Consider the following 288,358-nt stretch of genomic DNA (forward strand, 5'->3'; position numbering starts at 1 on the left):
CAATTTTCTCTGTTCCCATTCCTGTGCGTGCCTTGATGGTGAGGCTGTAGGGAGAAGGAAGAAACAAGGTATCAAAAGGAAGAAATGTTTACCAACTGCTCTACAGTTCTCCCAGGTTGTTAGCTCTTCCAGTTACAGGAATGACTTCTGATCTTAAGCAAATGGCACAGGGTGTGAAATTTGATCAATATTTCTTCACCAGCAGCTGCATTTTGAAAGTTACATCCAGCACAGGGCTGAGAATTTAGTACCCAAGAAAATTCTCCAGGAGAATTACATTGACACTGAATTTAGTAAAAAAAAAAAATGCTGTGTGATATTCCTGTGTTTACTTATCTCTGTTCATGGTTTTTTGCCTTCTATCTATGCAAAGTGGAAAAGCAACAAGCTAAACAGTAAATGACAGCATTTCAGGATCTGAATATTGTAACTTAAAGTGATACTACCAGTTAGACCTAACTGAAAATTAATATTTTTTTCCTAATATACAAGCAAAAAAAACCCTAGAACAAATGTAACTATACCTCTTATTTTTAAACTCCAAATACTACCCCCATTATACAGTTAGAGAACTCAAATGAAAACAAGAGTTGCTTGAATTGTATTCTCCAAAAGTAAACATTTTCAAATGTGCATAATACATACATGTTTTCTGAATACATACAAAAATGACACCTCTTTTATGTGAAACATTTTATAGTCCTAATTCAGAACACCCTCTTTTATGACAGTATTTTAAAATGTGATAGGTTTTAAGCATGCACCGAAACTGTAACGTTTAGTTTAGAAGTCCTTGTCAATCACTGCAGGTAGAGGCAGACAGCATAATGGTGAGAGTAATCTGTCTCTTCAAAGTTGTTGTTATTTAAGATAGGAAAACCAAAATCCTTTCCTGAATTAACATGTTGTGATTTTTATAACTCTCTTTCTATGAAACATTTTACCCACAAGTGTTAGGCTAAAAGTTCTAGTGATGATTCAGCTGAATTGCACACAAATGTACATCACAGACTCTCAATTCTAAAAGGCATGGTGCCTCAATACAAGTCTGGAACAAGAATATAGCTTAATCTAAATCAGTTTAAATTAGTAACAAACATAAAACACACCATGAACAAGATGCCATGAAGCTAAAGCCTGTATCTACAAGAAATGGTTGGGCTTCAATCAGCTGGAGCCAATAATTGTAGCAGCACTGAGAATGCCTTATCCCCTAAGATTTATGTAGCCCTACAGAGCACTCCCTGCAAGCAATCCCTGTGGAAATAGCCATTTCAAATCTTCAGCAGTGCACTTCTTTCCTCCTGTTGAAGACCAGTGTTCCCACAGGAGACATGAAAGAGTGAGTCATCGTAGAAGCATAGAATGTGCTGGAGCTGGAAGGGACCCCAAAGATGGCCAAGTTCCAACTCGCCTGCCATCGTCAGGGACACCTTCTACTAGACCAGGTTGCTAAGGGCCCCATCAAGTCTATCCTTGAACACTACCAGGGATAGCTAATCCACAGCTCCTCTGGGCAACCTCAGCACCCTCACAGTAAAAAATTCTTCCTAATATCTAATCTAAACCTACCCTTATTCAGTTTAAAACCATTGCCCCTTGTCCTGTCACTATCTAACCATATAAAAAGGCCCTCATCCTCCTTTTTACAAGTTCCCTTAAGGTACTGGAAGATCACAACAAGATTTTCCCAAAGCCTTCTCCAGGCTGAACAGTCCCAACTCTCTCTGCCTGTCTCCATAGGAGAGGTGCTCCATCCCTTGGGAACACCTCATGGCCTCCTCTGGACCCACTCCAACAGGTCCACATCCTTCCTGTGCTGGGGACCCCAGAGCTGGACGCAGTGTTCGGGCGGGGGTCTCAGAAGGGCAGAGCAAAGGGGCAGAATTACCTCCTTCAGCCAGCTGTACACATAACTTTTGATGCAGCCCAGGACACATTTGGCTTTCTGGTATGCAAGCGCACAATGTTGGATCATGTCCAGCTTTTACCCACTAGAATCCCCAACTCCACAAGGTGGTCTCAATAAGTTCTCCTGTCTGCGTACCCAGGCCTCAGCCCAGGTGCAGCAGAGTTGTTGCACTTGGACTTGTTGAACTTCATTAAGTCCTCATGGGCCCAGTTCTCAAGCTTGTCCAGGTCCTTTTGGATGGCATCCTGTCCTTCTGTTGTGTCAACAGCACTGCTCAGATTTGTATCATCTGCAAACTTGCTGAGGGTGCACTCAGTGCCACCGTCTGTGCCATTGAGGAAGACTCTGCAGAGCAGTGGTCCCAAAACAGAGCCTGAGGGACATCACTCATCACCAGCCTCCACCTCAACACAGAGCCATTGACCACAACTCTCTGGCTGCAGCTAGCCAGCCAGCCAATTCCTTATCCATTGAACTGTCCATCCATCAAGTCCAGGTGTCTCCAATTTGGAGATAAAGAGCTTCTGAATAGCTTGTAGCTCTCGATTGCAGTGCTGCAGTTGTACGACTTTCCCCAGTGTTTCCATTATAGCAATTAGGCCATAGTTTTCTAATTTCACAGTGGTTTCCAGCTTCTCTTGCTTCTTACCCATGCTGATTGCAGTTTTGTAAGAGAACATGTCCTCAAAACACTATCTGCTTTAGTGCCAAGAGAGTTGACTTTAATTAAAACAGCTATCTTTGTAAATTAAGCCAGCCTTTGTACCAAATTGGATGAAAAGTGGTCACAGCTTCTAAACCATTAGTTCAGATGGGGCAAATCTGACAAGTGACAGCCACAGGGACTTACAAACAAGGAATGATAATGTCTTTAGTCGGTGCAGCCATTTCTTCAGTGAGGAAGAAATCACACCCATACTTGCGATGTGATCTTGTATATAGCCAAGGTGAAACTTGTACTAGCTTAGTTTGCAGTCACACAGAGAAAACATCTCTCTTCTGCATGCCCCTCCAAAACAAAACAAGATGTATTGCTGCAGTTTGCTGCCACAACTTAAGTAAAGGCAATGTGCATTCTGTGGTACAAAACGTGGGACTGTGATGAGAAAAGCCTGCCCAGAGCAGCTTTTTTAGTGCTGATCAGCTGCAGGTCTTTCTGCTGATGATACTGAGCCATAGCAAAACCGTGTGAGTGTCCCTAGCCCATTTCAGTACACATGGTAAATTATATCTAGGTATCTGCTGATACTGCATAAACTCAGACTAGGAATACTCACTAATGGGCCTAATTTTATTAACAGGAAAATTGTTCAGAAAATGTTCCAAAAGGTTATTTACAGCCCTGGGGAGACAACAATCCTCTCTCAAGGACGTTATACTGCTTTTTCCAGTATTTTAGTAGAAATCTCTAAACTAGGTTTTAAAGATTTCTGCTGCAAAGTGGCACAATCTCATAAAGCAGATCCCCGGCAGACAACCCTGGCAGAGACAAGGCATGTCGGTAGAATTGAGGCTTTTAAACCTTCATTATATATACCCACTCGAGTTTATGATATACTTATTGCAGTTCTGCAGAACAACGTTTGTTTGTTTGTTTGTTTGTTTGTTTGTTTGTTTGTTTGTTTGTTTGTTTTTCCTATGCACGGTATGGTGGTACAAAGTCTTCTGTGTTGAGAAATACACTGGAGTTGAGATCTTCCTGCCTTGGGCTTTTTGTTGTGCTCGTGGGCCCTTCAGTCTCCCGCAGCAGTAGGTGCCCCCACCTCGCTCCACCCTTCAGCAGTGCACGTAAATCGGGGGCTGGCCAGGGAATCCCAGCCCGGAGGGATGTTCCTGGCGCCCGGCGAGGGCTCAGCCAGCGGTGCGACTGGGGACTGAGCCTTGCTATAAGCTGGACAGCAAGAGGAAACTTTCGTCAGTCCTGCTTTCTCTTTCCATCGTTGTCCACGGTGTGAGGACTGCCGCACGCAACAGCCCGCAGTAAAGGGCTCTGGACATCTTCCTTCTGCTCGAGCTCTCCCGGACGACCTCACGGCTATTCCAGGCTGCAGGAAAATGTACTGGGGAAATCATATTAGGTAAATTTGCCTCAGATGCGGGGGACCTTCTCTAGCCGGGGATACCTATTCCTTTTAAAAGTTCACACGTTCGCCATCCGTTTTAGTGTTTGTGTCTAATTAGCACAAATTTATTTCAGTTCTTTTCTTTCTTTCTTTCTTTCTTTCTTTCTTTTTTTCTTTTTGGTTTTTTGGTTTTTTTTTTTTTTTTCCCTTTTTTCCAGAATTCTTTTCACTGTGACTCTGGTCTGGCAGGCTGTTCGCTTAGAAAAAGGTAAGGGACATTTCGTGTTTCTCCCCGTCCCACCGTGTTTCTCCTCTATATTTACAGTGTGTATTTCTTCATTACAAACTACCCGTCCCTTACATATTTGCACTTCTTGTCAAGGACCTGAAAGAGAAGAACGTAAGGAAGATGTGAAAAGTCTCAATGTCACAGCACAAAAGCAGCAGCCCAAGAACGAAGAGACCTTTATGCATGCTCTCAGTGACATGAACCAGAGTTATGAAAATAGAAAACAACAGAGTTCCAGATCATTCGTACCCTTCACTGGAATTACAGAGAGTAGGTAACATTATTTACGTAAACAATGACATAAAATGGCTTTTTAAAAATATAATATAGTAATGCTTTTAACTGTTGTCCTGGAAGATTCCAGCCTATTGGTTTTCTGTGGCCACTCATTTAAATTACACCCGTAGCCATTTAGTAAATGGTCATAAGAACTTAAGGTAGAACTGAAGATCTCTCACTTGAAAAATGTGTTTAGGAAAAACAAGGAAAGATACTAAGAATGAAGAAGTGTTTGGCCCCTTGTGTTTAAAAAAGCATCTGTGAAATTTTGTAACATTCTGTTAATTTTTTTAAATTCACGGTATTTCATTACCAAAAAAAATGTTAATTTTATAAAAAAGGTTTGGGCTGCCTGAAAGCAACAGTACTAACAGAAAAAAAAGAAAAATCTGTTTCCTCCTACACATATAAAATTTTAGATTGGTGCTCAATCCCAGGACTCTGAGAAAGGCTTAAAGGGAGCATTTCCCCCCCCACCCCCCCCAAAACCAAGTAACTTCCCAGTGACAAAACCTCTTTATTCAAAAATAAGCATCACTTCCCTGTAAAAATGCCCCATTTCTTAGTGTGATTGAAACCTGCGTCTGTCAAAAATGAAATATTTCACTTGAACACACACTGCTGCTACAGGATTTGCCAGGCGTTGCTTCTTCACCATCCTGTAATCCCTGGTAGCTTGTTTCTAATCCTTAACTAAACAAACTGGGTTTAGCTGAACAAACACTCCTAACAGGCATATAATTTTATTGTCTCTAAAGACAGTAAAAGTTGATATCCTTAAGAGACTTTGAGAACTGTAGAGACCTGAGTGAACAAGTGAGGAAAAGGCGAGGTTCAGAGCCCCTGAGATGCTTGTTAACCTCTGTAATATTGTCTTGCAGGTAAAAAACTGAACAGACACTGCTGCCAAAATGGAGGGACTTGTATCCTGGGTACGTTCTGTGCCTGCCTAAAGCACTTCACTGGCAGATACTGTGAATATGATGAGCGGCTAAGGTAAAAAAGCAGACCAAAATCAGAGGAAATGAGTGAGGTGCTCTGGATGGTTGTACTGTGTGGTGAGGTCGGGGATGTACCAAATATCTCCCTTGTCATCGACAGCAACTGCGGCAGCATTGCCCACGGCGTCTGGGTGCTAAAGGGCTGTTGGCTTTGTCGGTGCGGCTATGGTACTCTGAACTGTCTTTCAGAAATAATGCACGGTGACTGTGGTAAGAAATGGCACTAAATAAAACATTCTTATCCCGTGGGTGACAGAATTGCCTTCTGCAGTGGTTTGTACTAGGAGTACTCGGAGGATGCTGTAGGTGCACTAGTTAGACTTCTACAGTGGGCTGCTTTGCTACAGAGAATGCATTAGTGAGACAGTAAAAAACACTGCTCTTGACTCTATAGAACATCACAAAAGACACTTTCAGATCTCTATAATTCTGTGCCATAGGAAACTTTCCACCATTCTAGTTGAAAATTGCAGAGGTTAAATACTCCTGTGTTCTTCAAAATCTGTACGTGTCTATGACTATCCACTTAACCAGGACAATTCCTACAATTAAACTAAATCCAAGCATACAAATGTTTCTTAGATAAAGAGAAAAAACAGTAGTGTATACTGGTGTGGTAGAAGTAAAAACTGGTATTACACTAGAGAAAAAAGTACTGAAAACTAATTTAGGCTACTTAACACATAGAATCATCAATCATAATATGTAAATGACCCAAAACTAACCTGAATCTTATTTTAATATCTGTATCTCAATCTTCAGAATATTCTTGTATGAGTTCTAAGACTGAGCACACTCCACACAAAAAAAATATGTAGCCATTACACTGATCATTGTAAAGTAGTGCTATCTAGTCTCCTCAAAAGCACCATATCATTTTAAGTCAAGCCTTTCTGTATCAGCCTGTGAAATTCCCTGAATAAACGGTTGTATACTTTTGAAAACAGTGTACCAACTAGCATAAAGACTTAAAGAACTACTTTACTGGTATTATTTTCCATGGACAACTGACTGATACAGATTGTTTTCAATACCCTTGAGATCACTAGTAAGGATTTAATAATATTTTCTCTTCAGTGGCAAAATCAGTGCAAAATATTATTTTCCTTTCGACTCATAATATCTCAATCTCATCTTATGCTTTCCTTCAGTTGTGCCAACATCACCGGTTAGCAGGGTAAGAAAACAATAGTCTTAAGAATTTCAAGATTCATTTGCACCCCAAGCAGGCTCTTGTTTCCTGACCAGATTCCTACCTGAGTAGCAGTGCCTTGAAGCTGTGACTTCTGAGTTGTAGCACCAACTCAGATGTAAATCAAAACATTAGAAAGTGGCATTCCTGTCTTTGCAACCCTAGACAAAAAAAAAATTAAAATTTAAAATCCACCAGCAGAACCACTTTTTCCTTGAAGTTTTCTGTATTGAACAGTTTTATGTGGCACACACCTTGCTCGTTAAACTCTTAATATGTTCACCTTTGAATCAGACCTATTGTTCCTCATTACAGGAGCAAAAGACATAATAGGCCTCCCATGCTCTGTAAAAGTAGTCTACTGCTTACTACTGTTGAGCTCAGCTCAAGAAAGACAATAAAGGTCTCAGTGGAAAATGGTCTGAGCAGGGACTCGGTGGCTTTCACGTACATGAGGGTATGGCTTTTCTGCTTTTGCTAAAAGCAAAGTCCCTTTTTGAAGGAAGGGTTAAAAGCCAGCATTCAGGCTTGAGTGCTTACCTCTTGTGAAGTTCTTCCTCTTGCTTTTGCTTGGTATTTACTTTTGATTATTCTGAGATTAATGCCTGCAAGAGCTGATAAGTGTTATCAGTTGCTCCTCAAACGATCATTGATGGGACATCTATTTACATCTCTCCCCTGAGAATAGCCCCTTTGATTGGTTTTAACAGCTGATACCTTTAACTTAAGTACCTGTGAGATGTCAGAGGACTTTTCAAGTATGTTGAAAATCCTTATGTTTTCAAATTTACATATTTACTCATTAACCATTTTATTTTCTTGATTTTTTTTTTTAAGAACTGAAATCGGAAAAGGAGGAAATTATCAGACTGTACTCTAATGGGTTAAGATTACAGCAAACAGTGTTTTCAGTCACTTGCCTGCTCACCATCCTCCTGGAGCTCTGCTAGTTTGCAGTTGTGAAACTGGACAAGGGGATATATCTCAGGGTTGATATAACCCTCACCATGAATCATACATTTCTTCTACAAGCTACAGAAGACTCTTCTACCTACGTGTTTGAGGCAGATCAAGATGTATACCTGGGTTATTATAAATTCAGATTATATGAATGTGAAGTATTTATTATTATATTATTATATTAATACTACTATCAATGTCTGATTCTAACGATTCTTTATTTCTAAAATACTGCTCTTGCAGTGGAAGCAACCCCCCCCCCCCCCAATATTCTATGCCTGAAGTATTGTAACTTATAGTATTTTCTTTTGTACGCAGTACAACTATTTTAACAAATAAAACTGATTTCATTTCTGAAAACTTTATGTTTAGCTTTATTTAAACTTGAAAATTCTTATCTACCAATTGTTGTTATATTGCATCTTGTAAGAAAAGTGCAGAGTAGAATGAGCAATCAGAAATCTGAAGACATAAGGACAGATTTAAGAGTAGGTATCTTTCAAGCTCTAATATAAAAAACTGTAAAAGTTACACAGTCTTTCAGTTCTTATTTATTACAGCAAAATCGTACATATGCATAATCTTAGGCAGGAATCATATATATATTAAGCATACATAAGTGATGGTTATTTGTCTTTTGGGAAATATTCATATTTCACATCCTAGAAATATGAGTTCCTCTTTTTTAAAATGACAGCAAAGAGCGATTATGTTTAACTTTTTCTATAGCAAAGCTGTCTTGATTTATGTGTAATTTGAAAATGAGTATATCTAGGTTGTAGAATACAAAATGTTTGAACATGTAAGTGCATTGAAAAAAATTGCAACGATAAACCTAAAATGTATCTTCATCATTTAAACGTGGAGGTACTACATAGAAACAATCAGATTCATAATTTTATTGATTAAAAAGACATTACTGATGAAGAAAATTCTTAATGTCTTTTAAAAGTTCAAGATATTTAATTCTTATAATTTTTTATTTATTTTCTGCCACAAATCAAGACAATCCCATTCTTAAGCAGAGAAGGATGCATCGCCAACAAATGACATAATATAGTGGATGCCTTCAATTCTGTGACTACTCAGAATCAGACTTTTACAGGGAGTCATTGTGTAAAAACATATTCATGTTAAATACTGCAAGTATTCAGACTGCTCCTTTCCAAATTCTATACTTGTGATGAAAGACAAGGCTCCTCACTTTTCGCATAAGATACACTAGACTAGAAATGCTCCTTTTCTCATTATTTCACACAAAGTGGTCTGTACCCATCAGCCTGTGTTTCCACAGACCAGCTTAGGATAATTAAATATCAAAGAGAACAGCTGGAGGAAAATTGTCGTGCCTTTATTTTACAGATGCTGAAATTGCAGGAATGCCATTGTGAAGTCATCTTGGCTTGCCATAAAGCACACCTGAGAAGTCTGTGGCCAATACAGCTTGTAACGTGTTTCATATAGTTTTTACTTTTTAAAGGAAAGCAGCAAGATATGTGGAAAATACATAGTACAGTAAAAATACATCTGAAGTAATGTTTATTTTTTATTCCTGTAGAAAATATACAGAGCCATTAAAGATTGCAATTTACAAAAGAAAAGAGTGTTTTAATACAGGTTTTACAACGGAACAGCTATTTCTGTTTCAATAACACCCAGAGCAGATTTAATCAGGAAAAACTGGACTGGAATAACTCCCTATTTAGATGAGCCTATGTGCCTGCATGAGTCACCCTGATGAAGCTATTCATTATTGGGTTGGTCTGACTTGCAGAATTAGAGCAACTGAAATGTCTGGCAAAGAAATATTTTCCTGCTGTAGCAAAACAGTAGTACAGGGCATCAAACTAGATGCATGGTTCAGTTTCTGCAGTCTCAAAGCATTGTATGGGCGCCTTAGATGCTTAAGTATTTTAATAATGTCAGTGCAATTTATTACGTCTCTGAATGCCAGAATTCAAAAATTTTATCTGAAAGAAAAAAAAATGGAAGGTTTTTACTTGTTTGTTTTTAAGATAACAGTTCCTTTTCTCTCTATCTTATTCCATTGCATTCTGTTACTGGAAAATCTGAAAATTCTGCTTCAGGATGGTTTTATATCAACCATACTAAGGCAAAAGTGCCCCCTAAGTGTCAGTTGGTTGTGAAAGATGTTCATCTCATCCTTGTGTCAGAGCTCTGGAAGTTGGTGAGGCATAGGCAGAAGGAAGCACAGTCTGTTGTCCTTGCATACTTCTGAAACAGAGGCAGCCACAGGAGTTGAGTTAGAAGAAAAACAGGTATCTCCTTAAGTTAAAGAAAAACAAGAAAAGGGGAAAAAGAAAAAGCATGCAGAAGCAATCCCATGCATGGTCTTATTTGCAAATAAAGATGTAACTTAGAAAGAGGAAAACAGAAAGCGCTGAGGAACAAAGGAAATCACACAGTCACAATCTTTGCTTAGGTTAAAACTGTCTCCTCTTTTATCTCTCTCCAGCTGTTTGCAAGAACAGATAAAAGAAAGCATTATTTTCCTCCCCTGTTACCATCTAGGCCTGGCCCACCTTCTAACAGTGCAATTACAGGCACTTTGCTAAGGTTTGTTTATAGCAAACAGCAATGCTTACTCTCCAGCCTCATGCTAACTCACAGACCACTCTGTCAAACATGGCACATCCCAGCCAAGTAGACATCTGTTGCTGCAAGTTCGTGCATGTGTCTTCTCTATATGCAGCCACATTTGGGCAGGGGGAAGACCCTCAAAGAGAAGTATTTATCAGATGATCCTCAGGGCCCCAGAGCACTAGATCTTTTCCTCCTCACAGTTGACTCCAGAACTGAAACAAATGGTGCCGCCTGCAGCTGGCCTCCATGGCTTCACCCTTGCAATTGCTCCAGCCTCCATCACTCTAGGGGCATGCCACAGCTGATAAGAGCCCAGACTGAGGAGCAGTGTGGTGGAGAGGCTGCCCTCTCTGTGGCCAAGAGCCCTGGAGCTGGAGTTCTGCTGCTAGGCACAGATCTGCAGGGGGATGCTGCCATCTGCCCTTAACACATTGCCCATTTAAGGGAAGGGATTAATTTTGCATAAGGCCGTTTAGTGCACCAGGGTGCACATACAAACCTGGAAAGCTAACTTTCAGGTACCAGATACTGAGGAAGTGTCACTTATGTGTCTCTTTGAGCATCTGATGGTTATCTCTTGAGGTGACTTTATTCCAAGGAGATAGGGATTTCTGTTGCCCCTGAGAAGTGTTAATGGTACGTATAGGTGCCAATAGCCTTCTCTCACCTAGAGAAAAAGCCATCCAAGACAAAATTAGAAGTAATTTCCCACACTTTTATCCAGAGTTATTTGGGGGTTCCTTTTGTTTTTAATTGGCATATTTGAGATTACTAAGGTTGTATTTTGCTATTCGTCTTTCATTGACAATTCTGTGTCAGCAGGCTACACATCTGGATCATTACACCCATAAATTTCATACACCTGAGCAAATATACAGCAACTTTATAACTTGTCTTCCATCTATTGGAAGGGGAATATAGTACAGCAGGCTGGCTTATATGTCAAGCAGCCCTGTGAATCAGAATTACAAAACCATAGAATATCTTGAGTGGGAAGGTACCATCAAGGATCATCAAGTCCAACTCCTGTATCCACAAAGGGGAACCTAAATGTTAAACCATGTATTTAGGAGCATTGTCCAAAGTTATAGGTGTACATCTTGTGGAGGCCTATCTAGCTACACTGCAATCATCACCTGTAATTCACCGTCTGCCTCATCTTTTACAGCACGGTCATGTACAAGCATGAGAGACTTAATGACAAAACAGCAGCTGTATACCTGCCCTCTGCAAAATTACCCAGCTTTGTGAGTACTCCTTGTGATTGCAAAGCACCTTCTTGGTCAGAGAAGATATTAAAACCTGTAATTCCCTCCACATTTGGCTGATTGACCTTGCCCTTAGCTTATGCTGCTGTGAGGGTGACTTCTTGATAAGGTCATGAAGCTGCCATATGTCACTGGAATAAAATCAGATGCCTTATGCATGTTGGGTCTAGCATTTGTCCTCAGGTACATGCTGGCACAGAAATAGCTTTCATTAGCAGCTGTCTTCATCTGCTGAAGCCCAAACATATCTTTACAAAACTACAATTTATAATCCAGCCTGTGAGGCTTCAGTTCAGATATTATTTGTTTGATAATGTTTGGATGAAATGTTGGGAATGTACTACCAGGACAGAAGCACTGGTAAAGGCTCAAAAGCACATAGCCAGAAAGGCACTGGCATTAAAGGAAGCACACTGTCCAGCTGAGCCTCCAGCAGCTGGTCCCAAGGACTCAGATCTCTTTCTCTGACAGCTGAGATACTTCTCTGAGCTTCACACTTTGTCTGGGGCAGAGCTTGTCACCTTTCACTGGCTTTCTGTGAGCAGAAATAGACATACAACCTGTGAAGTTCCAATGAAAGGACTGGGTCTGGCAGGACTATGGCAGACATTTTCAACCCATCTGTAGAGTTTTCTGTCACTGGACAGCAAAACAGTGTTGAACATTAAATTTTTTATAGCCATGGCACCTAACATCCTGCATCTCTTATCAGCAATGCATCTTTTTGCACGTTTTCTATGATATGATGTTTGTATCTTCCCCATAAACAGAAAGCTAGATGTGATTAATTCTATTTATAAATCATTGCAAAAGGTTATAAACAAGAATAAATCTCATATATATATACACCAAAGAAACAGATAGTTCTGTCTCCTATACTAACATAAAAGCTCTAGTCAAATTCTAGAAAGTTTTGTGGGGAAAATTGTACTTCATGTTTTTGAATCACCAAGATTATGTCCTTCCAAAAAGTATGAAGAGGAGTATCAGGAAAAAATTTGATTAAAAATAAAGAAGTGGTACAATGCTGAAAAGACAAGCAAGAGCATCTTTGTACAGAACAAGCAGAGAGTCAGGATCAAAAAGAAAAACTGGTGTCAAAAAACCTCCCCACCTGATTCTGCACATGAACTAAAGAGTGTTTCTTGGACCAAAACCTTTAAAAAAAAAAGACAAAATATTATCAAACTTGTCAAGTCCCCTGTTTACATGTCAGCCTTGTTCTTCCAGTCCCAGCATTATGTTTCCTCACCTCAAATTTGTTTAATGCAGCACCAGTACTGAAGCTACTCCTTGTACATGGAGGAAATCTCTCATGGAAGACAAAGTGCCTGTACACCTTAATTAGCTTTGAAGGTACCTTATGGAGGCCATGTGATGTTAAAATGAATCTGAGCCTATCTGTTAGGCTGGTGTTGGTTTGCTAAATTGTGCCAATAGCATTTATGATGCATATTGGTAACAGAGATGGAAATTTCTTGTTGCTTTTAACACCAGTCTTTAGGGGAAATAAGAAATAAAGAAGCATGCTTCCTGCTCTGTGTTTCTGCCTTCCTCTGCTCTTCACAGAGGCTGTACCCCAGCACTCTCTGTGTGGACATGTGAGAAGCAACTCAGTGGAGAAAAAGATTTGTGCAGATACGCTGTGCAGTACATCTCCAGCAGTGCAATAACATGCAACAAAAGCCAATTAAGGACATTCCTATGCTGTGTTGTTCTTTTATCTGAGCACATATGATATGCCTATCACTAGCCATGCTAACCAAAAACAACTGCAAAGTTCAACAGTGCTAAAATACACGGAGGCCAAACTCCAGTCCAACAGCTAGAACAGGTAATCACACATGCAGGTAAATCTATGCAGCAAATATGAATTCCAGGAGCCAAGTATGTATATCCAGTATTGCAACTTTCTCAAGTAGATAACAAGACCACAGAGGCAGGCACCTATTGTCCCCTTTGTACTGATATGATCCACAGTCAGACAGGTCCACTCACTTATTCATCCAAAATATTTTCTCATTACATTGGCCTAATTTCTAGATAGACCGTCTCTGCCGACAGAGGGATGTGGCAGAAGCATGCAGCAAAAGTGAAGTGGAGCCCACAGTTAGACAAGCCAGAACTGGTTATGTAATCACTGCTTTAAAGTTAACAGCTTAGTTAGTTAGAAAAATTGTCAGCCTTAGTTTCAAAAGGAGACTTCAACATGCAGAGACAGTGTAAAAACTAAATGCCAATGGGCAGAAAATCTGCTCATGAATTTCCATTATAGTATCTAAGCAGTACAAAAAATCCCATGGGAACAAGAGAAAAAAATCGTTATTTACTTGGCAGTAGTGACACCATTAATGGAATATTACATAGCATTTTGTCATCTTCTCTTTGTAAAGGATATTGAAATTTGTAGAAGTTTCAGGGGACAAAAAATACAGACGTGATTTTAGATATAAAAATAGACACTACAATGAAAAATGTAGCAAGTTAAGTTCATTATGAAAGCAAGAATTATGAGTAACTTGTTCTCCCAGAGGATCACATGGGAATATACTCAGGCCCAAAAGTTTGTTGAGCTGACAGCCATTTTCACTGTTTTACACAGAAGTACTCCAATGGAGACAGTGTAGCTTTCACCAGGAGACAAACATGCCAGTGTTAACACCAGTGCTAAGAATTTAGATTCACTCAGAATTTGCAGAAAGGCTGCTCGTTAAAAGACTGTCAAGCCAATGAACAAGCACCACGACATGCATGTTAGTGTCTGCATTTATGTGTCCAGCAAATGAGGGCAGTTCTGGAGCAGGCTTTGATGTCACAATCACTGGAGGTTCCACAAGTGAAGCAAGAGAAATCCTGAAGAAAATGAGTGAAGAAGATGAGGCATTATTAGCTGGATATTAGCTAAACAATAAACAATAACATTAAACAGTAAACAATAACATTAAAAGCCATGTACATGAATTGCAATAAACATCGCTGTGTTAAAACACAGCTATATTATTTGCAGTGTGTAGCCCCTAGAGTGCCTACAAGCCCTCACCGAGGCTGAGATTTTTCTGTGCTGGGCACTGTACAAGTGCACAGGAAGAATGAACCTGTCCTCAGCAACTGACACACTGATGGATTATTTTCTGACAGTTAACAAAGTATCTGCTACTGCAGTCTGGCTCCATTTTCCAAGGCAAAACCCTTAGCGTGCACACACTCCTACTTCAGTCATGTTTTCATCAGTCCTGTTGGTTTTACTGTTTATTTTCCATCTCCTTTGTACTGTTCCTCAATAACAACATCAGCACAGGCAACAGTCACCAGGAGATGGCATCATTAGAAGTTGATAACACTGACTTAAACTGCAGTCAGATGCAAGTGTGAGACTGAATAAAGCAGTAATGACTGAGTTCCTGAGCCTCACAGTACTGATAAAAACTAACATTCCCAAAGCAAGTATTTGAATGCAAGGTGTGAGTTTTTAAAATGTAATTTTCAAAAGATGAAGCCACTATTATCTGCTGCTTTCACTACTGACCATGTATCTTTCTGTATGAACTAAGGCTGAGCATACTGTCAACACTTAGCAAAGACTGTTCTTACACTTACTACAGAATCGATGAGAGACAGCTTTTCCTAGGCAATTAGGAAAAAGAAAAATCTTGGGCTGGTAAAAGGAGTATACAATTACATAAATGTTTTCACAGATAATATTTATAAAATATTATGGAAAATAATGTATAATTTTTTCAAGTGTTTTTCATATCGCCATTCTACTCATGTTAAATCAAGCTTTCAGTGAGTGAATAAGCTTGATCTGATCTACTGCAGGGATGAGTAGTGATTTTTGTATCACTGTGCAAAGTCTTGGACAAAGTGAAATAATTACCTTTAATCTTACTGTTCCATCAAAGAGACTAAGGAACCCACTTGCTGAGTTAAGTGTGTCAGAAAGACAAATTATACCAGCTCTGTGTGCATGGATCCTAAGGTGTTGAATACTAATTTTAAAGGAATTTTATCAGATAGCCAGATGAAAAGAAGTAACAGGGACTTGTTACTTTTCAAGAGCATATGCTTTCCCTGGCTGCGGGCAATTAAAGTTTGACAGCTTTTTGAGATAAACATATAAAATAGGCTTGAAAATATTTGTTTGTAAAATATTCAGGTCTTAGGATATTTTATAGAGTTGAGGTAGAAGAAAAGACTATTATATTTTGATAACATCATTTGGAGACACCATAAATAAGTACATGATGATAGGTTAATTAAAGCACTTCACAGAACTCAGTCTTATAGATTGATGATAAAGAGGAAAATGTGTCAGTGTGTGAAATAACATTCCTGAGAGATAAATTAGTTATCTGTGACGCTTATTATTTTTCCTTAACACTCTCATGCACTGACCTTGATATTCTGCATATGTGATTATCTTAGATATAATAAAAATACTTCTTTAATAATTCAAAATATAATGAAACGGGCACTGTCATATATGCTGCCTGGTCTCTTTTACTGTGTCTTTCTGCTCCTGAATACTGATGAGAACTGCTGCTAGGCAAACGAAAGGGTTGCTTTAACCTTATAAAAAGCTATGAGTAAATAGCTTTGCCTGTGATAACATTTTCAGGAATTAAGAGTAAAATAGACTAGTATGTTAGTTATGGCAGCATATCTCAAATCACAGAATTATTAAGGTGAGGAAAAACTGTATGATGCTCTGGGTGGTGAACAATTTTTTAGTAAATTGGTGAACAATCTTTGCTGGATGTCCATTTTCCAACATCATACAATATCCTTAAGGGTACAGCTAGGCCAATACCACACCTGTGCACCCATTAAAATTAAGGCAGCACAAAAGCCTACATGTTTTTATCTCTTCTTCCAAGAATCTTTCATATATTGCTATAATAGTGTCTCACTACCTATTTGTTCTCTCCCTGCTGCAGCCTCCCTGCAAATTCAGATACATCCCACAAGTGCTACAGATTCATTTCCAAATAGCATAGACAACTTATCTTCAATTTTGATATGTAAAAGTGTTTTCTGCCCAAAATGTTTCCAGCTGTTACACGGAGCTGACATGCTCACAGATCTGTGAAGGGTCATCTCCCACAGAGTCTTCCCTCTCCTACAAAATCAGATTAAACTCAAAAGACCCCAGATCTGATTTCTTCTCATTCTAGAAAGAAAAGGCACCAAGAAGAGCCAAGGCACCTGAGTTTCAGGAACAGCCTGAAAATAAGGTAGGCAAAGATCAGCTCTAAGAGCCAGAGTCAGCTGCAAGAGTTGATTAAACAGGAAATTTTAGTAGCTCTTCTTTTAAGGTCAGATTTAAGATGCAATTTAGGAAAGAAAAAACGCAGGAGCTGTAACATACTTCTAAGCCTGGTAAATGCTATTGCTCATCCTTAATCCAACCAACAGAAATGTAACATAACAGGAAGGAATTTTTCAGTTACGGCTGAAAATTGCAACAGATGATTTTATAGGTAGTGGATATAATTTCATTTTCGTTGAAGGGTCTATGCTTCTCCATAGACTGGCTTGCAGGACTCTTCTTTGCTCCCTTTTTTATTCTCCACCAGCATTTGTGTTTCAGGAAGAAATAACAACCCAGAATCTACAACTAAGATGGTTTTTAACCATTTTTGAGTAACCTGGTTAAAAAATCTCCCCAAATTTCTCCCTGCATTAGTGGTTATGGTGACCACAAGCCTGGAAATTCACTCCAAGGATAAATCTGGAAAGGAGAGGCCAGTGTCTTCATATGTACATGGTGCATGTAGTACATGGTGAAATCCTGAAGCGTCCCTTCTTCTTGTTTAGTGAGGCTTAAAAATACTGTGATATGTACAAAACACATGGGAAGATATTATGGGTACAGACATGAAGTCACAGGGTATAGAGCCTGTGTTAGTTGAAGAAGGAGTCATTAACACGTGTGTTAGGTTTGCACATTCTATATTACTTCACGGTTTTTTGCCTTGGTCTGTGCAGTCACCTGGTGCAGCTAATTAGAGGAACTGCTCAAGGACACAGGCTCACACAGATGTTGGCAGGTAACTTCAAAAATGTCAAAACCATGGCAGAAAAGGAGGAAGTGGTCATATAAATGTAGTCACTTTGAGAGAATGCAGTAGGAGCTCACCATTGTAAAGAGGAGGTACTGTCAATCAAATTCCCAAAAAAGCCTCAATGTCATTTAAAATAAATGGTGAACTCCCTTAAAATGTTTTTTAAAATTTAATTTCAAAATAGTGGCAGGACTATTGAAAAACACCTACAAAGGATGAATATAAACAAGATCTGGTTTTTGATGAGAATCACATATGTCTCTCAACCACCTACAAAAAATCATGAGTACGAAGTCAAATGGGGGAGTAACAAGAGATTCAAGCTGCACTCTTGGCACTGGCAGCCTTATTGCCAGGATCAGAGGAGCCATTGGTACTGATTTCATGGGGCTTACTTTATGTTGAAGGAGGTTACTATTTCAGGCCTATTTCTTTTATAGGGTCATTGATTTATGTAGTTACCTTAACACCAGCACGTAAGAGGGATTTTTGCACTCCCTGCATCAGCAGTCTCCTTGGTCCGTATGGCTTTTCATTTTCAGAGCTGCTAAGCACTCATGACTCACCAAAGTGTGTTCTGGTTGCTGACTCCAAGGCCCCAAGAATATCTACATGACTTGTGGCACAATTTGAAAAAAGGTTAGATGCAACAGGAGAACAATCCACTTAAGGACTTCTCAGAGATTTCTATACTTTCTTGTCTTCACCCTACCAGTCCGAAGCACTCAAGTTAATGCACTTCCACTAGGAACTTCTACAATCATCCAATGCCTTCATCCACGAGGCAGCTCTCTGACAAGAAAGTCAGCAACCGACTCAGGTGCCTGACATCTGCTTGAAAGACATGTACAGCAAGTTCAGCAAATGTACAGCATTAATGGTATTCATAGCCAGAAGGCAAATGATACATAGTACAGTCCAATAGGGTCAGGTTCTCTCATCCCATTAAATTATGTAGTTTCCCAGATGAGATTGATATGGTAAATTTTCACATATGTGTAAAACATAATGGCTAGAAAGTTTGAGCAGTAAGTCTATAGAAAGGACTGGAGAGAGAGGAAAAAAAAAAGGAAAAAAAATACTTGCTTTGAACATGAAGTAGGACGGCAAACATATTTGCTGAGTGGTGAAGCCCCGTGGATGCTGTGTTGTCCTGATCAGAAGTGAAAATGACACAAATGATGACAAGAATAATCTTCCCTCAAGACAAAAAATTTCTAAACACAGGGGGAAAGCAAAAAATATATTTCCTCCTGCTGCTTAGGTCTCATTTCAGACATAAATAACCTTTAAATACTTAATAGTTCCTAATTTTGCTGATTCATTTAATGAAATTATTAACTCTTCTGCAAACCTGGCAGAAGAAGGTTGTCCTTATCCTCTGTTGTCTGATGGAATCATAGAATTCTAGAATACTTTGTGTTGGAGGGGATCTTGAAAGCCATCTAATCCCATGCCCCTGCAGTGACATCTTTCACTAGATCAGGTTGCTCAGAGCCCTGTCCAGCCAGACCTTGAATGTTTCCAGGGATAGGTCATCTGCCATGTACCTAGGCAATGAGTTCCTACGTTTCACTAGCCTCATCATAAAAATAATTCCTCCTTGCATTTAGTTTGAATATATGCTCTTTCAGTTTGAAACCATTACCCCTTTACCTACCACAACTGGTCCTACTAAAAAGGCATTAAGGTAGATGACATCGATTACACTTCCCCTGTCCACTGATGGAGTCACTCCATCACAGAAGGCCACTGGGTCAGTCAGGAAGGACTTTCCATTGATGAAGTCTTGCTGGTTGCCTTGAATCACCTCCCCATTCTCCATGTGCCTAAGCGTAGCTTCTAGGAGGATCTGTTCCATGATCTTCCCAGGCACAGAAATGATGCTGACAGGTCAGTAGTTCCCAGGGTCCTCCTTTCTACCTGTTTTAAAGACACATGCATTGTCTCCCTTCTACCAGTTACCTGAAACTCCACCAGTCTACCACTACTTTTAAAATATCATGGAGAGTGGCTTGGTGGCTACCTCAGCTAATTTGCTCAGGACTCTGGGATACTTCATGTGAGGTCCCAAAAACTAAAGTACATTCAGGTTCCTCAGGTTCTCATGAACCTGAGCCTTACGCACAAAAGGATTTTGCTCCCCCAGTCCCTATCTTGAAGTCCACTTGTGGCAGAGGTGTGGGAAGAGACATGGTCATTAAAAACTGAGGCAAGAAAGTTACTGAGTACCTCAGCTGTCTCCTCATCTGTTACTCATTTGCCAGTGATGCCAGTCCTGTCAGGATCAGATCCATCCAGATTTGTAGCTAGAATAATAAAAGACAGGCTGGTCTCTTCTGTCAAAAACATTCTTGGGCCACCTCCTGGCAGCTTTTCCCCATATCTATGTGCTTCATCCATCAAGATCCATTAACCTACACTGTGCAGACAGCAAGGTCCTGAAGAGTAGCAGTTGACACAAGAAGGCCATAATCACAGGTCAGGAACAGGGCATTTAGTGACCATCACCCACACCTGTCCACTAACACTTCTGTGTACACGAGGAAGGGGAAGGAAGACAAGATGACAGTCCAGGGAGCAGAGCTAAGTATGGGGATGTGCTTTGAGAACACACCTACACACTGACATGGCTCTGAAGAATTTTTTGGGCATATTCAATCTTGTACTCAATTGACAGAAAGAAAGATTATTTCTGGGTAAACCAATTCTAAATCAACTTTATCATAGGTCAAACTTATACTGAAGAAATTTTGTATTCAAGTTAAAGACTTCATAAAATACATTCTGTGAAGGATCTTTTAGTAATCACTAGGGATATAATAGCTCCTTGCATGAATTTAGTTGATATATCTGACACACAAAACATTTTAAAATTTTATCATCCATATATGTACATACAACAGACAAAGAATTTATTCTGTTCATGTTCAGAAAAATGTTCTTAACTGATGCAACATATTATTTCCTTTTTTTGTCACATTTAAAGTTACTGTGGTCCTCTTTCAACAACTATGAACAAAAGATTCAATTTCTGATACAAAATATTAGTTAAGCATTTAAATCTATTCTTAGGAAATGGTCTAATTGGCCATAGCAGTCACACTTAAAACTGTTTATCATCTAATCTAGTTTGCATTAGCTATATACTTAATGCAAAGGAAAAGAAAGAAAAAAACTCCCAAAATTTCTATTGGCTTCCATCCCTCCTGAAAGTTTGGCTGTTTCACAGGTGGCAGATCTGTGTCTCCAAGCTGGTCACATAGCAGGTCTTGGCAAGTAAACAATCAGAACTTTTTCAGTGCTGCTGTTGCCAAAATCTGCTGCTGTGTAATGGCCCAGGCTACTCCTTGCTCTCATGTAGTTACATGATCTTAATCTGCCACAATTTAGGTTTTATTTAACACATACCTGGTACCCTTGTAATCTTGCAGCAATCTTTGCTCACTGAGGACTGTATTAGCAAGAGACTTTTATAATGGCAGGTTCTGGGAGCTAATGGTCATTTTGGGTCTCTGTGTTTACAAGAAACATGTTGGTGACAACCTTTCGTATCTGGATTGAGTGCAAGAGTTAAATCAGATTTCTTTCTGAAGCACACAAAAGACAGAATAGGCCCTCAGATCTCACATTACTGTTCAAATTCTAAGGCCAGCCAGAATAAAGTCTGGTCTGTTTTTCTAATGCAGATACAGTCTTAAGAGGAGCCAAGAAGCAGCAAAAGGCAGCCTGTTTATCATCTCAGTTAACTGACATGGTAAACCCTGAGATGAGATCCTTTCCCTCTGATACATTGGTAGAAGCAAAGTGAGTACATCTGAGTACATCTATGTTTGGTTCTGAGTAAAGTTTGAGTTAGGTTAAAACTGGAGTTCAGCAGGTGCACAGCGGGGGTACAGCTACACTGTCCTTGAGATATTCACAAAGAAACTGCAACCACAGATTTATCCATGACCATAAAAATCACTTTTTAAAGCCTTTCTCATCCTTCTTCTTACCTTACTTTCTTTCCAAGCAAAAGAGTTCAAAATCATCCAAAGATAATTTGAGCTTCCATAGAGAAGCTGGTGAAGTAGCATTTGCCTCTATGAGAGGTACAGAATGCTCAAATATTTAAGATCTATGGGATATTAAAAGAAGACAAAAAGTCATGCAATTAACATGCTGCTCTAAATTTCTGCTTCCCTATCATCAGAGTATCTGACATCATCCCATGGAAATTCATACCAATACCAGAGTCCCTGTGGACCTTCATTAACTTTTTAGCAGCAAGTTTGATGTCTCCAACAGCTCCAGTTCAACCCATTTAACTTTTTCTAACTGAAGCACCTAAAGTTTGGCTATATATGAACTATAATGCTATAAACAAAGCCATAAGATGCTGAATTACTCCACTGAGACAGTTTCTCTCCATGACTTTTACACTCCAAACTCCACTCAAACAGTAGGTACACTGGAGCAGGATCTGCATTGGCTGATTTTAATACAGGATCAAAAACCTCTTTCCTGCACTCATTAAACTGATGCCTGAGGGTGTCTAGAGCAATTTTATTCCTGACTCCAGTGTCATAATAAGATGGAAAAAATCCATGTCAAAATTGCAGGCAAATTCAACACATCATAGAAGCCTTTCTGGACAGGTTACTATAGAAGTTCATTTGGACTGGAAGGTAGTGTCAAACACACAGAAATGCTAGGACAGAGCAGGTGACACCAGCAGCCTTTTCCTTCCTTTCCAGCAAAATTCTCCCCTGCAGTGCACAGAGCCAGGCTAATTACACTTCCATGGGGAAGCATCTGTGTATCTAGCAGCTTCAGTGTGCAAATTTTAGCTTGATGCAATTTAAAGTGCTTGAAAACTTTACAGTCCTGGAAAAAATAGAATCGTGGAAAGGCTGCAGGCAGGCAACTAACAAGAGAATTAGGAAAAGCTACTATTGGATCTTACATCTCTAATTTTTCTGATTGCAAAACACAATATCACAATTACAATAAACACTGAGCAGCCTCTGTAAATGTTTTAGCTGTCATGTAACTGGTGCCAGTAAGAAGTTTCATTCAGCTAATAAAATGTGTAAACTCTTCAGTCTGCTACTTTGCTGACCTTGAGATTATCCCATAAGAGGTATTTATAAAGAAAACAGTTGTGTGTCATAGGCATGGATGATGTGAGGTACGCATCATTGAGAATGTACTCAGAGTAAAAATCCAGATAAGATAGAAGGTATACTTGTAAGCAAAGTGGAAATCCAGCTCTTGATTATTTCAGTGTTATTTAAACAAGTCCCCACCACCCAATTCAAGGTTTGGCCCAAGAGACAAAAAATGAGTTTACAGACATCAGTGAAATTAAGTGACCCTTTCAGTTATCCAGTCATGACAATTTTTTTCATACACTTTAGACCAACATTCAGTGTCATATCCAGCAGGCAGGGCTAAAACATTTTAAGCAGGTGTGTTTTCTCCAGATGCACTCTCAGAGATGCCAACACAACATAGCAGGGTTCAAATCAATTCATGTGCAATGGGGGACAGGGAAACACTGTGCCTCCCGCACAGTATTGGCTGCAGGACAGTCCATCAAGGAAAATCCTGCCTGCTCTTTCACTCTGCAGTATTAGGTCTACTAAAGGACTACTGGTGGTTTTCCAAGGCAGGTTTTAAAAACATCACACTGCAAATATTTACAGAAGCATGAAAACCAGTTGCTTTCTTGGGAAGGTAGTGTATTGGGTTTGTGTGGCCAGGTTTTGGTAGCAGGGAAGGATACAGGGATGCCTTCTATAAGAAGTTCTATGACCAGAAAAGCCAATCCCTGGCAGCTTCGAAGATGAATGTGTCACTGGCCAAGGCTGGGCCAATTAGAAATGGTGGTAACACTGAGATAACATACTTAAGGCAAAAATCTTATTGTGCAGGCATAATTGTGTCCAGAGAAGAGCAGAATGAGAATATGTGAGAGGAACAGCCCTGCAGACACCAAAGTCAGTGGATAAGGAGGGGCAGGAGATGCTCCAGGTGCTGGAGCTGAGATCCCTCTGCACCCCATGGTGGAGCAGCTGTGACCCTATAGCCTATGGAGGTCTGTGGGGATGCAGAGATCCACCTGCAGCCCGTGGAGGAGACCCACGTCAGGGCAGGTGGATGCCGGAGAGGAGGCTGTGAACCCACAGGAGGCCTTTGCTGGAGCACACTCCTGGCAGACCTGTGGAGAGAGCAGCCCAGACTGGAGCAGGTTTTCTGGCAGGACCTGTGACCCTGTGGCCTGTCCTTGAAGGACTGCAGCCTGTGATCCACGCTGGAGCAGTTTCTGGAGGACTGTTGTCCATGGGATAGACTCACACTGGAGAAATACATTCAGAATTCTCTCCTGTGGGAGGGACCCCACACTGGGGCAGGGGAAGGACTTTTCTCCCTGAACAGCAGCAGGAACATGTGATGAACTGACTGTAACCCCCATTCCCCATCTCCCCATGTTGCTGGAGGGGAGGAGGTAGAGCTCATGAAGAAGGGAGGAGTAGGGGAAATGTGTTTTTAAGATTAATTTACTCTCATTGTCCTGCTCTGATTTTGTGGGTAATAAATTCAATTAATATCCCCAATTCAAGTCTGTTTTACCTGTGATGCTATTGATGAGTGATCTCTTCTGGTCCTTATCTCAGCTCATGAATCTTCATTATACTTTGTCTCCCCTGTCCTTTTGTGAAGGAGAGTGATAGACAGGCTTTGGTGGGAATCTCTGGAATCCATACATGGTCCAACCACTACAGATAGACACCTAAACTGATCAGACTCTTACTTTCCATCTAAGTAATCTGCTCCATTCTTGAATTTGTGAAGTTTGGAGAGGGCTGCTAAAACTGCTGTGACCTGTGCTGCTCCTGGACCAATGAGGACATAGTCCAGCAGTGACAGAAATCCTTCTTCATGACTTTCTAACTGCCATTGCATCAATCCAGAACAAGAAGGATGTGAATACCAGGTGCACCGTGAATACCAACAAGTGCATGGTACAGTAGCTGCTTAAAGCTCTCTCCAGATTTTATTTTCTCTAGCATCAAAGAGAAAAGAAGCATGAGACGTTTACTTAATTGGCAAGATTCTGTGAAATGTCTTCTCCTTTCACCTCCTCTACTTTCACATCAGATCTGAGAATAGCCACACAGTGAAGGGGCCAGGCTGACAAAATATAGACTAAATGTACCAGGATTATTTGTGCTAGAGTAGGAGCTGACTGCTACTTTTATTTCCAACTCTCCCACATGTGAACAACAGCACACAATCAGAAAACCAAGACAGAATTTGATTCCTGCAGATAAGTAACACCTCAGGTGCCCCAAAGGTTTACATTCCATCAATTATTTTGTAGATTCTTCTGTGGTCTCTGCTGATGACACCACGGAGGTATTTACAAGAACTTTTGCAAAGTAGAGATGAGAGCTGTTATACAAGCAGTTTCTGGTAAGCAGCTCTGAGATTTGCTTATGAAGTAAATAAGGGCTGAGGTGCACAAACACCCTGAATAGTTTTCAGGCGGCATATAAGAGCTTAGTTGACAGCTGCCCTGCTTTTGAGAGTGAACTATGTCTTTCCAGTCACCTGTCACCTGACCTTTTTTTCAGACATGGGTAGCGCAGCAGAGTACTAGTTCTGTCCAGGATTTCTGGATGCACCATTTGTCTTGCACAAGAGGTCACTGTGAATGCACAGATGAAATGTTCATTGTAAAGACAGCCAGCAAGTATAATAAACAATGTACCTAATCTATGGCAGATGACCAGAGCGTGCGCAATGTCTTATCACATTTTGGCTGTCCTTTACAAAGGGCATCTAAACTGCACAAATGTCAATGCATCTAGAGAATATCTGACCAGAAACACAGGTTTTGGTCTGATGAAGCCTGGACGCTGAAGTTTCCTCCTGAAATTTTGTCTTTGCAAAGTTTACAGAAGTTATTGCCTACATTATAACATTAAAACAAACCCTCAAATTCATTGCAAGTTTAGTTAGATGTGTTTAGTAAGAAGGGAATGTTACTCAAGCTCTGAGTCAAATGGCAAGAAAGCAGTTCTGTTGTTCTGCAACGCCATGGGGGTTAGCACCACTGCTGTATCAAGCCTGGGATTAAACTTCTTTTTATAATACCATATTATTTTAATATTCACCCAGCAGATTTTATTTGTTTGTGATTTCTAAAGCCAGCCAGAATCTGAGCTGGTTGTCTAAATATAGAGTAATCAACTTTACCTATGACATGCTGTTGTTTCTTATTCCCAATGCCACATACGTATAATGGTTCTAAAGCTCTGAGATCACAATACCATTGTTATCACAGGTGTCAAGGGAAGAGTTGATTTCTGTGTTCTCATATGATATAAGGTGGAATGACACACTGGGGAAAGTTATTAGGTACTATTTCTAAGGAGTTAATAAGTACTGTTTCATCAAATCAGAATGAATTGACCAGGTTTTGGAAATAGCTGGAATTTTCCTTTACAGAGAAAGTCTGCTGCTCCTAGGTTTTGCACAGGGTTTTTATGCTTTAAAGGAAACTGCAGAAAAAATAAATAAGTAAATATGGACTACAGAAAGCATCCATCTAATGGCTGCTGCTTTTGCTATGTGGGGTCTGAAAAATTACAACAAAGGAAGCTTAAAATAATCTGAAGTTGTACAAGAACTGCTTAAACCAGCAGTCACATATGGTATATTAGCAATGCAGATGGATTTAATGAAAACTGAGATAAGTGCATGCATCTGTCACCAGCCAAACCTACAAAACATTTTCCTCAGAAAATGAAATGTAATGATATAAGCTTTCATCTGTAATAGAGTTATAACAACTCCAAATGGTAAAACTAGTGCTGCTTTAATGCATTCTGTCAACCATAGCTAACTATACAGACAATTCCTATGACAATTGCCTTGAAGAGAACAGATTATGTGATAGGCCATAATCAAGCACACGTCCTTAGATTAACAACTCCAAAGTACCGCATACTTCCGTAAGTCACCCTGTAATGCAAAACCAAGTGTGGTTTGTCACACCATTGCAGCCCCCATTGCAGCTAAGACAGTATTGTGGAATATTTCAAGCTTCATGGGAAGATTATTAAAATGGATAACACTACCAGGCATTTTAAAGAAAATTCTCATCACTTGCCAAGTCATGCTCTTTGAGGTATCTGCCAGTGTGGGAGGGATGTATGCTCTCAAGGGGGCCTGTGTTTCACGGTCATCTCAGGCAGGGGGCTGCAAAGTTCATTAAATGATTTTATCTTGCTGCTGGTTCTGATCAAAATAGCCTTGATACGATGAAGGATTTATATTACCCCCACTTCAAATAAAAAGTACCGAGGGATGCATTTCATTACTGCCCTGTGACACTGGAGAAGCCACGGCTGCAGTGGTAATATTCCTCGTTTGTTTGTGTCACACAGAGAATTTATTTGCAAGAAGAGTCCTGCTCCAAAGGTAAGGAAGTATTTGTTTTTTGTAGTGAGTTTTCCCTAATTATGTCAACAAGAAATGTGTCTGTTCGCTAACTTTAATTCTCGCAAAAGTATATTCTAGGAAAGATGAGAGTGTGAGGAAAATGCCAGGGAAGAGTGCCCAGTTTAGTGGAATTCTAAGGAAGCAGAGTAGCATTGATGCAGAAAAATATTTAGAGATAATTTCCATGTCACAATCCTGAATAAAACACCAAGAGATATGGCTGTACATTCTCATCTGGTAGGCTAAATGGTAGCCAAGGTTACATACACATACACACACTCATCTCTCAAAGGTTTTTTAACAGTGATCTGCTGCCGAGAGGCATTTTAATTCAATGGTAGACACCTTATCATGAAACCAGGCAGGTTTTTCTTACATGTTTTCTCTGAACTGGATGATCTAATAAAGAACATGACCCCTGGGCAAAATTTATTTCTTTGATCCTAGACCATCGAGTCTTCCTGTACTCAAAAATTAAGCAACAAAGGAAAGTGCATTCAAGATCCTTGACTAAAAAATATTAATTTATTCTATATACTTGATCTTAAGAATTCTGTAGTTGTTCATAGGAGCAAGCTTCAAATGTATCCAGCAGTGGGGAAAGTCTAATGATCAGAAACAATATTTGATCTCATGAGCAAGCTACAGCCACTTTAAATATGCCTTAGATACTGAAAATTAAAAGCCAATAAAAGTCGAACAAAACTATAGAAAGCTCAGGAAAAACATTTGGACATCCTGTATTGCACGTCACTTATGAATACCTGTTTGCTTAATGCTCACCTCTGTGCAACTGACACGACAGTCCTGTTTGTGTGTGCCAGTGGCAGGATGTGTGGGAATGCAGGCAGCCACCACAGAGAGCCAGATGCAGAGAGTGGGAAAACCTGGACAGCAGAGGGGTGAAGAGAAGATTATCCAGGGATAGTTTAGTGATATCTGCGTGACTGCAGTTTTGGGCACCACAATGTAAAAAAAGACATTAAGTTATTAAAGAACATCCAAAGGAGGGCAACAAGGGTGGTGAGGTGTCTGAAGGAGAAGCAGCTGAGGTCACCTGGTCTGTTCAGCCTGGAGGAGAGGAGACTGAGGACAGACCTCATTGCAGTCTCCATCTTCCTCATGAGTGTAAGAGGAGGGGCAGACACTGATCTCTTCACTCTTGTGACCAGTGATGCAACCCAAGGGAAGGGTATGAAGTTGTGTCAGGGGAAGTTTAAATTGGATATCAGGAAAAGTTTCTTCGCACAGAGGGTGGTTGGGCACTGGGACAGGATCCCCAGGGAAGTGGTCACAGCACCAGCCTGACAGAGTTCAAGAGCATTTGGATAATGCTCTCAGGCACACAGTGTGACCCTTGGGGATGGTGCTGTGAAGGATTGGGAGCTGGACTCAATGATCCTTGTGGGTCCCTTCCAACTCAGCTTATTCTATCACTCTATCAAACGCAGCTCCAGCAAGAACTGGAAAGAGATTTTCCAGATGGAACAGAACTAGGGAAACCAGCCAGAAAGGTGCTTGAAAGCACAGGTCCAAATCAGTCAGGTTAAGCTGGAGGGCTGGCATGGGAAGTGAAGAGGGCAGGAGGAGAAACTCAACAGACATGATGGCAGAGAAGGGAAAAGCAAAGGGACCTTTCATGGAAGCCCTTGGCTGCAGGCTGAGGGAGAAGAGACAGTGCAGAATGGAACAGCAAGCAGCAAAATATAAAAAACCAGGCATGGGAGCAGAACTAAGATAGTAACAAATGAATGGATGACCTGGAGGGAAATACAAGTATTGATTCCTCAAGTGTTTTGTTCAAAAGGTTTTAACAATTTTAATCTTCTGCCGGAGGATCACTGAGCCCTCTAGTACAGAAAAGCAAGACAGAGAATCAGTTCCTTCCAGTTTGATAATTCCATTGTTCAGGTGTCTGATATCCAGAGAAAAGTGAAAGTAGATGAGAAGAGCTGAAGCCCATCAGATGAGAAAGACAGAATAAAACACAGTGCATGGCATTCAAAGGCATTGATATTGACAGTCCAGCAGTATGAGATGCAAAACTCGTGTAGATACCACAAGCCTCTTCTTAATATGTTTGTTTGTCATAAAGGTATCATATGAGCAGAGCTCCGAATTTTCTATCAGTGCAAAGCATTTGAAGAATAACTATTCTTATTAGAAAAAATAGGCTCAGATCCATCAGTTTTCACAGAAAAGAAATAAAGGATTGCGGGAATTAGGAAAAAGTATAATGGTTGAATGGAGACTGTTACGTAGTGCTTGAGTGAAAATTTTTTCAAATATTGAAACTGTCTAACCTGCCTGTAAGAAACAATCTGCTAGATGCACACCTGCAACTCCTACTACTATAACTCAGTCACATGTCAGTATGGTTGTCAGTTTCATAAAAAGAAAATTCCTGATACATGAAGTCCAATTAAATTGATTGAAATTTACACCCAGAGAAAAACCTCCTGACTGAACACACATTCTGGTAAGAGCATGTACTTCAAATTCTGCCAAACAAAGAAATACTGGTGGCAAAACAAATCACTTGCCTAGAATTCCCTCATTTCATAGCAAACTCCAGACCATAGTGTTTACAAAGGAAAAGTATAGATTGGTAGTCTGTAATGCCGAACTGCAGATGAAAATAAAACCTTACAGTATACATGGAAAGTCACCCATCTTTGCTCATGATACACTAATGGATTTTTGGAAGAGACCGAGACAGTTAGGGACTTGGGTGCACCAGAAGACCATAGCAGCTTTCCCCATCCTCAGGCTGGTGCTCCAGATCATCTCCTCCCATAACTGCTGAGAAATGAGGCAGTAAGGAAGAAGCTGTGAAAAACGTCTCCTCCAAGTTGCTCACAAGTGTCTTCAGGGCTCAACCCACTCATGAGATAAACTTCACTGTGCAACCTGCCACACAAACAAAAGGGTACAGGGGATTAGACTAAAGTGCTTTCTTCTGCCTCTAAAGAGTTTTAACCAGAATCTGGAGACCTAAGTTAGACTTGAAATGAACCTGCTTCTCCAGGCAGGATCTCAAAGGAAGCATCAGTCAGCCCTTTGAGATGAGAAGCAGAAGATAAATGACATATCCTAAACCCAAGGAAAAAGAGGGAAATCATGAATATGATCACTAGTCCTATTTTCCAAAATCAAGACAGATTTCTGATTGTTTTTACATCAAACAGTACCATTAGCATAGATAGTATTCTCTCCTATATATATCATTCAATTTTTACTATTCAATGCATATATAATAACCATAGTCATAAAGCATGGTCTAAGTAAAGTCAGAATAATAAAATATTGTATTATTTCTAGGGAAATGCGTAACACCCTAAAAACTCTGACTGACTGTGCTTCATAAGAAACACAAGAAGGAGGAAAAATCACTCTCCTGACTCATTTGATGCTTTGTAAATTTTAAAAATACATTTCATATAACAATGTGTTCTAACACAGGAATAACATCCACACTTTTCTTTACATTTTTTCTTCTAGCTAAGAAACCTTTGACTGCCAATTCTCTCAGTGAAAAATTGTTTCTGGTGGTGGTAATGTTTTCTCATAGAAACAGTGAGTTTCAGCCTCAAACTATTGATTTTTGTTTTACAAAGAAGTCAAGATGTCACATCAAATTGATCTTACATTCCTCTTTTGTTCTACCAACATAATTTTTGAGTTCCAGCTAATAGTGTTAGTGTCACAGCTTCCCTAACTTTGTAAGACCTCCTTTAGCAAATTGAGACTACATAATAACAACCTGCTCTAAAATTATTAAATCTAAAAATAAGTGATCATCTTTATCATGTGTTTGATAAAGCCTTCCTAGAATTTATTGTGCTATTCCTTTCATTTGAGAGCACCTACATTTGTTCATTGGCTTGCAACCAGGGGTCTGTCAGAGAAGATTACCAGAAAGAGCCTCTCATTATTGTTCTCTAGAAAGATTGTCACTAGAGGCTTAAGAAAAGCTTCATTTAGTCCTAGCTGTGGCAAGGCAGTTTAAGTCAGAACTAACTGTAAGATCTATAAAAGTGTATCACAAGTGCCTATGTGCTTTAACAGTATATTTCTGCCCACCTGTTGCGTTACAGTGAGGTTGTTTGTTCAAGCTGCTTTGGAGGCTGCTTCCGTGGAATCTTTCCCATTCTTCTCTTCCCCTGTTAAATGAGGTCCCTTATCCTAACTGCTTTGAATGAGGCTTCAAGGCATGAAAATAAACTGTTTTCAGGTGATAAATGCTGCTGCAAAGTCATTATACAGGCTTAAGTCTTGTTACACTCCTCTGAAAAAGGCTGAAGCAGGAGAGAAAAATATGAGAGCTAGCAAAATGGTGATAGACTAAGTCTGATATCCCTGACTGCTCTCAGACATTGAAGGTTCATAGTTTATGAAATGGATGGCTGGACAGAGGTGAATTTGAACATCTGTATACAGGATGCATAAAGGCAAAAGAAACCAGGTGAGTTATTTCAGCAGAGGTATTGTGAAGTCCCTATAATCACCACGTGAACGGGCTCAAATAGATAATTCAAAATATAAGGTAATAAGGTGATTCTCCAGTTCAGAAAAGCAAATGCTGGGGTACTTACATTTTGGGTTTATCAAGGATCAGTAATGATGCAGAAACTCTGTGTTCAGTAACTTTGATACCTACTTGTACATATTTGAGTGTTCTCCAGCATTAGGGGAAAAGAAAGCAAGAAGAGTATTAAGAACTGAGGAACAGAAAAGTCAGCACCAGGATACCCATATGTTAACACAATATAAAAGGTTAGGAAAGAAGAACAACTTGAACAGTGCTCTTAGTGTACCTGATCAAGCAGTCACAAAGAAAATACCACAGAGTATAGACAGAGAAAACCACTAATTTCTCTCCCTGCCCCAGCTCACCCCCCACAAAAAGAATAAGACACCCCCTGCCCAAAACCAGTAACAGGTAATACTACACACACTTTGTGGTCTCAACAAGGTTCTAACATTCTTCTAAATACTGCCAGCACCAGATGTAAGGTGAATAGCAATGGAAACTACTTCTGAATATGTCTTTTATTTGCTTTAAGTTTTTCTTTGTGATTTTTTGCTGTGGGGGCAGGTGTTGGAAAGATACATCTATAAAATGCATTAAAGCCACTACCAAGAATGTATACAATCAAATCAGGAGGCAGAACATTAGAAACCAGTAAAGAATGTGTGTATTCTGAAAGTATACACTTGGGCTCAATTACACCTTTTAGCAACTAGTTCCATAATTTTGCCTCATTCAGGAGTGATATTTACCATCATATATATATATATATATATATATATATATATAAAATGCACCCCCAGAATATTGGACAGGAATTCATAATAATTCATAAGGATGAAGCTATTATGCTTTGCTATCTCTTCTGATAAAGAAACCAGAAGACATTATCTCCTGGCAGTTTATGTTGGAGCCCCAGGTATACAGGGGAATTTTTCTTCCTACACTCCAGAAAGAGTTATTCTTAGAGATTAAGTCCTAGGGTGGAAAGCCCATTAGTTTTACTTAGATGGCTTTTACCATATCTTTTTCATACCTTTGAAGATTAGTCCTAGTACACAAAAAGTTTAAAGGGTAGTAACTGCCACCTGGGAAGAAATATTTGTGTTGTCATTGATATATATGTGGATATTTATAGAATACTTCTATTTTTTGAAAACATACACTTGTATAAAGTGAATTTTTGACCTGCAATTGGTTATCCCCTAGCACAGCTGGAGGTGTTCAGCAACACTTGCAATTCACATTACAGACTAATGTCAACAATTATACATCCAGTTATAATTTGTTCAGGACAGGAAAATAAGCTCAGTAATTCTTTTCTGCAAGAGTCAGGCTCAAGTACTGTGCTTCTACCATTTGGAGGCCATGAGCTGATATATGAAGGTTTTACAGGGAACCACAGGGGAGTTACAGGGGAATCCTAGCAAAAACGGGACCTCTTCAAAAGGGCTGTTTTTGTCCTCTGCTCATGGAGTCTTAATAATGTGTCTGTCAATTTTTCACAGAACAGCCAATTGTGTATAGATTATCAGCTCCCAGTATCGTGTTTTCTTATTATGCCTGGCAGGGGAATGGCAGAAGTTTCTTCAAGCTTTGCCAAGCTAGCCTAGAGGGGCTTGTTTACTATCTCTCTGTGGCTGTGATTAAAATAAATTACAAATAATTTCCATTAATTCAAAAAATGTGTGAGAGAGCCCTAAATACTTGTTAAAAAATTAAATATTCTGTAAAATATTACAATGGCATGTTCATGCAAAAGCACATAGCAATTTGAAAGGCAGCATGGATACACTAATTTCATATTTAATGAAGTTTTGAAAGTAATGATACCATTTTCTGACTGCAATGTGGCATAGAGGGAATTTAGTGTTAGCCCAAGAAGAGTCCTCATGAGGCAAATATTCTTTCCCTAGGATAAGATTCACTCCAGAATTTATTTTTAAGATGACATTAACCAAAGCTGAAAGTACAGCATTGTCACAGATATACAAATATACTCAGTGAATTTGCTCTCTTTTGAAAATTGAGGAAGAGGGGATAATATTTAGTAAACAAGGTGGTTTTTGCAAGTCAGCAACTTAAGAAATTATGTACATAGTTTATATATATAAATTTTCTCCATTTTCAAATACAGCTAAGTGCTAGAATTATTAAAGACAAATTATCAGAACAATAGCCACTTTAACATTTTAGAGACATGAAAATAATGAGGCCAAAAATCCCATTAGATACAGCAATTTTTATTTTTTTTTTATTTGTGAGTACAGTAAAAAGTATCCTAATTGCTAAATTACAGAATACAACAGTCCTGTCCTGATTGTGAATGTAAATGTCACAGTCAGATGGAGGTGAGAGATATTTTAGGTACACAAGTAAGAATTCTAATCACTATAGACAGCATATCCTCAAGTGTCAGAGCTAGGAAAGAAAAGCTTAAATGGTGAGTCATGCCCACAGTTATCCTGATCCTACTAAAAAAAGGACTGTGTGACCCTAACGCTGTGAAAATCCGAAACATCAAGAGTGTGCTTTAGCCAGTGAAAACAGATGAGGAACCAGTAACTTTTCATAAGGTTGTTTCAAATTTTTCCTTTAGAGGAAATGAATAGCCAATATTTGCGTCATGAAGTGCGAGGTTGTGAAACCAGTGACCTGAGGAACTTCTGGGAAAAGACCATTGAACAACAGACTCAGTATCTGCAATATGAAAAAGAACGTCAGCGAAGAAGCGCTCTGACAAAGTGGGTAATCTGCATCCGGAAAGGTTACTTGCGTTTGCATTGTAATTTTTTTGGTTTTTAAGTAATACCTGTACTTAAGTAATGCAATGAAACCTTAAAGTAATTTATATTTATTGAAAATAATAAAGCTTTCCAAATTAGGATGCTAATGCTAATGTGTCTAAGATATGACTTAATAGGATAAGAGAATAATTCACTCTTGTTCCATAAATGAGTCCAAAGCATCGAACTTTCTGAAGTTACAGGACAATATTTACCAGTGCAGACTTGTCTGTTCAGAGCAAAACCAGCACAGATGTGTACCTGGCCCACATTCTTTCTCCGTAGCCTTGTTTACACAAGAAAATAGTTTGAATTACTTAAGATTGTTTAATTTGTGTCAGGTAAATCCATTATAAAGCAGATGGTCCAAGTACACTGACTAAGGCAGCCACCATTCATAGCCACATCTACCTTATTCAGTCACATTCAGCTGGATCAGACACTGCGAGAGAGAGCAGTCACAGCAAGATCAGCACAGCTTTACTCTGCATGAACTCTCCATAAGTTGAGGGCATATGCGAAGACATACACTTTTGTTATTTACTATAGTTCTTTTGTCTTGAGATCATTCAGTGAGAAAGCAATTTTCCAAAGCCTTCCTCATATCTCTCTTTGCATTGATACTTGAAAATTAAGAGCAAGGCTAGCCTTACATTACTAACCCTGGATAAAGAAATGCTGGGATCAGTCTCCAGCACGTTTTATCCGTTTATGACTAACCTAATCTCAATGTTACTACTCCTCAGTTGGGAAATTCCTCCCTCTTCTACTTGAGTAAGCTTTTCTGTGGTACCTGGATACTATCAAAAAGAAAACAAAGGGCCACCTATCACCAAAAGCTGCCTACTATGGGTCTAACAGAAGCTTCAGCGTGTGCAGTGTCTCCAAGACAAACAGGACAGAGGAGGCGGGAGACGGGGGAAGTGCTGGATGATGTGACCCAGCAGGTGGCAGCAGGCAATCTCCAGCGCAAGTGGCAAGTCACTCTGGCACACAGGCACTCGAGAGAGGGCACACTGGAGATGGAGATGAACCAAAAAGCTCAGGTGATCCCTCACTGGGATTTAAGAGCCAGTCCTGACGTGCCATCCAACAAAGAGCTCTAAAGGGGCAGGAAAATTTGCATGACTACTGGGAAAAAGCACCAAAGGGTATTGTCATTCAAAAGATGAAGAGTATAAATCCATTACCTGTAAAAATATGGGGACAAGCTGATCCATGTTTCTGTCCCTAGGCTCAGAAATGAATGGATGGAGAGGCTGGAAAAACGGATAAAGATGTTGAGGACCCAACCTGAAGACCCATCCAGCTGAAGAGCCCACACTCATTTCATGTTTGGGAGGAAAAGAAATTTGTTTTGTAAGAGGGATGCAAAAGCTGAAGTCAGTTTTACTTTGTAGCTTAAACGAGCTATAATTAATTAGCTGTCATTGTTAGAAGTTTCATATGTGAAATGTCAATTGTTGCTTTTAAGATTATGCATCTGTCTCTTCATTTGATGAATGGAGAATATAGTACTCTGAAGTATTTAACACTAATAAATCATGGTTCACTGACACGTAGATGCCTGGAAAAAGAGTTTAGTTGCACAGTTGTGCTCTGCAAAAGCATTTCCTCAACATTTCAGGTTTCTGTATAGACTGACTGTAATAGAATTAATTTAGACGGTTAAATGAATAGTAGAGAATTTAATTTTTTACGCAATACAGCCCAACTCAGATTAAGAAAGATGGCACATGCACAGTGCCACCACATCCAACATCACTAGTGAAGCCCAAACTGGTGGAAGCTACAGCTGCCATGTTAGAAGTCACCTGTGAAGTTGTTAACACATATATACTGATAAACAGCCTCTGTGAGACACCTACAAGAGCTGCCTGATTAATTGACATCAACCTAGGTAACCCATATTAGCTAACTTGAGACATTATATCAGCATTGATAGAACAACTTTAAGCTTTGAGACTGTTCCTGGTACCTGATCTGGCTTGTCTAGAGGTCAACTGATACTTATGTTTCATAGAGTAGCTTTCAGCACTTTCACAGCTGTCTGTCATCATGAACGAAAAGCGCATTTTTTCTTCTAGCACTTTTTCCCTCTAAGACCCAGTATTTATTCCTTAAAGACCAGTACTTTCAGAATCTAGCAGTTTTCCTTGCCTAAATTTGTCATTAGTCAAAAATGTTTCTTGTTGCCCTCCTAATTCTTCGTTAGGAAATGTGGCATTTCCTCCAACAATATCAAAGCATTTCAATCGGCTGGTGTAATCAAATCACTTCCTTTTTAAAGTGACTGCTTTGTTGCCACCAAATGATTAGGGTAATGTACTGCAAGATGGGTTGTTTTGAGTATGCTAAAAAACTCTTCTCTCAATCACTTAACCTTTTAGTCCCTTTTTATAAGACTGTTTCACTACCTCTCTAATAATTCATATTGTTTCAAGGCAAAGAAGAATTGAATTGCCAGTGAGGCAAGAAGAGAACAATGGAAGGGTTTGGAGTTTTTAAATCTTTAGAAAATCTGCTCTTTTTAAATCAAAACAAAAATTTGAAGTGCTATTTTTTTCCCCCTCTTTATCTATCACCTTTTAATTCCACTTTTGTGTGTCCCAAGACCAAACAAAATTTATTATGTGAATTTAAACACGTAAATAATGTTTGGAAAGCCTGAGAAATTAATGAAAAAAAAAATAACCTTGGAGCACTTATTCAGAAATCAAGGTGTCAGTAGGTATGTCCCTGAACTTGAGAGCAGAGTTTGCCAGACACCAGAAAAAAGCTGCTAAACCCATGTTCTTTGGTTTATTCTTATTCTTAAGCAATTTTAAAAGTAACATCAAATGTGAATATGAAGGACAATAGTATAACTACAATAAAGCTCTGCTTAAATAAACAATCACCAGATAGGGCCACAACTTAATATTGGGCTTTAGTAAAAAGTAGATTTCCTTGGACATGTCTGTTAACAGGTTTCAATTCTCCCATACCCAAGCCTGGTGCTTACTGAATCTCTAGTTCAATTCCATCATGAAACAGCTTTGGGTTTTACATCATTTTGGCTGAAATTAGAGCTTGAACTGAGCTAAGGGAAACATTTTCCAGTCTCTCGTTCATTGTGTGAATTATGGCACGTGGGGCAAAACAGAGGGAGTCAGATCTGGCATATTTGAAAAATTAAAGCCACCACCATGGAATAAGCTTTTGTTTGCTTCTCACAGAGCTGAGATCCTTCTTACTACTCGTCTCACAAAGTAAATCAGAATGAGGAAAAACCATAGGGAGCTGGGAAAAAAAGTGTGCTAGGGAGTGACTTCCATCTGAGTTCCTCATTGCACATGTATGGTTATGTGGTCACTTAAGAATGCTTTGGAGTAAGTCCCTAACAAGCTAGAACACCCTAAAATAATCTCTTTAAAATTATAAAAGGGAACTTATTTTTTACAGAATGCATCTATTCTGGCCCAAGCCCACGAGGAGTTCTGAAAATACATTTTCAGAATGAAGCCACTTTCCTTTGAGCTTTGTAATTCCACCTCTAGTGTTTAGATTAATTATTTCAAGCTCAGTTTTCACAGTGCTAAATTCAGGACTTTGGGCCATGTAATCTTCATTTATTTGAATACTAACAACATATTTTGATACAAAACCCACCAGCATAATGAAGGTGTAATCTACTTAAGAGTTTTGTAAGGTACCACACAAATAAAGAATACATATTCAGGAAATAAATATAATCTAGAGTTAATCAGCAAAAATAAAGAGTGTGAAAGCGTGAAAATTTAAATCTAAATGTCAAGTAACAATCTTAGCAGAAGCTGGATCAGAGTCTAGGATGAAAATTTTTCTGGTAATTTCAAAACAAAAATACAAATCTTTTCTTTACCTTGAAGGTCACAAGAGAAATTAAAAGGAGGGAAAAACAAAACAAAACAAAAAACCCCAAACCACTGCAGTATCTGTGAGAATCAGAAATAAGCCATGACATTATAAAAAAGACTAGAGAAACATTACTGTAGGACTGGAAAAGTCATCAACTAAAACCTGGTAAAATCAGCTGGGTTTTATAAAATTATTATGGCTAGAGAGGATGTTTACGTGCTCTTCAGACAATTTTCCACCAAAATGCAGTTTCAGAGGAGTGCATTATTCAACTAAACACTTTAAACTTAACTCAAATGCTTATAAAATAGCTTTATGAAGACACACTTGATGTCTTTTGATTTTGGGGTTTTTTTCTATCCAGATTTTCACATTGCTTTTGAGTGTAACAGCATGAGATTTTGAGTTACGCCAAGCTAATTTTATTAGCTTTGCAATTAAAATGTGGTAGACACTTGCTTATCTTTCTAGCTTTCATTATTTTGCCATTCCTTTGCTTCATCCTGACACTGAGTAGCAAGAAAATGCATGTCACTTTCTCGTTACAAATGCATGGTGTTTTTTACTTCAACTTTTTGAAAAAGCTTGCAACGGTGACAAAAGTCAAATGTAGTAAAATTTTAACATTCTGAAGCAAACACTAAACACTCATCACCCAGCTCCCTTTAAATAGAATTTATGGGAAGTATGCTCCCTGTTAGCACAAGAGTGACAGATGCTCCATTTTAGCCATATTAATGATCCTCCTAGTGCATGGATAAGGGCTGACAGCTGTGAAGAATGACTCTGTCAGTAACTTTACAGACTTCTTAGCAGTTTAGCTCAAACTGAGATAGCTTAAACACAGTTCTTCACTCAGTAATCCCTCCTGATCAATGTCTTTCCTTAACAAATGATCTCCTCTCTGGAGGTCTCTAATTAAGAAGCAAACAAGCATAACACAACCACTGCAGCCAGATTTTGTTTTTGAGAAATTGGCACAGGTCAGACAAAAGGAAACGGTCCTGCAGACCAATGCAACATCAGCCAGCAGGCTCTCTTCAACGTGACACCCAAAGGTTTGCTGCTTCCTCTTACACAGCAGCTATGGCTCTTTGGGCCCCTAGCCACACTCACTGGAGAGGAGACTGATGTATTGGCCAGTTTTGAGGTGCCTAAAGTGGCCAGCAGTGAAATAAATCCACCATACAATACCAAATCCACCTCCAGTGTTCTGTGTTTAGTGTACATTAAGTACAGCAGAGTTGTTTTGCACTCTAGAAAAGCCTGCAAGGCTACATCAGAGACTTCAATCCCATACACAAGCAGTGTGAAAGATAATCCCAGGCACCTAGAGCTCACTGCCTAATCAGTACAGAAACAGTGGAGGGGAGTGGAAAGATGGGCCAGAGCCAGGGGTCAGGGAACAGCCATGGTGCCTGTGTTGGGTACAAAGTCAAGGTCAGGTTGCTCTACACAATGTGATCCACTATGTAGCACAGTAAACCACTGCTTCAGCTGGAACTGAAATCCATAGGTAATGTCTTCTAACAAACAGGTCTGAAAAGTAAAAGCATCCTGAACTGGTCCAGGAAAGGTGCCAGAACTGTGGTAAATTATACTGCATGTCAAGGGAATCACTCTTCAGGTAACTGGACTCTTACCACAAAAGTTTGGAGAAGCAGTATAGATATCTTTGGGACGTTAAAGAAGACTAAGAGGTAATGTCTTAAACTAAAGAGTATTGAGGAGATTTGGATGATGGCCTAATGTTGATTACAGATCTCATTGTTTCGAACTCATCTCTCACCTTTCCATGCTACACAGGGAGCCTCTCCTAGACATCACTGCTGGTGTTAGCCCATCCACATGGGCGTTAACCACACATGATCTGCAGTCACCACTCTGCAGAAGGACTGGTTATGGAGTTTTGAAGTTTTAAGGTTGATGAGGAATACTCATATCCATTATAATATATGTCAAAATATAGATAGCTTTTGAATAGCCTCTGGATTTATGGGTCTGACTTGAATGCCTCTAAGGATGAGAATCCCATTCTGAGAGTGGCCCTGTGTGTCAGGGCAATCCCTGCATCGATACAGGCTGGGGAATGTAGTCCTTGAGAGAGGCCCTGCCAAGAAGAATTTGGGGATACTGGAGGCTGAAAAAATGGACATGAGTCAGCAATGGGCACTTGCAATCCAGAAAGTCAGCTGCATCAAAAGCAGCATGGTCAGCAGGGTGAGAGAGGGGATTCTGCCCCTCTCTCCATTCTGGTGAGACCCTGCCTGGAACACTGCATCCAGCTCTGGGGCCCCAGCACAGGAGAATCTGTTAGAGTGGGTCCAGAAGAGGCCACAAAGATGGTCACAGGACTGGAGCACCTCTCCTATGAAAACAGGCCGAGAGAGTTGGGACTGTTCAGCCTGGAGAAGAGAGGACTTCAGAAAGACCTTGTTGCAGGTTTTTAGTATTTAAAGTGGGCTTATGAGAAAGATGGAAGGAGACATCCTACCATGGTGTGTAGTGACATGGGGCAATGATTTCAAACTGAAATAGGGTAGATTTAGGTTCTACATGATAATGATTTTTTATTTTTTTAGTGAGGGATATGAGGCACTGGAACACGTTGCCTAGGGTGGTGGTGGATACTCCATCACTGAAAGTCTTTGAGGTTAGGTTGTACAGGGCTTTGAGTAAGAGTCTAGCGGAAGATGTCCTGCCCACGATGAAGGGGTTGGAATAGATGGTCCTTGGAGGTCCCTTCCAACCCAGCCAATCTATAAATCTATGATTCTGTGATGTTCTGATTCTGTAATTAGAGCAAAGACAGCATGGTACCTACAGTAAGAAGGGAAAATCAAATTATAGTGCCCAAAGGCATGTTCTGTTGGTGAGTCTCCAACGACAGCTGTGCCACACTTACCTCACAGCTCTTTAGGTTTATGCCTTACACTTGCAGTACCATTCTCGGTTGACAATCTGCTGTCTGTAGCTGCCAGTAGCCATTTGGAGAGTTAGCCCACTACAAGAATGGTTTATAAAATGCTGTCACAGGATACATTACAACTCTTAACTTACTCTTCTAGCAACACAACTTTTTTCTAATGAATAAGTATGATGTCCTCAACCCACCCTACGCAATTCACCCTAGAAAACTCATCCCACTTTTAGGATACATTTTACTAATGTGAGCTACCAGAGCCTTCCTCACCTCCCTCAGCCCTTCATCCTCCTCTGTAACCATTTTCTTTTTAGTGAACAAGGCGTGCCAGATCTATGTAGCTGCTTTAAAAGTATTGAACCTTTCCCAGAGACTAGTTTTTATCCCCATCTCACTCTTTGCACATATGCCTTTTTACAATCTCACCACTGTTCTGTGTCAGAGGATTCAGTGCAGTAGCCCTGGTGTCAGAGGTCACTGGTGAAGTTTACTCTGAGATTTGAGTGCTTTGTACTTGTGACCTTTTGTCCCTTCTCTGCTTCAGGAAGGAGAATGAAAAAATCCACCACGCAGACTAATAGCAACCTGCCAACATTTACTGTAGGAAATAGAGCTGGTTTTGAATTGCAAAACTGGTAGGGAATTTTCAGGCACTGGCTGACTGCTTTAAAATGCACATACTATCTCTAAAAGCAGGAAGCAGACACCAAGTGTTTAGAGTGTTTAAACAGTTTTTCTTTTCTTTATCCCAGGATGAGAGTTTAATACCAAATTCTATTCCAGAACAAATTTTTATGGACAAGTAATAAAATCTTTTGAAATGATAGGATTATAACAGAAATGCTGATTCAGCCTTACCCATGGACAGCAAAGAACATTGCTGGTGTAATTATTGAATGCAACCTATCATATTCATAGTGCTCTAAGTCAAAAGGAAAATGAGAGGTTTTGCATAATGCTGAATATCTGTGAGGGCTTTGATGTCACTGTAATCCTACACTAACTAATATTTCATCTAATGTCCAAGTGATGTGAATAAAAATTCATATGTGCTTAAGGTTATTGTAATTAGAAAGTTGAGAGCAGAAACAAATTGGGAAAAAATGCTATCTCTATTTGACTTGATTTATCTAGATTAAATCTTGTTGTCAGAATATATAAGCAGTGTTTCATGATTTAGGCAATCTTTTAAAGCGAAGCCATGTGTTCATTAAATCATTTAAAGCGAAGCCATGTGTATTCAAAAAGAAAAGCAAACTGAAATCAGCCTATAAAATCCTCATATTGTTTGCAGGTTGTTAATAGGCAGTGCCACAGTGAAAGCCAGAACCTGGGATAGCCTCCTTGCCCACAGTGAGCAGCTTCAAAGATGACGATCAGCTGTGTCAAAAGCAAGAGCTGTAGGACTCTGTGGGTTGTGGAATGGTCCCATGAACTGTATCAGCTGCCCCCCAAAAAGGAGCTCTACAAAGGGTACCTCGGTGTTCACTAGTGTTACACGTGTACACCTTTGCATACTGAAATGGTACCAAAAGCCCAAGGCACCCGTATTTGGCATTCATATATAAAACAACAGCCCAAAATCTGTCAGATTAATAAGGACCAGCAAGCTAGAAATACTAAGGCTTTTTTACAGCTCTTGGGGAACTCCTGTCCTGAGGGAATACAGACATCTTTTATCCCGACTGATATACAGTGCGAAAAGGAGCAGCTGAACTCATGAGGATGCTGTACAGCACAGCCTCTCAACAAGAGAGCCTGTTTGCTCCATATCCACATCTCAGTCCCCAATCATTTGTTTATTGCAAGATTCTCAAGGAGAGCTTTGCTTTGATTCTTAAGGTTTCACTTCGCTGAATGGAAATCTTGGAAAGCCAGAAGTCTTTTCCTGATAATTCCTCAAAGCAAACTCACAGGTGATCCATGGTCTGCAATTTAACAAGAAAGTGAGCAGGCAACCACTACTTTGCATGAGTCTTGCCCTCTCCTCTAGTCTACTTACCTCCCTCCTTGTTCTGGCAGAGCTGCTGGGGAGGCTGTGCAGTGAAGCCAGTCAGAGAACCCATCTAGCCGAAATAAACAGATATACATGTATTTTTGCTCAGGTGGTTTGTGGGAGATCTGCTCCCTGATATTATTCTCTCCTTGGTCACGTACTTGCACAGGAGACAGAAGAGTGCCAGCAGCATGGCTGATGAAGAGCAGAGCTGTGCAGCACACTGCTCATGCTGGCTAGTTAACACAGACTCTGATCTGCCCATGTCCAACCTATTTAACATGCTAACTCTCCAGTCTGTTTCAAGAAAAAGTATTTCACTAACAACTGTTCCAAATGCTTTAAAAAAATATTCATGCTACCAAACAGTAACACATGCCTATAATTAAGATAGTGATCTTTAATTATAGGTCTCAAAGCACTTACAAATGAGAATTGTTACCTTGTTCTTTCACTGACAGGGAAAATAAGGCAGGGAATAGTTGTGTTTTAGGGCCCATAACCGGCCAGTGCTGCAGCTTGGTTATAGTTGAAGGTCTGCACAGCACATCAACCTGCTATCCACTGGGAAACAGAGCCTGTTTGCCAAACACAAGCAAAATCCATGCAAAATGGCCAAAATATTGCAAACTTTTGGTGTGTATGGCTTTGGTTCATTTGTAAATCACATGTCCCAGAACTATGATTTACTCCATTCACTGTTTCCCAGCAAATCTGTCCTGGACAAGTTCTTCAGTTCTCTTTAAACCCATGTTTCATTCCTATGCTCAGATGGGGGAAAAAACAGCATTTTCCCATTGGTGTTTTGCAATCTAAGCCCTCCATATTTTGGGAAGCAAAACAACTAAAAAACCAAATCCAGTATATGTACAACATGAAGTTAACTATCCTTTGTGAAAATTGATGCAGGGTGAATTTTTTGAAGACTGTCTATGGAACTGCTTAGTTGGAAGCTCTTAGTTTTGGGCATCTTCTGTACAAAGCATTTATTCATCCAACACATGTTCACATTAAAATTCAAGGAAGTGTCCATCAGGTCAGAGACTATTATATTCAACCAAATAATCCTTCTTTGCATAAAAGTTATGAACACCACAAATTACTTTCACGATTATGATGACATTGATCTCTTCTTTTATAATTTATTTTAGTTCAAGAGCAATATTTTTTCAAGAAAATGGAAATAAAGCTTCTCCAACTGCACAGCACAAGTGATCCGGAAAGGTCTTTGCTTTACCTGAATAGATTGTCTCTCAGGAGCAGAAGATTGCCTCCTAGTGCAATATTGATGTCAGGTTTTTCTATTTTCATAGCCTCAGCTGAGCTGGAAGAACGATTTAGCTAAGTAAGGTGCTACTAGTTTTTCCTCAGAACACCAAATGCTCATCTTGGACTTGTTTCTCATTTAATTTGATCTTTTTCTTCCAAAGGCTTAGGAGACCCAACATGCTGAACCAAAAGAGATCAAACTGGGACATGTGAGACCAAAACATAGCAGTTACATGACCTGAGCTATTTCCAAAATCTCTGTTATTTTAGCCTAAATATTCCCCATGACATCCAAAGCTCTTCTATTGGACTACTCCGAACTGCCCCAGCCTAAACCAGGCACTTCACTCATGCATCAGTCAGGCATGAATACAGGCAAGTCAGAAAACAGGACCATTGTGGGCAGCATATTTCTGGCAACACATGTGCCAGAAAGAGAACGTCTCCTGAAGAACACAGTGGAGACACAATACCAGCTTGGACAGAAGGGATGCAGAACAAACATACAATGAAAAAGCTGTCCTTTTCATTAGTTGAGGCACTGTGGCAAATTCCCAGATATGAGAAGATACAGATTTTCCTCAGCAGATTCCTGACTACATCTCTGCGAAAAAAAACTCAGTTGTTTCATGGTGTTTAAATTCAGTTGTGTAAAAACAGATTCACCAGCATGAAACTGAACATGTGAATATATGAGCAATATGTGAAAGGAAACAAGCTTTCCTAAACCTGTCAGTTCCATAAAAAAATCTTTGCACCATTATAGTATACATACTAGGAGGTTGATGGAAGAGGACCTCCAGAATCTTCTAGAAATCTCACAGCTTCATTTTGAAATGGGACAGAGCAGTTTTATGTCTCTTACAGGCAAGAATCCACCCTACCCTTCTTCCCTTCCAAGCACAATCTGCTGATGGTGGTATGACAAAAGCCCAAAGAGACGCTTAAGCTGTTTCCAAAGTCCAGGCTGAGGTCACAAAGTGTTATTATTAACAATTTATGACTGTAGTGTTTCAGGTTTCAGAGCCTTTTCTTTACTTTTGTTTTATCCCCTCTTCAGGCAAGTTTTCAGCTCACTTGCAGCAGCTGTTTTTCATTAATGGGTAAACATCAACTTTTAATCAAATAATGAAGGTACAATGTACTACTCCCCATGAGAGTTTAGTAATAAGGATGGTGACCCAGTATAACGTTCTGACATAAGCTGCTTCCTTAGAAGAGTCTAATCCCCATTAACTGCCATGCTTAAAAATTACTCAGAACTCACTCTAAGAGGCAATTAGTAAAGAACACCACAAATGAATGATTAGAAACTTCCTAATATTAGTGTTCAAATTACACTAACCCCCCACTGTCAGTTTCTCCTCAGAGAGAGGACCTGCTTCTGATGTAAGATGAAGAGAAACAGATTAAACTGAACATGATCCCGATTAATGCAAAAGCAAGACAGTACAGTAACTGTGGCTCATGCATTTGAGTCATTGAGCCTCTTACATCATTTCTCATTTTGCAAGCTTCTGCACAGTTGTCTCCTTTAGCTGGTGACTACTTGGCTGTCCTCACTAAATTACAGTCCTTCTTTTATGAACTTCATCAGAGGTCATGGACCTATTCCCATTTTTCAGCAAGTCTTTGAACTACAACCTTCTGAATTTGAGAGGAAAACTAGGTGAAATCCTCATCAGGGTCAAGCTCACCCTGCCTCAGTCTGTTGGTGGTTATCAGGGTCCTCTCTCCTTTACACTTTTGCATGTTTATACTGTGTGGAGAGAGGATGATGGTTTATCAATCTGTTTGATACCAAGATAGTGTCATTAAGGTCATGTCTCCATGGTGAAACTCCATAAATCTACTTTCCTCACTTGAAGGAAGTAACAAAATGGTTAAGCATAGCAGCATCCACCATACCTTATCTTACCATACGAAGTGTTCCTAGTAAATCCTTTGCCTCTTTGCAATTCTACCTTTGTTCTTATTAACTGCTTTGAGCTACAGGCAGAAGTCTCAGGATGGGAAAGCCACCTCTTGCCATTTTTCTCCTCATGATTGTAGCACACACACAAAAACTATAAAAACGATACGAGAAGTAAAACTAACACAATCCTCTGATTAGCTTCATGGGATTCATTATTTTTCCAGTGCCATTTCTGCACAGCTTCTTTGGCAACGAAGTCCCAGTTCTGGATGATGTAAATTTGACAGCTTTTAATAAGAAACAGATGGTAAATGTATCTGCAGTGATGCAGGTAGCTGGCTTTGACTCTGCTGTTTCATAGGGATGCAGATGCTGCTCTGATTCAACTAATGGAAGAAGAAGAGGAGCAGGGGATTAAATTTAATGTTTACTTTGGCAAACTATATATCTGGACCAATCTGACTTGGAAAGTGGCATATCAGGACGCTATCACCTAGAACGTATTTACGTGAAAGGGTAGGGTAGTGATGAAGAGCTGGAAGATCTGCAGAAACAGAAGAACTTCTAGGTTACAAAGGCCAAATGGAAATTTACACCAGGTTCAGCCTAGAGACATAGCAGCATAACACTTGTCATGAAATCTCCCCTTAAGTGAAACAAACACAAGGACAACTTTCTGCCTGTGAGTCAAAGTAGCTCAAAGTGGCTGCAGCTGCACTAGAGAGAGCTCTGCCCCTTTGTCATGTCCTGATGGTCTTAAGACATAATAATTTTTGTAACATGGGGGAAAGGAGGCAGGGCTCCTGGTTTCTCTGTTAATGTGAGGGACCATTTGCAGCCAATTGAAGGGACGTTCTCATTTGGCAGAGGTGGTGTCTTTGCATGCTCTGGATAGGGCAGGAGAGCAGTGTGAGAGTATCTGGACACACAAAGCCTTTATGGATAACGTTGGAAAATTTTAACATTGAAAGAGACAAATTTACAGGCACCTTGTCTAAATGCTGAAAAATCCTGAACATGGATAAAATTGCTCTGGAAGAGTAGCATGTGTCTTCAGTATGGTTAAGAGGAGCAAAAGAAATAGTGGCTGCATGTTCATTCCCAAAGAAAAGTTTTTTCCTTTCACAGCTGTGGAAGTAGAGACCATTGTTATCATCATTAATAAGCAGAATTCCTCGATCATTGTTCAAAGCTGAAAATATCTGTAAGGATATTGACTTCAGAATTTTTTAAGGGAGTCTTAACCGCTGTAAATGTTCTGTGCATTGGTGATATTTGGGTACTTTTGAATTTTTTATTAGCATTTAAGATCTTTCTCTATGTCTGCATATTCTCTAAACATAATGCCAAGAGACATATTTCATTGTCAGACCCACTAATACACATTTTCTGCACACATGTGGTCAGGGATGCAGTGCATAGATGAGGTGTCTGAACAGGCAAGACAAGAAAGAGCAAGCAAAGGCCACAAGTATAAACAAGGTCAACTTAATATACCAGGGAAATAGGTATAAAACTTCAAGACTATGATGGAGATTCTACTGAGGTTTATACAATGATAATTCAGACAAATGTTCTTACCTCCATCTCCTACAGCACAGTATAATTAATCCCTGAAGGAAAAAGCTGAAAACCTCAATTTTAGTTGAACATTGCACAAAGCACTTGGAGGAAAAATCCTCACTGTAGTATTTTCACACAGGCTGTTAGTGAGATCTCCTCTACATTCTCTTCTTTCAGACTATGTATAAGATTTTTGTGTGTGATCAGAGTGTCACGTCCTACAGCCCTGGAGAGATATATTTACATGTTTTCCCCAGTCAGTCTCACAGCCAGAAGTGAAGGTGGCAGTGGCTTTTATTAGACATATAGATATTCTTTAGTGTTGTCTTGGGCTTCCTGTTTATTTGTGAGAGAGGACACTGCTTAGGGCAGCGAAGACTGTGCGCAGAAATATCAGGAGGGGTCACTTATAGTGTGGAGCTACAAAGTATGGGGTGGTGTCTGGATCTTTTCAGGTTACCAATATAAACATTTGTGGGATCAAATTGTAACACAGATCACAGAAAAAAAATCTGTGTTAAGACATTTCAAAAAAAATCCTTAGATCTATGTTTTCAAATAACAAATTATTTGTTTTAGAAACAGCATGTGTGAGCCCAAAGTACTTCAAAAAGAGGAATTCATTGACATTTCTGTGACAAAACATGACTGGGTAGGAAAAAAACTTAACTGATTGCTCTTCACTATCATCTGCTTCTGCAGAGATATAATTGAGCCCTAAAGCTATTGTCCATTTCACATCTTTAACAAGAAATTAACTCTCACTTTACTTGTGTCAGTGTCATGCATGACCTCTCCTTGAAATAGGCAGCTCTTGAAAAGCAAGGCATTATATTGTCATTTTGAAGTTGACAAAGAAATGGATTTTTCTAAACATCAGCTAGTAAGTTTCAATTTATATTTGTTTGAATCGACAATTACAGTAACCTGCTGTGGCAATGTGGTGCAAAATAATGAGACATCTGGGTTTTACCTGCATTTAGAACAGATACACTCCAAGAAGAATAATAGTAGCACCCATGTTTAGTTTTACAAAGTGAGGCCTTGTACAGACTGAATGTACCAGTTCTTTTCATTGGATATGTTCTTTGTTCTAACCATGAAGTCTTGTTGCGTCAAACACAATGACTGACTGAGCAGCGTTGACAGAAACTTGCAATATGAGCCAAACCTGAAAAAAACAGTGAGATTCCAAATATGCACATAAGGAATCTCTCCCCCTCCACCAAAGGGAGATTTTTCCAGTTTCTCTAAAAAAGTTTGACAACAGAAAGAATCATAAGAATATATTTAAAATATTAACATCATTTCCATACACAACTTTACCTTTACCTGTCAATGTTAAGCTTAACGTTTCGGGATTTTGTTGCTGTTTTCTTTTGCTTACCTTGACCGTGAACTTACCTGGCACAAAAAAACTGCATTTAGACAACTCCAGCCTTTCAGAATTTTTTATTCTTCTCTTGAACCCCAAATGACTCTAGCATCCTAGGAGCCTTCATCTCCTTCAAAAAACACATGCAGAAATGCCTAGATAATGGTGCCACAGGGCTGCACAAAATGTGCTGCAGGTCTGTAAATTATCTCTAGCCAAATGTAGAATATGAACTGGTATCTGACAGCAGTGACCTAGGGAAAATTTCCATCAGCTTATGAAGAGAATTATACACGATCTTTACAAGGTCCGGAGAGATGCATTTTTCTGGTATAATACGTGTATCAAAAAGATGAAAAACATAATCCTAGCAACTGTTTTGAAAATGGTTTTATCCATTAGGTAGCAGGCCCATTATCCTGAAGCCATTTATTGCACTACTTTCTCAGCAATATATTTATGAACATCTTTATGTAACTCATTGTGTTTATGAATGAATATAGGCTCATAACGTTTTTCTGTTGCAAGGGAATACTTTCATCTGTGTTTCATAAAAGGTGAACTGAACCACAGAGATATTGAACAACGTCAGGTAAGAGAACATCAGCAAGTTTTGAATTATGTCTTTGGAGGAGGTGCAATTTACCAGCTTTACTCACCTTACTTATGCAGTTGTGGTTAGAATGCAGCTGAGAGGTTTCAATCACTTCTGTGCTACAGGAGCACTAGATTTGATCATACCCTTGGCATACAAATGCACCAACAGGAGAGAAGTTGCAAAATTCATGTCAGAAGGAAGCAAGTTAAGGAAATTTGTGATTTATATGGATAAAACTGGAAAAAAAATGTGTTTACACTATGTTCTAAAGTTCTTGAAATTTAATCTGTGGTCCTGAGAAACCGTGCTAATTTCAGAGTTGGGCAAAGGGCAAGATATTGTGAAGACCAACAATGACAAATCCCAACTCTTTTTGTGTCAACTGTCTTGCTGTTTCAACACCCTCTACCCTTACACACACACACATGCACACATAATTACCCACACTCATTTAATAATAAAGCTTAAAAATAAACTTTATTTTAAAATAGATATTTATTGAACCTACCCAAAAGCACAGCCTTTCTATTTTGCCTTTCAAGAAAATAAAAAAGCAATCAAAAGAGTGAGCAGGAAATAATTATTTTTATTTTAACATGAAATCAGAGAAAAACTCCAAACTTATTTTGGGGATTTGCTGCTACTTTTTGGGGTTTTTTTTAAAAAAAAAGAAAGTTTAAGGCAGCGGTTGATATTCCAAAACAGTGTTCAATATCCTGATTTTACATGAAGTTTCCTAAGAAAATATTTGGTCAATATAAACTCTTTACTAATAAACCTTAGAAAAAAGCAAACTTTAAAGAAATGACAGATATTACAGAAAATTTTGATTCAAATAGTGTAGCAACGACTTTGAACTTCTTTGTAATGTCTGGTAACTACATAAGTTCATTTTGCACTTAGTATTCCTGCAGTAACCCTAAATTCCTCAGGGCTCACTTCAGCAACTGCATATTTATCCTAACTTTTAATTAAATATTAAAAATAGACAGATGTTGTAAAGAATTGAAAGGGAAATTTTAGGGTTTGAAATTATTCATCTATCATGAGTGCTGCCAGAATTTTCATCTTGAGAGGTGAAATGGTGAAACAGTAATTCATACAAGAGAAATGTGATAAGAGGGCACTGAAACACTTCCAGTGAGATTATTCAAGGCATGTAAAAGGCCCTGGGTTTCAGCCACAAATCCCACTCATTTGCCTTGGAATAGGTGCAACTGTTCGTATAAATGACCTCGATGTTCTGTAATCACTGGGGAGTTTTCAATGATAATGTGTTCAAATACCAACTACTAATTATTATTTGCAATCATTGAACTAAATCAAAGTTGATAGAAATGACCACTACTTCAATTTGCAAGTCTTATTCTCCTTAAATTGTTCTAGGATGTTAAGGATGGTAATTGCTTCAAAGTCCTTTGTACGTGTGTATGCAGAAGGTATGGTAGGAAGAGATAGCATCAGTTTTGGGGAGTAAACCCTTAGAGGAACAAGGAGTTGCTCGGGGAGATTAGTCCAGCAGAGCAAAGACAGTCTGTGCTCATTATATGTCTTAAATAGGTGCTCTTTCCCGATTGAGCTCCAATGGCAAAACCCAGCAATCAGTAGGACTGTTACCCTTGCTCCCTCTCTGGTGAAGTGTCGAGTCCATCACATAAAAATTTTTACGTATTTTATAAAAACCTGTGTGTAAAGCCCATGTGCCTTCTTCCTGGCATGTCAATCTACTGTTAGTCTACACTCCTGGTACCACACATGTCACATAACAATCTGTTCTTCACTGAGTAAAAAATCAGTTAATGGTCTTTTTCTGAGTACAGAGCAACCTCTGGAAAAGTGAAAACGAAAAAAAAAAAAAAAAGCCGTATCAAAATCAGAATTCAAACTAAGTTAAGATGGAAGCTCAGGCATAACTCAGCTGTTTGAAGAAGGTTTTGGCTTCAAAAGGTGGAGGTTTGGCATTACTGCTGATGATACATGAAAGACATGCACTTCGAGGCATGCAGATATCCAGGAAGGTAATAGTTTTCGTTGTGGTCTTTTCCACACAAACGTTCACCGGCCTAGTGACATTTGTTTAGCAAAAGCAAAGCAAGTCCTGGCACATAATAATGTCATTTTGATTTAGATTACGTCACACGATAGACTAGGTTCAAAATTCCTTTCCAAACCTCCCAGGACAGTAATATTTAGACCCTAATATTATCAAGCAAAAATAAACCAATCCTAAAAATACTGCAATAACATTAAAAATCTACTCTAAACCAAAAAGCCACACGGGAAATAGAAATTTTAAAAATAGAATCAAATGTAAAATATTACCTTTCAAATTGATTTATTATTTATTCTAGGGATGGTAGTATTTTGACCCTCTAGCTCTATATTTATGTTATTAACCAGACCTGGATCATGGCAATTATATTACATTTTAAGACAAGAGAAAACAAAAAAGGGAAAAAAGAAAAAGAGGCTTTCACATGGGAAATTCAATTTACTTTTTGGCTCTCTTGCCGCCAGAGACCATTTGGAGCAGGTCCTGTGGTAAATCCACCACCCAATGCCATTGCAAATTGCTGGGTTAATGAAGAGAGTTCAAGTAGGGAAATGAGAGGCGAGAGTAGCAAGGTGATGATCGTCTGTAAATTACTTGCTGCAGGGCGTACGATGTTAAAGCTCAGGGAGTGAAATACACCATTTTTTCTTGAGTGATAAGCAGAAGATTTACTTCACTTTCATTACTATATTTCACCAAAACCTCCCTGTCAAACTAATTCTTTTTTGTGTATCCAGCAGTGTAAGGTTATGGCAGAGGAATTCCATGTGCAAAGAAAGGAGTGAAATACAAGTAGACCACAAAGAAAACATATGAAGCTTTTTAGATAAGAAAATACTTTTCTAAATAATGAAAGTGCAGTTTTTAAAATGTTTGATACTGCTTATAGAAAAAAAACCTCTGACAATTTTCTTTAGTAAATTCTTGCATATTGTACCTTCACACTTCCCATCCTAGTAGTTACTTAGAACTGGGGGAGGGAATCACTTTTCCCATAATACACTGTCTATAGGGAATGGTTTACTTCCCTTTCCCACGTAAATTTCAAAATTATAAACTTCATAAGGTAATTTAATAATTTTTTTGTAGATTCATTTTCCCTTTATCTTTACATTGCAGAGTTCTTTTAAGTGCACCAATATCTTTACAAGTGCACCAGTTTGAAACTAGTGAGATATAACCTTCATTTCTTCATTTTCTTTTTTGGGGGGTTGTTTGTTTATAGTTGGTTTTGTTACTGTTTTTAATAGGTGGTAGCTCTATCAAGCAAAAAAAATACTAAAGACTGTTCCCTCGCCTCCTCTAAATAGCTAGCATTAAGTTAGCTGCTGTCTTATAGCCTCAACTTTCAGATATTTTCATGCATGAATGGAGTTACTTTTGTGAGTGGCATTACCCTCATGTTCATGGGATTAGGATTTTCTCTAATATTGCTCTCTTTGACTCTTCCAGGGAGCCAGGCTCTTCTGCATGAAGAAGGATGCAGGATTTCCACATGAAGTTTCAGAGTGAGAAGAATCTGGTTATGGCATCTATCTGTTGCCTGTTTAGGAGCCACAGTGTGTGTCCTGATCCCTTGTGACTCTTCTTGCAAATAACAAAAAAAAAAAGGAAGAATTTAGACATTTCAGCGATTTTTCTTTTACCATTCCGTTTTCTGAACCAATGTAACAATGCCGGTTTGAACAGTGAAGCAGAAAGAAAAAAGCGAATATAGTATATAAACAGACATAAGCTTCTCTAGCACTTTCTAAAATTGCAGCTTTGATGCTCACTACCTTATAGAAATAATTTTATGTTGTCAGTTTTTCTAAGTAGTGTCATATGTGAATTTTGTGTCTTAGTTGTTCCCAAGAATGTTGAAGTACTTTTTTAATTTGTATGTTTGAATGATGAAAAGGGGGAAACTAACAATTCCTCAAACCAAGAAAAGCAGAGCACACCTTTAAACAATCTTAAGGAAAATTCCTCTGTTCTAAGAGGAAAAGAAGAAATCCTTCTGACATCTTGCATTTTCTTGAGTTAACACACAGTAAATTGTTCATCATATAAGTTGACTTTTCACGTCCACTGTGAAGGTGCTTCTAGCAGGGGATAAGAACATGAAGGCCATGATAGGCTGACGCTGGTACATACTGATAGCTGTATTAGCTAAAACCAAATAGACAAAGAAAAGCCCTACACGTTAATTAAAACGCGCAGACCCCGTGCACAGGACCTTGACACCACAGTGAGGCTTCTTTAGCAAATAGCAGGGAGTCCTTGATCCTGTGAAGCCTGATAAGAATGCAGGCAGCCATCGTCATCACAGTTAGCAAGTCTTTTCAGGAACAGAAGGGCACTCTTCTGCGCTCCTGATGTCATTGCTAATGCAGGCTAAAATGTCCGCTGAGTTACTTGCGGTCCTATGGAAAAGATGGGAAATGAAACATCATGATTTTTGAAAATTGGTGTAGAAGGTTAGAAAGGGCTGACGATTTTGTTAAAAAACAGGAAGCAAAAGTAGAGGTGAGTTCAGAAACTTGTGCCAAATCTTCCCCACTTCACAGATGATGCAACAGCTTCAGCTTGTATGGCCAAGCAAACACCAGGTGGTACCTGATCAGAAAAACTTTTCACCTCGTGCTTCTGTTTTGAGATGTGAGGGCAGCTTCAGGCTCAAGAAGCTGCTAAAGAACAACTGCTTGTGTTTCACACACGGGTCCAAAATGCCATTCTCAGAAGCCCCCTGGTCAGTGCCTATTGCCTTGGTACATGTGACAGCAGTACTGGTTATCACCACCTATAAATTCTCTTCTTCCCCCTCACTTGGGGAGAAGACAATTTCTAAAATTCTAATTTTTTTATTCTAAGTTTCCAGAGGAAAAAAGAAAATGGCAGTAATACAGATGTCTCCCGTAGGCTGTTCTCAGTGCTATTACCGTAGGTAATATTTGCCATTGGACTATGAAAGGATCTATGCTGAAACGTATTGCCCTGCTCCAGAGAGAGCTACTTAATTTCATTTTTCCTAACATTTCCCCCAGCTCCCTTGGAGAGCGTAAAGAACTGATACTTTTGCACCCGAAGTAAGATGCCTGTTACCAGCTTCAGCTGCAGACGTATGCGCAGCGCCTGCTCCCTAGATGCATATGGCATTTGTCTCTCTTCACTATCTGGAAGCATCTTCCAAAACATTTCTGAAAAGACACACTAGTAAAGAGAGCTGGTGTGTCTTTCCTCCTAGCCCAGAATGGATCTAATTGCGAGCTGTAGCCATCTGTTCAGACACCAGAGTTTGCATGCCTTTTCCAGACTTGGTACTCAGAAAACTGGATCAAAGAAAGTAACTCCTTCTATGTTTTTAGAGAAAATATGAAAGGTCAGGTCCTTGAATGAGTGCCTCTACAAGCTTTAATCTCTGATTAAGCACAGGAACAACAAAAGCCTGAAGGCAATTGTAGTTCTTACTGAAAGATTAATTAAAACTTATCAGAATGCTGCTTAATTTAGACTTTGACCTTTTGAATGTGCTAACAAGTCAGAATAACTGTGTAGAATCTTTGCAAGAGACAACCACAACAAACTGTAAAAGCATTGAGCTTAAATTGGTGGCCTATCAGTCTTCAGGTAAAGTGGGTACCTTATTTGCTCAGCAAATTTTCTGCAATAACTTCTGATTTTTGGCTGGAGCCTTTAAGCAAGGACTGCTGCCAAAATGGAGAAACTGGTTTACTGGGGACTTTTACCGTATGTCCAAAGTATTTTAGTGGTAGTCATTGGGAACATGATAAACATTTGAGGTGTGTAAAATGTGGCGTGGGGGTTTTTTTCTCAGAAATAGTAACAAGTTTACTATTGACACATGCAATTCCACTCTCTAGGCTACTATTGTTACTCTCATCATCACTATTTTTCTTATTGCTCTCAGTTCCTAGCACTGCAGATTCTGTGGCATGGTGAGGCACAGGGAGTGGACCAAGGGCAGCTGCCTGCTCTGTCCGTGTGTCCAAGGGGTCTTTGCTGCTTTCTTCATGGTCTGAGAGATGGCTGTGGTGAGAGACACAGAACATCGTGTATGATGGAAATCCTTAAACCAGCACTCAGCTGTCTATTCATGTTATTCATGGCTGAGTATGTCTGAGTGAATTCACCTGCCTAAAACAATGACAGACTCTTTGTGGAGATCCCTTCACATCAAAGTGTTAAATGGATTTAAATTCCTTCTACCCCCACCCCCATACCCAGCTGCCCCTGACACTGACCACCAATATGATGGAAAGTTATAATTCCCACCGAAGTGGCACTTACTTCTCCTCACAGAAGAGTGGATGTGACCTGGGAGAAATTAGAGTGGGGCAGGTGGGGTTTGAGGCTGTTGGGTGTGGGTGGCAGAGAGCTTCTCAGGGGTGTGAGGACAGGCTCTACTAGCCAGCAACAGTCCCATTAAAGACCAGCTTATCACTAGTTACTTTAGGTTTTACCAGTTGCCAAAACTTTTCTACAATAGGAACAATGACATTTGACCCATCACAGTAGGGGAGAGACTCTGAAAAACAAGTGCAGTCTCCTGAGCCCTACAGTGACCCCTTTAGATGAAGATCTGAGGCACATGCAGCACATTGGTTATATAATTCCTGTTTATTGTGGCAATTGTAAAAGAAGTAGAGATTTGGGGGATTTTTAGTGGGTAGTTTTCACATTAAATTCACTGTGAAGTTTGAAAGGCTTGGATAAATCATATCAGGAGTTTGTAGATTTGTCCAAAGTTTGAAACTTATCCTTTGATGGAAAGAAAATGGAGAACACTTCAATTTTCCCACTTCTATTAGTGAATAATTCTAATTTGTCTGGCCTACCAGAAATTTAAGAATGAGATCTGATGATTATATGTGTGTGTCCATACAAACATATAAATATGAAAAAGAAAAATACATACATATGCAGAGACATGCATAAAAAGTTAGTTTATATTTACTTAAGTACAATATACTAAAATACAAAAATGCTGACTTTTTATATCCAAACAGAGTGTTGTTGCAAAATTTGATTCATGAGCAACTATGGTGAGCTTCTTTCAGATGCTCTTCAATTTAAAAAAAAGTCTTCTAAATGCATGAACTTATCTACCTTTGTGTGTGACAAAGAGGGCTCTTCTTTGTTAAACATTTACAGTGTTAAGCTACTAATGCGAGAATTAAGCAAAGAAAAAACCCAACGTTCCGATTACTAAACTTGCTAATTTACTTAATGGTTTTACTAGGTTAATTTGATTTCGTTAATCTCTCTAGAATTAATTTTTCTATCCACGTACCCTTGAGAATTTTCCTTGCAAAGGAAGAAAAAAAGCCTAAGAGCTTTAGTACTCTGAAATTTTTGTTTCACATTAAAACAAATTTCAGAGTCTCTAGAGGGAACATTACCTCCAGCTACTTACTCCATATGCACTTGCAAAGAAAAATATGGCAGTATTTAAAATGCAACATTCTAGTGAATATCTGAGATTTACATATGAATACTCAGATATTTTCTCTCCTAAGCACCATAAAATCTCATCAGTCATTTCTAAAACGTTCTGAGTGCTGCTGTTTGCTGCTCTTTCAAAACTGTGAACACTGTCTTTAAGGACCCTCCATCACTGCCTGTTCAGCTGAAGTATTTTCTGGGAGGGCTGAATGGAAGTTGTTCAGAGCAATAAAGAACTTGAAACAAATCATTCTTGTTTCTGCTTAATTTAAGCGATTTAAATGGAAGGTATTTTTGTTTGTTCAGGTCCCACAAAAAGACTCCTCTTGACTGAGTGCAGGCTGGACACAAGTCTGAAGGACTGAGCCTTCAGCTGAAAGCCTGTCTCCCTGCTGTGTCAACCCCGCTCCCACCGCCTGGGCAGCTTCCCTAAGGAGCGACAGACAGAAACAGACCCGTGGTCCTTGAGCCGCAGAACAGTTTGTGTATAGAGCGTCAGATAATTGGCAGATCCAAACCTGACTGTGGTAGGAGAATTGCAGGAGACCTCCACGTCCGTCTTCCCCGCAGCCGCACTAATGGCAGGGCTACAAAACCGGAGGGCGCGTTTCCTGGAACCTGAATGAAAGGTGCAAAAATCCCCACTTCTCTGCACCTTGAGATGACCTTACTGCGTCCAAAAACTGGCATATTGTTCAGTATTGAAAGATCAATGCTTCCAGTAGAAGAAAAAAAAAAAAAATCATGTACTTGTTATTCTATTTTTATAATTTAGCTTTAATTGTTGCCTATTTCAGCCTGTGAAAAGATAAACTTGAAGCTGTTTTCATAGTGTTTGTGTAAAGCTTTTGTTGTTAAAGGTTACTGGCTCATTTTTTGGGGGGTTTTGGGGTTGAATTTTTGATTTTTTCCCCAGAGGAAACTTTTCTTTAGAGTCAGGTTTTTAAAGTTTTCATCTTAAATATTTATTTGGGTTTTAGGTCTATATTTCACCTTTCTAGTGACTTTTGACATGTGCAAAGAAATTTTTATTTCAAAACTAATTCTAACATTTAGCATATTCTGTTTCTTAGAAAATGAAAAGCATCATATACTTGTCAGAATTTTTAAATTGCATTTTCAAAATGTGAATCATGTAAAAACCCACCTTGTTTAACTAGGCAATTCAGAATAGAGAGATTCTGAGCTACCAGAACCTTCTTCCAAAAACAAAAATAACACTATTGATTTTCTTTCCTTGAACATTTTTATCTTGTGGTCTCTTCTCAGTAACACTTATTTTATTTCTTCAGAGCTGGAAAATTCACAAAAGAAGTACTAACACCTTAAGATAAAGACGTCTTTATTAGTGTGCACACTCAGAGGCTTTTCAGTTCTGATAAGTAACTAAACTATAAAATTTTTTACTTTGTACTTTAAAGAGTTTCATTTGAAACTAAAACTGTGGCAGGAAGAATCACAAAATTAAATCTGATTTCCACTTTTCATATTTTTTCCCTCTAGGGAAGTCTTGGTTTATTGCAGAGCCAGATTTATACCTATGCCCATCACAACAGAGCTAGCACATGATTGATGTCAAATGCTAAAATATATGCCCTATGACAGTTTATTATCATTTATTTATTAAGTCTGATGTCTTCAAATCTAGCACCAATTGAATGAAAACCTGATCTTCCCATAAATCTTAGGAATGTGCCCTTGTGACACATAATTAGTATGTAGTATTTATGGTATTAATATTTATCTAGAGCACACACAACATCCTTGGGCCCTGGTTGTTTCATTAATTCTCAACATATTCCATGATAGATCTCTTTACTCCCAAAAACAGGTTTTGTTTGGGTTTGAGGTTTGTTGTTTTGATGGGTTTTTTCCCTTTTTTTCCCAGAAAAGAGTCGAAGGAATAATAAGATGCCCTAATAATCCCAGCACAGATAGTTCAAGGTACCTTACATGGCACCATACCTCACAATAGACTTCTACACACAATAGAGCTCCGTGTTTGACAGCCTCATAGTCAGTGAGGGAGGTGTATGAAAAACAACATATGTTCATACTCAGGAGGGAATGCTGCATAAGCAATGGTTTCTCTTCCAAAAGTCTTCCCCACATGGGGAAGTTTAGTCACATAACTGCTCTTGTACAGACCACCAGCAGCACAGGTATAGCCTGCAGCTGGGAAAATGGATTCAGGCACAGCTCTATCGAGCACAGCAACAGTCATTTTATTCCTAATGTGGACTGCAGAAATCTTGTTTAAAAACATGTTAGATGATCATTATGGAGCTGATGTAAAAGAATGAGGTCACAAACGTCTTAACCAACATGTTCTTCAAATATTGTCTGCTTCCCCATAGGGCTTAAGAGTTTTTGTCTTTTCCTCCATTAAGGGAACTGATTCAGAAATTGATTCCTTCGTCTTCAACCTAGCCTAATGTAGGATAGGAAAATTCTGTGTTTGTGTGGGACAAGTTCTGTTTTAAGCTAGATTTTCAGACATAACGTATACAGTTGCAGACAATTAACTTTGCCAACAGTTTCTGGCTCTACACTCCCCATCCCCAGCCACATGAACATGTAGCAGTATTCCCAGTCTTACTGATCTAACAACTGATTTACAATGCTCTGGACTTAAAAAAAAAAACAGCACCCCATAAGGCATCCCGTAAAACCCCAGCTGTCCATCCATGTCTTACCTTGTTATAAGATAGCAATCACTGATATGTACTTAATATAACAGCAGAAAGTTGCTTTAATCCTTTTTTCACCCTTTTTTTCCCATTGTTTCTAGTAAGGTTTAAGTTCTTAAAGGGTTATATTTTATGTATATTTTTTCTTATCCTTGTGCAAATAAGGCAAAATGTGAAAGGAACTAGAACACTTAATTCTCTACCTAGGGTTCATTAGAAGTAAATGTGGGAAGAGCAGTTCAATGAAGTCCAGTTTCTGATATTTTCTCTCATCGCAAACAGAGAATCAGAACTACCAGAGAGAAAAAATGCTATTTAACTCAATCAGAATTAAATTCATTTCCACACTATACTTAATACATTATTCCATCATGGAAGTGATCATTAGTTTTTATTAGACAACAGAAGGGGATGAGACAGAAGAGCACAAGATTAGGGAAGTGTTAGTCAAAAGACAGCAAATAATGTAGTTTGACTTTTCTCATGAAATCTGTTCATTACAACTGGTATTCCTTAACATTTCTGTTACTAAGGCCAGTTTTCTTATTCTTTCAAAAGACACCTATTTTTTATTCATTACCTTACTTTTAGTTATAGTGAAATGAGGGGCATTTTTCAATGTCTATTGTTCTTAATTTTTTTCTCTCTATACTTCTCTTTGGACTGCGAGAAAAGGCAAATTTCACTATAATAGTCATAATCAAAGGCTTATGTCCTCAGCTGGAAACCTATTCTCCTTTTTGCTCAGAGAAGCATTTGTCCCATTTTGTCTGTGCAGCTTATCCTTCTGCTGCACAAGGTTAGACAAATAGCAGGCTCAGATCTGGGTTTGGACCACAGGTACATCTCTGTGTGTCTTGCCAACGACCCAGACTTCTGCTTGCTCCTGCACTCTCCAGCAGAGAATGTTACCATAATGTTTGGCCACAAAGGTATCCCAACGCTCCTCGTTTGCTCAGTGAGCCTGGAACAGACACACTAATAAATTAATCTTGGTAAAATTACAGGCTTTAGAAGACACCAAACAGCCCTGCTCAGAGTCTGCTGAGACAGCATCAGGGACACAGTCTGATGCTGGTTAGGAAGGCAGTGCTGGCAGCTGCACACAAGATCATGGTGCTGCTGATGCGTGTAGAGAGTGCCCATCTCCTGGACAGACATGGGAACAGCTGCCTAGCAGCCACAAAATCCTGAATGGGGACCAAGTCCTTCTGCCTGATTTAGGCTCTTCTCTCAATGTTGCAAAAATACGGATTTGTAAGAGAACACACATTGGAGTTCTCATTAGAAAAGCTATTGAGATAACACCTCTTACCTGACACATAAGGAACCGCAGAAATTTAAACAAAAAAATTAGTCTCACCACAGGACAAAATCTGGGTCACTTTCTTCTGTGAAAAGGGGTCATAAACTAACAGGACTTTGGTTTCTTGGTGTCCTTTATGAACACTTAAAACAACCTGTGAAAGTTATTTGAGAAGCCACCCTTAGGAGTGAGGTCTCCTATCAAATTTTTATTGTGCAGTTGACAGCTGCCAAGTGTTGCAGACATCACATTTCAAACCCTCGTCCTTTGAAATGTCCATCTATCCTGTACCAGGACATACTAACTCTCTGTGTTTCTCTTTATGTATCTGCATGCCTGATTTCACGCTGTACTTGCACATTGTTGCAGTGAAGGTCAAGCAGGATACTGATTTTATGATAGGTCTAAAGCCATAGCCCAGCCTCACAAAATTTCCCTGTTCAAAACTCCGTGTCCTTCAGCAGAACTTTTGCAAAACAGACAGTTGTAGGTTTAGACCCCAGTAAATGGTACTGTCTTTATTATTTATACTATATCTGCACTGTTGGACACTGCGATAGCCAGAATGAACAGATGCTCAGGAAATTATTCAGTGGCAGATGACTGACCTTGTCATCTCATAGAAGGTTTTGAAACACTGCTTATATTTCTTTTTTATATAATTACAGAAAACTATTTCATGTTTGCTCATGCTTGCTGAGAATAAGGAGGGCAATAAATCTGGATTACAGAGGAACATGAGTACAGCTTACAGCAACACTGTGGTTTAAATGAAATGTCTTATCATTTGACTAGAAATTACATTATTGTAACACTTTGGAGGCTTGAGTGAGCAATTAGAGAAGTAATATATCTGCAGCACTACAAGTACTTACAGAAAACTAAAACAAAAAAATAGAACAATTTTCCTGAAAATCTTGTCCTGGAAGTATTGCATGTATTTTCAATCACCTCATAAAATCTGCTGTTTCTTATGGTTGAACTGAGTTCCAAGGATCACCTTATATGATATATCAAGTTGGACTAGCTGAGAGAATTATCTCAGCTTTAAGCAAGGACAAGAAGTTACAGTGGACAGAAATCGCAAAAATCTCTTCAGAGAAATGGCAATAGCCTATGTTACTGGTATGCAGTTTTTTGACACCCATCTTTGTCTTTGTGGACATATGACAATGGGTTACTTCTCAATCACAGAATTCACTATTTTTATACCAATTATCTTTGACTGTTAGTCTTTAAGTCATTCATCATTTTTCTGTTCTTCTGTCAAGCTTTGGTGATTCCATCAAGGAATATATAAAGAGTTTTGGGAATTAGATCGTTAATTACATGAGAATAATTTAAAAATTGAAACTAATAACAGTAATATTTCATATATAAAGAGCTAAAAATTATTCACATAAACTGTTTGGATCTCTTCCTAAAAAACTGGCAACACAGCTGGCCACTTTTTCATAGTTATTATTTCTGTTTGAAAATTAGCACATTCTGAGATCGTGATGAGTGACTACGAAATGTGAAGGTTGCCAGCTGTAGTGAGACCAAAGATCTCTTTCCCTGCCTGTAAATTGCCACCATAAATGTACTGTCACAAACCATAATGCTATAAGACATGTGTTGGCATTTCTCTGGTCAAGAAATTATGTAACCTCATATTGGTTTTCAACACCTGCACTATTTACAAGCATTTGAGTCCTTGCCGGCTCAGTCCCTGAGGACAGCAATGCAGTCTTATGATCTGTTAACCATGAGGATTCATTTCTGTTGTCATGTTTTGCTATAATTAAAACTGCCTGTTCAGTCATTTATAGTAAGCCTGAAAATCCGACTCAAAACAGAGGAGCTGGGAACACAGACTTTCCAAGCCATGCATGGGCTACTCAGGATATATAAATAAAACAGTCCCTTCATTTTTTCCACTTTCATAGTTTTGTTTTCTTCTGTCTCTGTGTCCCATTCTCTTCTATCCCCACTGTTCAGATAACTTCCAGCATGTATGGCTTTCTAACCTTGTTTCTAAACCCTAGAAACTCCTCTTCTAAAGAGAGAAAAGGAGGATGAGTATCTCCTGCCTGTGGTAGGAAGTGATACAGGATTTGGACTGGTCCAGGAAATCCATAAGAGATAGTTTCCCATTTTTAAAACATTCAGACCAAATTCATTCCCATGTTCACATAGTGCATTGAATGTGGATTGAACAATGAATTTCAACTATAAAAAAATATATTACTGGATCCACCTACTTCTAGAGTTTTAGGGCTGGGTCTTTAAGAAGCCCTTGTTTGCTCAGGAGAGGTCTGGTGGAGATTTATTTACAAGGAAAACCAAAAAAAAAAGTAGAAAAGATTAATTGCAGATTTATGGACATCAGACAAATAAAAAAACTGTCACAAAACAAATGCAAAATGTGCAGATTTTGTCTGGAATTCAGTCAGGTGCCATAAGGAATATTTAACAGGTTAAGTGAATGTCTTTCACTGGGTTATTTGACATAAGATCATTAAGACTACCTAAAGATAAAGGAGAACAAAAAAAAAAGGAGAGTAAGAACATAAGAACACACTAAGAAAAAACTACAGAAGACGCCAGTAACTTCTCATGGTATGTCTGTAGAAGATATAGAGTGATAATAACATATTGGTTCTTCCATGCCCTGACTTTCATTGGTAGAACAGAATAAGGTTGCTCTTAAAATACATGTCCATTCTCTAAAATATGCATTGAGAGAAGTGAAGACAGTCAGATATTATGGTGAAAGGGTTTGTGGTTTTGTTCTCTCTAAAACAGATTATCAACATCTAATTATGACAATGCAGAAAATAGTAGACTGAATGCGGTTAAAAGATAAAAGAAGAAATAGAGATAAATGTTGTTACTCACTGGTGACAGAGCCACATTAGCCTTTTTGACAGGGCTGCTGAGATTCTATGGCAAAAGCAGAATGTTAAAGATTTCTGATGTTTCTTGATTTGTCCTTCATTAGAAACATTACAACAACATATTTTATCCCAATATTTGTTCATGCCCAAGAGTGGCTAAGAGAAAGCACATTTACATGAAAAAGGAGATGTAACTCAGTAAAAGTTTCTGTCTCAATCCCCAGTATAAGTACAGGATAAGGCAGGTTCACTGAAACTATTTAATAAATGGATTCTCAGATCAGCTACAGAGGTGCTCTGAACAAATCACTTTACTCCTCAAAATCTCATTCTTCCCATCTATACAATGACAACATTAATACTCACATTGCAAATAAAATTCTGCTAGGGTCTGTAAGTAAAAAGCTCTGTATGTAAGCAGAGCATTCCTCATGCTTTCACTACTGAGATGTCACCCTTGTTATCTCCAGATTTCTGAAAAAGAAGTCAGATCTCTTCTTGTACTACCTCAGCAGTGTTAGGTTATCTCTTTTTTTAGCTTTATTGCTTGAGTTATGAAAGTAAAGGGCAAGTTTTGACTTGATGTACAGTACTGTGCTTTCCAGGTCGTCTAGTTACGTGCGCTCAACATTCTTTCAACACTGACAATTTCATAGGATGGTCATGGTGAATCTGTTCACATTCAGCTTGCAAATTATTAAGCAATCTAGTAATCACAGTCCTAACAATGGAATAAAATGACAATAAGAGTTATGTCAATGCCCGGTTTTCCCAGTTAAAACTGAAAATTACTGTTTTTCAATAAAATAAATACATATGCCATAAATACAAGCTCATAAACAAGCACAGGTCCAGTACTTTTCCAATAGAAGCAAAAGGTGATTTTACTTTATTTTTCTCCCCTGCTTGAGAATTCCTTATTTATAGGCTTCAGAAACTGACATCCAAGACCTTACAGGAAATATTTCAAGACATAACTTGACTGAAAGAAACACAAGAGTTGAGAAATTGCATGGTGCTCTGTATTTTACTACTGAAGAAGTTGAAAACTGAAAAGGGAAAAACATCTCTTTCACTGTAAACAAATTACGTATTTTCTACATAATGCTTAAAACAAACTTTCATTTGCGTCTGCTTAGACATGAGAGGAGATGTCTCTCTGTCATACACTTTTCACTGACAATGCAGTTATCTTTGATTTATGCTGTTTTCATAAAGATTAAAATTTGACCCTTTTCTTGTATTTGTTTATAAGACATGAAAAATGACATGTTTTTGTAAGTAATTAATAACCGAGAGATCAAACTAATAATAAAAAGCTTGTAAATTAAAATGTCAAGGAGACTAATGCAATATTTGATAAATGACTATGTTGTTTCTGAGGATTACATTTTAATGCCATGGTAATAGCTTGATTATAAAGGACAATTACTGCATTTAAAGTAGGCTGGGCAGAACATAACCAGACTCATATCTAATTTTAAGTTAACCTGGATGTAACATCTCCACAGAAATACATTTCTTACCCAACCAAAATGGAACTTAATTATTAGAATGTGGGATTTTATTTTCCTCTTTTCCGCCGATATAACTACTAACATCATTTCCTTTGATTTTTTTAATGCATTTGTTTTCTTTTTTCTCACTGTGCTTCCCAATATACCTGTAACCTTTCCCTTCTAGAACAGCTTAAAAATTACTTGACCATCTCCATGGAAATTAGTTAGAAAAATTAACAGTCATTGCCACCTGATGAGCTCTTTTCTGCAAAACAGGAGTGCCTAAAGTCCACATCCCTGCCTGCAACTTTGCCTGCATACTCCAAAGATGTAGGAAAGAATTAAAAGCTAGATGAATAAAGAAAAGACCAGAAGTTAGAATGATCTGTTTTGTGAGAAACGTATTTTCTAAAAAAACTCTTCTACACAATTATTTCTTCTCTTTGTGGCAATATTTTTTTCCCTACAACAAAAATTTAAGGAAACGGTTTCATTTAAAAGCCATAGGGTACCCAAAACAAAACACTGGATTTAAGACCCAGGAGCAATTTCATAAGACTGGTAAAGTTGAATCAATTTTCACTCATCTGCTGGCAGACTGAAGGCATCTCATTGGACTGTCTGTTCGGGGTCCGGGATCCTGGAGTTCCCCAAGTCTAAGCTCAACACTGATTTTTATTTCTATAGTTACCAAAATATTCTTATTTCTCAAAAAAATCCTTGCTTTTCCAAATCATCTGTCCTATACTCATGAAGACATAATTTCTTACTAGCAATTTGTGCCATGAAAGAGAATCAGTGGATGGTGACACTTAAATATCTTTAGACAACATTATCATTAGACAACATCTGTACTTTTGGGAAGCATGTCCCACTGTGTGATTTCATCTTTATTATCAGCCTTTAGGCTATCACTCAATTTAAACTAAAGGTACTTTGGCAACACAATGCTCACCACCTTTTGTGGTCACTGTGCACAAACCCCAGTGTAGTAAATGCTCTTGCCCATAGCCTTTTCCCCACCCAGAAACATCCATCACCGTGATGGACATTTGTTGTTTCTAAATGTTTGTGAACAGTTTTATTTCTGCACCCTTCAGATGTTGTTTTTCTCATTTAAAAAATACTTGTCACTTTTACCATTTCATTCAGATTCCTGGAGTTAAGTATTTTCTAAAATAAATCATAACTGGGACAAAAGACAAATATTTGAATAGAGAAACATGGCATGTAGTTCATCAGTGTAATCAGAGAGAGCAAATGAGAGCATTAGTGAAAGGTAGACTTACGTCCCCGTTCATGTCTGAGATAGCACAGGATAAAACTAGTGTGTTTTGGCTGCAGTGAGCTGTGACATTCCTCTTGCCAGCCTGGCACCTAAGTTTCTCAGGAGATCTCTCCCCAAACCATTTCCACCAAAACATTCATGTGAGCAGGGACATACTTTTCAGACTCTTTAAACCTCTGAGGTGCAATGGATGCAAAGTTCAGGAAATTCCTTCAGCATTGCATCTAGCAGAGCAGACAAGGTAGCTGCTAACATGCGGGAGGTGATGAGTAGCTGAGGTGGGATGGTGGTGGCCACTGCCTCAGCCTGTGCAGCTGCACCCAGGCGCAAAGTGGTGAATGGAAGTGGTGCATGTTCATAACGGGGTGTCAGAAGAACATCTGACATTGATGGATAATGTTAAATAAAATCAGAAAGGAGCACTACGGTAAAAATGAAGCCTAAGAGCCCACCCAGTAAACACCAAACAAATGCTGAGAGAATTTTAGACCAGAGTAGAACTAGTTTGTAATAGAGACATAAGCCCGTTAAAGACTCTGAAATGCACAGACTGAACTTCAGGGTCTCACCACCGTTTTCCCTGAACGCTATTTTTTTATTATGCACTACTAGTTACAGTAGAAGTTGACTTAGACTGCCTTTTGCACATTAAGCGACATTGTGGCTCTTCATTTTTGCAGCAGACTAAAATAGCAAGTAGAAAAAGTTACCAGAGATCATGGGTGACTTTTCTGTGTACTTAAACTAGTGTTTCTGGCACATTCTCCCGCAAACTATCCATGCTGTGTCTCCCTTTCTGGTGCATACAGAGAACATTTGAATAGACCCTACCATTAGCACCATTGTCTGCAGACACAGAAAGAAAGAACCTACTAAGAACCCTTAAATCCCCATGGGTTGTTTGTCTGTCTAGTTGAAGATTATCCTGATTTTCAAGCTTAAGGAAGCTTGACCCTTCTGATTAAAGTCAGACAACTAAAGACAAAACAGCACAGCATAGGTGAAAGTGTGGAAGACCAAGATTCAGCAAGTGAACACTACAGAGAAGAAATTTCCTGAATATGTAGTTGGCGGCTGCATTTAATGAGTAGGAAAGATAGAAGAAAAATGCTGAGACAGTAAGAAAGTTTTCCGAGAGCATACAAAAACTGCAGTACCATCTACACTTCATTATCACCTCCCACATTGTTGTGTTTCATGCACCTTGCATCCATAACCCAGCCCTTGCATGAGGGAGCCTACATCATGCACTACAGGCCCTGGAAGCCAGCAGCAGCTCTATGCCAGTGAAAATCAGGAACCAGTCTTCATTTCCTCCTTCCCTTCATGCTTGAAAGTAATGTGCAATAGACAAAACACAAACAGTCTTGATAAGGAAATGTAAGTTGAACAAAAATCTGAGACTAGGCCACCTCCTCTTCTGGTAGTTAAGTGTATATGACCAAGCAGAATAGGAGGAAAGAAATACATGTTTTGTAGCCTGTTAGACTATATGGAGGTCACTGTAGCTAAATGCCCACTGAAATCTTCAATGGACTAAAACAAATTAATTCTCTTCCTTTTAATGAAGGACAAGTTTTGGTTACCTAATGCAAACAAGCATTTTACTGACAGCATCAACATGGCAAGAGGAGTCTATCTGTGTAAAATTCACTATAAACCGTTTCGTGTAATTAGAAATAACTTAGAAATAAGGCAGAGAAACTTATGATTATTCAAGTACTCCCTGAATCATCCCATCAATTATTGTTTTCCAATCATGGCAACAATTTGTCAAGAGTCATTCCTGTCATATTACAGTAGGAAGGGTAACTGGCACCCTCATGCCGGTCATGTGTTGCTCATCTGCATCAAATCAGCCACAGAGCTAATCTCCAGATGCTTCCCTAGCCTCAAGGTCTCCCCTCTCTGACAATGTTCCCACATTGCAAAACAATCCATGTGCTCTTGTCATGAGCTCAAACAGTACAAGGAAATTGGCTTGGCTTTAGGAATCTACTTTTAGATGCCAGTTTAGACAAAGGTATCTACACAACTTAGAACATGCAATATCTGAATACACATACTGCTAGGGCAGTATTTCGTGTCCAGCTGTCCTTCACCTTGATGTGCTTGACAGTAATACAGTATTCCATCAGTCCCTTAGTGACTGCAGCTATTAGTAGCACAGATTCTGCATCAACAACATAGCATGTAGGGCTGCTACACTCTTATTTTTGAGCATTTTTTCACAAAATTCTGCAGAGATTGGTGAGACCCCATGCGTAGGTAAGACAGTCTTTTCTTCCATACTCTTGCCTGGTTTTAACTATGATATTCCATCATTTTTTATATGCCTTTATTGCTTTCACCCATGGAGTTGAATCCATGGTAGTTGTTACGTAGAAAAAAATTGAGGCTGCCCTATGACAGAGGTATGGTCTGGGAGCCAAGTGTGACCACAGAATAGGGTGAGAGAGAAGGCCGGATATGAGAATTTGAAGGACAGGCCTCAGGAGCCAGATTCCTGGGCCTAAGATAAAGCAGGGAGCTTGGGCAGAGATGTGGGTCCCAGGTGAGACAGGGAAGGTCTCCAGGGGCCTGTTGAGGTCCTCAGGCTCTGATAGTAATGCAGTAAGGAAACACTCTGAAATACAGAGTGGTGGCCTATAAACACCACAGTTCAAGGCCACATTCTGCAATTGCTCACATAAAGCAAAGAAAAGCTCCATATAAAAGGCTATTTCTGCACCAACTGGCAAAAAAATACAAGGTGGTGGAAGGGTAGCAAAGTGAATTACTGTAATACAACATCCAAAAAACAGTCATTTATAACAAAGGCTGTGTCAGCACAAGACAACATTATCTGAAACCTATAGATCTAAATCATTACAAATGAGCAGAAGCAACCGTCGGAGCCCTACAGCGAGAGGTATGCTGTAGACTTGCCAAATTCTTAGGTGAAGCTGTCAAGTTAGGCTGTAAAACTTCAAACGTATAGTGGTGTCTCTGTGCTTTATAACGTTGAAATAATTTACTCAAAATATTGATTTGTCAGACAACTCTATAGAGAAAATCTGTGCTACTTCTAAAGTCACATAACATAGTTTCAATTGACTCGGTACTACCAGAATGCTGGAGTAGACTATACTGTTGATCTCTCTATATTATCAGACTGATACTACAGTGATCAGCCTTGCTTCCCATGTCTTAGTCACTTTATTTACACATTGTTGTAGCCTTGTCCTCTGTTTCTTATGCTTTCTTTCCACTAGGCACCGCTGACACTGCAGTGGAATTGTGTGTGAGTTCTCCGAGATGTTGAATTAAGGCATTTTCAGCACAATAATACAAGCAGCATTTCGAGATCTGTTTTATGTCTGGGCTGTAGTGAAATTCAGATTTTCCAAAACAAATTCCAAGTAACTTCCTTGCCATGAAAAAGTATGCCTTAGGATACCTAGTAATCAAAATGTGAGCAGTATATTCAATAGTCTCAGAAAGGGCAAAATGTACATCTGAGACATACAGGAGATCAAACAAGCATGCTGTTGGCACTGCCTCTCAGGCCCGGAGTTCTGCATTACTTGTATGAAGAGGAGCAGCTCCAAGATGAGAAACTGTAAGAGTGTGACACCATCAGCAGCAGCTTGGGCATTTGTCTAGGATCCAGGACAGCTATCAGTCAGAGCAGTCTGTCCTGGAACAGTGATTTACCAACTTCACGTTACATTTCGTGGCTAACCTCCACTAACAGTAGCAATGCTGAGCTTTTACTGATTGGTTAGTGGAAAAATTAATTCAGCTGTTCATCTGAAGTAATTATGGATTCTATAAGGATACTTAATGATATGTTACAATCTCCCTCTCCCTTCCCTTCTCACCATGTACTAACCACATCCAGCAGACAATAAATAGCCTGTTACTCTTTATGTTAGGAGATAAGGTGGACTTCATTGCCTCTTCTTTACTATCTTCTTCTCATCTCTACAGAGGAACCAGCCCTTATGTCTTATGATCTCAGCCAGGTTTATCTATTTGAACTTAGAAGTGGTTAAAATGAGCTAACATCTTTTAGTGAAAGCTCCCTAACGGTGAGAAGTTTAAAAAAGGAATTCATCTAGAGCTTAGAAACAATGTTGTTACTGTTTTGAGCAGCAGAATTTGGCACAAAATGAAATAGTTAGTTAAAGAAATTTTCTGGAGAGCACAAAGGTTGTCATAAGCATAGGGGACTGAATTTCAAAAACAAAAGAAAGAAATTACTGAAGGATTGAAATAGAGAAAAAGGCACAAAAGGCAGGCTGTGAACTTGGGATCTAATTAAAATTTCTGTTATAAGTTGAAGCTTATAAGTTGAAAAAAATAAGAGGAGAACTAGGTGAGTTCATGAATCAATTAGAAAGTTGTAATGAGCACTGTAGTTCTCTGGAAAGTGGTTCTAGATTCCAATTGTTATATCCAAACAAAATAAGCAAGCATACAAGGGACTAATACTCCACTGGAATGTGACACAGTTCTCATTGCTTGTGTTCAATGAGACCACAGAGAAGAGTCATGAGACCTCCTATCAAGAGAATGAGTATGAGAAGAGTCCAAAGCCCTTAAATGTTATTATAGCAAAACAAAGAAGGAGAGAGGAGGTGACGTGTGCCCTACATACCTTGAAGACAAGAGAAAGGTTTGTAGATTGTAGATTAAATGTAAACTTACAGTACTTGGCACAGAAAATTCTGGAGCAACCTTACACTTAACGTTACACTGCAGTAAGAAACATAACTAACTTCAAGGTGGAACTTGCCAAGCTACCAAAAGCTCATGTAGTCAGGCTGCCAATAAAAGCTGGGAGCAGAAGGTCTGTCACTGTTCTCCCTTTGTCAGAGTCAGTAGCACCTTACTTGCCTGTGTTTTTCTGTTCACCCAGGAGTACCAGTGGAGGGAGGAAGAATCTGTCCAAGAAGTGGAAGTGCTAAGTTCTGTAACAAATTATATATGCTATGTTTCAGCTTGCAGCTGGCCAGATTCCTGCACTATTGAGAGTATTAACAGCTTAGCTGGAATCCTGTCATGTAGTCTACCAGGTGCTTTTACAGACCAACACTTCAAAAGGGGTGAAAAAGAAATCTATTTATCTGTCAGTCACTCAGCAGCACAAATGTGAGACACGCTGTGTTATTCAACATGTTCTTTTCAGATCAATCCTTTTTCTTGGAGGGGACAGTGCTGAATTCTTGCAAGTCATATGGAAGTTATGCCACAGTGATCCACACTTGTCAAAGAGTAACAGTTTCTCCAGAGCCGAGTCATGACATCAGTGGCACCTGCCAAAATTTATAGCACAGATGAAACGTGGCATTCAGAGTTTGCGCCCTGTAACTGTCCGGTCATTCCTCGTGGTGTGGTGCAGACTTCACAAAATTAGACTGTGGGTTTGGGTTGTTTTCCCCCCTGCCATTAAGCTAATTCATAACAGCAGATGTCGTCACTCCCAAATAAAAATGAGTGACGGATGAATAGATTTCATCAGTTATTCCTGGCAGTTGGAGTTCTCTTGAAAAGGGGAACACAGGGGTAAAACTGACATGATGCAGTAATCACTCAAGAAAACCATACTTTGACAGAAGAGGAAGCTACTATACAATCAAAGTAAGCATTTATATTCTTGTATTTTGGCCAAAATAAGATTTTCTCTTCCTGTCTTGATTATTAAACCTGCCTAGACATACATGGGTGTACATTTATTTAATGTTTTGTTAAATCATGCAAATTTGAACCTCTTGTTCAATGTTCAATCATGCAATGTTTTCTTCTTGTTCCATCTATGACCTGAAATTATGTATATTTCAGTATACCCTTGTGGAAATTAGTCTGATCCTGTGTGATTTATACAACATAAGAGGTATCCTGCCACTGTTTCACTTTACTCTAATTGTAAATTCAGTTATTAAGCTATTATTTGTTACTATCTTTTTTGGTATTACCAGAACTTCTGTATTACACACACTTCAACTGAAAGGAAAACCACCATAAAAGGAACATGTAAGGGGAGACTCATCAAAATTACGCATTCTATGTGTGTAATTTAAAACTTTTTAGAATGTTGAGGCTTTTTTTTTCTTTAAAGAGCACCATAAACAGGCTTTGAACTGCCCGTTCTGCAATAACCGTAATAGATATATAATGCTGGAACATATTCCATGCTTAGACAAACAAACCCTGGTGAAGGGCAAAAGGAATAGGATATTAGTGTCCTGACGAAGATAAAACAGCTCATGGTCATGATATGATCCAAGGGACTGAGTCTAGTTAAAGTCAAAGATAATCTTTCCATTGTTTACAATGGTCACCAAAAAAAACCTCTGAAGTGACTATGGAAATTCTTCCAGGAATAAGCTTGTGTTCCATATTAAAATTGGCTGAATCATCAAATTCATTGAAAGAGTTAAAATTAGACTTATCTCCAACTTTTAGAAAGAAAATATTTTTAAGATAGATATATATATAGCTATAGATATATATGTATATATAAAATATCATTCTTGTTAAAGACTTTGTCTTTCAGAAAAAATTTTGAAAATAAACTGGAAATGTTCAAATATTGTTTTACATTACTGGTTAAAATATTTCCCAGTAAGGAAAAAAACATAACGTGGTTTTCTTTTTGTTAGCCAAGCCAATTTTTCTTTAAATTGTGCATCATTTGGACTAAAAATCACATTGATATTTTTCTCCAAACATGTTCACCTAACAGTTTTACTGAATGCATTTAAATACTTCTCTAAAAAGTAAAAGCACAAATATTTTGCATACAAGTCTGTCTCTATAGAACACTGAATTTTTAAGACTATGGCTAGCTTAAGACACATATTAAATAGAAAGATTGAAAAAGGGTAAAAAATATCTCCTGACACTTTAGAAACTATTTTCTTCTCCTGCTTGTTTATTTCATATGAAGGTAACTCAAAATAGCAATTTTTGATGAAAACACCAAGAGCCATTTCTGACTCTTAAAATTTCTCCAGAAGGAGTCCAAAGTAGAAATTACAAAGTGTGCAGAAGACAAATTACTTGCATTGGATATTTTTTAAAACTCCTTTTTGTACCTCAGCAGAGGTAGTCTGAGATTAAAATAATTCAAAATATGCAGACCAGGCAGGGGCTAAGACCAGAACATTTGGAAACCTACTAATTTAACACCTTTCCAAAGCACATTCAGACGCAGATCAGATTAAATGAGAGAAGGTTGTACCACCGGCTGTTTCTATACTGGTTTTGTGCCAGTGAATAAAAGTTGTGCATATAACTTACAGCTGGAAGCAAAATTTCCTCTCCCTTGTATGGGATAGATCTGTAGGGAGAAAACTGCTCATCATTCACCCTTCAAAGCTCTTTTAAACTGGCTCTGGGACATGAGCTCACAAGGAGAAGCAGAGGGGCAAGCATTGACCTCTTCACTCTTGTGACTAGTGAGACAACTCAAGGGAATGGCCTGAAGCTGAAGCCTCAGGGGAGGTTTAGGTTGGATATCAGGAAAACGTTCTTCACCCAGAGGGTGGTGGGGCACTGGAACAGGCTCCCCAGGGAAGTGGTCACAGCACCAGCCTGACAGAGTTCAGTAAGCATTTGGGCAATGCTCTCAGGCACATGGTGGGGATGGTGCTGCGCAGGGCCAGGAGCCGGACTCAATGATCTTTGCGGGTCCCTTCCAATGCAGCATATCCTGCGACTCTATGATTTTATGAGTTTAAAACAATGTATTATATGTAGGTGTTATCTGTGTTTCAAGAGTGATTTGCTGTCTTACAGATTGCTGCATGACCCTCTGATTTAGGGTTTGATTATAAATGTAGGAGATTTTTCTTTTACAGTGCCATTAATTTCGTTTTTACAATTACTTCTTCTTGTGGACATTCTCCATAAATTAATAATATGTTAGCATATAATTTAATTTCCATAAATGATGAATGCTGTAAAAACTCTTTTGTACACACTTACACATTTTTGACAGTTGAGTTTTAGAGCTACCAAATGCATAAGCCACTTTAACCAAATATAATTTCATCCTTATTTAAATGTTGTTTTATCAGCTTAGCTCTCTAAAAAAGCAGTGAACCATACTTCATATGGACAGGAAGGACTGCAAAACCAACATAATAATAGTTCCTCCTTAACTATCTTAATTGAAGATTTAATAAGGGAGTCCATCTTGCACCAGTGTTATGCACATTTTGGTAATCCTTCACTGAAAATATATTGCAGAAAGTTTTATAACAAAAATTTTCAGTTCACAAATAAGACAATATTTCAGGTCTTCTGAATGAATAATTTTAAATGAATAGAAATACTTGCTCTTGCTTATTTTACATTCGTATCAGTGAATAAACATGTTAAAACAAGCTGCTATTAGGAGTCAGAAAGACACCTCCACAACTTTCCTTTAATATCTCTGGAATGAGGAACATATTTTCCTTGCACACTTTCCACCCAGACAAAAATGGTCAAGTGACTGTAAGAAAGCGTGGTTTTTATTTACAGGGAAAATCGAATTGCTCTACTTGTTATGAGCCCTGAGTTATCTGAGTGAAAGAATCAAGAACAAGTTTGATGGCATTAAGTCCCAATGTCAGTGTAAATTCAATTTATGTTATTGGGACATCTAAAAAGAAAGAAAAAAAATTACAAACCCTTGGTATCTGGAGCAGTAATAAAGATTTTTGTTTTGATACAGAGAGTTACTCAGAAATCCAAACCAAGCTCCTAAGCAGAATCTTTCAGTTAGAAACAAAAAAGGAGGTATTATACAGCACACATGAACCCTAGTCTCTACACCTAGATGTTGTAATGCCAGGCTCAAAGATAGGATGCTTTCACACATCATGCCTTGAAAGATGCCGGCCAGCAATGCAGACAGCACAGTCTTCAAAAGTTTTACACCAAGAATCTGTCTTAGCAAGGACACAGCAATACCATGTGAAATATTAACTGTCACTGACATTCCTAGGAACTAATACCAAATGTTCTTGACTTACAGAAAGACCCACAGACTTAGCTGACTAAAAGTTGCAGGTTCCCCTCCATCTTTTGGGCACCTCTCTGATCACAGGTTGTTCTTTTGAGTGGAGCAGCCGAAACCTAAAGCAGCCAAAACCCTCATGCACCTCCTCAAAATCTAACCTGTTTAAACCTCAGATAAAGACTGGAGACCCTCTTGTACCATTCGGAGAACTTCAACTAGAAGTTTAATAATCATAAAAATTTAATTTCTAATTAAAGGTTAATGTGTTATGGCAGATTCTTATATGAGGCAAAGTATAATAGGGTTTGGAGGGCACACTGCCTCAGTTTGTCAGCAACTTGCACTTGGCTTCTGAGGCAATGGGATAATTATCTGTAGAGTGTCAAGTGGGCAGCTGCTAGTGATAGAAGAGCCTCTAAATGGTGCAAAGACCCCTGTGACCTGCTGATCCAGGAATGATGAAATAATCAGATTCCATCACTCGTTGTAACAAGCTATTACCAGAGCATTTATTTTAACACTGCTCAAGGCCCATAGAATTAGGACACAGATAGGGCATGTTCCAGTGCATCCGTGACATGCATATCTTTTTGCCAGACGCAGCCTTAAATAATACTATTATTTTGGGGCCTCAGAGTGAGCCAAAGATTATTAAGATTACCCATATTCCTATTTAGACCACATTCATTGCCAAACCAAACATGTTTAGCACAAGGTGTTAGTAGAACTGCTGTACCCACGCCAATGCAACAATTCTTCTTGTATCATGCTGTGCTACATCTACAGCATCCCCAGTCCACAGCAAGGGAAACACTAGAAAAATGCTGTTTGCCTCAGAGAGAAATACCTGTCTCTTTCGGTGACACTGCAGCTCTTGCTGACCTTGCTGTGAAGAGGACCAGCATTCTAACTACTCATACCCCATCACACAGGAGGTTATATATTACATGGCCTAACCAGTTCATACTCATCACTCCAGTTGGGCTGTGCCTGTCTTTAAGCAACTGGACTTCCCAGTGGAGAAATAATGCATCTCAAAGAGATTTTTCTTTTTGTTAAGCAGTTTTTCCAGTCCAGCCAGACTTTGCACCAAGTGTGGCAATATTATTTGATATTATTGATCTTCTTAAAAAATAGATCCATGAAAATGAAGACAAATCTAAAATATTCAATCTATAAAGATGCCCAGAAGTTACTTACGTGTCCTTTTAAGGTGCCAGGAGTTTCAAATACTGTATTTGATAGTAGGACCTTAGAGAAATCTGCCTTAATTGTGTTGCATCTGACTGTCCTTTTCTTTTACTCTGATCTTTCACTTTATGGCATTGTATGAAGTAAAGGTTTCCTCAGACTGGCCTACATTAGCATAGTCTTTGTTGTATTTATCAAGGATAGCTCCTAAAGTATGAAATCATCTAGGAAGAATATTCGTAAGTATGTATCAAGGTCTATGAGGCCTTAATTCATCAGCATTACTGAGTGGAGCATTGGCAGAAGTATCTAATACAGATAAACATAAGGAAGCAAACCTCAAATTAAGTGCTGATCTAGTAATAGAAAACTCTGGAGTTTAGGTTTTTAGAATTTTTCTTTCTTGTATCCTCCCACTTCTTGTTGGGCCTTAGTGGAGGAGACTGATTCAGGAAATAAACAACAGAACTTAACTTTTCAAAGTATCATTATGATCTGATAACCAACACAATATGGTAATATCAACAAGGACATGACACATGATGAGCATTTTAATGTTTGAATAACATGCATTTAGCAAGGACATATTTGCCTATTTTCTGTCTTTTTTCTCATTTATTGGAACTGATCCTGTACTTTAATGAGATCTACTTTTAACCATATTTAAGACTGAATTTTGATAAAATAAAGAACAAGACCATAACAAGCTCCCCAGCGCTTTGCACTCTGTGTGCTTCAACTTCAGATTCATAATTACCTTGATATTTTGTGCATGACATCATTTGGAGTAGCAAAAGGAATCATTTAGGAGCAATCAGTTTCCCTGAGATAAACCATCTGTGATCTGTTTTAAGAATATGGGAGATAGAAAACAGGAAAGTCCTTCACATCTAATCTGAACTTCAGTGACAATGGCACTATATTTGAAAGCATTTTCACAAGTTCTTCTAAAATTACTTCAAATCTCACACACACTGAGGCATCCACAATATTTCAGTTAACTGTGCCACTCGCAGTCATTACTCAGTAAGAAAACATAGTTATGATATTCAACTGTCACCCAAGGCCTGTTTCAATGCCTTATATTTTGGTTCAAGGCAGACTAAGCATTAGTTACCTACTCTTTTCAGGTGACATACTTTATTTTAATAGCACTTCATGAGAATGACATTTCAAGAGGCTAAGTAATAAAGTACCTGCCTCAGGTTAGGCTTTTGACTGTTCTGACCTCTGAATTGCTTTTCAGAAAATGAGCAAGCATACGAACTTTAGACACCACAGGATGGGTGGTCATGATGCGGAAGAGCTGAAGAACTTCTGGGAAAAGGTCATCCAAGAGCAAACTAAACAACAAGAAGCTGAAGAGTCTAGGTTAAGCAAAAGTGCCCTGAACAAGTAAGTGGTATTTTTTCTTTTCCACAAGAGAGCAAGGCATGTCATCACGTGTTTTAAAATAAGGTAACCTGTTATTGTACTGCTTTATTCATAGCACAGATTGTGTTCTGGATCTTTGGCACTTTTTCTCTCACAGCTGCTTGTCTCATATTACCATGGCTCTTCTGCATGGAAACTCAGACACTCCTCACCCTTAAACCTCATGAGCATTCTTCAAAGGCCTTGGAGCATAGCCATGAAAAAATAAAGCACTTTGGAATTATGGCTTGTGACAGCCAGAAAATAGCAGGAATTTTACCTGGAACTGGTACAGCCACACAAATAAATAAAATAGCATTACTTTAAAGGGACAACCACCCACTTAATCTGTAGAATAGAAAATCCGTGGCACCTTTATCATGTTTAACAGCCCTTCATATCATATAAGCCCAAAGGTAAAAATGACACCATGAGATTTTCCCATTCAAAGGAAAAAGTTGTGGGGGTTTTTTGTTGGTTTTGTGTGTGGGTGCTTTTTTTACAAAGCAGTACAAAACAACAGGGATTGCCTAGAGAAACCTGTATTGCTGTATTGTGGTATAGATACCCTGCACAAGTGTGGTGGATTTCTTCAAATATTTGTTCAGCTTGTTACAACTCAGAAGTTTGAACCAGGGTCTCCTGCACACTAAGTGAATCCCCTGACTACTGATGGCCAGAAACAGAGGACAAGAAATACCATGTCTTGTGTGGTTTCCTTTTGTGCTTTCCTCCTGAAATTAATAAAGGCTATCGTGCACAAACTTTTCTCAAAACTGTGACACTCACATAAGCTAATTTGACTTCAGCAAATTGGAAGGTGCTGCTACAGGGCTGTTTCTCGGAAAAAAAATTCTAGATACCTTGACCCCAGTGCCCAAGAAAGAAGTACTGTCATCATTTAGAGACTTGGAAATCAAGATCTGGGCAGGCCTTGTGTCTTGAAAAAGTCAGGTGCAGACAATCCTGCTTCCAGTATCCTACTCCAGCTAGTCAGTAGTGTTTCCAAATCCCAATCACAAAATTACTGGAGAAAAAGCATGTATGACAAAATCCAGGAAAGAGTTCAGCTTCACTGGAAATATTTATCACTCTAGATCACAGAAGACTACCGTGAGAAGACAGTGAAAACAAAATGCAGTTTGTGCATTTTTGACTTCACAAAGCTGAAAAATGTTAAAAGTTTTTGTAAGGTCTTCTCTGAAGAGAAAAAAAGAAACACAGTGAAAGAACCTTGAAAATGTATTAACCTACGTATTCAATATGTCTTAACTGACCCATCACAACCGTGAAATAGACCCAAGCAAGTTCCTTCAAAGTGACTTGCCCAGTCAAAGCTCACAAAAGATAGTTCACAAAGTGTTCTCTAATTTGGAATAAAAAGATTCTTTCAGGAGTCAAAAGGCACTTTCATAACAAAACATACATATCCACTACCTCACATAAGAGGTGCTCAGGAGGATGATGTGGTTTTACATAAAGGCAAGTGCTCCCTTTGAGACACGTAGGACACTGATGAGAAACACCAGTGTTCTCAAAGGCAGATTTTTCTTAACGCACCGTACCTATTTTTTGAGGCTTAACTACATGCATGAAAGAATATTGAAGGCTAGGTAGTTTAAAACACAATGTAAAACCAAACTCAGAATCTAAGATAACACAAGCACCCATGTGAAACAGCTACTGATGGGTTACTCTCAGATGAAATCATTGGCTGCTGTTCTCTTCACCATACCAAAGGTAATTAAAAAACCCATATATTCTGTGATGCATTTGACATTACCATATAATAGCTAATCTTATAATATTGCTGGGTCAGATGTTTCATAACATTCCCTTCAGAAAACAACCCAGCCAACAATATTTTGCAGTTGTCCCTAGAGATATTCTTTTCTGGTTTTGCTATACTAGTGTCTTGCAGCTATGTGTATCTTCTTGTACGTGACATCAATTCCTTTCATTAAACACATACAAGGTCTGCAGAGTTGGTTTTGGTTTGTTTTTTTTTTACCCAGAAAGACATATTTTAAGTTCAGCCTGCTCTTCCCCACAGCATTTTACAGTAGAACTTGAGGGGTTGGGGAAAAATTGTATTTTTTAATTTACACATTGAATGACCTTACTGCATAGGCAGTACTTCTGTGTGGCTTTGAGAATACCCCAGAGGGAAAAACAGAGTTCTTCACAGTGACAGTATTTCAGCAGTTGTTTGACTCATTCGGAATCCAGCAATGTCAACCACTGATAGCATCAGCACTATCCCTTTCTCCCCTGCATTCCCAATCTAGCAAGCTAGAGGGATGTGTAATTGGTAAATAAATACAGGACAAGTGCTCTGGTGATGAAAGAGAGGAAAGCTTCGACCCTGCTGAAAAGCCTTGGATACACTTGAAGGATTTGGCTCAATAATTGCTAAGCACTTGCACTCTCTTTGCAGACTTCGTCAGGAATGGACTCTGCGGCTGGAAGGTCGAGTAAGGCAGGTCCAGGCGCACATGAAAACACGGGAAGAACAAATGACTCCAGTATCTATCGAGGCTCTTCCTTCACCAGATAAAACTGTTGCTTAAAGTTATTGTGTAAACACAGCAAGCACTGGGCCTGATTCTGACCTTCTGCATGCACCTGTAAACTAGCAGTTACACTGCCGAACAACCAAACGGTCAGATTCTGCCCATTTTCCAAACTATTTACTAGAGCTACTATTAAAGTCCTATTGAAATTCAGTGCAAGAATAACGCCACAGGGGGAAAAAAAGCACAAAGGAATAGATGAGAGGCAGACAACTCTAATTTTCCATGATATATTATTACTGTGATGTATCAGGACTCTGTTATGTAACTCTGCATTTCCAAGTGACAACAACATACTGCTAGGAAAGAGGGCAGCTTGTTTAATAGGAATAATATATTCAGGCAGCTGCATGCAAAATTGCACATTTCCATTTACGCAGCTCACAGAGTCTGTCTTAATGTAGACATAAGATGTTCTGTCTGCCTTGATGAGCCACAGTAGAGGGAGTTAAGGATTAGCCTGATCAGCTGGCCAGGAGAAGAAACATATTCTTTAATGGAATGAGGGGAGAAAAAATAAAACTTTTCTGATCAACATATAAGAACATTTACAGATCTTAATAATTAAATGAACAGAGGAAATTACTTTAACTTTCTTGGGATATGTAAGAAAAAGACTACTGAGCCAGTAGACTTTATTATGAGCCAGTCTGACAAGTGTTAGAGTAGTAAGAGCAAGTCAGTGTGAGAGTTTGAAAGAGAAGGCAGTGAATCAGTTCATCATAACAGCACAGAAATTCTTTACAAAGTATCACTTGCCATACCTGGCATGCACTAATCCAAACAACTGCTGCATCTTCTTCTGGGTTAGGTGAAACAAAGGTAGGAATAACTAAACACAGGGTAATAACAGTGTTCCCTGTTTACCGAAATGTCTGTGTATTTAATACCAGTCTTTTGGATTAAAACATTTATTTGTTTTCTCTTCAATTAATCTTTGGTATGTAAGAGAAGACTCATAAGTCTAAACAAGCCGTCTTCTCTAACAGTATTGTGCCAGATAGAAATTTACTTTGAATCTTTGTTTATACTAAAGAAGTAGATAGGAATGCATTTGATAAATCTCAAAACAGAACAACAATTTAGCCATTTTGACCTCACAGAAATGCTTTCTTTGTCCTTTTAAAACATATTTAATTAAAACACAAAGTTTTACCAAATGTTCTCACTTCTACAAAGTGAAATGCTCCCACAGAAAAAAAACAAGCTGTCACAAAAATGTTGTTATTCCTTGAAGGGTTAAAACAATTAAAAACTTATAAAAAGTTATTCTGTTGCTGAAAACTGAAGGGATTGTAGTACGAGATTCTTTTCCTAAAAGCTGACCCAAAAAAGCATGCAATTGTTTCTTTCAGTGGCTATTTTCCATTAGACAAGCAATGCTGAAAAAATAATAAAATTTTAGCTGCTTCTGCCCTGAAAGACTGGTCTTTCTCTTCTGCATCCACTTATTTCCCACTACTCTCTAAAAAGTTATTTTCTGTAACCCGGTGTCCTGGTTTGGGCCAGGACAGAGTTAATTTTTCACAGTAGCTGTGAGGGACTGAAGCCTGGAGCCCTGTGGCCATGTCTGGGTGTAATTCTATATCACCTCATGCCACATCTGCGGGGTGGAAGTCCAGGACGCTTTCGGGAAGAAGGTGGAAGTGGCTAGGTGTCGGCGGACAGTCCGGGTGGAAAAGCCATCGGCCATTGTTCATTGCCTTGGGGTCGCGCACATCGGGCAGCAATTTTTGCATGTAAATCACCCTCTCTTTGAGCACTTTTGTTATTAGTGTTGTTTTCTTATCTCACTAGTGTTTCCAGTAAATTGTTCTTATCTCAGGAGATAATCTCTGCCTTTCATCTGTCACCAGAGGTTTGTGGTTTTGTTTTTAGTGAGAGTACTACACTGAGGAATACCATTCCTAAAACATGACACCCAAGCTAAACGTTTTCTTTAGTGAGGTGGATCAAGCACAACCTGAACTAGCTGCCACGTACCAAAAAACTGGAGTAGTTTACCTTACTGTAGCCGTAGCTAAAGGACATAGACAGGGGCTATTGAAATGGAGAAGTGCCACATTCTCCACTTCTGAAAACCAGACCTCTTAGATTTGTTAACTTAACCACTGATTTATGGTGTTATAATGTCACCCACATCAGTGCAACTTAGCCCTACTCCATGTCAGTGTGAGAAGATCCAAGAAAAGCTGGCTCAATAAGAATTTATTGTTCTTTTACACTTAATGTCAATGTTTTTAATTATTAGGAACACTTTTATGACACTCTTTCCAGCTGTTTATGAAGTTATGTAAGATAGGAAAAAGACTACACAAGTAGATGCAATTCCCACAAAGCAATTTTCAGCACTCCCCCAAAAACTACCTTAGGTCTCTGAGAAGCCGTTTTTCTGTAAGGACCTCTGAGGGCATCCAGGGGTATGTGAAATCACTTCCTCTACAAGCAGTCATCATCATATTAGCTACACCCCAAAGGAGTGTTGCGGGCATTGTTTACCTTCACAAGTGCATGGAACCTATTTCAGTTGTGAATGGATTTCTGATGCAGCAAAGTGTGTTCATATCACAAGTGTGAAAAACCACAATGCTCCCACACTTAGCAAAAAACATTTCTTTGTGAGTTGCTCAAGTGCATGTGCATTAGTCACGGTTACCTATTCTAGCACACACTTTACATGACAGCAGTAACCTGACATCTCCATGGCATTGAACATCAGGTGTTTCTGTTCCCAAATGCAGGTGTTCATCCAATTTTCACTGCGACTTACACATACAACCAGACTGAGACAGGTATCAGGTACGAGAAATAATAAAGTCTAGTATTCAGATGTAGCCAGATTTGCTGCTTACAAGTTGCAAAACTAAAGGCAGACAGGGAGGTGGCAGATAATGTTTCGTTACTTTTCTTTGATGACATTCAAGCCCGAACTCAGGCATTTCATTCATAACTGAAAATGTTAAACCTGGCTCTCAATAAAAAAACAAACAAACAAAAGTCTGTTAAAGTTGAATCATTATATTTTAAAAAATTGTCTCATTCATATACATGGCCTCCATGGATAAAACAGGATACACAGTAAGCATAAGCTGTTGGGAGAGTAGGTCACTTCAATGGAATACAGCATTTTTTAACTCTCATGTCCCTAGTTCCTCCATCTTTCCAATGGGGGAAAAAACCCAAATGAAAATTTAGATTTCAGTAACTATATTAAGAAATTTGGTCTAGTTATTTGAGAAGATAAACTAATTACTCAGATTTTTTTTTCTTAAGGTTTATGAATTTGCCTAATAGAAAATGAATTTAATGAATATTGAATATTATGAAATGAATTGAATAATAATCTGCATAATCAGTACCACTCTGACCCTGCACTAGCAAGATGTTTCTGTGTCTTACATCAGCATATAAACCAGCCCAGCTGGCACTTGCCTAAGTCAGTAAACAACTAAAATTGTACAGGATAGGTCAGTGACTAGCATTTTGGTCATGGGACTTTAATTTTATGATATATGATGCAATAGTTGTGGATCATGCACTTAAGCTGGCATACTGATGTCAGCTGTAGAGCACCGACTTAGCATGCCGATTTATGTGCATGACAGACATGGTGAGCACAATCTTTACCCATTCACGCTGTTGCTCTTTAAGCACTGTCTGAGCCAGGAACCAGCGACTAATGCCTGAGAAACAGCAGTTTGCTTTCTTAAACTAACTCTGAGCTTCGGCCAGTTGTTGAAGCCTGGTTTACTTAAATCGAGGCAGTCTAAAGCATGACCATAAACCACATTAATCTGCAGTCTGACTTCGTTTGGACACCACGGTAAAGCATCCACACCATCAGTTACAGGCAGGATGCAGCAACTCAACACCTGTCAGCTGCTCCACTTGAATTTGCACTTAAATTCAGAGCAGGAAAAACATTTTTTAAGCTAAACCCTTGACTGTCTGCATGTACCACACACTGGTTTGCAGCCAATCTAATGCATACAAACCAGATTTCTTTCTGAGGAACCAAAACCAGACCAAAAGCTGTGCTCTAAGCACAGGTGAAGGACCCTAGCCTCTAAGGATCTGAGACAAGCATTAGCTCTACAGTTTTGAGACACCTGCATAATGGGGATATTTGGCCCAACGAAACAAATTCAATTGAGTCTGACATAACCCCTGAACCACACATAGTCTAGTGTGGGGATGTCAGCAGCAGCCACTTTGATCTACTGAGCTGCTTGGTAATGTGCTCAGCCACCTGCTAATATAGAGGAGTATAACCCAACCAAAACAATATAGGTTCGATCAAAGCACAATAACATATTTCATGTAGATCTAAAGGCGGACCTCAGCTGAGCTCAGGAATGATAATTTAGTTAGCCATCCAGATATGCTGGCATGCACAGCTAAGCACAGCTTGGTCAACTCACCCACTGGAGCTGCATGTGTTGGAACAGAGCCTCCCTACACAAAACTTAGAATAGATCTGGCTTCTGAAACCATAAAACAGCTCTGTATGGTTCATTTCTACAGTTAAATGACAGGAATATGAGGATAATTACCAATTTTCTAGACCAAATGTTCCTACTAATTACAAATTGCCTGTGTCTTGAGAGATGCTGTTCTCTACCTTGCCTAATAAACAGCACCGTAGTGTGAATATGGCATAGTAAATCACATAAAAATACCTCTGGATTTAAAAACGCATCTCTAGATAAATAAGGATGAACCAAAGAGTAGCTCTAGAAAGTCTTATACTTCCTGAGAAAGCTTCCATTCATGAATTAAGCATTCCTATATTATTTATCTTACCAAGAAGAACCGGATCTATCCATAATGTTATTCATTTAAGACAAAACTGAATACAAAATTCAATAGTCAGGACAGACAATTCAAAAATCTACGTATTATTCCCAGCTCTTTCAGCAGTCTGTATTTACCTGTGTGTTATTTAGTGGCCAGTGTTTTAAACATATTTCAAGCTATGGTGGACAGAAAGAAGGGAAAATTCGAACTCCAAAAATGACAGGCTGACAAACAGACTGAAAAAGTTTTATGCTACCAGGGAAGCCAACCTTAACAGTAGGTCATCATGTGCCACCTCAATTAATTAGCTGTACTTGTCTCAAACACCATTCCTTAAATGAACTAATAGCCTACAGTAGAGTCTAATGGAAGGTGAGAGACTACTGGCCTTACCTAGTAGTAGGTGCCAGTGTTCAGACTCAATGATATGACTGCAGTGGTTCACAACCAGAGACACTGTTTTTCCACAGCAAACAGCTGCAGCATCAAGGAGACGTATGGTACTAACAAAACAATCATCTGTCAAGAATGAAAAAGATGCAGTAGCAAATCTGAAGTATAATATCTGGTTGAGCCATTTGGCCAATTCTTTAAAAAACCATCCTTTTGCATTAGATTTCCACTATGATTGTACTGCATGCCCAACATAAATATTGGTGCCATTTGATCAGAACTGTAACTTCACAATGTATGTTGATGATTCAGCCATAGGGAACAGTTCAAAAAAGTTGAATTAATACTGAAAAGTTTGTGATTCTATTAGATTTAGTACCTAAATCAAAGGAATCATATCTGCAAAATACCAATACAAAAAGCTTAGTCTGTATTGTCTCTTTGCAAACAGGAAGAGGAAAATTATGTTTTCAAATAGATTTTGCTATAGTTAATGCTATTTTTCTCCCTCAAATGGGGTATTCCACTTAACAACTGCATCATTATTTTTAAGGGTTTGAGGTTGCAGTACAGGCTATGAATCTAATTAGGCAAGGAAAACACAACATTACTGAGGTGGTCAACAGTGTTATTTCTGGAAAAAAACTTTTGAAAAATAACCTATGTTTGCCCTGATGTCTTAAATTTTTTTTCCAGCGTGATGGTGATTCCACTGCAGCTTCTCTTAGGGAAATTTTTTCTATAAGATTTTTATTGGTGCTTTTATGTATCCTAGTAAGTGAACAAATCCATGCAGTTGTTCATTTTTACATGTAAAAAGTTTCAAATAACAATGTTGTTTCATTAATTACTGGATATCATTGCAGCAGAGTTCTTGTTAGAGTTCTGTTAATGCTAAAGTGCTAGCTAATGAATCAATACTTTCCAGCTTTTGGATAACACATGAATTTACTGATTTTGTTGATACTGCTTCAGTCATTTAATATGTATTTGTAATAATAAGACTAACAGTCGCTGAAAATAAGCCCTACAAGCAATAAGGGCCATCTAATATAAAATATCAGAAACAGCAGTTATTATCCACCATCTCAAATGAACACTTAATAACCTGGAACTAAATCCCTTCAGGCTCCATTTATGATATGTGCACACTTCTGCTACAGTGATGAAAAACATGCCATTTTCCCAGAACTAATGACCCCTTTATTATATGTACAAGAGGACTGTGGAATGAGTCCATCAACAAACTAACAGAGTGCACATGTTTGAAAAGTTTTATGCCTAAATCACAGGCAAATTTCAGTGCTTCCAACTTATAAAAAGCCGCTTTGGAACCATTTCAAAATAATGTAGTATGTATTTGGTGAAGACAATTTCTGTACATGCTTTGTTTATTTTAATTTTGGTTACCTTTGGTCACTACAGATAATGAGGAGCAACACCTAGAAGTAATTAATATGTAACACTTGACTATGTTCAGACAAAATACTATTGTCCCATGGGATGTTTAATTGCTTTAATTGGTGGATGCAGTTAAAAATACTCCTTTGCCTCAAAACCTAAAGGGTTGGTTTTTTTATTCCAGGGCACCTTTGAAGAACATCTTAAAGTAGTTTCAGATATATCTTACAGCTTTACTGCAGAGATTTTGACAGCACTCTCTTAATGTATCACTACAAAGATTAAGGATGCAGGTAATAAGTATGCCTTGATCTACTTTAGCAGCTATATTTATAGTTTAACTTGGGCACTGTTTTTACATACCCTGGAATCACCAGGGAACACAGCCAGTCCTGACAATGACACTAGCATTTCTCCCAGCAAGCTAGTTTTAAAAAATATGATACTGACTAGCCCAAATACTGCTAGATTTCAGCTACCATTTTCAACAAAAGCCAGTAAACTTGAGCAGCTACAGTTCCTAGTTCCATCTGTGCTTCTTTACTTTGAGGTATTTTCTTATTTGGAATCGCTGGCACTTCACTTTTAAAGGCTACCATCCAAGTGCAAATTCTTCTGGCTGACGTCCTCAACTAGCCTTAAGAAAATCTGGTATTTCTGCTGCCAAGTAAGCAACAAGAGTTCACAGGTAGGCTGCAGGACTTTTGAACAGAGGAGTTTGGGGGTTTTTATGCTGTCAAGAAAAAAAATCAAAATTTGAATTGGGAAAAATATGGCCTTCTAGCATGAATTCTAGTCAGTTCTGTTGAATTCTAGACAGGCTTCAGGAGATTTGTTCTGGTCTGGCATGAAATCTCTATCTGTCGCTGATCTGAAAGCTGTATCTCCTATGCTGCAGAGGAATTCCTGACTTGCACATATATATATTTCCTAGCAAGAAAATTCTGCTTAGAACACTTGTTTCAGAAAATTAATTTTTAATCACTGGAAAAAATAGAAATAAAAGCAAGAAATAAGGTTTTTTGATGCTCCAAATTACTCCAGATTAACATGTTGATTAAAATGTAAACCAAGTTAAACATATACATGTAAATTGTGCCTGCAGGAAACATGGTTTTTCCAGCGGCAGCATTAAATCAATTATAACTGAAACAACGAAAGCCTTCCACATAGGAGACTGAAATTACAGCTAAAGATAAAGTTTTTGTTCCAAAAAGAAGTACGTGCAGGCATACTATTTCAAACGCTTCAGCAATTGCAATCTCAATTTTAGGAAAATGTCAGTTTGTAATACACCATCTCCAATCTGGAGGCAACACAGTAAGCATACTCTGTCTTTTGGTTTCTTAATATTTGGTGTTCTGAACAATTTCACCTGGCTGCTTCCCTGCTATAGGAGGAATACATCAGAGAGCAAAACCATGCTAGGGAATGTAAAACACTGATTCAGCATATCCCCAGTAAACTCAGGCACACAGGTTCTAGGAAAACACTAAACACAAAATAAAGCTGCTTACAGAGCAAAAAAATTTTAAAAGTTTATTTTGGTTTATTTTCCATTTTTTTATGGGGGGTATTTATGCAGGGTATGGGGGTCTATCAGAAGAGTAAGGACAAAGAAGGGAGATTCAAGTCCCTGGCATGACAAGCTGAGCTTCTGCTCCCTCAGTCTGGAAATAAGTTCTGCATTTTCCTACAGGACCTGTTTAACTCCTCTATTCTGTGTCACTGAGGGTGACTGGGGAGCAGGGCAGGGCGGGCTCCATCATCTTCTCCAAATGCTAAAGATCTGTGCAAGAAGGCCATGTGAGACAGAAGACTGCCCCAGCAACTGCCTGCACAGCTGGCACCCTGCTAGCAGGGCTAAGAGATAAAGCGACCTCCTGAGCCCACTTTTCATAGCCTTCCCCAGCTACTTGAAGCTGCCCTTCTGTTACTGAGAGCAGCAGCAACAGACCAGTAGATCTGTGACTGGCAACATGGGAAAGGGCCCTGAGGACAGGAATTTAGAGGCACTTTGATTTTCTCTTCTCTGTCACCCTGAAATGGCATTTGACTGAAGTTACTTGAGAACTGCTGGCTGCTCTCATGTCAATTCCAAATTCAATCATCTGCAGCAGGAGGACAGTCACAGGACAAACCCTGGCCAGTGCACGAGGCAATGTTTCTCTTCAGTGCTCCCAAGTAGCTCCAAGACAAGAGAAGGCATGTCTAAGCCACAAAGAAATGGACGATGGAAACTGAAGGCAAGATCTTTCAGTGCTAATTTTAAGTAAAATAGTCAAACTGTTAGCTGCAAACATGACATTAATGCAATTCTCTGGAACCAGAGAACTCTAGCCAGACTTTTCCTGGGTGAGGTTTCTGCTGGATTAGGGAGACCTGGCTACCCAGGGCAAGCACCTTTGGCTGAGCACAGTGAAACATCACATGAGTCAAACTGGGACTGGAAATGCAGCAGAGAAGAGGTGCGTGCTGACCTTCACATTCAGATTAGCTAATGGCAGCCCTCACCAGGGGCAATCTGCTGCACCCACACCAAGCAATTTCCCTGCACTCATCATAAATTCACACACAAAATGTATAGCTCCCTACTTCCAGGTTTATGCTGCCAGGTGTCAACATGCAACCGTGGTATGTTGCCTCCATGCTTCTTTCATTGAGTCATGTGACCTGAGGATGAGCAGCCACCTTGAAACTAAACTTTTCTGCCCTGTTTTTTGTAATTCTGGCAAGGCTTTGAAGGTTGACTGGGAAGACCTTGATTTCCAGGGATTCAGAACTCTTGAGTCTTTCTCTGGCTACCTCTAGCAGCAAAGGAAATCCAGAAAATTCATAATGAATCTCCACTGATTAAATTCTCGATCATATCAACAGGACTCGCAAGGAGCCCTGACTTTTGAAAATTCTCTGTTCATTGGCAGATTCTCAGAGTCCAGTATTAATGACCTCCAAGTCACACTGTAAGACATAAATATCTCTGTCAGCTAGAAGAGCAAAGGTGCCACACAAGTGAGTAAAATAATAATTCATTGTCTGTGGAGTTACTGAGAGTGGGTGACAAGAGAAAGAGGAACAGTCATTCTCAGTAGCTTTATGTTTCCTCTAGATAAAATTGAAAAGATAGTTTGAGATCTCAATTTACAAGGAACTGAGATTTCAATAAAATTTGAATCAAGGGAATAAGTAAAAGCAGAAAGCTTTTCAGACAGAGCTGAAAGAGAAACTGTGAAGGACGGTACTGGCAATATTCAACATTTTTTTCTCTCCAAAGAGAAGCATCATTAAAAGATGCAGCTGTGCAATTCTCACAGGGTAAAAGAGTTAAACACAATGTAGTTCAGTTCCCAGAACTCAAGAGCTTGTTGCCTTGTTAGTTAGGGATAGGCTAATAAGCACAGATAACCAAATTCCTGCTTTAATTGACCTCTTTCCCCAACTGCCAGGAAATATACTGACATTATTTTACCTACTCCTTGAAAAAAGATTTTGTTATATCATACTACATAACTCCCAGAGCACACATGGTATTGCTTTTTTGAGGAAATCCAAAAGAGATCCTAAAATTTCATGTCAAATTGTATTTGTGAAAACTGTGTATCTTAAAAAACACCCAACCCTTCTTTCTTTAGAACAACTATTCGTATACCTTAGATCTTCAATACAACCAAACGCAAGACATGCTTTCTGTTAAAAATTAGCTTTGTTTAGACATTATAAAAAATATAAATATATGTGAACAAAGTAAAATGCTGAGCAATAATTAACCAAAATATTGTCTGTATATTCAGTATATTAAAAATAATGTACCAAATACCAATACTAAATACAGCATATGACAAGCAAAAGTATTTTAACAATTATGCATATAGATTTTGCCCACTTAAGATTTCACGCATTTATTCATAGCCAAATTACAAGCTAAATATTGGTGGTTTTGATGAGTCCAAAGCAAAAGGAAAGCAAAGAGTCAGAATTCAAGCGTAAATATGACTTTTTTTTTTCAAGAAGTTAAAAATAAATGCACTGTGGTTTAGAAACTGCTCTATTGGTGCAACACAAGGTAGAAGTTTCAATTTTGATGTGTTCTAGGGTTCCCACGGAGATGTCTTGGCAGATTTAGTACTGCAACATCTAATTACTGGTACCGGTTTCCTGGCTCCCAGGCTCCCAGCCCATCTAAGCACACAAGTACAATTTGGTGAACTAGCCTAAGCCAAGAGTGAAGGTTTTACACTGAAATGAGAGTCCTTGACCTGGGATAACTGAAGTACAGAGGTAAATTCCATTCTATCATCCTGGCTAGGAAATGCAGTAACCTGCAGCTGGTAAGGAGAAATGGGCAGGTGGGAGTGGTAATGTCCAAAACTCCTGTAGCTAAATATGACATAGCTGATCTGCTGGATTCCTAAATCCTCAGTTGAAGCTGTCAAAGAGAGCCAGCATGTGGAAACCACTTTGGTCAGAACCAAGGAAAAGTCAGGTTTAGTCTATGAAGTCCAGTCAGCCACTTTTCAGGTTTGTTAAGAAAAGCAGATTATCAAATGAGCCAAAGCTTAGTCCTTTCAGGATGGCAAAAGGATTAGAAAAAGAGGCAAAAGAAGAGCTAAAACTTTGAACCTTTCACCAGGAAGACACAGCTAGAAATTCACTTCTCTGCCTGACAAGTATGATCATATTGCTTTGATATCATATTGACACCAGGCAATGAACAAATATGCAACATGATAAATAGCTGGATTTTTTGAACCCTCCTGATGCTAAAAGATGCTTGTTTGTTCATGGAAGTTATCTGCTTTATACTGCCTTTTAACATGCTTGTTTTCACTCCAGATGAAACAAGGACAAGTAAACTGGAACAGAGGGAAAAGTGTCATAGCTCTTGAAATCCAATCTGTCTAACCTTATATTGCTAATTTTGGGGTGGAGAAAATTATGTGGTTCAATTTACAATTAGAATCCCTCCATATGATACCTTTCCTCCACAGCTGTTACACAGGACATATACCTTTTACAGAAACCTAAAAATAGAGCATATTTCACAGTCTAGGTCTAGTGTTGTTGTCACTTGTTTTGACAGATTGATCAAAACAAATACAGAGTGCACAAAAAGGCAGTGAGATTTTCTGACCAAACACAATTTGAAGGGCATAGTAAAGGAGCTGCTGACAAAAACAGAGGTCTTTCTACACTGCAGTTAATGTTCAGAAAAGTTCTTTAATATGGGCTTATAAACGGTTCTTCACAATAAGACAATGCACATTTATGTATTTGGTATGCGTACTGATGTTTCCATATGCCATCAAAATAAAAAATATTCACTGAATATAGGATAAAGCTCTCTGTGTTCCAGGTAAATTTTCAGTGAAGTCAAGCCCTGTGCCATTTACTGCAACACGAAACTAACTCTACACAATGACAAGACTTTTTAATTAATACCACGTCCTGTTTTGTCCTGCCAGAGTTCAGCAAGTTTAGTTTAAAAACCCCTACTTCTGCCCTTCAGGAATTTTGATTGCAACCTCTATTAACCGTGACAAACTGCCTTAGGAAATGAAGTTAGATGTTTGTTACTATACTATAAGTTAACTAAAAATGTATTTTACCTTCAAATTTACAACTTTTGGGGAGAATGAAGGATGAGCTGTTGCCCAGAATGACAGGCAAAATGTCTAAAATAGCATCCATTAACTAAGAAATCACCAAGATATTATTTTCACTTTACCAAAGGTTTGCTGTGCAGGATTGACTATCCTGAATAAAAATACAGATCCATGTGAAATACATATAATACCAGCAACACAACAAGCTTGCAGTCATAACACTACTGATGCTTGGCAGATCAAGTTTTCTGGAATTAGATGCCCCAGGCTTTTGCACTGTGAGTTACTCTACTGGGCACATGGAACAACCATCCTGAGTCACCAAATTTTCATTATATAAAGTGAAGATCACACACTTATTTTCTTGGCAAAACTAGATTTAGAGAGCATTCAGAACCACAAAGCTCTGTTATTCCCTATATCACAAAAAACAACAATGGATGCATGGACGGTAAATGCTACAAAGTAAAATCTCAGCTTCTATCAATTTAATGAAGCTTTGCCATTGTGTTCAGTGTTGCCAGGATTTCTCCCTAGCTTTATTCTTCAGCCAAAGAATGGCAGTGAATTGGAGTCAGCTCAGCTTTAGGGGCAACCACATCATCATGCTCAGAATATTTTACCATTATTGTGTATTTAGGTAAATCCAGAATCACAATTACTTCTTGTGCTCCCCTGTAAGCCAATCTCTTTCAGCTCTATTTTTTCCCTTTTTCTCTCACTGGCAGTAGCTCATCTAAGGGCCAGAAGAATCGTTGCTTTGTGGAATCAAACTCCAGAGTATCACAGGCAGTATAGCTGTCTCCATGCCAGGCACTCCAGACACCCTGGGCAAAGACTGTAGTAGCTTTGGGAGATAACTGGAGAATACAAAATAAAATTGCCATAACACATTACACAGAATTTTATAAACAAACAATTTCAGAAATTTCTTTCTCTTCCTCTGCTATTTCCCTAGTTTTCACCCTTGAACATATAATTTATAAACACAGAAAATTTTTGTATGATGTCTAAAAAAAAAAATTACAAATCAATTTTTCATTATTTGCAGATTCCTTGGCTTTTGGAAGAGTTCAGACTTAAACAGCATAGTATTTACAGAAATTATTGGAGTGCCACCTATTGGAAATAGACGTACAAATGAAAAAAACCTTGGTTCACTGCATAAAATAATTATTTATTATTCAAATGTTGGTTTAACTACATCAAGTTAAGAGGCTTTAAAATGCTTATAATTCATGTTCCATCCATAATTATGGTTAAATTTATATCAGCTCGTAACGTCAAAAAAAAAAAAAAGAGCCTCTCTAAGGAGCAAAACACTAAAAAGTGGCAAAGATTTATAGGCCTGGACTATAAAACAGCAAATATCAGAGCAGATCTGCGAGAATAATCACCTGCTAAAGCCTGACTCACTGTATATAAGCTGTATATGCATGGTTGATGTAAATAATTTTATATCAGATCCTGGTCTTCACTCTGCAGAGATATATGTAATCTTTAGGCTCACACAGTTCAGCTGTGGCTTAGATTCTGAATGTAAATTATTAATTTTCCCTATGGAAAACTGTCACCTTGGGATAAAACAGCCCTGACCTCCCACAGAAGACATACAAATCAGTCTGGGACAGTACAATGAGTTTTAATAAAATGATCTTCAGCTGTCATTTCTGTTCAGAAGACACTCAGGCAATGGCATAAGTGACTACTCTCCTCTGTCTCCCACGAACAGATAAATTTTTGGAGTTTTTCTCACTGCTTTCCCAGCTATATCTTCAGCTTTTCTATTGAGAGAAAGTGTGCTAGTTTACACTTAAAATTGAATCTACTCAAATACGGAAAGCAACTGAAAAATTGGACCCAGTTTTGAACCTTGAACTTGATCCTTGAGCTATCTGCCCTCACTCCTTATTTATCACCCATCAAGCAGCAGACTGGGAGGGCCATTGCCTGAAGAGCATCACTACTGAAATCCTAACACATCTGTTTCATATCCTCATCTTTACTACTGCAGCTTCCTCCTCTGCAGCTTTATGAGCCGTCACACTAAAAGAAGCAAAGTGTTGCCTAGCTCTTTTCTGTCCAAACATCCCAACCTTGATCTCAGAGTCACACTATTCCTCTTACAAGTCCTTCTGTTAATTAGCACTGACCCCTGACCAGCTCATGACAGCTTCTGTAGCAGCCCTTTTCATGGTTATGATTAAGAGAGCTACATAAACACAGAGTGGTAGCTTTTGTAGACTGCTCTAGGAGAAAAACAAAACAGAACAAACTGCTGTTAATTATACATGTTAGCATAGAGTAGAAAAATGAATAAAAGAGTGACATGGCACAAAAACAAAGTAAAGCAAAATACACTGAGTATGGGCTCTTTCATATACTCAGTCCTCAGAATCATTCCAGCAGCCAGAATTTCAGTTTGAGTAGTTGCCCATGGTGGTCTAAAATTTTCAGCTCAAATTTTGGACTAATTAGTATTGCATAATGTGTTTACAAAACTAGCATATGGAAATTAATTACTAAAATACATGCTCTTTACTCTTACTTGCAATAAAGGCTAAAAACACCTTTTCCATTCATGCTGCTTATAAACCAATTTATATACTGACAGGATCTCTTTCAAAATTAGTTCCTAATCTGTCTCACCTTCATTTCTAGCAAATGTCTGATACATATTTTTATTCTTTACAACCACTTCTTCTTTTCCTGGTAACTTACATCATTCTATGAGTGAACACTTTTTTATTCCTTGGTTTTATCTCTTCCTCCAGATCCCACAGAGTATGCTCCAGGCTTCTCTGTGGTTTATAAAAGACTTTTTCTCCTATAGCTTTCTCTTGAAACTTCAATCATTCCCTGCTTCCTCTTGAGGCATGCCCTCACGTGTAGCTTTCCTCCTTTAACAATCTTATTTTATTCTTCTGGAGACATATTTACAACAAAAAGTTTAGGGGCATCAGAAGTAACATTTCTTTGGTGCAACAGCTGTAGACCCACACCGTTTAATAATGACATGTCTCCTATGCCCACTGTAGTATCTGCACTTACACTGCTTACTAAGAAGAAGGAAATGTGAGGAGAATAAAAACACAGCAAAACTCTCAGTGAAATCACCAGGCCTGCTTCAAGTTTTGTACCATATTTCCAACTTAAATGACTATGCCATAAGCATTTTAGGTGAGAACTAGTAAGGGTAAATACAGAAGCAATTCTCTTGGAAGAAAAAGACTTTTCTCTTGGAAAAGTCTTGGAAGTCTTATCAGTGACCAGATTTTTGTGAGTACAGATCCTAAGCTCTCCTAGTCTTCTGTTTCCTTCCAGTGGAATTATTTCTTTGCAAATCTAGCCATAGGTGTAAATGAACCTGGGTTTTTTTCCCACTTGGTGTCTTTCTGACTGGCATAAAGACCTATCCATGAGATCACATTATTCTAAATGTGCGTATACTTAAAGCCCAATTTTAGTAGATTTCTAAAATATTTGGTGAGTGAAGGGAAAAGACTCTACTGATTTTCTTTCTGCTGGACTGTGTGAAATGTAAGTTAGGTGAAGCTGATGTCTGTGTTGTTTAGATACCAGGACTCCTTCAAATGGGAAAAGAAAATTAAATATTTTAAATTTTATCTATAGTCTGGAAGAAATTACAATTTCAACATGATCTTCAATTGTAGATAGCATATTCCAACCACCTCTGACAATTTTCTCAGAAGATTTTCTGAATGTGTTTTGGAGCAGTACAGAAACAGGAGTTCAGCTGTGCCTATCAGCTAAAAGCAGCAAAGATAGATTTAGGAGTTCTGTTGGCTAGATTATACAAGAATTCTGTACAGGACACATGGCAACTGTAGATAGAAACTAAATTAATAGACATATTTTTCATAAGCAATTAATATAGCTGAATGAAAACAACAAATAAATGTGCAAACATCTTTACTCTCACCAGCCTCAAAAAACAAAAACAAAAACAAAAAGCCCCAAACCATAAAAAACAAACAACACAACACACACCAAAAAAACACACCAAGAAACCTAAGCTAAAAAAACTACTGTAAGGCCTAAAGGCTTCTCCAGTCATTTGAGGATACCAATGTTCATTCAATTTAATATGAATGGGCATACTAAATGAATGAGAGGATTTATAATTTCCACACTATGGATCTCTCCCTTGTGATATAAATATCTGTAAAAAGCTCCCGTGAGGTGCGGCAAAAGACGCCTTTAACCTTTGCATACATAATTTCAGATCAGCTTAGCATCATTTTTCTGAGAATGAAACCATATGTCACCTAATGGCTCAGGGGACACACTGGCATATGGAGCTTTTCATGCTTTAACTGCTAGCTTGAATCTAGCCCAGGTCAGTAACAACCAGCACTGCCCTGTCTGGAGGCTGTTGGGTAATCTGTGTGAAATGAGTTGGCCATCTCAGATCAGATCCTACAGCAAAGTTGTCCACCAGAACATGACCACTGCAGATGGCTCAAACTTGCCCTTCTGTCAGCAGTGTCAGCAAGTCAGCCAAAGATTAAATGAGCATTGTACATACATGAGCTTTCAATCTGCAGAAATCAGTCTCCCAAGCCAGGGAATAGAGAGTGGACATGCAGGGCACTGCCTTGGAGGAGGACCTTGGAATTCCTCAGCCAGCCACCTCTACCTCCTTTGAATTAGCGTTGCAACACCCTCTCCAAGCTCTTCCTTCATGCAGATTTAACCCATTAGATAGATCAGTTTTTACCACCTGCATTAATGTTCCACACATGATGGTAGGTCTTTGAGTAATGATAACTCTGCTGTTTAAAGTGAGGATTCAAATCTGTGAGAAATCTTTTGAAAAAGGAGAATGCAGAATTAAACAGTGTCATGATGATGAGAGGCTAAAACATGCAATCATTTTATGAAAGAAAATAATCTTTATGAGGAACATCCTATATGGTAACAAACAGCTTTCTTTGAAATACATCCAATACAATAAAATAATTAAAAAATAATATTAACACATGCATTGCAGTACAGAATACTGGAACAGAAATTTGAAAGTCTCTTGGGAAATATTACCAGAGAGAGTGTTCATAATTTTCAACAGAAGGGATTTTTATCAGTATGAAATGTGAGTTTTCTCTTTGCAGTACTGAAAATATTATATGTCTGTTTTATCGGTTCTCAGTTAGGCTTCAAAAAATATCATTTTGGTTTTATTTCCTACAGGAAAATGTATGAAGACAGACATTTCAACGCATAACATGACACTGATGTACAGCTGGGAAATGAAGCCAGGCAAGTTAATTGATAATGCAGTTCTTTAGGGAGTTATATCACAAAAGGGGCTGTAGATGTTTACAAAGAAAACAGAAACTGGGAGGTGATTTTAAGAACAGGATTATTACAGATTCTATTCCACATATTGCCAGGTAAACAATTTACATGAAAACATTAATGTTAACAAGTCGTAAGTTCATTGATATAACAGCTCCTGTATACCTATTTACAGGGATTTTTTTTTGGTACCAGATCTGTTTGTGGTTATTACCATTGCAGCTTTGTGAAATAAATATGCATATGACAGAAAGCAGCATACTCAATTTACACATTTGCCTTTTTGTTTTTTCTTTCGCAAATTATATTGTTATTTTAGAAAAAGGCACCTATTTTGTCAAGCACTGAAAAGGACACTCACATTCAAGATAACACTCCTCTTCATCACTATAGTAACTAGGCTGCTAATCTGTATCTCAGCTCTTCATCCTGTCTCAGTCTTGACTCGCTTCTCTTAGGGGGTCCACAATCCCAGTCTCCCAGAGTATCTTTCTGTGCCAATCCTATGCTTTTAAATCTCATAAACTGCAGCAAAAATGCCTGGGTCGGGGGTACCTTTGCTGGTGTAACTGTGTGTGAAAAGGTTTCAAATGAGCCTGTAAACCCCCTGTAATACACCGACTACTGCAATGCAAGCAGTGAGCTGAGCAAGCACTACTGCAGAAGATAATGAAACGACTGGTGAGAGCTGCGTGCAGTGCAGGGGGCCTGCACACCCTATTCGATGGTGGTGAGAAGTGGGAAAACAAAGTGCTGTGGAGGGATGTTATGTTATTCTAAAACCACAGTACACAGCCCATCCCGAAAAACTTTTTTCTAATTCCCACCTCTTATTTCTTGCGGTACGCAATGATGTCTTCTCTCTTAAATACTACCCAGCTATCTGAGAATTCATAGTCAGCTACAGAATAGAGATTGATCTGATAAACATCAGCCTTTGTTACAAACTCGAGTCATATTTTCTTCTAAAGTATTTGATTTCAGATTACATATACAACTACAATATGTTCATGTAATATGTATTACATTTACTTTTTCCTTTTCAAATGTTAACTTTTTCTTGTATTTCTATTAAATGCAGAGCTCATATTTTTAAAGGTTTTTGCAAATGAAGTACAGACTATAGTTTCTTCCACTACTATTTGCATTATCCTGATAACAAGGTGTTCTCCTCCCGGTTACAGAAAATATAGAGGGCAGTTTAAAGCATAAGTGCATGGATTAATCTAAGAGTTTGTAAAAAATTATTAATAATAACATGTCCATTTATTATTATCCCACAATATGGAATTTAAACAAAAGAGTACTTTTTAACACCAAGTTGGGTTGAGCACAATAAGAGTACACATTTTTCCACAGGTACAGTAGTGGTGTTGAAACATGAAAAACAGACATTTGTCTCAGTAGGCTAAAGAGCCTATATGAGCATCAGAAACAGAAGATGTATGATGTAATCAATTTTGACATAAAGGACTGGGATTTTTCACCAGATAAACTAAAATGGAATCAATGTAGAGGCTGACACATGGGTTGGAGAGTTGGTTGTATCTCTTCTGTACCTCCTGTTGTATCTCTTTTGTATCTCTTCTTTTATACTTTAAAATTAAAAAAAGGTGCTAGCAGTTAGGTAAATTGTAGATAAAATGCACATACCTATTTTTAATTGATTCATGGAACAGAAAAAGAACAGCATGGCATGTCATCTGTTCCTCAAAGATGGGATGGTTAAGTATTCAGGTTGACTCCTCATTAATGGCCAGGCTCTAGTACAGTTTGTGCTTGGGGTATCTTTTTTCTGACAGGAATCTTACTACATCATGACATAACATACCTATCCCTTTTTCTAAACCTTTAACAGGAGCACTATTTTTTATTTCCCTTGGACTAGAAAAATTCAACCATTTCAACACATTTTAAATCTTTCTTACATGAGATCCACATGCAGGCAGTAAAGAGTGGTGGAAGAGAACCTGGGAAGATATCCTGACTAAAATCAGACAGATGGATGAGTCTGGTGATATACCTAACTGCTCAGCTGGGGACTTAATGCCTTGCTAGGAAGGTCCCTGTGGGACAGCAAGCTTGAGTGAGCAGAGTGCCCTGACAGTAACAAGGACAAGAGAGTCCTGGACTGTGTCAGTCAAAGGTAACTCAACAGCTTGGGGGCTGACATTACTCCTCTTGGCACTTGTCAGACCACACCTGGAATACTTCATCCTGTTTTTCAGCTCAAGAAGAACACTGAAGAACTGGAGAGGGCCCAACAAAGATCCACAAAGTTGATTAGAGGACTCATGAATGTGATATACCAAAAAAATATTGGAGAAATGTGATTTGCTCAGCCTAGAGAAGGGAGAGCTCAGCAGAGACCTTATGACAGTATTCCAGTAGCTGACGGGCAGATGCAGAGAAGATGAAGTCACTCTCTGCACAGGAATGCACAGGTGCCAGAAGATACAAGATACACAAGTTGCTTCAGGGGAAACTTGATCTGGATATAGCAAAACCAATACTTCACATGAAGACACAGTCCTGGGCAACCTGTTTGAGCAAGGGGTTTGGCCAGATGACCTCCAGAAATCCCATCTTGCCTCAACTGTTCTTTGATTCCGTGTCAATTAAATCATGGAAGTGGTGGAATCTTCCTTGCTGGAGGCACTGAAGACTCAGCTTGACACAGTCCTACATAAACTAATCCAGGGCCTCATTTTCAATAGAAAGTTGGACGAGGTGATTTCCAAGGGTTCCTCTCAAAGTAAACTTTTCAGTAATTTCTATAATATGGAATTCAACATATTTATTTAGTTATATTTTTAATTTCCTTGCAACCAGATTAAAACACAAGAAAAACTGTTATCAATAAAAGTTATCTGGAGCAGAAATTTCAGGGACAAAAATCATAATAAACCAGTGGGTTTGGAGCTGTTCAATCTATTATTCCTGCTCAGTTCAGCATAGACCTGTGTCTACTCAGCTGCTACCCTGTCTCACTATAGTCCAGAGGTTCCTTTTTTTGCTACAGGCCAGACAACCAAACCAGATAGCAGATTGCTGCCATCACAGAGATTGTGGCCAAAGTCTGGTCAGAACAGAAGTAAGAATATCAGTTATGTTCAAACTATAAATCTGCATTGAAAAATTTAGCAATATCAGTATATTTCAAAATCATTTTAAGTGCCCCCAAAAGTGCAAATAATAGTATCTACCTATTCAGACTTTCAGAGCTGTAAGGACTACAACCTTTTTTAAACAGGTACCCATTTAATTTTTGAAAGGCAAGTTTTATACTGATTGCTAGAGAGGGCAATATCTAATGTGGGAGTGCCACTGCGTAAAGAGTGAGCATACTCATTGCTTTCTGGCAGTTTTAAAAGGATGCTAGGACAGGATACATGCCTATTAATTTGTTTAGAATGCAATATCTGTTTGGAATGCAACCCTTGAGCAAAAACAATCACAAAGAGAATCAGCTATATTTTTGAAAATGATTACAGAGTCTACTTTTTTAAAAAGCTTTTATCAGTGCACAGCATTTCTTGCCTTCACCTCAAGGCTTTTTCCATTAAGAAACACCCTTTTCTAGTATAAAGTTGCCTATTTCCGTACTTCCATTACCTCACCTATTAGTGAGGTACTTGCTTCTCCTCTTTGACTGACCCTGAACTCAGTGTTGCATCGTTTCCCACATAGCTATATGCTTTCCTTTCTGTGATGACTAGTACCACACATGCTATTTTTCTTAGATTTCAAGTTTCCAGTATGAGGAATAATCAAAAGAAATCACTGTTCTGACATGATTTAGCATAAAGAGCTCAAAACTAGTTACAGTGCAACCCAGACAGTTTATTTTCTCTCTCCTGTCTGCTATTACAACCAGATATCTAATCTCATTTATTTTGTTGCTTCCATAATTTTGTTATTCATCACACTTTCTGGTAAGTTTTCCAGACTAAAGATAAACCCATATTAAACATTATTTGCTGAGAATACTAACAGCTTGAAATACACCACTGATGTATACAGCTTGTTCCATCATTCTAAGTATGCTATAGATCAAGCTATCTACCTGTGATAGTGAGCATATTAAATCACTTGAAGTTCCATTTGCATGATCATCTTTCCAAACACTCTTGCTGTGATGCTGACTCAAGCACTTTGAAAGGCTCACTCGAAATTACTGTTTTAAAAAAAAAGCGAACATTGTCTCACTGAGTATGCAGGAAATTAAATGTGTTAGCACTTATCCATTTCAAATTAGATTCAGCACATAACTGTCTAATGTGAGAGCACCTAGCTATAGTTTACATTTGTCTCTCCACTAAGCTTTTTAATCAAAAGTAATTTAGTGTTAAGCATATTGAAAAGCCTTTCATTAGCCATCGATGGGACTTGATTTATTCATATGCTGAGTGACATATGTTGCTGATGCTGTCATCTACCACATCTCCAATTTTAAATAAGTCTTTCATTTTTGGGTTGATATTTATGCAAAGGAGAGGTGTTCAGTCCTTGGATTATCTTCATGGCCGTCCTCTGGACTCACTCCAACAGGTCCATATCCTTCCTGTGCTGGGACCCCAGAGCTGGATGCAATGTTCCAGGTGGGGTCTCACCAGAGCAGAGCAGAGGGACAGAATCCCCTCCCTCACCCTGCTGCCCACACTGCTTTGGGTGCAGCCCAGGAAACAACTGGATTTCTGGGCTGCAGGCTCACAATGATGGTTCATGTAGAGTTTCTCATAAACAAACACCCCCGGGTCCTTCTCCCACAGCTCTCACAACACTTGTCCTTGTTGAATTTCATGAGATTTGCACAGACCCACCTTTCAAGCCTGTGAAGGGTCCTCTGGATTGCATCCCTTGCCCTCCAGCATCAGAAGATTGCACCACACAGCTTGGTGTTTTCAGCAAAATTGCTGGACCTGCACTCAATCCCCCTGTCCATGTCACTGATAAAGATGGTAAACAGGTGTTATACACCGGCATTTCTGATAGCTCCCAGGTACTACTCCTTATCAGCTGTGCACTTTTTGAAAAGTCCCACGTAGCTTCCTTGTATTTCAGTTACCCACCCTCAGACTGAAAAAAAACCCCAAACAAACAATCAAAAAGCCACAAAGAAACAAACAAAAGCCAACCCAAGCTCATTTTGCCTAGTTAGGTTTAAGTCCTTCAGAACAAGTTTCTCAGATAGTAGGGCCTAAACCATACTATTGGGTTTCTATTAAGGTAGGTAAGAATATTATTTTGCCTTCACTGAAGTCAAAATTTCAACTTCAGTTTATACAGCAAGAATCAAGAAGGGTGACTTTAGCCTTGCATGACCCAAAGAGTGTCAGGAAATGAGAATCATATTGCCAGTGTCATAGCAATATGCAAACCACTTGTGCTGCCAGATAGAAGCATGGATAAATAGGCATTTTCCACTGGTGGCTCAGATAACTCCACAAGCCCATGTGTTACCTTGCACATTTATGTTACCAAAAGATATATTTTTGAAATGCTGTTGAGAAAGTGCTGAGTGTTTTCAGCAAATTGAAAATTAAGGTGTTTCAGTATACCACAAAATTCCTAGGTATTTTCTAAAGACAAACTACAATGAAGCTGGGCAGCAATATCCTGTGAAGAGTTTCTGACTTGATTAAACTAATTAAAACACATTCAACAACATACCAGAATGAAATCTTTAAAGATGCATGCTTAGAGCTCACAGGTTAAGTTACACAGAAGCAAGTATTTTGCAATAGATTTCCTCAGCAATGTGCATTTCTACAGAGCTGCCTTTATTATAGGAAAATCAGTGACCATGTACAGTAAGAACTGTTCAGATGCTTTAGTGGTGAAAATTAGCTGGCTCTTGTCAATTCAGGAGACCAGGAGAGTAAAAGGAGAGACAAGCAGCCCACTAGCACAGAAAGTGCATTTCCATACATCCTGAGGAATCCAATACAAGTAAACATCCATCTCCCAAAATAGTTGCATCATTGCTAAAATACATGTCATTTCATGTGTGGCAGAAGATACAGTTCAGCCTCATTTCCTCAGTACTGACCTTGTGTGTCCTCAAAAGTTTAAGTTGAAGAAGAGAAATTGAAATCTTTTACTCTGTTTTTACCACCACCACCATGAAGGATGAAAACTTGCTTTTACAAACTCTTGCTGTGTGCCCATATCTCAGTCTGTTTCTGCCAGTCTCTTTCCCTTTGGCAATATTTGAACTTTATGTTCAATTTCAGCCAAATAAGACAAAGGGGCCTCAAAGGAAGTTTCTTGGAAATAGGCAGGCAAGGAAAGGAGAGAGGCCGCATTAGCGACCCAGAGATGGAGAGGCTAAGGCATGCATTCTGACATTATTAATCACCTGAGATACCCCCAGAAAAAGAAACTTGGTGTTCCCCAGCAGTCTCTGAATATTCCAACTGCCAGCCAAGATTAGATTGGAGCTCATACTTATTAGACCCCATAAGGCACAGTCATCCGCTGGGAACCAGGTCTTAATAGCCTTGAGTTTCTGGAGGAACTGTTTTTCTCTCCCTCTCTCTCACAGTCCTGCTCCCTCTTCTTTCATTGTCTCACAAATGAGCTTCATTTTTTCATGAGTCTGTTATAAACTTAAAAATCTGCTAAAACAGCCTCCTTCTGTATCACCCTGATTCCACTTTGCTTCTGTGGTGAAATGCAGCCTCTGAGCCCTTCTGCTCCCCTTCTATGACTGCACCCAGACCCTGGGACCAGCAGCCTCTGCTTATCCATTACTCCACGCAAAGAAGGAAGGCACCAGAGCCCAGCAGCAACAAAGGAGCAAGGATTACCCTCTACGCAGGCTGAAAGGGAGTTTTCCCTGTCTTTCATCACCAGGAAAGTATTCTTTGCCCATCTCTTTTGACAAGAGAACTTCCACCCTGCTCACTTCTCTGCCTCACAAAGATGTCCCTAACCTATAGGTGGTTTACAATTTACATGTATGAGTCAGGATGCTCTCAAAAGCAATCTTCAACTAAGCTGAGCAGAGAAAGTGATACAAAGACAGGAACAATTAATGTGCAATGACCCTTTCTCTAAAGAAGGGTATAATTTTAATTATGAATGGACATAATTACTTGAATTTTCTATACAGAGTCATTTGTCTCAATAAAATAATACTGTCTGATCAATGATAAATTTTATGATAAGGAATGTGTCAGGGGAAAATAACATCTATTCTACAAAGCAGTTCTATTTTTGCACATTAATCTGGCAACATTAAAACAATGCACAATGATTTTAATTTAAGCAAAATAATCAAAATTATTTAATTAAATCGAGGTTTTGTCATATGGAACCTTTAAATATTTTATTTCACCAGCAAAATCTGCTGATGCACGTGGAAGAGCTCCATCTCTAAAGCAGATGGAAACAAATTCTGGATACACATTGCCATCTTGTGGAGCTCTCCCTGACAGAGCATGCTGCAAAGACCTGAAGGTTTGCTGTACTCGAGAACCACTCCGTTCGGAGCTGGCATGGATGTTTAACATAAAAAGATGCATAAGCAGCAGAGATTCTTATACGCAGGATGCGCTGCCAGATAGAATGTTAGAGTTCGGGCCCACTGAATCTCTATTGGGATATCTTAGTTGGGCAGTAAGACAAAAAACCTTTCACTCTTAAAGCCCTGCTTCAAATCAGAAGTCAAACAAATAAATATACTTTTCTCTTCCATTTTATGAGAAGTATATAGCTGCTGAAGTCCTCTGTTTCACATTTAAGACCACACTCAACAAGCAAGGTGACTGAACATTTATTGTGTTCAGAGCATTGTATCCTTTAGGGCAGGTTTGAAGAAGAACAGTGGGACAATGGGGGAAAATCTGAAGTTCTCCTACTTAAGAACTAGCAATTTGTAGACACAGACATACAGTTGTGTCAGCATGGCGAGTTTCCAAACATGAAATTTCTTTCAAAAAATGAGATATTTAGCAACAAGCTCAGATGAGTCAGGAATTCTTTGTGAAGTGATCAATCAATACCAAATAAAACAAGCCCCAGAAATATGAGTCATATCACCACAATACTCAGGAAATAAAAAATTGAGCCCTTCTGGCTGTTACTCCTTTTGTGGCCTTTTGCTTGCTTAGTCTCTGTTTATTCTCATCATTAAGAGTAGTTTCCAGCTATTGCACTTCAATTTTATTTTTTTGGGTTTTTTCTATAGAGTCAATTCGTGGATGAAGCAATTTTTTGTCCTCCTGGTAGAGTATTAAACAACCTCCAAACTTCAAACTCGAAATCTTTTTTCTCCTGAGTCAAGTGGTGCCAGCCCTAAAGCCTTTTAACTGTGATGTAACAAAGCCTAGTACACTCTCTAGCAATATTACTCTTATATTTATCAATTGGGATGACCACTGGTAAGCTACAGCTGTGCTGAAGACAGGCATGGTGCAAGAGGCTGCCTGGTCTTCTGCACTTATTTTTTGATGAAGGCTACCCTCATAGAGGTTTCATAATACTTAAATCAAGACTTCGCTGAAAAGCTGATGAAACATTTAATGAAAAGCTTTGATGAACCCCAAAAACAATGACGTTGATGGACAGCCACTCTGTGGTCAACACAACTAAGATGAGAGGTAGGATGAAAGTCATCATCACCACATGGAAATGAGACAAATGGACTTCCCATCAGGTAGCATGGTTTGGGTGAGCAAGAATATGAGGCTGCAGTGTTAGAAGAAAGGAGCAAAGATAAATCCACTGCACCTCAAAAGATAGCTTTGGGGTCACCCAGTGATACCTTCAAGGTTAGGCAAAGATGAAGACACCCACTTTTAATCAGTTCAACACAGAGTATGCACTGCTCAAGCTTGAGACTAAACAGATTAATTGGTGGTCGTGGTCTTTTTTGTAGACTACCGCCAGTGAAAAGGATAAAAACAGCCACTCTTTGCCGCAAGGTGAAGTCATCAAAGGTGTCAGGAAGGGAAGTTACAGGTGTGTACAGCTGTATACCAATAAAAACAAAAACGTGAGTATCACTGTTCAGTAAGCAGAAGGAACACAGATTTGGACTGACATTAAGTTGTACTTGAGCAATGGCTGTGAGGAAGCATTTGCAGGCTGCATTTAATGCCACCTACAATCAATGAGTTCTTACTGATTGCTTATTCAGTTGCTTTCGTATAAGTAGAAAGAACAGGAACCATAAACAGAGATGCCAGAAGCACATGCCAGTAGTTACATGTACTTGATATATCAAGCATGTGGGAACCCAAAATGCAGAGAATATTTCTCTGCCTGTTTTGACGGGTTTTACCCCCCTGAACAACACTGTTTTTGGCCTTTGTCTACGGGAAACTTTGCCTACCCTCTGGGAAGAATTTGAGTCTACAGTGGTGTGAATTAGGTGATAGAATACTATGTGAGGTTACCACAGGGTGAAAAATTTAGAGTTTTTAAGTCTATTTGCATAGTAAATAGATAAAAGCAAAAACCATCAAAATGGAGGATTGTTGTTGCTCTCCAAACCTTCTTCTTCTCCTTCTTCTACTACTCCATACTCTGCAGTAGAAGTAGTTTGGGATGAGTGGATAAAGAATTCCGCAGTTCCTGTCTACGTGATTTAGGAATTTGTTGGACATTGGTAGAAACGTACAAATATCTTGCGTTTTAAGTTTTCATTGGGTAATTTACCTTTAAAAGGGCTGTGAAATCTTGATAAGTTGTCTTCTCGCTGCATTCTCTGCTCTGTGCTGTGTCTAGGCCATGCCAGTGGCTTGTACTCCTTAGATAAGAATTAATAAACACCTATCTGGAGACTGAGAAGCATGAAGTCCCATTCTCCTCCTTTTTTCTCCTGGCAAAAATCTGAATGTCTCCCCCATCAGGGAAGACAACAATTAATGACGTGGACAGCATTAAAGCGTATCTAAATTTCAGCAAACTTCTAGGCAAAACTACACCCACTGATTGCAGTTCTGTACAGATCAACTACATCCTGCACTATATACTTTTACGAATTTAGTGCTTTACGATCAATTTTTTATTACAGAGTTTTTCCTCAATTTTTGCCCCAGGGAGGAAATCATTTAACTTTTTTTTTCTGATATAACTTCTTTAAAATAATCATTGCTACCAACCAGGATGGGCCCAATGAAATTAGGAAGAAATGTTCAGAATTCCAGTCACAGACTGGGTTGGCAGATAGGAGCAATCAACAACCTGCATTATGAACTGAGCAATTTTGTTACCAGCATCATTGAAAGAATAAATATACTGTCACATAATGTCAGTGATTCAGAATAAAGTCTTATAAATGTCAATTCCTATAAACTGTGGTGGCAAAGGTTAGAAAAATATCTTAGGTTATTTTTCCAGTCACTGTATAAAGGTGATTCAATATATTCCCCTAATTCCAGAAGTTGTAACTAAAAAGAATACATCTTTGGCACATTCACAAAGCACCTCTTGCAACCACCATACATTATACTCAGACAGTAAACTAGTTAACAATGTCAGCTGGCACAAAAGTTTTCTCCCTAATTACAGTTAGTTCAGAAATGGTCTATGATTCTAAGTACTATGGACCATGAAATAGAGAATCTTACCTCATACATGCTTCTGCTGACAGTAGACATACAGGAACAAACAAAAATCATTTATCCCAGTAACATTCTTGTGCATCTGTTTCCTTTGAATATAGCTCGGTATAAAATTAACCCTGAAACTTCCATAGCTAGAAGAACAATCATGTTGATGCAGTGTAATATAGACTAAGCAAATCAGAAAGAGCAACCAGAACCACATAACTCAGGATAAATAAAAACCAAAATCAATTTATCAGACTACCTGTCACACATCTGTGTGCAGCAGTATGTTCTATCACCTGAGAACTAGGTTTGATTTCTAGCACTCACAAAGGATATACTGCAGAATATAAACAGTAAGACGTGATCCTGTAGTTTCTGAGACAAAACACATTGATACTCAACCATACAAAACCTTTACCTAGAACCTAGCATTATAGGCAAGAAAATCTGAGAGTATCTGAGGCTTTGACCTGGAGGATAAGAAAAGCCCTTGAAGGGAGCAGGTACTTGTAGAAGATCGAGACCAGGAGGCTCTGCCAAAAGCAGAAGAGGCTGGCATGCCTTTCTTTTTCTTTCTTTATTTCTTCCTAAGGAGAGTATCAGATAAGTCTTTAAAAACAGCAAATTCAATTGAGAATGCAGGCCTGTGATATCATTACACACAGACCATCAACCGATTACAGCAGCCAAAAACAACCAGTGGGCCCCTGATCTGCCTTCCACAACAGTGGTGTAAAGAGATTATCTCTGTTTTTAAAAGAATGTAATTTATCCAGATTTTTAACATTATAACCAATGGCAGATTTGGCCCAGCTTGCTGAGTGGCCACTAGGGCTCACAATATACATGCAATGATCCACAGATGTGCAGTGAAGTTTGAAAAACACGTTCTGTCTTTTTTTTCAAAGTGTGTACAATGAATATTAAAAAACCTCCTGAAGTTCACACTACCACTTGCCCAGAATCAGCATCACAATCCCTATTATACACTGCACTTTGTGGAATGTTAATGACTATTTAATTCAGAGTGGATGTGTAAAGAGTAAGGGCAGTGACAGGGATACAGCATATTATAAGTGCAAATTGTACTGTAGCTTTATATATTCCTTTTCCTTCTTCTTTATTTCATGAAGACTTTTTCCTTCCAAAATTAACTATTTTTGATAGCCTTGGAGGACAGAAACTGAAGTTTCCACATCAAAATGGTTAAGATAGCCATAGGCCAATTTTGATTTAGGAAAAAGGAAAAGCTGCAAATGTACTAGAATGCCATGCCAAAGGTTGGGGTGATCAATTGAGTCATAAAGGAAATGGATAGGAAGCTTCATTAAAAGTGTGGTATGTGGAAACTCCCTGTAAGCCACAATGCTTTGTAACCTCATATTTGAGTTCTAAATGTATTTGCATCAGATTTCAAAGAATTATAGCACTGAAGTATCAGGAAGCTTTAGCTAGGTAATAGGAAGCAAAGTGGTGTAAACAGCCAATTATTTAGATAATAAGAAAGACTGCATACATGACATACAATCTGCATTAGCATGTATCACTTTTTCCTTCCATACTCTGAAAAATATCCCAGCTAATACATCAATCAGAAGTAGAGTCTGAGGACTCCATTTTCTGGACCTCACTACAGCTTCAATTTATTAACTCAAAAGTGCTTTATCATCCTTTTTAATTGCTTGGGGGTTTTTTTTCTGACAGGGTTTCTTGTGGCATGAAAGAGTCAGCATTCAGACAGTATTCATTTTAGGCAGCGGCAATCTAGAGTTAATAGGATCTACTCCATTCTGGTTTTGTGACTCTATTCTCTCAGTGCATGCCTTCCCCAAATCATCACTCCAGTAAATCCCAGTCTAAAATTAAATCATTATTGGACAAACATATCTTCTGATGAATGCTTCCTTGAAAAGGCAGTCACAACCTAAATTTCTTTTTTGTTGCAGCAGGCACTTGCACAAAACTGTACTGTGAATTTTCTACTGAGTATGCTGGCACAAAAACATGCGCACCTGGCAACTGCTGAGTATCCAGAAGAACCTACTTGGTGTCAGAGTAAGTTCTGCTTTGTCTGAAGGAGAAGCAAGGGCTTTTAAGAAGCTGTAATACTTTCCAACACAAACACAAGCTGTTAAATTTGGGGACACATCTAGATTTCAGATGCTCTAAAATACCTTCACACCCTGGTATTAGATACGGCTCTATGTTTTAATTTGAGATACATTAAATATAGCATGCTATATTTCTACAGAGGAAGTTCTTGGCTAGAAATGTGTCCACATTTCTATATTGCATTCTCCTCTTGGCTCATCAGACCCATTCCTTACTTTCTTTTTCACCCTTCCATGCTCAAAGCAGCACAGTGGCAGCACAGTGCAACAAGAACTGTGCTTTTTCCAGGACAGAGATATTAAAATTGTTGCTGCTTTGGCTTTGCATAATGTTCATTAAGTGGGAGGTGGGGAGGACTGATAGAGAGGACCTTGCTGAACGCATGTGTAAAGGTTAGAAACAAAGTATTGGGGAAGGGAGGGAAGGGAGGGAAGGGAGGGAAGGGAGAACCATGTAATTAAAATCCTTTTGAAAAATTAGGTTGTTACCTAGCCCTCCTTGATGTTTACTCAATTTATAACATCTTTTTCCCTAATTAAAATAATGGGGAGTTTTGTTAATTTTTGAGCAGATGCGTAACCTACTTATTTACTACCCCACATAAATAATGTTAAAGCCAGAGAGCTTATTTTAAGACTCATTCTTTCAAGCTGCAATTCTGGGCAAAATTCTGAACACAGAAAAAAAAACAGGAAAGGCTTGTGTTGCCTGCACACAACTCCTGCCAAATGTATGCCAGCAGGATTTTATTTTACCAGCAGGACTTCATTATTTATGTCCAGCATTTTAGCAAAAAATTATATGCAGCTAAAGAGCAAGATAAAGACTGTGGGAGCGTGGGGGGTAGGGGTCAAGAAAACCTAAAGATTGAAAAACAAGAAAAAAAGAAAAGTAAGAATAAAGAAGTAGAAGGGCCAGCCTTTTACTGGAGCCACATAACAAAGATAAGATGGCACCACGTTAGCCACATCCAGCCTGACTGAAATCACAACACCTGAGCACTGCTGGGCTATGCTTTCCTGACACCATGTGGTTCATCCGTAGAGGTGCATTCTGTCGGTCACCTGAACGTGCTTCTCCACCCTCAAAGGAAGCTGTATTTAAAGGTGCTTTTAAAGCCTCTGGTCCTCAGCCTACTCTCAGTTGAGTTACAGGTCCTAGGATGGTCTTTCATAAGAGGGCCACATTATGTCACCTGAACTTTATTTTCATTTCACTTCAGCCCTTTACCTTTCAAACTACGTTTCTTTCATTCATACCCAGAATAGTGTTCAATTCAGAAGTCAGATTAAGTATTTCAAAAGATCCCATCTAAGAGGAACCACATGCACGTTCTGTGAAATAAAACACCTACAATTTTAAAAACGAATTCACAGCAACAAAAAAGAGCCCCAACACAAGTTAAAACCAAGCCTGACATGTAACAGACTTGACCCCTCCAACACTGCTATTAGAGAAGCAAGCCAGAAAACAAAACATACCAGCCAAGAAGAATTGCAAAACAAATGCCAGCATGATCATCATTTTGTTGAGATGATTTGTGTCTCAAATTTAATTATTATTGAGACCCAGATGTCTTCAGACTCTCTCAGCTGTAAAAAAATCTGCTCCTATTAACTGTGATCAGTAGTCAGGAAAAAAAAAACTCCACTTGCCTTTTAAATTTTTATGTCTAATCAACAATTTAAATGAGTACAATTATGTTTATTTCTGCTTCATGTAAGGCAGCCATCACCACAGTTCCTATGCATTTTCAAGTCTTTAGGTCATTCAATGAATGCTTCACAATGGACCCTGAACTCCTTGTGTCTCCAGTGTGCATTTAAACCAAGAATGTTCAAATTCTCATTTTCTTGCTGATTTCTCTAGTTTTTAACCTTTCTATTAATATAATTCTGTCAGCAGTAACATACATACCAAAAAGATTTTCTTAGCAGGCAAGCATTGCAAATTGCAGTTTAAATTCACTTTTATTTCATCCGTTAGCTTACTCCACAGTCAGGTGACTTCATTGAAGAACCTTCCTCATCTGCCCAGAGTTTTTTAACTACAGCATTTACATCTTGATCTTTTGCGTCGAGATGTAAATGTAACAAAAAAAAATTAAAAAGAAAAATTAAGGGCTCTTGAATGGATACTAGAAGTCAAATAAGAGACTATGGAGAATCATGGAAAACATAGCAACTACTGGTAGTGTATTTGTTTATGAAAAGGAAATTAACTGCAGCATTTACACCAGATAAAGCTGGTGCCTATCACCAGCTTCAGATATAAGTCATTACAGCAGCTATGCTCCAGTGATGAGCAGCATTTCCTCAGTCTTCATATTAACCCATTGCTCTGCAAAACTCATCTTTGTAATTGAAGGCACTTTCTTTCTTCAGTGGAAGTCAGTGTCATGAACAAATCATTATCACATATAATTTCTGAGCACACTCACAGTTCCATTTATTTTAATTTCTCTCCTCTGTTTTCCACTGTTATGTCCAGTGGACACAGTAAAATCCTTGAGGAGGAACCATTTCCAAAGAGACATTTCTACTAACGAACAAGAAATGCAATTGATTTCTATATCAGTTTTAAGTATTTCATAGATATCAAAGAACAAGACACAGCTACAGAATAAACAAAACAAAACAGATTTTACTGTTTAGGTAGACCCTGAACTACCCTGGGATGTCTTTGGAATCCACTCAGTAAAAGTTTGTCTTGCAGGGGCACAGCGTGCTATGCCAAGAGACAGTACCCAGCTGGTTTTGGGCACAAACTGTGGGGGTTTCTGTATCCAGGGGCTGCAAGGGTGCCCTGCAGGGAGGCATTCCACAGCTGTGTTGTGTAATCACAGCTGTTTCTAGCTGTGCACCCCATGTCCCACACCAAAATTTCAATCAACCGTATGGTGCCTCTGTCCAGACATTTAAAAAATGTGACAGCTGCCAGGAAAGGATGAACAGAGAATGGATGGGGACATCGTTGAGAGCATGGATGGAGATGAGCCCTTTGGAGGTTCTCCATAGAGAGAGGTGCTCTGAACGGACTGCAGCCCACAGTGAGGATGCCCTGAAGGGACTGTGGTCCACTAATGATGCACACTAGAGTAGGGACACCCCTGAAGAGCTACAGCCCATAGATGGTTGTAGATACAAAAATGCTGCTAGCAAGGATTTTCTTGCTATTTTCTAAGTCTGTGAGAGACTTTTCTCTCTCACAGAAGAGGTAGCAGAGTTATGTAAACAGCCAAACACCTCCAGCCTTGAAAAGTCTTGTTTATGGTACAGTAGAAAAATATTTTGACAATGGATGTTTTAGAATTTTAGCCAATCACCCCAAGGGGTGGCTGATCCTTGTCCGATTAGACTATGAAGAAAAAATTCTATAAAAGAGTTTGTAAAATAATTAAATCAATCAATCTTGCTGCACAATTCCTGCCTGCTGGATCTTCTCTACTCCTCCTCCCTACGGCTGCGGGACACGGTGATATACCCTAGGGCCTAGGCCTGCAGTAATAGATGATCACTACCAGTAGCAGGACATTTCCAAAGGGACTATGACTCACAGAAAACATATGCCAGGGCAGAAAGTTCCCAAAGAGACAGTTACCCATGCATAAACCATATGGAGCAGAGGAAAACAAGAAGAAAAGATTGGCAGAAGGAAAACATTAGGTGTACAATGCCAACTCAGGCTCCCCAAACTGTGGCTGTTTTGCTTATGACTGGTCCCTGAATGAAATCCCACCAGCTCAAGATAATCTTACAGGAGACCATGTGAGAGGTACATGAAAGGTGGATGCCCCACTGGCTCTTTCTGCACACTGAGAGAAAATGGGTTTCTTTCAGTGTTGCAGTGGGGATCCTGCAACACGCATATATCAAACCAGGAGTCCCGTGGAAAGGAAATATATACGGACAGACAGATTCTTGATAGCTGTTTCAGAGAGATGTTTATTTCTCCAGCCGCATGGCCGGGGCTCTGCCGAGGAACTGTTCCAGTCACGGGACCAAGGGTCCTTCTGCCCGCGCAGGGAACACAAACCAACCAGTGGGAACGAGGCTGAGCAGGGGCAGGGAAGCCCCGTGTCTGTGCCCTCAGGGCCCCTCTCCCAGGGCTACACGGCGGGGGAGGGACCCCAACACCTCACCCGTTTTATTTTAATAAAAGGAGAATGAAAACAACTGGATAAACATAACAAGAACCGTTTCAAAACAAAACAAGCCACCCTCCTGAGTCTTTAAATGTCCAAACAGATTCTCTGGAACATCTTAGGGCTGACAGAAGGGAGACAGAATTCTCTGAGCATGCTTTGTGGGGAAACTGAGGCAGGAGAGGGTTTAACTTCTTCCCTCCCCCTTTTCATCCCCCACTCGGCATTGGAAAGGGATTTTTGGGGAAACAATTGGCAAAAGCATGGTTTTGTGAGGGAAACCATGGGTGAAAAAAGGGATTGGGAATACACTGGGGGTAATAGGACATAGGGTAAAAGGGAAAGGTGGGATTAGGAAAGGGAAACTGTAGGGGGGGCTTACAATAGAGATACTGTCTAACATGACTACGATTTTTTGCATATATACTGCCTTTTACAGGAACACCATCAGGCCCAGTGACCTGCGATGCTTGTAACCCTTTTCTCCCTACTACAATATTAAATTCCACCACCTCTCCATCTCCCAAGCTTGGGATGCATTTTTCAGGGTTATTCTTTTTAATAGCAGTTCTATGCACGAATATGTCTTGCTGGTTGTCACACCTTGTTATAAAACCATAATTTTGCTTAACATTATACCATTTTACTATCCCTAAGGTCTTAGTTGCTATGATCTTTTCCTTTTTCCGAGTGGCTGCTGTTTTCTGTCTCGCTGCGTCTTTGCTCTCTCCTTCGGTCGCTCCCGTGTTGGAATTGTCGGGGCTGCTCGTGCCTGCGCGCTCTTCCCGGGGTCGCGTTCGGGGCTGCGTGGGCCGGGCCGGGCCACGCCGCTCAGTTCTCCGTGCGTCGCCTCCTCTGGTCGCAGCTTCGCTGCCGCTGCCGGGCGCTGCACCCACGTCTCGGCCGGGCCCCCGAGCGAGGACTCCCCCGCGCCCCGCTCCAGCGTTTCAGTCCTAGAATTAAGAGTTTCACAAATACTTGTTTCCTCCAAGTGCTACTATATACCCCAATCTTCTGAAAGACTATTAAATCTGAAAGTTTATTATGTGTAAGTCATATGAAATATATGCTGTATGATTTCTTCTTTTTAAGGTAACTAGTAACTGTCAAAGAGCACCTGTTTCTAGGCAGACAGCAGGCGTTAACACTAATGACTTCATAGGTAGTATTCTTGCCTCTGAGATGGTATTCAATAATACGCCAGCATGGTGTCAGGCTGAATTATTGGCTGCACTGCCTTTTAGATGCAGTATTAAACTTATATCTGAAGTATTTATGGTCCTCAGAGATCTCAACTGCACTGTGAACAAGGTTTTCCCTGGAGTTCTGACTAAATCACATTTTTGCAATTGCATTCTGTCAAACTAAATTTTACACTGCATTTTTGTTTAAATACTCTACACTCCTTTGCCTCTTGTCTTCAACTGCTGTGCTGTACTTGTGCACGCTTTTACAACCCCATATGTCAAGAAGTGCTCGACAAGGTCATGCCACAGCTTCAATGGGAAAAGAGCTTTTATTTCACTCAGACTTGAGAAGAGTGGTACAACTACATTTCCCCCTAGAGGTACAAGTCATGAACTGTTAATTTGAAGTGGGACAGGCTAGACATTGCAGCATCTAGAGAAAGCATTAAAAAGTAGTAGCCAGTGGCAACTTCGGTACTGCCAGTTTTAAGTAAAGATTGCTTTCGATGCAGAATCTTTTCAAAGGTGTAACACTGGTGATTCTTTCTATGCAGAATTTGGATTTTTACATTCATGGTCATTATCTTTGAGTTTCTGTTTGTTACAGAAGCAGAACCAGCAACTTTCTAATGAAAGCTTGTCATTCCAGGTTGACATGTTACTGAAGTAGTCAAGAGAACTAGTAACAGACACTTCTGCACTCACGGCATACAATTTTCCCATCCCCTCCATCTTTTACAAGCCTTCCAGTGCAAGTATTGTGGCATGCTATACTTAAAAGCAAACCACTGTTCAGACCCCACAAATGCTTCAAAAATGCACAGAAACAGATAGTGCATCCAGGAAAATGGAATTTTCATACCTATGGCAGATAGCTCTTCCACTTTATGGGTGACACCTCTTTCTAACAACTTGAGGAAGGCATAAAGTCTTTCTTGGATTATATAAAGTATTTAAATTTGTGTGGAAAACTGCAGACAGACTATACCACCCTTTTTGTGAAAAGACTGGTGTATTCACCATTCAGTGAGCCAGCTGTTGACTCCCTGCTCTTTGAGCTCTTTTTTTCTGGAACTGGAATCTGGTAAATAACTTGCTCTAGAAGATTGTCACCTGCTTCCTTCCAAGAAAGGAGAATTCTTAGGTGAATTTCAAATTAGATAAAAAGTCTCTTATCTAAGTGACATCAGAGAAAACAACAAAGATACTTCAAGATGTTTTTATCACCTGAGATTCCCAAACAAATCTAGAAGCTGTCCCACTGAAGACTTCTCACAGCTTGTCCACAAAATGAGTCATAGATATTCTGAACACCTTCATGTTTTCACATGTTTTTCCTAGAGAATCATTCCTTATTCTGATTTAGTCTCATTATTTGAAAGTTATTTCAGATAAGCAGAGTTCAATAAGCATATCGACAAGTGGAGTTACTCAGCAGAAGCTACAGAAATTAAATTTACATCTACTTTAGTCAGAACTAACTTTCAAGTGTGAACAATCTCCTTATTACATTGTCAGAAACAGAGCCTGAATTACAATGACCTGTTTAGAATACAGCTACACAGATATACAAGGAAAAATAACTAAAAAGTATGATTTTCAGAAGTACTTTATCAAAGCTTTTATGCAAAAGTCACTGCCACAAGACACAGAGGACAGGCCACAGAAGCAGCATTCCAAAGCAGATACACACACTTGTGAAAAATGTATCATGGAGAAAAAGAATATTATACATGTATTTCCAATTATACATGTACTTCCTGAATTCATTTTTAGAGTAAAATAAATACGTCCATAGACTGAGACAATCAAAATTTTATAAATTTTTAAAAATAAATAAATACATACAAACAGTCCCTGCCTAGACTCGCCTGCCTTAGCAATCAGGAGTCCACTAAGCAAGAGGAAGGAATAAGAATTCTTCAGTTCTGATTTGTTCTTTTCTGTCGTGTGGACTTTTCATTTAAGAAAAGCAACATGGCAATAACTACTCAGGAAGGGACACACAAATTATGTTAGAAAGAAGAGATTCCTGCTGGTACAGCAATTCCAGACACAGTTGTGTTGATCCCATTTGGACTGTAAGCCAGACATCTTCTCTCTTCTGGTATTTTCAAACAATAATTATTGCTTCTTTAAAGGATTTCCTTTTGTAGAATTAATGATAGCAGCAGCATAGATACACACACGTTTTGCAGATTGATTGTTACAATACCTAGCTAATTTATTTATATGATCAAACCAACATTGAAATCACTAGGGTTCTATGTCAAGACCTTGGAAACCATGGCAGGGCCACAGCTTGAATTTTAAAGTGCCTAAGGAGAATTTTTAAACATTGGCTGTTGATCATTCTCTGGAGAAAGCACAAGTCAATTCAGTTTGAAAAAAGAATCTGACTCATGTACTATGCAGAAATTGCAGTAGCTGCATTTAACAAATGATTGATACATAAGCATCAGCATCCAGAAAATGAAGTTAAAATTGTTGCAAACATTTTATAGAGGAACAATGAGGGAAATAAATAAATAAATAAATAAATAAAGCTTAGAGGGATGTTTCATTCCTTTCCCATTATTTTCTTTTAACAGATTTTGGTTTTGTGCACTTTACTCTTCAGCTTTTACATGTGAAACCTTAGGTTGTAGACAGAAGGACATTGCACATTCTAACTTACATGAAGGATGATGGTGTAATGAAACAACAGTATATATATGTGAACTAATTTGAATGCCCTTTCACCGATATGCAAAGAAAGATAAACTTGTTTTACATTTACAGACATTTCAGTTAAAGAATTTGTGGTTTAGCTCATATGTTAATATATTTTAATTTATGGTTTTCGCTAACTAAGGTGTATTTAATGTATATGCATTCCCCTTTTTATCCTGATCTTCACTTTAACTGCTAGCTTTGTGCATAAACGAATGACTGCATTAGAAATATATAAAAAAGATAATTGAAAGTAGCAACTGAAAAACAGGGAAAGAATAAGTAGCTTCTTTAAGAAAGAAAAATATGGAGCAGATTGACATTTTTGTTGAAGTAAGTAACATAATTACAATGCAAACAACAGAAGGAAACAGAAGGAAAAACATCTTTCTTTAGTTTAAACTGGAGATATGGAAAGGGCCATATTTTTGAGCCTTAAGCCAACGATCATCTCTCAAAGAACCAAGTGCAGGATTCACACCAACATCCACATGAACTCAGATCCAACAGGCTTTCAGGGCTAGGTCCTCCACCTCAGCTCTGTCATGAATTTTACTGGCTGTAGTAAAAGCTTTCATTGTTAACAAACCAAATACATTATTTCCACTGGAGAGGATTTTAAAGGCCCTCCTAAGAGAGCCAGCTGGAAAGCTGTAATGTCTAAAGCTTCTGATGAAGGGTTCACATGGCCATTAGACACTTTACCTTCAGACTCTTTTTCTTATTTAAATAATTTCTTAAGGAAGTACCCACTAAATGAAAACTGTGGCTTGCTTCATCACAGCATGGCACACACATCGTCTCACTCAGTCAATATTAAGAGAGAATTAGGCAACACTTATTAGCCATTTTGAAAGGCAGGAGGGTGGACACGGGCCATGGATTTGTAGTCCCTAGTATACAAGCAGACACACAATCTTGTGAAAAAATCAAATCTACCTCTTTATGAGAACTGGCCTGGGTTTCTAATTGATGCCTCTAGCAAAGAGGCTCAAGAGATACGTCTGATGCTAAAGTGATGCTACTCTTAATCATATGCCAAGAAATAAATGAGATCTTGTGCTATAATTAGAGCAAACTATTAGCCTCCAGCGAAAATATTATACCATCCACTGGTCTCAAGAAGGGAATTCCTAACTGTAGCTAAATATCCATGTTGCCATACATAAAAGAGCCATTTGAACTGAATCTACTGCTAAGTACACATTCAGCTCTCTATGAACACAGAAAATAGAAATAGTAGCTGGGAACCACAACCTTCTCAAAATAAGCTTTTCCATATTGATGCCATGATGATTTTTGTCTTTTCTTTTATACTCCTTTATATACCTTTTAATAGCTTTCGTATTCTTAGTGGTTTTTAGCCTACATTCTTAGATTTATTTGTCAAGCTAGGAGACTAAACATTTTAGAAGCTTCGTAGTTAGGGATCAAAATGCCCCCAGACCCCAAGGTCCTCTCCAGAACACATTCTGTAAACTAAGATAGAAACATCCAGGGAAAGGTTCCTCGGGGAGGGGGGCTCACTTGAGCCTCTCATTGGGGAATCTTTGATAGATATGCTAATTAGTAAGACCTATAATGTTGTATCCATTATAACACTATTGTGGGTGGGCATTGCAGTGTGCTTTTCAGTGCATTCCACCTGGACATGGTGCACCCAAAGATCCTTAAAATAAATACTGAGTTAAAACCCCTTTTTCCCTTCTAACCGTGTTTGATTCTTGATTTTAAGACCAGGAAAAGGCAAAAATGTAAGCAAAAAACCGGAGGAGGGGGGGGGGGAGGGGGGGGGAGGAGAGAACTTTAAAAAGGAAAAGTATCTAAAGTTTTCAAGGAAGTTTTGTTTACCTTGCAAGATACCAGTCTTAAGTAAAGCTTAATTTGGCCTGAACACCCCATGAAACCACCCCTGTTTTTCTTCACATTCTTTATTTTTTAATCTTCTCATCTGGTTTACACTAATGATAATTAGCTTACTTTCTAAGAGCCTTATTGCTAACAAGATACAAGATAATTCTGTTTGGCCAGTCTGGATTGTAGCATATATTTTGTTTGCTTTTTGACCATGTCTCATCTATTTAAGTAGTAATTTGCTTCCTCTTAGTTCTTTTATAAAAGATTCAAACCAGTGGCACTTAGAGTAAATAAACAGCGTCTTCACACATAATTTACTACTCTTGGCATATAGATGGTCACCTCTGTTTCTCATTTGCAGCACAGAGAGTAGGTAGCTGAAAAACAGAAATAGATCAAATTCAGAGAGTTCTTACAAAATGCATTAAAAATGCCCTTTGTGCCTTGAGGCTATATTAAATAAAATGTGCATACTTCACTTAATACTGTTATTTTATTGTGTAGTAAAGTTTGTACTGCTGCTCTCTGTGTAGGGTTTGCATTATGAAACTAAATATATCAGACATAAGAGAAGAAATATTTTCTTGCCATATGCCATTATAATCCTTGAACTATTTGAGTAGATTTTAAATTACATTTCTATTATCTGTGTTGTGAAACAACAGTGAGTTAATATGAAACACATACTGATACTCTGATGCTGCAGCCAGACTTATGAAGCCCTTTAGTCTGGTAAATAATCTTGAATTTTTAAAGGGAGACAAAAAGCACAACTTAGGCAAGCTTTGATACCGCAATAATTCCCCCTTCAGGGAAAAAAACAAACAACCAACCTCCCCTCAACAAACAAAAACAGAGAAACAAACCAAACCAAACATAAAACCACATACACAAAACCAACAAACGAAAAAACAACCACAAAACACAAAGCAGGAAGCAAAACTAATGAGAAACAACATCGGGATGAGAACACACAGCAGATAGCAAAACTGGAGATGAACTCACCATTTTCAAAATTTCTTTCAAGGCTTCAAATTACTGTCCTTGCTGGTCAGAAGAATCACTTCATGATGCTATTCAAACATACCCCCAGGATATCGTGACACTAAGGGAACAATGAAAGGCAGACATAAAGGAAAAAGCCTCTTATCATAGAAACATAAAATAGTTTGAGTTGGAAGGGACCTTAAAGATCACCTAGTTCTGCTCCCCTGCCATGGGTCGGGAACCTTCCCCTACACCAGTTTGCTCCACGCCCCATTCAGCCTGGCCTTGAACACTGTCAGGAACAGGGAGACCACAACTTCTCTCACCACCCTCATAGAGAAAAAACTGTCTTATCTACAGGACAGTCCACATTTTTACTCCTTTGTAATTACAACAGCAGTTTAAAAACAAGTCATTCTTAGCTGGTGTTTAGCATGATGTTTTTCCCTGGAATTGTAAACACTAATTTATTTTTTGCTGATAAGTAATAACCATGTTATCTCTAGCTAAACAATATTAGATTAACAAGAAGAACAAATATCCTTGTGCTAAATAAACAGTACATCATGTAGTAAATTGATAATAACAGGTTGCTGTACAAACAAACACCATATACTCTAGGTGGTGCATTTATGGTATTGATACAGGCCACACCTCTCTTGTCAAATATTTTGTTCAGCTGCTGTATATAAAGGAATTAAGGCTGCATAATTACAGCTGGTTTTTTGTTTCACTAGTCAATACAGAACAAACAATTTAACTGCCATCTTTGCGTAATTATTGTTTTCCCTCTTGAAATGGTAGGAATTTGAGTTTCTTATCCACAGTACAAAGTAACCCAATCCTTGATTAATTAAATATTAGCTAAGTTTCTTTCTACAACTGTAAATTGCAGTGCAGTGAGGAGTGACTTGCATCCTGAATCAAAATTATTAATGTAAGTGCACTGATTGATTCTCCTTAAGACAATGAAAAATACATCACTCTGACACATGTGGTTCTTTAAGTTATCCACATTTCTATATTTGTAACCTATAAAGACAAGATGGGAAAGGAAAGAAAAGGAAATTTCCCTGTCCACAGCACACACTAAAGAATTATGTGGTTCTAGTAGACTGCACACTTTGACAGTTGGTACTGTCCAGAGTATCAGCACATAGGGATTCTTTCTTCCCATCTAAGTGAAACTTATGTCTGCACTTCTGTTAAGTATATATTAATGTAAGACTTTAAGCTTCAGCTTTCAAAACGTGGCTGCTAATTTTGAGTGTTTCCTCTTTCAGAGAACAAGTCAGAATACAACTGCCTTTGCTTCTGTTCTTTCTCTGTAAAACTGGGGGTGACAGCAATTTGTATTCTAGCAACACTTAGGATTCTCCACTAAAAGTTAGAAACATGCTGTTTGAGGGGCTTTAGGGAATGCTTTGGCAAATATCCTCAGAAGAAAGTTGCTGTTGCTCACTTGTATACTGCTGAAACCAGCTGTTAAGGATGTGCTTCTTCAGCTAGTTTAAGGAGGCCAAGTTACATAAATAAAGCAAAGTCTGCAGGCAGTCTTCATTGGCCTAGTAGGAATGATTACCGACTCTCCCAGACAGGCAGAGTGCCTCTCTTGGGCTCCTCAGATTTCATTTCAAATCAAGAAAGAACAAGCTCTCTGGATGCTCAAGATCAACTATGTACAGACTGACCCGGGGCAGTATCCTCTGAGTTTGTGACACCACAATGCCCAATTCTTTTCATCAGCAGTCTCATCCCCATGTGTGCTCCCAGTCAGAGGCTGCAGCAGCAGATCCCCTACAGTGATATGACTGCCTCTTCTGATTTCCAGCTGCAGTGGCAAAGGCTCTGGTCCAAGCCCTACTGACGATCGACTGTTGAGCTGTGCCCCAGAGCCCTGCCCAGTGCTACCCTGTTTTACTGCAGGCATAACACAGCGAGGTTACAGCCTATCCTACAGCTTCAAGATGCAGACCAAAGCCTGTCAAAAGTCGTCAGTTCTCTGCTTTGTTATGTCCTGAAGTAGTCTAGTGTAGTCAGCACATTCCCATTAGTACTGCTGAGGGAGATGCAGAGCACTGCTGCACAGCTCACAGTTTAGTTTATGAACTGCCAGTGGAAGAAATGTGTTGGACAGCATACTGGTAACTGAACAAGGAAGCCTGATGAGAACAACAATGGGGAATACTGCCCGAATTATTTCAGAATCATAGAATCACTTAGGTTGGAAAATACCTTTAAAATCATTGGGTCCAATTGCATCTAGCAGAATTTTAAATTTCAAAATTTTCCAAAGTTCTTTACTAATCTGTACTAATTTGAATTCATCACCTTTTAAATCAAATTCCTTGTGAGGACATACTGAGCGGCAAGATTTAACATGTTCTATTGATGCCATGAAGATTTTTGCCTTTTCTTTTATACCCCTGTTATACCTTCTTACAGCTTCTGTATTCCTAGTGCTTTTGCCTACATTCTTGGACTTGTTTGTTAAGCTAAGAGACTAAACATTTTAGAGGCTTCGTAGCTAGGGATCAGTGTGCCTCAGACCCCAAGGTCCTCTCCAGAACACATTCTGTAAACTAAGATAGAACCATCCAGGGGAAGGTTCCTTGGGGAGGAGGGGGCTCACTTGAGCCTCTCATTGGGGAATCTTTGATAGATATGCTAATTAGTAAAACCTATAATGTTATACCCAATGTTGGGGGGACGCGGAGAAGAGGAGAGACACAGAGACACAGGGAAAGACTCGGTGGGGTACATCTCGATGCATATGACCTGGACGTGTACACCTAAGGATCCTTAAAAATAAATACCAAGGTAAAATCCCTTTTCCCCTTCTAACAGTGTATGCCTCTTGATTTTAAGACTAGGAAAAGGCATCACTATGTGCTCACTCCCCCTAATATAAAAGCAGTGGGCTTAACCCAAAGCACAGGGGACATAAGTTTAAATAACATTAACATTTAGACCCTGGGGCAGTCTGCCAAGAGAAACTTTGGAGTTAATACAATCAGAGAGTTTCACAAAGCAGAATAACTTCTGGAGATCCCCCAGTCCTATTGTGTCTGACACTTCTTTTTCCTCTGCCCACTAAGAAAAGTACCCTCATCCTCGTAAGCTTTCCGCTGACACAACAATCTAAGAGACTACAATACTCTTCCAACAACCTAGCAGTTTTCTTATTTTAAGGACTGTTCATTCATTTCTGCGTGCACTCGAGCATCTTCTGCTATTCAGCTCTCAAGGTACTGTGAAGCTCTGCTTTTGCAGGAATAGGGACACCGAGTTTGGTGTGTTCTTTGATACAGCAGCTCGACAGCTCCTCAAGAACAGTTTTCTATCTCGCTTACGGCCCGCAGTGCTGCGGCCTCCCGCAAAGCGAACGCCGACCTCGAGGCCGTAAGACCATGTTACCGGTCCTGCTCGCACGCCATTCCTGGGAAGCTCCGGGTGACTTCCCTATGTTTCCCGGGCACAAACCGCACGCCGGCCGTGGCTGATGGACGCGCAGCGGTTTCGGCCGCAGGTTTCTCGCTCTGTCCATCCGAACACCGAGCTCCTCCTGGACCGCGGCGCGGCTGCCCGAGGTCGCTCCCGCGGACGGGAACGAGCCGCCCCGCTCCACCCCGGCCCCGTCGCTTCCTCGCCGTCGCACAACGCCCAGCGCCTTTCCGCTCCAGCTCCGCCTTTCCTTTCGGCGCTCCCATGGCCGGGCCGCCGGCGCCCCCGGTCACGCAGCAGGTCGGGCGGGCGCGGGGCTGCGGGCGGCGGCCGGAGCGGCCGGAGCAGGAGCAGCTGCGGGAGGCCGCCCGCTGCCTGGTGCTGGACGCGGACGGGAGCAGCGTCCCCTTCCAGGCCCTGTACGGGGAGCAGAAAGCGATCGTGGTGTTCGTGCGGGTGAGGAGGGGCCGTCGCGGGGCCCAGCCCGGCTCCCGGCGGGGCTGTGTGAGGGCGGGGGTGCGGGGGCTCAGCACGGGCTCGGCTGGAGCGGACGGGGAAGAAAGCACAAAGGAGATCAGTGCTGCTCCTGAGACCCCCTGTTCTTTGGTAAAGTGACACACTATTCACCAGAAAGGAAATACTTCTTCAGCCGGGTGTTTAGGGAAACAAGTATCATGTTCCTTGATTTCCCAGCTGTCGAGCCAGCTATCACATTCCTAAAATATCTAGAGATAAAAATATTTGCAAGGCTGCAGGCCCAGTGTCCTTGTTCAGGCTTGGATTAAACCAGTATCCTAATCCAAATTTGGTGGCTGGAATCTTTCCCATTCCTTGTTCCGGATCACCTCCAAAGTGGGTGCAGCCCAAAGTCTACTGCTTCATTGCTGTGCAGTTTTATCTGTTCCTGACACATTCAACTGGGTATGTTGCAGAATTTTTTGTGTTACGCCTGTAAGGAGTATGTAGAAGATCTGGCAAAAGTCCCCAAAGCATTTTTACAAGTAAGTACTCTGCCATTAATGTTTGTGGCTGCAATCAAGCAGATTTGTTATGTCCAACTACAGGCTTATGTAAGGCTTCTAGGAATAAAAAAATGGCTCAGAAGAAGCACTTTCATTGTTTGCTGCAAAAGCAATAATGAATCTGCCTAGGAGACACAGGAAAGGATTTATGGCACTACACACTGTTGCAGCAGCATTATTTCTCCCTGCCCTATTAGCTTGGTGCTCTTTTTACTGCTGTGTTCAGAACAGTTAGACAACATCTGACAGGCATTTCTTTTGGTATTAGCAGTGCCCTGGACAGCTGTCTTCTGACTGCTAACTAGTGCCCTTTCCATTATGTTAGTAGAGCTAACTGATGGTTGTGCACGGAACAAGATCAGAAAATTGATCTGGATTAAAAATAGTATCTTTTTCTATGGTGATCTGTAAGCTGCATTAATAGTGTATCCTGCTCTCCAGGCAGCTGCACAAACAGGAATGACAGCGACAGAAAGGAGAAGTAGAGTGGGTAGGGGTTGCTATCGATGTGTATTTGTTGGGTGGTAGGAGACACCAGAGAAGACAATGATCTCCTGCTAAATGTGGAAGGTCAATCTGTCTCTCCTAGACTGCTGATTGAAATTCTGTCAAACTTTATTCCCAACAGCAGCATAGCCAATGACAGAGACTCAGGTCATTGCTGACAGAAACAGCAACTCTAAGTCCATCTGAGATGGACTAGGAATTTGTGGACAAAAATAGGCAATTTCTTTGTCAGCTTCCCTTCTCAGGACAGATATTTCTAAACTGTTTGATCAGTGTTACTCAAAAGGACATTTTCTTAATTTGGCTCCTCAAATAAATGTATACAGAGAGTCAAAAATATCCACACTTTTCTTAGTGCAAGTATTCTGGTTTTAGGAGGGTGTCTTTTCATAACAAGCAAAATGATTTTATATGGGCAATGATTTTATATGGGAAGGGCAAGTATTACACCCTAGCAGAACAACCTTACACTTACTAACTGTTTTACTGATACCTAAATGGACTTCAGATTTCGCCCCTGTTTTAGACTCAGGCCTAAGGTTGCACCTGCAATAGACAGCAGTGCATGTGAATGCAAGTTATATCTATTAATGGGTGTCCACGTATGTGAATCATAGATGTTTGGGCACCATTTGGGCTGCTTCTTTAGATGTAGGTGCAACTGAGTGGAAATTTTGAGTTCCAAAATCATAATACGTTCTAATCAATTGAAAAGACAATCCTACCAACGCTGCAGGAAACTCAAAGTTTACGCACCTGTAATTTAAAAGTTATCTTTAAAAATAATTTTTCACTTAATAAATTAATGTAGCTGCTAATTGCGGGTGATATACAAAAGTGCAGTCTCCAAACATGTAAGTAATGTTAACGTCAAATAATTTTAAGTCAGTGCTCTGCAATCACTAACTTGGAATACCAGATTCTGTTAATGTTCTGAAGTCATGTGGAAACACCCAGTTCCTCTTTACAGCTTCAGTACCCATGTTCTGTTCCAGGAATCAAATGTGAGGCTTATAGTTATTGGACAGTCATCATATCATCACATCAAGGTAAATAAAGTAGACATTAAATACAATGTATCTTCTATTGTGTCTTAATGGTCTGTATTGAGGGATTTGTTTTGCTTGAAAAGGTGGTCTTTTGCAATGGCAATAAAAAAGGATAGTATTCATGAGGCAATTCTAATAGCAATACATGAGTAAAGCAAGTAATTAAAACTTTCAGTTTAAAAACCACCAGGGGTTGCTACGGAAACATCTTTTCCTGATTTCACTGGAAGCTTTGTTTTAATAGAAGCTTTGAGGCTAAAAAATTTTCCACTTTAACATAACAAACACACAGTTTTCAAATAAGGGGGGAAGGTGGAGCTGGCAGGGCGTCAGTAATTTTTCTGTTGTCAGTAGACCCTAACTAGTTACTGCCTTAACCTTACAGATATTACTTCTTATTTTTGTGTGTGTATGTGTGTGTATGTACACCTCTGTTTTGCAGCCCTTTTGCAGTTTAACTGGGTATACACATGAAATGTATGTAGATCCACAAAGGGAAATTTATAAAATACTTGGCATGAAAAGAGGTGAAGGTAATAAAGTATCAGGTAAGAATACTTTTCTCATCTTATTTAGACTTTCACAAACAAAACAAAAATGCTCTGATAAAATAGTATGGCCACAATGTAAAGAGTGAGTTGCCCACCAGACTGTCTCTCATAGGCTATATTTTGAGAAAACACTGATAGTCAGGAATCTCTAAACTATTCACAGCAGCTGTTCAATGTTGTTGTTCTTATATACTTTCGTATTTCTAGATAACGAGTGTTTTGTGGTTTTGTTTAGTTCAGAGCCCTCATGTGAAATCAAACACACTTCTGGGAAGCATTAGGAGTATATGGAGAGCAATGACTGGCCCAGCTTTTGATTTTCAAGGAGACCCTGCTCAGCAGGGAGGAGCTTTGATTATAGGCCCAGGTGAGCTGCTTTGTTTTGTGTGAAAGTTACAACTGTCTCATTCCGCTGTTTGCTGCCATCTCGCCTGCTGTCCCTGTGGGTCCCAAGGAGACAGTCTTGTGTTGAACTTGTGTGATTTCTGTCGCATGAAGGAATCTGCAAAGTGTCATTTTGTAGTCCTATCTCCCACAGAGGTGGCATAAACCTGATCACAGTCCTGCAGAAATTGATTGGAGTGCTGATGGAACAACTGCCTCAAAGTTTGGAGGGTTTTCTTGACATCGTGGTATTTACCTACATTCTGCTTGCACATTTGATTTGAGGCATTTAATGTGGTTTTAGTAGAGAAGCAGAATGTGAAGGGGGAATTGCAACATGACAGTCATCACATTATTAGGAAACATCATGCTACAGCAGATTTAAACTAGTTAGGTGCTTCAGTGTTTCTTGCTTCTTTAACATAATTAAAATTCAAACATAATTAAACAATTGTCATTGTTTAAAATACAGTATATTGTGCAGTCTATAGGACTAGTACACATTTGTACGATAACTGGTAGGTAGTCAGAATGCTGCTTCAATTCACTTACATCTTTGAATAAATAAATATTTATTCAATAATTTACATGTTATTCTCATTCCAGGCAATGAAGTTCATTTTTTGCACCTTGATAAAAACAGGCTGGATCATGTTCCCATTAATACAGTTTTGCAGCTGGCAGGAGTTAAAACAGTGAATTTCTCAAACAAACCCCAGATTATTGACATATGACACTGATGTAATATATACTTTTTCTTTAAATTCGTGCTCTACAAGAACAGTTCTCCAGTGAATTCCAACAAGCATCGGTTCTGTTGTGTCTTTGTGGGACATCTGAAACCTTATGTAGAAAATAAAAGCATAAAATAAACTACCTGACTCTAGAGAGAGACACAAAAGCGCTATTTCCATTGAATACAAGATAATAGAAACTAAAACTCAGCTGAGAATGATTGCAAAACATCCTGCAGCTTATTATTGCCTCATCAAACAATATTGGTAATATATTTTAAAAATCATTGTTCAAGGTGCACTAAACTAAAAAATCAGACTTTGCTCAGGAAGAATTTGGGATTCTTGCCTTCAGCAGATCAACATGGGCTTTCAATCCAAGACTTCTCAGAATTCTTTTAAAGCTTCCACCACTGTATGACAATTTTGTATGTCACAATTTTGAACACCTGGACTTAAGCTTATGCCTACTTTTGCATCAGGCACTGGCAGAAGTTATGAAATACATTTCACAATTTCAAATAAATATTTTAAATACATCATCCTGTATTGTCTGCAATTCTTTTGTGTGGTACAAAAATGTGGGTTTTAAGACCAAAGAGGTATGTCTTAAATTCATATCTGATCAGATTATCAGTTTTAGAGTAAGCCAAATTATTTGTTTTCCTATGAAGATTTGCAGCAGAATGTTCTCCCTTTGTATGTATGTACTTTCTGTCAGAGCAAGAGGTCTCTGAAAAAATTATCCTTAGTTATTTCTTAGACAACTGAAGTAAGCATAACAGCGTTCTGGTTTGCAGTTCTGGCATATTTCATATTAACCATTTATCTACAAATGTTTATGTTCAACATCTATTGCTTTCATTAAGGTAGATGTGCCCTCTTTCATCCAGGAGACACTTCCTTTTAGCAATTTGAAAAAAAAAATTTCCAAGATTTATGGAGGAGCATATCCTTTTCTGCAATCTCTGATCTTTGACCTTCACTGTAAAATGCTACCATCCATACATACATGTCTCAACTACAAATTTTCTCCCTTTTTAAGCTTTAATGAAATTGTAAAATGGCTTTTCGTGAAGATGTTTGTTCCTGCATCCATTAAGGTCACTGACAGGCCCAGAGCAAGGTCTGCAAAGCTTTACACCATTAAGAGCATGTGAAATTAAATGCACTGTTCCTTGATGAAAAATAAAAAGCTTGCTTAAGAAACATAACAATACTGAAAAAAGTAATTCTATTAAAGATACTATGCTTTAGCAACTTCTTCATTACACCCTATTTTGATACTATGCGTTTAGAAGAAGGATATTATTAATAGAAAAGTACTGTTGTAAGTTCTCTGCTTTGATTAACAGCACTCAGCACAGGGCTAAAGGTAGTCTTGTGCAGACTCTGAACCCCTGTGATTTCAGGGCTGGCCAGAGGCTTCCTCAAACTTGGCATAACAGACTGGGACAGGCAAGCAGCTGAGGCTCACAGGGGAATGAAGTCTGCTCTTCATGAACCACTGCCCCTACAGTCACAAATAAGGAGCTGCCTCCTCCTTCCAGCACTGCTCCTGCTCACCAATATTTTTCAGCATGCCAGAAACTCTGGAATGCATCTGCCTCTCTGCCTTATGTTACTTAAACAACAGACAAAAGCAGGCTGGAAAAGTGGTCATATGTTTATAAAATAAAGACAATAAGCACAGAAAAATTATTTTCAAAGAGAATGAATGATGAATACTCATTTTATTTGTAGAGCTTCCACACTGCTTCATTCACCTGATAATCACAGTCAAGGACACTGATTCTTATTCCACTTTTGTTTTGCAGTTTTTGTTGTTCTTGGTGCTTTTGATTTTAAAGGAAATGTTCTAGCTGCCTCCCTGATTGTTTTGCTTTTAGTAGAATTAAAAAATATATACAATGGTAATAGTTCTGTTGGTCCTAATAAATGCATTTAACTAACTATAGCTGAAAGAACTATGGACTGTTAAAAGGTATTGGAATGAATTAAGCTGTAGTTTTCCAGCTCTTTACGTTCAAGTCATCCACCCTCACCATTTCAATACCGACAAGAACCATACCACAACCTCTGTATTATCCCAGGAAAATAATTTCTTCAGAAAGGCTCACAAACTGCAGACAAACAAAGAGGGAGGAAAGAGAGGAGGATTCAGCACAAGAGCTGAAATGTCCTAATCAAGGCATCGGCCCTGCTTTTTGCATCTGGCAACAGCTTCAGAGAGTTTGCTGGAGCACTGCGAGACAATGACTACCACATTCATAATAAATTGGAACAACGATGGCCAACAATCCTTGGATGAATTTGTTTCCGAAGTGTCAGCAGACTTTTAGGTCTCTGGTGTTATTTAGAAAAGATATTTTCAAAAAAGTTATACTGTGAAAAGTGGCAACTAGTTTCCAATAGGTTTTCCTCCGTAAGTAGGCAGGCACACTCAGCGACGATTGAGCAGTTCCTTAAGGGCTTTCATCACGGCCAATGAGACGGAGGTGGGAAGGGAGTGGTTTTCAGAAGCTGTTTTACCTACTAGCTTGGTTCAGTGCTACAGCTATTTAAAGTAACTGTGTGTTTCAAAGTATCGCTGTGTCTAAGAGGCAGATTCAAACGCAGTTACTTTAACTTTCCACGAAAGTTCATTTAATGTTCAGACCAGAAGCCTGCATGTACTGGACTGTTTTCAGCTGGCCTTACAAAGGCCTTGCGCCCCTCTTTTGGCACATGTCATGAGGGGCACCTGGAGGACTGCGACGCCCCAGGAGCGGGCGGGGTCCATGCGGATTGCCAAGGGCGGGAGCGGGAGCCCTCCCCCCCGGGGCCGTGATCTCCCATCCCGGCAGCGCCCGGCGCCACGTCAGCAGCGCGGGCCGGGCGCGCGCCCAGCCAGGCGGCGCCCGGGGACGGGGGGGGGCGGCGCGTGCCCCGGCCCACCTGTTACCGCGGCCGCCATGACGTCACTCCCCCGCCGCTCCGCGCCGCTGACGCCACACCGCGCGCCCCAATCAGGGGCGGCCGTTGGGGGTGCGGCGGGCGCTCCGCCGGGCGGGGGGCGAAGGTGCGGCGGGAGGGGGCGGTGTCCGCGGGGACGCGTCAGCCGCCGCCGCCGCCCTCGCCGCCGCGGGGTCCCTCCCCTCCCTCCGGCCGCCCGGTCCCCGCGGGATGAGGGCATCGTAGCGCCGCGGCCGCCTCCGCCATGAAGCGGAAGACCTGGGCCGAGGCGCGGCGCCGCGCAGCCCCGGCGCCGCCCGCGCTGAAGAGGACGCGGGGCGCGACGCCGCGGGCGGCGGGGGGCGAGGCGGAGCGGCGGCGGCAGCTGCCCCCTCCCGGGCCGGAGACCTGCCTGAGGATCGCGGGTGAGGGGGCTGTGCCGGGGGGCGGGGGTGTCCCGGTGTCCCGTCGCGTCCCATCCCGCCGGCGGTGGGCGCCGCTCCGGCCTCGGGTGGGAGACGTGCCCGCGGGGCAGGAAAACTTCCCGCCGGCGCGGTTCCCGGCGGGACTCTGGGGCGCTCGGCAGCCGCTGCCGTCCGGGCGGTGGGTCGGTCGGTCCCCGAGCTCTGGCGTGTCACTCAGCGAAGTGTTGTTGAGAACTGCACCGCTCGTCCGGCGGGATAACTCATCCTGCCGATGTCCCGGTAGCCCGAGCCGCACCGAGCACCAATTGCCTCGTGCTGGCGTTTTCTGCCTGCGAGAGAGAGCAAACGGAAAACAGCGTTAAACACATTTCTGTCCGTTCGACACGTTGTGGGGGGGGGGGGGGGAAAGGAACACATTTCTCCACGTATCGGGGAGATGGATACGCACACACGCACATATCTATGTTTCTCCTGATGCAGTAATATCGGCTAATGGGTAAAATAACGGGCAAACGTCGCGCCGCTTCTTGACACGCAAATGCCAACAGCTTGTGCGGGCAGGTTTGCTCAGTATCGTCCTTCCTTTTCGTGACTCCAGGCTCCCAGCCGCGCTTTGTTTTGGCACAGGAATCTGCCTCTTTTAAGAAGCCTATTGAATCACAGCCAGAAAATTCCGAGTTTGAGTTACCCAGCTAAAGGACGACCTTGAGTTTAGGTTGCCTAACGGCAACAACAACAACAAAAATTACTTTTTAAGTCATGTGTCACGATCTCAGAATTGTAGTGTATTTACAACTTCTCACAGAAAGCAAGAAATAAACCTCCCGGCACATCTCAGTGAAGGGCACAGAAAATGAACAGAAAGTGAACAGAGCAAGCAAAAATATAAAGAACAAACATGCAGAAAAGGTACCAATGTACCTTTTATTTCTGTGCCAAGAAGCAGGAGTCCTTAAATTAACTAGTGTGTCTCCTAGATAACTGTATGCTTAGAAAACCGTAAGATTTTGTTTTGAAAATTTGGCATAGCAATGTAGAAAGAATGTAAACTGCCAGAGCTTACCAGATTCTTATTTTTAAAAAGCTTTAATACTGTCAGGGAGTAAAATCCTAAACATTCCTGCCAAAAATACAGCATTTTAGGCCTCGTCTACCCAGAGAAACATAATGGTGTACTTATCTACAGAACTCTAAGGCTCCAATAACCCCATATGTGTATTTTTTCTATAACAGCAACCATTTATATAGGACATGATGATAGTATGATTTTAAGGTCAAGTGTGGAAACCACTCATGTGATAGATAATGACTTTTTGCTATCAAAGTGATTTCACTACCTGGATCACCACTCAGCCCTGTCCAGCTCACATCTCCAGCAAACAGATCTGTCTAACCATTCTCATGAAGCAGTTGCTTGGATCTGCTAATGTGTGTCTGGCATCAACAGGCCCATTAAATAACTGTATTTTCTCCTTCAAAAAATGTTCACCCATTTAAATTCATTAGAGTGCCCAGGCTTTGACCTGTGTTTTTTCAGTGGGATTTCACTATGTGCAGCAGTACCTAGTATAGTAAATTTGATTAAAGTGCACTAGATTATTATATTTAACAATACTTCATTTTGTCTTGATCTTGCTCTGCACAGTGGCTGCTCTTTATTGTCTAATTTTTAATCCTGATTTGAATTACAGTCTGATTTTTAGTTTGCTACAATGTCATACTTATTTTTTTAAAGAGAAATCTTAGTAAGATAACAGGCTTACCTTTTTATTCAGCTGTTGTAAAGTTATGTCAAAGTTTGAAATGTCAGTTCTGCCTTCTTGTAATGTGGTTCTGAGGAGTTAATTAATAGGCATAGACTGGAGACAAATTAAAGCATAAGGTCTTATTCTTAACGAATGGATGTACTGGTAAATACTTGAACCACTGTAAAAGCTGAGAGATCTGTGTTAGCGTATCTACTTACAGAAACAGTGTCAAACTTACTAAGAACATTGCAGGCTACCCTTATTTTCATCTTTGCAAAAGACAGAAGCGGAACATAAACCCAAATTGCTGTAAAGATTTATGGATCTTTTCTTGTGTGATGTTACATTCATAAACAGCAAAGTTTCAAATCCATTCTAGGAATTTTATACCCAACAGACTTACAATAATCATTGCATTTCTTTATTTTGTAATTGATTGTATGCATCAGCCGTGTGGCAGAATAACTATTAATCTGAACTGTCTAAATTTTTTTGTTTACTATTAAGGCTAGTTCAAGAAAGCTGTCCTTTTAAAAAAATTGTTTATTTTGGTCTATTAAGATGCATGGTAAGCTTTATCATTGTCTCTTTGTCGACTAGTGCACGAGGCTTGCTGGTATGAATTCAATTTGCTGGAACTGAATGCATTTCTTCTGTTTATTAGAAGCATATTCCCATATCCTTCTGATCTCTGAGAGAAGTAATTTATATGATCTAAATAAAATGTAGCAATGCTCTGTGAGATGCTTGAAAGCTGTTCATTTCCTTTCCTCGGCTGCTTTTCTTTCTCATTGCTCTGATTTTATAAACAACATTTTAAAGAAGAGGTGGAATTATAATGCATAAACCTCAGGCAAAAGGTGTGGGTTTCTCTCTCACCTATTTTCAGTAGTGAATTTTAAAATGAAATAACTACAACAACTATACTTGAAATTAAATTTCAAGTGATACAAGGTCATGGGTCATTTCTTGACATTTGATTGTTCTTCCTGCTGAATGTATATCCAGTTTGTTTACAGTATGGAACTAGCATCTTAAAGGATGCTCTAAGCTGCAGTGTATATACCTATTTTTTTTCCTTCATTGAGAATAATTTTGCTTATACTGTCAGTTGGAGTTGATAATTAAATATTCATTTTAATGTATTCATTGTTATGTGGATTGGTTTTTTGGTTTTGTAGTGCGGTTTGGTTTTTTTTTTCCAAACCATTAAATGGTCTTTTTCCAGGAGTGCTGGCTTGTCATTATAAACTTTGTGTGCCCAAATTTTGTGTATTTTTCTAGAATGCTAAGGACACTTCTAATAAGTTCCATTAAGCTTCCAATATTTTGACTGTCACCACTTTCAATTAGTTTTTATTATGCTGCTATCTCAGTACCAAACCTGTGCTTGATCTTTTATCAATATGACTTCACTTACTTTTGAGTCTTTCCCAAAGTTAAGATTTTAAATACATGTTTAAGGCTTTTAGTGTCTAATCCAGCACTGAAAGCACATGAACATATGTATTCTTGTGTATCAGTCAAGAGCAGCAGAGTGGAAGCTCTCTCTATAAGTGAAGTAACAGTGTTGATCAGTCATAACATGGCACTGAAAATAATGCTTTCATAGTTTTTTGTTTAAAAAAAAAGTTCCTTTATCTTTTTAGTGTGCTTTCATTTCCTTTATCACAGTCCAGGCTGTTGTTCTAATTGCCAACTCTATCATTAGCTAAATTTGAAATATAGTGATGTCTGAATGAATTTTTTCAAGGATAGAAAGGCTAAAAAGAAAATCTTAAACAACTTTGCTTTTTGTCTTGTCATTGCAACAGGATTTGCCTTTTACGTTTTCTCTCATGTCTTTCAAATATTTTGAAGTTTTTTAAGTCAAACACGACAAAATTCCATATACCAACTCTGAGTTTAGATATACACTCCTCTTACAATAATAAAAACTCTTTGGTTGCATTCCTGATGATTCAAAACAGACTAGCATTGGGTTTTGTAGTACTGTCAGTCTCTTGAGTTTCTCTTCTAAGGCATCTATTTAACAATAGAACTGTAGAATTTCTGTTTGTATTAAATAATGTTTGCTGATCATATGCAGACTTGTCTTGCCACTAGTGCCTGTTTACTATTTAGTTGTCACTTAAAGTCATGGAATGACTTAGGTTGGAGGAAGCCTCTAAAATCATCAAGTCCAACTGTAATTCTTGAATTAATGAAATTTCTGTCTTGAAGGCCTGTGCAGCACAACCTGAGAAGCATCAGGCTTTTTGAGAGTAAAGGAAGGAGATTATTTTTTCATCTCTAAATTCACATTAATGTGATTTTGAAGTGGTACCTCTCCATTTTCTGTACATCTATTTCCACAGAACACTGTGGCTCTAATAAACAAGCAGAGTGCTTTTGCTTCTGTATACACTCTGCAATTAGCTTGGACAGTCATGCTTGTGTTAGCTTTAGTCTCACTAGTTGAGGTACCAGCAGTAGCTCAGTTAGGGGTATGTAGGCTTATTTTGTTGTACATTGAATGCTTACTCAAAATAATTGCCTGCAGTGACATCCGTGCTTATGTATTTTAACTGTTTTGTTATATAAGGCTGACAAAATTAAGTGTATTTGAAGTATATCTAACATGCTGCAGCCATATCTCCTAACTGCAGAGCAGATGCAGCCTGTAAGGCAGTGAGCCCTACTCTGTTGTTCTTCTGAGAGATGATTAGGAAGGTCTGCTCTAGTTTGATAGTTTTAGGATGATTTTTTATCAGAAATTTGCAGGAATTAGGAAGTGCTTAAGTGCTCTATATGTAAATGAAATACTAAAAAGCTAAAATTAGCAAAGGAAACATGGAGATAATGAAAGGGAAGCCTTGCTCTGGTGGTCCAAACCTTTGTGGAATCCTAGTGAAATCAAATCATCAGTCCTTGAGTGTATTATATATATAAACTCTCAATCCTGCAATCAGATCCTTAATGAAGGAATTCTACTTTCTCTTAATTTCTGTTAAAAAAATCAACTCACTAATCCTTGACTAAATAGAACTTGGAATATGTTTGGAAAAAAAAACAGGTAAAAACAGACATGGTGAGTAATACAGCATTTTTCAGATGCTGGACTGGTAAATCAGTAGAAAGGTAAATACACTCACAGGAAATTTCTTTTTTCTAAAATCTCCCCATAGGAAACATGTTAAAAAGATGGAGCCTGCTGTTTACATAATAGGGAGTAATTGTTAGCAGTGCACAGGAATGGACAGCTTGTCAGGATATTGGCATTTGACACACACTGCTCTTACTGTGAGGTACTTCTGTAAACTCATTAAACTCAAGTTTCTTTCAGGTATTTTAAGAATAGCAACAATGAACACAGTTCAGAGAACCATTGCCAATAGCAATTCAGAAGGCCACATACATGCTGCTTGCTCAAGATAGGAATTCTTATTTTTGCTGGACATTTTTGCAAGCTGCAGAAGAATTTCAATAAGAATATGAGCACTGAGGATGCAGGTGATTCTTTTATTCCAAATCCTGTTTAGGAGCAAAATGCTAAATTATTTTAGGTCTTTGACCTGTGTAAATTATATTTGCTTTCATTTTTGTCCTCCTTTTGTATTTGAAGATTTTGGATTGCTCTTTGCAAAGTACTTTGGCATTTTCAAAAATGATGTAAAGTTTCTGTGAAGAAGTTGGAGTGCAAGAAGGTAGTGTCTGAGTACCCACGGTACTCAGTTTGAGTACCACAGTCATTCTTCCCAGACTTTGATGCGGTTATTGTTTGTGTATAATAAAGAGGGAGAGCTCAGTCTAGTCAATAATTAGACTGGCACTTAAGGACAGATGCCATGGAGGGAAAAATCTTGGCTGCATGTTCCTGCTGTTAACCCCCATCAGGCTGGTTCAGTAAGCTAACTCAGAAGATTTTTCCTTGTAAGGAACCTGGTGGCAGCTAGCCATTAAATCAATTTAGAAGTGGTGTGAAATTATAGCTTGGGGCTGCCGTGACATGTGTTTAATCTAGCAATGCCAGTTTAAACACAATCGCATCCTCTCAGTTCTCCTTTCTGCTTCCTCCCTTGCCCTCGGTTCTCCTGTACTCATGTTAGCTCTCATTCTCAGAGCAGAGGGAAGTAAGTAAGCAAGGCAGCTTTTTACCTTCTTTTCCTCTTTTCTTTTTTTCCTTTCCCTTTTCTTTTTTTCTTGCCTTCTTTTTTCCTTTTTTTCCTTTTTTTTCTTTGCTTTTTCCTTTTATTTTTCTTTTATTTTCCTTCTTTTTTTTTTCTTTTTTTTCCTTCTTTTTTTTAGTATTGCCTAGGGATACCTGTTACAGTTTCTAATTCATGCAAATGCACCTTGACACAGTTCAGTGATTAACACAATGGTGGGGAGCCACCTCCAAAAGTCCACCCCCAGGACTGCCTCTCTATGAAGTAGTTTTTGCCATAGCATATTTTGTATCTAGCTGGAGCATTGGTGCACTTGCTTTTCCACACATAATTGACTTTGTAGGCCAGTTTAGCCACTTCTTAGAAATGCACGCATTATTCTAAATTTTATCCTTTGGCTTGTTTTCAGGGGATGATTTGGTAAATGCTGGGAGGTACAGAAGCAGGTAATGCACTTCCCATCTAGGACTGCAGCTGTTCTGGTTACACGATGGGACTATTAGAAATTAAATAAGTAAATTGGGTGCATTGCTTCTGCTAGAGAGTAAGGAAGTAGGTGCCTGACTTGCTTAGGAGGTACTGTACATCCTACTGTTGCTCCTGACATGTAAATGTTTAAACCAAACCACTCACATCAGGCTGCTGTTCTACTGAAATAAGCATTAAGAAAATGTACAATTTTTGGTACATTTTTGGTGTCTGCCTTCACCTTTTGAGATACTAGTGTATGTAGATGAGCACTGAGCATGTGACTGTTAAAATATAGATATGGTAACTCCTTTCATGGCATACTTTGACATGTAATTTCAAGATACAGGTAATGATTTCTAAGTGCTGGTCATGGATGATGTTGTTTTGAAGCTTAAAGTGATTTTTTTTTTACCCCCTGATGTCTAAAAACTGACAGAGTTTTTCTTCATCACAAATCGTGTTTTGAAATAATTCATGCAGGTGATCTGTTTTGATACTTAAATAATATCTCTGTTCTAGGGAACTAATTTGGGGAAACAAAAGCTTTCCTTTTAGGTCTGAATTTTAATCCAAATATTTTATGATGATATTTCTCAGCAGGAGGAAGACAAGTATTGTGGTGGTGCTGCAAGCCTCAATTTTTATTGACCAATTACCGCAAGCATAGCAATTTATAGCAGGAGTACAGTCAGTGTTTAAAGTTCACTGGGGCTTCAGCTTCCCCAGCCATAAAAGTAATTTATATCTATGTGAATATTGCTGGTATTTTTTTCCCCTCTTAACAAAGGAAGCCAGGGCAAGTACAAGATGCCTCCTGCCTGCAGGTACACAGGCTTTGAAGGGGCAGCTGGGGTGGGAATGGAAATTTGAATGGAGATGTCCAGGTGGAGGCTTGGCTGGTGTTCCCATGGGCAGCATGGGCTGCCCTGTTCATCCTTCCCGAGCCTGTTACCTGCAGGCTTTAATTGCATGGCACTACTGTCAAAATCATGGCTTTACAGAAAGAAGTGCCTGTGCTTTGGTGTGAGTGTGCTTCATCATTTAGTTTAACGTAGGTGCTCAGAGGTGCAGAGGGATTTGTGGTTTAGTTTGGGGGGGTGTGGTGTGTGCATTGGTATTTCGAGTGCAACCACCTGCCGAAGGAGGTCTCTGCTCTGTGCGTGGGTGCAAGTCAGGGTCCTGCTATTTTGCGAAGTCATCAAACAAGGAGCACTTTGGGAAAGAATACTTAAGAGCTGGGGATTATGGGAATGCTGCTGAGCAAAAAACCTCCATCTTTGTGTGCTTTGTTTGTTTAACACTGGAGAAATAATAATACCTAATTCAATACTTAAAAGAAGATTTTCTTCATTCTAAACCATTTAAAGTTGTCCCATTGAGAGGTAATACTTCAGACTTTCAGCAAAAAAGCATGATGTTTATAAAAGCTTCCAATTTTCTTGCATTTCAGATCGCCTTTATTTTGCAATTCTCTGCCAAAAACCAAAGAGCGGAGCTGCAAATACCCATTATTTCTGCATAGATGATGAACTTGTGTATGAGAAGTAAGTACCGACTTTTTTTTTTTCTTGTTTTTTTTACAGAAATAAATTAGTCAGAACAACAGCAGTGAGGAATCAGTATCATTGGAGAACTAATTACATGAGTTGGGTCTTCTCAGACCAAACATGCCATGATGATTTATAGACCTTAGAGTGGTTTCTTGCTTTCCCATCAGGATTTCTTAAAAATTTTTCAAAGCAGAAGCTTTCATTATACCCATTCCTGTTAGAAGACACGGGAACACGATACAGCCATATAGATTCAGAAGTGCACATTGAACTGCCAGACTAAAGGGGGTGTCTTTGGTTCCTCATGTATTAAGTGGAATGTCTGAACTTCCTAGAATCAGAGGAAAAAAATGGCAAAGTCAATTCAAGCCTTTATGAGCTGACAATGGATATATTATTTCCCCTGGAGTGAACAATGTTTGCCTTTTACATGATGTGGAATGTTCCTAATTCTTCAACTGGTTTTGATCAAGGGCATGCTTGCTGGTTTTTAACACACTAATCAATCTTTATTCTCTGTGTTCCCTTTTCTCTGGCACTATGTATTACCTCCTTTAAAAGTAAAGCTTATTAGTTCCTCTTAAAATACAGTTTAAAAACTTGTCACAGAGTGATACAGTAGCGCGAAGTAGTTCTTAAAACCTGGATATTAGTATTTTGAATGGTGCTGTGTGAAAAACAAAGACGACAGTCCATGTTTAAAGATGACAAAACCTTTCCTCCAACAAATCAGTACGTGTTTATATAAGAAAGCCTGCTCGTTTTTAGAATGATGTATGTGTATCACGTGTATTATTACTCCTTGCTTTGTGCATCTTGTTAAAAAAAGAGGCATTTACAGGGGTCATGTACAATTCTTCCCCTTTCTTCTAACAGCTTCTATGCAGACTTTGGACCACTCAATCTGGCAATGGTCTACAGATACTGCTGCAAGCTAAATAAGAAATTAAAGGTAATGCTTGGGTTTTTTATTCAAAAGCCAGTATTACTGGCTTTCTAAAAAACAAAAACAAATGAGCCAAAATTTCTTTTATTGTTGTTGTTATGGTTCAGGTGCTTTCCTGTTTTCCTAATCCATCTGAATTCTGAATATGAATGCTAGATTTTATTGAGGTGAATTTAGGGAGGAGGAGGATCAGTATGGAAAACCCACTTAGTTTTAAGAACCAAAAGATGCACAACTGTGGCAGTAGCTATCGTTTAGGTTTTAGAAGATCAGTTGCTAAATGAAAACAGTCTCTTTTATATGAAAAGCTTCTTTCCTGGAATTCAATCCTGTTGGCAATCTGCCAATATTGAGTGAGCTCGAGAGTGCTGTGCTATGCTTTTATTTGAAATGTTTTTTGTTTGACTTGGTCTTCTCCTCTGATACTGACATTCTTCAGTAATTTACAACATTTGATCTTTAGTAGCATTGATAGCATTGGCCTGAAGGAAGATACTCTGCTCCTACTGCAGATTATTATCTCTTACAGGAGCTCAGTAATTTTTTGGGATTGGGCTCTTGATAGAGCGTAGTGTCTTAAAAATGGATTTCTTAAATTAATTAACACAACTGACTACAAGTTAGTTGACCTTTAGTAGATGTTGGAGTGTAAAACCTGTTTGGTAGATAAAAAAGCTTATTTTCCTTAATGTCAATCACAGTTTGCCCGTTCAAATCTCCTTAGATCTTTCTGCCACTGAAGTGTGAAAAGTGGGAAATATACAGCACATTATAGACTAAGAGTGTATTTTTTTTTTTCTTCATTCCTTGATGTCTGTCACAGATAATAGTTTGCATAATTCAGACTTGCTTTATTCTTTAGGTTGGAGAAGCAATTGGCACACACGGGTGGGATGTTGCTGCTCTGTTATTACTAGGGCACTTGCAGAATTATCTCTGGCTAAGCCTGAGATAAACCTGTTTAGTGGTCCGATCTGGGAGATGGTAAACTCCCAGCTGGGTAACTGTGGTTTGCCAGAGATGAGAGTCTCTGATTTTTGTATACAGGATGCTCTGAGGCAACACAAGTCTGTGTTATAGTCCCTTTCCATGTCTTGTGTTTGACATTGGACAGATGTGTTAGGATTTCTGAGAGCATATTTCTGCTACTGATCTGGAGTTTATTTGTCTTGAATGCATTGAATCTAGTATCTTGAGCAAGTAACATTGATATTTAAATGCATAAAATGACATTTTATGATAGCTTAGCAGTTGATCAAAGTGTGCAGTTTCAAGCACATCAGAATTTATTTCAAAAGCCAGTTAGGGGATAACTGCCACCACACGTGTGTGTCCTTTCTATGGACAATTCCATTCCACCCACATTCTAAGATAAATGGAGAAACGGTATGCCATGCCAAGATGACACTTAAAATAATTATTTATGATAAAGTTCAGAAATACTTTCAAAATATTTTAATCTAAGCATGGTTCTGATCCTCAGAAACAAATACTAGTGGATTTATGTACATTTGGGTTTGAAAAATGAATAAAAATGTGTAAATTCTTTAATTTTTAATTCTAAATTATTTAAAAATTTAAAATTTTTGCAACTGTAATATACCTGTAATGCTTTTGAGAATGCCACTTTCTATTCTCATAAATGGCTATCTGTTACATAAGGCATGAAGTCAAAAATGCTAACTAAAAATATGAATGCATTTAAGAAGAAAAAGAAAAGATTTCAGTAATTTGTATCAAAAATTATTTAGGCTGGATACTGGGAAAAATACTGGAAAAACCTGGGTAGGGATGCAGTACAGTTTTCCAAAGCTTCTGAGGGACTACTCTACAGTATTCTTGGTTCTCTCACTGATGAACCATTCCTCTGAATGCATTCCTCTGATTTTATAAAAGAAGGTGTAAAAGGTCTAAAATGCAAAATTATAATCTTGTTCCTTTCTTGATACAGTCATTTTCATTGATAAGGAAGAAAATAATTCATTATACTGGGTTTGATCAGAAAAAGCAAGCAAACGCTGCATTCCTCATAGGCTCCTACGCAGTAAGTATTTAAATTTTTACATCAGCTGCTGACTGTGTTAATTTTTTCATACTAAATTTTTAGAAGAGCAAGATAAAAACAATTGTTTTCTCTTGAATAATCATCCTACTAACGTAATTATAGCAATGTACCACATAGTAAAAGTTTCTAAAGTCTAGCAGGTATGTGAATGAAATTGTATGATTTTAGGTTTTTTCCGCACTACTGCAATCTGCGTTCTTCAGAATAAGAGCATCACTGAAAAAAAGATCAGTATTAATATTTTCATATAGAAAAAATGATTGATTCTTGAAGTTTTACCTTTCCCCAACCACACAACCTCTTCTTTTCTAAAATAGAAAAACAGTATCTTGCACAAAGTATAATGTGTCATTCGCTAGTTGCATTCATGTTTAAATAAACCTTTCCTTCCCCAGCTGCTTCTTCTCTAATACAAGGTAATCTCTTCAGTTAACCTAGGAGAAGTAGTGCGCATGTGTGGTAGGCTTAGAGCCTGTGTAAAGCCTGGGAAGATACAAGGTGGCTGGAAAGGTACTAAGCCAAGTCTGTGGCTGCAGAAGGGAAAAGGACTGGCTTTACATCTCAACTGCATGTATTTGGTACACAAAAATGTAGTCAAGGAATAAAATGCTGAATACTTCAGGATGAAAGATGCGATGTACCATATTCATGTTCGGTTTTGACTTGTAACACACCTCAGTTGTAACCATTTCTCTTGTTTACTGAGTAATAAATGAAATGAAAAGCTATGCACTTTTTGATGTTGGAGATTTGAGGGGTTGAAGTTCATGTAGCCTTAGGTTATTCCTATTTATTGGCTGCAAAGGCTACACAGTACTTTCTGTGATGCAGGCAGTCTCCTTGCTGCCTCTCTGCATCATGCAGGATGTCCATTTTCTGTTCCCCAGGGTTTCTGTGTTGCCTGTATTCTCTAGCACTTTTTACAAATTGAGATCTGTATTTCGAAACATGTCACTCTTCGAAAAACAGGCACTTAGGAATGTTGCTGTAGACCTTTGCATTCTTAAACCACATGGAAACCGGTAACATGAGTTACAAAGCTTATTTGCAGTTAAGGGATTATGTTGACAAAACAGCTGCAGCTTTTAGGAAAACTACTTCTTCCTAATTACTTGATCATAATTGAGGCCCAGAGGAGGGGACTGGCTTCAGTTATCAGCCATTATTTGGAAAAAAGTGGGTTTGGTTCTTTCCTATATTCTTGTTCTAAATATGTGTAGTAGTAGCATTGTGTGGCATAGCAGCTGACATTCTGAGCAGAATTTTGGTACAGAAAATTAATGAATGGCAAAACAATCTAATAAGAAAATACTGTGGTTGACTATGCAAAAGTATACAGAAAACCTAACACAAATCTTATTTTTGATCACCTGGTAGCCCTGCCATGTTGCAATAACAACATGCAGGTGAAGAGGAATGCTTCAACAGACTTGAATAAAGCTCTAAGATTAATATGTATGGATTATGACAATCCAAAGCACACTAATTAAAAATGGAGGCTGTTGTACAGAGAGTAGGCAGGTTTTGCTTTAGAGAGCTGTGGTGAAGGAAGTGGGAGTTGCAGAGTAAAGAAAGGGTGCTCACACAGATCCACCTGAAGTACAGCACGGAGATCCTGATTGCCTGGCCAACGCATGTGGTAGGGCTAGTTGCAGACACACGGCATATGGCAGAAGAGGCTAGTCAAAACCACCAGTAGTTCTCAGAGTTTGGAGATGTGCTTAAGTTACTGTATTGTACACACTGAATATTTTGGCAGTTTCCCTGAAAAGCCCAGGGCAAAGTGAAGCATACTGAGAGTATCAGTCACCTCCTTGCATGTGGGCATGTCTGACTTGCAAATTTGCAAGTTTTAGATAGTGAGATAGCTCAGCTAGATGCTGATTTTCTTTCCAGTGCAATATTTTTGGCTTTGGCACTGCTTTTTCTTAACAGTAGGGTAGAGTTTCTTCCCAGTTTCATTTAGGAGGGATTTCACTGAAGAAAGATCATAGAAGAAAAACTATGCCCCTGAGGCTTTTTTTTTTCGTGGCATTCTTTGATGATCTTTCATGAAGAGGCAAGCTTAATTACAGAGCTCATTGCTCAAGTGTTCGCACATACTTGTCCCATATTTCTGCTTTCTGCAGGGAGAATTGGTTTGTTCTCTTTGAGGCAAGCAGCGATGCAGGATCTGTTCAGAATGCATGATAAACATTTCTATAAGCATATTTCCTGATTGAAAGGAAATATTGATGACTTCCTTATTTAAAACATATGTAGGCTTAAGTGTCTACCTTCTTTAGTTCAGAATGCTGTGCTTTTTGTTGAAGAAAGATCCATACAGATACTGGTCAAATCTTTAAGAAAGTTTCTCTGTAATTTTAGTTAATCAGACTGTGTCATATACATTGGTAATACCCTTTGTTGCTTGAGTTGATTGTCGTAATTTATTTTCTGATCTTACAAGTGTAACCCATAGGTTGATACTGTATTTTGTTTTCTGTGGATTGAATGTGTTTTCTTGTTTGATTCTAATTTTTTAGCTTCATGGTAGGTTCCCATTTCAACAGTTTACCTTAGGTTGAGGAACTGTGTCGGTGTGCAATGCATTAGTTTGGGGGAGTTCAGGTTCATTCAATGAAGAGCAAGGAAGTAGAAAGGAAATGTGGCCTTTGCAGGGTTAGTGACAAAAATAGTGCTTGTCTGCTTGTGCTGAAAGGTGTTTGATAACTTAAGCACGGTTTTGGGTGCAAGTTGCTCTGTATAGGTCCAGGTGCTACAAGTCACTTGTTAGGTTTTCAAGAATAACAAGGCACAGTGAGTCTGCGTGATTTCTGGTTTTGTTATTTTTTTTAAACACAGTTACATTTAAACTATAAAACTGTAATGAACTGTATATGGCTAGTTCTCTTCTTAGACTTCTGTGTCCTCATAAACATTCAGCTTCTGAGCATGTCTTTTCAAAGGCTTGTTGACCTTCAATTTGTATTCTTAAACAGAATGTTGTAACTTCTATTAAAGGAATTGGGATATATTAGCATGATTTCTCATTCGTCATCTTTTGTTCAAATGTATATGTGTGTACATGTATCATGTGGGGATATGCTCATTTGGACTACTAAGGCAATTATGAAAGTCTTCATTAACTGTGGTGTGGTAAGGGCAGCTGTTAGTGTCCTTGTTTTCAAGCAAAGTCTGTTCTCAGTCTTTTCTTCACAGTTGATGTGTTTTAATGTTTCCCCCACTTCCCTTCATCTAACTTGTCTTTCTTTCCTCTTCAGTGGAGATAGTTTATGAACTCTCCAGACTACACACTTCTTTCTCCCCCCTCCTGCATCTGCTGCTTCCTTCCAGGTGTACTTTGATGTGACAGCACAGCCTAACTCAAGCTCTTCAGTATAACATGGCCTTAAGAGTGAAGAACTAAGTTTACAAATACACTGTTGTATATGCAGTTTTAGAATAAAATATTAATTTTTTAGAGTAATTCTCAACTATTTAGACCTTAATCCCTTTATTGTTCATCTTTCATCTATTTTAATTTGCTATTTTGTTTCTACATTTTTACAGACATAGTGGGAATAATATTCTTCTATGTAGATTAGCGAAAATTTGGCACATTCAGCCACACAAAGGGTAGCCAGAATTCAGTGTGTTGGGGTTGAATGTTTACACTTTTTTTTGGGTGGAGGGGGAAAAGGGAAAGAAGGGAGGGGGGGGGAAGCTTTTGTTCTTCACCTTTTAAAGAAAAATCTTTTCCTTGAAAGCTATCTGCACTGTTCAGGCCTTACCACACTACCAAACCAGCAGTGATCTTCTGAGTTGATATCTACAGTGGCTTCTCTTGATTTTCACCAGGACTTGGCTGTGGGTGAGGAAAGTCTGCTTCTTCCATCATTGCTCCTTCTATATTACGAAAGAAAATGTACCCTCTGTGCCCTGTCCACCCAGTTCCCAAGCTCCCCCCTCTCCCCTTGGCTACATTAACTTAGTAACAGTGTTTTTTTTCTCAGGCCTGGCACTAATTATGTACTTGGAGGGTGACCCTCCCAGGGCACGGCCCCATGAACTGCTGTAATTCAGGTCACCTTCTCCAGGACTCATCTCTGTACTTTGTCTATTTTCTCATCTTCTTTCTTCAGGGTAAGCAGCGTTTCCTTCATCCATTCTAATCCATAGTATTGGTTTTTTGCCTTTTCAATATGTTAGTGTCCTTCCTAGTTGTGGGCCTAACTCTGGGTAGAAGCTGGAGGTTGGAGAATCAATTGGCACCCACTGGTGTGATGTTGAACTGCTCTGTTCTTACTGTGACACTTGCAGAATTATCTCTGGCTGAGCCTGAGATAAACCTGTCTAGTGATCCAAGCTGGGTGAATGGGTAACTGTGGCAGTGCTCAAATTTAGAGTGGGTAAACCATGTTTACCGTCAGCTGTGTTTTGGTGAGAGGTGCTTGACGAGCAAGTGGCAAAGACAAGATGGACAAAGTAGTGACCTTTCATTTAAGCAAAAGTTGCCTGGAATCTTGTCTCTCTCTGAGTTTGTGTCCTCTAAAAAGCTACCTTCTCTGAAATGTATTTGGGAAATTGTGATTAGTCTTCACAGCGGCAGCCTTTCCTGCTGTTTGTACTAGGTTATATTCCAGGATGTTCCTAGAAAACTGCTTGTCTCCGTAGGACAAGAAGGCTTGTTCTTTTGGAGGTCCTCTATAGTCTTAGGTTGCTTTCTTACCTGTCATGAAGTAGTAATGTGCCCAGCCCAGTCAGTTCAGGGTTTTTTTATACTTTCTCTCTGTTGTTTAAAGGTAATTGGAAGTTTCTTGGTTTTGTTTATGATGAACAAAGAGAGTTGCCAGAGACAGGCAGTTATTCATTCTCTGTCACTTTTATTCACTTAATGACTATGTTTCTGCTAATGAAGAAACTGTTGGCCGCATGCATTTCTTCACTACAACACAAATCCATACAGGAAGCTTACTATTCTAATAAATTTCTATTTTAATTTTGCAACATCTAACATTTTTTCCTTAGGAATATTGCTAGAAATTTAATCTACTAAATGACTAGTATATCCAATGGAGGTTTTCATGAAGTAACATATTTAATACTTTAAAGTTGTAACAACTGCATGAGCTTGTGTTTGAGTCTGGTCGCACGCAGCAGTTACTTGCATTCGTTCAGAATGGGTGGATTTAATTATTTGCTGTTTACAGCAGTCCAAGCTGTCTTTGGTGAGTGACATTTCTGGAACATAGTTGTATCACATAAAAGTTGCTTGTAAGCAGTTTAAAATTAATTATCTTGTTATTTTCTGGCTTTTAAGTCAGCATGGTTGGTAAAATGTATGATTTAGGTGGCAGCCTTAAGTAGATTTTTCAGTTGAGGGTGAACAGGTGGTTAAACATGGTTATATTGAGCACATCATAGATATGTGCAGGTATGTGTAGATTCATATCATAGGTATGAATTTAAAGTGCTGTTTACGGACTTGAGTTGGTATAGTTTCTAACAGTAAAGTTTACTTCAATAGCCTATTTAATTTTCCTGAAAGAGCAACAAGTTATGTCATAGATTATTTTTACTAAACACTTTTTGTCTTGTATGCAACATCATTATTTAACTTGGCAATGCCATGTATTGAAAGTTAAGATGCCTTTTTTAACCAGAGGCTCATTTCCCTTTCTACCAAGAATACTTTGCATCCTATTGTGAATACCGTTCCTATGATTATAACTCTGGTCTAGGAAATGGTTGCTTGAAAAATAAGGCTGAATTGAAAGCACTAATGAATCAGAAGAAAACAAGGCTTGCTAAAAGCTCTCATTCTCTGGTTGATTTTAAATGCTCACAAATAAAGAATGGGTCGCCTAATCCTGCAAACGGTTGTATTTCATTGAGTGACCTTTAACGCAGCTGTTTGACTGCACAGCAGTGTTGGCAGGAGGAGTGCTTGAGTGCACCTTTCCCAGTGTTCAATACTTGGATGGTTCTTGACCATTCACAGAGGTGCCTGTAGTTCCTTAATTAGAAACAGATGTCCTAAATGAAAAGGATGATTGGAGCAATGTTAGTGGTTCAACTGCTAATAGCAAATTCCTGGCTATATTTTGAAGTTCAGGAGGATATTTTTTTTGTATGCGTAAAAAAACCAAATTTCTAAATTATCTGTATACAAATGATTGCAGATTGTGATAAAATGATATATTTGACTTGAAAGATATCAATTCCTTATAGCAACAATTCTCCTGAGATGTACATAAGTAGAAGATAATCTAAAAGATTTTAAGAGTTTATATTTGTGTGTATAGATATGTATGTATACTCGTATCTGCACTTGCATGTGACTGTAGGAAAATTCTAAAAGCTGAACGTGTGGATGCATGCTGCATTGAGTAAGTTTTTTTGAAAGAAGGCCTTCTTTTTTTTTTTTTTTTTTTTCTTCAAATATTTCCCTGATCTGCAGGAAAGGAGCCCCTTGGGAAATCATTTTAAAATTCTGATAGTCATTTCTTCATTTGTATATACAAAAATGGATAAAAATTATCCCAGAGAATGCCTGCTTCTGCTAAATAAGAGCTAATATCATTGCTTGAAATTTATTTTAATATTTTTATATTTTTAATAGTCACTTTGTTTGTTGCTTTACTGGCATTAACCTAAGAAAACAACTTTATTTGTGAAAGTTTTCATTATCTTAGAAAGCACAGCAGAAACATAAATTGTAATCAGCATCTGGACAAATTAGTTTCAGCTGTTGTATATTTTGATTTCTGGAGTGTGTCTTCTCTCATTTCCTCTCCTTGCCCCACTACATACCTCACTAATTTACAAATATATCTTTGTTTCTCTATTCATCAGATCAACATTTCCATTCTCTTCTTTTCTGAAACTTCAGTTCTGCTTTCTGCCTTAGAAAGTCCTTCTCTTTTTCAACACTTCTGTCTGCTACAGGTCTTTGATCACTGCTACTTTCTCTTTCCCATTTATTTGCTTTCTTTAGTCCTTTGTTCATCCCCATCATTCCAATGAAACTGTTCATCTTTAAGTCTTCACTGGCCTTCTCCAGGTCAGAAACAATATTGTATGTAGTTTTATATAGATGTGTCGGAAATATTTTTTTAAGTGAATCTTTCCTTAAATGCTGACTAGTGCATTTTGGTTCACTTCATGGAACTAAGTAGGAGCAATCTCAACAGGTAATGGGCATTCTGTCCACAGGACCAGACTAAACCCAGCTGTTAAGCTTAAAAGCTGCTGAAAGTATGTAATACAGATGTCAGATCTTCAATGCTGGCTCTCTGTCTACTGATGCAATTCTTTTGGTGCAGACCATTTCCTAATGCAGATGTGTGGCCTCTGCTGCCTTGACATCTGTTGCTTCTCTGAGCTTTGCTGCTTCAGTCTTACCTGTTTCCATACCTGGAATTTGGTTCACCCCAACCTAAAAGCAGGCCTCACCCATGTTCAGCCTTCATCCAGCCTTGCTTACATCTAGGATTTCTAGGTGGGTACTCCCTTAAGCTGTGACAGAAACTGGTCCTGTCTCCACTTTGACTATCACAGCTTCTTGTGTTGTGTTACTGCCAGGGTGCTTTCCTTGTGAAGTAATTATCTGTTTATCGTCTTTCCCATTGTGCAAGAATGTCATTCTTCACCTTCAAAGCACTCTACACCATTGCACTCATCCAGCTATTCTCATAATAACCTAATTTTTTTGCAAACACTTTTCACTGAGTACACCATTTCATCAACAGCTGTCTCTTGCAATTGTTCACTTGTTGTGTCTTTTGTGTGTCATAGTGTCACAGCTGAGTGTGTAGCAGGATCTCTGTTTCAGAGTAAGTTTCCTTCTTCGGTAAATATGCTGTATTTTGCTTCAGTTGTACAATACAAGTTGTATTTTTGATTTCCAAAATCAGATTGGTTTTTCAAAATGTCCTTGTACTTAGCAAGTGTTCATATATAGCTGTGTTAAGAAAAGTCCATACACATATGTATGTGTGTTAAAAAGGTGTTTCTAGCAATTTCACTGGTAATGTAATTTCAGAAGTGGGATCTGTGCCTAAGAACTAACATGTTTCAGTATACTCTGACATTATTTAGACTTACTTTAATACAACACTCTGGAATGGAAAAAACTTGTCTCCTGCAGCTGTTAGACTTGTAAACAAATGCTTCTGCATTCAATCTTGTTTTCTTTAAGAAACTGGTAAAAGCTCAGCTGAGGTATGGGAGAAATCCTTGGCATTTCTGAGCTACATGTGCTTACAAAATTAGCTAGTATTAGTTGCATTTCTATTTGCCTGTGGTACGATTAGTACTCTTTGTATACTACACAGTGTGATAGCACTTAAGTCTGGTTGGACAGTAGGAGGAATTTCTTCACAAGGAAGGGTAATGAATTGATTAAACATTGTAATGAGCTGCCCAGGGAGATGGTGGACAAGGTGTTTAAGGACTGGATGTGGTACCCAGTGCCATGGTCTAGTTGGCATGGTGGTGTTTGGTCAAAGGTTGGACTAGGATGATCTCAGAGATCCTTTCCAGCCTAATTGATTCTGTGATTCTGTAATCCCAAGTTTTTTCCAGGTGACTCATTTCTGGCTACAAACTCTGTCTAATTACCATCTGTTTGCTAATTCCATTTTACATCTTGGGTTTGTAAGTTTTTCAGGGACAGGGCTCTCTTCCTGATAAAAAAGAAGTGCTTGATTCATATGGTTGCTAGCAATATGTGCTCACTGTGCTGCAAGATGCAAATTAGGACTGTATCAAAGCACTCAGTTTGAAATTTCATGGAAGATAACCTTTACATCCAAATTAGGCAGTGAATGCTTGCAGAATAGAAAATGAACTCTGCCATCTGAGGATAAGTTATTCAATGATACTTGGGAAGGCTTTTAAAGTATCTTTTCTGTTTTGGGTGTATACTTGCACATATAAATGCAGAAGTCACTTATCTCTCCGCAGTGAAAGCACACACACAAAACATGCAGTTTTCACTACTTAGCTATTTATCAAGAAAGATTTATTTTTTTGTTTCCTACTGCCAATTTCAAAGGAAGAATGCTCAGAAAATGCTTAACACACTAATTGAATCAGGAAAATCAAAGGGGTCACCTGTTGGCCATGTCTGTTTTAGCTGTCTGTTTAGGTTATATTTTAAGCTGGGTTTGTTTGTTGGGTTTTTTTAGCAACATCTGTTCTAACTCTTGTTTTTTTTCTAACTCTTTTGTGTGGAGGGAGGATGTTTATGGTATGTTAAACCATTTGTTCAAACTGGCTTTGCAGCAGCATCAAAGAAATTTGAAAAGCAATGCCAACTTTTAAAAGAAAAAATGTCCAAAGCAACAGAAAGTAAATATGCCATGCCTTGGTTTTTGGGGGATAATTAATTAATACATGAGGATTTTTACTTTCAAATAACTCTAAGAGAAAATGTTGTTAGCATAAAAGAAATAAAAAATTTTACTGAACATTAGTGATAAAACCCCAACTTTCTGTAGGGTGTTAAAGCAATTTCAAAGAAAAAGTATTAACTTGAAATTACTGAATATTGACCTGTTAATGACAGCTTGTTATTAACAGTTGTTACCTCCTGGCCATGCTGGGGATGGTGTTTGATGGTATTTGAAGAAGAGATATGCAAAAAAGAGGACTTTTAGGTATTCTTTAAGGAGACCTTAGTGTTAAAGGCTATCCAAGAGTGATCAGACATGTTGTGATGGAAGACCATATGGATATTTCTCGTAAGTTGGTCCTTTGTGAATTCTTTTCTGAGTGTTTTTGACAGTAGAAAGTTCAATTCATTCTGTTTGTAGGATTTTGCTTCTGAAGCTACAGATTTCTTTTAATTTTTTTATTTTTTAATTTTTTGTTTTCTTTTAGTTTATCGCATCTGGATTTAGTTACTGGATATTGCCTCAGCAGTGCAAAGGAGGAAGTACAGAATTTGGATTAATGTAAATGTTCTGATGTAGGAAGATCAAAACATACATAAATAACAGTCTTGTCTGCTGAGTGTACAGACAGTTTGTGTACCAGATGATTCATAGCTTTGCTGATATATCTGCGGGTTTTCATGTTTTGATTTACATCTTAAAAGCTTAATTAAAAAAAAATCTACAAACTGGCCAAGCTGAAATGTAAGAATCCAGATGAACAGAAGCCTTTTCACTGTAGCCTGTAGCTGAACAACTTCTGCACGAATCTATAAAGTTAGTTTTAAAATATGTATTTCTTTAGATTGACAGGATTTTTTATTGTTTATATTAGTTTTATTGTTGCACACTTGCAAACATTCGTTCTTGGTGCCACTCTTTTCCAGCACTTTTGCGTTCTGTGATAATTAATTATGCCTTCTGTAATATACAAATGACTTGAAATTATTGAAACCTGTCTTAAAATAATCTTTTTCCTTTTCTGTCTTTCCCCAAAAATAGATAATATACTTGAGAGAATCCCCAGAAGATGTGTACAGGCTTATATTGTCAGGAAGTGTTTCATATCTTCCTTTCAGGTAAATAACAGGTTGATAGAACTTTCTGTACCTTGATATTTTGAAGAAGGATGTAACATTTTTCAGTACTAATTTTTGCTGTGTTGGTTTTTTTTTTGGGGGGGGGGGGGGGGGAGGGGGGTGTTGGTTTTGTTTTGGGAGTGTTTGTTTGTTTGGGGGTTTTTTGGTTGGTTTTTTTTTTGTGGGGTTTATTTTAGTTTTGGTTGGTTGGTTTTTGGTTTTGGTTGGTTGGTTGGGGTTTTTTTGTGCTGAAGTTTTGGGACACACTCCCTGCCTGAACTTCAGGTACTCAGTGAATCAGAGGTGTTACCAGCTGGTACTGAAGTGTACAAGCAGAAAGTGAAGCAGCCACAGTGTTTTTTATCCACTCATTGAGCTTTTTGATCTACATTGCTTCTCACGTGGCAGAATGATTTTGTGCCAGTAGCTGATAGTTAAACATACCAAAATATCTGTCATTCAGCACAAAGGGCTCGTAATACTTAATAGCATTATTTATGCACAAGACAGCTTCTGCAGATTGCTGCACACATTTGACAAGTGGAAAGTTGTCATCAGTGCATTCCAGGAACCTTCTGCATTGCCTGTGCCCTACTGTGCTATCCCTCCAATAGATACCAGAGGTTGCAATTCCCTTTGAGGACCATGGCCTGAGAATGTGAGGCTGCTTTTGTCTGTCTGTAGAAGGCTTCATCCTTTTTTTTCTTTCTCATCAGGTGGTCTTAGAGACACCAGCTGCTACAATGTCACCTTTATGTGTCCTTTCTCTTACTTGAATAAGGTTCTATATTTCTGTGCCCTGCTAATTTCTGCCCCTTTTCACACTGATTCATGAGGATGGAAAGGATATAAAAAAATACTAGAGACAGCCCTCCAGGTTCTTCAAAAGTTCTCCCTCCTCTCAGTTTTATGATATGAACATTTTTTTACTTACTAGAAACATTAGCAATTCTCTGCTGATAAGGGCTACATGGTCTCAAGGTATTTTGCCAAGGCATAATATTCTCTGATGTAGATTCAGTTTTATTTATTTACTTGACTGTAGTATTCCTCTAGAATGCTTACTCTGTGGTGCTTATGGAATTTGATAATGGTCACCGACTAAGAACATGCAATTCCTGGATCAGCAGAATTAAAAAACTTGTAACTGAAAGAAGGGGTTTTAATGAAATCAGTTTCTCCTCTTGTTTAAGCATAAACTATTTATGCATCTTAAGGAAAATATTTTATTATATTTACTCAAATGTTTATCCTAGCAGTCCATGTCAGAAATTGAACATTTCAGCTTTACCAAAACTGTAGTTAGAGTAATCTTACTGTTGTATCTGTTAACATAACTTATTTTATGTTTTGTTATTCTTGTAAGATTCAAGGTACAGGAAAGGAATTAATCATTTGACATAATTACTTCCGTGTAATAATCATTATCTTAAAGTAATTTTTAAACAGTTTTAGAGAAGTATCTTCAATTGCTTTCACTTGGATTAAAATGCAATAATTACTGTCTTGGTCATCATATCTTACAGGGATGCTTCCTTTGGTACTTGCAGTTTTCATCTGACATTACTGGACTGTTTTCATGCAATAAACAAGGTCAGCAAACTAGTATTTTTCGTATTTCAAAAAGTTAGCTAAATATTGCCCATCGGAAAAAGAGGGCTTAGGAAGCTAGTATCCAATTAGAGCTGTGAAGAGGCAGATTTGCTGATTGTTGCCTGGTTTACTGTGCATTGTGCATTGTAACAAAAGTAGGTACAGCATCCACAGAAATCAACTAATACCTTATACAATCAAATAGTTAAGATGTTAAAGACAGAGTTTGCGTTTTACTTATGTAATCTTTCAGGACAGTAATTCACCTCTAATCCTAAAAGTTGTGTGTTAGGTTTATTATATACCCCCTGGTGTTATGTATTAGGCTGAACATAGCCTTTGAAAGTGGTTTTGAATGGGCTTGCTATACACTTCAGGCATTTGCAACACATGCTAATGATTTCAAGTTTTGCTTTAGTAATAGAAATACAAATTTCTATCTACAGGGATAATGATAAACAAATGTTAGGAGGTAGGTGCTTCTTTTTTTAACAACAAATTACCATAATCTAGTTCTTATAGCAATATAGTGGTGAAGTAATGCAACATTGAAGGATAGGGGAATTAAAACACATTCTTTTTATTCTGTATGAATAGTGAAATGGGGAATTCTGCAGCACTCTACTGTACTATGGTCTTTTGTATTATGGGTATCTCTACCAAATACTGATGTTTTTACTGGTTAAGTCAGCTTTTTGAAGATCTGTCAGCTTTTTTGGATGTTTTGAAATTGGCTACTTGTATTCCAAGACTGGTGCATTGCTATTCTTGCTGGTGAACGGCAAGAAAAGCTACAAAAGATTACATAGTAAAAGAGAAAATTAGAATGTAGTATTTTTAATATCTGCAGATGTGGGACTTATCTGTGTTTGTGTTTCCTGTTCTAACAAGTGGATAAGCTGTTAGTTACCCAAATGATTACATTTTTTATACAGTGTTAATTATTATGGTTGTGGCTAATTATGGGACATCATGGACTCACAGTAATATCTACTTAGGACTTTGTGACTGCAAATAATTTGAAATCAATGAAGATACTAACAAATAGCATTTATGCACAAAAAATATTTGCAGTTCTTGAATGCAGTCTTTAGAATCTACTCATAGCTTCAATAGATTTTTTTTGCTGGTTCTTTTTATTTTGTGCACCTAGCAGTAATAAAAAGATCAAATGCTTCAGTAATCTGGGATTTTCATAGTGATTCAGTGGAAACAAAAAAAGTCAATTTACTCATCTGACTTCACTTATATTGAAATTTACAAACCTGTTTTGAACCAAGACTGAGTTGATCTGTATTTCTTAAATTGTGTGAAGAAAGAGGAGAGTGTGTATTAAGGGACTTTATGGAACCAAAAAGAATTACAAACTGTCCTCATTGAAGAGGCATCTCTGTTAAGAGCTGTGTTCTGAATTTTAGGCTTTGCAGTATGGTTTCCTGGATTTTAGTACGTTTGATGTAAATGAATATGAGCATTATGAAGTAAGTGTTCAGTGTCAATCTTTTGATTTGCTTGCTGTTACTAATGCTAAAACAATTGCTTATAATTTTTGCTGTTCTTTTGTAGTATTAAGTTCCACTTCTGTTTTGTCTCTTTAAGCTATGATAGTTAAATAAAGGTGCATGGTCAGAGAGAGAATACTAAAATTCAGATTAAAGCGTAATTATGCTCAAACATGGGGGAAAGCAGAAACCGAAATGGAAAAAAATGGGGATTTCCATTATTATTTAAACCCTGGATACTCTTGAGCACTCTTGATGAACAACTAAAGGGCATACAAGCTCAAGTCTAACTGAATGCTAGAGAACAATCAAAGTATGTATTTGAGAACACACGGGAAAGATGTAATAACACTCTTTGAGGTAAAGAACGAAACAGGGCTGGGAAACTCCAAGCACATAAAATTCACTTTGGGACATAGGAAATTATTGTGACAATGTTGGACTACAGCTCTTGACTGTATGCAGTCTCAGAAATGCAAAGCTGCCAGATATCTGTAAAGAGAAAATTAAATGTTCCTAGAACTTAAAAAGTCATTATGTAATTTGTGAACAGAGGTAAGACCAAGGCCATAATTTAGAAGCCTATAAAAATTTAAAAATTGGAAGTTGCCTTTCATCTGAAGGGCATCAGTTGTGTTGTTCTAAAACTGATTTAGAAAGACAGAAACATGGAAAAAAGTGAGGTTGAGAGCATCTGTTGTCCTCATGATGAAAAAGAAAGCAGTCAACTAACACAACTTCCTTTGAAAAAATTGTACATCAATTCTATCTAGCGTGTATTTTGAAACAATAAGGAAAAACCTGAAAATACAGGGATAATGATAAACCAAGCATTTTCTCTTGACAGAGAGCAGAAAATGGAGATTTTAACTGGATAATACCAAACAAATTCATTGCCTTCAGTGGACCTCATTCAAGAAGTAAAATTGAAAATGGTATGCTTAAAAAAGGAGGTGGGGGATACAAGCCCACTGCTTTCTTAGTTGATTGTTATCAGTAAGAACAAGCTGTAAAAACTGTTCCTCAAACAGTGTGTTTTTTCCCTAGCTCTTTTCCTTTTATAAGAACACTGGCAGTAAAATTTTAATGCTTGGTTTAATTGTATCTGACCTAGGTGATTGTGTTAAAATTCCATTTTCAGTTATTCTATTTCTTTATGTTGTCTCTATTTTGAAAGTGTTTTCATATCTTGTTTTTTAGTCTTTTTTTGTTTCTGCAGTTTGAGCCTTACTCTATTTCTTTTTTATGTTCTGTTCTCAAATAGGCTATCCCCACCATGCTCCAGAAGCTTATTTCCCATACTTCAGGCAGCATAAGGTCACCACTATAATACGCCTCAACAAAAAACTGTATGATGCCAAACGATTTACAGATGCTGGATTTGAGCATTTTGATCTCTTCTTTGCTGATGGAAGCACACCTAGTGATACTATAGTTAAAAGATTTCTAAATATTTGTGAAAATGCTGAAGGAGTAATAGCCGTTCATTGCAAAGGTATGGTGTAAAAACCAATTTATATTACAAGTGATGTGTATAATTACAGTTCCTGAGGTATTTTGCAGTATAATTCTACAATATGGCTATTAACATCTCTGCCAAACTGCAACATTTCCATTCAAATTCTTTCTATGGTTCTGTTCAGCACTTCATATTCTAATTTTTTTAAGTTTCAGAAAAATCTTCCCAGCCATTCCCAAAATGGGACTGGGGAAAGTGAGATTTCCAATAGTAATAGCTCTTTCTGTTAGAAAGTGTTAGCACTTTCAAAGGATGCTTTGGGCAGGCGTTTGAAGTCCTGTCGAGTTCTCTCTGAAAATACATGTTTAAATATACCAAATAATTAACTTTTGAAAACAGTGCAGCATTTTGGGGAGATTCCTCAAAATATATGAGTGTTCTTCTACAACCACCAAAATCTTCATCCCTCAGAAGTTCTTTATACTAGCTTGGGCATGCTCTGAATGTCCATTCTTTCAGATTTAGACTGCAGAGATTTTAAGAGCATGCTCAAGGCAGCTAGTATAGTTATTCAGTTTTCTGTGGTTCTAGAGGCAGTATGTTTCCCTTCCCACACCATCTTTAATAGTCTATCAGGCATTTCTTCTCTACATCTTTGCATCACTAGTGTACCTGATAACTCTGTGATTGAAGGAGACAGGCCTTTTCTTAACCTGTTTGCTTTGGACCTGGAAAGACTGCATTTTTGTTCCTGGATCTGCCATCCATTTGCTGCATTTAACAGAATTATACTGGAAAGTGAAAGAATTGTTAAAACCAGCATCTTGACTGTGGGGAAACAAGTGCATGCTCTTATTCTTCACTGAGGTGATAAATTCAGGCATATCACTTCATTGGTTATGCCAGAATATTGAGTATCAGTGATAACAAGTGCTTTGTTTTCACTCAAATTAAGTTATTCTTTGATAGATGTCATACTAATGGTGTCTAGCCTGCTCTTACTCTTGAGGAAGTGTAGAATGCTGCAGCCTGTTCTTAAAGCTGGGCAAGTCATGGAAAGTCCTGTGTGGTTGTCTTGGCTGTTGTTTTATATAGAAGATTTTACACTGGTGTTGATCAGTCAATTGTTAAGTGAGGGAAGGTGGTGTGGATTTGCATTCACAGCAAGTGATTGAGGAGAGAAGCCACTTAGCTGGAGCTGTCCTTTGCTTCTCATGTTTCCCCAGATAAATAGAACTGTTTTGAGGGCCATTATAGATAAGGTTTCTCATGCTGGAGTACTTTCTGCCTGTACTAGCTAGTGCCCAGACTTGCTTATTGCAAAATTTGTCTTTTTATTGGGAATTAAAGAGATTAATTAGAGGAGAGTCTGGAAGAACAGCTGGTTTCAGTGCAATGTATGATTAGTTTGCAAGAAGGTGCTGTGACAATTCTGAAAAAGGTCACGTGTTTTATCCCATGCATAAAAACATTCTCATACCTTCATGCATATTCATAGATAGATAGGTAAATAAAGATGAACTAAACTTACGAATATTTGTAAAGTTGCTGGCTTTGGAAGGTTACCTCACTCAAAAAAACCATAATGAGTGTGTTAGTAACCTTGTATGTTAAAGATCAAAGGGTAAGTTTCCCTTACCAAATTTGGTAAGTACAGGTTTGTTTTGATAAATTAGGCAGGTAACTACTTGTCCAAGTAGCAGTGTCTGTAGTTACAGCAGATTCCAGATGAAGACGGATATATAAAAGAAGTCATTCTTTTATCTTACACAGCTGGTCTTGGACGAACCGGCACACTTATTGCCTGTTACATCATGAAGCATTATCGGATGACAGCTGCTGAAACTATTGCCTGGATCAGAATAAATAGACCTGGTTCTGTGATTGGACCACAACAGCATTTCCTGATGGAGTAAGTAGATTGAGTGTAAATTATTGCCAAAAATAAATCTAGATGTCTTTTTCTTCTTCTTCTATTGTACACTTAACAATCTTCAGTGTTAATTTGTTGTGTTTTGGGCCTTTTTTTCCATGTTATGATAGCAAACAGGCAGAACTTTGGACAGAAGGGGATATTTTCCGTGCAAAGTTGAAACGAAACCATAAAATTGCTGTAACAAGAATTCTGTCAGGAGTAGATGATATTTCAATTAATAACACAAGAAACAGGAGAACCATCCAAAAGGACATTGAACTGGTAACCATCCAAATATTGTGCTCTTGTAAAAGTTGGAACTGTTGAAAATCTCTCAGGTTTTGAACAAACCTGTGGGTACACTAAAACTTTGTTAATCAGATTTTTTTTTATGTTCACCCTTTTTATATAAAGGGATATGGGGGAAAAAAGTATGGACAGCAATTATGAAAAATGGAGTTCAGAACACAGGTGAAATAGGAGCATCATCATGCTGTAGTCTTTTGTAATTAGGTCAATAATAGAAAAAAGTACTCACAATCTGCAATCAAAAACACTGGTTTCATTTTGGATTGTCTGTTGCTTCACTGTGTGTATTTAAAGGGAAGGGATAAAAGGGTTTGTTGGTTTTTTTTAACCTCGTTTTAGTTTCTAAGTAATTGCAGCTTCTGTAATACCTTTTGATGGTGCTTTTTGAAAAAGACGGTACTGCTGTTTTAAAAAAGCAAGTGAAGGAGGGAAATCCTGTATTTAGTGAAGATTATACTGTACCTAAGCAAAGATTTGATCAAGTATTGTTTCCAGTGTTTTAGAAGTAGACAATACTCTGATGCATGTAATTCATGACACCACTTAATGGTTTACAGCTTCAAAAGCAGCAAACAGGAAACTGGAAGGAATAGAACTGTATTTATGCAAATGAATTTCCTTTGACCTTATCCTGTTGAGATAATTCTAATTTTAAGCTTTAAAATAAAGTTAATTCTTAAATATCAAAGTGTCTTTATTTTAATCTTGAATTATACTTTCCCCCCTCCACTTATCCAGTACAGTGATGATGATGAAACAAACTGTCTAACACAAGGGGATAAGCTTCGTGCTCTGAAAAGCAAAAGGCAAGCAAAAGCTCCAGCTGCATCTCCACTAGCGTAAGTCAGTTTCTGAATATATAAAATGCCAGAAACACTTTTATCCTCTTCATGAATACTTCCCATTGCCCCCAAAGGTTTGTTACCAATGCTGCTTTTACTCCCTTAAAACAAACATGAGATTCACCGTTTCTCTGAAGACTTGGTGAGTGCTGAGGAGGCAGGAGAACTTCATTAAAGAGCTGCATGACTGAATTTCTGGTTTTCTGTATAGTTTTTAATGCTGGTATTCTGCACTTTACAAGCTCCTGTAGTACTTCTGAATGCTTTACTTTCAGTTTAATCACAAACATTCTCTTGTCTTTCCGATGGTAGTATAAAAATGAAGGACTATGACTGTATGGTCTTGTTTGATTGGATCAAGTAAGATACATGCTGGTGTTTGAAGTAAAGTCAGCTACCTAAAAAGAGTTGAAAGAAGGATTTTTAGCTTCCTTTCATTTTCTCTTCCTTGGAAAAGAACTTTCCCTAAATCCTGTGGGCTTTGTGGTAATGTCTGGTGAATCTGGAAGGCAGACTAGTAACAGTTTCAGTAAACAAATTCAAAGAAGTGCACTTCTGTCAGGGAAACTGGTAATCTTTATTTTAGACAAGTCCTGAAACACCACCTGTAAAAGCAAGTTTGCATCTGTTGTAGCTTGTACCAACTGTAGGTACAAAAAATTTCTGTCTGCCCTTAAGTAAACTGCAAGACAATGCAACACTTGCAAAACTTAGCTGGATCTCATTAGATTGCTAGGAAAGAAATGGTGACCCCTAGCTGTCAGATTTTTGCAAATGACACATCACCGAAGTCGCAGACCACAGTCAACTTGACTTTTGTTGTGTTGTCATTCTGTAGGAGATGATGGTGCTACCTGCTGGCATTTTTATTTTCTTTTTCTTCTTCTTTTCTAAGATCACTGCTGTCATCAGACTTTTAGAAAAAGTGAGAAGTATATAGCAAAAATATGGTGAAGGTAAAGGAACATGAGTTTGGAAATCTTCACACATTCCTATGTGTGATTTCTGCTTTTGTTTTAAAATTCTCTCTTTTGTTCATGCTTATCATTTACACAGGCAGCCATGTAAGATACAACATATTTGGAACAAAGCCTGTGCCCAGCTGACATTTAAAAAATGCCAAAACGCATCACCTCAGTTACCTCAAACAGCACAGTAAAAAAAAAAACGACCTTGCAGATTAAGGCACAGAAGTGCATTAGTGGTCAAGTACTTAATTGCCACACACTTATTGTATATTCCATGCGATGATTGTAGACTGTGATAACCTATTCAGAGCCATTGTGTTAATATCTTCTTAACAGAAGACCTATCTACTGTTAAAATATTATTCCACTCATGAAATATTCTGCAACATGTCTGCTCTAGTTAAAACTAGTTAGCTGGTACTTGTGTAGAATTAAAATAATTTACCTGGAGCTTATAGCTGCTTTTTACATTGTGCATTGTGGCTCAAGGAGTTTCAATTTACCTCCTTCTGTTCCCCTGAGTTATTTTTATGGTTTGCAACTTGTACTGAAATAATATGGTGAAAAATGAATGTGTAAATTCATACATTCTTTGTGTTACTGTTGTTTTATTGCAAGAAATATTTGGCTGCATTACATGAGTCAGAAGTTTTTTCTGCTGCAAGAGGTATTAGTCTCTTTCCTTTTCAGTTGTCTGTTAAAATAATTAGTCTTGCAGTAAAATTGATTACTTTTATCTAAGCAAAAAACCAGAAGCTTCTAAATCTTCTAAGTAGTTTTATTTCAGAGGAAAAAAGAAGTGGGGGGGAGCAAAGTAAGAGCACCAGAAGCTTGGACAGTTAGTCTTTGAAAACTGAGGCATTATTTACTTTTAAGTCACAAGGGATTTGTATAGAGTGTTTATTGAAGTTGGCTGTATGAATTCTTTATGCTTTCATGACTGGATGTTTTATATATGTTCTAATAAGCAATATTCTGCACCTGTAGCAAAGGATTATGAATTGGCTTTTGCTTCTTACACAGGAAGATAATACACCCCATCATCTGGTTGTTTGTTTCTGCAAACTTACCTGTCTCTGATCTAAAGTTTTAGGATCAAAATGTATGATTGTGAAGTAGGATGTGTGAATACAGGCTGATCCAACTGTGTAAGAGATGGCAGCAAGTGGTCAGAGATGTATTGTTCCTGCGTGCACTTACTTCCAAGAGTGATACAGACTTTCTTTGAAATAGGTGACTTTGGTGAGGATTTCAGAAAATTTGCTTTGATTTCCACCAGCACATGGGTACTACATTTGGCAATTTATGGCTGCATGGATTGTTAGTCATAGAAAGTAAGAAATGCATGGCAAAGGTTATAGAACAGTATCCTTTTGAAGAACTTGAAACAAGCTTAAAATACACCAATAGCTTTTGCTTTTGATTTTTTTTTTTCATCTCTACCTCCCCCTCCAATCCCTTTTAGATGGCTCCTAGCTATGCTGGTGTCTACACTGTGTAGCATTGTCATCTGGTGGATTGTATGTGGCTCCCTTCTGCCCAGCCTGCTATTCTGTCTAGATGGTTTAAGAACATAGTAACCATCAGGACCCCCTGAGAGAGAGCCACTGTGTAAGTGTCCCATTCCATTTCTCTATAATATCTCACACCTTTCTGTCTAGTATGTCTCATAAATGCATGTTTTCATGTCATGTTTCTTACTGGCTTTGTTGCAAGGGTAAATTTCACTGCTCTGGCTTTGTTATTTTTTGTGTATAATATTTGGAATAATTGAGTGATTTTTATGGCTGGCATGCAATATACAAATGCAAAGAGCTCTTAGAATAACTTTTAGTTTTGAAGCTTTTCTTCTCTGCAGATAAGCAAAAGTACATAAGCAAAATTATCTGTAAGAAGGAAAAAGTACTGCTTTAAAATATGATCCTATCCTTTGCATATTGCAGATGCAGATGTTAGCTTCAGTTTTACTTTGAAGTTCATGAACTTGCAAAGTAGGCTAGTTTCCCAACACATGATTTTATTCCCATGAAATGCCAAGAACTGGAATTTGGTAGAAATGTCAGTAGATCTTTGTTTCTATGAAGAGATCAAACATTATATGCCATGGCATAAAACAGGACTTCTTTTTACCTTTTTAACATAGCAGAAGATGGGACAGGTTGCAGTGTTAGGTCAAGGATCACTTGTTTACCCAGACAATCTGGTTTCGTCCTCTTTTGTTCATAATTATGTTTTATAGAGCTTTAGGAGATTACTTACATTCATTCATTCTGACAACTTGGATTCAGCAGCTGAGAAAACATTAATAGCATATCAGTTCCCTGAGTACAGTTTTCACTCTTTCTTCACTCTGCTTTCATCAGAATAGCTACAGTGATTTCTGTGCCTTGCTTCTACTTAAAAGGTGCAGTCTTTTCATCAAATGACAACTTACATCCTTTGGTCAAACAAAAATTTCAACGGCACGCAGATCTGTCAGGAAATCCAAATGAACTTTTTGCTTCCTTCTGAGTCTCCCTGGAGCTCCTCTGTCATCACCACCCTCCAAGTAAAATGGTTACTTGGGGTGAAACCTTAGTGCTCTCAAGGAGAAGAAATGGTCAGAAAGTCTTTTACACCAGAGTACTGAGTAAGAATCAGCATTCTCTCCTGACAGACACGAAGGTTGAGATTTTCTGTCATCTGTACTTTTGGCCTTGCAACTTTTTGTCTGCACTTCTTAAAAAGCATGAAACTCTTTCTCTAACATAAGTGACCGAATAACTATAGAATGAGAACTGGGGGACTTTGGACAGCTTAGTTATTCAGTTAGCCTTTGCTGAGGTCATCTTAATCTGTTCTTTTGGGGAAAAAATGATCAAGAAATAAAGATCACTTCAACTTAATTCTTTTCTCCTAACTTTTTCAAATAACCTACTTGAGAGGCATTATTCCAAATAATGTGAGAGGCATATTTTCAAAGTTTTACACTGAATGTAGGACTATTTCTGTTCTCAGTGGTCTCTAGAAGTCAGACTTCAGATTTCTGAACACATACTAAAAAGCTAAACTTAAAACACAGGTTAAAGAGATTAAACAATCGGTGCTTTGTTTTGCTGTACTGTAAGATCAATTTCAGTCAACTATCATCCTTTCTTTCTCTTATTGTTTCTGTGTTCTGTATAAAAACTAAAAACACTTTTTCCTTGCTAGAGGAAAAAAGACTGTTTGATGTTGGTAGATGCGATGCAAGCAATTTGGTTATTCCCATTTACTGGGAATTTCCAGTTCCTGGTGCTATTGCTTGGTTTTCAAGATTAACAATCATACAATGTTGGTTTAAGTATAGGGAGAGAAAACACTTAGGCTTTTCTTAAAAGCTTGCCTAACTTTCTCTCCATTCTGCAGCTAATGTCTCGTGTTTTAAGAGCTCAAACTACCTCTAAGGATTATGGATCTCTCTGGGATAGCCTGGCAGTTGTGTTGGCTGAAGCCCTGTATGCTGAAGTTATCAGTCACTTACCTGTTGATGACTTGGAAGAGTGGTAGAGGTCTCAGGTCTATTTTCTTAAAAATCATGAGATGATGAAGGAGAAAGCAGTATTGTACTTAGCAGATCTTGTAATACAGGTTGCCTAGACTGGTTGGCAAGACTAAAATGGCTTTTGCCGACAGAGAAGACATGCACCTGTGTAACCTCTCTTTTCTTTATCCTCCTTACAGTATCTTCCTTAGGATACTGTAATCATGTATTTTAAAAAAGCTTGTTGTGTCGATTGATTTCTCCCCAATATGTATTATATTGCTTGCACTTCAAGTTTTATGGATTTTGTCTTGGGTTGTGGAGTTTGGGCTTTTGTGTCCTGGCGGTGTGCCTATGTTTCACCCTTGCACTGAGTTAAATGGTGAGAAAAGGTTGTGAGTTATTTAAAAGATGCTGCTACTGAACCGAACACTGCTCCATTTAAACAGGTTTTGATTTGTTTAAAGACCAAGGTATTAGCTTGAATAAGGAAGCATTGTATAAACTAGTCTGTTATTTGTTGTGTGTATTTAAGATCAGAGCTACCAAGTGATGTTTCCATTACAGATGAACCAGAGATGAAAAATTCTTACAATGAAAATGTATGTTTAATAGTGTGACTGTTACAGCATCCTATAGCCTGGCTTTTTTGTTTGTTTTGGTTTTTTTCAATCATATCCCATTGAGTGCATTTGTGTATCCCATTTGTGTACATCAGATGTGTTTGCTGGTGTTTCTGGATGCTGTATGACATACTCTTTTATGTGAACAGCTACAAAGCAGTAAGGTAGGTGTCCTGAGGTGTCCTGAGATCTTACACTTCTTTAATACAGTTTGGGATATTTTTTTCGTGCTGACATTTTGGCAGGTTTTCCTGAACCATGGCCTCATCTCACATCCATTATAAAACATATCTGTTGAACCTGCTATCAAGCAAAGCTGTTAGTCTAATTGTGCTGAATCAAAATTCCATACATTAGTTTCTTCTCTCACCTTTAACATATATGCAGTAGCATTCTAATAAAAGCTGTAGTAGCACTGTTGCTGGTCCTCAGCTGACAGTTGTCAGGCTCAAAGACAGCTCTGGGTGTTTATTTGCAACACCATGTCAGAAAGTGGTATAAATGGAACCTTCTCTCTTTTCCTTGAGGTGCTATGAGCCTTGGAAGTCCAGAATTCTAGTCTGATTTAAAAATCTCTCTGTTAGCGAATGTCTCTCTTAGCAAATGTTTTGTTCACAGGGATTTCAATTATTCTTTCCTGTAGAGTAGCCCAGTGAAGTTGTATATATTTGAGATGTAAAAATGGCATATCAACTGAAGAGCAGACAATGTTAAAGGTTCTACTCTGCTAACAGCTGGCTCTGAACTGATCCCATAAGGCATCTCCTTATCTCCCTTTGGCAAATACAGCAAACTTACAAGGATGTTTTGATGGTTGTTTTGGTTTCCTGGTGGCTATTTTTATTATAAGTCACATTTCCATTTAGAACTTCTTTTATTTTCTTTCTTTGTTTTGAACAGATAAGATGAGATTCTCTGGGAAGTAAGGACTATGTTTGATACGTTGAAAAGATGAATATTTAAGTGTTTGTGCAAAATGGTATCTTGATAACTCATAGTGCTTCACAGAATCACAGAATGGATAGTGTTGAAAAGGGACCACAGTGGGTCATCTGTTCCAACCTCCCTGCTCAAGCAGAGTCATCCTAGAATGCATTCCACAGGATTGTATCCAGGCAGGTCTTGAATATCTCCAGTAAGGGAGACTCCACAGCCTTTCTGGACAATCTGTTCCAGTGCTCGGTAACCTGCACAGTAAAGAAGTTCAGGTGTTCAGGTCAGGTTCCTCATGTTCAGGTGGAACTTCCTGTTCAGTTTGTGCCCAGTGCCTCTTGTCCTGTTGCTCAGCACTACCGAGCAGAGCTTGGCTCTTGACACCATTGCTTCAGATACTCACAGACATTGATTAGGTCCCCTCTGTCGTCTCTTTTGGAGGCTGAACAGACCCAGCGCCCTCATCCTTTCCTCATAAGAGGGATGTCCAGTCCCCTCAACATCATCATATCCTTCCACTGGACTCTCTCAAGGAGCTCCATGTCTCTCTTGTCCTGAGGAGCCCAGAACTGGCCACAGCACTCTAGGTGTGCCTCACCAGGGCTGAGTAAAAGGGCAGGATCAGCTCCCTCAACCTGCTAGCAATGTTCTTACTAATGCACCCCAGGACACCGTTGGCCTTCATGGTCACAAGGGCACACTGCTGGTCCATATTTCAGTGCATGTTAGATAAGTATATGGGTTTACGCCATGTATGTTGACCAGTTTTTATGAACTTCTGGTGTCTAGAAAAAAAAGGGTGTTTAGGAGAGAAAGATTATAAACATTAGATTACATTCCAATAACTTTCACTTTCTTTTATATGTACATTTGCATGCATTTTATGCAGAGAGACACCAAATGTATGTATTTAAGGAGAAAACATGATTTTTCCGTATTTCTGGCTGCATGAGCAGTAGTAAACCAGTATGTGCCGTGATTTGTTCATGTTTATATTTCAGTGATTAAATGTTATGAGGTTAAGCTGACTTTGTACTTTTCTGTTCATTCCCAGAAGTTTCTATCAGCACAAATGAAGTAATGCAAATAATGAATATAATGCAAGTCTTCTTTCACCACTGGTGTAATTTTTAGTGCTTGGTTGAAAGTGTTGTAGACCAAATTTGTTCATGCTGTATGACAACTGTGGCACCGAAAGAAGAATTATAATATTAGAACTTGCTAAAACTGTTTTACAATCACAGTAGAAACTATAACGTAAGCTTTCAGGTTTTAAATGTTTTCACCTTGGGCATGCAAGGAAAACATTTTGATTAGAAGAATTTGTTCTGTCTAAAGAAGTATGATATGAGGCTGAAGGTATCTGGGGGCCGTTTTTTCTGCCTCCTGTATAAGCAATTCCTTCAACTTTGAATGACCTGTGTTTACAGTAGAATTTGCATTGCATTTTGGTAGTACTTTTCATTAAAACCTTGTATTAAGATAGCTCAGAGGAACTGGCTGTTTTGTTTGAACATTGCAAATCAAGTGACAATATTTTGCAAGGCTGAACTATTAAGAGAGATTTATTCAGGTAGTTTAAAATTCTTGGAATTTGTGGTTATGTAGTCATTTGTTTGCTAATCAAGAAGAGTATAGCAAAAATAAGGTTGCTGATCAGTTTTACTGAATAAAGAATATATTTTGGATGAAATTGTGTTATCTCAAATGGATGTTCTAATTCTAAAATCAAACACATATAAAACAATGAAAACATTGGAGGTTTTTTCATTTCTGTTTTTGGTGAGTATGTTACCTGAGTATGTAAGTGTATATTTTCTCCCCATGTATTTTGCTCCAGAAGTTAACATTCAGTATTGATAGCTAGGATTCTGTGAAAATAGTTTCTTCAGAGTGTTAACTGACCAGACTGTAACTTACACAACTTAATGAAGGTTTTGATTTCCAGTCTAATGTAAGCTGCTCATACAACTGGACTCAGTGAAGCCACTGAAAATTAGTCTTATAATAGCAGGAGAAGGAACAGTAATAGCTAAGTTACTCGTAGCTCAGAATCTCTAAAATGGTGCATACTTTCATAGCTGGAACAGATGGAACGACTAGAGAATGGATGTATAAAATGAAGCACTAAATAGGTATCCATGGGCTCCATTGACCAGTTGTCACTTTCTGTCTCCACAATATCATAATTTCACTACAAGTATTTAGGAAGAGAGCAAACGTCATTTTCTTGTGAACCAGTTGTCTGGTGGATAAAAATAGTTGTTTGCATTTCACAATGTGGAATTCTTTGTTTCTTAGCATAAACAGCACTAGGATTTATCTGCCTGTTTAAGAAATAGTCAGTATATTGCTCTAGGTTCTTTCAGAGAAGTATTTGTGTACAACCAGCATGTAAAGCTGAGTTTTGAGTATTTCAAACTCAGTTATTTCCTCTAGGAGCAAAATGCTAGTATTTGCAATGATTTTCCTATTTGAAGGGAATATCTCATGGTTAATTGAAGGAGATTTAGACTTAGACCTTCACAAATTTAATTACTTGGGGTTTATTTTGAATTTATTCTGGGAATTCTGTGTCAGTCTGGAAAATAATACTTGCTTTTGTTGCATACTTCAGATTTTATCTTTTTTTTAATTTGTAGCATAATTTAAAATGCAATTTTGGATCTTTTTGTCTTCCAAAAACCTAACAGAAAATTCAAAACTATTAACTTGATCCATTCTTTGAAAGCAAAAAAAGCCTGACAAAACCAACCAGCAAAGCAAGCTGCTATGCTCCAAATAAAAACAACTTGCATTACCCTAGTTATTACAGGAATGTTAGGAAAGAGAAGGGTATGTTTCAGCAGAAGAGTTTGCTTTTCAGAAGGATTTGTGAAAAGCCAGCTGATACTTGTTAGCTTTACTGCAACTATAATACCCTCTTTTCAGTGTTTTCTAGAAACTTTCCAATTAGATAATCATTCTTTTTTCCTACTCTTTACAGAGTATTTCTGCAGTCCAGTGTTCAGAAAAATAAAACCCCTGAACCTAGCATTTCTGACAGTACAGACATTACTAAAAGAACTACCAGGTCTGCTGCAAGAAAAAACAGTTTAAAAAGGTGAGAGTTATCCTCTTTACAGATCCTGTAACTGTTCTCTAGGGAAATACTTCGAGCTGTTGTATCCAGTGCTGGCAGGAGCTTTGCCATAGTTCAACTTCTCCTAGCAATGAAAAGTGAGAAACAATTAAATGGTTTATGTCATGTACTGAGAATATCTGGAACCTTACATCTTAGGTAATTTATTTATGTTGCTCTGTCTTTCAAGTTTGAAAATTTTATGTAGTAATTCCTAATGTGAATGAGAGTTACTGAAAATGAGGGATTTTGGTAACATGAAATCCCCTCTGCCTGGAGTAAGAGACGGAAAAATTGCTCACAGCATTAAGTCAAATACCAGTCAGTGCATGAAGTCAAAACTAGGAGAAATTCAATGGACAACTGAAATGCAGTGATTGTGGAAAGGTGAACCATGTAAAATGCATGTGTATACTGGTATGAGGGTTTTTTTTTACTGAGAGTATGGCTGATAATCTGAACTAAACCTGTTTGGTAAAGCTTAATGAAATTTTAATTCTAATGGATTTATGCAAGACTGAAAGTGCTTTTTGGCCCAGAAGCATATGGCCGGACTACTGCTATGTATCTTTGTATGTGCATGTGATCATGCCCCCCTGTGGCAACTCCCCAGGTCATTATAAAAGATGAGCCTGAGAGCATAACTTAAAACAATATCCAAACTATTTCCATTGGTTGCAATTTACTGGAATTTGTCTTAAACTTATAGTGAAAAACTTTCAAATGAGTCTGTCAGGTGCTGAAGAGATTTTCGTTGGGAAGAGTAAAAGATGACACGTAACTACTTCTTATGTTATGTGGCTTGATTTATAAATATCACTGAAAATTCTAAGTTCTTTTGCAGCTGTTTCCTCACAGAGCTCTTCTTTCTCCTTCTTCATCCTGTTACCTCGAAGGTAACAAAGTTATGAAAAATTCACTCTGTCAATGGAAATAGTCAGTAGACTGCAGTAAATTCTATTCAGAGAATTTTTAGTCATGACTTTGTTTTGATTTACTGAATAGCATGTTAAAATATAATGTCTTTTTCCTGAAATAGATATTTTACTAAAAATTAGTAGTATTTTTCCAGGTTTTCCTTTTGGTTGGTTGGGTTTTTTCTCCATTTTGCCTAATTTTCACCATGTCAGTTTTGGTTCAAACAGAATTGATGGGATTCTGCCTGCTGTTTCTATTCCTCATGCCTCTTGAAGTTTTAATCTGCTTGCAACATTTTGTGGCTGCATTCATGCACATGTGTAATCTGAAGAGAGATTTTCAGTTCCTGGAAAGCACTTCTCCAAGCTGACCTTTGTTTTGTGTGAACTGAGAATACCTATCCTTAGGAGAAAACAACATCCCTAAAAAAAGAGTTCACAGAAGATGTCATTAATTTTGTTAGAGTCCTTTAGGTGTGGTGCCAGATGTATGACTCTGAAGGCCAAGGATCAGGTCAATCTAAAACTTCATAAATTACTTCCTTCATATTTTAATGGACTTTCTTAAACTTCTACCCCAAATACTTCATTCCATATACTCTTTCTTTTCTTCTAACTTTGGGGGTCTGAGAAGTTCAGTTACTTTATATTTCCATCCAATAATCAAATTTGTCCTTGTTCTGTCAGTTATGAAGTTCTTAATTGTTTTATAATCTGCAAGAGCTAATTTGGTGCTGGTCCCTCTGAAGGGTGTTTTGGTATGACCATATAACTTACTGGATTTAGAATCCAGTATCTTCTTGTTGGTCTTGTAGATGGCCTTTTATTTTTCCTGTAGCATTTGAAAAAGTATCACTCTTTTTTTAAGCATGCCTTTTCATCTATCTTAATTTCTTGAAGTATCAGCAGTTTGCACTACCTCAGAGTGCTCAGATTCATTGACCTAATCCAGATCAAGTGGATTGCAGGGTAGAGAATAATTATCTCTACAATATTGATATCATGCCCTAACCAACATCTGTCTTTGTCAAGACTTCGTTTACTTCGCTGAACTTCTGACATTACTGTATATCCTTATTCTTTTACTTTCTCGTCTGATACATTCCAGTGGAAACATCTTGCACCATTTTTACATCAATCTCATTTGTTGCTGCTTTATGTCACTTTAGTCAATTCTTTTTGTATGTGAATCACACTTGTGACCCATCCTAATGCAGTATAATCTGCAGAGCTAGGAAATTCATTTGCCATTTCATCCTTCAGACACTACCATGGATTGTCTTCAGACTGATTTTTTTAGCCAAAACAGCTATTTACAGCTAAAACACTATTCTGGCTTTGCAAAGAGAACTTACAGAATTTCAATCCTATTTAAAACACTCACTGCATTTCCTTTGTGGAACATCTCTAGACGTCTGCTGCCTTCTACTGAAAGTACTGATGGACATAACACATATCTTGTGATTGACATAATACTGGTTTTTGCAGGAAGTCACTGGCTTACAGACTGGCAATGTGGATGCCCTTATTTCTCCAGTTAAGATAGCTTCCTTGTAAATGTGCCAGTTACTGTGAAGTTCATGTCTGTATTTTAACAAGGTGCATACTTCAAATCCAAACCAACTGAGTCACAATAAGGCACAAGTTAAATGGTCTTTTCCATGTTACCACACAGAACAGAATTAAAATTAAATTCTTACGGTAAGTAGTTGATTAGAAATGAAATCTTAAGTGGTAAAGGCATTTTGATGTGTAAAGGTGCTTAAGGGAATGTAGGTCAACTTATTACAAAAATTATAATAGGGAGTATGGGGGAAGAAGTATGAAAACTGTATAGAGGAATATCACAAAACCTAACAAAGAGGAGTTGACTTTAAAAATCTCATGTCTTTGCTTTCCTGGGTATTACAAAGCAGCCTTCTGCACCCTTGTTCAAATACTGAAAAATACTGAAAACTACCTGCAGCATTTCAGAACTTTTCTATATGTAATCTAATCCTAGCTTTAAAAAAAAATATGTTTCTTTACTATTATTCCTACTTTTCCTATGGTCTAATACCTCAGAGAGAGGAAAAGAAAAGGAATGCTTTGCACAAATGTGCTTAATGAAATTATGGTACTTTGAATCCTCTTTTGCATTTCTGTATGGAACAGAATTTTCTTCATATTATCTGTGATCAGACCAGTCCATGCATTCTTGACAATCAGTATTGCTGTGTTATTAAATGCAGTGACTTTTACCTTTTGTTTCTTTCTTTGAAGTTTCATTTGTTCATTTTACCTTGCCAGAAATATTTGCTTGAAATACATACTGAGTGATCTTTAACTTTTTCCCTCAAATATGTTTTATTTCAACAGCCAATCCATCACGAAGACTAGAACAGTATTGCGTTGAATTTCCAATAAGCCACCAGTGTTGAAGAGGATATTCAGGAGTGAAGGGGATATGACTAGAGGGGACTTAATGCAATTCAAGGAAGATCACTTTGGCTCTATTTTTCAGCAAAAAATGAAATAGAACAATCTCTTCCTTACTTGTAGAATAAAATGAACTGTCAACATGTTTGGTAGACCTTTTTCTACCATGCTACCACTTTCTCAAACAAAACCAACAAAATCTATGTACATTCAGACTCAGGTGTAAATATTTAAGCTCTCTATTATAAAGAGAGCTTGCTAGTATGTATGATGCATGTGTATAAACTGTGATGGCAATCACTTACTTAGCTGCTGACCACCAGAAATGAAAAGATGGTGGGAGCTTTTAAGTATATAAATCTGTGGTGTCTATTCAGACAGGGCTTAAGTCTTCACTTGAGTCTGAGAATCAACTACAAAAGCTTTTTTTTCTAATAGTATTGGTACTCTTCTGTGTTGATCGGCTGCTCTTTCTTACTTTGTATGAAGTTTTTTATGAAGCTGCAGTATTGAGTACACAACGTAACTATTGTCCACCAAAGAGTGCTTTATTGTCAAAGGTTATGTGGTTTATTTAGGAAAAACTAATTGTAAATGATTAACTTGTTTTTAATAGTGACAGCTTTTTAGTTGTTTACAACCAATGGCTCTTTGAACTAGTTATAACTTATTTAAATCTGGTATGATTTTAAAGGGGAGGAAAAACAGTGTACCATTTAAAGCAGTGCTGTCATATTGAAATGTCATTACATTATTGTTTCCTTTCCTATCAAGTCCTTTAGGTGAAACTTTAAATTGCCATATATGAAAGGTAAGAATTCCCCCCAGATTTCACTGGTACACTGGGTAACATGTGGGTGTTGCTGGTTTTTAGCTTTGGGGCATTTAATGAGTGCAGCACACAAAAAAGGGAAAATAAGGTTGCCATACAACTGAGGTAGTGGAACTCAGGGGCAGGTAAAAATCTGGACATCTAACACTTCAGGAATTACAATTTACCTCTGTTAAAAAGCAGTGTAAGTTTTAGAGGAATCTGCTTGAGACTGAAATTTTCATCCCTTACAGGAAAACTGTGTCTTTTCCTACTAGTTTTCACATTATGAAATTTCAAAACTGGTATACCTTTGTCCACCAACTGATGTCATAGCTGCATATCCCTCAGATGAGGACTGTTACCACATAGCCTTAAATATGAATCAGTTATCTGTTGACTTAGTGACTCTTACAGTAGGTAGAAGAAATGGGGAAATCTGAAATGTTAGTAATGGAATAACAAGTTTTTGAAGACGCAGATTACTTCTGTGAGAGACGGAATTTTATTTCAATGAATGCAAATGTTCAGTGACTAGTTTCAATCTATGTCCTTTTAAATGGAAACTAAGCCTTCTGTTAGGCTGGTGATTTTTGAATGCCAGTATGAGCAAGAGCATCATGACTTGGACAGGACAGGATGTGAAGTTTAAGTAAGCTTAGAGGTAACATCCATGATCTTAGATAGTCAAAATCTGAAAATATGAATAAAAAGAAAAGGTTTGATGCAAAATAAAGGACCGTTGAAGGCTCAGACTGAAAGTATTTTTTTTGTTTTCTCCTTAAACTTTTCACCCCCCCCCCTTTTTTTCTAGATGAAAGGCGTCCAAAAGAGAGGGACTGATTTCATCCTGATAAGGCAATTAAAATTTCTTGGGGTTTGAATGGGGTTGGTTTAGCTGTTTTGTGGGTGGTTTTTTTTGGGGGGGAGGGGGGGGCAGTGTTTTGGTTTAGTGGTTTTGGGGTTTGGTTTATTTGGTTAGGGTTTTTTAGTGGGGGTTTGTGGGTGGGGTTGGTTTTTCAGTTGGTTGGGTTTTTTAATTAAGCCATTTGTGCAAAAAGCTGAAGTACAGGTAGTCACAATAGTAAGTCTGTTGTGCAAATATGAATCTGTTTATTTTTGAAAAAAATCCTCATCTTGGAAGGGAGAAGGGATGTAAGTCGTTAAGTGAGAATCAAAATAAAGATTTTGTAATATTTACTGTGTTTGGCTTTGCCCTCAGCTGAGCTTCTTTTAGCATCTTCTTTTTTAACCAAAACTAATTGGTCTCTTTCTCACCCCTTCCAAATTCCAAATTAGAATTTGCCTCTTTTAAAGTAACCAGCAGAATCATTAGCACTTTTAGGTTCATCAGAAGTACATTTGCATAACGCAAGTGCACAAACAGTAGCAACTAGCTAAACCAAAATTGCATGTTTGGCATCAATGTGTTTCAGGATACCCCATCCACCACCCAGTATCTTAGTGAGAAACATGTAAGTGTCAAAGGGACTTCACATTTGAACTTTCCAAACAGCCTTATACGGAAAATTAACTCATTACCTCATTGTGTCCCAGCTAATTGTACTGCTTAGTTTGTTACAAATTTTTATTACTTTGTCTAACATTTTTAATATACCATACCAAAGTTGTCTTAGGTACAAGAATGAAAAATGGACATGGGTGAGGAAGTCCTTGGTTTCTGAATTTTTTCTGAATTGTGAAGGATTAAGCGCCAAAATGGAATGTGTTGTGGCAGCTGCATCACCTTTGTACAACAGAGCAGCTGAATGAAGGTATTTCTGGTCTCAACAGTTAGGAGATTCTCCTTAGAAATCCTTTCCTCTTTCAAATACGTGACAGATGGATTCTTCCTCAATCTCTTAGTTCAAAAGATACTACATGCTCAAAAGCTGTAATATCTTGGGTGAAAACACTACTTTCCATTACAGCATCAAAAACTTAACTCAGATGTTAACCAGATCTTGTCTTTTTGCCCCAGTATGACAGCAGAGGAAGCAGTGCTGATTTAAAACAGTAAGAGAGTGTAGAAAAAAAAACAACACAACACATAAATGTGATATTCACCAGTTTGTTGCACTGCAGTTTTTATATTAATCATTTGCAGACTGTCTTACGTAAACTCATGTATAGGCTATCAAGGTCTTAAATTTCTTGACTAATCAGTACTGTTCATCCTGATTATTTTTAAACTGTGTTTCTAATCATATTTTTTTAACTTAGATTGTAAGAATGAAAGTTTATTTTGGTGAAGGTATTTTTAAGATAAAGCTTCATATTATCTTGTAATATTAATTAGTTCAATATGCATTTGTGTCTCATTTGAAAACAATATAGATTGCATTTGATTTTATACAAAATACTGCATAGTGAGAAGTGTAAACATGAATTGTGTAAAATTAAAAATAATCAGAAGAGTTTTTTTCCTGTTTTATTTCCAGTATGATCATATCTGTACCAGACAGACTATGTGTGCACTGAAAAAACACAACAGACTCAGCTGCCTGAAAACTTTTAATTAAAGCACAGATTCTTAAAACACATACTTTTAAAATTTCAAAAATAGAGAATTTCTGGCTCTACATTTCAGAGAACTCACTTTGGAAAACAGTAACTCTATTTGAATTGTTGGGATACTGTTACACAGTAAAAAAAAGCACAGTAAGACACAACAATGGGGGTTTAGTTATTTCTTCTCCTTCCTCTATGATTATATATAATTTTTAGAAACAGGCATTATCTTAAATACTATATACTTTGATACTTACCATGACAGTGAAGGCTTCTCAGAAGAACTAAAGCTTTAGGAACACTGATTTTTGCACAAGCACAGGTGATGGCCTAGTTTAGCCCTTTAAAAAAATATCTAACAGCAAAAAATAGTGACCAACTCAAACACTTTTTGTCACCCTTACCTTACCTATATTAGAAAAGGCAAAATTTGCACACACCAAGCAGAGCCTGTTTAACAAGCAAGTAAACTTCTGCTTGCCTCAAAGATAGGGTTTTATAGTTGGAAAATCGGTGTTCTTCTGATGTAAGGTGATCCTTTCCAAATTCACATGATGTTTAAGGACCTTCTCCTGACAAGCAAGTTGCCTGATGAAGAATGAATGGTGGGTCTTGCCTGGGAGAACACCAATTTATGCATGTGATTCCCACAGGAAAACACAGTTAAGTCCTATCACATCATTAGGAGTAAGGAGTACTGGCACTGGGCCAGGGAGGGCAGAGGACTAAAAGAATCCCACAGAGAAAAACTGAACAGTGGCCCAAACCCATTCCCTTGAGAAGTTAATGGGCTGCAAGAATGATCTGTTCACTGTAGTTCTGAATAATTTGAATTTTGGTCTATTTAGCCACCTTTGCAGTGCAGTTCCTACACTGCTTATGTAGGAGTAGACAAAAACATGCTATAGCAAAAAGGATGCACTGTTATACATGAAATTCGAGTCTGGTCCTAGAGAGAAACTGCATGCTTTAAACCTACCGCACCAAGGGTTTGTTGAGGAAGGGATGTTTTTTACTTTATTTACTTCTGGTTTTGGGGTTGGTTTCACATGGATGTGACTGACCAGTAAGTCCTGAATATGGAATAAGACATATACAAGGGTGATGTGCTTTTTAAGCTTAGGGAGTAATGGACCACAGCAATTGCAAAGATTACTTCATCTCAACTCAAAGGGAACATGGGGTGGCCTTTGTTTTGGATAAACTTTGATAGCCATTTGAGTGGATCAGTAAGTAGTTCTTCAGCAAGAGTGAAGACCAGACCCGCATGGGGAGAATGAATACATAGAATATAAGAGCCAGACAACTGCCATAAGAATTTCAAAGACAGACATGAGCTTAAACATCAACCCTCCCATTCCTTCCTGACAGCTGGGGACACCAGGGAATATAGTGACAGTGAGGATGTATTTCATAGGGACCAGTAAGGGGAGTCATATTGGTATTATGATTGAACTGTGTACTGCAACTGCTGTATTAAGTATACTTTTGTGTTTCCAGTATACTTTGTATCACTCTAAACCAGAAATGCCATGTGACATGAACCATCTTCAAGTAAATAAATCTGGTATTAAACATGACACTCTCCATCCATGGGATATTTCCAAGAGCCTTGTCAAGTGTTGGACTGTCACAAAGGCAGTGGAAGAAGGCACCTAGAAAGCTGTCCTTTCAACAGCTCCATTCCTGGTCCATGTCCTTCCTACCAAACTGTCCTAGTTCACAAGGCTGCTGAAGACTCCAGACAGGCCAAGCAGCTGCTGGTGTTCTTGATGCCTCAACTCAGCATGTGGTGGCCCTGCTGTGTAAGAGCATAGCACAGCAGATAAAAAGCTCTTCTGTGTCACTAGCACCTCCAACTCCCAGCTCTTCTAACCATGCCAGTTGCTGCAGCTCAGTTACAGCACAAACAGGATAAAAGTGGCAAACCCTAGAGTCCTCGTACCCTGACAGCACAACGGGAATAGACCCTTGGCATCAGCTATTACTAATGTGAGAAAATCCAAACTGAGAGTGATGCCAGCAGCAGGAGGGTAAATTATGAAACATCACTTCTTACCCTTGTGAGCTTGCTTTTGCCTCTGTCAGTGCTTTGATGCCATTCTTTTAAGATAGATAGCAGAACAATTCCTTGGTTTTCTACTCAGTGGAAGGGCTCAACTTCCTCATTATCCCTCCTTCAAATACAGCTTTTCTCTAGACCTTCTCATATTTCTTCCCAAGTTCATGTTTTGGCATTACTAGATTGATCTTTCACCATTCTTTCCAAAATGGCACACTCACAGGTGAGAATCTCTAGCCAGCAGTCACAACACGTGACATTTCTCGTGCTGTCATGCTTCTAGGTGCTTTTTGTCCATCTCTTTCACACCACTATCATACCTATTTTAAAGTGAACTACTGTTTAATGTTGATTTGTTCACATTCTATCTCTTTCTCCCACTGACCAGACCTTTCCAGCCTCTGGTCTTCTTTCACTCTGGTGGAAGCTTCATTGGAAAGATTACTAGGTTTTGCTTTTCCCACAAGAGCTTCTAAGGTTCAAAGTCTTTGCTAGAGCTCAGAAAAACAGAAAAGAAGCACTCAATCCATAAGCAAGAGAAATATAACCAAACAACTAACAAGTATAGAATTCCTGGATCAGCGTATGTCAGCTTATTATTCTCTTCTGGCATGAGAAAGAAGTTTGTACCTTGTTATTTTTATGTGTTGGCAGAGCTATCCTGCTAATTCAATTACATTATGCAAAATTCGGTATCTTTCATTCAAACAGTAACTACTGTACAAATCTAGACAAAGGAACTACTATTGCTAAAAGGCAACAGCTTATCAAGTCCTGCTAACTAGCTGTAAAACATCATAGAGACAATAGGAACACAGATTATGAGTAGTCATACTAGTTACCTAAACAAGGAGAGCAGAAACTTTATTCTGTTTATTTAGGGATAGCTCGTCTCCACCATAACGCTGTCATTAAGTGATGCGGTATCTAAGGCTGTGCTCAAGACAGCTATCTGAAACACTTGTATCACATATTCAAAAAGGTATTTGTTTTCACAGAAATAAAACACTGCTGAAGATATAATGTATTTCAAGTTAAATTCTAAGAACACAGTCAAAGCATAACAGTTGTTACTTCTTCCAAAGACTGAAGGCTCCCCCACTCCAAGCAGAAACTGTTCAATACTTGCTCAGCATATGCTACTGAAAGAGAAAAAGCTCTAATTTCATGCCCATTATTCAGTGATTAAATGTACTGTTTATGCAAAGATAATCATGTTTCACATTCAATTATTGATCCATTGATAATGAGTCAGCGTTGCATTACTTTCAACACTGCATATATATATGTGTGTGTGGATACACATATATTCATTTTCTTATATGAATGTGTATGTGCCTGTGATAGCTCTGGGAAAAAAGAAAAAATTATGTGAAAATTGTGTAATACAAGATTAACATTAATGGCATAAGGGTACTAGAGGTACAGATTCAGGGTTTTTGGGCCCAAAGCACACTTACACCCCAACACTTGTTTTCTTACAAAAAAGGTATAAGCTCATTTCCTGTGGGCTCAAATGCCCAATATTCCTATTTATCAGCTCAGGGTTTTTTACTTCTGAGTCTGTTTATTCATTCTTTGGTACTCTTATCTTAAAACACAGACATTCCTCTCCTCTTTCTTCTAAAGGCACTTTCATCTCACTCTTGCCAATCCTAAACCATAGCACTGCATATGATTCAACTGAACTACATCATATCAACACTACCATATATAAATGACAGTCATGGAGAGAGGTGGATTCCTTTCTTTGCAAACTTACTGCGACTTACATTAATCTAAAACTTAAACCTGAAATGCAGCAGTTTTTCCTAGGCCACTCACTACATTAATCCAAAGAGTTGCTGGTAGCAGTGCATTAAAGAGTAACATGACTAAGACCTGCAACACAATTTAATCTCTTCTTAATATGCATGCCATGTTCTACTAGTGTTTGTGTATATATTTACACCAGCTACCAGCTGCTTTACATGAAGGAGTAAAGCTACACCAGGAGTGACAGCAGCAAATATGTGCTTAACAGATACAGCTATTTTGGTACCTTAAATGTGACAGATGACTGAGATTTACAGTTCTCTTATCACAGCTAGGCAAAGAAGTTGAATCACTGTCATCACTTACAGTTAATAATTTCTTTTCTCTACTCAGATATACCATCAACTAGAGAAACTCTTAAGCCATATTCAAGTCTGACAGACTGAAAAATAAAATTGTCACACATAGCTGCTCTAAGAAACTTCTTGTTTCAGCAGTAATCAACTATACTAAATCTCATTCTCACAAAGTTTTGGGTTGTATTTTTTAGTGTTGGTCGGTTTGTTCTGTTTTTAATTAAACAGTCTTGTAACCAGCCTTTTTCCCTTTTAACCAGGAGTTTAACAATCTGCTGACCAAAAGTAGATTATACAGATAAATTTTCACAAGTCCTTTAAAGTATTCCCCAAAGAACCTATTTGTCATTCTGTTTTGAAAGGCAGATGATCAAAGTTAGAGGAATAAACAGTAACTTTGCAACAGCAGGAAGGAGACTAAAAAATGAAAATCTCTCAGCCTTCCCAGAGAACATTCAGAACTAAACCAAACACATCGCAGCAGATTGATCCCAGTAGCACAGCATAGCAAAGATTGACAGTTTTAGTAGAAGAACAGAGGTTACTTTTAAGTACATGACCACTTTTCATAGCGAAAAGAGCTCTTAGTAGAAGAGAAGGCTACATTCAAAACATGACAGGAAACAGAAGCCCTGCAAAGAAGCTCTCCACATCTATGCACACACTCACTCTGGCAAGTAAAAATATAAACAAAAATTCAGACACATTCTTCCCTGTCCAATGGGAAAATGGGAACAGGAAGGGAAGAACAAGCAAAATATTCCAAGAATCCCACTGACAAAAATCACTTTCACATTCATTAAATTGCCATTTTTGGCAGAAACAAACACCACCTGTAAAAAGGGCAGCAGCAGGTAAATCTTAAACTGCAATGATGTCAAGTAACATCCTGTGACTACAAAGTGAAGGAGTCATGCATTATTTCATCCAGTTCAGTTACTCAAATAGCAGCAGCATGGGTTCCCTTAACACCAGCACTTTGCTTTTGCACTTCTTCCTACTACAAGTCAGAGCATCTCTATGCCACTAAGATGAACTTCTCGTGGAATACAAAATCTCATGTTATAGCAAATTGTCATATAAGTAATTTAACAATGTAAGAAAAAATCCTTTGGGCTGAACTACTCTGCAGACCATCTGTTTGGAGCATATAGAAAAGAGTCTTTCTAGGATGACTACACCCTATTTGAGCAAAGCCTTGTAAGTGAGAAAAGTCTTTTAAGATTCTGAGCACTCTTAGAGCTTACTCCAAAGCAAAACTTTTTTTTCTTTTAAGTTTCATCCACTGTTTGCTTTCAAAGGAGACTGCTTAGAAGTGAGGCACAGAACTGGAAAAAGTGAAAGGTTTATATTCATCTGCTTTCCCAGTAAATTGAAAGAATGTATTCAAGTTGAGCAGGCATTTGAAGACTCCTGTGAGGCTGACAGCTGCTTCCAAAATGTCCAGTATGCTTGTCCTCTCATTTATTTCTGTCATCACCTCTGGCACCATTTTCTTGTTTTTCTCAGATCCCCCACAATGGCTCTCAGTGTCCCCTTGGACAGGAAACAAGTTAGAAAATCTCACTCAAGTATGTTAAAGCTGCAATGAAAGAACATTGCACCTCATCCCCAATATCACAAACTTCTTGGTAAGGCATGAAACATTTTAGTTTATAGTTGCTCCTGCTAAAATTAAAAGCTTCCTTAATAATTTAGTTCTGGTTTTAGATCAAAATTATTATTTTACTTTTTCTTCAAAGTAATTAGACTATATCTTGTTACTGAAGTAGGACTTATGGTTAGGTGTCAATTCAAAGCATCTGTGCTGCCTTGATTTTAAAGATCACTTCCACTTAGAGAGATGTTCACTTTTTTTGGTGAGTACTGATTGCTGTTTAGGGTTTGGGTTTTTTTCCCCTCTTTTTTTTACCCCAGAGTACATCCAAATAGCAAAAGCCTCCACCTACCACTCTGACTTCTTAAAATAATACCTCAAACCCAAACCAATGTGCACTTTTCTTTATTCGCCAAACCCTGAAGAACTGCAACTTGTGACTGCCTGAAATATACACTTCACCCAAAAAAACCCAGCTTTCAAATGTACAGTGAAATTGAGTCCCAGTTGTAGATCGTGTTGTACAGTTTACATTTCATCATGGCGTCATGGAGAACTTGATATAATCTCTATATATACATTTTTAAACACTCTTCCCTTTAACTTCACTTGAAGCCTAGTAGGGAAGTACTGTAAGCCTTCCCACAGGTTTCACAATTGGAGGCAGACACTGAAACCTGTGACAGGATGCCAGTCCACCCGTATTTCTAGAACCCAACTCTATTAGCAGACAGCTGCAATCATTCCGCACCAAACACCCAAACAACTTTCCAGAAGGGAAACAGACTTCCTCAATCTACACCAGCATAGAACTGGTCTCTTCATAGTTACAAAGCAACTTTGAGATACCACCATGCAGGATGGTTCTTCAAGCTAAAGCTGGAAAATCCTCAGGATCATCAGGATTTGGAGCAACAAGCTGCACCTATGAAGTAAGAAGTTTTATAAAAATGAATGCATTTCAAAAGTATCTCACAGCTATGTTTATGTATTTTACCCTCAAAAGGGTTCATTCTTATACTCAAATGCTACTACTACTAAATGCTACTTCTACTCAAATTGTATCCATCACTATCATGCACATTTATCTCAGAACTTATGACTACTGTAATTTTTTTTCCAGTGTGAATGTATTTATAATGCTGCCTGGAGAAGACCAGAAGGTCACAAGTTCTGCAGCACTGAATGAAGAAAAAAGTAAAGCGGTCTTAAGCAAAATACTGCATATTTTTAGAAGCACCATTACTATATTTCTACATTCTAGAACTACTGAATGTATTGGATTGTAGTTTTAATCTCTCTGATCTGTTACCATAAAGAACCTTTTTCTTCCAGATGAAACAAATGCATCAACTCTTCCATATTATTCTGAAAGTTCCTGGTCTTAAAGACATCCTGTTAGTATGTAGAATAAAGATGCCATTTTCCAGTATGCCAATGCTTTTTTTTTTCCCCCCCAAAGGTAAGTGGAAGTTTTTTATAATGGTTATATTGAACTCATGAATCATTCTCATAGATTTACTGATCTCACTGTCAGTAATCAAAGTATTACTGTATCACACTGAAATTTTTCAAAGAGATACAAGCCTTCAGTTATTTTAATTACTTCCCAGTTTATATCAAAACTCATTGCAGAAAAAAAATCCTCATTGCATGCCTTCCTCTAGTTACCATCAGTAGCAGACCTTTTGAAATGTGTTCTGAGTTGTGAGCCTGAATCAGTATTTAATTTCAAGTAACATAATATAGGCCAGGAACTCAAGCAGGACAACATACTATGAGACGGGAATTAAAAACACGTCTGTCACTACAGAAATTGAAATTCCACACAGAAAGGGGCAGGACATAAACACCACCAGTAACAGAAAAAAAACCCCAAGAAACAGCAACAAAACCGTAACATCTATTACCACTACTTCTGGTCGAGGTCCTGTCTCTTCAGGTCTTCTGCCACGACCACGACCACCCCGTGCTCCTCTTGATCCACGGCCAGGGCGAGGAAGACTCCCAAAATTAATATCCAGCTGAGAAGTTATATCATTCACTGGTTTTCGAAAGACATGAGAATCATCTTCAAAGTCTTCTTTTTGCAACTAAAAAGAATATCTGGTTAAAGCCTACAGTTTCCATGTATGAATGAGCTTCTCACTTCCCAGATACACATGCACACTTATAGACTAAGCAGCAGATGAACCAAGGCAGCATCTGAAGCACAAGACAAGCCTTAACTTGCACAGGATTTTAACATAGATGAGGTAATTGCAGCTTCCCAGATGCCTGGGATAGTTCTTTGTCGGCTCAGAGATTCCTGGCAACAAAAGCTTCTGTACAGACTCCATAATACAGAAGAGGTTTTTCAAAAATGTAATCTAGGAGGTTTTCAAAGGGACTAGAGAGAGTCAGACCTAAGGTACTTACTCCTACAGTTATCTCCAAATAATGGTTAAAAGGCCATACCAAAGCTACCTAACCGATGTATTCATCTACATGCCTGCAGCTATGAGATTACTGTTTTAACTGTTCCTAATAGCTAGTTGATGTCAGACTATTTCCCAGCGTAACTTTAATGGGGACTGTAGTTATGATAAAGTATGTGTTAACTCATCCTTTACAACGATCACTTATTCAGTGTCTAATTCAGGGATTTCACTTGCCTATGTTACACAGTTCCGGTACCTCCTGTTCTGTGTTCATTTTAACAAGGTCTCTTGATACTACCAAAAGAGAAACTTTACAGGCAAGAGGAACAGAAACTTGTATGTACTCTTCACACAGCTGTGTCCTCTCTTTGGAGCTTGTGGAAGGTATTCTCCCCACCCTTACCACTGCCTCTCTCAGAAAAGAAAGAGGGGGTAACAGCAACTCTGACCTTAAAAGTTTCACTAAAAAGAATGCAGACACAATGACCTAAAGTGATTAAGCAAGTTTTGATGCTAATATTATAACTAGAGAAAAGATGTGTATTCATAAATGCATGTAGACTTCAAGGATCAAAATTCCATCATGCTAGACTATATGTACATACTTTTGTGACCCCCAAAATCTGAAACCTAAGTAAGCTAGAATCTGAAAGAAGCTTCCCCTCTCTCCTCAGAACTAGTAGTTCTCCCTGAAATTTCAATCTAAGCAGTATCCTGGAATAAAATCTAGGGGAAGTGGGGAGGGGGTGCACACTACAGCACCACAAGCTCTCCAGGGATAGTTCTAAGAAGCAGGACCCAAAGAAACCACATCCTAAAAAAAATTCATATTTCCAAGTGCACACTGAGATACATGCAGATGCATACTGGCAAGTAAGCTAAACAGTTTCACAAACCAAGTTTTTCTAGCAGCATTACCAGAGACTTATACAGGTGGCAGCAGCTGAGCCATAAGGTAGAACAACCTGATATATTACATATTTGCAGAGAAAATAGGGGTGATGATCTGAGACAAAAAGCTGAACACACAATTTAAAGCCAGTTTTGGGGCACATGTCATTACAGTGATAAAGCTTAGATACTATTTTCTTGCCTATTCAGATTATACTAAAAGTAGTAGAAAAAAAACAGAGACAGTTTCCTAACCCTGGGCAAAAAGGAGAGTTTACAACAGAATTCCTGACGCAGTGCTTACATTGTCACTGTATTTTGACTTGTGAATCACCACTGCTTTGGAAGGAACAGTGGATTCTGGCTTCCGGATATTGAATTCAGGCTTTGGTCGATTCCGTTGCTGAAGATTTTTCCACTCATCTAATGTCATTTCTTGAACCACTTCTTCCATTGGCTCTCCTTCAGCAACTCTAGAAGTTCACAGGTTTTAAAGTAAAAAAACATTAGGTTGCAACATTCCAGGACAAACAAGAATACTCATCTCCAAAGTAAGGATACTAAACAAAACATTTAGAATGTTTCTCACCAAATTATTGTCATTAATTTCACTTACTCCCCACAGTAACTTTATGTGTGATAGTTTTACATCAATGTAACTTAGAGTATATACTTATGTACTGTTTGAAATTAGTCATATGAACAAACGCTGTCTGCAGCCTCTTGTATTAGTACTCATCCAGTCTCATCCTGAATTCAAGCACTTAGATTCTAGACAAAATCATTCTGCCTTTTGATCTGGCATATTCTTAACCCTACAGTTTAATAGTGGATCTACTCAGCAAATACAGCCATACTGAAAAAAAAGGCACACAGCAGTTTTAAAACACCCCAGTTGCATGGTTTCATTGCCTTGTACTGCACAATGATGAGATGAATTCATGTTTCAGTGTAGCTTTCAGTCATCAAAAAGATATGATGATCAGACCATGCCATCTTCCAGGTAATTAACATTTTCTTTGTGTATTTCACAAGATGCTTCCTTGAATTTTTTTTGTCAGATGTAGTAACAGACAAGCAGACAGCATTTATCACTTGGCAAAAGCAGATTAATCCTGATTAAATGAAAATTATTAAGTCACATTTTCATTTGTCATTAAGTGAAATAACAATACATCCTAGAAAAATATATGAAATGTCAGAGGCTGCCTTGCATATTTTGAACTGTAAAGACAGAAGGTTTTATGTCTGTAAGATACACAGAGATAAGACAAGACACATAAGCAAAAAAAACCTTCTTTTCCACTCATCACTGCTTGAGTACTCTTCTGCCACTTTTCTGATGCTGATCATGACAGGCCTGCCCAGGACCAGCAGCTATTAGAACACTGCAGGTGTACATTTAATGATACCCACAGAAAGCCATTTCCTACTAACCAGCATCACATACAGGGAGCACAACTTACTCCATCACCATAACCATCTGCTGCATAAACAAGTCAAATACCATGACCTACAAGAAAACCCACACTGATTACTCCAAGACACTTGAGAAACCATTTCTCTCCTCACACAGAAAACTGCTATGCATTACAACAGCAGTTGAAGTTGGCCAAGTATTTCCCTAACAATGACTTTTCTGGAAAGCCCTCTCATTAGAACCTGTCTACTGGGAGAGTTACGGATTTGGTTTTCCTCATTCGGTCATAGTTCCACAGTCCTACCAAATAATTATGATTTCCCCAATGTAAATATACACTTTATTAGGTGCAAGTAGGAAGTTTTTTATCATGGGAAGATGCAGAGTCAAATGACAATCAATGACTGTATTTTGTTTTTAAAGTTATACAAGCAGCTTATTGGATTGCACACATTTGTTGGGACAGTTCTGTACATTATAGGACTAACTTATATAGGAACAGGCCTGGTCCCTCTTCTTACCTGATCTTGCAGCAAAGCATTCATGTTTCTTGCCAGCCAAAATTAGACAGTATTTTTCTGAACACCCAGCACGACTATGAGAAGCAGAACCGAACACTACGGCAGCCCTGAATTTTGGTTCTAGGATTAACACAGTTCTAAATTCACTTCACAGAAGAGTAACAAATACAGAAGTCCTGTACTACATGCCTGCTCTCTGACATGCCTTTATGCCCTGTTATTTTGACAATTCCAGCTTTATCAACCAGAAATTCAAGGTTAAAAGACTGGTCAGCAGTCGTAGTTCCACGCTCATTACAATCTGTTTAATTTTTTCCTAAGCCACTATTCTCAGTAAATTGCATATCTGAACTTTAGGAAGTCTTTTTTTCTGCCTCTCCCATGAAGTTTTTACCACATTACAGAGACAATGTTTCTGTAATGTTTCTCTCTCGGCAAGAGCTGTAGAAAGATATAGAACTGATTGCAAAAAGTACTTGAGAACTAACTACTAATATCTTAATTTGCAGAAGAAAACCAAGAATGCAAGTGGGAGTTTAACAGTGTAAAGTAATATTTACTGCATTTTCTGTGGCACAAATATTGCACGAAAGAAGGGCAATAGTGCAAACATTCAATAATACTGAATGGCTGACTAGTGGTATGAGATGCTAAAGCAACCCAGTGATTTGAGAACAAGCAACCAAAACAACAATCACCAGAAAGTCCCAAGAACAACTAGAAATACGTACACTCAGGCAAAAGTATCAGCCACCCAAACACAGAAAGAACCACTAACAAGGCAGGAGCTCTGAAGGAGGGACCCCAACTCCCCAGACTGTGCAGGAGCATTGCAGTCAAGTATCCGTTCTTTCTTCAACATCATACTGTGTATGATAAGCAGCCACATCAACAGTTTTGTTTGGAACAGATGTTATTACTGGTAGGGTGGAACTAAATCTCAACTAAATAATGTCTTCTGTGTGGGAACAGGTGAGAAGTCCACAATAGCACTGCAAGGCAGAAGTCTAAAGCACAATGTACACGTGAAGCCTTTAAAGATGTGCAAAGGAAAATACATAATGCTGAAAAAATAAAAAATTTTGCATATCCATGACATTAAGGCAAGACATCCAGGAGGGAAAAAACCCTAACATAGCAGTTTCTATTTTCTAAGTATTAGAAAGACCATCAGGGGACCTTGAAATCTCTATTAGCAGAGTACATTAAAATCAACTAGACAGGTCTGAGAAGGCACAATTAAAATTGGTCATGCCTTGGGTCAGAAAGACCCTTTTCAGGTCTAAATTGCTATGATCATAAGATAACATGAGGACATTTGACCACAGAGCAACCTGACCTCTCAAAATAGTGAACAGAGCTATTGCTTTGAAAGGCACACATATATCAAAAACACCCACTTGCCAGTTCCAAAGGAAATACTTGTGGATTTACACTGCAAATATTTGGTTTTTTCAACTTCAAAATATGGTTTTGATTTTTACTGCAAAGGATGGTTTTAACTGCTAGGTTATTAGCAGTACAAATTTGTTTTAGGATGTCAAGCCTCGCAAGGCGAAACACCTATGAGTGAAGCACAGCAACAGGAACCTGCATATCACATTTTAGACAGAAACTCAATTGCAGCAAGTTATTTTGGGCACCAAGCCAGCATGGAAGTGCATTCTGTGCATTATTTTCTACCTTCTAACCTTACACAATTTTAGTAACTGCTTGGTGTGCATTTTCATTAATCAAATTAGTAAGCTCCTTGGCACACCAGCAATTATGCTTACAAAACACTGCCAGACAACTAAGCACAACCTCTGGATGTGAAAAAACTGAATTCACAATGAAAGTCCTACCAAATCACCAAATGAGAGCCTTCAGTAATGGTTCCTACTCTTCAGTGTTTTCAATGGATGACCATAACCCTTTAACTATGCCTTGATTACTGTGCACATAGTAAACAAAATACATTTTCTTTTTACCAGAAGAAAGGCAAATGGAAAGGAATGCCATTTAGCTCAGCTATTCAGCTATTATTTCCATATCTTTAGAAATAATGACAGCAGATCTCTCTCAGATCAGTTTTTGTATTATTCAACTGCACAAAGCAAATGCTTAGCCAGCTTTTATCAAGAAGTCAATGACATGAAGCTTTCCCACTAAACATTATTCACAAGAGCATTATCATCGGATATAGAAAAATTTAAAGTTAAACAAGGTAAGACCAAACAACAATTATACAAACTTACTATGGAAGAAAAACACTGAATCAAGTACTAATGAAGCTCTGGCCTGATCTATGAACTTTATGTCACCATTAAACAACAACAGTGTCCAAACCGGCACAAACAAAAAAACAATAAATAACCAAACAACAACAAAACAAATAAACAAATTAGATAAACAGCTTAAAAAAAAAAATCTTGAAGATAAGTTGTTAAAGCTTCCTATTATATAACCAAAATGATACACAGCTCCACCAAAAAGGAAGACTATTACGTGAGAAAAAAAGTAAGAAAACCCCACAGATTAAATACAAGTTCTGCAAATATCTTTAGGAACAGGAATTGATTAGCCCATGTGCTGTACTGAATAAAAGCAAAATATCTACCAATTTGAATTGGTCAACGAAGTCCATTGTTTGGACTGTAAGAAAAGTTTAAAAAGTTCAACAGAAGGCAGCTGTGAGGAAAGTTTATACTTCTGCACTACCTGTGTATTTTATACAGGGTTAAGGTTAGGTTTTGCTTCTGCAGCAAACAAACCCCCTGCTGGTAGCATGCAGTTTGGGATGATGTAACTAGAGATAAACATTGTTGATACACTCAAGAAAATTTGAGGATATGGGAATAAACAACTCGATTTATATTATACAAGTATTAAAGAAACTCTTATCCTGCAATACTCTGCAAATAGAAGCTCAGGAATGGCAAAACAGAGTCCTAAAGACAAGACCCCATAAGTTACAGAAGCCCATAGAACCTCTTCTCCAGAGTTGCATAGAAATTAGCCAGTACCATGTCAGAAAGCTATATACCATCTTCATGCAGACAGGTTATTCCCAACTTCCAGGATTACATTTTTTTACTCATAATTTTAAATGGAAACACAAGAAGAAAGAGAATGAGAAGAAACAAACCCAAGTCTTCAATTGCTTTCTCAATGCAAGCACACAACTGCAATAAAGCAGTAGAAAATGGTTTCCTTGCAGTCACTGCATTTTAGTGTCAAAATGAGAAAGACCCTAGCAGCAGCCCAAGCAAACACACAACCCTTTATAATATTGAGGCTGTAGCAAAAGCACAAGGTAGCCTAATTTGTGTTACCTGGACAGCAGGGGCAACCTAAGCAGTAAGACCTTTAAATACATCCTGAAGCTCGAACACCATATCCTACCAGCTTTTGCTTTTAAACGCTCAACAACAACAATTCCATCTTGTTAAGGTGCATGCCATACAACCATCCCTAATGACCTAGGCACTAGGGATTCACACAATGTCTCCTATTTTAAAACACAGGGGTCACCAAGGTAAGTGCAGTGAGATATATGTAACTCATGTTTCGTATATAGATTTGTAACCCTTCAGGACAGTGTTTATTGCACTGAAAAGAGCACACAGCGCACACTTTTGTACTTGTAGGTTACTTGCTTTTTTGAATCATTTTAATTTCAGCAGACTGTTCCTAAATTAATCTTTTTTAAAAAAACACAAACAGGAGTAAAATCTCCAGAAAGGCTCCCAGTCTGACTGAACACCTAGTGCTCTCAAAGGAAGATGAAAGAATTAAAGATAACTGGCAGATTCTGCCAGAGGCCTTTTCCACTGTATATACTTCTCATGCCTTAAGCTCTACAAGGAACTGATATTGGGACATAGCAACAAAGAGCTTGAATTGAAGTAGAAACAAGTACAAGTGTGAAATAAGTAAAGGTACCAACAAGTGACAAAATAATTTTTTTTAAAAAGCTGAATAACTGTTCTCATATTTAGAGAACACAATGCATTTTTGACAGTGTACCTACACTGCCCATCTGATTTAAGTTAGCCTAAAATAATTTTTTCAGTCATAAGTCATTCAAAGACAGATTTCTCTATGTGTATACACCTTTAGCTATATCTTAAAAGCTAACCTAAAATTAAAAGAATCAAAGCTGTATCAACTGTTACAGGGTTAAACAAACTGAACATATAAAACAGGTTTTGTAGTCTAGTTAGCTTTAAAATTAAGAAATGAACCCATATCACTAATATCTGGAGCCGCATCATGATGTAAAAAAGGCTTCACAGCAACAGAAGAGGTTGACGTACTGCACTGACCATCTTTCACTCATCTCACATGCTATTTAATTATTCTTTAAGTCTCTTACTTGGACAAAGACTGCCGAGTTATTTTTCTTAAGCCAGTGTTCATTTATTTGCTATGACACTGATTAGAATGAAAGCCAGAAGACAAGGGACAGATTTCTCTCTCAATTTCTCTACTTCTAAGGCTCACTGCATTTGCAGAAAGTTCTTCCAGGTTCTGCCACAGCCTCTCATGAATAGATGATATCTCCATGATATTAGTGATTGATGAATACAAACTCAGTATCTCAGTGTATTTTCAAAGTGTTTGTATGATTGTATCGCCAATACCTTTGAAAACCTTTTCTCAGAGAACATCAAAAAGCATGGTAGTTTTTACAAATTAGACAAGTTAAAAAGGTAAAACATAATATGTAGCTCCACCTTAAATTATCACCAAATCGTAGGAAGTTAAGCATCACTGTGCAATTAAATGCAATCTCCAACTGTATAAATCAAGCTTTAGTCAGAATCAGGGACATGTTTTCCATACTCGCACATACAAGACAAAGCTTTTCTATTTTTAATACATGCACTAGCAAAACTTTACACTTCAAGTGTGCCCCTCAACACAAGTACATCAGTAAGAGTTAATTGTTTCCTTTGCATTTAGAAAGAAAATATTTGTCTGACTGTACTTGCTCAGAGGCTCTCCTTCAGATGTCCCTGGCTGTTCAGGAGTTTCCACGGTCTCCTCCATAGGTGCAGTCTGTTCTGTCCCACTAAAACAGTAATCAAACAAAACACAGACAAAAAAAACAAAACAAAACCACAGTCTTCATGAGTCACACCGGAAAAAAAACCAAATCAATACATCACTTCTTTTTCCAGAATTCCTTGTTAAGGACGGAAAAAAAAAAAAAAAGGAAAACTCTTTCATCATAAGCAGAAGGGTGTACTAAGGGACAAGCCAAGCAACTAACAAAATGAGAAATATTAGGAAAATACAACTTTTATTTCCTTTAAATAAAAAAGTGAAAAGCATGTATGCAGATGAAAGTTCAATCATGAATACTAACCATTACATTGTAACACTGATGTTCAGGTTTGCCTTTTTGCTTCTTTTAAAGTTTGTATTTTCTGTAACATGGATTTTAATTCACTGCCAAATGACAGCAGTAACTTATCTTCATTCCACTAGCAGGCATACATATTTAAAATTTACACCTGTTAGCTTCAATGCATAATTAGCACAATTAGGGCACAAACATGCTTTTAGAATCCTTCAGTGCTTTAATTTTATGTCATTTCTACCACATCACAAGCAAACATTGATATAAGGTCTGATGCTACTGAACTGAAAAACAAACCACCAAACCTTAACTAGGGAGAAAATATATAAGGCCAATAAATACCTTGCAAGTTTATGCAGCCTTCCCTGATATCCTACAGAAGATAGTTTTCTGCTACCTAGTTTTGTACTATCAGTTCAGAACTATGTTAACCTAGCCAATCCTTTGAAAAGCCAGAGTACCTAACCAATCTATTCCTAATGTGAAATTCTGTAGAACGGAGAGAAGTTACTAAAACCTTTCAGAAGAATTTGGAATATCAAGACCCAAAAATTCTTACACATCAAGGCTGTATTTTTCAAACTTTTAGCATGCTTGTCTGAATCCACTAAGTTTTAAAACTTAAGATTTTATTTTAGAATAAAATTTTATTTTAAAAGCATTTTTGTCAATGAATGTGTATGTGGACCAAGATATTTGCTGTAAGTTCAAAGCACTGCCTTTTCTCCATCCATTATCAGCCTTCAATTAAAGAGTTCTAGAGGTATATGAGAATAAAAGTTACTGGAAAGAGTAACATATTGCTAGGTGCAGAGAATGGACAAAAGCAATCATAATCAGTGAGGTTTTACAAATATGAACAGAAACCAGTACCACTAAGAGATATACAGAATTGAATGGAAAATTCCTGATTTTTTTTTAACTTGAGGTGGCCATTAATCACTTTATGCTACTGATTTTCCTAGCACTTTAAAATGTACTTCAGTGGTACAGTCAGCTAAATATTACCTTCAGAGCCACACTGAATTGTACTACGGTTTTGCAATTCAGAAACTATCCGTAAAGATCAAGAAAAAAAGACTGGACTTTAAGCCCATTAACAGAGTTTGAATCTTATAATCAGCATTTTGGAGCAATTTCATTCAATACCAGAGTCCCACTTACTTGACTATTGAGAAAAGCAATAACTTATTTCCATTAAAAGACAACTCAGCTCCAGTCAAAAGATTCTGGCAGTCTTAAGTGAACAAACATCATCATGCCTTTGCTTCAATTTAATCTCACCATCATGAAGGAGCCAAGTTAAAAAACTGTAAAATTACATTAATTATGACAATAATAGAAAGCGATGCTTATAAATCTCAAAATGGACATGAAACAGATGAAAATGATGATCTAAGGTAGGCCACAGAAACATACGCTCTATGACGGGCACAAGTGTATGATGTACCTCATATCATCTTTAACTGTTCTGCAGTTGCGAGCTCCACCTCCACCCTTTTTGTCATCTGCTTTCACTCCTCAAGAGAGGAAAACAATTCTGTGAGTTTTAGAGGTTTTTTTCCTTTTTTTTTTTTTAGGACCTATAACTAAAACCGGTATTGACTTTTTGCCAGCCAACCAGGATATAGTAGAAGGGAACAGAATACCTAAAATACAGTACTGCAGTGCTGACTATTATTTACTTGTATACTAAGTGAGAAACAGCACACAGAACACTTACATTTTATCATTCCCACTTTGTCTTTCAAGTTCCCGTTTTCCTCTTTGGTCAAAGCCATTGAAACTTCTGTTTAATCCACCACCTCTTCCTCTACCTCGCATTACACCTCTTCCTCCACCACGACCTCTTATTGGTCTTTCATAGTCTAATCTTTCCACTGGTCTAAAAAGAAGATAATTAGTCATTTTTGTTTTTATAGAACAGTTAACAAGAAGGAAAACAGTAATATTATTATATTTCTGCAGCTGGGGGACACATCAGTACATAACAGCTACTGCACAATTTTTAGAGTGCATCTTTATGCAGCACACACTACAGCTGTTTTAGCTTCATCATTAAAAATGGACAAACTGAATTATGGAGTAATTATTACAGCAAACAGGAACAGAAATATCAGCTGTTATTAACACTGAAAACATTACAGATATTAAACAAAAGATTATAAAACTGTCAAATCTTCACAACTTCATCATGCAATAGCTCCACCATCTAAACCCAGATTTATATGCAACTGCTAAAAATTTCAGACAACTTGTTAAATACCAACTGTTGTGGTGTAAAGTAAGAACAGCCACACTCTGAAGCAATAAAGGTTTAGGTGGAATTTTCTAGTACTTATGAAGAAAGCAAAATCAATATGCGTTCACTGTCCAAGCAGCAAGTTACAACTTGGAACTTCCACATGTTCTGCAAAGCTTGGTATGTGAGCTCAGAAACGAATATTATAAATGTGCTGCTGACTAGAGGGTGCATTTTCAGATCTTTCCATTTTTCATTTTGCCTTATATTTCTAACATTCAACAAAAATGCTCCAATTCAACCCCCAAGGAAGCTGAAACCACAGCTCTGACAGGCATGAAGTAAGTAGTCTTGTAACAAACCTGCACACTAACAAATGCAACCATGCCTTCAAGTCACATCTGGCTACTACATCTGTTTTAACGTGAACATTCCCTTCCCTCGCTCGTGTAGATACTCTGGTGGGGCGGGAGGGCCTTAGTTCTCCCTGCATGATACATACCGTTCCACTGTGAATTCCACTTGTCTTTGTGCTCCATAGGGACGGTATTCCCTGAAAGATGGTCTCCATTCAGTTTTGTCTTGTTTCGCCTCCGTGCCTCTGTTACTGACTCCTTGTTGTTCTCCCCGCCTGGGTGCTCGCTTCGGGCCTACACAAACACACACGGATTACTGACAGCTCAATAGTAACACAGCCGCAGTTACCAAACTACTGACTGAAGTGAGTTGATTACACCTTACAGCGTTCAGATTTACTGTCTCCAATCCCAAATCCACTAAAATATTAAAAGCCCTTAAAGCTAATGTTGCCAGACACTGTTGGTTGAAAGACAAATACTTATTTTCCCTTCTGTATTGACGAATCTGAAAAATGCTATGGGTTTTGATATAGGTCCAAGACTTCCAGAAAAGATAATCTAAAGAAAAATCTCATTTTGCTCACAAGTCACAGAAAAGGAGAAAAAAAACTGTTTCTCTCATGGTTTCAAGGATCTTAAAAGTGTAATACAGGATGAGTTGGAGAAGCTCCAGTGGAAAAGACTAACTGAAAGCTGCAAAAGCAATGAAGGTGAGGGAAAGAGAAGGAACCCTTTCAGACAGGTGTTTATGGTGAAACAACACACCTCCTGCCAGACGAGCTCAATTTAGAAGTCTAAGCCTCCAGCTTCTCTAAGCTCATGGCCACAGTAGCAAACAAGCAGAGCAGGGTCACTTCCTCACACTGCTGTTCTATGACAGAAAGGACCATTCGCCAACACTAAAGGTCACCGAGTTCAGGTGGCAGAGACCCAAGCAATAAGCAGAAAGACTTCAACACCACTAATTCTAGAACATAAACATATTCCAAGAGAAACTATATTTAAGCTTTTTAGAATTTCTTTCAGCCATTGTTGAGGTTGAGGAGGACCGGGTTGGGCAGAATGAATGGAAAGAAATTGTGCATTATAATAGAATAAATTGAGGTTTTCCACTCAACCTGTATATATCTAGCAGAAGATTAAGGTTCTTTATGTGCTTCCTTTCCCATTTTCCCAAATTCTGTGCTCTATCTGGGACACAGTTCTCCAGAAGCAAGCAAGGCTTTCTGACTGCTAGGCCTCTATATGTAAACCAACACCTTTTTCAGCCAACAGTGTAACTCAAGTAAAGAACAGAAAGACTGGTCTCAAACAAAACTGAGCTACTGTTTCCACAAGAAATACCTGTGGAACACTGAGCAGATAACTGAACTCAGTTTAGTGGACAAATGACCGTCCTGGCTACTGTGCCTCTGCTGCTAGCACATAGAGAGAAAAAAGGCTACTTTATGTCACAATATTAAAATGCAAATTAATTCATAGCCCCATTGAAATGCCCATATAAGAAGATTTCTGATCAAAGCTTAGGTGCTGAGGATGAAGTCAAACACCATTCATAAAGAGAAAACTTCAAAGAACTATCCACTTGGTGAATAAGTGGTAAAAAAAGATTTTTGTTATGCAGTAAGGACAGTCATATTTGTACAGAGAAGACAGTTTTATTTGTTGTGCAGAAACAACTCCAGCTTTGCTTTTCTTTAAACTACAAGCCACTTGACACAATGCATTCCAGTAATTCTCTCTTCTCAAGGTTTGGAGTTACTCTATCCTTAAAGCAGTGAGCATATTTGCATTACCCAAATTATGATGTAATCTCTGAACAAAGGACAACTTTTGAAATCAGTTTCTGAGTAAGCTTTTCAAATCAGGAGGCTTTAACACAAAGCAAAATTATAAAAGATACAGAATTGTACACACTGTTGGGAAACATCCGCTCTACACACATCTCTACTACACTACCAACTATACAATTGTTAATTCCAAACTGGAATCTTGCTGTGGAAAAAAATGACTACTATTTCTGCCCTTATTTTAGTCATTTTGTTTGGATCTGAATGCACAACTGAATGCAACAGAAGACTATGTTTTTTATTAATTTTTGATCCTCTCATTGGCTATCAGAAGCATCAGTTATTCCAAATAGATTCCTTTGGCAAGAATGCAGTAGTCAGAGACACCCATCCCTACATACTTAGTATTAACCTCAATTTCACCACAAGATTCAAAGAGATCCTTAGAACTTGCAAAATAATGCCAAAAAAAAGATGAAGAAGTGATTTTAAAAATATAGTGTCTGGTTCTATTACCCAGTACCTCTTAGAAGTACTTCAGAACAAGCCTCCTTGCCATATATGTCAGTGTATTACATGTCAGCAGCACTGAGCACACTGGACAAAGTAGCCTGTTCTACTCCAATTTCAGTGCTGGGCTATTTCGCTTTGATCTAACAGGTGGCTCTAATTACTGCAGATGGATTTTAAACACTAAAAAGACTATTTTATACAGGTAATAAGTGCCACAAAAACATCTTTAACTGGTTTGACAAACCAGTCAATCCAGAAGTAGTGGATTAAAGCAGTATGCAGCATCTGTATCTCTCTAGCAGGACAAGTCACCCTCAGGGCAGGAGTTTGTGTGACCTGCTTGTGAATCAGTTCAAAAACCAGCCCAACTTTCAGCTCTGCATCTACCCAAGTTCAAACCAAACTGGAGCTTGGCAGCAGTGATAGCATAAGCTACACAATTTTAATCCTCTGCTATGTGTACGTCCTAACACAGACTCAGTTTAATTTACAGCACTTTAAGGGCCACCTACTCTTTAGGGACAAAAAAACAAGGCAACAAAATCAAGACAAAGCATGAGCAATCTTGTACATCACTGACATAATACGTTAAAGAACTGGGCTACATCTACTGGAGGCCTTACAAACAATTCTGAAAACTGAAGATCACTCTTTCCTAGTTACCTAGTTTAATATCTCTTTAAATTGGTTTTTTTGTGTCTTAAAATTACATCTGTAACCTGTATTCACCTGAATGCGTGTCCCACGATTTTCCACATCACCACAGCTTCTCTGGCAGGTTACTGCAGCAGCCCAGTCTGTTGGCTAAGTTGCCTATCACTTTACTTTCTCAACTGAGAAAGCAGAAAAGAAATCTGATGCTTAAAGTGTTTCAACAGACCCAGCTTATTTTTTTCCCAGAAGAAGCAGCTGAGCTATTATTAGCGGGAAAGAATCTATATACTAAAATTACCAGTACTACTAGAACTACACAGTGCTAAAGAAAAAAAGCTCAGTTTTACAAGACATCTAAATCATACAGACCAAACATACTTAAGTAATTTTCACTTTCCCCACAATACTACTTTACTATTAGTATTAGTTCTGCTAACACTGCAGCACTTAGATAAGAAGACTTTCTAGAGAAGTATTTTTAATAAGTATGTACACAGAACTTGCAACTGGAAAAGCAGAACTTGTATTTTTAAGAACTGCATTGCTTGGTTTGCCGGACACTGGATATCTCTGTATTAACAGATGGATTTAAAACAATGCAGCAAAATCTAGCTGCCTTTCCAGTGTTGCTGTCTAGCTCTCAGCAAGTTTCTCTATCCATACCATCGATCCTCAAACAAGTGAGACTTTTACTTGGAAAGAGGTATTTCTCTGTGTTTTGTGGCTCTTCACTGGCCCCTACAGAGCGAGCGTGCTCTCGCCTTTTTTAAATTTTTTAATTTTTTTTGTAGAAAGCCTTGGCTTTAGACAAACACCAAAAGGAGCCCAGCTTGCAACTATCAGTGAGTATAAGCTAAAGTAGAAACCTTGCTGTTTCTCCGACTCCCTAATGTAAGGGGCATTAGGATATGAGGGTGGCAGCTGGCATGCAATCCACAAGCTGAGGGAGGTAACCGCCTGCAAAGAGCAAATGAGAATAAGAGTGCTTGTGGAAGGCTCACATTGACAGAAGACTCCTTAGCATACAAAGAGACCTCTTACAGGCCCAAGATAGGGAATTACATTTGTTCCCTGAATGGACAGACCTAATCATTATGGGAAGGAGTGTGATCACCAAAAGCTTACAGAAGGAACTAAAAATACCAGAAATACTGAAAACCATAGCCACAAAGCTGTGGAGTAAAATCAGCATTGATGTAGAACTGATAGCTTGGGCTTAATCCATAAACAAAACAAAAACCAAACAACCAACTCCCCCCCAAAAAAACAACAAACAAAAAAACACCCAACAAAACAAACAGAAAAAAAACCACAAAAAAACCCCACCCCCCCGAAATCTAATAACAAACCAAAAACAAACAAAAAAATAAAACAAAACAAAAACCACAAACAAACACCAAAAAAAAACCAAAGGGAGGAAACCCCCACCAGCTTTGAAATACTATCCTTCTTCCCAGTATATTTCAAAAGGACAAAGTAGACCCAAAATAGGTCCAAGGCTATGGTAGAAATACCTTGACCAAACAAACCAACAAAGAAAACAACTGTGAGGATTTTTTCAGGAACAGTACTGATGACCCCCAACTACCAGGGCTAGGGCAGTAAAGTAAACCATTGCAAGAAGTTACGAAGGCAGAGGAAGTGGAATTGGAGTCTGGAGAAAGAAGGGATATTCTAAGCTGTAAAAGGAATATTGGTTCTAGGTCACATAAGTGTGTGTGTAACACAAAGTGAAACTGATTCTTAAACAACATGCTACAGAAACATTGCCCCCTCAAAACACCAATAGTTCTGAATTTTAGATCATTAATTTATTTACTATTACTTTAAAAGCATGTCACATTTGGAATTTAGCAACTTTACTGTTTGTTCCTTCCAACTGTGAGCCACATCATGATTGTTGCAAGGTGTTTCACTCCAGCCAGCTATGGACAGATCTGTAAAATCAGCCTCTAGAGACCTCAGATCTTACACTGTTCACCAGTGGACCTTCATACTATATAAATGGAAAACAACACAGAGGCTATGCATTGGTGAGAAACTTTGAGGGACTTGAAACTGAACCTCTACACCCTTGGTGATAGCCCAAGAGGCTGAATTAATTGAGTTAGTAAGAGCAGCCTGGTGGTGACAGGACCAGCAAGTGACTATTTATACTGATTCTTAATACGCTTTTGGAGTGTGTCATGCAATAGGTATGCTATGGAAAGAATGAGAGTCCCTCGCTTCAGCAGAAAATAATATTTCTGATGGATTTTAAATCCAAATTCTGTTGGTAGCTGTTAAGCTTTCAAGGGAAATTTCTGTAGTACACTCTCCAGCTCATACAAAAGGCTCCAACAAAATGCAAAAAAATAAAGTAAAATAAAATTACTCAAACTTGTAGTCAGGTAGGTTTATCATGTAAGTTTAGGAAGCAGTATACTTTGAGATATAATGCAATATCGGGAAATATCCCTCACCAACATCTAGGGTTGTCATGAACAGGACTAGTAACACCCAGGACCAGCCTCTTGGAGATCAGTGGTTGACCCAGTGTGCTAAATAAATGCAAAAAAAGCTTTGAGGAAAAAACCCACATGTTCAATGGTGTTACTGCAGTATTAATTACGGTAGTTTCACAAAAGTCCAAATAGAACCTAAATGGAAATGGTCATATACTGTCCTACTGTGCACTTATTTTGCTGTTAAAGCTTCAGGATATATTATGCCTGTTACTTGTAATAACACTGTATTTGACATTATGGATAGCAGTTAAATGCTTTGAAAGACTTCATGAGTTCTTTCTGACATAATAGTGGGAAAGCTTAATAAAAACAAAGGGATGACTGTTGTAGACTGGGTTTAGTTAGCTGAATTCTTTTAACTGGATTCTTTTATCTAAGTAGTTTTGCTTAGCACAAGCAGACAAAGTGCTGAAGCTTTAGGCCACAAGCTGCAAACTTTCACCTTGAAATGCTGAATAAGTCTAGTACTACTGTTTAGCTACAATGAAGGGAGGCTCTGAGACCAGTGCAAACTAGAAGATTGAGAAGTCATGGCTATCTTCAGAAGCTGCAACCCATCCAGGTAAAAACAGCTACAGAGAAAAAATGTGACAACGAACAAAAAGACCCCAAAACAAAAATCACCATCAGAGTAAGAGGTGCATGCAAGGTGTGTGAAGTGTGCAAAGAATAGGTGCATAGGTTGTAAGGGTATAAAATCCCAGGTATATCTTTGTTCTGGGTTCCCCTAGTGAGGCACCTAGCTTGAGCTGTCCCTACTGCAGTACCACACAATTATTAATGGTTTTTCCCCAGAAACTGGATGTCTGAGACTCAGCTGTGGGACACCTAGGGTGAATAAACTTCTTAAACAACTTATACACAGGCAACTAATCTTCCTTAACAACAAAACTTCATAACTGGAAATAGTGAAAGGCAATTCACACACTCAGGCTCTTATTTTGCTAAATATCAGACTGTAGCAGAATTATGACTCCAAAAACAATCTTACTTTCTCCTCTTTAAATCTGTCTGTCCATGTGATTCTAATACCAACTTCAAACAATTAATCTTGTGAATTAAAGCACGGTTAATTACACAATTTGCAGAAGACTAACAGAGTGTCTCAGAATATTAAAAAAAAAAGGCTTCAGCTATTGCAAGCAACACACCAAAGAGACACACGAAGTTAGACTCTGTCCTGTGGCATTTTGTTTTCATGTGTGCCAGTACTCGCTGAATTACAGAATTGCCTACCACAGCTTCCCTCTAGACAATCCTTATGACACTGTAGTTGAAAGAATACTATTGGGATAAACAATTTAAAAATAAGAAAATTACAGGCAGTCTAAGATAAAATTCCATAGAAACTTTCCATGCCATCTTAAAACCACAGCTACAAACTCAAAAACACAGTATTCAGGAACTATATATAAATGTTACCAGAGTCATGATATGTACATGAAAGAAGAAAACCTTTTACAAGTATTAGCAACAAAGGTTTAGAGATTTCAAAAGAACAGAGAGTATTACTGCATGATCAACAAATTTAATTTTCCTGGACCGGTAAAGAATGCAAGCTCTCCAACTGGGCCTTTTGAATAAAGAGCTGGCAAATGCAGTTTGGTCACTGTGGTAAGAATGAACCGAGTTAACATCAAGTGTTACAATTACAAGAGCTGCAATACCTACAACCAGCCTTTACCCAAACCCTCAGCTAATACAGTCTAAAAATCACAAAGCAACAGTCAGTAGAAGAGAAAATACACACATTTTAGGTCAAAAGTACAAGTTTTCGTAGGCAGCGAAATAGGAGTCAATTTTCTCCATAAAAAACAAAGCTTAAAAGTTGTCTCCTTACAGTTGTGTAATTTCATAATAAATAGTTTTGATTCTAAAGGTCAAAGTATTGCATTATCTGATAAAGTCCTCTCAGGAGGTTTGCTTCAGATTGAAAATACCTCCAGAAATTTAGTAAAAACTGCTCTGAAAAATACAGTGAAGAACTATCTTTAAAAAATGGCTAACTTACAGAACTTTGTGACTAAACCTTCCAAACATTAAAACATAATACCACAAAAAATCTGACTACTGTAAAACTTCTTACATTGCAAGATAGAAGACTAGATGTGCTTTGAGCCTTTCTAAAGACCCTTTTTTACAGATTTAATATGCTCAAGAAATAATACTAGAATAAAACAAAAATCATTAAACTTAACAAGACTTTTTGTAGCCCAAACAAGCAAACATCCTAGTAATTAGATAAAACAGACTGGAGGAGTCCAAAGGAGGATTATGAAGATGATCAGGCTGCAGAACATCCAAAAGAAGTCTGTGAAGGTTATGAAAAGGCTGGTGAGACTGCCATACGAGGAAAGACTGAAGGAGCCATCTCTCTTCTCCCTGGACAAGGCTTCATATAAGCCACATCACAGCACCTCAGGTACCTGAAAGGCTACAATGATGAAGGCTCTCTTGACAAGGAGCCCCATGGAGGTAAGAGGCTAAAGTGCAGGCAAGTTGCACAAGAAGAGATTTCATATGTGTTAGGAACTTCTTTCTGGTGCTACCTTTCACTAAAACAACCTTCTCAGGGTTAAGCCCCCATCACAGAAAGTTTTCAAAATGAAACTGGACAAGGTAGCAGATGATCTTCAAGGCTGCCTTTCCTAGGAAAAGCTGGACCAGACCATCCTTTGAGATCCCTTCCAACATGGGCCTTTCAACCCTGTTCTGTGATGAGATGATTCCAAGAACACTAGTATAATACAGTGAATTCCATCATTTCAACCATAATACCACCAAAATCTGATTCCGCTATTCAGATGGGTTTACATGCTAGTCTATACTGTTTAATTATTAATAAGTGGAATGAAGTTAGTGGTAGTTATGCGCAAAATCACGGCCAAAAAAACCCAGAAGTTTAGCAATTAGTTTAACAATTTAGTAATTTTAATCACTATTATTTATTTCCCCAAACAGAGGTGCACTCTTCTAGTAACACATCCATTATTAGAAGCTTTATACCAAACTGAGGGGGTACAAGGACATTCCACAGAGGTTGGTCATTCTCAGTTGCTAAGTTGATAGCCCCATGAATATTACGTAAAATCCAGAAGTTTTCTGGTTGAACCCTATGTAACAAATCAACTTTGCATGGCCCAAATAAAGAGCTGACCCCCTCCCCTCCAAAAAACCACAAGATTTTTCTCTCAACATGCCATTTGCTTAACATTTGTCAGCTACACCAGTTACACCATCACTACCCTAACTCAGAGGTTCAGAGCAGACTTGCTAAGACATTCAAAGGAGGAACACACAGTCAAGACCAAGTCTTGACTATCCACACTGGTTTAGCATCTTATGCACTGTACTTTTACAGGCCTTCCTAACAAGCACAAGACAAACACACAAAATTCAGAACAGATGCTATGTTTAAAGAAGAAAGTGCATTTTTAAATATAGAAGAGAAATAATTGTTCTTACAATAGATCTTAATGCCCTTTCACTAAGGGTACTATAGTCAGCAGTCTTTTCTCCATTTTAAATTAGCAGGAAATTGAAACAAGGCGCACATGCCCGTTGTCTCTGTATGAGAAAATAGATTTCTTAACACCAAGGTTGCAGAGAATAGTCAAAGACACTCTACAGGGTATTGTATTGCCACAGAATTAAGATATGTATAGGCAAGCAGGAGGTAACGGATGGTCTTCACATACTACCACACTCCTGGTAGTTTACTGATAACCACCAGTTTTTGCTCAAGAACTTTTTCATCAGAACTTGAGACTTTGCTGTTCATTGAGCAGACTCATTCAACTTCTGTTGATAACCACAGTAAAGTACCTTTAAATAAAATAAGGTGTTATAGTCTGAGTATTGGTCTTAGGGGAAGTGATCTCTGACAAAGTCATGTAACTGCAGAGAAACCTCAAAACGACTAGTTTCATATAACTGCCCAAAAAGACAGTGACAACTTGTTGATATCTTCCTCTACAAAGGTGCTCATTATCTAGCACATATTTAGCATTGAAAGGCTCTCTGCTCCACAAACTGCTACAACTGCATCAACTGCTTTTGGGAAGAGTGTAAGCCTAAGCAATAGAATTGGTAGCACTGGCAACAACTTGAGAGAGCAACAACCCCGATTCAAAGGCCTTTTCCTAGGGCATTAAAACACACAGTACAATTACTGTGAGTTTAACAAGAGCTTTTACTAGAGGAAGAAAACATCATAATAATAGATTACCTGTTAGGCTTCATTGCTGCATTGGAGAACAGGAATTTACAACTCAAGAGGGTGAAACTACAATCTTCTGTGCAGAGATTCTCAATACTTGGAAACAACCCGCCAGCTCTCAGATACTTTAGATACTGAATCCAGTAACCTGAAGCTCAATACCGGTAAGTCGTAACAATAAGACCCACAAAGAGTCCTCCAAATGCAAGGAGCTATAGCCCAGCAAAGCCTCCAGCTGCAAAGAGGACTGTGACAGACATGTTGGTATAAAAGCCAACTGACTCCCTATTTCCTCAAGAATTACTACACGTCAAAACCCAGCAGCTGACCATTCCTGAACACCGTGCCGAAGAGTTACCCCAGGAAATAAGGTTTAATTCAAAGGCTGGTGCATCAATACAAGCTTGAGGCAAAATAAGCAGAGATTCCTGGACGCGTTAGAACCCTGAAGACACTGAAAGGCCAGAAAACACAGATACTGAGAAATCACGCCTGGAAACTTCAGGCACTGAAGGATACGGCCCAGAGTGACAAGCAATAAAAGGCAGCAACAGGGCTGCTAAACGTGCATAAAAGCTATAGATGCTGCAGCGTAGGACTTAATGCTCTTGCACTTGTCTCTTGGGGATATTGCTGAAGTTTTCATTTACACATCCAAAGGCCTCCTCGGCTGGTAGTGTTCCGCAACATCGTGTCGGGACCGTGCCCAGGCATCACTGCTTTCTCTTAAGGGGACCTTGAGGTGCGTTCACCACAACAACCCCACCTGGAACCGGGTTTTCTCAGCCCTGCCATGACACCGCTACCCACGCCACACCGCGGCTGCCGAGAGGCCGGTGAAGCGCGGAGCCCGCGGCCACCCACGCCGCGCCGCAGGGCCCGCACCGGGCACCGCACCGCCGGGCACCTCCTTCCCAAAACCGGCCGCCGGTCCCGCCCGCCCCCGCCAGGGCGCTGTCCGTGTACCTGGCTGCGGCGGCGCCGCGGGCGCAGGGGAGCTCTCCGGCTGCCTCCGCTCCTTCTGGGTCTCCCTCCTGCCACCGCCAGCCCGGCCGCCGGGCACGGCTCTCCTGGAGGCGGCCGCCACCTCGTCGCGCTTCTTCCGCTGCTGCCGGCGGCGCTCAGCCTCACGCAGGATGTCGAAGGGGTCCGACTCATCGTCCAGGAGCTGGTAGAAGCGATTGGCGACGGAGCAGCCGAAGTTCTCCTGCATGACGGCAGCCACCGGGCTGCCCACCAGCCCCGTCATCATCCGCGCGGCAGCCTCTCCTCCCCCGACCACCCCTGCCCGCGTTCCGGCGGCCGTCGCCCCCTGCCGAGGCTGCCGCTGCCGCACGGGGCCGAAACAACGCGCACGCCGTGCGAGAGCGGCAGCGGCGGTGACCGGCCCTCCCGCCGCCCCAGCGCTCGCGGCCGCCGCACCTTCCGCAGCCCCGCCCCGAGCCGAGCCGCGACAGCCAATGGAACGCCACGCGCCCGCCGCCGCCACCGCCTATAAGCGCGGCCGGGCCCGCCCACCGCCGGCACGCGCGACCGGCGAGGAATAGAGCAGCCAATCCCGGCGCCAGGCTCTGCCCCGCCCCGCCCCGGGTACCAGGCTGCGGCCAATTAACGTGCAGCGCCGGCGCTGTCAATCACACCCTCTGACCAATGCGATGCATCTCTCAATTATTCATGAGTGCGCGCCCCGCCCCCCCGGCGGCGCCGCAGCCGCGGCCGCGCCCTCGGCCGGCGCTCCTCGGGAGCAGCAGTGAGCGGGCGCGCGGCCCGGCGGGCACAGGGCTTGGCGGGCGCACGGCCCCAGGCTGGGGACACTCTTCAGCAGCAAGCGCTTCGAATGTGGTGCCGTCACACAACGGTCTTTTAGTCTTTGGGGTCTTTTGGTACAACTTACATCCTCTAACAAGTGACACCAGTGGCAGAGGCGCTCGCTACACTGGGCGCTCCCAAGGGTAGCTCTGCAGCGGGTGGCCGGCATACTTGCATAAAGTAATCTTGTGTTCCCTCGAAGTGCCTGAAACGCCCCCTTCTGCTTAGAAAAGCAGTGATGTTGGTCAGGCCAGCGAGCGCCGCGGTCCCGCGCGGTGGCAGTGCCGCTTAGCTCGGAGAGCGGCTCCGTCCGCCCAAAGCCGCGGGTGGAGCTCCCCGGGGGTCACTATGCCCCCATGGTGAGAGATTTCCGTGCAGCCTCCCTGTAGGAGCCCTGTCGGCTGATCACAGCTCTGGACCGAGCTGCGAGTAGTTTCACTGTCTCAAAATAAAAATGTCTCAATAAGTAAGACCAACAGTGACATGCCGGGAGACTCAGCCAGGCTTTTTTCCGCAGAGGACGGGCTCCTAGGCAGGTGAAATATCAGTGCCTCTTTCATCAGCCACAGTAACAACAAAATCTTAGCCCTTCAGCCACAATTGCCCAAAGAATGCCGATTGCAGTCTTGATTTCTGTGATGAGGCTGTCTTTATCCTGATCGTTCTTGGGAAACTAACACCTCCTCTATCATAACTTCACTGTATATACCACCTTGTTTTGAAATTAATTTTATCCATATTACAGGAACTTGAAACCAAATCAGTGTTCTTGCTATGTTTCAAAAGGCAGGATTAAAGACAGCCCTGTCACTATAACTGTCTTCTCTCGTCATTTTGGGGTGCTGATAGGTCTGTGCACACCACCATAAAATAAAATATGGTGTATCCTCTTCAGGTTATTCCAAGCCCTGAACATAATCATTACATCTCTCCTGGCTTTCATGTAGACCCACTTTTGCAGGGCATGACTGGGCTTAGTGTCCTTTGAAGCTTCAGTTTCATTCAAGAGATCACAAACTGTTGTGCATCAATGGAATTAATGACAGTAAGTTCAGGCAATTATCACCTCACAAAAAGCTTTACAAAATCCTGGTAATCGAGTCAAATCTCTCAGGCTCTGAAATGCTTCAAATTAAAAGCAGAATATTTTAACTCAACAAAGGAAAAATATTATTTCTGCACAGTTCTTATGTTGTAAAATGTAGCTACCCATGATAAACAAAAATTCATGAAGAAATTTTCATGAATATGAAAAAGTAATAAAATACTGTATAAAAATGTTCATTTAGATAACTGTACTTGCTCTGAACAGTTGATTTATTTAGTAGAAGGATTAAACTACATGTGTTTTCAGTGCAAAGAAGGAATTGGAAAGCTATTTTGTCCTGTTCTAATCTGGAGAAAGACATTAGCACCATCACATTACTGCACCATATCAAAAAACTCACCAAATCTTTGCACACCTCTTTGGAGCCTTTTGGTATCAATTGCTGCATCTACACTAGATCTCCTCAGGATGCATTGTATTCAGAAAGTTTTTTAGAAATTTTTGAAATATTTTTATTTAAATATTCTACAAGTTTGAATCAAAGTTATGCTGTATATGAAAGATGACAGACAAAAGGGTGCCATCATTGACTGTAATGTCCTTGCAGCTTTAGTAGGCACTTTGAAGGTCACAGTATTTCTGGAGAGTGATGAATATGAGGAATTCAGAAATATTTCAGCAGTAAGATTAGAGATTTGGTGGTCTGTGGGATTTGGCTTTTTTTTCATGAAGTCTCAAAAGAGAAAACAAAAAAGTCTAGCTGCTCAGAGAGATTCCACAATGACAGCCAAAACCAGTGTTTGCTATAAATATATCTTACCTTTATCTGTACAATTCTGTTTTATAAAATTAATGTAAAGCTTTAGAAAAATTCTTAGTTTTCTGATGCTCTGAGCTGTCAATCAAAACAAAATTTCTGTAAGAGATTCCAACCCCCAAACTGATTAAAAGTCTTGCATGACAGATGAAAGTAATTTGCAATCTCTTCATTTGCTTGCAGCTGTCAGAAATCCACAACATCACACACATCACAACACCAGAAGTTTATGTACAAAAAGGAGACAGAGGAGTCCCGTAGCTTTATTCATGAATAAAGGGAGAGGTCATGGGGCAATTTCCCATGGGGTCTCTCAGATTGCTGGAGGATGCAGCCTCCTTTTTATCCTGATTTCCTGGCCACATTTCCTTCTCTCTTTCCCCATTGGCTGAGGTACTTGAGAGGTACAGACTTCCCGAATCACCTCAAACAGACCCCCTTCTAATGTGCATCCCCCCCTCCCCGCTCCCATCCTTTTTCTTTGTATCTCTATTCTTTTTCTCTAAGTCCAGGAATTTAGCATGGCCTTGGATGAGTAACTGTCTGTGTCAATTAGTGGAATTCCCCTGGAATTTATGGTTCCTCCCGTTGTTTCTTTCACCTATCAGTATCTGGCTTTTATCTACCAGCAGGCACATTGTTTGTAAAAACACCTCCCTCTCATTCCTTTCACGGCTTTTCACTACGTGAAATCAGTGTGTGATTGTGAAGTTACGAATTTACACAAACAACAGAGACTGACAAGGAAAACCTGAATTTTACTGTCGAAGCAAACCCAAACATTCTGCCTGGAATTTTACACCAAAAAAGTAACAGCGATGGCTTCAGCATGGTTACTTATTTGCATGCAAAGCCTGAACCTCATGGTTGCAGTACTAGGCATAGGTGTCTAACCTTCCTGACAACAGGTTAGTCATGTTAAGTCAAGATGAGGGCTGCCTGACGAAGTGGCTACTCCATCCATGTTCTCTCCACAGCTGGATTTTTCACATGCACAGAACAACCCTACACAAGCTGGCCTAGCAGGTGTAGATGTGGAATATGACATCTTTGCCAAAGGAGCTCTTACTTATTTTTCTTTTCTTTTTCCTTTTCCCTTTTCTTTTCATGGGGCAAAAATGCCTAATTACAAGAGACAGAATTGAGAACGGAGGCTGTTTCTCTGACCTTTACAGCTCAGTACTTAATCACCAGCAAGGGTCGTCCTCACCTTGACCTTTCTTACAGACACTTTCTCATCCCTGCACATTTCATTTTCTAGTGCCTACATCTCTCCTGCCTGAGGAAGAAACATGCTGAATACATCACATGGCTCGAGGTCCCATTCTGGGGCAGGACACCAGAACAGGTAGAGAGGGTAACATTGTGCCACTTAGAAGATCTAAATTTTCCAGCAACGCAAACCTACTAAGCAAACTTCACTGCATGAAATCTTAAGCCAAACAGAGAGCTGCATCACCAAAGATGGACATGCTTATAGAGGAATACACCTAATGCTGAGAGCTTTGTGTGTGAGCTGGATATTTGCCCTGGCTGGCAGCAAATGGCTGGAGCCCCACCCAAAGAGCCATGAACAGCCATTGACCTTCCGCTAACAAAGGGCACAGGGACCTGTGGTCCTGGCTGGTAGGGGTGGGGGTGGCCTAAGGACTCTGCAGGACCCAATGAACAAGGAGGAGACCCCAGCCGAAATATCACCACTGGACCAAGAGGCACGTGCAAGGGGCGTGAAGGGTGGGTGTATGGACTGTAAGGGTGTAAAAGCCCAGCGATTCCATAGGAGCGGCGTGTGCTGCTATGGTGTCGCTGCGTAACAATTAAAATATTTCAAGGAACCCACCTTCCGGGACTCTGCTATGGAAAATGTGAGGTCAGCATGGTAAAGGAAACGTGTTTGACAGTGTGAGTGTGGTGTGTGTAGGGATTCAAATGGGGCACCTGTCAGGTCACTAGAGCCACCCACTGCAAAGGGGTCTCAGTCCCAGCAGTGAAAATCTCACGGATTGTGAATGTGACTCCTAGAGCAGAATCTGAATGCTCAGACAGGAAATCCGGAAACTTGAAAAATGTAATAATAAAGACTTAGATAAAAGATTTTATTACCATTGCGAAGTTTTTATGTAAGTCCATATTATGACATAGTAACAATAAAGTTACATGCAGTGTGATTGCTTGCTATTATCTACCTAAAGGTCATAACATAAAGTGCGTGCTTTAAAGAGGTAGAATACTTCTTTTCATCTTTATTTGTCATGTTTGTGTTCTGTTTCAGGGTTAGTTGGTTTTATTTCCGGAAGAGTTTATTATCCTCAAACTTCATAATTGTCATTTCCATCTTAAGTCTAACTAGCCAGATAGAACACAGCTATTTTTCCTGCTTACTCTTGAATCCTTGCTCTCTACCCTTTCACAATTTCTGTCTTATGTCATGTATGATAAAAGGTACTCTTTGTTGTAATAAGCAGGATTTGATCTGATTGTAGGTTGTACTGTGTTTCATTATCTCAGCCCTTCAACTCTCAGAAAGAACTTTTCTTTGTTTCTACACTAAAACATTAATGCTTTAACACATACTTATGACTGTGTACTGAAAAGCAGTGTGTTTTAAGCCCTTTAGGCCACGTACATTCTATATGCACATTTTCTCTTCCAGGGGCAGGATCTGGTGGAAAAGTTCACGTCTTTCTGGTTATTGTTATTACAACATGAAAGACCATTGTTCTGAACAGTTAAAATATCAGATGTGGCATCAACTAACTTCTTCCTTCTCTTGTGTTGCCTCTATTAAAAAAGTTCTATCAGTTGGCATTAGAAAACTTTACAAGATCCATGTAAAGAAGTTAATCTGCTGCCAGGCCCTCAAATGTCATCACAAAATAGAATGTGTACCTTGGGGCAGCATAGGTTAAATATGGAGATATTCAGGTGCTCACAATGCACTGCACCATTCCCAATATCTACAGTTCTGTATGACAGCTCATAATGTTAATTCCATCCATCACTGGAGTTCTTTAGCAGCTACGCGTGCTATCTGAAGCATTAGGCATGTAGCTTTGGAAAGTGATGAAGAGTATTTGCAGTTTGGTTTTGGGTGTAATTACTACTCCCCTACAACAACATTAGATTACCAGAACTGTTTACCATGGACTATTTTTAGGGCTGAAGGGTTTTTAAGGGAGTCAGGTCCAAGCATGTGGAAACCTATTTGCTCATTTTGGAAACAAATGTTACAAGCTGCAGCATTTTCTTTCTGGCCTGGTAAGCAATGCCTGACCTGGCACAGTAATGGTAGGACTTTACCGTGTAACACTGACTTTGAGAAGCTAGGATAGCGTTGCAATAAACAAGAATATGCCTAAGCAAAAATTTGAGGATTTTTAGTTAGTTTAAAAGAGCAGTCAAGACAAACTCAACTATAATTCATAATGAAAGGGCTGCTGATCTCAGGATGGATAAGGAATACTGCAGCCCTGTACTATAGCCTCTGCATTGGAAGACCTGGCAGACTTTTCCCGTTATCCAAAGGGGCATTAGTTAATAAGTTGTATGCTGCAAACCTGCTCTTCCCTGCACTTTTCTATTCCTGCCAGCAGTGACGTTTGCTAACACTCTTACAAGGCAGCAATCTGCAGCATACGAACTGCGAACAAAATAGATCTGAAGAAAAAAAAACCTCGCCATTTTTACAGCTCCATGGCTTCTCTGTGCTCCTGGTGCTGGCCTCAAAATTTAGCTACTAATGTAAGAAATGCAAGTTATGTTCTCAGGCTGAAGCAGCCTCACGTTGAGGTGAAACTTGTGTTTTAGTTCTCTACCACACTCAGTGTAAAGCAGCTCTTCCTCATGTTGAGGTGAAACTCCTTGTGTTTTAGTTTAGGGCCACTGCTCCTCGTCCTAACGCTGGGCACCACTGAACAGAGTCTGGCACCATCCTCATAAAATACCATCTGCCTTAAGAAACTCCTAAAATTCCCGAATCGAGGCCCGTGACAACGTCTCCTGCCCCCTTCTCACACCGCCGGGTGAATGTAGCTGTAGAGCTACGGGTGCCTTACTGCCACGGGCACCGCTGCTGGACGGGGCGTCTCCCCGGGCGGCCCCGCCAGCGCCATAACGGCCGCGCCGTCCAGACCGCGCCCACCCGCCCTACGACCCCCGCGGAGGCGGCTCACGGGGGCACCCTCCCAGCCGGCAAGTTCGCTCCCAGTTCTGTCGGCCGCTGAGGGCAGGGTCCCGGCAGGGGAAAGGGAAGGGCTTCCCCCCCCCCCCCCCAGGGAAGCGAAGCCACGACCCCTGTCCCACCGCCAGGCGGCCCCTTTAACCCGCCGGGCGCGCCAACTCCGCTGCGCTGCCACGGGATTGGCCCGCGCAGCCCGCCCACAGCCACAGCGCGCCAAACCTGCCCGGGCGCGCCACCCTGCCTCCTCCCGCCCCCGCTGCGGCGGCCCAATCAGCGCCTCTCCCGGCGCCGTGCGCCCGACGGCTGCCCAATAGGATGGCAGCAGCCGCACGGCCTCGCCCTCGGGCCCCGCCCCTAGAGGCGCGGCCGCCGACTTTCCCGCCCAGCGGTTGGCCGGCGGGAACAGACTCCCCGTGACACTCGCGCCGGGCCGGATGATTGGCTGCGCTCGGGCGCGAAACGTAGCGCGGGAAAACCTGGGGCTCGGCCCGGGCGGCGAGCGCGGAGGTACCGCGGCGGCGGCGGCGGCTCCTGCTCGGGTATCGCCGGGACCGGGGCTACTAGCGGGGCCGGCTTCGCTTCGGAAAGGTGCGGGGACTCTGTGACTGCTTCGCTCCAACTGCTGCCATGGCGGGGGGCCGCCGCTGACTTGGCGGATCAGCTCGGGGTGGCCGCGGAGGCGGAGGGCAAGGCACCGAGACCACAGGGAGCCGCCGTCCTCAGTGATGAGCGGCTGAGGCGGGCCCGGACGGCGACAGGTGGCGACGGCCGCGGGACATCCGTGCAGCTGCACGGTCCATCCCGCGACACGGGCGCGGACACCGGGGCCGTGCCGCCGCGGAGCGCCCTCCTTTTTCTCTCTCTCTCCGCACTCCCTTCGCCGCTCTCCGCGAGGGGTCGGCGATGGCGGAGCGGCTCCAGCCGGGCCCCCCCCCGGTGATTTTTTGCCAGGACTCCCCGAAGCGCGTCCTGGTCTCCGTTATCAAAATCACCCCGATCAAACCCTCCTCGGGGGGGGGCGGGGGCGAGGAGCCGATGCCCGTCCCGCCCGTCCCCACCAGCCCCGGCTTCAGCGACTTCATGGTCTACCCGTGGCGCTGGGGCGAGAACGCGCACAACGTGACCCTCAGCCCCGGCGGCGGCGACAGCACCGCCGGCCCCTCAGCCCTCCCACCGCCCCGCGGGGGAGCGGGCAGAGTCCCCGCCGGGGACGAGGAGCAGGCGGGGAGCCCGGGGAGCGGCGGCCGGCACCGGCACCTGAAGGTGAGTGCGCGGCGGGCGGGGGCGGGCGGCCGCGCGCTTCCAGGGTGACTCCGCGGCGCGCGCCCCTCCCGCGCTTCCGCCCGGGCATTTAAAGTGAAGTCATTTCCGGCAGCGGCGCGCGCGCCCCGAGGAAAGGCAGGGGACGGAGCAGCTGCCCGTCCTCCCCCCCTTTTAAAAGTAAAAAAAAAACCCTTAAAAAAGCATCCTCGCCATCAGAAAAGCCCCCTTGTTATCTCTCTCCTCGCATTTGGAGTGCTTTGTCCCGTTGCGGGCTCCTCGGTACAAGGGACATGGAGCTCCTGGAGTGGGTCCAGTGTAGGACAACAAAGATGGTTAAGGGACTGGAGCACTTCTCTTATGAGGAAGGGCTGAGGGAGCTGGACCTGTTCAGCCTCGAGAAAAGACGACGGAGAGGGGACCTTATTAATGTATATAAATACCTAACAAGGCTGCCAAGAGGATGGAGCCAGGCTCTGGTTGGTTGTGAAAAGCTACAGAAAAAAAGGCGGCAGTCAGAAACTGATGCACGGGAAGTTCCACCTCAATATGAGGAGGAATTTCTTTACCTCGTTGGTGACTGAGCACTGGCACAGGTTGCCCAGAAAGGTTTTGGAGTCTCCCTCACTGGAGATACTCGAGAACTGCCTGGACACAATCCTGTGCCATGTGCTCTAGAATGACTCTGCTTAAGCAGGGAGTTTGGAGCAGATGACCCTCTGTGGTCCCTTCCAACCTGACCCATTCTGTGATCCTGTTGTCAGTTTTCCCGTGTTCCTGAGCACGCCTGTCGTCTCTCCTCCTGTACCGGCCACAGCACAGCCTTTAGGAGTGAGTTAGAAATGGGCTGGGCACAGTCTGGTGTGGCTCTGTGCTGTCACAACACCATCCTTGGTCGTGCTGTCGCTCTACGGGATGCTGTGCCCATTGGCCAAACTGCAGGGGGGAGGAAGTGCCTGAGTTTAGTTCCCTCGTTATTTACACCCAGGATGGAATAAGACGTGGCCGTCCAAGAGCAGACACCGTCCGAGACCTGATCAGTGAAGGAGAGCACTCTTCCAGCAGGATACGCTGCAATATTTGCAACAGGGTTTTTCCACGAGAGAAGTCACTGCAAGCCCATAAACGAACTCACACCGGTAAGTAAAAGGAAGGTGTGAATAGCTGGGGTGAGCCACTTAGGAAGCACCTGGGAAGGAATTAACCGCCCCCCCCCCCCCCCAAACAAGCATAAAGGAACCCCAAAGAACTTGACCTGTTATGATTTTATTGTAACTGCTAAATTAATCATACTTTGCTCCCAGTGCTTGTTAGTCAATCAAAGTCTTTGTAACCATGTTTGTCGTGGGGAAGTGTAGCAGCGATTTGGGCTATAATAGTATAGGCAAATTGTGTAAACATTTTATCTATTGATGTCACGGGCTTACTTCATAAGAGAGAGAACTAGTCTTGAGCTTGGTGCTTTGTACTTGAGCTTGGAAGCACTTTTTATCCTGATTGCCTCTTTTTTGTGATTTGTTTCCTCGTTGCTGATGTATTTTTCACATTACAATTGAAGTTTTGCTGTAAGAGGTTACAGTAACTTAAGAAGTGGCTGGCAACTTCAGAACTGTGACATCCTAAGAAGTGTGCTTAAATATTGAGAGAAGAGTTCACATGCTTAAAATCACCACCCAGTTGTTTCTTCCCCATCACCTACAATTCATTTGCTAGGGTGGAGGTGGTCATCCTAATTTACTGAACTGTATTGAGAAAGAAAGTTGCAGTTAAGTTAAAATATATGATGAACTCACTCAATACTCAGCTGAGCTTGAACTGAAGATGTTGTTTGGGGTTTCTTTAAACCGAGCAAATCCATTTTTTTCTTCAACAGCTCTCCATATTTGCAGTAAAATATGAACAAATGTAGCTCACAATACAGACACAACCACCAGCACTGCCCCAAAACCAGCCAAACAAAATCCCACAAAAGCCTTGGCTCTCACCATCTCCTTCTGACTCAAGTCACTATGACTAATCTAGATAATGATATTAAACAGCAGTTTCCTCACGTTTTTTGGTCAAAAGATGTTACTTCACTTGGTCGTACAGTGTGTTGAACTTGTAAGAGCTACTTAACTGAGTAGAGCTTACCCTGGTGTCATTCCTCTGAATTAGTGACCAGACTCACCCTCATTTTGTTGCCTTCCTGAGGCTGGTGGCATGGCATGCCTTTGTGTAGCGTGTTCAGTCAGATCTGCATGAGGAAGGAGACACCTGCTCTCTTTGTTCTTCTGGTTGCTTTTTGCATGGAGAAATCGTCCTTGATGACTGTCCTAAGAAAAGTTAAACCTGGTATAAGTTTTCTTGTGCAGCCTCCATCATTGTAACTTTTCTCAAATGTGAGATATTTCTCCTAATGAGATATTTCTACAACCTCATAGAAATGTTGACCTCAGATATTTTACGCTAATTCAGGCTATGGTAAGGATAAAATTTATTGCAACTTGATATTACAAGTTGTGGTTACAACTTGAATTACATTACTTGTCCATTTACTTCATATATTTCTTGCTCTACAGGTGCACAGTTTCACAAGACAAAGCTTATGTAGTGCTATCTAAGAGTCTTAAATCAGAAAATATGACAAGGAAAAATACAGTTTCTTTTTCTCCTCTTTGGAGATAAGTATATTGTCCAGTGGCATAGAGCATGCATTTCAAGGTACACCAGGACTTTTTAAGTAGGTGTAAGTTTCCGAGTGGGTAAAATGAGAGCTTGCTTATGCAAGTTTCAAGCCAGGGACCACCACTGGATCCTATGGCACTTCTGATTATCTTTCACAAATCTCTTCTGTTACTATTTTTAAGGTGAAAGGCCTTATTTATGTGACTACCCAGATTGTGGGAAAGCCTTTGTACAGAGTGGGCAGCTCAAAACTCACCAGCGACTCCACACAGGAGAGAAACCTTTTGTCTGCTCAGAGAATGGTGAGTTATCAGAGAACAATTTGCTGCTTTCTGGAGTCAGACTAATACTGGAAATGTATGTCCTTAACCAAAGAAAGCTTCGGAGTCTAATTTTGGTGGAACTTTTAGGGCAGGGAAGAGCCATGCAGAATCTGCCTACTTCTTCTGCAAGTATGTATCTAAGTATTGCATACATTCTCTGTCAGTGGACACTAATGCATAAAATGATGGGGCATGTTATGAACTGCAACTAGATCACTCAGTTTTCAATGAAACTTAGGGGTTTTGTGAATGGGAAGGTTGGATTCCATCCCACAGATGTTACACTTTCTTTGGTTGCCTGCTTTCTGTAACACATTTTTCATTGTCACTTCGTGTTTTTTTAAGGCTGTTTAAGCAGGTTCACACATGCAAACCGTCATTGTCCCAAACATCCATACGCCCGACTGAAGAGGGAGGAGCTCACGGACAGGCTGAGTAAGAAGCAGACGGCTGACAATAAAGCTGTGGCTGAGTGGCTAGCAAAGTAAGTTCCCTCATGGTGTCACTTCTCTCAAAATACTTAAAAGGGTGGTCTGACACAGCATTTATTCTTCAGGATAGTAAAACCCCAAGAAACCAAAACTAGATGTTCTTCCAGTACACATCAGCACAGCTTTGCATATCCTTGAAGAATTATGAACTCCTCGTCAAGACACAGTTCCTCATGAAATCTTTTTCTTACTGTTTTGCTTTGTTTTGTTTTGTGTTTGCTCTCTGCTTAAATACTTCTCTTTGCTTGATCAACACCTGCTAATACTTTATTAGCTAGTGCTACAGTTTTGCTGAATTTGCATTTTTATGAGGGGCTGTGTATGCCATGGGAGAAATGCCTGCTGAGAACACCATGGAGACACAAAATCTGTCACAGATGTTCACTTGGGCACTTTACACTTAAAATACTGAATAAAGGAGGTTTCTGACAGCTTAAATACTACTATATCAGGGCTGAAAGATAAAGCCAAATGCAGTACCCAGCTGGATGCAAGCTAGTGCTAGGGAGGTTTTTGCGCATTTTGAATTGTTGGTGTGCGAGTCAGTATTTTACAAGTATTCCCCACATTTGATGTTATAGATACTGGGAGACTAGAGAGCAGCGTGCCCCTGCTTTGAAGACCAAAGCAATCCAGAAAACGGATCAGGAACAGCAGGACCCAATGGAGTATCTTCAGTCTGATGAGGAGGATGATGAAGAGAAAAACAGCGCTCATTCAGCTGCCCGCCACCGCCGCCTCCAGGAGCAGCGTGAACGCATGCATGGTGCACTGGCACTCATTGAGCTGGCAAACTTAGCTGTGGCACCCCTGCGACAGTAGATAGGAGGAGCAGTCTCTGCCCATAAAAAATGTACTTTCTGGTATTACTTAACCAGTTAGATCCCAAGCATAAGCTAAGCACCTTATTTGCTTATAATAGGCTGCTATTCTGTAGAATTTATGAAGAATGTTGTTGCCCCATAACATGGGGTGAGAGAATTGCACTTTTGATAAGGTAGAAGACAGATGTAAAATTTCTAAGTATTTTGTAAATATGGGACTGCGTAAGGCAGGGTTGACAAATTTATGTGTCGTGGGAAGCTAGATTTTGCAAGGTTAACTCATTTATTTGAAGCAGATTTCACAGGAAACACTTTCTGAGCAAAGTGTTCACGATTAGCAGGATGGTACATGTGGCCAAAGAAGGCTGACAAAAAAGTATTTATCTGACTATTTAAGCAAAGTGATGGGTCTGGGGATATTGTTAAACAGCAATGAAACCATGTTTTTCTAATGTCGGTATATCTTTACCTAGCATCTCCAAGGTGAAGGGCAAAGGTTAGTTATCTCAACTTGTACAGGGAAAGAAAATGCTTCATGCAGGGAATATCTTCACTGTGACTGCTCAAGGTATGAGGCTTGACTTTGCTGCTTCATGTTTTTTTGATTTGATTTCAGCAGAATCTCTTGGTAGCACTTGTTACTCCTAACATGTGTAGTTGGGAAGTTTTGCACATTGTTTTATCTGAAAATGATTAGTCTTGCAAAGTCTAGAAAAAGGTAAACAATTGGTAATATTTTTTCAGGTGTTTTTGGACCCTGTAGTGATTTGGCACTTGATTTTGTTAACAAAGGGGTTATTTACAGGGTGGTATGAATTTGTAGTAAACTATGCTAGGTCTTCTATTAGCAAACACTAAGTTTTAAAGTATTGCTTTTATATAATGATTAGCAAATAGAAGCCTCCATACTTACCGTGCATAAAGCCACCTTACTGCTTTACTCCAGGATAACATGCCGATTTTTTGTTCACTAACCATAGCACAGCTATAAATTAAACACTGCAGAAAAGTATTCACTATACAATTAGAAAATAGGCTTCCAAAGGTAGTTACAAGTGTGTTAACAGTGTGATTTTATATATTTCCCAAATAAATGAAGTTACAGAACGCTGCCTAGTATTCAGATGCTGATATAAAATGTTTAACAGGGTATCTTGTCACTTTGTGAATGTTGTATACTTTCAGTAGCATTGCCTCATGGTGATCTTTTTCCATATTTTGCTTTGAAGGCAGCCAGAGATTCCTAATATGCTAACAAAACTTTGTTTTCAGATTGGACTTTTTGTGTGTGGTTTTGTTGTTGGTTTTGTTGTTGGTGGTTGTTGTTGTTAAGCTACTGCTTAAGGGGATATTAATAATGTGTATTTACTGACCTGCTTGCTTTAACTTCTTCCTCTCATTGGAAGTCAGGAAATTCAGATGAGAAGGGAAGCCTCTTTCCCTCTCACTTAAACTGAAAAGGAGGAAAATGTTTTATTGATCAGTTGATATAGGCTGACCAGATGCCTACAGCTGTTCCAGAAAAGTAGCATGGTTTTACATCAGAAACTGCAGCTGTTGAAGTATGTTCTCTGATAACCTGTTGTGGTTGAAAATCTCATTAACCCAGTTTGTTTAAATCTTGTGTTGATGCACTTAACTAAAAAGTAATTGAATAATTAAAAAAAAAAGTCTCTTTCATTGAATGTAAATAATTTTGCACCAGTGATACGGTTTAACTTCTGCTTCAGCTTCTGAAAAAAACAGGAAACACTAGTCATACTAGGCTTCTTAGCCTATGTAAAACTGGTAATTCATTCAGGTATGTAGGTATTGGGTTTCTAAAAAAAATTACATGCTTTTGACTGTTCATCTGGTTTCATGTGAATAGTCTGATCCCAAAATGAGCCCTGAACATAACATCTGTTGTAATTCTCAATCATAACTCAGAATTGCTCCTGAGTAGTATTTCACAGGGTAGGAGACTCTGTAATTACCAACCTCTTGCAGACTGGAATCTTACTTCGTTAGGATTGGTTGTGAGTTTTTTGGCAGGTTTCTTTGTTGTTTGGTTTGAGTTTTTTTAAATTTTTTTTCAGTCAGCCAGAATATTTCCTCAGGTCTTTTAAGTATGACAAGTACACTGGATTGTACTTTGCCATAGACAAAATTCAGACAGCTGAAGCAGTTTTGGATCATGACAAGTTTTGGGTAAAATACCAAGTGAAAAAAGCAAAGACGGGATGTGGAAGACTGCTTTTTGTTTTATTAAGTGATTACATACAAGAAATTGTTCAGTGCTTTGAAAGATTTAAGTTGTAGTTTGGCATGAGTTAAAAGCAGAAGAGTTGATGTGCTGTCATTCTAATAGATGCTTTGAATAAAACTTGATTTAATTTTCAGGTTTAATGTGTGCCGTTTGGTAATTATTAAATACTCAGCCTCTTCCTTGTTTCTGACAACCCGACTTGTTGAAGAGAAGGTTGAAGGTGTTTATTTTCCCTGTCCCTTGAAATCTGACACAAGTTAAACCACCCGAGGCAAATTCCATAGAGAGTTTTTTACAGTTTGAGGAACTTGCAGACGTCTCCCTTCCGCGGGCGAGCACCAGAGGCCTTGCTTTGCCACCGGACTGGTTTAACACCACGGCAGGGTGGTGCCGGGTGCTGGCGGGGACCGGGCAGGAGCTCGGGAGCTGCTGCCGCGGCGGCCCGGCCCGCTGGGCTCTCCGCGCGGTGCCCGCCCCGCCGCCGGGCCGCGCAGGCCGCGCTCACAGGGCGCCCCGGCCCTGGCGGCGGCAGCGCCCCCCGCAGGCGAGGCGAGGCGCCGCTCCAGACCCGCCCGCGGGGCCGCCGCGCCCGGGATCTGGTGCCGCCGCCGCCGCTCGGGGACGGGCCGGCGAGGAGGAGGAGGAGCGGCGGCCCCACGGCCGTCCTGGTGCCGCCCGCGGTACGGCCCTGCTCACCGCCGCTCTTCGCCGCCATGAGCGCCGGGCAGGCCGCGGGGGAGGAGGCGGACGCTGCCGCCGCGTCCCCGGCACTGCCCAGGGTACTCTCGGCGCTCTTCTACGGGACGTGCTCCTTCCTCATCGTGCTGGTCAACAAGGCGCTCCTCAGCGCCTACAGGTGAGCGCCGGCGGCAGAGCGGGCGGCGGGGCAGGCCCGGTCCCCCCGCCCGCGGGTGGTGGGACAGCGGTGCCAGGCGGTGCCAGGCTGCCCCCTGCCCGGCGGGGAAGCGTTCCCGCTCCTGCTCCCCTTCCCGCTGTCGTCACCCACGGCACCCGTGCAGCTCAAATCCCGGGCAGCCCGCTGGTGGGTAATGTGCTGGAAGCCGGGCCGGTGTCTCCAGTATTTACACAGTATGTGCCCAGTGTGTACCAATTCTCCAGCACCACCCGACGGCAGGCAGAGTTCCGACAACGCCGGTCTTTTCTCGGGGGCTTTTCGCTATTCCCAGGGGATCACACTACCTCAGGCACCCGTGAGAGAAACAGCGTATTCCCTAACTGTTCCTGCCGAACAGTGTCTTCCTTCCAGCACCTTTCTTTTCTGAGGTAGCCAGAAATGAAAAGTGAACCTCGTAAGATGGCTTAATCATAAAAACACTGAAAGAGTCCATCTCTGACTTGATGGTGCCAGTACCCATATGGAATCATTAGCATCCTCTTACCATTGTGTAAAGCAACTGCATTAACTGCAGACCTCTTACGCTTTGCGTTTTACTCTTAGTCTTGCAGCTGTGGGAATTAGAGGAACTTGAGCATTCACCTCCAATTCATACTCTTCCAGTCTAAATTTGTACTTGTTGGACTTCGATGATCCTTGTGGGTGGGTCCCTTCTGACTCAGGATATTCTGTGATTCTGTGATTGTCCTGTGACTGCCATTTTTCTCACCATTGATATGTTTTACTTAAAATCTTTGCTCTGTTTTTGCTGTGGTTTAGCTCATCTTGAATCAAAATAAGAAAAAGAAAAAAACAAAATGAAAAAGTTTAAAAGCCAAACTTGCTGTCATTTTCTAACATTCAGTGCTATTTGAATGTGTAGAAGCTGTATTTAATATGTCTCATAAATTACACATGGTGCAAGTCGAGATTTTGGTTTATAGTAGGTTTTATCCTACAAACTGCAGCTCCCTGCAAGTCCCTGGCATACATCTAGCACATCTGTGTGAGATAATCAAGGACAGTATGTCCATCGATAAGCCTAAGTTTTGTATGAAGACCTTACAGCATTGCTGGAAATATTTAGGCCTCTACAAATCACAAACGTCTGGAGAAACCTGTGTAATACAGGTGGGTGAAATCTCCATCTTTATATGGAGTAGCTGTAAGTACTAAACAAGACAGTTTAGGTGTCACATGATTATAAATGGAAGTCCTGTTATTTCTTATGCCTTTCCTGCCCCTGGTACCTCTGTTTCCCTGAATCTCTTTTGCTATGGGTTGCTCCTAACTCTATGTTAGGACTGTAATGCTCTTATGGCCTTCCTGCTGTGATTCAGTGTGTTTGTTTCTTTCGCCAATGCTTTGTTCCCATCCCAGCTGTGTTCATTTGAGATGTACGTTTCTCACCACACCAAGTAGGAGTACAACAGTTTCTGCAAATGTCATGAACTTCAACAAGGCCAAGTATGAGGTCCTGCACCTGGATTGAGCCAATCCCAGGCACAAATATAGTCTGAAGGGAGAATGGGGAGAAAGACCTGGGGGTGTTTGTGGACAAAAAGCTGAATATGAACCAGCACTGTGTGCTTGCAGATCAGAAAGCCAACCACCCGGGTTGCATTAGAAGAAATGTGGCCAGCAGGTCAAGGGAGGGGATTCTGCCCCTCTGCTCTGGTGAGATCCCACCTGGAAAACTGCATCCAGGTCTTGGGCCCTCCAAAACAAAGAAGACATGGACCTATTGGAACTAGTCCAGAGGAGGCCACTAAGCTGATCACAGGACTGCAGCACCTCTCCTGTGAAGACAGGCTGAGAGAGACAAGGTTGTTCAGCCTGGAGAATATTACAGGAAGACCTTTTTGTGGCCTTCCAGTACCTAAAGTGAAGAGCCTGAGGAGGACTTTTCACAAGGCCATGTAGTGATGGGACAAAGGGAAATGGCCTTAAGCTGAGAGAGGACAGGTCTAGATTGATATTAGGAAGAAATTCTTTACTGTGGGAGTGGTAAGGCACCAGAGTAAGTTGTCCAGACAGACTGTGGACTCCCTGTCCCTGGAGATGCTCAAAACCAGTCTGGATAGGGCTTTGAGCAACCTGGAGTAGTGGAAGGTGTTCCTGCACATGGTAGGGGGTTTGGAACTAGATGATCTTTAAAGGTCCCTTCCAACCTAAACTATTCTATGATTCTATCTACGCTTTCACCTAAAGCTAACTGAAGGGTTATGGTAGGAATGTAGCTGGTTTAGTAGACAATAGACATTTCTACAAAATTTACCTAAGAATTGGATTTTCAGAAAAACATATTGCTAGTATGTTTGGACTACAGAGGTAAGCTTCCAAGTTAGAGCAAGTGCAAGAGGTTTAAGTTACTATCCCATCTCAGGATGCATGAAGTATATGTGAGGCTACATAAGAAATGATGCATTAAGAGTTCTCTAAGTGTGTTACCTTCACTTACAAACAACTAGCAGTTCAGAACTGATCAACTGTGCATGGGCTGTATTATTTGGGCTGCAGAAATAAAATACTACTACTACAATTGGTGTAGTCCTGAGCTCTTCCAAAGCACAGGCCAGTCATCCTCGTGTTTAATTGTTGACTTTGGTATTAAACTTTAACTTTTTTATTTTTCCTAATTTTTTTTTCCCATTCCTCAGTACTAAATATTTGTTCATGCTTTTCAGCTTTCCATCACCAATGTTTCTTGGAATTGGACAGGTATGTTCACAAGTAAAGCATAATAAAAGTATTCATTATTTTGTAAATTAAACTAATGATAATAGAGGTACATTTTAGGGAGCAAAATCAGTTATAGTGAACTGCTTGCTTTCTGGATTAGATACACTATAAGGATCTATAATTTGTTTCATTGAAAACAGGCAACTTTGAGTTTGAGTCAGAATTATTGCCTGGAGAGTCACGTAAAAGACTGGAATGCTATTTATTTCTCCTTGTAAAGTTCAGTAATTAAGAGATCTGGCCTTCAAAACTGTCCAGCTTTGTTCTAGCAAGTGCATGCATTCTATGAGGGTCCTTGAGCACTTGTGGCCTATATGCAGAGACACTGCCCCTGTTTGTAGCCAAACCGTGTATTTCCTCATAAATCTCTCCTCATTTCCCAGCAGTATTCCAGTAGGACCAGTGCAAAATTTTGATTCTTTGTTGCTTTATTTGCCCGAGGGTAAGTTGCAGTATTGCAGCAGAAATGTTTTTTATTATTTTTGTTGTTAGGAGGCAAATGCTTGTGGACTGGGTCCATAAAGAGGAATGCGTCACTGCAGAGGGATCACTGATAAAGATTGAGCCTTGAAGCAGATGTTATTTAGGCAAATACATTTTACAGAGAATTTGCTTTCTGCCAAGGTTGCACACCAGGGGGTAGTGAGGAAGAATTGAAAGCAGGGTACCACAAGTCTGGTGTCTCTGCTGTTGGGTGCTAGAGAGAGTTCTACACATCCGTACAGCTCATGGAACCACAGATCATGTTTCAGTGAAAGACTAGAAAATGTGGCAATAATTCACGTGATTTTGCACCTTTTTTCTTTGCAGAACCTAAGATTTAATTGCATTTCTATTTTTTTTTGTTGACTGATCCTTCTGAGATTTTGCTGATCACTTTATGAAGTACATATGATATAGTATAATTTAGTCTGCAGAACATGACTCCACCTCATTCTATAGATAGTCAATTACTGTATTTTTGTATTAGGAAAATTTGACCCTTTTTTTGACTCCCTGGGGACAGCATTAACATCTGTGATGTATGATTGCTCAGGTATTCTCCTTAATTCTGTATGCATCTTTACTGTTTCTTCCTCATGTTGTCAACAGACTGATCAATGTCCAACTTCCATCTTGCATTACCAAAAAAATGCTTTAGGAGTGATTCTGCAGACTAAACAAAAACTCTCTGAGTAAAAATTTCACAGTTTTTCTGGGATTGTGTCCTATTTTATTTTCTCAGCTCCTTCTCAGCATGCATTGTTTCACAGACTGCCACTAGTTTTCTTCAGGATAGTAAGGTATTAGTGTGTATTTTACTTTTAAATAAATAGCTGGCAAAATTGACAAGAGTAAAATTATTTCAATTTGTTAATCACATTCTGTGCTGTTCTTTTAGAGAAATACATAAAACCTAGCATTTGTCAAATTCATATAAAGATTTTTTCTTTGAAGCAGTTTTTTCATTCATACATTACAATTTTGCTCTTACATGACTTCTCGTTTTTTTCTTTTTGTTTAGATGGCAGCCACTATACTTATCTTGTATGTGTCAAAACTAAATAAGATTGTTCACTTTCCTGATTTTGACAAAAGTATACCTGTGAAGGTAAGGATTACATATGTCCTGGTATTAACAGGAAAGAGTTACTTCTTATAGTACCATTCTTTCTTATGGAGGCAAGAAAAATATTTACATTTCTTTTCCAAATCAGATTATTTGTATCATTGTTTCATTTAAAATTGGATTTGATAATTTTAATTTCTCTCCAGTGTTCTAGTGTGTTTGGGCTGTAGAGATAAACTCTTTGCAGAGAAATCTGGTGCCATTTTGTTATGCAGCACATGGGAAGGGTGCTTTACATTCATACAGCTGGATGAACTCTTTCATGTTCCTGAAGTGTTTTTTCTGGATATAGCTCTCTCTGGGATCAATGGGAGCTATGTTTGTGAAAGACTTTGGAACACGCATGAAGGGAGAAAGGCTGCTTAGAAATATGAATGAAGCATGTAATAAAATAATAGAAAAATAATATGATAGATGAGAAACTGAAACAATGGTTGACTCCCTGTATAAGATTTACGTTCCATAGGGGCTAAAATAATGCCCACTTGAAAATGCTGTAGGTAGTGACTAGCTGCATCATACAGACCTTAAATGTGTCTGGTCTAAAGAGGCAGGACAGAGCAAATGTGAGAGGGTCTCCTCTTACCTCAGTTTGTGAACTAGGATGTGAAATGACTACAGCAATGATCCTTGAAGATTTTTGCATCTATACAATGTTGCTGGAGTGTGTCTTTGATGCATTAGCCTGTGTGTTTATGTCTTGTTGCAGGGTATTGGTCATGTTTGCTCCAGGACACACAGTTCCCAGCCCTGCTGCAGGGCTCAGATATTATAGCTTTTCAGGCCAGCGTCCTTACTGCAGAATCATGTCTTACTATCAGTGTGAGGTTTACAATGGATGTCTCAGAGACGTACTTATTCTTAATGCATGTTGAAATCATTGGCATTTCTACATGTACAAGTCTTGGAGGAAAATCTGTGGTATCATTCATAAAATGGACAATCCTTCTTTATTCCAGAATAAGAAAGGTTTCCCAGTGGGTAGCTTTGAGTTCGACTTATAAACAACTTATTGAGACCTTGAGAAGTTTCCTCCCTCCATCCTCCCCAGTCCAACTGCTGTTGTCTTCACTTTAACTTAAGTACAAAGTCATTAAAAAAATACAGCACCCTTTTTCTTTATCCTAATAATATCTGTTGTTTGGGAGACTTCACTGGATAGGCTGGGAGCAGTCATCATTTTAGCACCCAGGACTTGCATATTGCTTGTAGTGCTGAGTTTAACTAGTCACAGTGAATCAGCTGGATTACTCATTGTTGATTTCCCTACTTTTTAAGGAACCCTTAGGTCAACGCCTTATACTTTTGTCAACTTTTGCTTTGACACTAAGATAATCATTACTTTTCACTCCTGAACTGGTTTATGTCTTCAGTGCTTTCAGCTAGAGTTTTAAAGTAGTGAAATGCTTATTTTAGTGATGAAGCTTTGAAGTTCCTGACCCTTTTTAAGTAAATGATTCACTGATCTCTGCTGTTGTGCTGGATGTTGTAATTTTGTCCTTACAATGGAACAAATCTCAGAGGAAAGGTAATGTAATTCCTGCTGTTTTCAGTCTATAGATTAAATGAACCAAAATGTTCTAAATAAAAACCTGTAGATGAGACAGTGCATTACAAAATTTTTGCAAACTTATGTTGACAGGCTGAATATTTATTGTTACTTATACTCCTGCTTTCTTTCTTTCTAAATTTGGCCAAACCGGTACAAATTTAGTGGCGACCAACTGCGTGGCTCGAAGGAAAGTGAAAAAACCTGTAGTAATTACAATTTGGTTTGAATTTACTTATTCTGTGTTGGGGTAAAGTAGTCACCATGCTGGTTGAGTTCATAATGTCTCTCTGGCTCAATGTACTCATGTCTTTCTGGTCCTTAGGCTTCATTGAGGTACTGGTGTTTTTTTGGTCCCTAAGGTTGTTTGCCTATCCACAGCTTGCTCCAATCTTGTCCCTGATATGTAAATTTTACAGAGAAGGGAGACAAATCAGGATTTCTATCGTGCTGTGCTCGGTGATAATGATTTATAAGAAGTAAACAGTAATGAGTATTTTGGACCAAACCACTACAAGTCCTGTTTACTTTTACTGTGACTTTCACTTAAAAGTTAACTTCAGTTGACTATCAGTTAGCTTTCATTTCACCTTTCTTCTCTCTTGCTGTAAAAAAAGGCAGAATTTTTAACATAGATAAAACACCCCATTCCTCTGTATGCTTTTCCAGCAGACAAAGTTTTAAGAATGCATAGCCTTCGACAAACACAAACCTGAAGTGTCCCTGTGTAGGAACAAGAGCAACTATTACACATTCGGATAGAGGTTCTGTTATGTCTTCTGCCATTTCAGCCCCTCTTGACTGATAGTGAGTGGGACCAAACGTACACACTGCCTTTGTCCCCATTGATTACTTCGGTTGGTTTAAATCTTCTACAAATTCCAACCTTACCCATTCTGTGATACTGTAATTTTTTCTGTCAGAAGAAAATTAATGGCTTTGAATTGCAGCTGATTATTGTAGGGATCCATGGCTTCTCATACATTTTCTTAAGGCTCTGAAGTTCTGTTATTGTTTCTCTGTATTGTGTTATGGACCATATGTTTCTGTGCAAGCCAGTCTCTTTTATAGAAGTAAAGTTTAATTTACTCATAAATACTTACCTTTCCTTTCTAGTATCTCACATAATTTTTTTTGTTAGATCTAAAATGTTGCAATTTCCGGCTATACGAATATATGTAGAGTACGTAGAAAAGCACAGCATACAGTTTATTAATTTTTTTATTCCATCTCTTCACTTGCTTATTTAGCTACTGTTACTAATATTACTTTTATACCTAAAATTAAATGTTAAAATGGGTATTAATATGAGGATTATAGTAACTATAATAAAACTGATTAACATTTACTCTAAATGGATTCTAAATCTCATTAGTGGTAGATTGCAACTCTTTTAATTACATCAGGGAAGTTGTGGTCATGACCAGTCACATAAATGGGAGCTGCATATGAGTTAGCAGCATAGTTACATTATTTTCCTCTTTAAAAAAACCCTCTTTCTTGCTAAAAGTACATCTGATATTACACGTACCAAATTCTGTCAAGTAAAGTTTCTCAAAAGTACTTCTAAACATAATAATCTGAGTTGTGCTTTTAATTTTATCACAGTTGTTTCCTCTGCCTCTGATTTATGTTGGAAACCACTTAAGTGGATTATCAAGTACCAGCAAACTCAGGTACAGTAAATAGAAGTTATAAGTAGACTGTTTGGATTTTACCCTTTTCTCTTGTGGGGTAAAGAAGAAACACTACAGAAGGTCATTGTCTAGAGTCTTAAATTCATGTGGTGTCTGTCTGCCTGTCTATCTAAACCCCTGGTACTGTTATGAAATTTTTACCTAAACATTTGATCTCTTTACAAGTTGTCTGCTTCCTTTAAGGAGAGCTTAGCCAGGGCTGTACTGACATAAAATCACTATACTCCTATGTGGCCATGAAAGTGCTTTCACTTGTGCTTCATGCCTAAGCGTCCAGCTTTTCCTGGGTGTCCTAACCAGAGAGTTGGAAAACTGTAAGATGTTTCTGAAGGAAGAAGTACAAGGAAAATATTTGTACCACAATGTCATGGCAGGTACTTAGGAATCACCAAGAGATGAAAAAACTGCTGTGTAGTGGGGTGGTGGTGGTGGCTGAGCCCTGCTGAGCACCAAAAGCAGGTTGTCAGGGAGCACTGCTGAACAGTGCCTTGACTCCCATGTGCCTGTAAGCGTAGATCCATAAGAGTTGTTTCCATGCCAGTGCTAAAAAGGTGTAAGTAATGTAGGCGTGCTGTAATAGAATGAATGACTTATTTTCTGTGAAAGAGGAGCACAGAAGCGTGATGGCTGCACCAGCACTGGAGGATACAGCCCTACTGTTGTGGTGGCTTTTTTGTCATTGCAGGTTCCTGAGGGTTTGGTACTAAGCTAAACCGAAACAGAATTTTGCAGGTTTGTGTGCATTTCATAACTATGAGACAGATGCTAGGAAAGAAAATAGAATAACAGAATCATAGAATTGTCAAGGTTGGAAAACACCTTTAAAATCATCTAGTCCAACCATCAACCCAGCATTACCACTGTAACCCTGCACCAGTGACCTCATCACCCAGTGCCAGATCCAAACACCCTCAGGGATGGTGACTCCACCACCTCTATGGACAGCCCACTCTAATGCCTGACCACCCTAACAGTGAAAATTATTTTCTAATATCTAGTCTGAATCTCCCCTGTCTCAGCTGAAGGCCATTTGCTCTGGTGATCTCACTGCAGCACAGTAGAAGAGACCTGCCCTCACCTCACTACACCCTTCTTCCAGGGAGTTGTAGAGAATGATGAGTGATGCGGTCCCCCAATGTATTACTTTTAATTTGTTAACATTTCTTTTTATTTATAGAATTTATGTTCTCTAGCTATGAACACTAGATGCCTGATTCTGCAACTCTTTGTTGAATGTGTTCACTATTTCCACTGAAATAGACATAAAGATTTAGGCGGTACTCGCCAGAGTAGCACTTCAGCTATTGTGAATATGAAAATAATTTCAAAACTGTGAAAGTTGGCTTTTTCTTTCCCTTTTCTCTGACTGTAAATTTAAATGTTTTGTAGGGTACATGAACCTTCTTCCTTTCCTGTGGCTGGTGTACCTCTTTTAGATTTACTAGTTGAAACTAATTTTTATAACAGAAGCTTAAAAATGCCTGCAGTGTTTCTGCCACTAACATTTTGTTACATTGCCTTTTGTTAAAATACATGATACTTGTTTACATTATGGAATTCTCCACCTTGTTTGGGTTGTCTGGAAGGCGTAGATGATCCTATGCATAAATTCAAAATGCCTGTTGTAAAGTTATTAAACATTTTGTTAGGAATTGTATCATTTATTAATGCAATTGCTAATAGCTATCTTAAGCAGGGGATTAATTGGTCCATATGGCCATGCTGTCACATTTCCAAAGTGTCAGATGAAAGTGTTTCTCACCCAGAAGGGTTTCCAACTGCATTACTTCATGAAGATCAACAACATGTTGCTCAAAAGTAGCGCTTTGTTTGGTAGTTGCAGCTGGTCCCACCTTTCATGTCTCTTGTGTTTCCTCTAATTTTTTGGTCATGGATTAATTTTACTTTTTTCAAAGTACAGCTTGTTTACTAAGCATGTTTTCTTTGTATTTTATTTCTGTTACATGTTTTCAGAGACAGGTTTATTGCCTCTTAAGTTTACAATAGAAATATTTTTTATTTAACTCTGCTTGGGGATTTTGAAGAAAGAATTATTTCATCAGGGTTATGCTAGGTAGAAAATACCTATTATATTCCATTTCAGTAAAGCAGAGTGACCTTCAGAACATAGCCAGTTGCACTGGTTTACAAATTGGCAAAGCTTGTTATCCTTCAATGATTTGGTTGTCTAATGTGCATCTAATGTCAGACTGAATTTTATATATGTGCTAAGTGACTTGGTATTTGGTTTGGTTTCTTATTGATGGACTGAATGTTCCATCCCCTGGTTAGTAAAATAAGAATTGGAATATAAGAATGCTGTTAATCTGATACTCTGCTTGGATTTTATTTTGTTTTTTTGACAGTTTGCCGATGTTTACAGTGCTCAGGAAGTTTACCATTCCACTTACTTTACTGCTGGAAATCATCATACTTGGGTGATCTTTTTTGTTTGTTTTTTTTTTCTTTTTTTCATTTAAGATACCTTTATTTTAGATCATATCAAATGGGTTACTTATGTCATCTCATCAGAATATTGAATGAGTGATTTTTACTTACAAATAGAGAAAAGCAAAGTGATTTTATGTAGCTTTCTTGAAGGCATAGATATATACATTTTAGTGAAGAGGAAAAATATCAGCCTGACTTAATTTTCACTAGAAAAATTCATTCTCTAGACTGTTGCACAGATTTCAGGTCATCAGACACAACTCAGACACTTTCAGTGGTTATGTTTGTGTCTTACCTTGGAGGCTTCGAAACTGCAAGCTGCTTTAAACAGACAGATCCTTATGTCTCCAAACAGTGCTGATAGCATGGCAGTCTGCTTATGTAGAGTAGCTGTCTGGGTCAAGTCTGAAAACATACCAAGTTAATGAAGCAAAAGAGTATCTACCAGTTGTTGAATCAGAGAATTCCTTACTTACAGACACCCATGTTATTTTTCTTGAGAAAGTAAGGAGGATATGCTAGCTGCTCAGGGTCTCTCGTTTCAACTGTACTGAGTTGGAGGAACAGGAGTACAAATACATCATACTTTGTCTAGAACTTCACAGTTCTATCCACATGGCTGGTACTGGACAAGATGAACTCATGAGGAGAAAACCAGCTTGCTAAAGCTGAACCCAGGCAATACAAGAGTGATGGTCGGGGGAAAGCTTTCAAAAACCCCCAAGTAAACTGTCATCTCCTTTTGGCTGAAGCAGCATTTAGTTGATCAATGTGATTCATATTTGGGGATGCTCTGGAATTATTTTGTAATTTTAAGTTCTCCCAGTGAAAGCAAAACTAGCTGTCTTCTGTTGGCCTGAGGACTCCCACAGGCAAGTGAGAAAAAAATGTGAGTCTGTGAGATTATCATACGTGCTCAGCTGGAGAACGGCACTGTGGGCTATGAGTGCAAGCAGCATCCTAACCAAAGGAAAGCTTGGGAGCAGAATGCTGTATTGGTACAGATTGACACAGTGTATTTTCTCAGGGCTGACAGTGGAAGGACTCTAGAAAGTCTGTGCAGGCTTACATCAGGATTTTCTAAACAGTTAAGGTTTGGGTTGTTCCTCTTGAGAGTCATTATGATCAAAGCCTAATTTATCTAGAGTCTGCTCAGTTCTTTATTGTTGGGACAGTGGTCCACAGATGTGCTCTTTTACACACACGATTTCTCCAAGAGCATTTCTTCAGAGAGTTGTGCATTTTGTTTTGATGGATCTTCTATCTCAGTCTATCTTGACAGAATAAGGTCCAGGGGAATATCTGTAAGGCATATTGCAGTATTGTGCAAAAAATGAGTACTTAAGATACTTCCAAGTAAAGTAGTGTAGATATAAAAACCAGGATAGTTTTACAGTATGCTTTTCATTACTCTGTGGCAACAGTGATGTAGTAGTGAAGAGTGTTATAAGCACCATGTTTTCCCTTTCTAGTACAAAGTTTCAGTTGGAGTTCAAAATAAGTATCTATTTGAAAATAATCCAGAGAGTGTACTGTGTGGCATCTTCCTCAACAAAGGTGATACGAAAAACTGCGTGAGAGATGTACAGTGGTTTTCCTTTATTGGACTGCTGCAAGACACTGAATTATGTCTATCATGGATATCAAGACACATTAAATTAGTTTGGTTCAGTGCTGTTACTTTAAACCTTTGATCTTTACTTATATAATTGTCTAGTAACAGAGTGCTCCCAGTGCTTTTTCAATCTCCGTTCTCAGGGCCAATGTCTGACAGTGTGGCACGTGGGCAATCACGTTGTTTCTGTAAGGTTATCAAGACTTTGCCCTCCTGTTAAATGTTCTGTGATTATTAATTGCTTTGAAACTTTTCAGGCAGACAGCCATTTAATCTCCCCTTCAAATAATAAAAATTTGAACTGTTTAATTTTTGCCTGCAGGAAGCGGTATCCACTGAATATTATAGTCAGCGTATTTGCCATCATTCTTGGGGCTTTCATAGCTGCTGGGTAAGGTTTTAATTTTCTATACAAAGCTGTATTATGAGGGGAGGGACAGCAGGAGGATTTTTTCCTTGTTTAGTTCCAAGTAAACCTAAGGTGAGATCAGTTACTCTGGATAAAGTTGATTTGGAAAATCTCTGTAGTGACATCACTAGAAGGTGCAGGTATACAAAGGAAAAAATCCAATTCATGCTGGCAGTCTTTGTGTGTGTCTTTTTCCACCTCTAGGTTTTCCATGTTTGCAGGATAGTGAGTGAAGCAAGTTAAAACTGTGTGAGGAATGCTGCTTTTATTTCATGGTAAAAGTGTATTTTAATAATCTTTGAAAAGTGTATTTTTGATTGTCAAATATGGAGTTAGGCATTGTCTGTTTTTTTAATCACAAAAAAACACACTTTTTTTTTTTTAGTAAGTTCTATTGTGAGATAAGGTTCACAAAGTACTCGTATGCTGTTGTCCTCTGTTTTCTGTTTGAACATTCCTTTACCTAACTGGAAAGGTAATGTTTTGTTTGTTTGTTTCCTGGCTTTGCTATGAACAAGGGAAAATAATTTCAATGTGATGTGACCCTGATAGAGCCATGTCCTATTAAATGAATTAGTCCATATCTATGAGGTAACTAGTCAAAATAGAAAGGATGACAACATGTCTGGTCTGACTGTAAAAACCACTTAGATTTTATTCCCTAGGTATTTTTTGTATTAAAAGAAATAGGTAAGTATACTCAGTTATAATTGGACTGGTTGTCAGGGTTGCAATGGGTGGAATTCTTCTCTGAATGAAAACCGAACATTTCCTGCCACTTTCACACTGAGTACTAGGAACTCTCTGATGTCTAATTTGTGATGGTCCTGTGACTGAGAAATGTAAAGTACTTTGACTTACAAAGAAAGCTTGAAGCAGAGCCTGTGACTGGCTGGAGTTCACAGGATTTGCATATCCTCATTTGCAATATTCATCTAGGTAAGAAAGGCAATGCAATGCATTGCATATTTTTTGCTTATTTGCAATATAGTATTTCTTTCCCAGGTCTGATCTGTCTTTCAATCTGGAGGGCTATATCTTTGTGTTGCTAAACGATATCTTCACAGCAGCAAATGGAGTTTATACAAAGCAGAAAATTGATCCAAAGGTAACTGAGGAGTGATTAGATTGAATTTAGCATTATGACAATATAATAACAGTGGACTACTTATTATATGACTTTTATGTACTTACCATTATGAACTAATAAATAACTTTGTTTACTTTCACATTTCAGTTGATATATGCATTCTTGATACAGAACAGCCAGGGGAAGAATTCTTTTTCCTGTTATGTGTTTTCATGGTTGATTTGCAGTAGAGGGACTGGGTGATTCCTTGGCCAGGCAGAGACTTACGTGAAGTCAACACAAAGCACTTTTAGACCCGTGCTTCTGGAAGTTCCTGGTGTTGTATAGAAAGTGTCCGAGGTGTAACAGAGTAGTAATACTCTGTTGTGTGCACAAAGTGACTGAAGTGGAAATTCAGCTTAGTATGAAATACTGAATCCAAGGATTGCAAGGTTGTATTTTAAATTGAGATGTGTTATATTCTGTTTACTCACTGACAGTAATGTCAGGAGAATTGCCAGAGTAATATGTACTGTTTTGCTCCCAAATGGCTTTTAATGCCAAACATCATGTTTCATTTCTCACAGGAGTTGGGAAAATATGGTGTCCTGTTCTATAATGCTTGTTTCATGGTGATTCCAACAGTTATTATTAGCTTTTCTACTGGAGACTTTCAGCAGGTAAGTAGCAATAGTGCATATCTCAGACTAATAATGTTATTTTGTTAAGGTTTCATTTGGTCAGTGGGTTGGGCTTCTTGTTTGTGTCTAAAGAGGTAATCCTACGTCCATGTTAGTGATGAGTATTTGAAAAGTGTGAGTTGGACTTGCCCTTCACAGGTAAGAGCTTGTCATTATTCACTTAAGGGGAAGCTGAATTTGTGTGACAGTCCTTATTTGACTCTTTGTCTATGAACTAACATATGTCTGGAGGCCCCCAGCTAGAACAGTTGGTTGAGAATCCAGCTGCTCTGTGTGATTTGCCACATGCTCTAAAATGAGATTGCAAGTATACAGACAATTTGCAGTCCTCCTCTCATTCTGATGTCCATGACAGATTTCTGTTTAGTCTCAGTCTAGTTTGGTAACCTACATTTTGCATTCTCATAGAATGAGAGCAAGATTCTCCCCAGGTAATCCTAGTACAGTGTCGTAGGCAGTATGTCCTGATACATAAAGTATCAGACCAGAAGGTTTTCCTGGCTCCCTCACATACTTGCTGAGGTGCCTTTTTCTTAATAGTAAAATGAGTCTAGTCACTCATATTTCTTTCTAGAAATGTGTGGCATTCGCCACTGAAAATTCTTTGCAGGATGTAATAAATCATTGCAATGTTCTTTGTTGTATGTTGTTGTGCCTTGAACTCACATGAGTTTGTCATTTTGTTCTTAGAATTCTGCTTTAAGCAGAAAAATTATGATTCCTTGAAAGTGGTGGAAACAGGTCTGGTGTGAATGTGAAATCTCTTTGTGACATCAGTCCAGCATGACCTTGTGCCAGTTTAGGAAAATGCAGCAGCTGCCCATATTGGAAAAGGGGCCCAAGTTTGTATATCTGTAAGGTTTCAACTGCTTTTCCAGTGCAGAGGGTTGGAGACATTTTGGGAGACTTGTTCAGAGAAGTTTACCTTGTTGCTAGGTTTAGTTCATGGGAAAAATAAAGAGTGTGTTGTGCCCACTGGCTGATTTGCTGCAAACAACTTAATGCTCAATTACCTGAAAAGAATAAGTATTTATTAGAGAAATACATTGTGCTTGCTGTGCATCATGCTGGTTTGGTCACTTAACAATAGAAGTCCTATTAAATGATGCAGATAACTAGTGTCAGTGTGACACACAGAAATCAAATAGCAGAGAAAACAGAGAAATGGAAAAATACCAATGATGAGTCAGGAAATGATTGTAGATAACCCTTGTACTTAGCAGATTTTCAGACCAGTTTTTACCCTGGCGGAGTGTCTTGCCTTGACCCATCACAGCATGTCTTTTGCTGTGAAGTCAAAACATCAGTACCAAGTCTATGTGATAGGGACACGCGGACATGCTTCTGCTCCCCTAGCTACTTCTGTAATCTTGTAGAGATTGCCGTTTGTAAGTGAATGTCCCACTTACTCCTGGAATTTCTCCTTCACCAGCTGGCTCACTGTGAGGACAGAAAAGCGTGATGTCATGTAAGAGGAAGGAAGCCCCAGAATGGCTCTCTGTTATATTCTGCAGGTTTTTGTTGCACGCCAGCACAATTATAGCAGGGCAGAGCTGCTCAAGTTCCCTCTTACCTATTACCTCAAATGGTGAAGGCTCAGCATGGACTATTATTCTATTATTCTATGGCCTTTATTCTGTTTCTCAGGGATGTGTTCAGCCTTAGCTGAATTTAGTGCTTATGTAGTGAGTGTAAAGTAACCAGATTAAAATGAGGCATATCTGGGAGTTACTAGAGATGTAAAATAATCTGTGACATATTTCTTAGTGACTGTTTGTGTGGCACTCTGTGTTTGTTTGCTGCACTTCCCTAGGGAGGAGTCTTCAAAGTGATGATTGAGCCTTTTCATTGACCTGCGTTGTGGAGAGACCTTAGTAATACTCAAAAATGCAGGCTTGGGCCTTTAAAGCAGCTCATGAACATATCTGTGGTATAGAATAGATTTAGAGGAAATTATTTATGTATTTGCTGTTTCCGTCTGTCTCATATCACCACTATTTATTATGTGTTATTATTCATAGTGTTAGTATCTGTCAGTAAATACCAAACCAGCTTTCTGTGTTGCATTTATGTTCATTGCTTACAGCATGCACTTGTGTATCTGCACTGCTCTACATGTTACATGTGTCTAGGTATCATGGGTGCTGTCATTCTGTTGTCTCTCGAGTTAGATGCATTAAATTCTTTCCAGTAGTAATAAAAATGGTTCATAATTTTGGTAAGAATTAAACATATTTTGTGAATTTACATATTTTCATATGAAGTATATTTTATATGTGTTTACAGTTGATTATATAGCACATAATTCTCTTTCTCTCTTTTTTTAATAGGCAACACATTTCCAGCACTGGACAAATTTTTTCTTTGTCTTTCAATTTATTCTTTCCTGCTTTTTGGGGTAAGGACACAGGGAAATCAAGCAGGATGTTTTCATGACAGTGTTTCAAATTGCAAATCTCAAATGTAAGACTCACTAGTAAGTTATGTTAAAGTTCAAAGAAAATGGTTTTCCCCCAGGGTTATGTCTTGACTTTTAATTATTTCTAATGGTGTAAATAACCATTCAGTGCTATCTGTGTTTTTGACCTCACAGTACAGTGCTGAACAACATGACATTTAGCTTTATGTTTTCTGTACTGTCTCTTCTGATCATCTAACTTTTTTGCAGTTAATAGCATGTAAGTCTTTGAGTATAGGAACTGTTTCAGTGTGTTTATCCTTTAAAGCAGCTGGAAAAATGTGGGAGACTTAAAAGTAATGAAATAATGCTTTGTTTCTGTTGAAACTGCAGAGACGAAGAATGAGTTGCATCATGTTCTTATCTTCCACATGTCACAACCAAGGGGTCAAACAAACTTCAAATACTGACATATAAAAAGCACAGAGAAAAGGGATGACTCTGCTAGAGCTCAAGTAGCACATTTTAACATTTATTTTGAATATCCTCTATGTGCACATCATTAACTTAAAATGGAGATTCACAGAAATTATTCTTTTAGGGTTTGAAACAGGTGGGATTATAGATCCCAGGAAAGTATTGATCCAGAAAATGTTGAACATCTCAAAGTGTTGCTAAACTTCTGGGCTCCCTGGGAGGAATTTATAAAATTTTCTCCTTTATTTAGGTTTCTCTTGATGTATTCTACTGTCCTGTGCAGTCATTACAACTCTGCGCTCACAACAACAGTAGTTGGTGCCATCAAGGTGAGTTATGGAGTAGAAGAGGGAAATAAAAATGCTCAGATAGACAGGGAAGATCATTGGCTTAGCAGCGGTCTTGATTGTACTTTGAGATGGAAACTCAAAATGAGGGCTAATACTCAGACACTGTTTGTGCCAAGCAAGGTCACACCGCAAAGTGACCCTGTTCTCTTGCACTGAAGGTCAGGTATGCTCTAGAAAGCATTCTTTGTATTGATCTTTTTTTATTTCTCCTACAAGAGAAACTTGAACCACTTTAATTAAAAGATGTCCATTTAGCCACATTTCATCAGGTACTATCCCCTGCCTCTGTTTATTAGGTTATTGTGTGTTAGTCAAGATGCCCTGATGCAAATCCAGGTGAACTGATAGGGACTAACCTGCTTTTACTTTGGGCTGAACTAATTTCCCTTGCAGCTGATACACAGGGCTTTCATAGGTACAGAATAACGACTAAGCTGAAGTACAGAGTGTGCTTTATGGTTAAGTACCTCAGCCTCTGTTTGAGAACTTGTGTTCTAGCTGAATGGACTGTTTCATTTTGGTTTGTACAAATTCTGGTCAATTTGATCAACACCAAAACATGCATGTCTTAAAAACTGAACCCTGTGTTCTTACAGTCTGTTTTCTTTAACCCAGTTTAATCTAAAACCGTGCATCTTGCTTTGTATTGATGAGGACTGCATGTCTGGGAACATCCCTTACTGCTCACGCACTTTTTTTGTAGGCCAGTTTGGAGAGAAACACAGAGCTGTAAAGCTGAAAGAGCTTTAGTAAAAGATAAAACTTATGCAGCTGTGGGCAAAACACTTTCAGAATTCAAACTAGCTTAGGCACAGGAATAACAGTCCTGAAAGTGCTCCCTTCCATGACTAAGGAAAACAATGCCTTTAGCATAACAAAATCTGCAAAAGAAGCATGGTACTTCTCTTTTTAGTTTTTTGAAAACTGCAAGATTAATCTAGTTTTCATTCTGTGGCCCTGAAAGTGTTCTTTTAAATTTTATATGTCTGCATCAAACCATTAAGTCAGAGCAAGACTATTCCTACTTTCTAAGCTGTAATAGTCTTTGACACACTCTGGGCAGCTTTAAAGTTGACTAGCAGTTTATGATGCAGCAGTTTCCAGTAGAGAAAGCAGAGACTGATGTCATTGTCCAGGCTAGCTGCTAAAACATTTGAAAGCAACAAAGTGTTGGTAAACTTTTACACGCTTTGCAGCTTTCTGTCTGTCTTTAGGGGACAATTTTTCCAAAACTTGATTGGGGTGGGTGAGAGGTAGAATCTTTAAACTGTTCCTGTCTTGAACCTGTACCAAGTGATTTCAGTGCATATTTAGTTGGAAAAGTAAGCAGATAACCCTTTTAAGGTAATAATGAAGTAATTTTACTGTAACTTTAAGGCATCCTTTTTATGCTGGAGAACCCAAACCTCTGTTTTAAGGAATGGGATCTGAATTCCGAAGATGATAAAGAAATAAATTTCAAAAGGTGACCTTAGCTTCATTTTACCTAATATCAAATAGCTGATTTTTTTCCCAGAAATTCACTCATCACTCTCAGTGCATTGTATGCATTTAGAAAACATACTGATTTTATTATTCTTTTCATTGTTATGTTATCCATAAGGCTGACATCCCATGAAATGAATTTAAAGGCTGATTTTAGAGTGGTCAGCAACACAGTATAGCTATTTCCTTAGAAAAGTGAATTAGTTGGTATCACTTGTATTCATGGAGATGAAATCTGACTTAAATAAATGCATGACTTTTGTTTCCTTTCAGAATATATCCATTGCTTACATCGGAATGTTGATTGGTGGAGATTACATATTCTCCATGTTAAACTTTGTAGGGCTAAATATTTGGTAAGTGAAACTTGAATAGCCTTTATTTATTAAAGCTGTCAAATTCTTAGTGAGCTCTAGTTTTGTGTTTCATTGATTTGACTCATTTGGGTGATGCTGTTTTGAAACTACTTGCCTGAAGAAGCACTGCCTCAGGATGTAAAGTTCATTACAGTTATGACATTAGTTATGTCTTTTCATGTCCGTTTTCAGGTATTAACTCCTACTGTGGTAGGGCCTAATTGTAGAAATATGCCTGCAGTTTTACTGGGTGGAATTGAATTGGTTCTTTTTTCTTTTGTTATGAGCAGCATTCCTGAGCTGCAAGGCTTCCAAGTAAAAGCCAAGTGTGGTATGGGAAGTGAGAACACTGACTGAATGAGTTGTACCCATTGAAAATAAGTTCTAACTTGTGAGTTGTTACTTTCTGTGCTTGGATGATCTGTTACATCCATGTGTGTGAATCTTGGTAATTGATCTTTGCTCGGAGCTGCTTTCTCAGATGGTTTGCATAGCTCTCAGGCACTCCTAGTTTATGATAGCTAGTGTTCTTTAGCCCTTTGGAAGAAAAGGTGTGTACCTATTAAGTGACATATGTAACATCAGATATCTGTGACACCACTGTTCATTTTCTTTAGTATGGCAGGAGGACTGAGATACTCATTTTTAACATTAAGAGGAAACAGCAAGCCTGCACAACCTGGGGATGAAGAGAATGCACTTCCAGTGTCCAAGAGTTAGACAAAATGCCTGCCTTGAAAGAGACTGAAGATAAAAGTTTGTTTAGCATGGCCAAGACCTTAAATAAGTATATGCTGGAACATATTTGGAACAACAAAAAATATCTACCTCATTTGTCACAAACATGCACACAATTCACTGACACAGAAGTATTCTTGCACACCATGTTCTTTACATGTAAACTAGTTTGATTCCAGCTTTTTTTTTTTTTACACTGCAAGCCATTTTATAGGAAGGAATGCTGTGAGCAAATCTCAAGTTGTAAATTTCTGCATTTACCAGTACTTGGTGCTGTTTCAACAAGACCTGTTTGAGTTCTGTTTCAGTGACTGCCTGTAGTTTCTTGAGACAAAACTCCCTGTAAAGATCATGAGGCTTGATTCACCTTTGCCTTATGCCATATGCAATCCTTGATATCAGTGAAGAGATGAAAGATCCTAGTGGTTCAGATTGATTTCACACATGTATTTGCTCTTGGGTAAGTGATGTGGAACACATGGGGCAAAGAGGATATGTGGCCCCAGATTGTTCCCTGTGTGTCATCTAAAAAAGTCAGGCTATGTGCATGTGTGTTCAGTGTATATTGTGTAGGCATCCTCTCTCTATGTTTTTTCTCATCCTCAATCACACCATGGTGTTCTGCTGCAATTGGCACTGTAGTTAAAAGTGAGCCCTCATAACTTTGCAGCAGATCAAGGAGAGTAGGGAAGTGACAGGGGATTTTTGAATATTTAAGGATTTTGTGTGTGTGTGTGTCTGTGAGCCAGTGCCAACAAAGGTAAATCTATTTTTGTTTAGGTACATTTTTCTTTTTATATCACAGTCCCCTCCTCTGACATTTTGTCTGTAACTACCTTGCTACAGAGAAGTGGTGCTACAATGTACAAACATAGTAGGGAAGGGAAACATAGATGGAAGACCGACTTGTGTTTAAATGAGGAGAAATGGTTAGTGTCCTGTTGTGTCATATATACAGTAAAAGCTTATCTGGTACTAGTTTATGCTTTAAATCCTAAGCAAAGAATCATAACGAGGGGATTACTACAGTAGGCACAGCTGGTACAGTGGTTAAGAGGCCCAGATTGTGACAGTCTGACTTATCATCTGGGACAATAATGCCCTGTATCTATATTTCTTTCTTTGAGAATACTTGCTAATGCTTACCTGTATCTCTGAGGATAGTGTTAACCTTTGAAAACATGACAGAAGCATTGAAGTGATGGAAGACAGCAGAGTAATTAATCTTGTTGAAGTTCTCAATTCCCTGCAAGCATGAGCCAAGATTTTTGAAAATAATCAAATCAAAAGAAGATTTTGAAAGACTTTGACATGGAAGCAGGGTGGTCTAATGACTTGTTTGATCCCCACTTGAATTAAGATGCAGCTAAGAAAATCTGAAAAGCATTACTCTCTGTGTAGCACCTGAATGACCAGTCTGGATTACATCTAAGAAACACTTGGGTAACTCACGCCAGAAGCTTCAGGGAGTGACTGAGCTTCCCACTGCCTGCATGGATTTGAATTGCAAGAGGAGCAGTGACTGCAAATACTAGAACTGACATTTAAAGGCACAGTCAAAGTGAGAAGAGAAATCTGAGCTATCCATTTTCTCACAGCTGGCTAAGAATGCGACTTTCATTTTCTATCTTCTGAAGACCTGTGGAGGGAAAGTGTTGCTGCAAATATTTTTGAGTAATCTTCTGTTTTTAAAGATTTCCTTTATGCTTAAAAAACCTTCAATATTTTTGAGAGTATTCCTTTATAAGACTCCTCTTTCTTCAGATCATCTCTACCTCCACAATTCAAATTACTGAACCTTGACTCTCTGTCATGAGACAAGGTATTGGAAGGTTTTCATTAATTATGAAATTAGTATGAGTGCCATTTGATTGCAATTCTGATGAACACACAATGGCACCTGCTAAATAAGATGTAGTTCCCACAAAGGAACACCTAATGTATGCATAAATTCATTAATATTTTGCTGTACTTTTTATAAATAAAAAGATGCAGATTACAGTTTTAACAGGTTTTTTGTTTGGGTTGTTTTTTCTTTGGACAGACACATATAATTGTCCCAAGCACATGCACAACACAAATGTTTGCTTTTTATATTATTAACTGCTGTAGATTTTTAAAGAAAGTAGTTTCTTTAGTTCATTCTGTACCATAGTGGAAGTGATTTTATTTAATTTATTTTTCATGTAATGTTTTTGAAGTGCTTCAGACTTAGGTTTCTCATCTGAAACACAGACCTGATAATCATAGTCTTTATGACAGTGTTGCTCAGAATCATTTATAAAATAAATTTAGGAATAACAAAAAGTAAGTACTACCTAGAAGTAATTGCAAGTGCTTGCATACTTTGACAAATAAACTCAGCTTCAGTCACTTACTATATTACTGAGATACTGTTGATTCCACTAAATTTGCTGATTAAAATTCTGGAAATATGGGCTCAACCAGGCACAACTGTCATGTTAGAATTTAGGAAATTGCATGGCTGTTTCATCCAGAACCTCAGTAGTTGTGTCTTTCAGTTAATAAGATAAGAACTTAAAACTGATTTTTGTTAGGCTACAGCTGCTTAGTTTTATACAGATTTCATATTAGTGAAATTAAGGTTTTAAAAATTGCATTCGTACCATTACAGGTGTCAGGGTGTATTTACAAGGAAACATACAACGAAAAATAATTACTGGACCAGAAAACAATATTGTCCTGTACATTGATCTGTTCATGCTCTAAATTTTATGGGGATTTTTTAGCAGTGACCTGGCTGTAGGGAAGTGAGATTAAGTGAGAAAATGTAGTCACCCAAGGAACTTTCTACCCATTCACTGTGTAAAGTTCTTGCAGTGATTCCAAGTCAGAGAGGCAAAAACACCCCAGAAAAAAAACTTAGACTGGGCTCAGTGAAGAATTCTTCACATTCTTAAGATTTTTTAAATTTTTCCTCTCATAATCTTGGTCTGATTTACTCATACTATGCCCTTGAAGTTCTGTAGACATATCTGAGATTTATTACCAACCACAGGAAAAGAAAATGAAAACAGAACATGGAAGTACAGAAGAGAAGACTGGCAGCTGTGGAAGTTTGTGTTTTGATTCCATCATCAAATAGAAGGGATTTTTTAAAATTTTAGGGGCATTGATTTAAAGGAGTTATTTGGCATTATTTTTACATGTGAGAAACAGTGAAACCTCTTCAAATATAAAGTATTCCTTGAATAGTGGGTGATTCTTTGGGTTGTTTGTGAGTGTTTGTAAATACTTTCGTAAATGTAATATTTACACCTTTTTTTTCATTTGACCAGGCTTACTTATGAGGAAAAGCATAAAGGGAAAATTAAGACGGCTTTAGTGTGAGGAAACTGGGTTCTTAAGCTAAAACAGTAATGATTTTTTATCTTGTTACAGATAAGCTAATGTTACCTTTCTTGTGATTCAGACATTGTCTTTGCTTATCAAGCAGCAGCACAATTGTGGGTTTCTGTCTGAAGGTGTCAGTAATGTGACATGATAAATACTTTTTTCTCATTTCAGTATGAATTTGTCCTGGAAATGTCTGGGCTATAATTTAACTCTTCACTGTAAGAAGTAGTGTTGATGTCTGTTTAGAGTATTCTTTTTCAAAAATTTGGTTTAAACCTATCTTTGGTCTCTATGAATGGTAAACAATTACAATAAAATTAGTCTTTTGGATTTGTGTAGTTTCCAGAAAAGGAGTGAAACATTTCTTCTCAGGCCAACATCAGAAATCATTGTTTAGTTTGGATTTTCTTACTAGTTCACAAATCTGGGTGTAATGTAGTGATGTTATTCTAATCTAAGTCCCGGACATTTCCTGGGAAGAATGAAATAATATGATTTGATTAATCTTCTCACTTCTCTGCCAAGGCTCAGAGAGTAGCAGTGTGCTGGAAAGAGGCATTTTCCAGGCAAAGAGTGTCTGATTCTTACAGGCTCACTACCTTCACTTGCCATGGAAGTGTTCCAGCATCAGCTACTCAGTCTTGTCGGGGGCCTGATGTGTTTCTGGATTCTAGTAAAGTGCATCAGATTTATGAAATACCTTTCCCCACGTATCTGGAATTCTTTGCCTTAGGCTTTCTTTCGGTCAGTGGGAGAATGGGCAGGTAAAGGAAACTGCATCATCTTCTACTTGTAATTGAGTGGTGGATTGTTACATTACTAATTGGGAATGGTTTTCCTTGCATTTCTTTACCCTGTTCCTTCAGGATGAAACAGTGTCCACTACATATGGTTTGCTTGATTCCTTTTACTTTTCTCCTAAAACTTTGGAGCCTGAAGGTTTTGCGTACTTGGGGAGAACAGAAAACTAGTCAGACCAGTAACAGCTCACACCCCAGTGTGTAGATGTGAATCTCTCCCTGTTGCTACTTCTGATGTTTTCTCTCTGCTGCAAATGCTTTCATTTTAATAGCATTGCCTAGATCCTCAGTTTCCTGGTATGTGAAGCTGCTAGTTTATGTCTAGCATATGTTCTCCAGCTTTCAAAGCAACTTTTCTTGTTCCTGGTGACGTTGCTCCAGTGTGTTTTTTTCCAAATTGCTGACCTATCCTTAATGATATCGTTAATGAGCTAAATGTACTTTAGTCTAAAATCTTCAAAGGCTGCAAGTTGGCAGTGCTTTTTTAAAGATAGTATACATTCTCATAAAATAACAAAAAGTTTAATAAGCACCTTTTTCTTCCTATTGATCATTGATATTTTTCTTAAACTTGTTAGATGATGAGTATAAAGCAGGAATGAACAGGTGCTGCTGTTCCTGGGTTCCTTAGATGCCGGTGTTGCTGATGGCAGTTTCTTGCTAAGAAGTGACCTGAATAGTAGACCTATGCTTGATTCCTTTTTCCTGCATTAGACTTGATGTGACAAAATATATTAATTTATTAAATCTCTAAAATACATTAATTAAAGATATAATTAAATATTAAATATATATTTAATTACCACATCTTATAGTAGACTAATAAATTAAATCCATTCATGTGTAGAAGACCTGCCTGAATACCAGATACTTCCAAGGCAGTGCATAGGTCTCATTTTGATTTAAGTGAGGCAAGGACCTCCCTACTGTGTATGAGATAAGGAGCAGCATGTGGAACTTTGTGTGTAAAATCTTTCTTTCCACTTAAGATTGGAACACTTGTTTCCTTTAATGGACCTTTATGCTGTGTTTTTATAAACGAAGTCTTCTGGCCCCACTAAAATTCATAAGGTTCAGATAATTTTCTGTGTCATGTGATGCTGAGAATCATGAAAATTAAAGCTGGCATGTGGAAGCTTGTTTCCCAGCAGACTCTTTGCTTTTCATCTACAGGTCTGCTAGGAAGCTGAATATCCACTGCTGCTTCACTGGGATCTCATTTCCCTGTGAAATGAGAGAGTAATTGCTCTTCTGTTGGCAACACCTAACTGTTCAAAAACACCTTGCTTTCTGTGCCTCTGGCAATGCAGAAGTCCTTAATCCACATTTTTTTAATAATGACTAATTTTTCATTTGCTCTAAAACTTACCAGGTTTACCTTGGAACTGCTTTGGTGCTTTGCTACTTTATTTCTTCTGTATTTCTAAGGTGATAAGGATTTTTCTTTCTATAGTTCCTCTTTGGTATTTATATGCACAGTGTTTAAAGTTCACGGTGCTTGACAAATGCCAGGACTTGTTTATTTTCCCAGTAAGACTAAATCCAAAAGTAAACTGTGTAGTACAGCTCTGAAGGAAGAGCATTTTATAGATGGTGACAAGTTTGCTGTGATGTTTCCTTACAGACAGAAATCTTGTGTGAGAAATTGTTTTATCAGCTTCAGTCACCAGTCTTTATCTCCTACCATTCTGCCACCAGCATATAAGTACAAATCTTGCAAAATAGAATTTGTGAAAATACGTATATGGAAGAAAATTCTGCCAGCTCTTAGACAATTGACTTGTTGCTGGTTGTTGACACCACTGAAAATGAGAGTAATAACTACCTCCTGTACCACATGGGCTACCTTGGGGAGAGATTTGCTTTGAAGACAGAAAGTGCTGAATGAACTGACATTCATAGGTCACAAGGCAAAAAAAATTTAGAAGATTGATTCTATTCTTCAATGGAGATATTTAGGTTGCATTATTCAAGAAAAGCAGGTGATGAAGATTAAACAATTCAGAGAGAATAAGCTAAACCAGAACTCCAAATGTAATCCCTATCCTTTTTGCTTTTTCCAGTGGTCACAGGAGCAGGATGTATGGGAAAAACATATTCCTTCAGGCAAAATAGATCACCTACCCTTCATTTTCTCTTAGCAAAATGGCAATTGCTATCCCTCCATCAGTGTCCTAAAGTTAGTAAAATTATTCTAGAATTCAAACTGTGACAAACATGGTGCTAATCCTTCTCTCCTGTATAGCCAGAATAACATTAATCAGATTCTGGAAGGAAACCAGTGCTGCATTTCAGAGGAAACTCATTCAGGCCTCAGTGGTCTCAGCAAACCAGGGAACTAAAATGAGTGATTCAAAAGAGGGCCTATTGTCTGTCCAGAGAAGGAAGTCTCCTAAATTGTCCCTTTTTTTCCCAGTTTCACGGCTAATCTGCAGTGAGCTGGTCCAGTATTAAAACACAAAATGTAATTTTCCAGCCCTTACACTTGCAAACACATTTTGAAAGTTATATCTGAAATAACCAAAAAGGCAGAATCTTGTATAAATTAATATAAGATGCAAGTTATGGAAAGTATAAAGAATTCTAATGGTTTAATTCAAAATCAGGAGCTCTAGGAGGCTGCAGGAGGAAGAAGATCTCTGTGCTGTCCCTGTAGCCACTGCTGTGCAGTGTTTATTTTCCTAGGAAGTGTACCTTCCTATTCACCCATGCTGGTCAGCACTCAGGGCAGGCTGGCCTTGTACTGTGTTGTACCAGCCTTGCTATTGCTGATCATGACTGAGCAGTACATTTTCTCCCTCGTTTCTTCTTTCTAAACGGCATTCCTTTCTAGAAGCTAAACAGCAGTGAATCATAAGTTGCTGTCTTGCGAGCTGAGGTGACCGGGTAACAAAGCCTGTAACAAGAGTTACAAGAGCCTGTACGCAAGAGTTTAGATGTGATGCCTTCTTATAGATTATAAAATACATTTCACAGGAAAAGAAAACAAATTGATTTTTTTATTGATTTACAGGATTTTTACACTAGTCTTTTCATTGTGCATTGTTTAAACACCTACCTAACTATGTCTTCCTTTACTGGGAATGGCAATACAACAGCTACTTTTGAAAGAACGTTGAATGTAGGAAGCTCAAAGACCAATACCATGTATTAGAGTTTAACATTTAGCCTAGTTGTGATAAAAATCCCATGGGAGAGAAAGGAAAATGCTGCCTCCCGTCTACTCACTGAGTTGCTGTAGTAATAAGCAAATGGGAAGGGTCTGATGAATACATAGCTCAGGGGAAATGGGATGGGATCAATACAGGGAAAGCAGTCATCAGAAATGCCTAAACATTATTACCATGTTTCTGGGTGAAAGTCCCCTGTTTATGCAGCTTGCTGAACTAATTTTCTGTGTGAGCATCTGGTGATATTTTATCCATGTGAAGGCTGCAAGAACCTGTGAATGTCTAGATTGGACCTTCTGTCGTTGTTCTGCTTCCTTTGTGCTATATGGGTTATGCAAGAACAAATCCCATTAAAAGGCCAGCTATAACACGTGAATGGCTGCATTATACCACAAAAAAGAGTAAACCAGCTACTGTCCTTTTTTTTTTAAAGTTGGCTGGAGCTGGCTAGATTTTGTGGAACATTTGTTCATTATTTTTGGCATTTGTGGGATGACTGAGAGTCATCTTTCTCCGTGCTGAGATGTACCATCCTGTCCAGGTGGTCCCTTTGATTGAAGCTGTGCTCAGCTGCTGCTCTGTGGGACAGATCCCAAGCCCACACCACATGAGCTCATAGCGTGGCACATCATCTTGCTGGCTGAGGTTGAAGCACGCGCTTGTGTGTGGCTTGTGGATAAATAAATCTGATCCTGCTGTTTTAATATTTGTGTGCCTTCAGAATTTCTGGCTCAGCACCACTGTCTTACTACTCTGATGTCAGGGTACAAAATTCTCTGACGTTCTTCTGGTGTAGGTTCCTCTGGTGTTATGTGCTGGTGTGAAGGCAAGCCTTGTTTGGAGGGCACAGTCTTCTAGAACATTAGTTCTGAGGTCACATGATGAATTTCTTTCTGATGTCCTGAGCTCAGTCATCGGCTGATAATGAGTCACAACTAATTTAAGGAGTCCACACTTGGTAGCATATGCTACAGGATTCTAAGGAGAGCAGGTTTTGTGTTTTGGGAGGCTAGTGGAATGCAGTTTCCTATGTTCAGTGTTTTATGTGGAGATCTCAGTAGGTGGTTCATTGGGTAAAACTCAGCAGACTGAGGTCCAGAGAGAGATTGCAATATCTACAGGTTCACTACTCTTGTTTCCAAGGTTTATCGCTAGATGCAGGACTCCGTGAAGTCTCTTAAGCTCAAAAGCTGCCTGCAGCTGTGTGAAGAACCTGGCAGCTGTGAGGTCTCAGAACACTACTTAGTTGATGCTGGGACACAGATCTTTAGTTTCCCAAGCTTGTATTGAGAGGCAAGCACACGTAGAACTTGAGCTTATCCTCTTCTGAATGAATATCCAGGCTTCCCTGAAGGCTCTACCTGTATTTTGTGTAGATGAGTGATTTTGAATGACTGACCTTTTTGAGGATGAAGACCCTGACCTTTTAATTGACTGTTGTGATGTCAGAGTGCTGGTATTTTGGATCTAGTTTGCTATACTTATTTGAAAAGCCAGGCTTCTGTTACACTTGTTACCCTTCTGTTACGTGGTCTGTGAGTTCTTGGGCTGATAGGGTTTAAACTCACCAGACTTACAAGAAGAAAGAAAAGCAAGTCATCTGTGAGCCTGCTGCTAGTCTGTCACATCTCTACTCAAAGATTAGCATTTCAGGTACTGATGTAGTCTTGTTTGTTCTGCTTTTATGGTGTAATAACTACAGTTGTGTTTTATCATCTGCTACTGACATAGCACCTCAGACATACTGGGTTTATGGACAAGGCCACGGCATACTCTGAGATTTATAGTTTGGCCTCTTCACTCTTCTCATGTGATGTCAGGGCATAAGCAGGGTGTTGTGGCTCACGTGGTCACCATTCTTGTTACTGTTAATGGTTCATCACTCTCTTACAAGTCAGGCCAGTGCTTGTGTTCAAGCAGTGTTTCAGGAGACCGTTTTGAGACAGGCTTCATTCATTTACGACTTCATTCATTTGTTAATTTAACAGCTCCTCGAGTCTTAAATATTTGTTTCTTTTCCTGAAATTCTGTGTATTATTGCCAGCAGTATAATACCTGTTAAATATGATCTGAGTTTTCCTGCTCTGGTTGCAAAGTATTCTATTTTCTCCACTTTATCTTGGATTTGTTCCTGGAAATACTGCTATTGTCCTTGCATTGTGTCCAGAACATACAGAGCTAGCAGAAAGATTGCAAGATCATTTTGCCTTGTCATCTCAGTTCTGGTCTGCTGGACCAAAACCAGGGTTGAAATATTTGAATCATACTTAAAATGAATGAGTCTTTGATTCATAGGGACCCTACCGTTCCAAATCCCAGTTAGAGAAAGACAAAACATGACACACAGACCATGTCTGTACAGTCCTAGAGAAGAGAGAAGGATCTCTTTTCTAGGAGGTAGGAAATTACAGTAGGCAGCTACAGATTCCACAAAGCATTATTAAGGATTTTAAATTATTACATCTAATGACCCATGTAGACTATAATGAATTTGTCAAGGTAAATGTAGCAGTCATATGCATGGTTTGAATTTAAAACCTACCTTGCCTTTCATGAAGCTTTATTGTTTAAAAAGTCAACTCAGACTGAGCTGTAAAAACACGCTAGAAAATGCAGAGGGACTTAATACTTGTTTGATGTAGTTTTAAACTTTTTAATCATGTATTTTTGGGATTCCAGAGTGCTGATTCTGCTTGAAATTTCCTCATCATTAGCTGTATTTCTAAATTCTTAGTTGTTGTGATTCGTTATGGCTGGAGTTGGTAGTAATGATCTTACATTTTGGCAGACTGAGTCTCAGGAGCATTTTAGTCCTTTGCCACTGGGAGTCAGGATTTCCTAACATATGCAGCTCCACATTACGCAGTGCTGGGAGGCAGTGCTTACTTATTCCTTACTGTGAAGGGAAACACCATTCTTTAACGTCAAAGTCTTTGTATATTAGGAAAATTCTTTGTGCTAAAGACATCGACACTAAAAATTACCGTAGTTTGAAATATTAGGCCAGATTTGACCTTTCCTGCAGGTGGCCAGGGAATTCTGAGCACAGTTCTTTTTGTTTGCTTGAGGGTCTGTTTGTATATTACAGTATCTACAATGTCCTACAAACCCTATTTTTGAAAAGCATGCACCTTTTCTACGTGGGTGAGGAAGCAAAACAGACTCCTCAGGTGGATGGCCTCCTTTGCCTTGAGAAATGCCTTATACTTCTGGTTAGTCTGGTGCACAGCAGCAAGAGAGATTCCTCTGACCTGATAGGTAACAATTTTATAAGATTGCCCTAAACATGTGCTTTTAGCTGAAATACAACGCAACCTTAGCGGTTGGAATCCTTTTTTAGTTAGGTTTTAGGAGGGGGTTTTCTGTCAAATGAAATACAGAGACAAAGCTGATATGATACTGAGAAGCCCAGTGAAGCAGAACTTTTTTGTGTATGACATGGCTGATACTTGGTGTTGCGTTTGAAGGTGCAAAAATTAAAACAATCCCTATCCAAACACCCCCAAATGACAGAAAGGAGCAAGTGATCCTGGAAACAGAGACCATATCTGACTGAAAATGCCTTGGGTCAAATTCCTTGAAGAAAAATCAAAGTCTACCAATATGTAGGCAACTATAGTTCTCCTCTTGAGAGTTTTAAGTGGAGTACTTAAAGCAGACTTTTGAAACCCCAAAGCACCCAAGTCTGTGCAGATGTCTCTGGAGCACTGATCAATTAATGTTAGAGGATCTCCAAAAGTGCAGAATTGTGAGAAAAGCTGAAAATGCAAATGGTTGTTGCTGATGCCTTTAGCAGGAAGACATCCCCTTGTGCTCTTGATGGAGAAAATTTTTGAAAGAAGATCCTAATTTCTTAACATTCTGTGTGTTGTTTCATGAGAGCCCAACAGGACAAACTGTTTCCTCAAATAGTTTTAAGAAGAAAGTCAGCTATGGAAATGAATAGATCTTCAGTGGGTGGCCTTTGCCAGTTATTTCTTCTTTTAAGCAAATCTGGTTCTTTCAGATGACATGAGCTTTATGTTCTGTGATGGCTAATTTAGCTCTCTTTCTCCTTTCTCTCATGGGCATTTTTCTAGTTCTAGTTTTATCTTTCTTTATGCATGCAAGTCAGCTCAGCTACCACTTGTTGTTAACCTCATTTCAAAAACTGAGGGTGTGTTCCCTTTCTCTGGCTTTGCCTAAAGATCTGATGGGCATGGGAGGCCTCAGAAAAACAGGAGAAAACCATTCTCTATTTGTTCCTCATTTGTTCTGCAGATGGTAATACCAAACTGACCATAAATGGATTGTTATGTTTAATAGTTTTTGCAGCTATAAAATTCCAGCTATTGCCAACATCTTTGTGGATGTATATTTGTGTGACTATTTTGAGTATTTATGCATATAATTCACCTTTTTTCTTTGATTTCTTTATTTTTTTTTCCTTTTAAGTTTGCATCTACTTAAAAAAAATGAAAAAAAACCAGTTAAAATTTTTCCATCTACCCTGCATCAGATTTTATTTCTATTAAATAAAAGTTAATAAAGTCCAAATGCTTTCTAGCCTTTGGGCCTTCAATTCAATAGCCTTAATGTACTTCCTCATGAAAAAAAAAAGTGATGATGGAAGGTGATGTTGTAAAATGACTGGAAAGTCAGAAACAAGTCCAGGCTCCAAAATAAAAATAAAAATAAAAATAAAAATTAAGTTAAAAATAAAGATTAAGATAAAAATAAAAATAAAAATAAAAATAAAAATAAAAATGTGTTTCTGGGAAATGTCATGTGGTTTTCACTCCCTGAAGACACTCATTCATTTGAAGTTGACTCCAATTATTTATATTTGTTCATATTATGGGATTTAATTGTTGTCCAGTATATTTTTCCTGTAAGGGTCCAAGATTATAGAGTGAAGGAAATATTTTGGACGTCTGTAGAAGACTGATTATTTTTTGGCCTGGTTTTAATATCTCTTGTTTATCCATTAGGCAAGTGACAAGTGAATGAAAAGAATTTAAAAAATTCATTTTTGCTGTTTTTGAAAAACTGTAAAAAAGGGGAAGATTCTTGTCACCTTACTGTTTCCTGACAACTTTTATATTCCTCTCTTGTATCTGGCAAGAAGTGGATTAACTATAGTGATGATAGGGAGAACTTTTGAAAAAATGAATTTGGTGTTTGTCTAAAACTTCTCCTCCCATTTACAGGGATCTGCAGGTCTTTTCCCTTGGTACAGTATCTAGCACAGCAGAGTGCTGGATATTGCTACAGCTGTACCTGCAGGTCTTGCTCCAATACTAAAAACTTTTTTATATTACTGTGTCCCTTGAGCCCTTCTAGACATGGATCACTCTAAAAGTATATGCTTTCTTTCAAAGAGTGTAATGGCCTAGAAAAAAGTGAATGTGTGCTCTTTACCACCTTTTTCTGCCCTTAAAATCTGTAAATACAAATAAATAGTTTACCTGTAAAGTAGTTTGTGGAACACAGCAAAGGAGGACTAAAAATGAAATCCAAGTGCCAGGTTTGTTTTTTGGTTGGTTGGTTGGTTGGTTGGTTTTTTAAGGTTTTCAACTTACATTTGGCTCTTGATGAAACAGTTAAATAGAGTGCCTTTAGAATTAATGTCCCCTTTCTTTTCTTCAAAGGAAATTAGCCATTAATCCTGGTGAATGTTTTGTATAAATACTTTAAGATTGACAGTTAGAATTTATTTAGGAGTCAAATGAGTTTTTATCCTCCATTAACTTTACAGATTGCTATAATAAAAATAATTCTTTCCACTGTCTCTTTTTCTATACATGGCTTCTATCCAGCAGATTCCTTGATTAACATGTTTAAAAGTATGTGTCACTCCAAGACTACACCTCAGTTGGAAAAACTTGCCTTTAAGGAGGCTTAGCAGCTGACTCCCAACAGTACATCAGGTCCAGGATATTCACCTGAGAGAGCAGCACATCTATCAGGGATGTGGCAGACTTGGGTGAAAAAGTCTGCAAATTTTCAACATGCAGCTGCCAAAATCAAGGACTGGGCCCAGAAATTTTCTATCCAACATGCCTCTCTTTTTTCTTGTGGGGCTGAATAGACTTGTTTTCTCTTGGAAACCAAGGGATGTCTGATGAGGAAAGCTGTAAAAAAGCCTCCACACTATGACTGATTACAAGGCCATCCACTGGACACCTTCCTGGCTGAGGGTAATGAAGGACTTGCCTGTTCCGAAGGTACTGCTGAGATAGCCTACCTTGCAAACACTCCTACACCTTCTGCACTGACCCATGGTTTTTCAGTTGTGAGGAAGCTTCTCTCACAGCAGCAGTGTTATCCATGTAATCCAAGGTGCAGGGAGGTGTGTGGTGTGATCCCAGCAGTCAGGCTGCACTGATGAGGTTTTGACACTGTTCTACCTGGTTGTGGGCATAGCCTTTCTCACAGCTTGCTGACATTGGTAGCAAATCCCAGTGAGATCTTTCTATTGTTTTCAGCTGGTTTTGGCTGAAGTCCAGAGTGAGTCATCTGTTATTTATTGTGTCAGGTTGGAAATGAATATCTAACAATAAGTAGATGGCACAAACAAAAGGAAAGAGAGAAAAATACAGCAATGAAAAGCATAGCGTATCTGATGTGGAGGCACTAAAATCAGCAGGGAGCTCTGGATACATTACTCTTGTTTCCTTTTTTTTTTTTTTAACATTTACACCACACATTTTTTGCAGTCTATTGGACATTATACTGAACAGACTTGCTCCATTTTCAAACTGATTGTATTATTTGCCTAATTATACTGCCACATCTGTTTGGATACTGAATACTATAAATTTAAAAAGTCTAAGCTGTGGGTAATTACAGAGATCTCAGTGTTTGGCTTTCCAAGTTCTGTGGGCCACAGGTGTGCCTGAGAGCAGTACTCAGAGCTGGAGCCGGCAGAAATCCACAGTAAGAAAAACATTTCTCTAAAAACACACTGGAATTGAAAACCAGATTTCCATTCATTCAGACTGGAAAGCTCTTTTAAAATGAGATAAAAGGTACCAAAGTAGGTGTTACAGAGGGCAGACAGAACCATTACCCCGGGTACACTGCTCATTTAATACATTTAGTACTCTGGTTGTGAAACATTGATCAAACAACAATACCAGGGGATTAGAAATGATGGAATGCTACTAACTGCAGTCCAGTTTCATTTCTTCTGCTTAAGTTTCCTAAGCAAGCTGTACAGGCAGAGCTAGGTCCTGTTTGCAAAATGATACCTCAGTATGTATTTATATGACCAGGATCTGTACCATTTTGTTGTTAAAGCCAAATAGACAAACAAACAAAAAAGCCACTTCTGCAAGATATAAAATTCCTCATCACAAGTGTGGTTAGGTTTTGTAGGGTTTGATAGTGATTTTTATTGTTTATTTGTTTTGATTGGTTATTTTGGGGTTGGTTTGTGGTTTGTTTGTTTTTTCTTTTTGGTGGAGTTTGGGGGTTTTTTTGTAGAAACAAATCTTTATTTAATGAAAAATAAGGTGTGTGATCCTCAGATACAATAAAATTACAGTTGTATCAGTTTAACTAGTGGAGCATACAGTTAATGACTTTGGATTTGGTGATGCAGGAAACTGCAGAAATTATGCCTGCTAATATAGAATAAAGTAGTGAATAAAAAAAGGAACCCACACAGCCTGGAAGAAAATATACCTTGCTCCCACAAAGACCTGTGAAGGTGCTAATTCACTCAGCTGTCCTCCCTGCCGTAGGCTGAGTTTCCAGTATGATGTGTCCTCTGCCTCTTGTCCTGCCTGCTCCAAGAAATAAGCAGGTAACAAAGTGAGTTCACTGACTAGCATAAAACAACTCATTTTGCACATCCTTTCTGCAGTCTAAAAGGCTGTTAAAAATGTCTGTTGTGTCTTGCTGATCCCTTAAAGTAAACTCCTCAATTTGCTCTCCTATCTGCCAATTTCCATGGAATATGATGAGTGCTTCTCTCTTCATATTCAAATGTTGCTGTAGTACTTCAAAAGGGACTTTCTGCAAAGATCGGTTCTCGTGCCAATCAGGTATCCATTTTGCTACCTGGATTTTCAGAACATTTTTGTAACTCTGTAAACTTTCTAGAAGGGGAGTGATTCTGGAATGCTGTGTATCCTAAACAACTTCATGCTTCATTCTGATTTATTATCTTTTTGGTAAATTTCAAAAAGCAGCACATTAACCTATCTGATAAGTGGATTCCCAAGTAGTTTGAGGTCAGAAGGAGTTAGATGTATAAACCTTAGTGATACATCTTAAAACACATTGAATTAACCAACTTTTAATTTTTCACTTTTAATTTTCCTTGAATTAGTTTTTACTCCATTATTAAAAAAAGAGGAAAGAAAAGACAATAACCTGTCCTGGTGTTTGAAAAGCTAGGATTTTTGCTTCTGGCACACTTAGGACTTTAAACAGAGATGTAATGGCTTGTGTCTTCAAAGACAAACATAAATCTTTGTCACAGAGAGGAGAGACATATGAAACATCGGAAATTTTTTTTTGGCTCTCTCCTTTGCAGAATTGTTATAATTTTCTGAAGAGCTATGCCTGGATAATTCATTTGTCAGCATGAGAGTTTTATTGTTTTTTAAAATATTGGTTTGTTCATAAAAGAGACAGAGGAAAGCCATCTGGAGTACTTGTTTGTTGGCTGACCGTGCTGTTTGCAGCAGTACAGTTCTGTACAGACAAGGAGTTGCAGAGAAAGTCCAAATGGCTTGTTTGATCCTCATTTTCATGTTGCTCTAGTTTTGGCTGCCCTTCTGATTGCCCGCGAGAAAGATGGCTGCAACATCACTACACTTTTTAAGATCATCTCGTTTATAGAACTCTTCAATCAGAAGGTCACTGTAGGTGTCTGCTCCAGCTGTTGCTCTGTTCTTTCCCACTCACTGCATTTACACTCACAATGTCCTTTTATCTATAGTTTCACCATTCGCCCAGCCTGGGACCATGACGGGGTCATTTGCCACTAGAGTTGCTTTTATAGGTTGAAGGTTCAAAGGATGTTTTGTCCCTTTCATACACAGAACGGCAGCTTAGAAAGAGGGCAAGAAAAAGGGCACTCATTCCTCCTTTCTTCTGTCATGGAGACAGATGTCCTCTAAAACTGCACTCAAGAGGCAACCTACATCTCAGATCTGCAGTCAGAGTGCTTGCTGTTTCCTCAAACTGCATTACTTGAGTAGTGCAGGATGGTCAAGACTTGCAGTTTGCAAAGAGGTTTGAGGGGCAAAGAGGAACAACTTTGTCTCATCCTCCAACAAAGGTTCTTATTTGTTGCAGATTGTCCTGCTGGACCCAAAGCCATCTTTCTGCATCCTTGCTCTCCTGCAGGGGCTGGCACAAGGCCTCTTCTTACTGAGTGAGCACCAAGGGATGAGACAAAATTTCTGGGTAATAATTCAGCAAGTCTGATTCCTATTCAAGGCAATGCTCTCCATCTTCTGTATGATAAAATCAGAATCCAAACCAGCAGAGACATTTTCCCGAAAGCCGTATGCACTTTTTGCCATGTGCGTGCACCTGAATTCCTGCCACTTGCACAGAGCCTGCAATCCGATATTCTATTGACATTTCCAAGTTTGCCTGTCACTTTTTCAGCAAACTTCATCTGGATTTCAGGTTGCCCATAAAACATGAAAGCAGGTTTAGTAGCAAAAATTTACAATGTGAACATCTAGTTAGAGGAGACCTTACTGGGCCCCTTTAAAGGGGAGCTTTGCCTTTAAAAATGAGTAAATAAGAGTTTCTACTTCTTTTCCTCGTGAAACTTCATTGAAAATATGAACAGCAATAAATCAACTGCTGAGAAAAATGGAAATGTACAGCTGGGCTCCACTCCTGCATAGCAATGACATTGGAAAAATCACACACATTTCCCTTTCCCTTCTAATTGACCTTGTAAAATTTAAGCTATAGCCTCTCTAAAATGCCTTTTAGTGCTGCAAAATCCCAAAGAAGGTTCAGTCTATGGAAATGTAAATGTCAAAACAGGCAAGGAATTTTTTGAAAATAATGCAGAAAATGCTGCATCACATCCAGCCTTGTTTACCCCTCCTCCTGTGTAAAAAGATAAGTTCCACTTGTTAGAGTGCTCATCTTATCCGTCAAAAGTCTTTTAAACCATTCTGCAGAGCTGTGCTTACATACAGGATCTGTCATCCACAGTCATTTATGTAATGTATGCTGACAGTGTTCATCTATAAATATTATGATAACCGGGGAAAGAAGTCCCATGTGGCTTATTTCTGAATTTGTTTTGTTTTACCTTACTGAAGGACTAAATGTTGTTTAGATTTTATAAGAAAAATTCCATTGATTTCAGGGCATAAATTCATCCTATATTTGCCAGACCATTTACCTGAAAACAATCAGGTAAACTGAGAATATTATGCCTGTGCTGCATTATTTCTTAGAGTAAGAAAGTTGGAACAATTGCTTACTGTATAGTGGACATTACTTAACAAGACATCTGGTTATTTCTCTAACTACTTATTACAGCTCTCCCTCTTTCTTGGTAGGTACAAACAGGTTTTCTAGGCTGGTTTGTCTTTGGTTTTGGGGTTTTTGTTAGTTACAGAGCTGGCCACAGATCAAAAGGTGAAGGTTATGCAAGCTGATTTTGCTAAAAATTCAGTGTACAAGAACACTGAAAAAGATCTGAAAGACTTGGATATTGGTGTTTTGGGTCAGTCATTAAGGTCTGTTAATTGACAAGTATTTTATGGCTGTAGTATATTAAACAGACCGTTGTAAAAATGATGTGTCATAACAACTTATTAGCCAATGCTTTAAACCAAGCATACATAGTGAGCCTGTGGCTCATTGTCTGGTACTATTCATGAAGGAACAGTGAAAAGGTGGGGGTTTGGAAGGTTTTTTTATTTTTAAAGAAAATCATCCTTTTAATAGTGAAACAAATGAAACTACAGCAACAAAACACAACCAACCTTAGCAACAGTCTATTTTTCTGTTCCCCAGAGTCATCAGTATTGGTGACTTCAGTGAGAACAAGACTTGATGCTAAATAGTGTTTCTCCTCACATGCCGCTCAAAATCTTCTGGGTCGTGAGGAGAAGCAATTTGTTTTACTAGATGAACTATGCACTTTGTCTAGATTTGGTTCTTAACGTTGTATTTTCCCTGACTAGTTAACAATGTTGGAATGCTTCATAATCCTCTTCCATGCCGTTTCCTTAATGGGCAAGACATAGAAGAGGTAGGATTATTCTGTGGATTTCAACATCTAATATAACAACGAGGAATTGTAATTCATTGAACGGGGCACAGATTTTGCCCCTGCTACAATCAAGTATTAACTGTTCAGTTGGGTTGGAAATGAACTGGGCCTGAAGAAGCATATTTTGATTTGGTTTTAATGCTTGGAAGAGCTTGAAAGAGAAAAAGAATGGTAGATTTCAGCTAAACTGCAGGAAGCATCCAGTGATAGAGGGGAGAGTATAGCTGGCCTGGTTGTAACAGGGATTAGCAGACCCCTCTGACTCCCTGCTGGCTTGTAGTGTAATGGGGCCAGTCTATTCACAGCCACAGCTGAAAATATTGGGTTCTTGTTAGTATTATTGAAACTTACTTTCTTTGGGACACCATTGCTTAAATATGTGGAAACAAACAAACAAATCAAATTTAAAAAAAAAAAAAAAAAGAAGAAAAAAAAGAAAGAAAAAAGAAACATAATTTAAACACAGTTTACTTTGTGGGGAGAATTAATTTACACAGGTTGAATAGGATGACAGGATTAAGGATGTGTGATCAAGTTCTCCATTACCTAATAGTTATTTACCCCACTATCACTTGCAATGAAAAAGCTGGAATTTCTAAGTGCGTATCTTGCTAGCACCTGTCTCAGGATTCATTCAGTTTTTATGTCATCATCTCTTCCAAATCAGAGAGCCTCAGGCAGGCTGCTTGCCTCAAACTCTCACTTAAGGATGAATTAACGGTTTTGTTGCTTCCTGCAGGACCTTGTCAACTGCAACGTTGTTTCTGTTACAAGTAGGTATGTGTAGCGGGTTGAGTTTGAAACCGGGCGGAAACACTAATTAAATGTAGTGGTTTTGATTCAAAATATTCATTATTTACTTATTTTCCTTCTGTGAGATAAGAATTAGGAGAAAAGCAAAGCAGGCACAAACCTTAAACAGTTGCAGTACAATGAAAGAGCTTTATTACTAACAGAATTAAAAGTAAAGAGAAAACAACAAAACAAAATTAAAGTAAATTCCCCCCCCCCCCCCTTCTTTCCAGCACTTCTCTCCTTTTATCCAGCTCACACAAGGGATAACAGAACATGGGATGTTAGTCAGTGTTGCAGTTCTTGAAAAGTCTTTCTCTTATGCTTAAGGAAAAAAGGGTTTTCCTTCAGTTGCACGTGGTTCCCAAACTGCCACCAATAGCAGACCCGCCCGGAAACAAACAGTCTGCTGTGTGTAGAACATCTCTCCCATGAAGAATTTCACAGTTCTTTCACACTACAGAACATGGGCCATCACATGGGGTTATTCATCTTTTTAAGGATAAGTTATTTTGGCCTGCACACAGAGGCTTTTCTTCGCCACAAGTCTCTAACAGCCTCTTACTACTTCTATATAGCCTGGCATAGGCACTCTTCACAAACTTCATAGGCACACGTTGATTCTCCACCCCCCCCCCCATGTTCTTCAAATGGATTAAAGAGACAAACAGTTTGTGGTATTACAGTTTCTTACCACGGCATGCAAGAAGGTTTCTTTTAAGCTGCGCGCCAGAATCGCGGCACCGCCCTCTTTTCTCCCGTCGCCATGCTCAGCTCCGTCCCACGGGACTCACTTCTCTTTCTCTCTGACTCTGACGCCACCATGTTGAAGGGTGTTCTTGTTCGGGCTTTACGGTGGGGAAAGCCTCGCTCCCTCTGTGCTGCTGGCTGCGTGGTGTCCTCTTCAGTTCAGCACGGAGTGTGCTGGCTGCAGACAGGAGGCTCTGCCGGCTCCCGCTGGCTCCGCCGGCTCCGCATGGAGGGGAGAGGGACCCGCCTGTCCCCAGAAGCCGCGCTGGATGGGTTTAGCTGTGAGCAGTCCATGGCTGGTTTTAGCTGCCTGCGGCTCTGGGACAGTCCCCCTCAGTGACCCAGGGTCCGTGCCGCAGCGATGGGAAAGGGGGAAAGGGGCAGTGGCCCCGGCCCGGCCCAGCGGGGCCGGGAGGCTCGGAGCCCCCCCACCTTCCAGCAGGCGAGCTCCGACCAAAAAAGGGGAAGTCCCGCCTTTCGGTGCGGTTTAAATATGTAAATTGTGAGAAGCGTAATTGGTCTTAAAGACTGTCCATCAACTCAGGGTCAACCCAACACAGTATGTGACACATTTCCATCCGTACTGGGTCTGTAATGTATTTCATTGGAAAAAAAATCAGTCCCACATTAGAGTGACCAACTAGCTTTTCCGTGTATTTTCATTTAGTTCATCAGCAGATAGTGATTTTCATCAGGAATGTCAGGGTTAATTTAAGGAACCCACCTGTTTCTAGTGCCTGTGAAATATTTTGATCAGAGCTGACTGGAAACTTTTTAACACAATTTCTCAGAAGAAACCCATCCTTGCACTACAGCTGAAGCAGCTTAACATTTTGCAAATTGTTTTTGTCTTGGTATACAGAGACATTTGCTACAGAATTAAAGTTTTCAAGACAGGTAAATCAGTTTGAATTTTAGCACTGTACTTGCATTTTTTGTCACAATTCTCTTCTGCCAAAATGTTTTTGTATCAATGCAGGACAGAAACTCCAGGAACTGCCTCTCAATTCTGTATTGTTACCCCTTGGTGCTAATTTTGGTTGGCTACTTCCCTTCCAAGAACATTTAGTATTTCATGCTTTTCAACTCTGATTAAGATTTGTATTGCTCTGCTGTTTGCAAGCGGCATGTTAACATGAACATGAGCAGAAGATCTCAACCTTGGCTTTCATGCCTTTCATGTCTTTCTAAAAATGACATGAAAATTAACAGCAGATGTTTGTCTTTCTCTGGCTAGCAAAATTTACATCCCAAATTTTTACTCCTGCTTAATGACTTAAGATAATAAATCACATATTAGCAATCAATTGAAGGAAATTCCGTAAGTAGATTTGTGACATTTCTGCTCCTAGGATTTATTCTATTTATATGTCAAAAGAACAGAAATATCTGCAATATCTGAATTTTATATATGTATACATATGCCATTTTGTACCCTCTCAGTGTGGATACAAAAGGTCTTTCTCTTTATCATTTCCCACCTTACACATACCTCAGAATCAAACTCTTTTGTTTTTGCAGTGCCTGGGGATTCCTTTCCCCACTGCGGCAATCACATCCTTTTCAGTCTTTCACGAATATTCACTTTCCTCCAAATTACAAAGAAGAAAGCATTCTCCTAACCAGCATTCCTCATGGTTAGGTCCATATAATCTTTAAATCTTTTTGGGTTTTCCTTTCTCCTCCCTGTCTGGATTCCTGCTAAGATCCTGTTCACCATTTCTTGCAGTGTAATGCCTGAGATCCAGGTATCCTGCCTCCCACAGACATCAGTGGGATTTTCAGCAATGCAAAAGAAGGACCTTTTCTCATGTTTTACACTTTATTTCGAAATTCCTCTTCACCCAAGCTGATGTGACCGACCGGTGTTGTCATGCTTTGTGAACCCCACACTGCTCCTACTATCCTCCTGAGCACAATGACACTATTGAAAAACAATCAGGAAATAACAAGTATTCAATTAAATTTCACCATTAATTTGCACTACTTTTCACTACTGCCCTGTACAAGTTAGGTCACACTCCTGTCCTGAGATGATTCATAATGTAAGTATGACTTCTCCTTGGTACTTAGGCTTACTGTCAATAATACTCTTAAAAGGCACAAAGAAAAGCAGATTTCTGACCTAAAAAAATGCATTTAATTTCACTTTAAAAATCAGATGCATGATTAAATCTATTGCTAAAATAAGAATGAAAAAAAATAAAATAATTAGCATCAAAAAAGATCCTAAAGCTCTTTCTGGTAGCAGAAAAAAAATGATGTCTCTTCATGATTTTCTGTAATTTCTGATCCAGCTGTAAGCAAAAGTGAAACTGCAAAAAGAACATGGTGGAGCTGACTTTCTCCTTGCAGTTATGATTCCATATTGAAGAATGATGAAATTCAGAAACTGTTTAAAAGCTTTGGATAAACATAAGACTCTCACTGCTTACAAGACTAACCTTTGGGATTTTTTGACAATTCATATGATTTTCAGGCCACTAGCATTTCTAAAATATTTTCCAAAATGTTGAATGTGCCATATTTTAGCTATTTGAGTTGTATACGTATGGCTTGATCAAGTGGAAAAACTCGCGATTAAAATAAAATTGGTTGAAAAATGCTATCAGGAAGATGGGGGATGGAAAAATTCTTAAAATAGTTGTCTTAAAGGTGACAAAAATAATTTTGAAAAGAAGCAACCAGGGTATTTTTTCTAGAACATCGAATTGCTTTTAGCTTCTACCTTCAGTATCTTTAGTGGTAGTTATGCTTTTACATTAACTTCTGGACTTTACAGTCTATCAATCAGTAAGGTTTCTTCTACTGCTGTTAGTGCTGTATGAGTATATGTATAGGAACTCCCACAAGTTGTCAGTCAATTGTAGAACAAGGCAGAAAACATAAAATATATGTCTGTGTCCAGTTAAAAACATGGTAGAAATAAAATGGGATGTGATGGGCCTAATCAGGCAAGAAACAGCATTTGAACGTATTATCTTATTCTTCTAAGAGTGGTAGCTGGGCTTGCAATAATGCTTTTCAAGCTTTGGAAATGCCCATATTACTAATCAGAGATACGAATTCATCTATGCAATTAAGGATCCCTGTTCTCCTTTTAATACTATGTACATTAAAATGTATATGTATGTATGTAGGTATATGTATGTTATGTATATTAACCCTAATGGAATCCTTAAATTAGAAGTTAGGACCTTTGGATGAATTTTCTAGAAAGCACTATTAAATACTGCGTTCTAGAGGCCAGTACATGCTTTTAGTTTTGGCAAAAAATTTACTTCTTACTATTTAATTTTTATTTTGCTTTGTTTTGTTTTTTCCTGGTTGTTGCTAAATGCATTGGGTTTTAGTGATGTGTGCAGGGAGTTGTGAATGGGGAAGCTATAACAACAGATCCATGGAGCAGGAAAAAGGATGTGCTGGCCAAAGCAAAAAGGGGATCTACCAATTACTTAGGAGAATAAAAACTTTCCTCTGACACTGATTTTTTCTCTGTTAGAGGTACAATTACATATACAATGTTCCCATGGTTGTGATTGCTGTAGGCATTTAAATGTCATTTATGACATTATTCCTAGCTGGTCTAGACCAAGCTAATCTGTAAAAAGGGGATCTTTTGAAAGTGTAATTGATAGTATAATAGGAGAGCTATGCCTTCTGGGGAAAAAAGAGTTTTCCACTCATGCAGCCTGTTACTGTAATCCTGTAAAGTGTAAACTGAATGTAGCTGTTTAAACTAAATTTCAGACAGAAAGGTCTAATTCTGAACCTGTCCTCTGGTCTGAGTCATTTCCCTTGTCCATTATATACAGTATACTCAGCTACTAAGGTAAACCTCTCACATTGCTTTATGAAGAAATCCCTATTAAGTGTTTACTAAAGCATTGTATCAGGATAACAAATGATCAGTATACAAATTATGTTGCTCCACTGAAATAATGAAGTAATGTAAATTAGCACTAGCTGAGAACTAAGAATCCATAAAACTATGTAAATGAAATCCAGCTCGGGATATGTCTGACCCCTGGAATACTTTTGCCTTTGATTGAATAGTATTACACCAGTGCTCACAATCTGTCCTCATTCTGGGAAGTGATGAATTTTACTAGACTCACTTGGCTAGTTTACTTAACATGTAGATGCACAAAAGTGCTAGGTTTTGCTTATGGAACCAAGAATAAAATTTCTGGTAGGTGGGAGGTGAGTTGCCTGATTTCGCAGATTTCACCTTAAATTTTTGCTCTGAATTTGAATCCTGGAACTTATAAAAAATGAGGAATGAATGATTTTGAGTAAAACTCCGTAAGCAACTTGATTGGCTCAGGTTTCCTTCAAATGAAAAATTCTAACAATATTTGCTTGAACATAGCTAAAGTTTAGATTGGAAAAAAAAAAAAAAAAGACCTATTGTTGATAAGAAAGTCTAGTTTTCTATTTCCTTTTTCTCTTTTTAATATAAATTCCTCATTGCTCCAGATTTGAACTACATTCAAACCAGACAGTTTTAGATCCTTAAAAATGTTTACTTAACATTATTTCAGAATGATATGGTACATTGGTAGTATTATGTTGTCTTGTCTTTTTTCATTCTCTGTATCTTTTAACTTAGGGGTTTCTTTTGTTTTGGCTCAGGTTTTGCTTTGGTTAATTTATTTGTAACAATTTAGTGAAAGTACTTAGTTTCCTATGCTAACGGTTTGTTTGGCTTGGTTTGGTTATGTTCCAGGCTTTTATAAGCACTTTTATAACCAGTACAAGCAGAGTATAAGGTAAAAGTAATTACCATACAGGTGGTGCTGTATCTTGCCATATTAGCCTTCATTTTAGCAAATTCTTCAAGAATATTTGAGATGCCTAAATCTGTATCATGTAGCTGTCCTCAGTGAACTGCTGAGTGGCTCTGCCAAAGTTCTGTCTTCTCCCTCTATGCAGCTTTTTTCCTTATTTCACCATAGTACTATCACTTATTCCACACAGTGCCCTAATCCATTGCAAATATCTGTTAAAATGTGTCAGATGCTGTGGGATTCTGCAGAGTGCCTTATGTAAATATTAGATGGCATTACACTGTTTTTATTATTATTACTTATTATTTTAGGTAGTGATTCCTTATGGTACTTCTGCTCCAATGACAATGTACCAAAACTCTGGTGTTATTACAAAGACAGCAGAAGAGTTTGTTGCTGAATCACTGGAGTATGTCACCTTTGGAGATGAGATTTTTGGATATTTAGCCCATGAAATTCTCATTTAATTTGGTTGTGTATAAATGAGTTCCAAAGACTTCAGCCAAGTCTGTCTGCGCTCAGCCTGTTCTTATCTCTGTTTTCATAGACCTTGGACATCAAATGAGAAAGAGAATGGGTTGTTAAAGCTAATATGGCACCAGTAAAATATGAAGAGAGAAATACACAAGTAAAGTGTAGTGGTAACAGCACAGGACAGTTTTGTCTACTTACGAGACTTGAGCTGAGCTCAGTTTGATATCTGGTTAGTCTTCACCCTCTCTCCAGCTGCCTGTTTTCATGACTCTGTTAAGGAATTTTCCAAGACCTCTACTCCTTCACAAAAATTGGCCAGCAATTTCAAAAGTTATTAGTGGGGGAGAGGAAGGACATAAAACCAGAATGTAACTATCACAGAAACATCATTTCCTTGGATACCATGCTAACAAAATAACATAAATATTTATACATGGCAGCTGTTAATGATAAGCATTACATGCAAGTATAAGGAAGGGAACAGATTTGCTGAAAACAGAGAAATTAATATTTTCCTCTAAGAGAAATGTAGTTACTGAAAGCCTGAAGTAAAAGCTTTTGCATTTAATGCTATGGCCTTTCTGAACACTCAGCTGATCTCTTTTGAGAATTTTCTATAACCTTTTGCCGTTGTGTTGTTTTTGCATGGTTATTCTGAAGGTTTGTATCCTGCAGTTTGTTCCTTTATGGTATTCCACAGAGACAGACTTCCAGAAGCAGTCCTGCATGCATTTACTGGCTGAGGCAGGGGTGCAGAAACCCCTAACAGAGTCATTCTTGTCAGAAGATGTGTTCTGGGAAAACCCAGCAAGATGCACTTTACAGAGTCTCTCTATGTGTGATTCAAATGAGTTTGAGCCATAAATCCATTTGAGTGACCTATCAAGTAATGTGACTTGATACAATGAATCTTTTAAGTAAATTAATTCCTATCTCTTCCCAAAGAATATAAAATTTGCTAAAGCTATTCCAGTGACTTTTGTGAGCCTTATATAGGCTCTAAGAAATTTATATTACTATTTTAACATACTCTTGGAGGTCACAAGTAATTACGCTTTTTTGATGTTTATGAATAATTTGCTTTATTTCCAACTTGTTCACTGTATATTTTCATGCTTTCAGTGGGTGTTTTGTGTCTTTGGTTTCTTTGGAAAAGTCAAGGAAATTTGCAAGAAGGAAAAAAGAAATCTGCCAGAATGTAAAGTACACACTGGGCTTTGGGAAGTCTATAATGATAAAAAAATGTATTTCTATCCAGAGCCTGTGAATGACTCAGCAATATCTGATATGGGATGTAAAAGGCAGCAACAGAGGAAAAGGATGCACAGTAACTCTACACTGCTGAATGAATCTAGAAGACAACTGTTTTGACTGGATGCCTGTGAAATCAAATTGGGTGTTATTAAAAGGTATTTCAAGGACAATGCAATCACCAGGCAGTTATTGTGGGTTCATAAATGGAAAGTCCTGCCTAATTAATTTGATGCCGTTCTACAATAAGGTTGCTTGCCTAGTGGATGAAGGCAAGGTGGTAGCTGTAGCTTTTCTTGATTTTAGTAATATTTAGTAAGATTTTAGTAAGATTTTGAATACTGTCCCTCACAATGTCCTTCTGGACAAGCAGTTCTGATGAGCAGGTGCACAGTGTGCTGGAATAAGAACTGGCTGAATGTCAGAACTTCAGGGGCTGTAGTGTGTGGGGCTACATCTGCCTGGTGAGCTATCACCAGTGGTATTCCCCAGGGCTTCATTCTGGACCAGTTCTGTTCACAAGTTTATCAATGATCTGGATGCAGGAGTGGAATGCACCATTTACTGACAACACTAAACTAGGAGATGCTCTTTGGCTGTATTCAGAGACAAGAGGCCTTCCAGAGGGATGCGAATAGATTGGAGCACTGGGTAGTTATCAGTGGCTTGAAGGTTAACAAGAACAATTACAGATTCTGCCCCTGGGACGCAGGAAAGCTGGGCACAAGGATAAGCTGGGAGAGGAGTGTGTGGAGAGCAGCCCTGCAGCAAGGGATCTGGGGGTGCTGGTGGGCAGCAGCTCAGTGTGAGTCAGCAGTGTGTGCCCGGGCAGCCAGGAGGGCAAACCCCATCCCGGCTGCATCAGCCACGGCAGCACCAGCTGGGATCGGGATCATCCTGCTGGATGCAGCCGTGGTGCGGCCTCACCCTGAGTCCTGTGTGCTGTGCAGGGCCCCAGAGTTTGAGAAGGACGGGAAGGTCCTTGAATGGTCCAGAGAAGGACGGCAGAGCTGGTGGAAGGGCTGGAAGGCACATCCCGTGAGGAGCAGCTGAGGGCTCTGGGTTTGTCTAGTTTGGAGAGAAGGAGGCTGAGAAGTGACCTCATTGCTCTGTACAGCTTCCTGAGGAGGTGACATGCAGAGGGAGGTGCTCACCTCCTCTCTGGTCTGGATATTAGGAAGCATTTCTCTACTGCGAGAATGATGAAATGCTCACAGACTTCCTAGAAAGGTGGTTGATGCCCCATGCCTGTCCTCAGTGCCTCTGGCCAAAGCCCTTCATAATTGCCTTTAACTCCTAGTCAGCCCTGAAGTGGTCAGGCAGCTAAACTAAATTATCTCTGTAAGTCCTTTCCACCTGAACTATTATATCCTAGGCTAGGCTCATCTGTGCTATTTAATCAGATGCATTTCTGTTCATTAAAAATCAGTAATTTTCATGTATATTTTAATTTTGCATGTTTATTTAACTTCAGCATTTCAAAAAGTGTTTGTAAAACAGCATGAAGATAGCAAGGACCTTATTAATAAATTATTGAGATTTTTTTGCCAAATGTGGGGATGGGTCTCTGTAATCTTTGCCATGCAGAAGAAAGAGAAACCACAAAATGTATCCTCCTGCCTCCAGAAATTCCTGTCTGCTGCATTGAAGCTAATGACATCTATGGACAGCACACCATAGACTTGTATTATGGCACCATTTACATCCCAGGTTTCTGCACATGTCTCCTATACTTGTTGTTACAAGTCTCAAAAGAACAAGTGAGGATTGAGCTGAGATCTCTGAACTGAAAAAATGAAAATTGCAACACATAAAATGATATGTATCTTTCCTGCAGTATAGTAAGATTTGATCCAGATCTGCAAGCAGTCACTAAAAATCACTTTACTCACATGGGCTCCTATGAGTTGGTTCTGCCATTGAACTCAATGAAGCTGCACTCTTTCATGTCAGAATTGGAAGTAGAACTACTACTTGAATATTATCACTCGATGTAGAAAACATCTGGAAATAAAAATGAGACATCTCTGCCGGACATTTCAGCATTGCTGGTTTGAAAAGCAAGGAATAGAAATGGTTTGTTCATCACTCTATAAAGGCTACGTTTTCAAGTGATTAAACTATATTCTTCTAAGTGTGATATTTGTGCAGCTGTGCAGCAAATAAATAGAGAATACAAGATATGTTACGTATTACATGTACACCAAAAGCTGTTGAAGTTCCAGGGGGAAATACACATTGAATAGGAGGCCCAAGTGTGAAATGTAGGGTTTGTATTTGTCGTTAGCAGAAGTGCCTATTTCACCATGTATGTATGGGCTCAATCAATGCGTTCTCAGATACAGCATGAAATGCTGTACATCTCTTTCCCAGTTCATCCACTCCCAAACACATACTGAGGCCTTGTCTACAGGCAGCTCTCTGCATGTTTGATTTACATGTATTAGCAGTCCCTGCAGGCTGAAGCAACCCCTACAGAGCAGTGACTGCTCCTACTCTGCCTGAGTTAGTGGGGGTCACTTAGGGATTCAGTCACAGCAGAAAAAACCTGAGGACTCCCTTGCCTGCTGCTCGTCACGATCCCAACTATATAGCTACAAATCCCCTTATTTTCTCTCTGATTTTCACATGAGTTACCTAACTCATGTTAAAGAACATGTTTTCACTCTTCCTGCAATGACAATTGTTTGTCTCTGGAAACGAATATTTATCTGACATACAGGGAACCTAGTAACACAGAAGTACCACTGGCACAGCCAGAGGTTAGTGAGTAAGAGACTTAGTTTCCAAGGTTTGCAAGTTCTGTAATCTGTGACAAATGACAATTCCATATTTCTTGTCTCACATTGGTTTATGGTTGTGCATTCTGCATGGGTCTTGCAGGCTGTTAAGCTGAACAATCAGCTTGGAGTCGATTGTTCTCTTGATGAACAGATCTCTTGATGAACAGAAGGATATTATTACTTGCTGCTCCTTCATGGTCAGTCTGTAATACGTCTATGTTTGACCTTTTGGCTCAGGCACATGGTGTGATTCATGAGGTGTCCTGTGCAGGACCAGGAGCTGGACTCAATAATTCTCATCAGTCCTGTCCAACTCAGCATATTCTAGGATTCTATGATTCTATTTGCACAATATTAGGCTGAATCTTGCTGACTTCCAGTCTTCTAATGATAAATTAGAAGTGCTCTCTCTAATGATAAATTAACCTAAGTCTGCAAAAAAGAGGTTTCTCCTCCACTGACTTTTCAGAGAAGTTAGTGAGTAGATTAGCCACCAGTATATGAGCTTGGAGGAGGAGCAATCATACCTTCGTCTTCGTTTTGTAGGCCACGTGTTCTCTCGGAGTGCTGAACAAACAACTCAAAAATTATATTATCTGCTCTTCCTGCTTAACTTGGACCTGGTTGATGGGGAAATGGGAACAGAAGGGAAAATGGGAGTTCTTCCCAGTACTTCCTACCTAGGGAGAAGGTGGAGGAGCAGATGAGCAAGTCAGGCACTCTGCTTTTCCCATAGAACCCATAGCACGGGATTTCCTCTTTTGTGCTAAAACATTGCTAATAACATGTCTGCACACTGGAGCAGTGGCCCTTTGTGGAAGGATTCAGTATTACCCCTGTTTATGGAGTGGGAAGAAAAGGTGAAGAGGGGTAAACCACCTGCCCCAAGCCACCCAGAGGAAGGAGGATCACCTCAAGACAAATACTGTTCACAGAATCACAGAATGAACTAGGTTGGAAAAGACCTTTAAGATCATCTAGTCCAACCTATGACCTAACACCTCTTCATCAACTAAACCATGGCACTGAGTGCCACGTCCAGTCTTTTCTAAACACATCCAGGGATGGTGGCTCCACCACATCCCTGGGCAGATGATTCCAGTGCCCAATCACCCTTTCAGTGAAGAATTTTCTTCTGATGTCTAACCTCAACTTCCCTTGGCACACCTTAGGACTGTATCCTCACATTCTATCAGTAGTTGCCTGGGAGAAGCAGCTGACCCCCACCTAATTACAACCACCTTTCAGGCAGTTGTAGAGAGTGATAAGGTCACCTCTGGTCTCCTTTTCTCCAGGCTAAACAACCCCATCTCCCTCAGCCGTTCTTCATAGGGTTTGCGTTCCAAGCCCTTCACCACCCTTGTTGCCCTTCTCTGGATGCGTTCGAACATCTCTACATCCTTCCTAAATTGGGGGGCCCAGAACTGGACACAGCACTAAAGGTGCAGCCTCACCAGTGCCGAGTACAGGGGAAGAATCACTTCCCTGGTCCTGCTGGCCACACTATTGCTGATACAGGCCAGGGTGCTGTTGGCCTTCTTGGCCACCAGGGCACACTGCTGGCTCATGTCCAATTGGCTGTTGACCAGTACCCCCAGGTCCCTTTCTGCCTGGGCACAATCCAGCCACTCTGTCCCCAGCCTGTAGCACTGCAGAGGGTTGTTCACCTCTCCTCAGCCCCACCCTCCAAGGAGCCTGTGCCTTCTAAGGAGACCCATGCCTCAGAAAGTAAAATGTCTTCAAATTATGTAACAAAAATAATGGCTATCCACCTAGAGCCAAACTTTGTTGTGCTTATGTGCTTATATCCTGACTCCACCTGGGAGTCTGATGAAAAGCTGCCGTCCATGCCTTAATGGAGGGTTATGCCTCCTTTTCCCAGGGTCAGTGAATCAGGGAATTACAGAATGGTTTCAACTGGGAAAAAACTTCAAACATCATCTACTCCAACACCTCTGCCATGGACAGAGGCACCTTCAACTAGAATAAGTTGCTCGGGACCCCATCCAGCCCAGCCTCAAACACTTTCAGGGTTGGAACATCCACTGCTTCTCTGGGCAACCTGTTCCAGTGTTTCACCAACCCCACAGTGAAGAAACTATTCTTTATATACAATGTTAGGTCTACCCTCTTTCAGTTTAAAACCAGTGCCCTTTGTCCTCTCACTATTGACACTGATAGACAGTCTCTCTCTTATTAGACTCCTTTATCTATTGGAAGGATACAATGAGGTTTCCCTGAAGCCTTATTTTCTCCAGACTGAACAACCCAACTCTCTAAGCCTGTCTTCTTAGGAGATGTGCTCCAGCCCTCTGACTATTACTGTGACCCTTCTCAGGACCTGCTCCAACAGGTCCATGTCTTTCTCCTGCTGGAGACTCCAGAGCTGGATGCAGCACTCTGGGTGCACTGCTCCTCTGTTCTCATGAGAATCCCCTCCCTCACCCTGCTGTTCATGCTTCTTTTGATGCTGTCCAGGGTATGGTTGGCTTTCTGGGATGCAAGAAGACATTGCCAGCTCATAGGTAATACTTTTTATCTTCTAGTATCTTCAAGTCCTTCACAGGGCTGTTCTCAATATGTTTATCTTGTACCGATATGGCAAATTGCCCAAACCTAGGTACAGGACCCTGTACTTGGCCTTGTTGTGTCACTGTTATCCCCAGAGAGACAGCGAAAATCACGACATAAGTCCAGGTTGTAAGGTATGGCCAAAGCAACCTTGTTTAATCACCCATACCTTTATAGCATGGTTCACAAAAGAGAAATTACGTTATTGGCCTATTGACCCACCACCTCTCAAGGTGATAGGTTGAGCAGTAAGACACCCATTTCCAAATATTATTTGTAAAGAAGGAAAATAATTTTCACAGTTCTCATAACAACCTGCAGGTGTAAAAATGGTTTACATTCTCTCAAACTGTTGTCCGTCCAGTTCACATGAGAACGAAAGCTTTCACAGAGAAGCTGTGAGAAGCTGGATTTCTTTAACTGCCCTCTCATGAGAAAGAAAGGTTTCACAGGAAAATTCCTCTGCCAGCACTTCCTAGCATCCACATTGTTGCACTTCTTGAGGTTCACATTTGCCCACCAAAGCCTGTCAGGGTCCCTTCCTTCAAGTGTGTGGACTGTACCCCTCCTTGGTGCAATCCACATACTTGCTGTGGATGCACTTGATCCCTTTCCCTATATCACTGTCCTGTACTGGTCTCAAGTGACAGGATCCTGGGAAATTTTGTGATCTCTTCAGCCAGAAGAAGAACTCCATTTGGCCATCTTCTGTGTCTTAGGGCTGCTTCAACAACTGTCTACATACAGTATGCCAATTTTGGCCCCGACCAGTGTCATGCACTAGAAAATATCCTGAAAACTCCATCATATTGCAATGGGGGTAGGCCACCAGGAAGACCACCATCAGTTCCAGTTCCCCTCAGATGTGGCACTTTCATGGAAGAAGGCCTTTGACCATGGCCATCTTCCTTAAGGGCTGGGTGTTACGGATGTTGAGCCACAATTTTGTTGGGGATGCAAGACAACCACCATGTAAGACAATTACCCAGCTAATGGCACTGCAAAAGCATTAAGTGACAGGCACAGGATGGCAGGCCCTCCAAGAGTGTGCTGTAGCTACAGCTGTTCCCAAAGAGGGCTTGTTTCCTGATTTTTCTGCAAGGAACTAAACCTAGCCTGTTTTTCTCAGCAATGACAGAGCAGAAGAAAGATAGAAGGAGGAGCACTGGACCTGTGGAAAAAAGAAACTGCGTCAGAAATACAGTGTAGTGCACAAAGCAAAGGATCTGACTTTCTTTCACACTCTCACAATGGTTACATTGCCCTGCTTTTCCCAGTGTGTGTGCATGTGCATAGTCACCCATGTGTGATGCCATAGTGTTGGTGGCCTGAGTTACCTTGAAGTTGGTCTTCAAGAAAGGCCACAAAAAAATCAAGAAAATTGGAGAAAGTCAGATCTTTTTATCCTTGAGGCTCCTTTCAGGTATAACAGTGCAAGTCATTAAGGGTTTTGAATGTATAGTGTGCAGGCCAGTAGAGAGGTGAGTGAGGGTTTTGTTGATTTGTTGGTTTTTTGGTTGGTTTTTTTTTGGGTTTTTTTTCGGGGTTGTGGGATTTTTTTGGTTTTTTGTTTTGTTTTGTGTTTGGTTGGTTGGGTGGTTTTGGGTTTTTTTCGTTTCTAGTTTGGTTGGCTGGTGTTTGGGTTGTTTGGGAGTTTGTTTGTTTGTTTGTTTTATTTTAATTTTTTTTTAGTTTTGATTGTTTTTCTGTTTATTTCACTGGGGTTTTGTTCCCCAAATCACTATTTTTTGAGTAAAGCTAAAACAATTTACAGCTGTGGGATGCAAACTGCAAATCTTTGACTCACACAGATTTTGGTTATTACATTAGTCACATGCTCAGGCAAAGAAGAAAATCACTCAGAAAAAAGTCACTCCAGTTAGTCAGTCTGCAAGACTACTAGATTAAGGAAAACAGGAACTATGCAGTGCAGGATTGGTTTTAACAATATGTTGTATTCAATCAGTGGATTACATCAGCAGTTGAGTCAAAGCCTTACTTTCACAAAGATTGGAGTTTCAAATCTGTCTAGACAAGTAATTTACAACGAGGGAAAAAATCTAAACCATTGAATCCTAATGTTGTAAACAGTCTGTTATCAGGGCTGGTAATACAGACAGGGCTCTACTTTTCTCAAGGACCACCCACAAGAGAAAGAATTTGATATGGCAACTTGCCTGAAATATTTTTTTATGATATCCCAGAATGTGGTAGCTGCATGACAGAGCTGTACAAGTGAGGAGTGCTTTGCTGAGGGAGCAGCTGATGGGATTGGCCTTGACAGTGACTGCAGTATGCACTTCAGAAATGTCAGTCCTCCCAAAACACAGAATAGAGAGTCTTCAAATAGTTTCTTGGCTATTCTGCTCTCTCCTTTGATCTTTCCAGCATTATGGCATTTCAAGAATCCCAAACTGACCATAACGTGTAAAGGGACAGTTATCTTTCCTCCTGTCCCCTTTCTTTTTAAAGAGCATTCTTGGTTAAGAGCCTACTTGCAGACCTTCTGCACGGTCTTTAAGCCATGGGAGCATATATCCTGGTACATATGGGTTTCTGAAGGCAAAGGCAGAGTTCAACATTACAACCCAGGGTTTTCCAAAGTGAGGCAGACCATCGGTCACTGTCGGTGGCTGCAGCAGAAGCACGGCAGACAGCTGGTATAAACTGCTCCTTGACATCCCTTTGCATCTCCTGGGACAGCTGTAGGACAATGAGAGCTTCCTAAGTCCCGTTTTCAGTCTTGGATATTAAAGCTGGATACCAGCATCCACACTTACACACTTAGGTCCCCATTTTAGAACAGTATGTGTGATTTACATTGAAATTGCTGTCCAGCCTACTGAGTGAATTGAGAGAATGATGGCAAAATACACTTCTGACTAAAGTCTCCTACATTGATTTTGGTGTATTTTAACCTTTCAGAATTGATCAAAACTAAGAGTGACTGAAATGTTATATAAAGCATATTTTGAACTAAAGCAATCTAAACTTCTCCAGTCTTTCAAATCTAACTGAATCCGGGCATTTGTCATGAAGATCTGAGGCATTCACACCAAAAAGAAGACCACATGTAAAAGAGTTCTGCCTCTCCACAATGTTTTGGAGTTTTGATTTTAGTGGGTTGGGGTTTTTTGTTTTGGGTTGGTTTTTTTCAGTTTGGTTTAGTTATGACAGTTTTTTGGGGTTTGTTAGGTTGTGGGTTTTTGTTGTTGTTGCCAAAAAGAAAGGTACATGAAAAAAAAAAGCTGGTTAGCATTCCTGGCTACTTGCCTGGTCAAGAAAAACACAGAAAAGGAAGATGGCCCAAGAGGACTATTGCATTCCTCTCTCCCCCTCTCTTTCCTCTGCTGCTCTGCAAACTTCCAAGCTGAATGGTCCAGGAGTGAGTGAGTGGGGAGCAAGGTCAAGCACGGCTTTACACACTGAAGTCCCATCTTGATAGCTTTGCTAGCTCAAGGGGAGAGTATAAAATCTACTGGAGGATGACCTATTGCAGTTTGTACCGCCCTGAAGTATTGAGGCAACTAGGATTGTTACTCCCTATGAACAGTTTAAAAATCTACTGGCCATTCCCAGAGAACCTTTTGGAAAATCTGTGTGGCCAAACAATTGTGTTTGCTACTGCTCAAGACACTAAAGGCCTTGTTTCAATACAATGAGAGACTTTGCTGAAACATTGCTACCTAGGAGGAGATATCCTCCTGCTGCATGACTTTGTTATGTTGTGAGCACAGTATGAGTTTATGCTGGGGAAATACCTTCAGTGAACAGGTCAATGAAAATTAAAAAATCATCAAAGTTCTTTCCACTGTCTTCAAATAGACATTGACCTAGAATTTACTATAGAAGTAAACAGTGAAAAAAACAATGATAAAAATGTATTTTGCAAAAATACTTGGCAAAGGAAAGGAAGAAGTCAAAAGCAGCTGTTCTGATGCAAACTAAAGCCTGTTTGGGGTGCAAGAGAGAGGGGAAGATGGCTGGCTCCAGTGCCTGAGCTGGAGCAATAGAAGGGGAATGATCTGGGCTTAGGACTGATGCTGCAGGGCTCAGTAGGGGGTCTGTGATTATTAAAACCTCTGGGGCAAAGTGTCGCTCCATGGAGACAAGAACATTTATCCCACATCAGAGATACTATGATGTGGAGCCACTTTTTTTGGAAGACTTATTGCAGACATAGGGACAGCTGGTTAGTATTACTGCTGTTTAATGGCTCAGAATATGATAACACTGCAAGTGCTGGAAAGCTTAATCCTTTCCCTACAGATTGTACAAGCTAAAATGACTTCTTGAGGAAAATAGATGCGGCCTACATTAGGATTATAGCTGCTTGAATTTTCCTGTCCAGGGTAGGCTAACTTCTACAAGTGTGCTTTGGAAAGTACTGATGTGTCAGCATGGAAAGTAAGCAGGAGAAAGACTTCCAGTGACCTCAGTGGCTTTGGCTTAATCCCTACTGAGACAGAATGCATCTGCATAAAACAAGACATCTACTAGTGATACTAGGTACTGTGTTTCAAGCAAAAGTATAGTATTGTAATCCGTCTTATTTAGACAGTCAGTCCTAATAGGGTTTTTTAAACAGCACAAATTTCTTGCAGGAAAGTGACCTGATTGAGTTAATCAGACTAATTGATACCTCTTACTGAACAATTAAGTGCTATTATTGAAACTAAGAGATCAAAATATCAGATTTTAAATGCTTATGTAGGCCAGGACCACTGAACCTGTGTCTGGGAGTGAGATGTAGATTGGCTTCACTCCTGGAAGCCACAGCAAGGATGTGCTCTTCAGGGAACTGAGCAGCGTGAGGGAGGTGAGTGATGCAGAGATGCCTTTGTACTGCTGGCATAAGGAACTATCCCTTCCCGTGTCGTACTGGAAAACAGATGCCTTGCCTGGTGCCTGAAACTGCCTCCTGGGAAGCAGCAAACCAAAAGTTGGCCTCACCACTGAGAGGTGCTGTAAGAGCGTGTAACTAAAACACAGTCAGCAGTGCAACGCCAGCTTGTGTGCGGAGAATAGCAACCGTGTGTTGCTAAAACCTACAGAAACCGAGGTTGCTCAAGAGAACACCGAGCTGTACAAAAAGCAGAACAAGTCAGGGTTGAGAGAACAAATTAGACCTTTAGGCTTTATGTACATGGCTGTTTAAATAAAAAGAGCTTTAAAATTATAGGGAGCCATGCAGCTAACTGAACAGATACCTCCGGGGGGCACTATGACTACAAAATAAAATCCTGACTGATTTGGCTACCATTTTCACCCTATTTTGTTTCTTCTAATGGCACTGCAGGCTTTGTACACTCATTCACCTACTCTCTTCAGGATATATACTGAGGGATTTTTGTTTATATGGCTTTTTTAAAGGAGAAATAGAAGAAAAATCAAATGCTGATTTCGAGGGTGTTTTTCTTAAGACAGAACTCAGTGAAACTCAGATAAAGGCATCAGTGATCTCTCTTCTGACCTCAGCCATACACAGACCACAGCATGTTGCAGCTCCACACTTAGCTGGAAGGTCTGACAATCCAGCCGAAAGTCCTGCCTTTTGTACACCTCTCAACAGCATACCGTCCACATTAATAACTTCCGAAACAGCCGACTGGGCATGCTCATACCAAAAGCCCACTAATGTCAACACAGTATTGAAGAAGGATCAACACTACCGGAGATCAGCCCATGGGGCACACCTGGTTCTGGTTTATGTCTGCTCTGCTTGCAGACTTTGGTCTAAATCCCCTGTGTTGTTCCGTTCCTACCCACAGGCTAACATATGGCTGGGAGTCAGATCATCTGACTGCTTTATGGGCTCTTATCTTTCACCGTGTTCCACACAAGCAGAAATACTTCTAGATCTTGCTCTGGTAGAGCAAACAATTATATAAGTGACATTGGGTAAATAAAACATCTTTTTGCCTTTGAAGAACAAAAAAGAATGTTATATATCTTCTCGCTGATCAAAGGCGGTTATATTGCCCTTTTTGTTACACATGCAGATTGTTGTATTTGTCTAACATTTACAGCATGTAAGGCTGCTTTAATCTGTCACTCAAATTTCATAGTTTGTCTGCCTTTGGTTTTATCTCAGCTTTGAAAAATAAGGTTCAGTGAGAAAGTGTAACTGAGTATTTACACCCCCTTTTTATTTCATCTTGGGTTTTCACCTGCATCTCCTTTCTAATCCACTCCACCCCCTACTCTCCAGCCTGTGCTGAGCAGCACTGATGATTTAAGATTATAGTAAATATTTCACTGCAAACAAGATGGAAATATTTCAGATATCATCACAATAGTATTCTCCCTCACATACAGTGACAGAGGGACTTGAGTGTGCATGTGAGTGGGACAAATAAACGAAGGCTGGAAAAGGAACTGAATTTAAGCATTGGTAGCCAGACAGGGGAGTTCCAGGGCAGACTGGCAGCTCCAAGCTGTCTGGAGGCTTTTTGGGCATGGTCAGGAACTAGAAAGGCCATAGAGCCAGGCTTCATGCCACCCTCAACATCAAAGCCAGACAGTCACACATAGACTTCACAGCAGCATTTTTAAAGCATTCTTAAATTAAAGTCACCTTGAATTTTAGAGTCCAGGGCTGACTTTCTAAAAATGTAAATGAAGTTCTTAGCCCATGTGAAAGTTATGAGACAAGTAAAACTTGTAAATTCAGCCATTTCAAGTCATCTGAACACATAGTATCTGTTTTAAACAAGTAAGTACTGATTCTCTGATATTTTAGAGTGAAGAATCCAACTCAGCTTAAACAACTGAAGTAGCTCATCTCAGTGGGCTCCTCCAGGGCTTTCTGCAGCTTGGTCTGTGTCTGATTCTTTCACTGATCTCTGGTACATAGATAGGTCATGCTGTGAATTAGTTTCTTGACTTCTTTAATTTGTTTTGGTCCTTAGATGGGACCAGTATCTGTGAAAACTAAAGCCCCTTTAAGATGAACACTAATGAAACCTGTTTTACTAGTGAAGAGTTGAATACTTTGTTACTTTGATCATGGGCCGTTCTTTACTAGTTTCTCTCTTCTCTAGTGCATTTTGTAGAGGCAAAATATCTGGGTCACCTGGAAAGAAAGCCTTTTGCTGAATAAAGGTATGCCTATTAGGAAGGCATGAAGTGGAGAAGAAAGAAACCTAGAGATGAGATGTCTAGGGAAAGGGATTGGAGATTTACAGAAGAAATGATCCTGGTGGCAAAAGAAGCTTGGAGAGATGGCTGCAAGGTGTGGGTTCTGGATATAACCTCCAGTGAGACAACCAAAAGATTACAGCTGCAGACTGAAAGTTTAGGAATGTGTCACAGTTGAGGGACTAGAACAAAGACCTAGGAGATCAAAAAATGTAGGCATGAAGACGGAAATCCACTTGTGAGGTAAATGCGTAACGCCCAAAGGCAAGTAGATGGAATTTCTGTAGATGGGAAATTGAGAAAGCAGCAAAAGGCAAGTCATTTGTCTTTGGCTCCTGTGCTTTAAAAGCAATGAAAATCTATAAACAGTTCGATTTTGTCCCATTCCAACTGTCCCATTTCTTCTCCACGAGTCTGCAGGCTTGTGGAGTTGTTCTAGCAGCTCACTCTTATTCCTAAAACTCCTCACTGCTACATGGCTTGAAATGTGTGCTTGTCAGATGGCAAAACCAACACCAATCCCGTTTCTTCTCTCTCCTTCTTTGCAATTTTGGTGTGTGATGCAAACATGACTTCAGTCACATAATGGGAATGAGTTGGAGGTTATGTGGCCCCTGCTGCACCTGAGTTTTAAATGTATTTCTTCCAGTCAGTCTTCTGGGGCTGCTTTCCTGCAAGATAATGTAGTACAGCCCTCATACCACAGTTTTAATTAAAGCCTGAGAATTGTTTGTAAGGAAGTTCTCCAGACTCCAATGACTACAAGCTTCTGAAGATGTTATATGTATATCACACTTAACCACTTGCACCCAAAGTGAGTTACTCAGACTGGAAAAACAAAGCACACTCTGCCTTCTTTTTCAGAGCACGAATAGTTTTGAAAGGAAGAATGGTTAAGGATTAATTCTGTATCAAAAGAAAAACAAAACCAGCAGAAGCTCTTGGTGTCTGAGACAAATGTTTGCAGAACACTGTCTAACTATCCTCATATGCTGATTTTATAGATCTAGGCTTTAAAAGGCAGCTTTCTTCTCCCAAAGCTCCACCCACATCATAAATCAATAAATAGATCAATAAATAAAGTAACAAAATATCTCTGCTGCTGATACACAGTAGATGCCAATTTCTCTTCCTGTTCTGTTTGGCAGATTCCCATCAATGGCACAGAGTGGGTGGCCCATATATTGATAATCACCTTAATTTCCAGAGTTGCTTCTGTTATTAAACTGTGTCACTGATCCCATCTGGATTACAGAAACCCATTTTACTGATGAAATCACAGAGAATTTCAGTAAAAGTTGAATAATATTCTTTCAATATTTAATAACTGTGTGGATCTGGCTGTGCTTGCAACATAGGCATATGGCAAGCACATGAACAACATGCTGTACTCTGAGCCTATTGTTTTAGCTTGTTTCTAGCAGTTTCAGTCCAGAAAAGTCCATTGCTATTAAATTACTTGTGATGGTTTGTCAGGAGAAAAAGACGTTACAGCAGAACATCCTCTCTCCTTGCTGCCCTCCCTCCCCCCTACCTGTTGAGAGAGATATTAATGTCGCACACAAACAATTTGTAATTTTTTTTTTCTAAGTATAAGCAAGTCTGGCAAAAAGAAAGTAAACTTCATGTTTTAATAAGAGTAAAGCAAGATGTTTCAGGAAAGATAGTCCTTTGTTAGACTGAGTGTCATACTTGGATAAACCAGGAAATCTTACAGACATGTATGCCCTCCTTCAGGTTCTAATATAATAAAAGATATTACCTCTCCAGACAAACACTGTCTACTTTTATCCTTGTATCTTGTATCACAGCTACATCAACACAACATTCCTTGGTATAATGAATTCATATGCCCGTGAGCAACAATCACAGATATTTGTTTCTTATTTGATAATTTCAGCTGTTGCTTTTGGAGTTTTTGAGGATACACTCTCAGCCATCTCACCTTTTATTTTTTTGCATTCTGTAATGTTACAGGCTTCACAGTAAAAATGAAAATCAATGTATTTTCAAAATTTTGTTTTAATTTTTAGATATAACACTTTCATATATTCTCTGATCTAGATGCAAAACTCTGCTTAATGTCAGCAACAGGTTGTCTTTCCTTAACAGCTTCTTAATGACTCTATAGAGACAGCCTCTGGCTCCCCAGGAGCCCTGTAATTCCAGCAGTGGGCATATTCCTAATCCCATTTAAACGTGAAGTAATTTTCTACCTTTTCTGCAAAAGAGGGGCCATCCAGCACTGTCTGATATGTCTGATATGGTGGGAGTGCTCACAAACACAGCAAGAAAGTGACAACTGCTTATTCAGTGCATTTTGACACCCTATTTTAAACTGTAGCACATCCAGCTGGTGCATCCATGTCTGTGCTGGAGATGGCTATTTCCTGCTTTAAAGCTGTCCCTGCATTTGGCCTTCTCATTTTTCTCCATCAATCATCTTCTCATGAAACCTTAATTTCTGTTGTAGGATGTTTATTCCCTCCCCAGGGAAGCAGTGCAGAGTACCTACAGCCTCTTAAAGGATTTGAGATCCTTCCCTTCTGGTCTGGGCATTGTTCCCTGCCTCTCTCTGGGAATGGCAACTGCATCGAGCGTTCCTCGTTCTGTGTCTTACAGGACTACTCTTTGTCCCTGGTACTCAAACACTGTGCTGAAGAACCTGGCCTTGAGCAATGTGAAACTGTGCCATGTAATTTGATATGAGGTGACACATCAGGTCAGCGCCTCTAGGGATGAGGTGTTGCCCCTAATTCCACCAATCATCAAGTTATCTGGCCAGTTACCTGGCCAGACGCACAGCTTGTATATATAAGAGTGGAATTCAGCTAATTTCACCTTCAGAAACTGCCTTCTTTGTTGAATGTGGCAACATAAATCAAGAGGAGAGCAGAGTTCCTCTAGGCACTGGTAAGCTGCTTTCACCCTGCTGGGGTGACTTCCTGATGGTTCCAGCATCAGGAAGTCTGATGTAGGGAAAGCACTGATGTAGGGAAAGCTACACCTAAGCTTAGAGGCCAGCGTTACACTGGGCTAAGCCCAAGCACCCTCAGGGCCATGTAAGTCATTTTCCTTTTCTAGGTGAACTAGACATTTTAGCATTCATGTAAATAAAGTATGTGTGAAACATATGTTGTATCTCCCCACACAGACACACATGCATGACACGAATGCTCTGAGGCTGTCGGGTCATTTATAATGCTGTTTGGTTTTTATTACCAAGCAGACACAGTATTATTCATGTACACAGCTTGCATATTCGCTATTATTTTCAGCTGTTATAAAGTAATAAATATTATCATGCACCTGGCCATAGTGGTGCTGCAATTCTTATACATTTGCCTTTCTCCCATAATTTCTTTTAAAATTTCAGTATTGTTCCATAAGGTTTTGGAATTGTGGCAATTATTTTAGTCTGATTAAAGAAATATTGCTGGATAAAATATATGTTGAGCCTCTAGATAACAAAATTGAAGAAAGTGCTGGACTGCTAATTTTTGGAATTCATCTTTTTACTGCTGCTGTAATAATAGCTTTGATTTCATAATAAGCTGCGGCGACAATATACCTCTCTTATGTTTGTGGCACCATTCATGTTCCTGGCACTCTGTTAAGTTGTAAAACTCATACTCCCTTTTAAAGGCTGTCCCAACACAGAGAAAGTACTGTAAAATAAAATTCTGAAAAGAATGAGTCATAAATGATCCAAATAAAGCAGCTTCCCCCTGTTTACAAAAGTGAGATGACACTACAGCAGCCTCAAGCTGTCTTGCTTGAAGCATGTGGCACTGTGCTGCTGTCCCCCAAGGAAGTGCCTTTTCCCTTTTAGACCACATATCAAGCACGATAACCGTGGCAGTACCTATGACATCCAAAATTCAAACTGACATGAGCTGCAATGGCAGATCTAGTGCAAGTGTACAGGAAAAATGCTGTAGCTGCCACTGCTCCCTACATGGCAGTATTTGGGAGTTTCCCCACACAGCACAATGCCAGGGCATTGCAGGTGGGTTTCTCTGACATTTCCACTCTGCTGGTAGAGCACAGAACATCAAATGCCAGGAAAAGGAAATAAATTTGAACATGGCTTTTTCAAATATTTTCCGTGGTGTTACTCTAAATATGTGCATGATTTGGGAAAAAAAAGCCGACCAAACATAACAAACAAAAAAAACCCAACCCCCCAAAAAACCACAAAAAAAGAGAGTGCCAAAGCACCTGCCATTTCTCTGCAATCTTGTCAAGGCAACATTCTGCATGCTGCTCCACAACAGAATGAGAGATAGATGGCATTTATCCTGAGGTGTGTTTCTAGCTGCCCTCCCCCTACCCCCAGCAGTCTGTGTGGTGCACTGACATCAATTTGTACTTGTGGGAGTGCACTGACACATAGGGAGCAATTGTTGCCTTTCAAGATGCAGGTTGTTTTGGTTTTTTTTTTTGAGACAGCTAGCTTTTGCTATCAAATCCAAACACTGGAAAAATTGGGGAGAATAAATCCTACAATGACACAATTTACGAAGTGTGAAGCTTTAGAATATTAAAGTATTATGAAAAAGGTCTTCACTTTGTTCGGCTTGTTCATATCCTCTGCTTTGAACTTGACTTACTCTAATAAATATGAGGTTTCCATGAGTCAGGGAAAAAACCAAAAGAACAGAGTGAAACATAAAGGACATATAATCAGGCAAAAGCCTCTGGTACCAGGAAAGGACAGTACTAAGAAAAATCTGTGGCATTGGAACATGGTAGTTCAGAATACATTTATGCTTGTAGAAGTGTAATAGTCTTGTTCTCAATTCAGATATGTTTTGAAGGTATAATAAAAAGTTACACAGTAGTTTCTCATCAGATAGTGTCCTGGGTGGGTCCTGACATATATCAGCATTTTAGAAATGGCATTTAACATCTAACAAGAGATGAAACATAATTCCCCAGGTTTACAAGAATGGGTTAGAAAGACCATGTATGATGGTCTGGCAGAAAGGTCCCGGCAAGGAAGATTAGAGTGGATTTTAATATGACTTTGGAATGTAGTAAAGGTACTTTTGAAGTCTACATATTTTGGTATCTGCTTCACCCTCCATGTACTCCAGGTCGAGTGTGACTGCATCAGAAAAGCCGAATGAGTGCTACCATGCACATGGTATTGTGCAGATTTAGCTGCTGAATTGTCCCCTGGGAAAAAGCCACTGAAGAAAGCCCTGCCACATATTGTAACCTTTCTTCAGCAGTCAGCTGAGTCAAGAGAACCCATGAACACATGTGATAGTGTCTTTTGATAGGCCATGTCTTCTCCCCTTTTGGCACCTCGTGAAAGATCCTTCACCTCTGAACAATTGAGTGCCAGCAGGACAAGGCTTCAGGTGACATGGTAGTCATTAATTGCTCCTTCTATGCCGCTACTGGAATGACACAGAGGTAAAGGGAAACTTCTTGATGGCAAATGTTGTGGCCAATATAGCATTCCTGATAATGTAGTTATTACCCAGAAGAGAAACTCTGGTCACCACCTGCGTGCTTCTCTAAAATCCATCATAACATTAACAGTAGAATTGCTGCGAATTCTCCCTCCTCTTTCTAGGTAGATGAGATTCATTCACGATAAGGGGCTTGCATTACTAAACCCAGGCTATGCTTTTTGTTCTTCCCAGTAGATGAAAGATGAGAGAGCTTCTTAAAACAGAGCCTAATCTGTGAAAAAATGGGGAACTGAGCTTACTCACTTCATAAAGAAACCTCGAAGGAAATTTTCTCTGTTAAAATTTCTCTAGTTTAATAGCTGTGAAGTCATAAAATTTAACTGAACAATGGTTTTCCATATAAAGGTCTCTTCAGTCAATAGTTCCTCTCTAAGCTGTTCCAAATCATCCTGGCTTCAATAAGATCAGATGCTCAAACCGTCAGTGCATGAAACTGTGACTTCTATAGGTTTAGCAGCTGTTCAATATGCTCTGCTGTGGTGGGTCTTCCTTGTGTGCAACTTCGTCATGTTTTTCACAGGCTTCCGTTATTGTGTCTATTAGACAGGACACATAAGAGATAATTTCTTAAAGCAGTTTGTAGCTGCACTGCGCCTGTTGCTTGTCCTCCGTGGAT

The 288,358-nt window shown here is 39.2% G+C and overlaps 9 protein-coding genes and 2 long non-coding RNA genes across 20 annotated transcripts; 8 read left to right on the forward strand and 3 right to left on the reverse strand.

Moving 5' to 3' along the window:
* Nucleotides 1-3,747: 3,747 nt before the first annotated feature.
* On the forward strand, nucleotides 3,748-8,023 carry LOC125320045 (cryptic protein-like). Its single transcript, XM_048291986.1, has 6 exons — nucleotides 3,748-3,990; nucleotides 4,194-4,243; nucleotides 4,358-4,534; nucleotides 5,425-5,539; nucleotides 5,645-5,754; nucleotides 7,574-8,023. The coding sequence occupies exons 1-6, from the start codon at nucleotides 3,968-3,970 to the stop codon at nucleotides 7,684-7,686; spliced, it is 588 nt and encodes a 195-aa protein (XP_048147943.1). The 5' UTR covers nucleotides 3,748-3,967; the 3' UTR covers nucleotides 7,687-8,023.
* An 18,920-nt stretch (nucleotides 8,024-26,943) lies between these two features.
* On the forward strand, nucleotides 26,944-38,783 carry LOC125320019 (protein FAM240B-like). The gene is made up of 3 exons (XM_048291935.1): nucleotides 26,944-27,107; nucleotides 34,259-34,403; nucleotides 35,680-38,783. The coding sequence occupies exons 2-3, from the start codon at nucleotides 34,264-34,266 to the stop codon at nucleotides 35,756-35,758; spliced, it is 219 nt and encodes a 72-aa protein (XP_048147892.1). The 5' UTR covers nucleotides 26,944-27,107; nucleotides 34,259-34,263; the 3' UTR covers nucleotides 35,759-38,783.
* An 11,746-nt stretch (nucleotides 38,784-50,529) lies between these two features.
* LOC125319851 lies at nucleotides 50,530-125,843 on the reverse strand. Its single transcript, XR_007200918.1, has 3 exons — nucleotides 125,763-125,843; nucleotides 122,388-122,487; nucleotides 50,530-54,421 (listed from the first exon to the last, which is right to left on the reverse strand). It is a non-coding gene; the product is annotated as an uncharacterized LOC125319851 (long non-coding RNA).
* LOC125319850 (protein FAM240B-like) lies at nucleotides 72,569-81,471 on the forward strand. Its single transcript, XM_048291535.1, has 3 exons — nucleotides 72,569-72,748; nucleotides 78,556-78,704; nucleotides 81,160-81,471. Exons 2-3 carry the CDS (start codon nucleotides 78,559-78,561, stop codon nucleotides 81,290-81,292), a joined length of 279 nt encoding a protein of 92 aa, XP_048147492.1. The 5' UTR covers nucleotides 72,569-72,748; nucleotides 78,556-78,558; the 3' UTR covers nucleotides 81,293-81,471.
* Nucleotides 98,383-103,410, reverse strand: LOC125319852. The gene is made up of 2 exons (XR_007200919.1): nucleotides 102,875-103,410; nucleotides 98,383-101,582 (listed from the first exon to the last, which is right to left on the reverse strand). It is a non-coding gene; the product is annotated as an uncharacterized LOC125319852 (long non-coding RNA).
* A 216-nt stretch (nucleotides 125,844-126,059) lies between the features above and the next one.
* Nucleotides 126,060-130,602, forward strand: PRXL2C (peroxiredoxin like 2C). The gene is made up of 6 exons (XM_048291534.1): nucleotides 126,060-126,269; nucleotides 126,746-126,814; nucleotides 128,338-128,391; nucleotides 128,834-128,939; nucleotides 129,178-129,309; nucleotides 129,933-130,602. Exons 1-6 carry the CDS (start codon nucleotides 126,078-126,080, stop codon nucleotides 130,058-130,060), a joined length of 681 nt encoding a protein of 226 aa, XP_048147491.1. The 5' UTR covers nucleotides 126,060-126,077; the 3' UTR covers nucleotides 130,061-130,602.
* Nucleotides 130,603-133,126: 2,524 nt separating this feature from the next.
* On the forward strand, nucleotides 133,127-185,470 carry CDC14B (cell division cycle 14B). Of its 8 annotated transcripts, none has more exons than XM_048292233.1 (14): nucleotides 133,129-133,419; nucleotides 141,237-141,330; nucleotides 142,213-142,288; nucleotides 144,234-144,326; nucleotides 154,769-154,845; nucleotides 156,372-156,438; nucleotides 157,857-157,919; nucleotides 158,788-158,875; nucleotides 159,205-159,435; nucleotides 161,173-161,311; nucleotides 161,443-161,596; nucleotides 162,362-162,462; nucleotides 164,899-165,044; nucleotides 174,888-176,511. In XM_048292233.1, the coding sequence occupies exons 1-13, from the start codon at nucleotides 133,260-133,262 to the stop codon at nucleotides 165,008-165,010; spliced, it is 1,455 nt and encodes a 484-aa protein (XP_048148190.1). In that variant the 5' UTR covers nucleotides 133,129-133,259; the 3' UTR covers nucleotides 165,011-165,044; nucleotides 174,888-176,511. The 8 variants fall into 8 exon arrangements, with proteins under 8 accessions (XP_048148196.1, XP_048148193.1, XP_048148190.1 ...); XM_048292234.1 differs by lacking the exon at nucleotides 174,888-176,511 and adding an exon at nucleotides 171,478-171,593; XM_048292232.1 differs by lacking the exon at nucleotides 164,899-165,044 and adding an exon at nucleotides 171,478-171,594 and having other exon boundaries at nucleotides 133,130-133,419.
* Nucleotides 178,260-208,323, reverse strand: HABP4 (hyaluronan binding protein 4). 2 transcript variants are annotated; one of them, XM_048292241.1, is made up of 8 exons: nucleotides 207,889-208,323; nucleotides 197,383-197,530; nucleotides 196,362-196,523; nucleotides 196,089-196,160; nucleotides 194,264-194,347; nucleotides 187,655-187,823; nucleotides 185,950-186,132; nucleotides 178,260-184,964 (listed from the first exon to the last, which is right to left on the reverse strand). In XM_048292241.1, the coding sequence occupies exons 1-8, from the start codon at nucleotides 208,172-208,174 to the stop codon at nucleotides 184,908-184,910; spliced, it is 1,161 nt and encodes a 386-aa protein (XP_048148198.1). In that variant the 5' UTR covers nucleotides 208,175-208,323; the 3' UTR covers nucleotides 178,260-184,907. The 2 variants fall into 2 exon arrangements, with proteins under 2 accessions (XP_048148198.1, XP_048148199.1); XM_048292242.1 differs by lacking the exon at nucleotides 196,089-196,160.
* A 6,856-nt stretch (nucleotides 208,324-215,179) lies between these two features.
* Nucleotides 215,180-222,729, forward strand: ZNF367 (zinc finger protein 367). Its single transcript, XM_048292667.1, has 5 exons — nucleotides 215,180-216,039; nucleotides 217,025-217,175; nucleotides 218,886-219,005; nucleotides 219,372-219,510; nucleotides 220,099-222,729. The coding sequence occupies exons 1-5, from the start codon at nucleotides 215,680-215,682 to the stop codon at nucleotides 220,337-220,339; spliced, it is 1,011 nt and encodes a 336-aa protein (XP_048148624.1). The 5' UTR covers nucleotides 215,180-215,679; the 3' UTR covers nucleotides 220,340-222,729.
* Nucleotides 222,730-223,168: 439 nt separating this feature from the next.
* On the forward strand, nucleotides 223,169-271,314 carry SLC35D2 (solute carrier family 35 member D2). Of its 2 annotated transcripts, none has more exons than XM_048291521.1 (12): nucleotides 223,169-223,445; nucleotides 226,172-226,205; nucleotides 227,731-227,817; nucleotides 230,993-231,060; nucleotides 233,448-233,519; nucleotides 235,470-235,538; nucleotides 236,562-236,664; nucleotides 237,213-237,305; nucleotides 239,657-239,724; nucleotides 240,452-240,530; nucleotides 242,310-242,392; nucleotides 269,770-271,314. In XM_048291521.1, coding segments are annotated over exons 1-12 (900 nt in total). In that variant the 5' UTR covers nucleotides 223,169-223,302; the 3' UTR covers nucleotides 269,771-271,314. The 2 variants fall into 2 exon arrangements, with proteins under 2 accessions (XP_048147478.1, XP_048147477.1); XM_048291520.1 differs by lacking the exon at nucleotides 269,770-271,314 and adding an exon at nucleotides 243,010-245,138 and having other exon boundaries at nucleotides 223,170-223,445.
* Nucleotides 247,098-271,314, forward strand: HSD17B3 (hydroxysteroid 17-beta dehydrogenase 3). The gene is given in 13 exon segments (XM_048291522.1): nucleotides 247,098-247,251; nucleotides 249,351-249,392; nucleotides 255,552-255,619; nucleotides 257,659-257,668; nucleotides 261,046-261,153; nucleotides 261,617-261,684; nucleotides 262,445-262,495; nucleotides 266,978-267,079; nucleotides 267,977-267,996; nucleotides 267,998-268,040; nucleotides 268,349-268,513; nucleotides 269,172-269,199; nucleotides 269,202-271,314. Coding segments are annotated over 13 exon segments (912 nt in total). The 3' UTR covers nucleotides 269,255-271,314.
* Nucleotides 271,315-288,358: the final 17,044 nt, after the last annotated feature.

Source organism: Corvus hawaiiensis, chromosome Z, assembly GCF_020740725.1.
Source record: "Corvus hawaiiensis isolate bCorHaw1 chromosome Z, bCorHaw1.pri.cur, whole genome shotgun sequence".
In the NCBI taxonomy this organism is placed as follows: Eukaryota; Metazoa; Chordata; class Aves; order Passeriformes; family Corvidae; genus Corvus; species Corvus hawaiiensis.

Coding starts and splice junctions, on each gene's coding strand:
- ZNF367 (XM_048292667.1), top strand. CDS start 215,680: ATGGCGGAGCGGCTCCAGCCGGGCCCCCCCCCGGTGATTTTTTGCCAG. Junction 219,006..219,371: donor TTTTGTCTGCTCAGAGAATG/GTGAGTTATCAG, acceptor TGTTTTTTTAAG/GCTGTTTAAGCAGGTTCACA. Junction 219,511..220,098: donor GTGGCTGAGTGGCTAGCAAA/GTAAGTTCCCTC, acceptor TTGATGTTATAG/ATACTGGGAGACTAGAGAGC.
- LOC125319850 (XM_048291535.1), top strand. CDS start 78,559: ATGAGCAAGCATACGAACTTTAGACACCACAGGATGGGTGGTCATGAT. Junction 78,705..81,159: donor AGCAAAAGTGCCCTGAACAA/GTAAGTGGTATT, acceptor CTCTCTTTGCAG/ACTTCGTCAGGAATGGACTC.
- HABP4 (XM_048292241.1), bottom strand. CDS start 208,174: ATGATGACGGGGCTGGTGGGCAGCCCGGTGGCTGCCGTCATGCAGGAG. Junction 196,161..196,361: donor CAAAGTGGGAATGATAAAAT/GTAAGTGTTCTG, acceptor TTTCCTCTCTTG/AGGAGTGAAAGCAGATGACA. Junction 194,348..196,088: donor ACAGTTAAAGATGATATGAG/GTACATCATACA, acceptor TTACTGTTTTAG/TGGGACAGAACAGACTGCAC.
- LOC125320045 (XM_048291986.1), top strand. CDS start 3,968: ATGTACTGGGGAAATCATATTAG. Junction 4,535..5,424: donor CTTCACTGGAATTACAGAGA/GTAGGTAACATT, acceptor ATTGTCTTGCAG/GTAAAAAACTGAACAGACAC. Junction 5,540..5,644: donor GAATATGATGAGCGGCTAAG/GTAAAAAAGCAG, acceptor TGTCATCGACAG/CAACTGCGGCAGCATTGCCC.
- SLC35D2 (XM_048291520.1), top strand. CDS start 223,303: ATGAGCGCCGGGCAGGCCGCGGGGGAGGAGGCGGACGCTGCCGCCGCG. Junction 236,665..237,212: donor AGCAGAAAATTGATCCAAAG/GTAACTGAGGAG, acceptor CATTTCTCACAG/GAGTTGGGAAAATATGGTGT. Junction 240,531..242,309: donor CAGTAGTTGGTGCCATCAAG/GTGAGTTATGGA, acceptor GTTTCCTTTCAG/AATATATCCATTGCTTACAT.
- CDC14B (XM_048292239.1), top strand. CDS start 133,260: ATGAAGCGGAAGACCTGGGCCGAGGCGCGGCGCCGCGCAGCCCCGGCG. Junction 158,876..159,204: donor AAGAAGTAAAATTGAAAATG/GTATGCTTAAAA, acceptor GTTCTCAAATAG/GCTATCCCCACCATGCTCCA. Junction 161,597..162,361: donor TCCAAAAGGACATTGAACTG/GTAACCATCCAA, acceptor CCACTTATCCAG/TACAGTGATGATGATGAAAC.
- PRXL2C (XM_048291534.1), top strand. CDS start 126,078: ATGGCCGGGCCGCCGGCGCCCCCGGTCACGCAGCAGGTCGGGCGGGCG. Junction 128,392..128,833: donor CATCATATCATCACATCAAG/GTAAATAAAGTA, acceptor TCTGTTTTGCAG/CCCTTTTGCAGTTTAACTGG. Junction 129,310..129,932: donor AGCTTTGATTATAGGCCCAG/GTGAGCTGCTTT, acceptor TTCTCATTCCAG/GCAATGAAGTTCATTTTTTG.
- LOC125320019 (XM_048291935.1), top strand. CDS start 34,264: ATGAATAGCCAATATTTGCGTCATGAAGTGCGAGGTTGTGAAACCAGT. Junction 34,404..35,679: donor CGAAGAAGCGCTCTGACAAA/GTGGGTAATCTG, acceptor TTCTGTCCCTAG/GCTCAGAAATGAATGGATGG.